This window comes from Typha angustifolia, chromosome 15 (assembly GCF_048772165.1).
Source record: "Typha angustifolia cultivar Huaian chromosome 15, ASM4877216v1, whole genome shotgun sequence".
Taxonomy (NCBI): Eukaryota; Viridiplantae; Streptophyta; class Magnoliopsida; order Poales; family Typhaceae; genus Typha; species Typha angustifolia.
In genome coordinates, this window is record NC_133253.1 from 259133 (window position 1) to 531168 (window position 272036).

At 38.6% G+C, this 272036-nt stretch overlaps 44 protein-coding genes, 2 long non-coding RNA genes and 2 pseudogenes across 84 annotated transcripts in view; 23 read left to right on the top strand and 25 right to left on the bottom strand.

Annotated features, from left to right (window-relative positions):
- Positions 1 to 3677: 3677 nt before the first annotated feature.
- Positions 3678 to 4750, bottom strand: LOC140777302 (late embryogenesis abundant protein D-34-like). The gene is made up of 4 exons (XM_073121324.1): positions 4744 to 4750; positions 4277 to 4607; positions 3933 to 4211; positions 3678 to 3839 (listed from the first exon to the last, which is right to left on the bottom strand). The coding sequence occupies exons 2-4, from the start codon at positions 4604 to 4606 to the stop codon at positions 3678 to 3680; spliced, it is 771 nt and encodes a 256-aa protein (XP_072977425.1). The 5' UTR covers position 4607; positions 4744 to 4750.
- Positions 4751 to 4840: 90 nt separating this feature from the next.
- On the bottom strand, positions 4841 to 12367 carry LOC140777301 (E3 ubiquitin ligase PARAQUAT TOLERANCE 3-like). Its single transcript, XM_073121323.1, has 14 exons — positions 11488 to 12367; positions 11130 to 11229; positions 10899 to 10977; positions 10575 to 10741; positions 10343 to 10422; positions 9935 to 10000; positions 9697 to 9853; positions 9449 to 9597; positions 8666 to 9121; positions 7927 to 7968; positions 7488 to 7746; positions 7088 to 7216; positions 6418 to 6514; positions 4841 to 5578 (listed from the first exon to the last, which is right to left on the bottom strand). Exons 1-14 carry the CDS (start codon positions 11651 to 11653, stop codon positions 4988 to 4990), a joined length of 2538 nt encoding a protein of 845 aa, XP_072977424.1. The 5' UTR covers positions 11654 to 12367; the 3' UTR covers positions 4841 to 4987.
- A 3092-nt stretch (positions 12368 to 15459) lies between these two features.
- LOC140777455 (pentatricopeptide repeat-containing protein At2g30780-like) lies at positions 15460 to 19027 on the top strand. 3 transcript variants are annotated; one of them, XM_073121588.1, is made up of 4 exons: positions 15460 to 15763; positions 16310 to 17618; positions 17725 to 17924; positions 18036 to 19025. In XM_073121588.1, the coding sequence occupies exons 1-2, from the start codon at positions 15524 to 15526 to the stop codon at positions 17306 to 17308; spliced, it is 1239 nt and encodes a 412-aa protein (XP_072977689.1). In that variant the 5' UTR covers positions 15460 to 15523; the 3' UTR covers positions 17309 to 17618; positions 17725 to 17924; positions 18036 to 19025. The 3 variants fall into 3 exon arrangements, with proteins under 3 accessions (XP_072977689.1, XP_072977688.1, XP_072977690.1); XM_073121587.1 differs by having other exon boundaries at positions 17725 to 19027; XM_073121589.1 differs by having other exon boundaries at positions 17757 to 19027.
- A 1628-nt stretch (positions 19028 to 20655) lies between these two features.
- Positions 20656 to 30406, top strand: LOC140777453 (serine/threonine-protein kinase EDR1). Of its 4 annotated transcripts, none has more exons than XM_073121582.1 (13): positions 20656 to 21140; positions 21999 to 22421; positions 23347 to 23450; positions 24121 to 25373; positions 25620 to 25660; positions 26293 to 26361; positions 26499 to 26599; positions 26742 to 26817; positions 26897 to 26995; positions 27224 to 27292; positions 27439 to 27488; positions 29332 to 29508; positions 29827 to 30406. In XM_073121582.1, the coding sequence occupies exons 1-13, from the start codon at positions 20694 to 20696 to the stop codon at positions 29960 to 29962; spliced, it is 3045 nt and encodes a 1014-aa protein (XP_072977683.1). In that variant the 5' UTR covers positions 20656 to 20693; the 3' UTR covers positions 29963 to 30406. The 4 variants fall into 4 exon arrangements, 3 of the variants coding, with proteins under 3 accessions (XP_072977683.1, XP_072977684.1, XP_072977685.1); XM_073121583.1 differs by having other exon boundaries at positions 26757 to 26817; XR_012107027.1 differs by lacking the exons at positions 27224 to 27292; positions 27439 to 27488; positions 29332 to 29508; positions 29827 to 30406 and having other exon boundaries at positions 26293 to 26365; positions 26897 to 26985.
- Positions 30407 to 31193: 787 nt separating this feature from the next.
- On the bottom strand, positions 31194 to 34043 carry LOC140777456 (uncharacterized). Of its 2 annotated transcripts, none has more exons than XM_073121590.1 (6): positions 33887 to 34043; positions 33529 to 33634; positions 33107 to 33151; positions 32322 to 32430; positions 32000 to 32216; positions 31194 to 31816 (listed from the first exon to the last, which is right to left on the bottom strand). In XM_073121590.1, the coding sequence occupies exons 1-6, from the start codon at positions 33938 to 33940 to the stop codon at positions 31607 to 31609; spliced, it is 741 nt and encodes a 246-aa protein (XP_072977691.1). In that variant the 5' UTR covers positions 33941 to 34043; the 3' UTR covers positions 31194 to 31606. The 2 variants fall into 2 exon arrangements, with proteins under 2 accessions (XP_072977691.1, XP_072977692.1); XM_073121591.1 differs by having other exon boundaries at positions 33785 to 33919.
- Positions 34044 to 34840: 797 nt separating this feature from the next.
- On the top strand, positions 34841 to 37627 carry LOC140777454 (pentatricopeptide repeat-containing protein At4g14820). The gene is made up of 2 exons (XM_073121585.1): positions 34841 to 35464; positions 35896 to 37627. The coding sequence occupies exons 1-2, from the start codon at positions 34881 to 34883 to the stop codon at positions 37487 to 37489; spliced, it is 2178 nt and encodes a 725-aa protein (XP_072977686.1). The 5' UTR covers positions 34841 to 34880; the 3' UTR covers positions 37490 to 37627.
- A 911-nt stretch (positions 37628 to 38538) lies between these two features.
- On the top strand, positions 38539 to 41247 carry LOC140778110 (uncharacterized). The gene is made up of 4 exons (XM_073122671.1): positions 38539 to 38835; positions 38930 to 39085; positions 39188 to 40918; positions 41021 to 41247. Exon 3 carries the CDS (start codon positions 39267 to 39269, stop codon positions 39813 to 39815), a length of 549 nt encoding a protein of 182 aa, XP_072978772.1. The 5' UTR covers positions 38539 to 38835; positions 38930 to 39085; positions 39188 to 39266; the 3' UTR covers positions 39816 to 40918; positions 41021 to 41247.
- A 2462-nt stretch (positions 41248 to 43709) lies between these two features.
- On the bottom strand, positions 43710 to 45211 carry LOC140779119 (uncharacterized). The gene is made up of 3 exons (XM_073124098.1): positions 44544 to 45211; positions 44269 to 44421; positions 43710 to 44181 (listed from the first exon to the last, which is right to left on the bottom strand). Exons 1-3 carry the CDS (start codon positions 45129 to 45131, stop codon positions 43885 to 43887), a joined length of 1038 nt encoding a protein of 345 aa, XP_072980199.1. The 5' UTR covers positions 45132 to 45211; the 3' UTR covers positions 43710 to 43884.
- Positions 45212 to 47682: 2471 nt separating this feature from the next.
- LOC140779243 (uncharacterized) lies at positions 47683 to 48434 on the bottom strand. Its single transcript, XM_073124248.1, has one exon. The coding sequence runs from the start codon at positions 48207 to 48209 to the stop codon at positions 47832 to 47834; it is 378 nt and encodes a 125-aa protein (XP_072980349.1). The 5' UTR covers positions 48210 to 48434; the 3' UTR covers positions 47683 to 47831.
- A 6436-nt stretch (positions 48435 to 54870) lies between these two features.
- On the top strand, positions 54871 to 56741 carry LOC140779675 (FCS-Like Zinc finger 8-like). 2 transcript variants are annotated; one of them, XM_073124874.1, is made up of 3 exons: positions 54871 to 55443; positions 55564 to 56376; positions 56458 to 56741. In XM_073124874.1, exons 2-3 carry the CDS (start codon positions 55583 to 55585, stop codon positions 56525 to 56527), a joined length of 864 nt encoding a protein of 287 aa, XP_072980975.1. In that variant the 5' UTR covers positions 54871 to 55443; positions 55564 to 55582; the 3' UTR covers positions 56528 to 56741. The 2 variants fall into 2 exon arrangements, with proteins under 2 accessions (XP_072980975.1, XP_072980974.1); XM_073124873.1 differs by having other exon boundaries at positions 54873 to 55443; positions 55543 to 56376.
- A 269-nt stretch (positions 56742 to 57010) lies between these two features.
- LOC140778167 (non-specific lipid transfer protein GPI-anchored 5-like) lies at positions 57011 to 57850 on the bottom strand. Its single transcript, XM_073122751.1, has 3 exons — positions 57541 to 57850; positions 57110 to 57172; positions 57011 to 57015 (listed from the first exon to the last, which is right to left on the bottom strand). The coding sequence occupies exons 1-3, from the start codon at positions 57848 to 57850 to the stop codon at positions 57011 to 57013; spliced, it is 378 nt and encodes a 125-aa protein (XP_072978852.1).
- A 732-nt stretch (positions 57851 to 58582) lies between these two features.
- Positions 58583 to 63691, bottom strand: LOC140779413 (probable RNA helicase SDE3). 5 transcript variants are annotated; one of them, XM_073124460.1, is made up of 7 exons: positions 63542 to 63691; positions 63405 to 63457; positions 63232 to 63307; positions 61738 to 62544; positions 61473 to 61646; positions 59921 to 61372; positions 58583 to 59413 (listed from the first exon to the last, which is right to left on the bottom strand). In XM_073124460.1, exons 4-7 carry the CDS (start codon positions 62521 to 62523, stop codon positions 59060 to 59062), a joined length of 2766 nt encoding a protein of 921 aa, XP_072980561.1. In that variant the 5' UTR covers positions 62524 to 62544; positions 63232 to 63307; positions 63405 to 63457; positions 63542 to 63691; the 3' UTR covers positions 58583 to 59059. The 5 variants fall into 5 exon arrangements, with proteins under 5 accessions (XP_072980561.1, XP_072980562.1, XP_072980560.1 ...); XM_073124461.1 differs by lacking the exon at positions 63405 to 63457 and having other exon boundaries at positions 63518 to 63691; XM_073124459.1 differs by having other exon boundaries at positions 63405 to 63691.
- Positions 63692 to 64757: 1066 nt separating this feature from the next.
- Positions 64758 to 65807, top strand: LOC140779293 (uncharacterized). Its single transcript, XM_073124309.1, has 2 exons — positions 64758 to 65177; positions 65267 to 65807. The coding sequence occupies exons 1-2, from the start codon at positions 64759 to 64761 to the stop codon at positions 65661 to 65663; spliced, it is 816 nt and encodes a 271-aa protein (XP_072980410.1). The 5' UTR covers position 64758; the 3' UTR covers positions 65664 to 65807.
- Positions 65808 to 67440: 1633 nt separating this feature from the next.
- Positions 67441 to 70903, top strand: LOC140778176 (uncharacterized; annotated as a pseudogene).
- Positions 70904 to 71391: 488 nt separating this feature from the next.
- On the bottom strand, positions 71392 to 77003 carry LOC140778540 (type IV inositol polyphosphate 5-phosphatase 7-like). Of its 3 annotated transcripts, XM_073123321.1 has the most exons (15): positions 76709 to 77003; positions 76126 to 76229; positions 75912 to 75999; positions 75388 to 75456; positions 75163 to 75250; positions 74963 to 75067; positions 74364 to 74861; positions 74013 to 74148; positions 73551 to 73744; positions 73350 to 73458; positions 72942 to 73090; positions 72556 to 72851; positions 72398 to 72457; positions 72189 to 72288; positions 71392 to 71856 (listed from the first exon to the last, which is right to left on the bottom strand). In XM_073123321.1, exons 2-12 carry the CDS (start codon positions 76153 to 76155, stop codon positions 72629 to 72631), a joined length of 1689 nt encoding a protein of 562 aa, XP_072979422.1. In that variant the 5' UTR covers positions 76156 to 76229; positions 76709 to 77003; the 3' UTR covers positions 71392 to 71856; positions 72189 to 72288; positions 72398 to 72457; positions 72556 to 72628. The 3 variants fall into 3 exon arrangements, with proteins under 3 accessions (XP_072979422.1, XP_072979421.1, XP_072979423.1); XM_073123320.1 differs by having other exon boundaries at positions 76126 to 77003; XM_073123322.1 differs by lacking the exons at positions 75912 to 75999; positions 76126 to 76229; positions 76709 to 77003 and having other exon boundaries at positions 74963 to 75041; positions 75388 to 75408.
- Positions 77004 to 79986: 2983 nt separating this feature from the next.
- LOC140777996 (uncharacterized) lies at positions 79987 to 86095 on the bottom strand (annotated as a pseudogene).
- A 148-nt stretch (positions 86096 to 86243) lies between these two features.
- LOC140777995 (protein RDM1) lies at positions 86244 to 89020 on the top strand. Of its 5 annotated transcripts, none has more exons than XM_073122488.1 (3): positions 86244 to 86393; positions 87087 to 87237; positions 87799 to 88336. In XM_073122488.1, the coding sequence occupies exons 2-3, from the start codon at positions 87099 to 87101 to the stop codon at positions 88179 to 88181; spliced, it is 522 nt and encodes a 173-aa protein (XP_072978589.1). In that variant the 5' UTR covers positions 86244 to 86393; positions 87087 to 87098; the 3' UTR covers positions 88182 to 88336. The 5 variants fall into 5 exon arrangements, with proteins under 5 accessions (XP_072978589.1, XP_072978588.1, XP_072978590.1 ...); XM_073122487.1 differs by lacking the exon at positions 87799 to 88336 and adding an exon at positions 88395 to 89020 and having other exon boundaries at positions 86245 to 86393; XM_073122489.1 differs by lacking the exon at positions 87799 to 88336 and adding an exon at positions 88392 to 89020 and having other exon boundaries at positions 86245 to 86393; positions 87087 to 87207.
- Positions 89021 to 89174: 154 nt separating this feature from the next.
- LOC140777992 (pentatricopeptide repeat-containing protein At3g22690) lies at positions 89175 to 92510 on the bottom strand. The gene has a single exon (XM_073122480.1). The coding sequence runs from the start codon at positions 92260 to 92262 to the stop codon at positions 89752 to 89754; it is 2511 nt and encodes an 836-aa protein (XP_072978581.1). The 5' UTR covers positions 92263 to 92510; the 3' UTR covers positions 89175 to 89751.
- A 478-nt stretch (positions 92511 to 92988) lies between these two features.
- LOC140777994 (homocysteine S-methyltransferase 3-like) lies at positions 92989 to 98100 on the bottom strand. 2 transcript variants are annotated; one of them, XM_073122485.1, is made up of 7 exons: positions 97740 to 98100; positions 95729 to 95785; positions 95418 to 95647; positions 95207 to 95336; positions 94551 to 94754; positions 94310 to 94381; positions 92989 to 93517 (listed from the first exon to the last, which is right to left on the bottom strand). In XM_073122485.1, the coding sequence occupies exons 1-7, from the start codon at positions 97890 to 97892 to the stop codon at positions 93341 to 93343; spliced, it is 1023 nt and encodes a 340-aa protein (XP_072978586.1). In that variant the 5' UTR covers positions 97893 to 98100; the 3' UTR covers positions 92989 to 93340. The 2 variants fall into 2 exon arrangements, with proteins under 2 accessions (XP_072978586.1, XP_072978585.1); XM_073122484.1 differs by lacking the exon at positions 97740 to 98100 and adding an exon at positions 96175 to 96418 and having other exon boundaries at positions 92991 to 93517.
- A 117-nt stretch (positions 98101 to 98217) lies between these two features.
- LOC140777993 (serine/threonine-protein kinase 54-like) lies at positions 98218 to 103583 on the bottom strand. 2 transcript variants are annotated; one of them, XM_073122483.1, is made up of 7 exons: positions 103461 to 103583; positions 100123 to 100491; positions 99778 to 99899; positions 99351 to 99550; positions 99097 to 99271; positions 98768 to 98902; positions 98218 to 98611 (listed from the first exon to the last, which is right to left on the bottom strand). In XM_073122483.1, exons 2-7 carry the CDS (start codon positions 100445 to 100447, stop codon positions 98405 to 98407), a joined length of 1164 nt encoding a protein of 387 aa, XP_072978584.1. In that variant the 5' UTR covers positions 100448 to 100491; positions 103461 to 103583; the 3' UTR covers positions 98218 to 98404. The 2 variants fall into 2 exon arrangements, with proteins under 2 accessions (XP_072978584.1, XP_072978582.1); XM_073122481.1 differs by lacking the exon at positions 103461 to 103583 and adding an exon at positions 100612 to 100915.
- Positions 101688 to 116182, top strand: LOC140778189 (protein NETWORKED 1D-like). The gene is made up of 9 exons (XM_073122779.1): positions 101688 to 101834; positions 102536 to 102646; positions 103381 to 104752; positions 104946 to 105043; positions 108204 to 108250; positions 109082 to 109187; positions 110169 to 112069; positions 112325 to 114301; positions 114680 to 116182. Exons 2-9 carry the CDS (start codon positions 102562 to 102564, stop codon positions 115811 to 115813), a joined length of 6720 nt encoding a protein of 2239 aa, XP_072978880.1. The 5' UTR covers positions 101688 to 101834; positions 102536 to 102561; the 3' UTR covers positions 115814 to 116182.
- A 1027-nt stretch (positions 116183 to 117209) lies between these two features.
- LOC140779427 (sulfate transporter 3.1-like) lies at positions 117210 to 122481 on the bottom strand. Its single transcript, XM_073124488.1, has 12 exons — positions 122042 to 122481; positions 121709 to 121916; positions 120829 to 121000; positions 120615 to 120680; positions 119259 to 119372; positions 119061 to 119177; positions 118829 to 118955; positions 118438 to 118724; positions 118114 to 118304; positions 117911 to 117996; positions 117746 to 117822; positions 117210 to 117638 (listed from the first exon to the last, which is right to left on the bottom strand). The coding sequence occupies exons 1-12, from the start codon at positions 122355 to 122357 to the stop codon at positions 117450 to 117452; spliced, it is 1950 nt and encodes a 649-aa protein (XP_072980589.1). The 5' UTR covers positions 122358 to 122481; the 3' UTR covers positions 117210 to 117449.
- A 7030-nt stretch (positions 122482 to 129511) lies between these two features.
- Positions 129512 to 132594, top strand: LOC140779737 (uncharacterized). Its single transcript, XR_012107394.1, has 3 exons — positions 129512 to 129607; positions 131577 to 131784; positions 132469 to 132594. It is a non-coding gene; the product is annotated as an uncharacterized lncRNA (long non-coding RNA).
- On the bottom strand, positions 130391 to 134033 carry LOC140779735 (protein IQ-DOMAIN 19-like). Its single transcript, XM_073124974.1, has 4 exons — positions 132485 to 134033; positions 131617 to 131847; positions 130797 to 131444; positions 130391 to 130711 (listed from the first exon to the last, which is right to left on the bottom strand). The coding sequence occupies exons 1-4, from the start codon at positions 132908 to 132910 to the stop codon at positions 130691 to 130693; spliced, it is 1326 nt and encodes a 441-aa protein (XP_072981075.1). The 5' UTR covers positions 132911 to 134033; the 3' UTR covers positions 130391 to 130690.
- Positions 134034 to 136202: 2169 nt separating this feature from the next.
- LOC140779736 (uncharacterized) lies at positions 136203 to 138668 on the top strand. The gene is made up of 6 exons (XM_073124975.1): positions 136203 to 136562; positions 136710 to 136859; positions 137787 to 137873; positions 137995 to 138120; positions 138201 to 138311; positions 138411 to 138668. Exons 1-6 carry the CDS (start codon positions 136448 to 136450, stop codon positions 138482 to 138484), a joined length of 663 nt encoding a protein of 220 aa, XP_072981076.1. The 5' UTR covers positions 136203 to 136447; the 3' UTR covers positions 138485 to 138668.
- A 243-nt stretch (positions 138669 to 138911) lies between these two features.
- LOC140779440 (protein LIFEGUARD 2-like) lies at positions 138912 to 139961 on the bottom strand. Its single transcript, XM_073124500.1, has 4 exons — positions 139703 to 139961; positions 139502 to 139615; positions 139223 to 139380; positions 138912 to 139118 (listed from the first exon to the last, which is right to left on the bottom strand). Exons 1-4 carry the CDS (start codon positions 139959 to 139961, stop codon positions 138912 to 138914), a joined length of 738 nt encoding a protein of 245 aa, XP_072980601.1.
- A 360-nt stretch (positions 139962 to 140321) lies between these two features.
- On the top strand, positions 140322 to 141725 carry LOC140778542 (chlorophyllase-2). Its single transcript, XM_073123324.1, has 2 exons — positions 140322 to 140673; positions 140931 to 141725. The coding sequence occupies exons 1-2, from the start codon at positions 140422 to 140424 to the stop codon at positions 141603 to 141605; spliced, it is 927 nt and encodes a 308-aa protein (XP_072979425.1). The 5' UTR covers positions 140322 to 140421; the 3' UTR covers positions 141606 to 141725.
- A 4286-nt stretch (positions 141726 to 146011) lies between these two features.
- On the top strand, positions 146012 to 150143 carry LOC140776979 (protein TIFY 4B-like). 5 transcript variants are annotated; one of them, XM_073120873.1, is made up of 9 exons: positions 146012 to 146367; positions 146444 to 146556; positions 146637 to 146797; positions 146915 to 146999; positions 147073 to 147199; positions 147286 to 147354; positions 148373 to 148433; positions 148514 to 148734; positions 149578 to 150143. In XM_073120873.1, exons 1-9 carry the CDS (start codon positions 146238 to 146240, stop codon positions 149595 to 149597), a joined length of 987 nt encoding a protein of 328 aa, XP_072976974.1. In that variant the 5' UTR covers positions 146012 to 146237; the 3' UTR covers positions 149598 to 150143. The 5 variants fall into 5 exon arrangements, with proteins under 5 accessions (XP_072976974.1, XP_072976977.1, XP_072976976.1 ...); XM_073120876.1 differs by having other exon boundaries at positions 149581 to 150143; XM_073120875.1 differs by having other exon boundaries at positions 147289 to 147354.
- Positions 150144 to 150659: 516 nt separating this feature from the next.
- Positions 150660 to 155127, top strand: LOC140777693 (heat stress transcription factor A-2c-like). 6 transcript variants are annotated; one of them, XR_012107062.1, is made up of 5 exons: positions 150660 to 150933; positions 151011 to 151080; positions 151183 to 151493; positions 153570 to 154727; positions 154803 to 155127. XR_012107062.1 is itself a non-coding variant. In XM_073121981.1 (4 exons), exons 3-4 carry the CDS (start codon positions 151194 to 151196, stop codon positions 154341 to 154343), a joined length of 1074 nt encoding a protein of 357 aa, XP_072978082.1. In that variant the 5' UTR covers positions 150660 to 150908; positions 151011 to 151080; positions 151183 to 151193; the 3' UTR covers positions 154344 to 155127. The 6 variants fall into 6 exon arrangements, 1 of the variants encoding a protein (XP_072978082.1); XR_012107061.1 differs by having other exon boundaries at positions 150660 to 150908; XR_012107065.1 differs by having other exon boundaries at positions 150660 to 150908; positions 153570 to 154712.
- An 881-nt stretch (positions 155128 to 156008) lies between these two features.
- Positions 156009 to 157688, top strand: LOC140777694 (stem-specific protein TSJT1-like). The gene is made up of 4 exons (XM_073121982.1): positions 156009 to 156273; positions 156688 to 156928; positions 157065 to 157185; positions 157275 to 157688. Exons 1-4 carry the CDS (start codon positions 156077 to 156079, stop codon positions 157460 to 157462), a joined length of 747 nt encoding a protein of 248 aa, XP_072978083.1. The 5' UTR covers positions 156009 to 156076; the 3' UTR covers positions 157463 to 157688.
- Positions 157689 to 163546: 5858 nt separating this feature from the next.
- Positions 163547 to 165470, top strand: LOC140779241 (uncharacterized). Of its 3 annotated transcripts, none has more exons than XR_012107302.1 (3): positions 163550 to 163938; positions 164071 to 164151; positions 164323 to 165470. It is a non-coding gene; the product is annotated as an uncharacterized lncRNA (long non-coding RNA). The 3 variants fall into 3 exon arrangements; XR_012107301.1 differs by having other exon boundaries at positions 163551 to 163938; positions 164088 to 164151; XR_012107300.1 differs by lacking the exon at positions 164323 to 165470 and having other exon boundaries at positions 163547 to 163938; positions 164088 to 164299.
- Positions 165471 to 165612: 142 nt separating this feature from the next.
- LOC140779240 (protein argonaute 10-like) lies at positions 165613 to 173505 on the bottom strand. Of its 5 annotated transcripts, none has more exons than XM_073124242.1 (23): positions 173370 to 173505; positions 172124 to 172628; positions 171690 to 171898; positions 171210 to 171362; positions 170988 to 171121; positions 170781 to 170890; positions 170583 to 170689; positions 170292 to 170427; positions 170078 to 170194; positions 169846 to 169953; positions 169667 to 169738; positions 169369 to 169491; positions 169128 to 169284; positions 168899 to 169020; positions 168264 to 168401; positions 168042 to 168184; positions 167828 to 167890; positions 167259 to 167322; positions 167023 to 167158; positions 166863 to 166936; positions 166463 to 166557; positions 166338 to 166369; positions 165613 to 166028 (listed from the first exon to the last, which is right to left on the bottom strand). In XM_073124242.1, the coding sequence occupies exons 2-23, from the start codon at positions 172535 to 172537 to the stop codon at positions 165859 to 165861; spliced, it is 2877 nt and encodes a 958-aa protein (XP_072980343.1). In that variant the 5' UTR covers positions 172538 to 172628; positions 173370 to 173505; the 3' UTR covers positions 165613 to 165858. The 5 variants fall into 5 exon arrangements, with proteins under 5 accessions (XP_072980343.1, XP_072980345.1, XP_072980344.1 ...); XM_073124244.1 differs by lacking the exon at positions 173370 to 173505 and adding an exon at positions 173230 to 173270; XM_073124243.1 differs by lacking the exon at positions 173370 to 173505 and adding an exon at positions 172965 to 173205.
- Positions 173506 to 177087: 3582 nt separating this feature from the next.
- On the top strand, positions 177088 to 181820 carry LOC140777826 (ATP sulfurylase 1, chloroplastic-like). Of its 2 annotated transcripts, XM_073122207.1 has the most exons (5): positions 177091 to 177681; positions 179504 to 179909; positions 180284 to 180544; positions 181188 to 181274; positions 181371 to 181820. In XM_073122207.1, exons 1-5 carry the CDS (start codon positions 177161 to 177163, stop codon positions 181506 to 181508), a joined length of 1413 nt encoding a protein of 470 aa, XP_072978308.1. In that variant the 5' UTR covers positions 177091 to 177160; the 3' UTR covers positions 181509 to 181820. The 2 variants fall into 2 exon arrangements, with proteins under 2 accessions (XP_072978309.1, XP_072978308.1); XM_073122208.1 differs by lacking the exon at positions 181188 to 181274 and having other exon boundaries at positions 177088 to 177681.
- Positions 181821 to 183248: 1428 nt separating this feature from the next.
- Positions 183249 to 185287, top strand: LOC140778197 (indole-3-pyruvate monooxygenase YUCCA8-like). Its single transcript, XM_073122790.1, has 4 exons — positions 183249 to 183944; positions 184042 to 184290; positions 184707 to 184829; positions 184925 to 185287. The coding sequence occupies exons 1-4, from the start codon at positions 183249 to 183251 to the stop codon at positions 185108 to 185110; spliced, it is 1254 nt and encodes a 417-aa protein (XP_072978891.1). The 3' UTR covers positions 185111 to 185287.
- Positions 185288 to 187639: 2352 nt separating this feature from the next.
- Positions 187640 to 191338, top strand: LOC140778545 (calcium-transporting ATPase 7, plasma membrane-type-like). Its single transcript, XM_073123328.1, has 2 exons — positions 187640 to 189392; positions 189518 to 191338. The coding sequence occupies exons 1-2, from the start codon at positions 188015 to 188017 to the stop codon at positions 191140 to 191142; spliced, it is 3003 nt and encodes a 1000-aa protein (XP_072979429.1). The 5' UTR covers positions 187640 to 188014; the 3' UTR covers positions 191143 to 191338.
- Positions 191339 to 191741: 403 nt separating this feature from the next.
- Positions 191742 to 193882, bottom strand: LOC140776946 (calmodulin-1). The gene is made up of 4 exons (XM_073120810.1): positions 193660 to 193882; positions 192549 to 192706; positions 192350 to 192430; positions 191742 to 192099 (listed from the first exon to the last, which is right to left on the bottom strand). The coding sequence occupies exons 1-4, from the start codon at positions 193736 to 193738 to the stop codon at positions 191965 to 191967; spliced, it is 453 nt and encodes a 150-aa protein (XP_072976911.1). The 5' UTR covers positions 193739 to 193882; the 3' UTR covers positions 191742 to 191964.
- Positions 193883 to 196379: 2497 nt separating this feature from the next.
- LOC140779926 (uncharacterized) lies at positions 196380 to 199368 on the bottom strand. The gene is made up of 4 exons (XM_073125271.1): positions 199090 to 199368; positions 197861 to 199009; positions 197564 to 197753; positions 196380 to 197418 (listed from the first exon to the last, which is right to left on the bottom strand). Exons 1-4 carry the CDS (start codon positions 199243 to 199245, stop codon positions 196862 to 196864), a joined length of 2052 nt encoding a protein of 683 aa, XP_072981372.1. The 5' UTR covers positions 199246 to 199368; the 3' UTR covers positions 196380 to 196861.
- Positions 199369 to 204457: 5089 nt separating this feature from the next.
- LOC140779581 (probable histone H2A variant 3) lies at positions 204458 to 206515 on the bottom strand. Of its 2 annotated transcripts, XM_073124710.1 has the most exons (3): positions 206414 to 206515; positions 206198 to 206310; positions 204458 to 204933 (listed from the first exon to the last, which is right to left on the bottom strand). In XM_073124710.1, the coding sequence occupies exons 2-3, from the start codon at positions 206303 to 206305 to the stop codon at positions 204637 to 204639; spliced, it is 405 nt and encodes a 134-aa protein (XP_072980811.1). In that variant the 5' UTR covers positions 206306 to 206310; positions 206414 to 206515; the 3' UTR covers positions 204458 to 204636. The 2 variants fall into 2 exon arrangements, with proteins under 2 accessions (XP_072980811.1, XP_072980812.1); XM_073124711.1 differs by lacking the exon at positions 206414 to 206515 and having other exon boundaries at positions 206198 to 206407.
- A 585-nt stretch (positions 206516 to 207100) lies between these two features.
- LOC140779580 (histone H2A variant 1) lies at positions 207101 to 210475 on the bottom strand. The gene is made up of 3 exons (XM_073124709.1): positions 210320 to 210475; positions 210121 to 210247; positions 207101 to 207657 (listed from the first exon to the last, which is right to left on the bottom strand). The coding sequence occupies exons 2-3, from the start codon at positions 210232 to 210234 to the stop codon at positions 207361 to 207363; spliced, it is 411 nt and encodes a 136-aa protein (XP_072980810.1). The 5' UTR covers positions 210235 to 210247; positions 210320 to 210475; the 3' UTR covers positions 207101 to 207360.
- An 8485-nt stretch (positions 210476 to 218960) lies between these two features.
- On the top strand, positions 218961 to 223373 carry LOC140777095 (uncharacterized). Its single transcript, XM_073120997.1, has 3 exons — positions 218961 to 219803; positions 219908 to 220862; positions 223125 to 223373. Exons 1-2 carry the CDS (start codon positions 219417 to 219419, stop codon positions 220547 to 220549), a joined length of 1029 nt encoding a protein of 342 aa, XP_072977098.1. The 5' UTR covers positions 218961 to 219416; the 3' UTR covers positions 220550 to 220862; positions 223125 to 223373.
- Positions 223374 to 225418: 2045 nt separating this feature from the next.
- LOC140779066 (protein ELC) lies at positions 225419 to 226613 on the bottom strand. Its single transcript, XM_073124020.1, has one exon. It carries the CDS (start codon positions 226496 to 226498, stop codon positions 225521 to 225523), a length of 978 nt encoding a protein of 325 aa, XP_072980121.1. The 5' UTR covers positions 226499 to 226613; the 3' UTR covers positions 225419 to 225520.
- A 1366-nt stretch (positions 226614 to 227979) lies between these two features.
- On the bottom strand, positions 227980 to 232599 carry LOC140779375 (GDP-mannose 3,5-epimerase 2-like). The gene is made up of 7 exons (XM_073124403.1): positions 232475 to 232599; positions 230682 to 231098; positions 229823 to 229916; positions 229604 to 229733; positions 229384 to 229516; positions 228521 to 228728; positions 227980 to 228412 (listed from the first exon to the last, which is right to left on the bottom strand). Exons 2-7 carry the CDS (start codon positions 231095 to 231097, stop codon positions 228257 to 228259), a joined length of 1137 nt encoding a protein of 378 aa, XP_072980504.1. The 5' UTR covers position 231098; positions 232475 to 232599; the 3' UTR covers positions 227980 to 228256.
- Positions 232600 to 236285: 3686 nt separating this feature from the next.
- LOC140778722 (probable 3-ketoacyl-CoA synthase 20) lies at positions 236286 to 239168 on the top strand. The gene is made up of 2 exons (XM_073123567.1): positions 236286 to 237007; positions 238291 to 239168. Exons 1-2 carry the CDS (start codon positions 236324 to 236326, stop codon positions 239068 to 239070), a joined length of 1464 nt encoding a protein of 487 aa, XP_072979668.1. The 5' UTR covers positions 236286 to 236323; the 3' UTR covers positions 239071 to 239168.
- An 852-nt stretch (positions 239169 to 240020) lies between these two features.
- Positions 240021 to 241102, bottom strand: LOC140778326 (chitinase 2-like). The gene has a single exon (XM_073122980.1). It carries the CDS (start codon positions 241024 to 241026, stop codon positions 240112 to 240114), a length of 915 nt encoding a protein of 304 aa, XP_072979081.1. The 5' UTR covers positions 241027 to 241102; the 3' UTR covers positions 240021 to 240111.
- Positions 241103 to 241925: 823 nt separating this feature from the next.
- LOC140778975 (pentatricopeptide repeat-containing protein At3g23020) lies at positions 241926 to 245269 on the bottom strand. Its single transcript, XM_073123893.1, has 2 exons — positions 245155 to 245269; positions 241926 to 245040 (listed from the first exon to the last, which is right to left on the bottom strand). The coding sequence occupies exon 2, from the start codon at positions 244990 to 244992 to the stop codon at positions 242485 to 242487; it is 2508 nt and encodes an 835-aa protein (XP_072979994.1). The 5' UTR covers positions 244993 to 245040; positions 245155 to 245269; the 3' UTR covers positions 241926 to 242484.
- Positions 245270 to 245547: 278 nt separating this feature from the next.
- Positions 245548 to 259414, bottom strand: LOC140778041 (acylamino-acid-releasing enzyme 1). Its single transcript, XM_073122561.1, has 18 exons — positions 259254 to 259414; positions 258456 to 258637; positions 257995 to 258304; positions 257615 to 257836; positions 257282 to 257515; positions 257052 to 257129; positions 254724 to 254862; positions 253417 to 253568; positions 253251 to 253333; positions 253061 to 253176; positions 252885 to 252963; positions 248417 to 248585; positions 247950 to 248010; positions 247714 to 247836; positions 247381 to 247578; positions 246665 to 246733; positions 246022 to 246098; positions 245548 to 245940 (listed from the first exon to the last, which is right to left on the bottom strand). The coding sequence occupies exons 1-18, from the start codon at positions 259370 to 259372 to the stop codon at positions 245877 to 245879; spliced, it is 2475 nt and encodes an 824-aa protein (XP_072978662.1). The 5' UTR covers positions 259373 to 259414; the 3' UTR covers positions 245548 to 245876.
- Positions 259415 to 259763: 349 nt separating this feature from the next.
- LOC140778878 (pentatricopeptide repeat-containing protein At4g14820-like) lies at positions 259764 to 263359 on the top strand. Its single transcript, XM_073123774.1, has 2 exons — positions 259764 to 263110; positions 263226 to 263359. Exon 1 carries the CDS (start codon positions 259864 to 259866, stop codon positions 261451 to 261453), a length of 1590 nt encoding a protein of 529 aa, XP_072979875.1. The 5' UTR covers positions 259764 to 259863; the 3' UTR covers positions 261454 to 263110; positions 263226 to 263359.
- Positions 263360 to 263723: 364 nt separating this feature from the next.
- LOC140777846 (putative ion channel POLLUX-like 2) overlaps positions 263724 to 272036 on the top strand; it is a 17768-nt gene continuing 9455 nt past the window's right edge. Inside the window, exons 1-4 of one of the 3 annotated variants that reach the window (XM_073122235.1) lie at positions 263724 to 264015; positions 267679 to 267760; positions 270849 to 271120; positions 271681 to 271752. In XM_073122235.1, coding sequence (XP_072978336.1) covers positions 263870 to 264015; positions 267679 to 267760; positions 270849 to 271120; positions 271681 to 271752 — 572 coding nt within the window. In that variant the 5' untranslated portion in view covers positions 263724 to 263869. The remainder of the gene's footprint in view (positions 264016 to 267678; positions 267761 to 270848; positions 271121 to 271680; positions 271753 to 272036) is intronic. The other 2 variants (XM_073122234.1, XM_073122233.1) reach the window with 2 other exon arrangements.

The following is a 272036-nucleotide window of genomic DNA, read 5'->3' on the forward strand; positions in this document are numbered from 1 at the left end:
TAGACAAGATTTTTATACGATACTTTTCGTTTATATATGGTGTCATAGCACAGAATTAAAGTAAAATCAGGATGATTTAAGCCACTCTAAAAAATTTATAAAGATTCTTCCAAGAGTAATTTAGGAGCCAATATGCTGCATAATTTGATTATCTGTAGATATGGTTGAAAGATAATTTTGTTAAAAAGCTTGATGTAGCTCCTAATATTCATTTACCAAGTTCTTTCGTTACTTTGGAGCATATGAAGTATCTCTATCTTGCTTTTACAATCTTGCCCAAGAACGATGAAATAATCCACCCACAAGAGCATTTTAATTTATTTTATTTTTTTCTCTTGCTTCGAGTCTTTTATGTGTGTAAAGGAGAAAGAAGTAATTATGTGCGCCAGAAAGAAAGAGAAGAGAGTAATATCTTTAATTTGCTCAATGTTTTCTTTAGAATTTTATTTTTTTGTTTAAACTATCTATAACTTGGATAGTGTGCTATAAATACAACGTCGAAACTTTCAGCCTCTCATTAAAAACGCTTATACTTTCAGTGTCTTCAATTACGGTTGTCACATAACAACCAAGATTTCTAATAAATGCTTCTGACCCACAATTAGAAATATAAACTTTTAATTAAAATAACATTAAATCAGAAAAGTCACAAATGAATGGACGGTTGTTCTGGAACTTGGAAGAGAGAGAGAGAGAGAGAGAGAGAGAGAGAAAGAGAGAAGAGGAGAGAGGGGAAGGTGCAGTATACGTTCGTCCTTTGTATTAAAAGGCTCACGAGGAGATGGCCCCCCTTTGCCTTGCTCCAAAAAAAATACGACTACTATCGCTAACTAGTTTGCTGCCATTACTGTAGGTTTAAAGTCATAAAGTAACTACAACAGTACTCTGAAAATCTACCGTGCTAGATTTTCAATTCCTTATATGTTACTTTATTATCAGTTAAGATTTTCTTAGCCAACTCAGACGTATAACTATCAATTTTAGTTGCAATTTAGAGCAAAATTCTGAGAATTCTGGTAATGATGCAGACTGCTCATGAAGTACTTGAGATCTATTTAATTGTAATGTTGAGGGGTCGACTATGACAGGCCACATGTCTTGTTATTTGGACATCACACAAATAAATATCAACATTTTTGTACGATTGAGTTAAAGGTAGGTACACATCTCTCATAAATCACGTAGATCTACCCTTCTAGTTAGCAATTACTTACATAAACCTTTTTAACTCATATCATTCATCTCTTTTATATATATATATATATATATATGTGTGTGTGTGTGTGTGTGTGTGTGTGTGTGTGTATTCTTCTGATTTCTAGTAATACAAGTACGTTATATATATATATATAAAATAATGACTTCCTGCTTATAATATTAGGTAAGAGTTATGGCAAATAGATACGGCACTCCATTATAAGTAATACAACTTGTATGATATCCATGTGTACAAGCAACTGGCTAACAATCATTGAATGAAAACATTAGTCTGTGTTGTTGTTGTGCATGGTTCTCTCTCCAATGCAGCTGCTAGGGAGATAAATTAGTTCCACTGAAAGCCATGCATACTAGTTCCTTTTGTCTTAATTAAGCGAGATAGTATTTGTATCCTAATCTCTTTTTAATTATTGGACGCACACCACCGATAAATATTAAAACTAATTTATACTTAATATAATGTCTATTTGTACACCTCGTATAGATGGATAAAATAAGCAATTAATTAATCCAAATGCAAGCTTCAGCCCGATCAAAGATCGATGTACTCAATAATCTATTGGACACCGGCAACTACCATTGACTCTAATAAGTGCCTACGATATCGTGGATTCTTGGACCATCGAGAACAAGTATTCGTGGCATAAATCTTGTCCTTAGTAGCACAAACTGTGAAAGATTTATCCACATAGGGAATCTATCTAGCAAGATCCAGGATTCCCGGCTGCCAGTGTTTTACTGTTATTATGTGGCATCAGTACACCACGAGATTCGCTTCACTTGGCATCTTTCTAGATCACGTTCGCCTGTTTGTCCATAGGAGCGAAACAATCCCCCCAACGAAATTAAACCTTTCTCAAGTTTTATCCAAATCTCAAACGCCAAAACCACTCTTTTTTTGTACTCTCTCTCTCTCTCTCTCTCTCTCTCTTTTTTTGTCTCTTTCGCAGATGGAATTAACCGGGTGGAGGAAGCATTGTAATTAGAGTATTTGAATGCTAATTCACTATGAGACATAAGTTGTGCTACAAGACGTTCTCTGGCTAAAGACTTAAATTTTCACATAACCTCTGGTTTTTGAGCTTGGAGTATTTTATTTTATTTTTTTCTGACTGCATTGGATAAAAACCAACCAAGGATTCAACTGACTGCTATTATTAATGTGCAGTAAAACTCCCTCTCCCAGTGGATAGTATGTAGTGGGCACATGATTCAGTTCCCCAGCTTGTTATATATATATATATATATATATGTTCATATATGTGGGCCTCCTCCATGAGATAGAAGAGAGTAGAGACGTGCCAATCTCCAAGTGGGTTACAATAATGACTGGAGGATAGCTTTGGCGTTTTGGTGGAAGTCAGATGGAGATGGTTCCCTGAACCTCTCGATCAGCTGTCCAATCACTGTTTAAACCCTGTTTATGCCCGACATTAGCACTGTCCTCTACCTTGCTCGTCTTCTCTCGTAGACTGCTCAAAAGCTTTTAATTGTCAGGAACTAACTGCACAATCAATTGGGTTTGGATATTATCTGGTAGTGGTAGATAGATGATACATACGATCCGGACCAATAACTGCTCATTATTGAGCCCCAGTAGCATGTGAATAGGGACCATATATATAATATAAATGATTTATTTTCTCTATATCTGTGAAGAAAGTAAACTGTCAACTCGGTTACAAGATATTACTTGGTGGAATTAGAACATAATTGAATATTGAGAAGGTCTTACAGGATAAGGGGACAACGCTTTTTATTGATCTTCCATATACGTATAATTAGTGCCAAACATACATATTATCGGTAATAATATAACATTCTACCGCTCCAAAACCGAACTATAACATAGCCAGTAGCCAGCGGTATAGTGATTGGTGAGGAGATCCATAGAACATAGAATCTCGATGGAGCTGTAGGTTTATTGATGGATGTGGTTCTTTGGGTAATTAAGGAACACCAAAGTGGAGCGATGCATCGTTGCAGATACCAGACAATACGTTGGTTCGTACATAACTGGGTCCCCCTGATAAATAATAAATTATCAGCTGGCCCACCAGTTGTTTAGTGGAGGGGACACAAAGGGATTTGATAGCCTGGACTGGATCTTCATCTCTCGTCGTGAAACTTCCCAACTCATCAGAGCTGTAGAAGTACGTGGTCCTACTACGAGGGTAGGGAAGCTTCTTCTCCCACTGCCTTCTTAAAACTACTATCACAAGAGGAGACCCACTACTTCCAACCCAATTTGTGATCCAGTTAAAGCCCAAAGAAAGAAAGGATACCACCTTGTTCGGCTTTTATGCATTTCCAGGCCCAATCCACAGAGAGAGTATATTGAGTTACTCATTTAGCATCGCAAGTACCATATGACACATTCATATATAATATACATCAAAGAAGAAGAAGAGTAATAGACTAAGATAGTAACAAGCACTGGAAACTCTTGTAGATGACGCCTACTGCCTATATTGATTGAGCCGCGCCGCTGCGGCCAGCGACGAAGCGACACCGCCGGGCCTCGCAATCATGTCCGGCTTGTTGCGTATCTCCATTCCCACCGCCGCCGCCGCGTCATCAATCTCCACCGGCTTGTCCGCAGGAAGCTTTACTGTCGCATCCTGTTCCGTCGTGGCAAATTCTTGTTACATTGACCGGTCATATGTTATAGCCGTTCTACTACTAAACAAATAAAATTTTATATAATTAATTACCAAGAGGACGTCACGAAGCTTGGTCTTGTCGTCGTCGCGTGCAACCGAAACGTTGGCGCTCGCCGCTGCCTGCGCCTGGTCGGCGACGCCACCAGGCAACGGCATATCGAAACCGGTAGCTCTCAGCTCGGCGGCTTGGATAGCCGCCACGTCGCTCGGTTCGACCGGCTGATCACCCGCCGTCAAGGCGGCCGCCTCCATAGCTTCGCCGATCGTTATTTTGGTTCCTTCTGGTACTCCTCCTCCAGGGTTGTCGGCGGTCACGTACTGCCCCACCACCTAAAACAGCAAAACCGTGAGAAATTTTCGCAGAGAAGCCCTCTTCTCATAATTCACACATTTACCTGTCCGGTTAGGAACTCAGTGACGACACGGCCCCCGGGGATGGGAGTCTCTGTGGCGGTGATACCCTGGTCTCGTGGGACGTCGCTGACTTGGTCTTGGCAGACGACGCCCGCACGCTCATTGCAGGCAGCGGCTGAGAGCATGATGCCGGCGGGGCCGTCCTTCTGTGTTTGGCCAAGCACGATGTTCTCGGGCGACTGCATCATGACCGCATCCTTGGGGGCTATGGGCTGGCCGGCGAGGTCACTGGTGACGGAGAAGACGTCACCATATTTGATGCCTTGTCCCCGATCAGCTGCTAGGGGCCTCCGTGGCTGTTGCTGGCTCATTCTGTTAATAATTGGGAAAGACTTAACCGAAGATATTTCCAGTGGTATCTTCAGGATGTGGAATGGCAGCGTGATGCAGAGGAGGAACACAAAACGAGGAGATATAAAAGAAGGGTGGTATGGGATAGGAAACGTACGTGTAGCGATCGCAATGTGGGCACGTATTCGACAGGTGGGGCTTTGCAGCAATTCGGTTGTACAGAAATATAATTGCAACACCAACAGGCCTAAAAATCATAATTCATAAATGTGAAATTTCTGATTTGCAATATCATTCAGAAAATATTTAGTTTCCCGTAATGTACATAACTTTCGGGCATAGCCCTAACATTTATTATAACATCAAGTGACTCTCTCTCTCCCCCTCTCTCTCTCTCATCATCATCTACGTTTGCTCCCATGCGGACGGTCATGCTGATGGTCCCTTTCCCTCGACCCTCTCGGGTGCCTGCGGCCCTCCTCCTCCCACTCCGCTGCTCTCCTCGAAGGCCTTCGCTTGAAATGGTACTCCTCCTCCTCCTCTTCGCTGGAGTCGCGATCATACCCACCACCGCTCCCTCTCCGCCCTCCTCCAACCACAGACTGTTGGTCGTAGCTTTCCTTCAGACCGGTGTTACTCTTCTCCTTCGGTGGTGGTGGAGGTGGCGGTGGCGGTGGCGGTGGTGGGAGTTCGGAGGACGACGATTTCCTTTTCTTGCTCGTGCCGGCTCCGGTGCTTGTAGTGTTGGGATCCGGGAAGCTGATGCGGGAGAAGACGCTTCCTTTCTGCTTCTTGTCTGGCTTTGCGGGTTCGGGTGGTTGCTCGATTTGGTCGGAGGAGGAGGAGGACCTCTTCTTGCTGGTGCGAAGGTGCGGGGAGTGGCGCGAGGGCTCGCGGGGAGGGGCGCGACGATCCAGGCTCGACGCCTTTTCGGGTTGCTCGGTTCGATCAGATCGGTTCAGTGGACCACCTTCGGAGATCAACCTCTGCGGCTGTCAAAGAACGATAATAAGACAATACTTAGAGAACCGATATTACCCAGATACCCCTACAACATCAAGCCCAACCTAAAAGCCAACATTATATATATAGACAAGCTTGACAAAAAGGCCCATGGATCAGCGAAAAGCGTGAATTGACCAAAACAGTGGACACCTGATCGGAACACGAGAACCATATATCTCCCAGAGTATCATATAGTGAATTATTTACATTAAAAGGGATGTTGGACAAATTAATGTAAAGGGCACTTATTTAGTGGGTTCAATATTTTCCTACTGGAAAATGCTACACGTTCAGCAAAGCTCAAACTCCCCGGTTGAATCCTAAGAAAAAGAGGCCCAATCTTCCAGCCATTTCGTAACAGTCTGGAAGACACCGAGGCTCAAAAGGAGTTTCCTAGAGCTGAGCTTTAGTAAGCAGCCTCTCGGATTCACACAACAGTACAAACCTAAAATGAAGTAAATCATATAGGCGATCTGCTACCCAGCTCAGCCAGCTAACAGGATAAATTAAAGAAGAAAGCTGCCCTGCTATGAAACAAAGAACACGGTCGCACGTCTTGCATTGGTATGGAAATGACCAATTCCAAGTTTAGTTCTTTATGATACAGCACACTGCCTTCCGAGGGGATTGCTCATGGCCGATCCTAACCATCATGATGATTTTCATGAAAGCATCAAACGATGATGACGTAGTTTTGACAGCTATAGATCAATGTGACTAGTAATGCAAAAGTCTTGCCTCTCCACTTGATATCTGGTGCTGCTATAAGGATGAAACATAGAGTACAAAATTGAACAAGAAAAATGATGGACAAAAAACGACATACAGGCTTTGGCTTTGACTTCACTGGTGGAATATCACTGGCACCGCCTGCTTCTCTTGTTTCCCTTCTGGGCCCCCTATCCCTGGAATGCTCCCTCTCTCTGCAACCAAACATCAGCAATTATAGAGGTAAGCATGTCTGCACATACTGGAAAACTAGGTGATATCTCTTTCAAACTCAACTAAAGCTCAACTCGCATATGTGACAGATGGTTACATTATTTCTCCCTGTTTGCAGTCAGATTTCCGTGTTAAAAAACATAAAATGGCAGAGAAAAGGTAGTTGGAACTTAAGTTGGAAGTACCAGATGTAGCATAGACTTGCAGTAAACACAGACCAAATAGAGCCCTTGAAATAGCTCACAGAACTAGATCCAATTTCAAAGACCTCCTATCATCAATCAGAGGTGGTTGCAAACATGCAAACGAGAAAGACACAAAATGGAAAAGATATGCCAATGACAAAGATGCTTATTAATGACAAATTGTAGGATGGTCTCTAGACTATTTACAAAGAAAGCTAAATTTGTTGGTTAAAAATATAAAGAAGAACTAATATAGACTGAAGTCCAATCTAGGACCTCAACAAGGAGAATCCTTCGTAGTCACTTGGCCAACTCAGAAGTGGCAAAAGGAAAGAAGCTAAACCTAGATAATAAGATGCTTTCTATTACCTTTCATTAAGTCGCTCCATTTCACGTTTTCTCCTAAGATCAGCTTTCCTTGCCTCAAACTCTTCCCTGCTCATAACCGGTGGCCCCATATTCATGCCCATGCTGCTGACAGCTAACTCAGACAGATCCCTAGAATAGTTTTCATCAACTTAGCCATGTGATGCAAAATATAATGCAAAATAACATTTATCAAGCTAATGAATCAAATAAAGAAAGGGAATGCGAAATATTAATCTATAACCATCAAAAAATAATGGGCAATTGCAATAGAACTATGAGAGATATTTTCCAGAAACAAAAAAAAAAAGCTTGATACCAGCACATAATTTACTATTTTCGAAGGTTTTCATTAACAGATGAAAATGTCCAATCAATAAGACCTTGCAAATAACCACACTACCTTGGAACATGTGGAGGCATCATATAACCTTGCGCGACAAATGGATCGTGTGGCATGATCCCCCCACCAAAAGGAACATCAAAAGGACCTGGTGTATAACCCATGTAAGGCATCGGACCACCAAAAGGTGCCATATACCCATCAATTCCCAAAGGCATTCCACCATGCCAATATTGGTTGTAGCCTGTTGCGGCAAATGGCATCCCAGCAAAATTTTCAGCTCCAATATCTTGATAATTTCTCCATTGCATGTCAGAAGCTACAGTGAGGGAGAACATTAGAATTCTTGATAATGACAAAACATACAAGACTGATGTTTGAGAAATACAGAGCAAAGGATAATCATCTCCAACTGCAAACTCATTTAATATAAGGCAGTTGAACTAAACAAAGTCATTATCTAGCTGATATTACGCAGAAACAGCCAAAATGCACTCACCACTTCCAGGAAGGCGTGTTTTTTTCTTCTTCTTCTTCTTTCCTGATTAAACAAAAAGAATGAACCCTTATTAGGAACCAAGGAAAAAGAGGAAAAAGGATGTTTCTTAGATAGATGAAGAATCTAAGCAAAATATTGACAAAAACATCGACCAGCTTAAAAAAGACACCACCTTGCAAATATAGAAAGGGGCATCAGCATCCGTACATTCAGTTTGCCACTAAATTGTTGATTCTACTTCCTACTGGTCTTCTACTTGCTATAAAATAATACAGTCGGTATGACTTATTTAATTTTAAATGAAAATTGAATGTTGTCTACAAAATTATTTTCAACAATCACGCCATCAGATATGCATTACTTTACTGCATATGATTGAACTCCATCATCACAAAAAGACAATAAGTCTTGACAACATCCAATGACATGATTTCACTGCATCTACAAATTTATGCATTACTTTACTGCATATGATTGAACTCCATCATCACAAAAAGACAATAAGTCTTGACAACATCCAATGACATGATTTCACTGCATCTACAAATTTAGGCATATATAATAATAACACTCACTAGTATATATTTTCCATGAAATATTAAATTGTCCTAAGAAACTTGACCAAAAACCCAAATGCCCATCAGATGTGCCTGGTAATCCACAAACTAAACCAGGAATCTACAGCTAAAGGTACTTAAAAAAAATAAAGAATCAACATTGCAAAGTGCTTTGCACACACCTTGCTCACCAGCAAGCAGCTTTTCCTGGACATCTTCAGAAACAGGAGCAACCTCTGGCGATTTAGGCTCTCGTGCACTTGTTGATTCTGGTGTTGCTTCAGAAGCATTCCCAATTACCATAGCTTTCTTGTCTGAAGAAGTAATATCAACATTTGCAGCCTTCACTCCGCTTGCACTCTCAGCTTCAGGAGAATGCTCCACAGGAGGAGGTCCCTTTGGTCCATCTCTGGAAGCAACAGACGGAGTAGGAGATGGGATTTTGGATTGTACAGGACGAGCTGATTCCATATCCTGCACTTGCACCAAACTTCCAGCATTTTCTGTGCTACTGGTTGTTGACTCCAATATACGGCTGATAGTTTCTCTAAGTGTTTTATTCGGAAGAAGGTCATCTGCCAATATACTTGTGGCCCCACAAACACACATTGACTTGGTAATTATGTAGTCTCTAATGCCTAATGGAGAAAGGCATAGGTACAACTCAAAGACAGTTCAAACCAGGTAAATGTATCAAAAATAATGCAAAATAATAACGGTCCAGTAAATGCTATAACACGAAGTACTAGAAAAAAAATTAGAGACCAAGATGATGTAAAGGTTATAGACAGGTCATATACACTTGCGAGGTACTTTAATTATGACCTGGAAAAAAAGCTCATTTTCATTATTTTTTTTCCAGTAAGACTGATGAGGAAAGTACCATATCGACACACAGCATCAAAGGTATCAAAATTCCCTCACTAGTAAAAGAAGAAAATAAGTTTGAAAAGTATGGCACTTACATCTGTCACAAAAACTCCTGAAACAACACTTGCTAGTTAAAACAGCATCTTTCATTACTTCTTTACACAATGGGCAGCGCAATTCTGGTGGAAGATCACTGACAGGACGAGTGGTCGGTATGCCTTCTATTTCCTTCTCAAATGCAGCTCTATTAACAAGAAAGATCCTCATGTTCCAAATATTATTGAAATGCCATTTAGAAAAGAAAAAAAAAAAAAGGGAACTTCAAGGTAAAGTTACAGCTTACTCATTTGGCTTTAGAACAGCAACAGCACCGCTTGGCAAAGCATACGAGCCATCAGGAGTTGCCATCAGCATTGATTTTGGAATGCCTGTTGGGGGTTTCACCCTTCGAATGTCATAATTAGGGTCACCATTTGTCGGGCAATGCTGAATAAAATGACCTGAACAATAACATTTGCCCAATGAATGTAAACTTACTGTTACTGAACCCCATAAGAAAAGACAAACCAACACCAACATACCAGGCACTTTGCATCTATGACAGACGTAGCCTGCTGGAGGAGTTTTGCGCTCAAACCCACTGCGGCCTTCTCATAAAAAACACAAAAACAAGGGAATGTAGGCATCCAAGAAAATGGAATAGCTTCTTAAGAATATGACAGACATAAATCTACCATACATAACAAAAACCTGCATCCGCTACTGTCATGAATTGCATGAAGGAATGAGTAGAGTGTTATCATCACTAAGTTAAATGCTACAGTGTCACTCATTAAAAACAAATATCTTGTACTCTTGCACAGAATGCAAAATTATGGGGGTCGTATCACCTTGACTGTTTAATGTCATTCAGAACTAATATCCCACCACATTCAGTTTCAAAAAGAAAGAAATAAAGATGAAGTCACTGTAAGGATTTGCAGTATTACCAAAACCACGCCCACCAGTCATCCTTGCACCCATTCCCCTTCCATAACCTCTCCCGGCACCATATGATTCTTGAGGTTGGCTGCAAAGAATGTTCACCAGGTGAAAATGCTACATTATGGAGAATGACGACCACCATTATCTCCTTTGTTTTTTGCAGCTTTAAATCTTTGATAACCATCATAATACCGTTTCATTGTTTAAAAGATAAACTAAGAATTCAATGAATCTCACCCATTCCAGTCAAGGGCAGATGCGCCAACTAAAGCTTTAATCTTGTTATCCTCATCAGCCTTGTCCACTGGAGAAATATCCACTGCTGCGATATTTGATTGAGATGGCAGCACTTCAGGAATGGCATACAAGTCATTACCAAACTCATCCCATTCTGATTCCTCATGCTGCAATGTTCAATAAATTAATCATCCGAACATAGTATTTATCAGAAGTCCTCCTTGTACAATTTCAACAATATGATTCTACTGATTGGCATTAGAAAAGGGTAAATTAAAGTAACATTTGTCCAATGTAACGACATCTATGGGTACTTAAGCTTACATATTTCACTGTGGATGAATCACCAATCAACGTGCTACTTTGAGTTAAAACATCTACTTTATCCTCTACAACTTTTGGCCTGCAGATGAAATGCAAATCTCAAGATAACTTCATCATTATCCTAGACCTGCTTTCCCTAACTTGCACGCAATAAAGTTGCAGAAAACAACTTATTACAGTAACATATCTAAACGAAAGCAAATGCTCAAGTTTCAGAGTGCGAAGTAATACTCGTCTGGTTCAGTAACAATAGTCTTCCGTGGTCGTCCTGGAACTCGACGAATCAATACCGATGTGTTTTTAGGTATCATAGCTGCTTCATCTACATACTCTGAAACCGGAAAGTGAAGAATACAAAAAGTCCATATGAATCCACATATCAACCCAAATTCCCCAAGAAGGTAATACAACAGAAACATATACCCTTAGCCCATCCGTTAAAATCCCAAATGCATGTATCATTGTCATTGCTATTAGGCTTTTCTCTTTTATGGTCTTTGATGCTAACTATCCACTAAAATATATATTGGTATACAAAATGAAACTATTTGAGGAATCAACAAAATCTTGTCTTTGAGAAAGAACCAACCTTCGTCAGTCTGTGCATTTGTGACCATGAGGTCAAAATCTGTACCCCTTCCCAAATGCTTGGATTCAAAAATCCTTTCTTTCAAATTGGCAACAGATATGAATTGCCCCTCAATGGGAATAGAGTCGTAATCTTTTGCACTTTTAAACTTATAATACACAGCCATTATTTTTCTTTCTTTCTGGTTTTCCTCTGATCTAAAAATGCACACCAGATAAACCACAAAGAAGAAAATTTTGCTCTAAATGGAGCTGCAAGCGAACTTAAAGCCTGAAAAATTGAAGCAGGCCTGGCAATAAGCTAGAACAACAGAAAAACATAGACATGTGTACAAGTAATTAATCTCCCTCAATTCCTCAATGATCGCATCGGTGTCTTCTCCAATTCAACAAGAGAACCATTCCGTGCTTTGTAGAGCGAATCACGATGCGAACAGATAAACAGATCGAGAATTCGAGATCCGCCTAAAATCTCCAGGAGGAGCACTGTATGTAAGCCCGTCGGGTTGGAATTTCGATCAGCGGCTGCAGGAAACCTCCACGGACGAACGAACCAAGCCCCAAAGGGGCAAAAACCTCAGATAGGCTCACCAGATTGCTATCGCCGGAAACCTCCTCGAACACGATCTACAAGAAACCGAAGACGCTGTGGACCGATCTAAAGCCACCGGATCTCCGAGAATAGTAGAAGAAGGTCTTCTATGGATCTTAAACCTCCAAATCGAGCGGCGAAGAAATCATAGATCGATCCGCCGGAGAGAACAATCCGGTCGATAAATCAACTAGATAGATCGATTCTAACGATTGAAGCGCAGGAGGAGAGGATAAGGCCTCCGAAGGTGAACAGAGTTAGGGTTTCCTACTTCACGAAAGAGGATTTGAGGGGCAAAAGAGGAAAGCCTCCTCGACGGGGCTATTTATAGATACGCGTAGATAGGAAAGATGCGTTGCAATTGGACCGGCATAGTTGTGCTTCGTTGATCTCAAATCAGCCCAATAAGGGCCCGTTTGGTTGGGTAGATTTGGCCCAAACAATTAGGCCTATATGCTTCATCTTGACAGATGTAGCTTTTTTCGCCCAATAACTTCATGATAACTACAGTAGCACGAATTCGCGATTCGCCCGACAGGCCAAAATAGGCTGTTTATTTACAATAGTTCCAGAGCTAATTAGGGCTGTGTAATTGTCCTACACAGACCTTAGCCTATCAGCTAATGATTACCCTTAATTCAGGCAGAACTCAGGCTTTAGCTCATGATGAAGTTATGCACTTATGCTTGTATCAAAACCACTACTTATAATCCGAAGCGTTGGCCCCTAAAAAGGAGAAGAGCTGCATGCAGATACACCAAATATAAATATGTGCGTATCGGATTCGTCTTTTGACTTCTGGGCCTCGTCTCTGAGTCCGAAGGTAATAGTTAGTAATAAAGGCTAAAAAAAAACTCTCAAATTTCTGTTGCTCCTCGCAGTAAAGAGCAATGGAGAAGTGGGTATTGGTAAGGAAAATCCATGGCAAAGAAAAAACAAAATCGGCCCGCCATAGTAAAGAGGTAATAATTTCCTCTTCTTTTTTCATGTTGATCCTATTCTTTTTGCATTGGTGTACTCGATCTTTTATTCTTCATTACCGTCAAAGGAACAAAAGATCCAAATTTTAGAGGTGGAGTCCACCAAGATAGAATCAGTGCTCTGCCGGATGATATAATATATTGATTTCCATCCTCAACCGGTTGGATACAAGCACTGCAATGTGGAAATATCCCTCCCTCGTCAAGTTCGACTTTGACGCCAGAGCTCTCTTGCCACCTGCGTTACCACCGCATGCAAAGAAGACTTTTTGATATATAGGAATGAGGCGTTACTGAATACACAGAGAAGGGGGTTGTTACAATGTCAATTGTATCGCAGTTACATCTATTCGGCATCTGAGGATCGAAGTACGAGAAGCTTAGTGATGGAATTATTGGAGTCTGGTAGAGAAGGGAGAAAGTACCTGCTAGGAAAGCTTTTAATTGATCTTCCTCACATAACACATCTAGAAATAATGTTTGAGAATCTGAGAGTGAGACATCATGGGCCTCTTCTAACATGGATGCGGCAAACATCCAAGAGCCATGTAAGATAGAAACAAAAAGAAGAAGAAGAAGAAGAAGAAGAAGGCAACACCGTGAAATGTTCAGCAACGTACAGCTCTTTCTTGAGTTTCTAGGAAACCCTCTAATTTCAGGCACTATCATTTAAAGGTGTTGAAGTTGTTCTGCTTCAGAGGGACGCTGTGGACCGATCTAAAGCCATCTCTGAGCTGTATCCTTTGAATCCCTTATTCTGACTAATAAGAACACGATTTCTCCGTCTGCGGATCTTGCCAGATCTTTCCAACCCCTGAGTGATAAAGGGTAGAGCCACAATACTGGAGCAAATCAGAGATCTTTTCAGCACCTTTTCTTTTCTTTTAGCATAGAAAAAACGGACTCTATTCGTCTATAAGTTATATGAGGTTCATGTATTTCGGCTTAGATGCCCAAACCAACATTATTTTCAAGGTTCTATGTGATACAATTATACAAAGAGAGAAAATTTTCAGATCAAACGTTGTGGAAGATGATAGTGCTGTTCTTGACAAAGGATGAGAGAAGTGTGTTAGCGGTGATAAAACAATATGAATGCGTCTGGAGCATGACTACTCACTGAGCAATGCATGCTAATGGGCGGCTACTAAGACACCCTTCTTCACTCTCTGACATATTCCATCTTGTGAAAACCCACCTAAACAGTAATCTAGTGATTAGGCAGATGATTTATTCCGAGAACATTCTTGTTTCCTGTAGAGAACTTCTACCCATGAGAACATCACAAGTGAATAACGGCAATGACATAAGCAAACAGCAAGATAAACCAAGGTTGAAGGTAGCCGATTTATCCACGAATAGGTGCTGGAAGGAGGGAGGAAAGGCCGAATAGGAATCTAGATGTCGGTCAAGATTATTGAGGAGACAATCATGACATATGCAAGAAAGAGGAAGATGTCTATCTGAATAAAGAATTCTGGGCTACCCCTCATGCTTGGGGCAGCTACTGCTCTGCAGATTAGAACAAAAACATTAGACTTTAGCACATAAAAGTAATATGAGCAATTGTGTGAAGGATATGATACAAGAAAATTGCTAAGATAACCTTGCAGTATACTGAGTAATAATATCAGGGTGATTAATAACTGGAGTTAATCTAATATCCTTGGCTCATGCACATATATCAAACCTGGCAAAGTTGTAGTGTAGGTCATCATTAGCTGAAACTATACAAATATTTCTTCATGGAAGCATTAGAAGTATGCTGAGATCAGTATAATGACCACTGAGCACTTCTTAGCAAAAGATATCTAAATAGAAAGTGCTCTGCGAGTATCATAAAACCAAAAGCAGATTTGCTCACCCCAAAGAGTGTTCTTCTCATTTGATTGGGATGCTTCAATTCAAAACTGACGGTATTTGTCATGGCAACAATGCTAGCAACATCAACCACAAGTTCCTCCCTCGGCACCAAGAATTTTCTGTACGACTAGGCAGAAAGGAATGCCGAAGGGCTTTGAAAGGCGCAGGCAATCAAGTTAGAACTTAGATGAACATTTAAGACAAACAAAACGAAGAGAACCACGTAATAATAGTCGATGAGAAAAACATCAAAAACTTCTTCTAGTCTCTAGAGTTAATTAATTAGATTCGGATATTACTTTTAAAGCAATAAGATGAAAGACTGAAACCCATTTTGGAGGAAGAAAATCTTGTGCTCATACATCATAGTGCTTACATACTAATCGTTTTGATATCAAAGTACTTAGATGAGTTTTAAACCGTTCGCTAAATGGGCTTCTCTACGGCCCAGTTTGGGTGGTGAATAATAATATGAAGTCATGAACAAGGTAATTATACTTTTAAAAAGACAAGGTAAAGATGCCTTTGGTAAAATGAATCTATTTTTATTTTTTATCGCTAAGCGTAAACGGCCAGTGGCTTTGCGCCTTGTGCCGGGAACGATGGCGCCGATGGCTAGGGTTTTATCGATCACGAGGCGGCGTTTCTGGCGTCAAATCCAGACATCTCCTTCCCCTCCTTCTCCCACCGCGAACCCTCTCCTTGTGAGGTTGCTAAGGCAGCCAGATTTGGGCGTCAAGATCGCGTTGGAGGAGGACAGCTCAATGGCTCGGTGCGATTCCTCGTTTTGGGAGCACATCGTGGCAGCCCTCCAATCTTCTGCGCCTAGAAAAGCCCAACTGGTAATGCAAACACAAACCGTGAGTGTTATTAGCTCAGCGACTGAGATATTAGAGTAGATGATGTACCAAAAGGTGGTTTTTTCTTACAGGAATTCGATCGCAATCAAATTTATATTGCAGTCATAATCTTAATCTCTGTTACATTAAAGACTTTAATACCGCATAAGAAAGTTCCACTGTATAAATTCTCGTCTCTCCTGATAGTTCTGAAGTACAAGATGTCAAGGTATTATACTTCAAAATTTAGAAAATGATCTTAGTTTGAAAGGTAAAACGGATTTCCTTTTAAACAGAAATATTAGAATAGGTAGAAAAAAGATTCAATATTGTTTATCAAATTTCAACTAGTATGATTGAAAATCATCACTACCGCTGATGTCAGAAATTTATCAGTGGGAATTTTTCTGCAGTGGAATTCTGGAGGCTAGGTGCAATTTTTATCTCATCTTAGATTCCCTATATTGAGTTATCATATGCTTTATTGAACCGTTTTGAAGTGGTCACTGTCTGAACCCAGTTCATTTTCTCATGTACAAAATTAATTAGGTCTTAGAATGGAAATTGGATAAGCTATTGAAGGAGCGTGTCCTAGAAAGGGACCCATATTTGAAGCTAATTTCATTCTGTGGGGGAACGGGTAATATTCCCTTTGCTATGAGGGTCTTTACATCAATGGAGGATGAAGGCATTCGGCCAAATTCATGCATTTTTAATGCTCTAGCTACTGCCTGCTTGTCATCGGGGGACTTCGTCACTGCCTTGAGCTTGTTTGAGATAATGGACAAGATGGAGGACTGCAAACCCAACCTGGCAACCTATAATGTGTTTGTTTCTGCGTATTCCAAGCTGGGAAATGGTCATGGCATGATGAGCTGGTACTTAGCTGCAAAGAAAGCTGGGTTTTCTCCAAGTATTGAGACTTATGAGTCCCTAATCATAGGGTTTATGAAATCAGGGAAATTTGATGTTGCTGATCGGTTCTTTGAAGAGATGGTATCAGTAAAAATCGTGCCAAATCTTACCATTTTGGAAGCCAAGCTTGAGGGGCTGTGCAAAATAATGAAATTGGATGGAGTCAGAGAGTTTCTGAAGTTCATTACTGATGGAGGATGGGAGCTGACTGAAGCTATGGTGGAGAAGCTTCTGCGGTTGTATTTGGATTTGGGGGTGGTTGAGGAGATGGAAAAGCTACTTGGTTTCATGAGACATGGTGCGCATTTTTCTGTTTTGCCACGAGTGCATTGTGAAATTATCAGATTACATGCTTACTCTGATAGATTGGATGATATGGAGCATGCTGTTCGGAGATTGCTGGAGGGAGGAATGATCTTTACATTCCCGGAAGACATTGAGGCAGTCATTTGTTGTTACTTCCGCCGGAAGGCTTTCAATAGGTTGGATTTGTTCTTGGACCAGATACGTGATTCATATAATCTTGCAAGATCTACTTATGATCTATTAGTTGCTGGGTATCGGAAGTTTGAATTATATGAGAGACTAGATCTATTAATAAATGATATGAAGAGAGCTGGGTTTGCATCATGATTTTCTTGTCTGGTGTAAATGACTTTAAGGATTCTTAAGTGTACTGCTAATCGTGTTCTCTCACTGCTGGAAAGGCTTACTATAGGCTTTATCTGTCTCATATCAATTTTATGAAATGTTCGGAGTGTACAACATATTGTTGCTGGTTGGTGTATATATATGAACATTACTGGGATCTTATAGAGTGGAAGCGGCACCATGCAGAGATTGCTATTAATATCCCACAATCTATCTAGCAGAGTTACTATCAGCTAAAGAAGTACAAGACGAGCATCGAGTCGATTGAATATCTGGCTTTACATGAGAAAAGGTACGGCCTTTAAACTTCTGTAACATTTGATTGAATTTCTGGCATGATTACATATCTTACTCTAATAGAGAATGAAGAATTCTAGTAAAATCTAGTACTCTTTCAGATGGATATTAACTGAGGATGAGGATATCACAGGGATAGAAAATCATTTATGTTCTAAGCATGGCATGGCATTTCTTATTTAGAAATGCTAAATGAGAAGCTCTTGGGTGGTGTACTGTTTTAGTCGAAGAAGCTCTGTTCTCATCTCAGTTTGTTTTCCTTTATTTTCCTCTTTGGCTACACATAACATGTGCCTGACAGGTTAGTAAAATTTTCTCTATAAGTTCAAACTGATATCATTTATTTTGTCATTCAATGCTTAACTATTCACAATTTATTTTTGTTACATTATTTCCTGTTGGGCTCCTTCAGATTGTTTCCCTTTAGGGGGGCTAGTGCAGGAGTTGGGAGTAGACTCTTGCAGAAATGTAGAACAACTTGTGGGGCAGATCATCTTGGCCATGTAGACACAGTATATATCATTTGATAGAATCATGTGTCTGAAACTTGAAGACAATGTAGTTGAGGTTTTTTTTTTCCAGGAATTGAGGAAAGCACAGGAATCGAAGTACACGAGTATGTCGAGCAAAATCCATACTATCACAAAATCTTCCTATTTTATATCAGCAGGTTGGTTCAAAAAGCCTGAATTGCAGATCGTATGCCTTTTATCTAATCACGGTATTATCTTCCCAAATTTCTGAACCGTAGAAAAAAAATAAAGCAGTACACTGTACACCAAATAAGTGAGTAGCTGTACCATTTCATTTCGATCACTTGTACCTCTGCTTTCATACAATTACTATATGTGAAAAGCCAAATTCAGAACACGTAATCAGGGTTTCCCGTACGTTCTTGTTCCCAGAGTGTGTACCAAATGAAATCCACGCATGTTCTATTACTGGACTTCTTGTGATGTTGGACGTTGAACCATGTTGTCTATTGTTAAATGAATAAGTTTCGTCATTCATTTGATATTTGGTGGAAGATGATACAAATTGTATATTCTAGAAACTCCATTGATTTGAAGTCTTAGCAACAAGAAAACTGGTCGACATGCAACAACCATAGATTCAATTGATCTAAGATCTGATAGAAGTTGGAAATGATCAATATCATGGTTGTTCCGGGGACCACTTCCTATACCGGAGAGCACTACGTGGAAGTAGGTGCAGATCTTCTGCAGTCTGGGCTACAGTACTTTCCTGCACTGGGAAACCTGGAAAGTCAGTGATTTGTTTCCCAAATCAACCAGCAGTTTTAATAAGTTTTAGATCTTTTCGATCGATCCATGCAGGAAAATTCATGCACTCAGGCTTGCAGATGATCTATCGCATGACAGGAAGCGGAAACTTCCCATGACGTATGACCAGTCGCTATTTCTAAGTAGACTAATTCATGAGGAAGCTTCCTCGTAATTCAGCTGCGACGTAGGGAAGCTGGTAAATTATTATGGCTTGTATGCTCTATGAAAATTACACTACCATCTAATAACAGCGCTTGCAATCTTTGTGGGTTATTCACAATAAACTTCTACACTGCCATGATATCTGTCACTGAGAGTTCTCTGATCTGAGACACTTTGCACACATTCTCCAACGTGAAGAAAGTACCATTTACCCAATATTTATAAGAACATATGAGCTTTTACTGAAAGAAAATGGCTGCAGTAACCAATCGTGCAACCAGTAAAACTCTCAAAACTAAAGCTGATATAACAACTTTTTGATGATGTAATCGGTGAGGCACTAGACTAAAGCAACTCCCTCATCAACAACGAGTTCATAGAAGAATAGCTCAACCACCAGAGAAGATCCAAACATAGATGTCCAATGGCAGTCAACTGTGTATGATGGGGAAGGAAATTAAGACAACAGACTACGCTGGCAGATTAACGAGTACCATATATATCATGACCTTTAATAATTAAGACATAAAATAGCCGAAAGCAATGTGGCCACTATATGGAGCAGCACATTAGACACGGAACGCGGGGGAAAAAATATCTCCATTAAACAAATATTAATGATACTGGTCAGCTTGAAAATGATCCTAGATTTTTAAAACCACTATGATGTAGTCTATGTGATCGACCTATGAGATGGACGTTCCCCTTCATGTTTTCATAGGACTTAGGGCAAAATCAAATTTAGGATCCAAGCAAGAAAAGAACAACAATTAATCGTATAATTACAGAGTTCATGCAACAAGGAGCTATTATGTCAGTGTGACGAGGCAAATAAATAGGCAATAGCATGTATTTATATATGTATGGTGATCGATCGAGATGAAATCGCAGATGAATCGGACGGTACCAGTCGAGTCCTAGACGTGTCCCACGGTTACTACCACGCGGCCTCGAGTTGAGGAGGCACACACGACAACTCCGTTCTAACTAACCGTCACCCCCACCTTTGTCAGCAGTAGCACCGACCTTAGCGGATTCTGCGCAGGACCGACTGCACGGATATCCTGCAGTTGCGGCCTTTGCCAGATTTGGTTACTCAAGTATCTTTGACGACAGTAAATTCTTGCATTCCGAGCTGCGGCGGATCTTCTTCCCCAACTCGCGATATGCACGCTAATCCCTCTGCGCTTTGCCTTTGTCCGATCATTAATTAGGGTCGCCATTAAATTCTAACCTCCGGTCAAGGGATCCGGCAGCGACTCACTTGGACCCATGCCAAATGCGTCCGTTTTAACTCACAAACACACTCATGTGGGACCCACCATTTCCACCGGTCGACTCTCACGGGTTCCATTTTGGGTCCATACTTATCAAGTCCCTCTATTATTTCTAATTGAGAAATTGGTTACTTAAGTAATTTGCGCCAAAATCGAGACCCTTTAAGTCGTAACCTTTCAGTAGCCTTGATCTATAAGCCTCCCTCCTGCGTGTTCTCTCTCTACGACCCTCTCGTCCACTTTCGATTAAGAAGCGTAGAGAAGAGATAAAGGTAAAAAGAAATCCCTTGCCCCCCCCCCCCCCCCCCCCCCCCCCCAAACCCCCAAATTTCGAAGAGGGTTTCGATGAAGAATTTGTTCAAGATCAAGCGCCCGCATCGATCTAACGAGATCCCGTCCTCCTCCGGTGCCGCCGGTGGCGCCGCCTCGTCGCCATCGCCGTCGCCGACGACATGCGGCTCCGATAACCGAGTGACGTCGTCTTTATCTTCGTCTTCTTCTTCTTCTTCGGCGGCGGCGGCGGTGATAACCTCGCCGGCGTTGACCTCTCCCGTGGAGGCGGGTCGGACGACGACGGCGGTGGCGGCTGCGGGAGATCGGCGGGATTACTTCTCGTCCGAGGAAGAGTTCCAGGTGCAGCTGGCGCTGGCGCTGAGCGCCTCCAACTCGGATTTCAGGCGCGATCCCGACGGCGACCAGATCCGCGAGGCGAAGCTTTTGAGCTTGGGGAGGCACCGGATTGAGCAGGATCGGGAGGAGGGAACCGCAGAATCTCTCTCGAGGAGATATTGGGTGCGTTCTTGATTTTTTTTGTTCCCACTAACCGCACCTAATTTGAGTTGAATCGTAGTGTAGTGAAGCGGTTAGCGTTAAATCAGAGGTTTTCTTCCGAGATGTTTAATTTAGGAAAGGTGAAATCTTGGAGAAAAACTGAATTGATCGCTCTTTAGGCTAGGGTAATTGCATATGATGGCTAACGTATGATATAAGTTATGAGTATACATGGTTGTGCAGTTAACATATATTGGGTTTTTAGGTATTATCTATTTGTTTCACACTTTCACTTCGTTTGCTATAATGTTGGGTCTTGGTGATGGTAGAGTGAGTACTGAACTGCTGTAAATAGGACTTCTTGTATCTAAGCGCGTGTGTCATCTGAAACACCTGGTTGGCTGTTTCTACTTACTGTTTTGTTTATAATTAGCTAACTTCCAGTTGGGAAGAGAAGTATGTTGTTTTGATTGCATGTTTATATATAATTCCTGCAGTGCTCTGTTGGGTACATAACTACATATCATCTCTTCTGCTTTTAATATAATTAACTTCTGCTAGCACTTATTCCTTTGTTCTGGATGTCTAGATGATACCATGGATAGAATACACGTAGATTTTGAATAACTCTTTAATTAGCTAGGATAAACCCTACCACATTTTTTAGCTCTTAACATGTGTAGATAGGCGACTGCAAAATTGTATGTGTATACTCATGCCTATTGCTACCTGTACATATGAACTGCATGTTCTTCACTGTTTCATTTCTTTTCTTAAAATTATATATAAAATCTCCCAATAGACAAGTATTTCGCTTACATTTTAGTCGCATTAGAAAACTTCGCTCTATTCTGATTTTCCTTGTGCTTCTGATTTCAGGACTATAATGTGCTTGACTATCATGAGAAAGTCATCGATGGGTTCTATGATATATTTGGTCTCTCAGCTGAGTCATCAAGGCAAGGAAAGATGCCATCACTTGTGGATCTCCAAACAGGAATCGGTGATCTGGGTTTTGAAGTTATTGTAGTCAATCGTGCTATTGACACTGCACTACTGGAGTTGGAACAGATAGCACAATGCATTTTGTTGGACTACCCTGTTGCAGAAATTACCCTCTTGGTGCAAAGGATATCTGAACTTGTTACTGATAATATGGGTGGTCCTGTAAAGGATGCAAATGACATGTTAGCACGATGGATAGAGAAAAGCACCGAATTGCGGACCTCACTGCAAACAAGTTTGTTGCCAATAGGTTGCATAAAAATTGGATTGTCTCGTCATCGTGCGCTACTTTTCAAGGTTGGTGTTCTGCCTGACCGTACCTTTTAAATATCAACCTTTTTCGTTGAAACTTATGAAAAATTGTGCTCCTATGAGTTGTCTTGTAACAAGTAATCGAATGAACCTAAAGTGACATGGATGTTGTGTACTTATTTCTGTATGTTAAAAATTGATGTATTTGCTTATAGATATCAAACTGAAGGGCTGTACAAAATAGAATAATATTCTTTCAAGTAGTTCCATTTATATAAAATGCAACAAAAACACACTACAGAGTGGAAGCAAGCGCAACATTAGATGGAGAATAAGACCTGGGTTTTGTGGTTGACTTGTTTCATTTTGACTATTATGAGCTTGAATGTTTGCATGCTGTGTCCTGGAATGAGATTCCTTATGACAGGTTTGCATCTTGACTTGAGAAGGAATCTTTGTAAGTTTTGGACGAACATTTAATTCTAGAATTCCGATAAATCAGACATTATATCATTATTTCGAGAAGGTCGGCTATCCTTTTTTTTTTTCCTTGTAGAGTGTATTCATTTTTTTCCTTTCTCATTTAAGCAGGAGGCAGTAAGCATATTTTGTGAGAACATATTTATCATTGATGTTACATTTTTTGTCAAACAGTAGTCATTTTAGCAGTTAGCTATACGATTGCAAGTATCTATGCATGTGGCACTTGGATTATCTCTGTAATATATGTACCAAATTGTTTGTATTTATCTCATGTTGGTTGAGGGAGGGAAGGAGCAAGAGATAACCTGTAACTTGCTAGCATTATTAACATGTAATTGTGGTGTTAGTTATATAGTATCTCCTAAATTGTGATCCTTATGATCACCTTTTCAGGTTGACTTTGCTTGAATTGAAAGTCTTCTTTTTCCTGATAGATAATCGGTAAGCATGCTTAGCCCTAACTAGTAACATGGCCACCTGAATGCAGGTTCTTGCTGATAATGTTGGCATTCCATGCAAGCTGGTTAAAGGGAGTCATTACACTGGTGTTGATGATGATGCTGTCAATATAATAAAATTGGATAACGAAAGGTTTGTACCTTCATAATTCATATTTCAATGTTGTTTGATTTTCGTTTTGTTTTATCATTTATTATTAGCATCCATTTTTTGACCTTCATAATTGCTTGTTATTTGTATGTTTGCCATCTATGAGTTCAACATATACATGTAATTTATTTTTCATCCTTCAAGGGGTTTCTGATTGTTTCATTAATATATCAACTGAGCATGTATCACTTAGGTGGTCTTAATGCATTGTCTAGTAAATTTTACTCTTCAATCTTGTCACACTAGGAAAACACTTGGAAAATTCCAAGAAGGTACATTGAGAATAAAAATGAAGTTGGTCGCTCTTCAACTCCAGTTAGATCTACCCCTTGCCTATAACTCATAAGTTACAGTGATGTGCTATAGTGAGAAGATATTTTTTGTGGATTTATAAAACCATAGTCGATTGCTCTTCATCACCAGTTAGATCATCAACCCTCCCTATAATTCACAAGTTAGAGGTACAGTTACATTGAGAAGATATTTTTCTTGGATTATCATATGCCTTCTAATAAGTATTTTATTTACTCCTTTGCTGCTTTTATGCATTAATTCTTCTTTAAATATGAAATCTCTAGAAATGCATGCTTGAGTGTAGGAAACATCTTCTAAGATTAGTGCTAATTATCTTATGCACTTCTCTTCATATTAGGGAGTTCTTGGTTGATCTTATGGCTGCCCCAGGCACTCTTATCCCTGCAGATGTGCTAAGTGCAAAGGGTTCTTCATTAAATTATAATCCAAGACTGAGCAAAAACCTAACCACGTGGGCAGCAAATAGTTCAGCTGAGGACTTCCTCAAAGCAGAAACATCGAACATTGGGCGTAAAGCTGAAAATGTGTCCTATGCTGATAATGACAATCGGATTGTTGATAAAAGATCAAGATATGAACGGACAATAGTGGTGCCATCTGCTGAAAATGCTCGTAGTGGTGCATTATCTGCAGCTACTGGAAGTAGTTCTAGTGGAGTTGCAGTACTGCTTTCCCAAGAAAAAACTGATCAGTTCCCAACTTCTACTAGCTCAACTTCAAAGCAGAAGGATGTTGTGACTCCTGAAGGGGTTGATAATCTGCGGAATGGAAATTTAAATGCACCAGCAGATTCTCAAGAGACTATAGATTCAAGAAACCTGTTTGCTGAGCTGAATCCCTTCCAGGTTAGTGGAATTAGGAGAACCTCATCACAGTTTAAAGGCACTGATAATAGAAATCCTGGATATGAGAGGCGTAGAGAGAACATTGCCTCAGGACCTGGAAGAACCCAACTGCCATTGGTATGGAAAAACTGGTCTGCAAGCAATGAGGTTCTTAACAACAAACATAACAATTTTGTTGAGGGGGTATATCCACGGAGAAATGTTGGTGATAATGTTGCATCATCATCTCAGGTGCCTCGTTCAGCTGGAAAAACTTCTGAGTTTAATGTTGCAGGGGGATCAGACATGTCATACTCTGCAGCTATTGATAATTCTGACAATATAATGAATGGCCCTCCTGCTGTGCAAACAAGCTATGTCTCTTCTGGAGTTAAAAAAGCTTCAGAAAGAGATCGGTATGGTGATTCAGATAGTAGCTATGTTATGTCTAAAGCAGACAGAGATCTTATCTCAGTTCAATCATCAGGAGACAAATTTATAGGGGCTAATCGTGCAGAAGGATACTTTATGCAGAGTAACATGCAACACGGAGCAAAGGAACGTGGGGATAATTTCAATTTCAAGCATGACCCAAAGAAGTGCCCACATGATAGATTTATGGGTACAACAGTGGAATCAAAAGATTCAGAATCTTCAGTTTCTCCATCACCAGCCAGGCCAAGCAGGCTTGATCAAATGCTGGATGATGTGCCTGAGTTGGAAATTCAATGGGAAGAACTTGTAATTGGTGAAAGGATTGGACTAGGTATTTTTTTGGCCAGAGCTTTTTATTCTCTCGGGAACTTGTCTTTACAGATTGAACTTTATGTAACACTCTGTTGCATATAAACCTAAAATATCTCTGTCTCAATCGTGGGTGCTAGGGACCACATATATACTCTTGTTTCATTTCTTTTATGCTATTATCTTATTAAAAGCAAGGAATGATGGAAATGCATGAACTTGCAACTGTATCTTTTTCCTAATGGACAAGTAATATTTCTGTGAATAGGTTCATATGGAGAAGTCTACCGTGCTGATTGGAATGGAACAGTAAGTAGCCCTTCATGACTTTACTGATTCGTAATCTTTCCTATGATAGGCCCTTTGGGAAAAGGATTTGATAATTGAGAGGACCAGAACTATTCTATTTCATTGGCCTAACTAAATTTTGGTTTAACTCTATATGTGAAGGAAATATATCTTACAATATTAGATTGTGTTGCATTATTTTTTGTTTTTGCATCATGATAATGATGGATGACAGAATCCATTCTATTTGTTAAATCTATCTGAGCATTAAATGTCAATGAAAGAGGAGAGAAAAGAAAATCTTTTCACTTCATTGCTTAGAAAGAGTTCCTATTGTTCAGAAAAATTTCGACACTATTTGCAAATTACTTTCTTAAAATTTCAGTTTATCATTCACTGGATTCACAAGCGAGTTGAATTTCAGTTTATCTTATGCATTGAAGATTTGGTTTTTCCAATGAATTTTGGGTATTCTTCGAAGTGTCTTGTTTTATAGGATTATGCCAGGTTTCATTATCTTCTTGTATTATAGGGTTATGTCAGGGTTTCATCTCTCTCTCTCTCTAGATGTATATGTACATCTTCGTATGCAACTTTTTCTGCAAGCTTGGAATATTAGTTTTTTGTGTAACATGGTCTTTTTGAATGTACAGGAAGTAGCTGTAAAGAAGTTTTTAGATCAGGACTTCTATGGAGATGCTTTGGATGAATTCCGAAGCGAAGTAGGTGAAATTTTTTTATTTGTGGTGTAATAGCTAACTTTTATAGTATTCTTATCTAGTATTTTGTAAAGCCTCTCATTAAAACTCCTTGTGGAAACCATTCATGGTTTATATTTAATTGGAACTTTGTTTTCTAGGTGCGGATAATGCGCAGGTTGCGTCATCCAAATGTCGTTCTCTTTATGGGTGCTGTGACACGACCTCCAAACCTGTCTATTGTTTCAGAGTTTCTTCCAAGGTGGGACAACCTTGCTTCTATTTTTCTTAAGATAAAATATTATTGTGAAGGATCTAAAATATCAAAACCACTATCTTTGTACTTGTGCCTATGATTAATTCTTGCCTTATTATGTTTAATATATGTTGTGTTTGACTTATAGAGGAAGCTTGTATAGGATTCTTCACCGTACTTGCCAAATTGATGAGAAGCGTAGGATTAAAATGGCCCTTGATGTGGTATGAATGGTGAATACTTTTATATGCATGTCCTTTTGCTGGTTGGCATTATCTGTACTTTTAATGTCATTCTTCTCAGGCCAAAGGCATGAACTGTCTACACACTAGCGTGCCTACAATTGTACACAGGGATCTTAAATCACCAAATTTGTTAGTGGACAAGAATTGGACAGTTAAGGTAATTTACTTGAGAACTTTAAAACTTATTTATATGTTAGCCAGCCTGTGTATACTGCTATCCTGCCAATTGCTTTTGGAAACTCTTAACACTGACTATTAACGAAAAAGTTCGGTATGATTTTTTAATTCTAGTTATTCCAGATGTAGTTGTGAATATGCAAGGTAATCATTTTTCTTCCAAAATGAATGTTGCATCACAGCTTCTTTTATACACAATACTATGCAGGTTTGCGATTTTGGACTTTCACGTTTGAAGCATAATACATTTTTGTCCTCCAAATCTACTGCTGGAACGGTAAGAATTATAGTCTACAATGTTTCCTAAACCTTATTTTAGATCAACATTTAGTTCTATCTCGATTTTGGTTAAATTTGTTAAAATGCTGGTTATAGCAAGTCAAAAACACTTTCTTATTTCAACTTGTTTGTTTTATGTGCTAGCCTGAGTGGATGGCTCCAGAGGTCTTACGCAATGAACCATCAAATGAGAAGTGAGTTCTCTTTTACTACTTGTGTGTTTCAACAATCATTGTTACTTATATTCAATTAGCTGTTCTTTTATTTCCCCTTCTGTTCTAATTTATTCTTATAAGTCTTCGATTTTGTTCCTGTTGTGGTCATCTTAAATTGTAACTGGCTTAATGAATTTATGTTCATGTAGGAATAGTTGAGCTTGGGCTAAGTGGGAATATTAGCTCTGATATCTTGTTATTGGGCATCACTTGGTGTGTTGTGATGTTATGTTTGCCTGTTTGCACCCAACTTGTCAGAGGCTGAGCCAAAGTAGCAAACCTCTTTACTAATTGGTTAAGGGGGGGTCCGATCCGACCTGATTCGGATAGAAAATTTCTATCAGATACGGATAGAGTTTTTGTAAAAAATTCGGATACGGATTCGGATATGGGTTGGATATATTTTTCGGGTACGGATATCGGATATCCGTTTACCCGCATATATATTTTTTTGAATGATTTACAGTTTTTAGTTTGCTTATCTAAATAGTAAATATTAATATTGTTACTAATAATACGTTATATATTATTTATAGAGATTAATTTATCTAATTTTACATATTTGATATACAAAAAATTTATTTGTTGTAAAACTCTTAATAATTTTGTGTTAATTATATCTAAATAAAATATTATAATTCTTTTAAATTCAATCAATATTCGTTTAAGTTCAGATTCTCTATTCGAAAATTATTCGTATCCGTTTAATTAGAATATGGTTTTAAATTTTGCTATCTGTCTAATATCTGTATCCAAATCCGTATCCAGACTAAAAATATGGATCTGGATATGGGTTGAGCATTATCCGATCTATATTCGATCCATTTTCATCCCTAGGTAGGAGGGTGTTGGGTGTGTTTGTTAATCTGCATATCTGATCCTACATTAGTGGGAGCCTCATGCAATGAGATGCCCTTTCCATTTGTTATCAACCAAGCAGATGTAGATGTTTTACTCCACTGGACCAACCTGCCAACTGAGGATGCCGTTTGTGAGCCTTATCATTCACTCAAGGTGATGATAAATTTATGGGTTTCTTGATATGCAAGAGATCAAGATGTCATATTGGGACATGTTTAATGAAATTGATATAGATCTAGTTGTGGCAATGTTGACCTTCCAATTTGATATCACATTCGCCAATTAGTGGACAGTGGATCGAGAAGGCAGGTGCCTAGTAGTGAACTTATATTAAAGGCATGATGAAGGATGTTAAGAGTGAGATGATTGGTTCAAAAGCATTAATCACCAGGTACAATTGCCATACCCAAGTACAACCTGTTGTACTGAGCTTCTATGAATACAAAGAAAATTATTGAATGAAATTAAATTCCAGACAGCCACTTCAATTCCTGTGTTTACTGGTGTCAGGACTCAATGTCGAAATATTGTTAGGGGCACTAGATCATCAGTTTTGGAAACTGATAATATAGTTTGGTCAAATTCTTCTACTTCTACCATATAACATTATTGGACACTTCATTATGTTCGTCCATTGCAAATGTGTGCTGTTTTAGGGTTGCCATGGACACAATTTTATAAATGAAAACAGTTATCTAATTGAAAGGATTTCTGCCACCTCTCCAGTTAAGTATTACATGATTTTTTGAGACAGGAATGTTATAAGGGAAAATCTGACATAGCTTCGATTTTAAGGATGCACATATAAAATGAATTCTCTTAGTATGATGTTCTATCAAGACTGATTTCTTTTGTAGCTACGTGCACCATAGATGATTTTTGTCCAAATTTTAAAACTAGTGATTAATTCTGCACGGGCATTGTCATCCTCTCTCACTCATGGACTCTTTGAACTTTACAGGTGTGATGTCTATAGCTTTGGCGTCATTTTGTGGGAACTAGCAACATTAAGAATGCCATGGTCTGGGATGAATCCAATGCAAGTTGTGGGTGCTGTGGGTTTCCAGGACCGACGGCTTGACATCCCAAATGAAGTCGATCCCCTCGTTGCAAGGATTATATGGGAGTGCTGGCAGACGTGAGTAATTGAAATTGAGCATGTTATTAACTTATTATACGTAATGGAAATTAATTTAGTTGCCTCATGACGATGGTAAATATTACTGCTGTGTGTGTGATGTCAAAGCATACCAGGGTATATTAAATGGCTTAAATCAATGACTTGACTTCATCCGGATGTTGGGAGGCTAGACATTTCATAGATTATCTGGTCTGTCCAAGTCTGATGTGATATGCTAATGACTTAATATGGATTATTATTATGTATAACAATTGCAAAAACTGGAATAGCATTTTGTGGTTCTGACAGGTCTGCTTGTATGGTTCTTGTTAGCAGGGATCCAAGCTTGCGCCCTTCTTTTGCCCAACTGACAACTGCTCTAAAGTCACTGCAACGGCTAGTAATCCCTTCTTATCAGGATGCACAGAGCCCACCGATGCCGCAAGAGATATCGGTGAACTCTACTCCCTAAGAGCTTCATGAATTGTGAATAAGAGTTTATTTATCTTTCTGTCAAGGGTTGGGTTTAAAAGTGCAAATGTGAATCTCGTGTGGTTCTCCTCCCTCGAGTAATTGGCCTGCCTTTGTAGCTGTCTTGCTGCTGCACCCAAAACCTGTGGCAGTGGCTGTACAGGGAATGGTATAAATAACAATCAGAAGTGGAAAAATTATGTTGTGTAAGGCGTAGATTTTTTTCTTTTTCTTTTTTCCTGTGTGCTTGCCGGAAACCGGCCAGCTCCTGGTGAAAAATGCCCTTCACGAGGGCAACAGTGGATTTTATTCAGCGGAACCCCGTGTGGGGCAAAGTATAGTGATATGGAAGTGTAACTTTTGTCAAGATAATGTTCTGCAATGCCGGGGTTTTAACAGAGTAACCTCAGTTTCTTTATAAAAGTGGCTATTAGCATTTTCATCAGCGGTTCTGTTTTGTGTTTAGTTATTGTTACACATTTATCCTTTTTGTTTCAACGTCTTACTTACTAAAAACAATGTCAGTATGTTTTCAACCATTTTAATGTGACTGTGGACCTAAGCTATCCCTAATTTCTTACCTCAGTTTTAACCAGCTTCCTGCTGATGCTGACATCTACGCTCTGTGACTGACTGAATATGAAGAGCATTCCAAATACACTGGTTAAAATTTCAACAGGAGAATGAAATAACAGTGTAAAAAACTTATGAAGAGCATTCCAAAATACCTGATTTGCTTGTGGAATAAAATCAATTTAGTATAGTTACTTTAAATGCTTATATTAAATTATTTTAATGTTTAATTGTACACTAATATATTGTGTAAACAATTATATTTGATGTATACAAAATTAAAATAATAATGTGACAAATGATCAAAATATTCTAATAGTTGATTGTCATAATTTATTTTCAAAGATGAAATAATAACTGATAAATATAAAAGTATTAGATGAAAGTAAAATGAGAGAAGTAAATAATACCATACCATATAGGCTTAGGTGATTTTTTACTTGCTATATCAGTATAATAAAGTTATATCAGAATAAATCTATTTTTATTCCTAAAAATAAAATATTTTCTTCGTCTATCAACTAAAAATATTCTAGTTATTTAATAAAATATTTAATATAGAATTTTTTATATATCACATTAAGTATAATTATTAATAACATCACTAAACCGATTTACAACCAAATGCTATATTTTCTTAAACTAATTTAAAAATCTAATTTAAGTATAACAAATGAACTTAACTAACCTGATTTAAGTACACCACGACCAAACAGTACCTCATTGTCAGGAGGAACACTATAATGCATCCCATTCAAATACAAATTCAGGTAGGAAAAACAAATACTTAATTCGCTAAACTCTGATAGGGCAAATACCGTCCAAACCGTTTCGCACCTTCTCGATTGGTAACCTCGAGCATGTTTGGGTAATTCTAGTCATCTCGCAAGTCATAATTATCGAGCGAAACGAAAGGGCAATCATCTTGACAGCCTTAGGACAACAACACTCTCTATAAGGTCACATGCCAGCTAAGTAATCTATGAAATATATGAATAGATTTGTTTCTGAAACACCTGGCTAAATAGCCTGGTTAGTTAGCTGGTGAAACCGTTCCCAGCTCTCCTCTTGATTAAATTATGCTATGAGCCTGGTAATTTGTCATATCTTCAGCATTTTCAGCATGGCGACCTCGATGGCGCTGATGAGCCCTCTTGTTAGCACGTAATCGCCTTTTAGGAACCGTACCTGTGTGATTTGATTGGTTGATCTCCTTGCTGCTTTCTGGTAAGCCAAAAATACAATCTAAGGGATCCGCAACCATGTCCCCAACTGGAGCCCTCTGGAAAATATAGAAGCATCAGGAAAGAAAGCACAGTATTGTTTCCTTACTTCAAAACTAAGCACAGTTTGCTCCCTTACCTACTTCAAAACTATTATGAAAAATACATCAGCAGAGGTAAGTTAATCAACCAGCAGTCACTTGTAAGTATTTGGCTATGTTCATACTTATGGTGATACTTACAGCCGTCTGTTTAGGTTGTATATCAGGTTTATCATGATAGCCACCATGCTCAATATCTTCAGTCCTTTGTAAAGAAGCATTATCTATGTACAAATGCCGCGATCGCCACCTCAAAAAGGGTTTATCTGGATTTAAGTCACTAAAAACTTGCTCTGGGTAGAAGTGCTTGCTTACAAGCTGCACCTTTGATTTGTTGTTACTATGCTTTGTCAATATTCTGCCAACAAGTAATAGAAGCAGATTATGAAGTGCTTTATTAAAGAAAAGTATTTCAGTCATAATTATGGGTGAATTAAAGCAAAACATTTGGCACGAAACCTACAAGTTTGCCAACTCCCTCTGCATACGACTTCCTTCAATCCCTAAAATTTGGTCGACACATGCATCCAACGAATTGCCAAATTTCCACATTCCTCCGATCATTGCAGACCCTGTGACAGGCATTTAACAATTCAGAGGTTGAGTCATGCCACATGATATCTTAATATAACAAAAGCTGCATATAAAAACTAGTGAACAGAACCATCCCAAATGTATGTCACAGGAATCTTCTGTTAAGTTGGGTAATAGCATTGCAGTTAAATGATGCAACATAACAAAAGTTCAAGGATTACAACTAGAAGATAATGGTTTAAAGTCTTGGAAATTGTCTCTTAAAAAAATGAGGATAAGGCTGCCTATGTGTTTTCTCATCAGATCCCGCATACGTAGGAACCTCATGCACTAGGAAGCCCCTCTAACATAACAACGGTCAAAGTTTCACTGACAGGAACAACAATTGTGTCAATACATTAGATATAAAGTATAAACCAAAAGTTCAACATTGAAAAGATAACAAATTTTCTAATTAGTAAGCTCATTCTCATAATGGAACCACCTAACATTTTATTCTCAGATAACTAAAGTTATTCCTGTGGAAGTTCATCGACAATTTGACATATATCAAAGATGATACAATTGAGACTCAAAAAGATCAGAAAACTTTATCTTTGCTTTCAGGAAAAATATAAATGTTTTTTTCCTCCATTCTTCAAAAATTTCAGCAGTACAATATCCAGATGATCATATCCATTATGATTATTACAATAAATGTATACGCACACTTACCAACTGCAAAGTTGAACCGCTGGGCATGTGTAAGCCTCCTAGTAGCTGCAAGAAGCAGAATCTTGGATTAATGAGCCATGGGAGCTTTAAAGAGATGGCAAATAAAAAGTTAAAGCACAGACCTAACTCCTAAGTATTTATAACAATCAACTGTACTGATACAGTTCTACAAGAATTTCTACACTAGCAACTAGAATATGAAAGGTGCAACGACTGCATGCTTGCCAAATATGTCATTTGTCAAAAAGAAAAGAAAAACAATTGGCAATAAGTCTTGTGCCAAATTCACACAAGATTATAACTTTGACACATTGTTAGGATAAATATCTAGCTTTGCATAACTTTTTCATATTATAATGTGGCAAATAATATCTAACAAGTAAACAAATAAAAGAATTTATAACAGAATTATGGATGAGTACCAGACCAAACAATAGCCGAGGAAGCACAGGCCACCACTGTAAAATCCCGAATCGCCTTCGCCTTACAAGACTGGAGAATCATCTCTTCCCCCGACGTTATCTTATCCTGCACGCACATTGCAGCAAATCATCATCCAAATCTCATTACTTGATCCCCCGAATTTCAATCTGTGATTGATCCCTCGGCTCATGAACAAATCAAAGCAAGAACAAGCAATGAATCAATGAAGGGAAAGAACGATATGAAGATGATTACTGAAACCCTAGTGCGTAGAAGGATTTGAGAGGATGAGAAGGGGATTGATGAGGGAAACCCTCACTTGAGAAGACGGTTGAGTGCAGTGGTAGTTGATCTCACCTTGTTGGGTTTCGAGCGGAGGATTTCCTCCAGCTCGCCCAAAACGTCCCCCATTTCTCTTCCCAAGTTCGAACCCCGAGCTCTGATGCAGGAGGGTTAGAGAGTGGGGGGTTGGATGGGCTTTCCAATTTGACTGGAGCCAATTCCTGCATTCAGGACTGCAGAGGATCCAATCCTACTTTAAAAATAAAACTAAATTCCCACTTTTATTGTTCAGAATAAAGTGATCATACCTCAGACAATTATTATAGAGATAATTAAAGAGGTCATAAAATTTTATATAATTATTATAAAGAAAATTATTTAATAATTTTTTAGTTTAGTGATTTTGTTTAACGATTTGGCTTGGTTATACAGTGACCAGGAGGAGTAGTTTGGTCGAACGGCAAGGCACATGAACTAAAAAATAAAGACAAAGTGTACACTATTAAGTTTCGATGTAAGTTCTCATTAGTCGGCTAGATAAAAAATTTAAGATCAACAAAGACGATCGTATGATAGACAAAACCACCAAAGTTGAGTTGGGTTTATCAATCACTAAGGACTTTGAGGGCTATTTGCTGTGGATTAGCACAAAACCTATTTTGAATGGTTCTCTCTTACTAACTGAAGCGCTCATAAACTTTTAAGAGTTAGTTAATTATTATAATTGGCTTATTATTGGAGTTAATTTTGAAATACTAGGAAAGGTACTTAAGATAAGGACTTAAGCCTCCGATGCATCCGCAACATAGATTTTAAATATTTTTCTATTATTTTTAAAGTGTAAAAGACTAGGCACCTATATAGAGGAAATTTATATATATATATATATATATTTGAAAACAAGTGATATCAAAATAATAAATAAAATGAAAACAAAACTTAAATTATTCTTTTGAGGCCCAATCCAGGACCCATTTATGGGCCAGCCTAAGCCCATTTCCAACCCTTAGCCACATGCTTGATGCTTCTCTACTCTCCAACCAAGCTACCACTCTTCTTCCACTTGCTCATGGAGACTATCATCCCAAGATCATTCCCCACCGCGCTCCCGTCACCCCCCACGTTATCTCACCTCCTAGTCACCGCCGCCTCTATCCCGCAAGTCAAGCAACTCCACGCCCACCTCCTCCGTTCCGGCGGTAATCTCGACCCCTCCTCCTTCCCTCCTCGCTTCCTCTCCAAACTCCTCTCCCTCTCCCTCTCTTCTCCTTCCCCTTCCTCTCTCGACTATGCCCTGTCCGTCTTTCTCCACTCCCAGAACCCTAATCCTAACCTCTCCAACCGCGTCCTCCGCGCCGCCCTCCGGTCCGGTGACCCCAACCGGACCCTCCTCACCTACGGCCGGTTCAGGCGGGCTGGTTTGATCCCGGACAGATTCAGCTTACCGGCGGTTTTTAGGGCTGTTAAGGGTGGCAGTGGGGTTGTCAGAGAGGCTCATGGGGTTGCGGCCAAGTTGGGGTTCGATGCGGACCCATTTGTGCAGACCGCGATGGTTGGCGCGTATGCGGAGATTAGAATAGTGGAGGATGCTCGAGGGATGTTCGATAGAATGGCGCAGAGAGACCTCGTTGCCTGGGGAGTTATGCTTGATGGGTAAGTTTGCTTAAGACCCTTAGAATAGTAGTTATCTAAGAGGCAATATCCGACACAACAAAAATCTGAAAGGATAGGAATTTGACGATAGGGCCATAATGGTATCTCTTCCTGAAAATAAGGCGAAATTTTATTTGACCTGAAATGTAGCTTTTATGATTGCTGTTGCCTGTTGGTAGGGCTTTCTAATTTATTTTCTCAGTCAGATATATACTCATGCAACAAAGACATGCATAGGGAGAAAACAAGGTTATTGACATTAGTTGAACTGTTTTTCTTTTCTCTTTCAAAAAAAAAAAAGGAAAAAAGTTCCAACTGTTTGACAGATTGTTTGAAGCTCCAAATTTATGTGTCTTCTTATGAATACTATGTGAATTTCTTATTCTCTTACAAAATAATTACCACCAAAACTCTCTAATTCCAACTGGCAGTTATTGCCAGACTGGCCTGTACTCTGAGGCCCTGCTGCTGTTTGAAGAGATGAAGAGCTCTGGCATAGTACCTGATCAAGTCATACTTGCTACTGTCCTCTCAGCCTGTGGACGTTCCAGAAACTTGATGGCTGGAAAGGCACTCCACTCTTATATTTTAGAGTCCAATATCTCAATTGATGCTCATCTTCGGAGTGCACTCATCAATATGTACACTAATTGCGGATCAATGGAAATGGCTCAGAGGCTGTATGATGAAATGTCTCCGAAGAACATAGTGGCATCGACAGCTATGGTTTTTGGTTATGCCAAGATGGACAAGATTGCGACCGCTCGATGCATATTTGATCAGATGCCATACAAGGACCTTGTTTCTTGGAGTGCAATGATCTCAGGATATGCTGAGAGTGAACAGCCAAATGAAGCACTGAAGCTGTTCAATGAGATGCAAGTATCAGGCACAAGGCCTGATGAAATTACCATGTTGAGTGTCATCTCGGCTTGTGCTAATTTGGGTGCTCTTGATCAAGCCAAATGGATCCAGAACTTCGTAGATAAGCATGGGTTTCATGGCATCTTATCTATTAGCAATGCTCTGATTGACATGTTCTCCAAATGTGGGAGCTTGGCTCATGCATGTAAAATTTTTTATGAGATGCCTCAAAGGAATGTGATTACTTGGACGAGTATGATTACTGGGTTTGCTATGCATGGGGATGGAAAGTCTGCTCTGGCCCTATTTGATTGCATGAAAAGGGAGGGAGTTGAACCTAATGGAGTCACATTTATTAGCTTACTCTATGCTTGCAGTCATGCTGGCTTGGTTGAAGAGGGTCGTTCCTTGTTCAGATCCATGGTCCAGAAGTACAAGCTTGAGCCAAAGCAGGAGCACTATGGTTGTATGGTGGACCTCCTTGGTCGAGCTAGATTGCTACAAGAGGCATTCCAGCTCATTGAGTCAATGCCTTTCCGCCCGAATGTCATTGTTTGGGGGTCTCTATTAGGGGCATGTAGGATTGATGGAGATATTGAGCATGGAGAATTGGCGGCAAAGAAAATTTTGGAGCTGGATCCAGATCATGATGGTGCTTACGTGCTTCTATCAAATATCTATGCTAAAGCTGGTAGATGGGATGATGTTAGGGAGGTGAGGAAGTTGATGAAACACAGGGGAGTCTCAAAGGAGAAAGGGTGTAGCTGGATGGAATTGAATGGCAATGTACATGAGTTTTTAATGGGCGATGAGTCGCATCCGCGGTGTAAGGAGATCTATCTAAAGTTGGATGAGGTAGTGAAGGAACTGGAGACTCTGGGTTACTCTCCAGATGCAGGGAGTGTATTGGTGGATTTGCATGAAGAAGAGAAGAGTGAAGCTGTTTTCCTGCACAGTGAAAAACTAGCACTTTCTTTTGGGCTGATCAATTCAGGACCGGGTTCTTGCATTCGTGTAATGAAGAACATTAGAGTCTGTGAAGATTGCCATTCTTTCATGAAGTTGGTGTCTAAAGTGTATGAAAGAGAGATTGTTTTGAGAGATAGAACTCGTTTTCACCATTTCAAGGATGGGGCTTGCTCTTGTACAGACTTTTGGTGAGTTTAAATCGAGTATCCAAGGATATGATTTAATAACTAAAAGGAGCATGTAATTGTTCATTCATGTAATTGTTCATTCAACTCTCAAGATCGTCAAATGTTACATCTCTTTGATCCATGAGTGTCAAAAATTTTACGTGACATCAAAATATTCTTCCCTGACCCCAGTGAGACACATATGGAGAGGGTGAAATAAGTCTTGAAACATCTCCATTCTGGACAATCCAATGTAGAAAAGGTACTAGCAGTCTAGCAGGACACGGAGAATCAATCTCATAGCAGAACTGCTTGATAAAATGGCTTGGATGCTCTGTGAACAATCAATCAACTGTAACTTGTACGGCAGGGTAATTTTTCTTTGTGAATCTCACTTGCTAAATAGATTATCAGATTATCATTGTAACTTTAGGTGAGGATACACATAATTAGCATCTAAAAACATAACATCTAGTCGACGTTGTTTAAACACGTTTAGAACTCAGTTAATCGGTACAATGTATGTTATGGGACAGACAAAAACTCCAATTTTCCCTGCAAGAGTATTGATTGGCTGGGTCGTAAATGTTATACATACTCTGATAATAATAGAAAGTACTAACACGCACTAATGGGAAAATCCAGGTATTACGGATGAGGCCCCACTTTAGATACAGGTGATCATATCAATGTACCGCACTAGTAGTCGTCGTAGCCATCAAAATTATCTGGACCCTACACTGTTCTTTAAAATTCATTTTAAATCATAGAGAAGTGAGATGGGGACAGCCGGACAGGAGTGGTTGAGCTGAAATGGCCTCCTCGTAAATACAATGAATTTCTCGGGCCGTTTATAATACTTGCTCCATATTCTTCCTCCTCTGCTCCCATAGAAATTCCTATGCGAAACCGCTCCTGCTGTGTTTTTTTTTTCAAGATTCATCGCAGAACAACGTGGACGGCAGATAGTTTCGTGCATAAAATGATTGTATGCGGACGGTAGGAAACCAGTTAATGCCTTCGGCCTTTCGGCTCAAAGGAGATGGGATGCGTGGTGGATTGTCCGGGGATATTTAAATCCGACTGTGAGTGATTTCAGATCCGTGGTTCGTTCCGGGTCTAAAGCCGCCTCGCCAAGGAGGAAGACGACGACCAGCTCACAACCCCATCTCTTTCTCATAGCCTATCGATCGTCTCTTAGATCGATTATTCTCGGACTCTTGATCCTTCCGGTGTTTCTCCCGTGGATTGAGTTGCTTCTGCGAGGAATACGTATACAGTAGATGGGGGTCTCAGCTCGTTCGAAATCCTCGACTGCGGCGGTGAATTTGAGTGTGTTTTCGAGCATTTTCCCCTTCTTTCGATGAATCGGTGAGTTTCTTATTGCATTTTCTTCTTTCTTTTTGTGTTTTAAGTGGAGCTTTCGAGTATCTGATGATTTTGTTGGTCCGATCTGCGGATTAAGGCCTCATTTCGTGGAGATCTGGTGAGGGAACGGGGAAGAGAAGCTTCGATTTAATATCTAACTGCTGGAGTAGATATTAGTGTTCGTTTCCGGATCTCCGTGCTTAGATCTGCCTTTGGAATGCTGCTCTGGACTCATCTAACGCTGTTTTGCGAGGTATTGCCTTGGACGCTCTTTTCTTTTTGAACCTTTTGATACTGACGAAAACGTCTCTGAGATAATACCATCTTTTTTTTCTTTTTTTTTTCATTTGTCTAGATTTTACTGTGATCCATCCCGGGCTGTTTAAATTAGATCGCAAAAGTTCCAGTTTCTTCAAGGTCTCAAAACTAGAGAGATGGAGACTCTTGTGGTTGTTGATCAGCACCGGAGTCAATACTGCAACAGAAGCAAGTCTCGGATCTCTGACCGCTTTGCTTCCTCGCCTTGTAAAGGCTTCAGAGGGATCAACTGCCGAGCCTTTCAGTCCGGCGTCAGTATTTTCCCCTCTTCTCCTCCCTTGTTCTCTGAACCCAAATCTCCTCGCTGTTACTCGGAACCACCTAAAATTAGTAGACGGAGCAAACCCATTTCTATAAATGCCGCAGTGTCTCGTAAAAGAGCTAACTTTGATGATGAACTCACTTGCTCTGAGCTGTGGGCAGGACCTGCCTACTCGAACTCTCCGCCGCCGAGTTCTTTGCCAATACCCAAGTTCTCTCTTCGCCAGAAACGTAGCGTCTCGCTCGATCTGCCAATTCCTAAGCCTGAAGCTGTAATCCACCCACTTGCTAAGTCGGCTCCATCTTCTCCGACCAGAGATTTTGCTGATAGTTTCTATCTCAGTACTGCTACGGCCACAGAGAATCTAAGAAGGATTCTCAATTTGGATATTGCAGATGATTAAGAATGATGGAGGCCTTGATGCCTGTAAATATTCCATGTGTTGAAGTTAGCTGATCGTCTGTTAGTTTCTATAGAGCGTAGTGAATAACTTGGTGGCCCGTTTGGGTCTTGATCGCATATTTAGGATTCTGTAGTTGGAGCTGGAGAAGTTAGTTGCACGAAATCATCAGCAGTAAGGTGGGTTCGCCTATGCGGAACGAAGTTGGCAAGTTTGGAAGGGAGTAAGAGTGATAGAGGGTTCCTGATGCTGGTCACAATGTGAAGTTTGTTAAATTATCTTCTGGTTGCATAAAGAAAGGTGCTTCTTTTATGAGGGAGAAGGATTTGAAAAGCTGATATGGAGCATTAGTTTGAGTTACCTGTAATTCTATTCAGAGCTGCCTGGTAATGGGCAGTTATACATCTTCTGGTGCTGACACTCAGCTATATATCTCTTCTATGGGTATGGTATTTAGTTAAGGCTCTTCAGTTTAGACGTCTCCATGGATACTTTGAGAGGTACTCTCAATGTGTTCTTTTTTTCTTCATTTTTAGTAGGCCATATTAGTATATCACACTAGGTTCTCATCCTGTTGAAACTGTCTAAGTCAGTCTCTTTTTTAGGTAGGTGTGTCCTATGTTCCTTTGTAAAATTGCATCTTTTACTTGTCTGATCAAAACTTACCCCTCATTTTTTTTCTCTAGTCATTCTTTAGCTAATCTCTTGACTTCCTCTTGTATTCTGCAAAGAGTACCAATGTTGCTCCTCCCACTTCTTCTGGTTTTTGGAAGGGGGGAGATGGGAGGGCAACTAAAACGATGTCTCTTTTTACTCCCTTCTCTTTGTTGTCCAACACTCTACGCACACATGGAGTTCTCCAGCTTGTTGTCTATCTTGCATATCATCTCTCTGTGTTTCCTATGTTCTACTTAGGTTGTCTCTTCGTTTTTAGTTGTAGAACTGCATCCATGATTAAATGTAGGTTGTTACTAGATATTTGTATATTAACGTCACTCCAAGTTCATCAATGGAGTTTAGAAGTCAGTTCTATCTGGAGGCATGCCATTTATGAGAAGCAGCTGAATGGTATGCATGAGAAGCAGTCGAAACTGTGTCAGAACGAGGTATCGTATCTCTTTTATTTATTTACTTTGTTTTAATCTCTTTCCCGTCACAGCCTTTAATTCAGCGCATCTTGTAGTAAATCTATTTCATGTTTGAAACAGGACTGCTTTGGACTGGTCATTGAAGAAGGAACACCGTTCCACAGCTGACTGGTGGTTACTGTAGTCGAGCTTTTAATTAGCTGTTTTCTTTGCTAGTCGGTCATTGTTCTGTTTATCTGTTGTTGTTTCTAGTCATATGCTTACTTCATGTAAAATTTCATTTCCATTAGCTGTGTACTCTACTGTATCAGTGTTTCTATAAATATATCATGGCGTCTTTTCTAATATATCTGTCTGGAAAATATGTGGCTCGCGTTTCTTTTCTCGAAGATTATTTTTGATAAAACCATCTGTGGAAGATTTGATGAGAAGATTTCATACTTGTATTCATTAGCTAACCATCATAGTTGTCCAATAGCTATGATAGAAATAAGAAGACGCATTGATGAGCAAGCTCTATCAGATTTGCGTTTCTCATGTCTTGTTTAACTCTCAGACATAAACGGAACTTGTAGTCCATTAACCTCTCAAAGCCCTACATCTGTGGTGGTGGTTTTCATCAAATTTATTAATTGTTAACAAGTGCTTCATATAATCATATGATCATAACGAAAGACTTAGGGCTTACTTGCAGGTTGCTCCCTCCCTAAACTATTTAAAATGTCATAATAAAAGTTGTGTATTAATAGAACGCCTATGAGAGCAAACTGTAATTAAGCTAAGAATTAGATCGGTCATTACTGTTGTGATTGTTATGGAACGCTACAAATATTTATCCGGATTGTCTATAAGATCTGTGCGCGTCGTGATGAATAAGTTGCGTTCTGTGGATTATAAAATGAGCAGTGGTTGCACATATAATTGATTGCTCGGAGGTTTGTCTTTTCTTGCTGTGGGATATCTATTCAAAAGTCCACCATCTCTTTCTTTATTTAAGCGCCCCCCCGTGTCTCTCTCTCGGTGAGTTCATATTATGCCACCAGTTACTTAGATGCGGATGGAATCATTTAATCTCTTGCATTAAATATTGTTGGCAAAGTAGCTGCGGCTTTCACAGAAATTAGATCCAAGATTTTGTTCCTGTAAGAATAGCTTGATCAAGGATGGAATTCCAACACCAAGTTTTTTAGTTATGGGCTAAAATCCGAGCACACAAAAAATACGATTAAGTCCCTTGAGATTAATGATTATATTTGTACTTTTGCTCGTTTTCTTATTACTAAGGCTTTTGTCGAGTTTTATTCCTTTCTTGTCTCCGGTGATTCATATTGACTCTGGCTCTCCCCTCTGTCTTGGGCTCACCTCCCTGATTTTGGACCGTCCGACTTTTTGGGACGGATGAGACGAGACCGGTCATTAACTCCATACGGGGCCCTCAGCTCTGATGATTTAATTTTTTCGCACTTATTGGAACGTTGGATTTTATCTTGTCTCGGCCTTTTCAAGTTTTTACTGCAGTGAATTTCTTTCTGATCTCCCTACATAATATGGCCTACTGCTGGACGTGATCATCCAGCGCGCCAACTCGGATTCAAGTCAATTTTTTTACCTAATTTAGAATTTTTTACCGTTATTTTTTAAAAAATATTTTTGCTCCTCCCTTTTTTTTTAAAAAAAAAAATATGTTAAAAATTTGTAAACAATACAAAGTCCTGTATCCGAGCGTGAGCCGATCAGAGAGTTGAGTTTTAAAAAAAATAAAAAGTGGTACAATATCAAAATTCTGTTAGTTTTTACTGTAGTAATATGAGCAACTCGGTTACGAACCGAACGAGCGGGCTTTCATGCGAGTTGATGGGCGGGCTTTTAGACTGGGCTTTCGGGTCGAGCTGATGGATGGGCTTCCGTGCTGGCCCACACTGCTAGTTCAGGCTTAGACTGGGCCGTTTGATTAAGTCTACCTGCCACTAAGATTCTAGCCAACAATATCAAGTTGTTCTTTCTTGGGACCTTTTAGTAGTCCACCTTCCTGATAAAGAAGAGACATATTAATGATAATATCTTTCTTACCCGAAAAATTATTCATTTGGTTCATAGAGCCCTACTTTTGTTGATGCATAGAGCCCTTCACAATAGTTCACCAACCACAAGGGCATCTGTCAAGGGGACCCATTATCCCCATGTCTCTTTATTATTGTTACACAATTACTTAGTGCTTTACTTAATGATGCAGTTTTATCCCTTTGAGCATATAATTTTAGTCTTAGTCATCTTATATATGTTGATGACCTCATGATTATCATTCGGGCGGATCCTATCTCTTGCTCATCACTCATGGAGGATTTTAAGCAGTATGAATACTACACTTATCTTAAAATTAACATGAGTAAATCAAAGGTTTTCTTGCCTCTTAATATCGATCTCATACTTTTGCCCATCTCCTAAATATTTTGGCCATTTTAAATATGAATAGAGTTGATGACCTTATGATTTTTCTTTTTTATTTATTAAACTTATCTATCATGAGAATAATCAGTCTACTGATTGACTTGCAAATTATAGTAGAAATATGACTCTCAATTGCACTAAGGAGCGTTCTTCCTCCCTGTCCATATTGCTTATTTTAGCTGTTTACATCAGCTATGCTTTCTGTACAAGGAGAAACTTTTAATCCATTTATTTCTTTTTAAAAAAAAAAAGCTTTGCTTAACACGAATAATTCTCTCTACTCAACTTTTCCATAATAATAATAATAATAGCTCTCTCTATATCCTATCTTTCTTAATCCATTTGATTTCAAGCTAGATCTCGAAATACTACAGTTATAAGCTAGTCATTAGTCTCAAGAAAATTGCCTACAAAATTAGTAACGAAAACAGGAAAGAAGCTGAAGTGAACTTAAAAAATAAAGAAAACCGAGTTACAATTTTCTTGAACATCTCACAAGAAATGAGATAAATATAGTGCGAGCAAATATTCCTTGTTCAAGTTGGGTGAGTGATTTTGCCTTCTTTGATGTAGTAAGGGGAGCCTGTGAATGTGTGAAGCAGGGGTAGCTTCCAAGGTTCCTGCTTTAATTTTTCCACCATCTTTGAGAATCGTAGTTTTAGCATCTGCCACGTTGCTGGAATCAATCCTGGGCCCTGGAAGAAGACACTTCTCTCGTACTCCAATACCCAAGTGTCCGGATCCAACTGTAGGATCGCGGAGCTCCATTGCCCACAAATCCATGAGCTACTATTGCTTGCTCTCAGAGTAGATACCATCTTCCCATCAGACCACTGGTTATTTTTCACAAGCCAATCTCAATCAGAACACGACAAAGAGATAGAATCATGATGATGAATGTAGATGGTAGCAATTGTTACCTCTGTGATTCTACCCGATAGAAGAGTTAGTGATCGAGGAGAGAACATAGTGGGTAGAAGAGCAGAGGTCCTTAAGGGGCTTCCCCAAATGCTCACTTCCTCTGCGAAAGACTTATATATGACACATCTCCAGTGGAAGAACAGGTGACTTTCCTGCCATTAAAAATCCGCCGACGAGTTATCTATCATGTCTCATCATCGTTCAAATGATCACTTTTGAATGAAAAATGATATGAAATTCGGATATGAGGGATTATTTAGGGAGCAATACTAACCTGATACAATGCCCAGGTAGAATCCTCTGAGCCACAATTTGAGACTCTTCCGCCAAGAATCCTCTCAATCTTCCGCTCCAAAATCCCCAACCTCCCCTTGAAATCATCCCCAAGAACGCGCGATTCCTGTCCGACCTTCGTGATCATCTCCGCCGTAAACTTAGGACCATTGCTCTTCGAAACCATGGCTAAAAAACCCGCATCCAATCCCCAGATCAAGAACCAGGCAGAAAGAAAGCTTATTACCCTGTACCCAAGAATCCGAGACCTCTCCTTCTTGATGGGCTGCTTAAACAGACGCCTATACTTCGCAGTCGTTGCCAACATCGGCGTGACGGGGTCTACGACGGAGGAATTGGATTCTGAGGTTGATGGAGGCGTCTTGGGATCTGATAAGGCTAAGATCCTCTTTTGCGCGGTTGGTTTCTTCGGCGAGAGCTTGGAGATGGAGGCGGCCGAGCGGAGGAGGTCACGAGTAGCGTCGATGCTTGCGAGGCAGATGCCGCAGTGGCAGTTGGTATCCTTCCGGCATCCCGGGTAGTAGCTGGTCGTCGACGGCGTTGTCGGCGTAAGGGATAAAGAATTCATGCTTGCCTTCTATTCTCTACGTCTCTCTCTCTCTCTCTCTCTCTCTCTCTCTCTCTCTCTCTCTCTCTCTGCTTATTTTACTAACGAGGGCTGGAAAGGGGAAGAAAGGGGGGGGGGGGAGTGATTCAAATTTCAATTCTCCAACGGTCTCATCGTAACGGTTATTAATAGGAAAAGAGCAGGAGAATTTATTGCGACCAGTTTAGATGGACCGAGGTGGACCTACCTACTACTACTATTATGCGGCGGACCAAATAACTGAGAAATTTGTATATTATAGCGTAACTACAATTTACATCCTATACATTTATTATTTATAAATTAAATTTTGTAATTTAATGAATATAAGTAAAAAAATATTCTAGGTTAGATTTGAATTAACACAGTAAAGATATTTTGTTAAGTAAAAATATTTTATTTTTAAGATGACTAAATACTCTTATTTTTAAAATAACTAAAATACTCTTAATATAACTTAGCTGAGAATATTTTTATAATTTTTTAATATAGTTAATCTAAACTAGAGGTTTATTTAAGTGTAACTAACTGATTTAATATCATAGTATTTTTTACATATATTCATTAAATTATAGAGTTATACCGGTAAATAATAAAAATATATAATGCAAACTATAATTTTATTAAAAAAAAATAGAGTATTATTATATGTTAATTTTTCAAAATAATAAAATGACTTTCTCTCCCTTTGGGTTCCTTTTAACATGTATCACCACTTGCATTTACAACTATCGTTATCACCTGGTGTCAAGAATGCCCTTCTTCTAAGCATCCTCTTTCTGAAATGAATAGAATGCAATTTATTATCTGCAAGTCTATTCGAAAGGGGAGATATGTGCAAATATGCACACAAAGATCAAGTGAATTATTATATTATTTTTATTCCTTGTCCAATTCCAAAGTGTACCAGTGTGCTAGCTGCTTGTTTTTGCTACAGCTGTTGCTTCTTTTCGATGTAATATACCTGTAGATATTAGAAAAGTCCTGTATCTAGAAACGTAATATAGTTTCTTTTTCCCTTCAATAAGAAAGGAATGGAGTGCAAGTGGTATCTATCTCCTAAAATATGCTACAATTCTATGTTCAGGCTTTGAATGACTGACTGATACCGTAGGATCATTCAGTAAAAATCTTTTGCAGACTAGGAGAGCAATGAAACCATCACCAATTTGCTAGTTGATATGGCTTCATTATCGTTCAAGCATAATGATTTGTACTTTTAGATTCTTATATTGTATGTCTAAAATAATCAGCAGCCCATATGATATCTATTTGGCATCACCAAGTGAGAGTCTTGCACTCAATTCCTTTGAGGCCGTATGCTTTGAGATATAATTGCTCTACCACTACAAAAATTTAAACACTTTGAAAAGCACACATGAATTAAAAGCTATCCTGTATCAGCAGAGACCTTTGGAATCTGATTCAGGGCATTTACAATACAATACTATATGGCATCCAGGGGAAGACAGGGCCACTTCTAGGGAAATGATAGATTCGCATACATCTTTGAATGATTCCCTAATTAATATTTAGTAATAAAATGAATATATTATATATAAGCCTTCTTTGTGTTAGGAGCAACTCCCTATCACCAAATAATTAAACAACCTTAGCCTTTGAGATATTTATGAATATCTATGATAATCCTGAATTATCATCTGAATGGGCCACAAGAAATATGACATTAGAATTCTCTCTCTCAAAAAGGAAAAAGAAGAAGAAATATCACATTAGGTATGAAGTGATATGGTATATAGGAATTAAAGATGGAAAGTATCAGGAAAGAGAAGAGCAATGAATCCAACTCTTTAAGTTTAAGCCTCTAATCGTCGTTTGGAAAAAGTCGTCTAAATGATGAAAGCACTTTGACTTCTAAATTCGAGGACTTCATATTGTCTGCCTCAAAGTATAGTGGACAGAATCAGATTTGAATAAACATAATTTAATTGATAGTGTATGCTCCAAACAGAGGATGGCCCTTCTATTCCCTTAGCCTGCAAGATTGTTAAGAGTTTTCAAAAGAAAAAAGAGATTGGTACATAACAAGACTTAACTTTCTCCTCAAGCCTAATAAACAAGGATACATCAATTGTTTCAATCATAATTGATTCCTAAATTTAACTATCCTTTATCATATATATATATATATATATATATATATATATATATCTTGCTGGTTTATTGTTAAGATGAGAGAATCACAAGGAAAATGAACAATAGATGCGTGAAAAACAATTGCAAAAGCAATTTTCTTTTGCAGGACTAATTCATTCGCTTCTTATCTTTTGCATACCTGTTCTATGAATGAGACCTTTAACAAAGATTCTATGTGGTTTAGCTTTTGTAATGGAAAAAAAAAAGGCGTCGAGAACTTCTAGTACTATAGAAGTTCAATATTTTTGAAACAATTAACCTGATTACTGTAATTGATGGTCTAAATCTATCGAAGAGAAGTAAAGACTTATATTTAAAAAAAAAAAAAAGATCCAAATATCAACTTTCAAACAAAACAACTTTGTATCTCTTCATATGACCAAAACCAAAACTTCATTGAGATCGAATCCTCTGTACAGCATAACAATAATAACTAGCAGAAGGAGAACAGCCATATGATATAGGAAGGAAGAAAATTTATAGCCATTAGAGGCTAATATTATTCAACCTAAGAACTCATCCTAATCAAAAGAGCGAGACAGATGAATCGTCCCCCACCTGCGATGTGTTTGTAGGCCTCCCAAACCTCTTTGACGATGAACCTGCCGATCCCGACAAGTCTCCTGACCTCCTGCGAAGCATCTGGCGCATTCCATCAGCCACCCTGAAGGCAGGGTTCGACTTAAATTTCTTACAGAAGGACATATGAGCCTTCAGTGCCTCCTCCAATTCGCCATTGCCTTTCTTTCTCCCGTTACATATCTCATCTCTTACAGCCTCAGAGCAGAGCCCACAAAGCCATTTGCCATCAAAGTTAGCCTTCACTCCATTGATGTAGTCCTGGGTGCAGTCCTCCTTCAGGCCACAACATTCACACTTTGCTGATTCTATATCCATGATCATGTGCAGAATTCCGAGCTATGATGGACTGGACTTTTTGTATGGTATGGTATGGTATGGTATGGTATGTTATGGTATGGTATGGTGAACCCTATGCAAGTGGTGAAAAGAGAGAGGTCTAATTGGTCTTGGGAGGCCCTTTCAAGGTAGACAAGCCTGGAAATGCTCCATGTTATGGGGGCACAAAGGGGGTGGATTGTGAGACAGTGCTGCTTGGAGATGACATGCTTGGCCTTCTCAAGAATTTAGAGGAATTGTATTGGTTGATGTCTAGAGCTAAGCTTTTAAATATCATGAGCTATTAGTGTCATAAGGACTTTTGGCCCGGCTTGGCTTGGCTTTGGCTTTGGCTATGATTTTCTACTTCTCAGTCTCTCTGCTGGTCATAACTATAACTAGGTCCCAAAGGAATTGAATCCAACCCCCAATTTTGTACAAAATCCTCTTAACAGTGGACCGACCATCTACCATTTGCTTAACTTTTGCAACAGATCTACAAGTTTGACATTAGTTTTTTGTTTTATAATGCATCTTACAAGCATATCATTTTTATTAGTTCCCAATTATAATATATTAACCATATCGTGTTTTGTTAGTCGCCAAAGATTTAATATAAGATATGTTTTGAAATAAAAATATTATTAGGTTTACAGATTCTTAGCTTTTCTTATTCTTTTTTTTAAAATCATTTTCAGAATATATATTGCAAGTCAGATTTCGTAAGCATAAATGAGAAGTAAATAATAATAATAATATTAATAATAATAATAATTTTTTTGGGGTGCAACTTTTACAATATATATATATATATATATATATATTCTAAAGTAGTTATTTGATCAACTTGCAAGCCGAGCCAATCTAAAATAGACTAGTTTGGCTAGTAGTTCTCGAGCATTAATTACTTCCATCTTGGACTAGTCTATCTCTCGCAAAATTCCATCACCTTGGTTTTGTCTGCTTCCCTGCACCCGGTTACAAAGGGTGAAGATACATTTGGCGCCCTCTGGTTGGCTAGACGCTGCTCGTGTGTATGTTGATTGTTGACCCGTGATTCGATTTGGGATCACGGATTCTCTACGGCCAGGTTGTAAGAACTACTCTAACAAGTAGTTAATTGTATGCATGAAATTCCTACACCCACCTTGTTTGCTTTGTGTTGTGCTTAATCAATTATTAGTCCATAATTAATTAAACAAGTAAAATAGAAGAATATATAAGCAAGCACTACAATGATGGGACGCTTTAATTAAGCATATCCCCTTAATTACGCATAAAGACTATCAACTCCACCTCATCCTAAACTCTTTTTTATTTTCTTAACAACTCACAATGGCCAAATTAAACGTTGGCTTGTGACCCTACCAGCCGTGCTACCAATGCAATCAAAACCTACGATGCTTATTATAGAATATCTTCTAACTGTTACTTTAGAAAAAAAAATAAAAAGAAGTGTTTAACACCCTCATCTCCTCTAATGACGGCAATTTTGCACACTAATTGTATTTAGTCCTCAAATTTCTTGTACAAAATAGTTTGCCACCCCACATGCACTTGTTCTGCCGTTTAGTCTAGAGAAAACTTGAAAGCTCGACTCCTAACCAATCTTTTATCTTTTTATTGTTAACAGTCTCCAAAAATAATAATAATAATAATAATAATAATCGTAGATTTATATATATATAAGATATATTTCGGAAGGGGTTGGGCCTTGGTGGGCCGAAGACCTTATTAACGAATAGGAACTTAAAGCATCGCCAGATTCGGCCCAACTAGGGCCCACCCAGCTCATTAAGTTAATTATTTGGCCTTTTGAGATGGGGTTGTTTTGATCATCCTCTTGCCATTGAAGAAGGTGTGAAGAAAAATTAAAATTCTTTAAAGATTACGACTAATCCAGGATGATGATGATGATGATGATGATGATTTGAAGACAATCACTTTTAAGCAGTGTAACACATCGAAGAAATCTATACGATTGATTAATTAACTGGCACCGTAGTCTTGTCTTTGTCTCTTTCATTTGGATAATGAAATCATGCCTGAAACGATTATAAATGCCAAATTTAAGACGTGGCTAATTAGTAGTCTTGCTTATTCTTTAAGGAATAAGACTAGTGCTAGAGAGACTAATATATCAGGAAGAAAAGCGTGGCTTGTGGCCTCCTAGATATGGTCTAAACTTGAAAGCAAATGCATGGGTTGGTTAGTAACCATCTGTTCTTTTGCTTCTGGAAGTGAGAATTCAACTTCAAGAAAAATTAATCTCTGAACTGTGATGATTTGTCTTGATGCCAATTTTCAAATCACCCAACTCTTGTGGTCAACAATGACATGAAAGGTCTACTTTTTTTGGTTGGTTTTGTGTATCGTTGCCATTTGGCCATTTTGCATTAGCAGGATACCATATTATTTTTTTATTGTACAGACTTCTATCTCTTAAACCCAAAGATTGAAAAGAAAAAAAAAAACTTATCTCTTCTTTCTTAACCACTAATTACTATCCTGAGATGCCATTCTTAGGAGGAGGATGAAGTAGTAGTAGTAGTAGTAGTAGTAGTAGTAGTCACAGTCCAATCTTTATCATCATCCTAATAGTGGAGTCCCACTATAATTTTGGCAAAGCACATACTTTTTGGTATTCACCTTGCCAAGTGCCAATTCCGTGACTTCACTTTTGGAGAGCCCATAATTGCCATGGTTATTACTTTGGAGAAGTATGGCATATTGAAGGACCACCATCCTTTACTGTGAGACTAAACAATTTGTAGCGGTGGGCCAAAATATTATTGATACCTAGCAGCATTTGGATAGTGATGCCTATCCAATTTGGAACTCCATCGTTTGCCACCAAAAATCAATAAAGGCACTTGTCTTGGCCCCATTGGAGCCCTGGCTTCATGGAATGGGAAATTTTGGACTGTCTGATCCAATGGATTCCTGACATTAGGCTTCAAAGACAAGCTATATGCAAACCTAATCGAGTTTTTTTTTCTTTTTTTTTAACCATATCATGCCTCACCTCATCACAAACTTATATATTCTAACAGAATCACCTCTTAAATTTATTACCTAAAATATATATTTTTGGCTCATCAGCTATAAACATATGAACCCAAGATAAAAATACGAAACTCTCCGTTGTTTCATATGTGATGTAAAATGTTAATCTTTATAGAAATATAAGGATATTTAAGAAAAGTAATGATGAGAATAAGAAAATTTGATTTATATTCTTTTTATTTGTTAGGTTTTATTATTAATAAAATTTATAACCAAATAAAGATTTAACTGTGTATGAGTTGTGGCGCAATGTTAAAAAGATTGAATTAATATGTTTAAGTGTTGAAAGATATGAATAGTGGCATGAACACTACCAATGAAAAGCGCCTTGAAATTTTCCATCGATTGACTTAGAATACTCAAGTATTCAAACGTGTGGATTTGAATGCATCAGTGAATCAAGAATAAATTTCAGTATTGAGATGTTCTATTTTTAGGTCAATTCAATTTCTTTTTGGATTTATAAAAAGAAAGATTTATCTAACAGTTGACATGATCCCAGAGGTTAACAAGATACTTTTGTGGAGATCATGAGAGGGCTTTTTGGAGATCTTTTCTTATCAAAATCCTAGGAGCCATTAAACAGAAACGAGAAATTTTTTATTTACCCAAGATTTACTTCATCTCGAGAGAGTATTTAGCTTTAACTATATAGGTTTTAACAGAGTTAACAATTATTACTACAGTCTAGTGAGAAAAAAAGAACTTCAACCATTAGATGTTAGTGTCATAGATAGATTTTAAATATTTATTATATCTATAATTATGCTATAATAATCTAAATCTGTGGAGAGGATTCATGATTTTTACTATTAGTTTATAAGTGTGTTTTCTATGTAAAATTTTTGTGGTGTTTATTATGTTCGTCTTAATTTTCTATTTGATTTATTATTTGTCATCCGTTATCATTTGTGTAGATTGGCTTAAGAATATCATAAATATAAATTAAATCCCATCCATGCATAAACTAATCTTTTTCATTATCTAGATCTAAACCTAATATTATTCTCTACTTTATTCAATTATAGTATAATAGACCTCTCTAATTTATCTAATCAATGAATAAAAATAAATTAAAGAATAATCTTCTCATTTGTTATATTTATCTCTCATTTCATGTTTAGGATAAAGCATCGGCACTTTATAATTAATATAAAATATTAATCAGCATTTTATTGTTAAAAGAAAATGAGGTGATAATTGACTTGTTAAAAATAAACCACTTTTGGGGAGTGAAATATTATTCAGGTAAATAAATTAATGAGAAGGGTCAGTTTGGTAAAAGAAAAAACTCAAATCTAGTCCTGTAACATATTCCATCACATTCATAACTCCATTGAAAGGAGTCTGATATGAAAAGGATAAAGGTGAGGGTCTCCCAGACTTGATTGCTTTGGATGCTGGCAGTGAAGGGTCTCTCCAGAAGTTGATATCAGCTACACAATGGGCAAAAGGATGATGCCATGGAGAGGTGGCAACTTTTTTCTCAAGGAAATTTGATGTGATTAATAGAGATTAATAGAGACAAAAGTGAGCAATGTTGCATCCAATCAAGTGAATCAACCATCCAAACGTAGCACACAGACAAGGTTAGAAGAAACTTATAGTACCAAAGTAAATTATGTAGGCAGGCAGAGGCAACCAGGCAGAGGCAACCAGGCATCAGTGCACATAGAATAAGTAAGTAACCAACTGGGATCATTTTATTTTTTAATGCCAATGGAATCAGGGAAGAATTTGTTGATAAAGAGTACAAGAAAGAAGAATAAAATAATTGGTAGCTTGTACAGATAGATGTGCAATAATGGAAACAAAATTGTCCTTGATAAGATAATCCTGTTGGACTTTCATGTGTGGGAGGAGCCTCTAATAAAAATTAAATTAAATTCTCTCATGCCACAAGTATTCAAAAAACAAGGCATATGAATATGATCAAATTGTTGAATAGTGTCCTCTCCTGTCTAATTCTTGGTCTCTATCCATGCCCACATGATACCTAGCTAAACTGGACCCCATTTCCCATCAATCACCCTTCATCTTTCTACTGACATGACATCATTAGTGGAGGGGCACAATTTGCACTGGACCATTATATATATATATATATATATATATATATATATATATATATTCTATTAATCTATAGTACTATTTTTTTTAAAAAATTAATCACTCCAACCCAACTAGATACTTAAGAGTCCCTTGTTCGCCTACGTAGGTTACTGTCACCAATTCTAGCCCACATTAGAACAGGTTATTATTAATTTAACATGCAAAATAATAATATTAATAATAAGTGCAGATGTGGCAATATATTAAACTACTAAAGCATTTTACGTCTACTCCTCGTAATGGAATAAATTCTTAATTTTTTCGGCGCATTCTTCTTCCCTAATCAGCACCTCCTTACTAAAGATTTGTTGAACTCACCCTCCTATCATTTCTTTTATCTAAAAATAAACCTTGCAATAATGAAACTTTGTTTCTATTTAATTGAACGATAACAATCTTTTAGGACAAAATTTTTTATCAGACTTCTCGATTGTTTCTCTTTCTTGCACCTTAACTCCTTGAGTCAATTATAAGGCTCCATTACTTCGCAGTAATTGTAGTAGCACAAGAGTGCAATCTAATAATATGTTTGATTCAATTAAAAAAATGCTACTTGTAATAATATAATATAATGCAGCAATGATATTCTAATCAGCACCATTTTTAATGCTATGTCTCTAGGATTAGTGGTAATCTCCTCCTGCTGGAATTCGTGCTGTGGGCCCGATCTCACGTGCAGCAACAAGGGCCCACGATGATTCTCTCGTACACGTGGCAGATAACGCCTGATCGAGATCAGGCCTCGTGGGGCCCAAGAGGAAAGGAGGGCAGAACGGTAATAATCGCTAATCGACAAAACCTCCCTAGAGAGTCGAGTCGAGACGAGCCAGGAAAGCGATGCGATAAAAGCTAAGAGGATAACGAAAGGTACAGCTGAAACTCTCATACCACTGGAAGACGGGATAATTACGAATTGACCTGCGACGGATGTATACTACTTGGTCCCCCCCCCCTTCCCACTCTTGGCTCTTGGGCGGGTAAGTGTGTAAATAATGAGCGAGTTTAGGGGTAATCCAGGTATAGAGAAGTAAGAGCTGGGAGTTAGGTGGGATCCAAGGTGGGACCATACTAATCTTCAGTTACGTAACGCTTTTAATTCGAGCCGAGCCGAGCCGCCGCACTTAAAAGGCTTGACGACTCGCGTCATTCCTGAAGAATTCGCATATCTGCTATAACTAGGATTTATCATTAAGAAACATAACTAATTCTCAGAGTTAAGCCGGCTTTGTTTGACTTTTAAGCCACATGAAACGTACAAAGTCGTAAAAGCTTGTTTCTTCTCCAATCGGCTCATTTGACTGACTCGAGCTGAGTCATTGTTTACGTGTTACCAACTCGCACTTCAAAGCTCCGAGACATCACGTAACGGAGGAGGCCACCGTTTTGATTGCACACGCGACCGCGCTCATGCTTGGGGTAAGCATACAAGTGGTGCGCCTAATCTAATAAACTATATCTCTCTATAACTTCTCATTGTAGAGAGAGATAATGGCGTTTCTCCTTTCCTATTTATTTCTTTTGGCGGAAACGAACAAACGAACCTCATCTCTCATCTCTCTCTCTCTCTCTCTCTCTCATCCAGATTAGCTAACCAACTTCCTCTTTAAATCCCAAAGAGCAAGACTAGCTATAGAAAGAAAGAGAGAGGGAAGGAACGGAGGTTAACGGAGAGACCTTTATGGGGTTTTAGGCCCGTAATTCGGGTTTGAGATTTGAATTGTATATCTATTGCTACATCCTTTGTTGTATTGAGTGGATTGTGGTGAAAGGCGAGATTTTTTGCATTCAGATCATCAAGCTTGTCCAGACAAGACCTGTCTTTGCATTAATTTTTTTTCCTTTTTCTTTATAAGTTTTTGTATATTGATTTTTTTTTTTTAGTAGCATAGCAGTTGGGTAAGGGAGGGAAGATTTTACTTGTCCTACTACTCTTTCAAGAGGGTGAGCTAATAGCTTACAGAGAAAGGATCTTAGAGTGATCTTCTTGGTATCTCCAATTTGGTTGGTAGTTTGCATCTCTGGTGATTTCTGGGGAGGAGGAATCCAATTCAACTCGTATAAGGTATGCATGCTTCTCTTTGTGAACTCTAGTAGTTGTTCTGATCTCATGCTTTTTAGCCTTCCTTTTCCTTAGCCATTTTTTGGTGTCTTCAATCTGCAGTTGTTTTCCCATGTTTCTAAGATTTAGGATTCAAGACATCATGCTGAGGAGGAGGTCTTCCTCAGTTGGCAGCAAGCAGAGCCTAGCTTCTGATAACTTCTCATCTCCCACTGCTGCTACTAATAGGCCAACTTCTCCTTCTCTCTTCGCTTCCCCGAGACTCTTTCTTGGGCTCTCTTCAAATGGGTCCTCGGATTCTGAGATCTCCATAAGCCCGACTTCGATAATTGAGAGAGCCACCTTCTTCTCCCAGAAGAACCCAACATGGGCTACTACCCCTGATGCTGCTGCTACTGAGGGAAAGCACCGATCTTGGTGCAGTAAAGACTCAGGAGCCATTGGACTTGGCCTTGTTGATGCGCTCAATGATGAGAAGATCAATGAGAGAACTCTGAGGCCACAGCTTAAGATTCAGATACCACCCCCTGTTCGATTCAACTCTGTTTCTTCAGCTGGGTCAGTGGAATCTCCTCTCTCCCCGATCGAATTCGGTCTCAAGAACAAAAGCTCACAGCTTGCTCTGTGTTCTCCTATGGGGCGATCTCCAATGGGTTCTGCTAACCTTGATCTTGACATGCTAACATCCTCTCCACTGCATGAAATAGAGCTTTCAGAGGACTACACTTGTGTCATCACGCATGGGCCTAATCCAAAGACGACCCACATCTTTGATAATTGCATCGTGGAGAGCTGTGGTGATGGATTCATCCCTTTGAGAAAGGAGAGTAGAGTCTCGGCTGTTGATCAATCGCCGTGCGCGGCGGATGATTTCTTGAGCTTTTGCTCTGCTTGCAAGAAGAATCTTGGGCAGGGGAAAGATATCTACATGTACAGGTTTGTTGCTACGATTATTTCAACTGACAAAATTAATTCCATATGATTCTGCCACTTGAATTATTAATTTCCCTTTTCCAGGGGGGAGAGAGCATTTTGTAGCAACGAGTGCCGTTCCAGAGAGATGCTGTTCGACGAGAGGATGCAATGAGTTCTTGTTAGACCTCTCGGAATTTTTTTTCTTCTCTGTAAATTTTTATTGTGTTCGTAGGCGGTTCAAAGAGTTCAAAAATAATTCCTTTTTAAGTTTCTTGTTTTATTTTCCTTGGATGCTTCCAACAGAGAGGAGTGCTTCTGAGGAGAATTTTTGTAGAGATTGTTGTTAAAGGTTGCTACTGGGATTATTTGCAGATTGGTAAGTGACATATGAAGTTTAGCTTAATGCTCTACTGGGAGACACCATTGTTAATCTACAATTTGTTGCTTGCCAAACTATTAAAAAAGAGTAGATATATCATCTTCTATCCTCTCCAATTCCACCACTAGGACCAACGGTTGTCACCCCGAAGGAACACCGATCTCTTGATAATTAAAAAAACTGACAACTTTATTGACGAAAAGTAATCATGCACAAACTAAGGTTCTAGTAACCAAAGAATAGAAGAATTTGCACTCATCTTTAATAGATTGCGCATCAATCTACAGATGACCCATATTTTAAAACCTAAAACAATGCAATAAACTAATGGTAGAAGGCCCAATATATCTAAATAATCTAACTCCAACTGCTGACTTGACTTCCATTTTGACAACTTCAGAATTCCCATTGCTTCTGCTGCTGCTTTGTTAAACCCACCTGCATTAAGATACTTTATTTCAATATGAAAGGCATGAGACTTGACTATATCCATCAGTGGAAGTATTTGAAAATGAGTTGTACCGGGTATAAAATCATCTGGATTTATCGATCTTTAGAGTTAAGAGATGCAAACATAATAAATATTACAGTAAAACTACATAAAATTACCTGAAGTGATCACACTTCACTGGCTGGGGGGCGTTAACGGAGGAACAGGCATTGCTGTCAATGTCCAACAACAGATTAGTTTAGTTAATCAACAAAGAAAGAATGATTGCTTTTTAAAAGATGAAGCCGTAGGAGAACAGTAACTTTCATCATTTATATTGCAATGTATGTGCAAATCCAGAATTAAAGGAACATACTTTGGCATTCGCTAATCGGTGGAGTTTGAAGATTACAAAATCCGGGAAGGGCGAGAGCGCGGTTCTGATCGATCTGGATGCCGAGCAACTTTGCGACGTCGCCGTTAAGGATGTGGCAGAGGCAGAGTGGCTGTGATCCTAGCACGTTGCTGAGATTAATGCAGCAACCCGACGGTGGAGACGGTTCGTGATCTGTGATGTAGTCCAGGCATGGCATCATGCTAAGCAGAGTTTGCACACAATTGGCTTGAGCTGGTGCCGATGAGCCTGAGCTCAAGAGGGACATGAGGACGAGGAGTAGGACCGCCATTGTTAAGCACTTGGTTGCCATTATAATGAGATGGAATTAAGCTAAAGAAAGAGTCAGATGGATTGATGGATTTGTTGTGGAGTTTACAGTGGAGGGATGGCTATTTATAGCGTGAAGTTAGTTATTTAGATTAATCCTTGAGAAGTGGTTGTTTGGATATTAAAGGATCGTAATATGGAGTGGTTGTTGCGATATTAAGGATTATGATATGATTTCGTTGTTTAGAAAGGGTTTTAGATGTGTAATCTCCTCTTGTTAGTTGTTAATGGTTATCGGCCGGTTCCATGCTAGATGATGATATCTTTAAGAATTAGTTGATAAGATAACAGATTGAAGTTCTATTATAGCATCAGGTAGCCGTTTAGGTAGGTATAGATTCCATGGTAATCTCAACTCCAAATTTAAAATTTTAGGATTAACTTCAATCTAACTAAATTAAGTTTATTATCTGCGACTCCATTCTTCGAATTGTATACTAGTACACGCCTTCCTGCCAGTGGTTATCTAAGATCAATTTTAATCTAATTTAGTTGCTTATTTTATCTGATCGAACGTCTTCTGGTTCTAGCTTGTACTAACGAATCACGTTGTGAATTTATGATTTGAACCAAGGTTTAACTCATAAATTAAGGATTACATAGAGACACACACAAAAGAGGAGAGCCATATAACAAAAGCAAGATTGTAAATGATCTGCACGGTGGTTTTTCTTGTCTAAACTGCGATCTTGGAATAATAGAGGAACGATCTGATGTCACTTAGTAGTCTTATATCTGGATAAGCAATCAATCCTTTGATTCATCCAGAAGTATCACTATTTCATTCCCCTGGTAATTCTACAAGAATATGCACCAATGCCAAAATGTTTACTCCAACTCTCTAAACATCAACCATCAAGCAGCTTGGCTACATTAACGAATTCATCTAATGCAAAACAATGGATGTAGCTCATTAGCACACCCAGCAAACAATGCAACCTAGCATAAAACTGCCTACAGCAATCATCAGTCATATGCTAAGTTAATGAGGTCCTTCAACTTTTAGAAATGCAACTAAAAGTTAAGCTCCACATGCCACATGGTTCAATTTTTCCATTTGTAGGTGGATGATGTGAACTCTCATCATGAAAAAACCAAGTTTTCTCGCTGAATCAAGAATTGCAATGCCATAACACCATCGATAGTTGCTCAAAGGTGGATGATTCTAAAGCTAATCATCCCAACCAGTAGGCTGAATTTCAAGGCCACCCCAATCAACTTCATAACGGGGTTGTTTTGAGGAATAATCATCCAGGTCAACTGGGTTGGAGCACTGGTTATGCGCATCACCACATTTAACTTCACTGATGTCCTGGCCATGTTCGACTTCACTAGTGTGCTGGTTTGGCATGTCTTCGTGCCACTCTACTTCATCATCAGCGTACGGGTGTGAGATGTCTTGCTTGTCATTATATGCAGCAAGTTCATCGACCGGATATTCATGCCTTTCTTGTGGAGGAAGGGGGCATCCTTGATAAGAACCATTATCTGCACAATACCTTAAAAGATTATCCCAGTGTGGATCCTGCAAAGTAGATGGCTTCAGTTTACTCGATAAAAGGATGAAAATGAGATCATGAGAAACTAAATCATATGAAACTTTGCTTGAGGAGTTGACAGATTTAAGACAATGAATAACAATGATAATAATAATAAAAACTCCCCAATATACTCTTGGTACTTGGTACTTAATATGAATAAGAGGCTCAGAACAATTTATTGGGTCGTATCTCAACATAAATGAGTGCAATATCTAGAGAACCCTAATTTAGTCAGTCCATTAGTATCATGAAAAACACACATATGAAGCCTGACTGCATGAGGTGAACATGCTGAGTCCTGTGGATGTTTTTGATTTAGATACATTGTGCGGTATGCAACAGTGTATTACGTAAATAGTAAACAATACATTTTGGGAGCATAAAAGTTGACAAATAACAGATTAGTTAGTCCCACTTGCAGGAAAAATAAAAAAGTTAGAAGTAAATGCAAGAGTAACTATTCAACACCTGTTGAAAGGAATGAGCAGTACCTTAGTGATTATATGTGGATTTCCAACTATTATTAGCAATGATCTTGCACGAGTGATGGAAACATTAAACCGTCTAGGGTTGCTCAGGAATCCCAAATTGTGTACTTTGTCAAAATCATTATGCTTAACAGTTGACCTGACAGTAGAAACAATTATAATTTGCCTTTCCTGACCCTGAAATTGCTCGACACTTCCAACCTTCAAGTCTGGCATCTCAAGTGACTCCAAGGCTTTCTTTAACTTATGAACTTGCTGTCGATAAGGAGTTATAACACCAATATCAGCCTCACTTAGATCAGCACTCATCAACTTTCTTATTATCTCTACTACTTTACTGGCCTCAATCCTATTGAACCATGATGGATTATTACCCTCCCTCTCATCACAGCCTTGAATTCCAACAAAAAGAACAGGAAATGACTTGTTAGGAAGGTCCATGCAATCATAAACAGATGACGTGTTGTCTTCTTTACAAGCAATTAATTCACTGTTGTAAAAAAGCTTTGAAGGGAGCTCCAAGATGGCAGGGTGACAACGGTAATTTCTCACTAGCTTTGTCACATAGTTTTCATTGCCACATCCATAATATTTGCATTCAAAGAGCCTTTCCAAGTATGACCTGCCTAAACCATAGTTCTCTGCATCCTTTGAATAGATAACTGGTCCTAATTGCTTAGGGTCTCCTGCTAACACAATAACAGTGTCTCTTGCACACAAGCCTGATATAGGAACCATAGTCTCTGGTTCAGAGGCTTGACCAGCCTCATCCAGGAAAATATGTGAGAAGTGCCCTTGACGGATGCCCTCACCATATAGTAGGGATGCACTCATATAGGTTGAAATAATGATCTTGTACCTCAACAAGGCTTTCAGTGGAGGACACTGGAAAACCATATCATTAAAGAAGCAAAAACGAAGAAAATCTGGTCTAACATCCTCGTAGGGGCGGCTCGTGGCATTTAATCTAAATATTTCATTTTCTCGAACCACAATACCATCCATACCAAGGATTTTTTCCAACACATGGTCAGCTGCAGTATTTGAAGAAGCACATACAAGAATCCGTGATTTCCTCCTGGTCATGTATAGCTGTAGTATTGCCTCTATCAAAGTCATTGTCTTACCAGTCCCAGGTGGTCCGTAAATGACATAAGGAGGAGCTCCTTTGCAACCAAGTATCATTCGAACTGAACGTGCTTGCTCATTATTAAGAGCAGGATTCAATAGTGTAAAAGAAGATGTCTTAATCACTCTCCTGAAAGATGATTGACAGGGAAATAGATGCTCCTGCCCCAAATTCTCTGCAGCATGAATAGCCTGGTAAAGCCTTCTCATGTTCAGCCTGTTGTATGCGAAGCTGACGTTATAAAGGTTTTCAGCTTGATGGCACATATGAAAGAGCTTATCAAATCTCAAAAATATTTCGTCAGCTTCAATTCTGTGAATGTATCCCTGGGTGGAAAACCCCCATAAAATATAAGATCATATTAACCAATATGGCACACATATGAAAGTTCAACTATTAAAGAGAAGCTTAAACATAAGAACAAACTTGATATGGACGGATATCACTGTCTGGATCATCAGTAGCAAGTTGGGCAAGTATATAGTCCCCATAAATTATTGAAGGCCTCCTCTCAGCCAAGTCAGGGATCTCAAGCGACAAAAATTGATTGCCCCTCCTCTTCATGGTAACACACACCATGTCATGTGCTCTCATTGCCTCCTGCAGAAATTGTATTCACAATTAAGCAGCAAGTAAAAGAAGAAAGAAAATAATATCCATTGCCTTAACCTATGAAGGGTGATCTGATTACCTCCAAATGGATTTCTTCCATGACTACCAAAGTGCTGAAAAATTTTGCATAGTTATTAATGTTTAGTTCTTCTAGGACGACATGAGGTATCTCTTTATGCTCAATAATTTCACGAATGTCCAGAGGTATAGCATACTTAGGAAGCTTATACCTAAATCCTTGTGTATGTTGTCGAGTTGGGCGAGAACCTATCACATACTGGTCATGATCAAATTTCTTTCTCTGGCAGTATGGCCTGGAATAAGGTCTATTAGAAAATAAAGCTTGAGAAACCACATCTTCTGCCAAGAGAAATGCAACACGCTCAATTTTCTCATTTCCCACATCAAAATGCACAATTGAGGTATGCAGACCAATATCCCTTGGCTTACATGACAGCCAAATTGTGAGAGTCTGTCCTGGCTGAACTGTGTGGTCTTCCAAAGAATTCGAACCCACAAAAGCACGGTGTGCTTCCTCATCAGCATCATCCGATGGAGGTTTCATCATTGACAATGTATAGCTATCCTCTGGGCTTGAAGAGAAGATTCTCACGCTCCACAATTCTATTGGTTCACTAGTGGTGTTTCTTATGCTGATCGAATCTACTGATGTTTCACCAATGAGAGCAGACTGCGGTTTCCCTCCAACAAAAGGGAATGGAATAGTAATTATTACTGGATCTTCATCCAGTGGATCAAAACTATGGAGAGACTTATCATCCTCAAAATCCAAGAATCCTACATCTGACTTATCACCAATTGTTGAGTATTCCTCATCCCAATCGTTTTGGACAGACGTTCCCATTAATATGCCAATGTTCTTATCCTGCATGATTCACAAGATTATAACGACTTTTTCTTTCTACACTTAATCCTTAAGGGGGAAAAGTGAAAAATAAGCTTCATCTAAACACTACTGACTATCACAACAAGAGGGGAAAAAAAAAAACGGTTTCATAAGGGAAGAATGAAATTGTTGATATTCATCACAAAAGAGTTCCATACAAAAACGAAAGAAACCAGAGATGCCCATGACCCATCTTTATAGTATATCAAACCCATAAAAGAACATAACCCTCTCTCACAGGCAACAAAATTGAATTTTTTTTCTCAAACAAAAGCAATATTCAAGAGATATAATCCACAAAAATGCCAGTGTCTCGCAACATTTACTAATAGGAAATGACTAATTTACTATAAATATCAGAAACTGATCACACAGCGCTGAGGCTACAATGCTCTATGTAAACATAAAGCAAATCAAACAAATGTTTGGTCAGCTTTCCACAAATTGGTTGTCAAATCAAAATTCAACAATTAGAGGGCTTTCTGGAGAAATTTGACAGATTCGCCATCTGAAATTACTTTGTCATAACCCCCAGTCCTTGCACATTTCTTCCAGCAGTATTGCAATTTATTCTATACCAGCAACAGGAGAAAGACCAAGGGCATAGTCATATACTCATGTGATGAACTGTGCAGAACATAAACAAAAAGAATAGAAAGACGTTACCCAATTCTACTTATTTTTATTTCTTGCTATTGATCCATTTCAGCTACAAAAGAAAGTGCACCGATTACAAATTAATCTGCACAAAAGCACTCTGATTATAAAAGGACTCTGCCATCACTTGAAAGACCGAGGAATACATTAATATCAAAAACTGCAAACTGTTCATGGCTTACGGCAAAACAATTCCCAATCGAAGATCCCGGAGAAGACTGGTATCATTTGAGAGCTGATTTAAACAAAACCCATTTCTCAAAATCAAGAAAGAAAGAAGAATGTGGGACAATACCAGAGACCCAACAGTTATCCCCACCGGAAAATTGAGAGGGACAAGCGTGAGGAACCAACTCGGATAACTTGATGCACGTACTCAGGCGGCTATCTCCACCGATCTTTCTCGGGGAGAAGCCGAGAGCGAGAGAGCGAGTAGACGGGTGGGACCGTGGGAAGCGCGAGGAGGATTGGAAATAGAATACGCGAGTTTGTTGCAGCCCCCCATTGGGCTATAGTTAATGGGCCCCCGTTTGCTATGTCTGTTATCTCATCACCTAATTTAGCTAAAACAGGGAACACTAAGAGGAGATCTAATGATTTTATGCCGCGTAAACAAAAGTTGAAAAGATAATTTCCCCGAAACCACAAACTAGAATCTATGAGGTATACAGTATACTTTTCTTTTTTTGGATAAAACTGTATCTTGGAAGTTGGAGAGTCACATAAAGTAAAAGGGTTTACATTCTTAATTTTAGTAGAGTAGTGCAACTTTTCTCGTTGGCTCCACGAAAAAAGCGACATATTTATATGGGGGAAGGACAGTCCAGCAATTTTTTTTAATTTATGTGAGAGAAGCAGTAGGACGGTAGGATCCTAAGTGGGCTTTTAGATCGAACTGAGATACATCCTCATTAGGCCTATGATAGATTACTCCTGGTCACGGGCTCAGTTTTTCTAAGGTCCGAAAGATACTCGTCATAAATTAGTACAACTAGGCTCGACCCAACTATTGCTGGATCGGATCAAACATTGTTGGGCCATATGACTCGATTAGTCTTGTTCAGATTCGTGGGCTTGATTTGTATTCGGACAAGGCTTAAGCTTTAATTAATTGTGCACAGGCCAAGCCCAGCATAGTACGTACATACGTAGTAACGTAGAATACCATCCGTTAGTGAGTAAATTAATCATTGTTGGGGAGTCGTTAACTGTAGTTGGAACGGAATCAAGTGGAGGTGGATGCCGTTAAATACAACCGACAAATCTCACCTACCCACATACGCATGCATTCAGCGACGTGCCCTTATGTTTGTCCCCTTTCACGTAAATTTCGTTTCTTGCCATCCCCAACTTACTTTGTCTAGTTTCGCCCCTCTCGTCGCCGCGTCCGAGGACGTCAAAGCCACTCGTCGCCATGCATGTCCGCACCGCTCGCCACGTCTCTCAGCCTCCCAAACCCCACCACTTTTTTGCTCTTATAAATCCGGCCCTTCGTCTCTTCCGCTTGTCTCATCGTCTCATATCTAGTTCACAACAATGGCGATCAGGGGGAAAAGCTTTGCTTCTTTCTTTCTTGTCCTCTCGGTTCTTCTACTCTCCTCCACCTTTGCTCTCTCCTACGACCCCCAGCAGCAGCGGAGGTTGGAGGAATGCAAGCAAGAGTGCTCGGAGAGGCACCAAGGCTCACAACAGCAGCGATCTCAATGCATGAGGGAATGCCAGCGAGAGTACGGAGAGAGGGGAAGTCGAGGCCAAGGTAGAGACGAGGAGGCCTGGGTAAACCCAATGCCGCAAGAGGAGCTCCGCGAGTGCCGCCTCGAGTGCCGATCCAGCCAATACTCCCCGCAGATGCAGATGAAATGCGAGCGCGATTGCGACCGGCGAGACCAGCGGGGGAGATCAGATGACATGGTTACAATAAACGCAGACCCAGAGCGAGAATACCAGCAATGCAGGCAACTATTTAGCTTACTCCGCGGCCGGCCTCTTTCTTTTTCTTAATTTAAATTTTGAGTTAATTAATGTTTAATTTGTATTGTAACAGGCAACGCTGCCAGCAGCAACGGCGGGGGCAGCGAGAGCAGCAGCAATGCGAAATGGAGTGCAGGGAGCGATACGAGCGAGAGAGGCAGCGTGGTGGCGGGGAGAGAGACAGCATGAGCATCAATAGTGATCCGGAACAGGAGTACCAGCAGTGCAGGAGGCAATGCCAGAGGCAGCGCGGCGGGCAGCGACAGGAGTGCGAATCGCGATGTGAGGAGCGATACAGAGAAAGGCGCAGAGACGGAGAGGAAACCGACCCCCAAGAGAAGCTGAGGGAATGCCAACGGCGGTGCCAGGAGAAGCCGTCCGGGCGGATGCAGCAGGAGTGCCGGATGCAATGCGAGGAACGCTACGGCCGAGGGAGATCTACGGACGATATGGTGATCGAGATGGTGTAAAGGAGGAGGTAGGACGATGGGGGCAAATTCCAATCTGTGATTGGAATGCATGCTCTGGAGAGAGAGTGAGAGAGAGGGGCAGTTCTTGTAGATGGCTCTTCCGAGAGAGCTAACTGTGTAAGTTGTATTTGTAGTTGAGTATGGCAACCAACTATGAAGCTCTGTATCTAGGAGTGTACTAGAATAAAGGAGCTGCCTTTGAAATAAACCCCGATCACCCCCTCCCCTTCTCTTCCTTTGAGAAACTAACTGAATCTAGATGTTATTTAAACAGCAAACAGGGACATACAAATATCAATCCATTTGTAAATAACTGACCTGCAAAATTCTAGCTAATTGGTTGCTAGAAAATTTGCAAGCGAGGAATTCTTGTATTTTATCATATGATTTTGAATCAAAAAACATCCACATATCGGACTTGTACTTTTCTCATGGAGGAATTAAATTTTGAATAGGGAAAAAAAGTAAAATCATTGATAATTTTGAGCCATCCACAGCTCTAATCTGTAGATGTAGATGCGAGCGGCCGAAGAGAAAAGAGGTTGCCTTCTACTTTTCTGTAATTTGGATCCTGAAACTACAGTTTCGGCCGCCGATCCACTCGAAACGGTCGGATCTAATTTAAACGGCTCGGATATAGAAGAGATGAGAATTTATAATAATTCTTCTTCTCTATTATTCTTCCCCGGGTAATGTCGGCTGAGAACACGGAGTGGCGCAGAAGAGGTCAGTAGAGTTGTCGGATGAAGCATCCGTGGTTAGTTTTAATATCTTGTACAATTGTCTTTTTTAAGGTGAGGTGTTGGAAAAAAAATGATGCCCTATAGATGTTCGATAGAAGTCCTCAGCGAGGAACTTGTAGGACACTAGGGCTAGAGAGAGGAGGATAGAATATCTTTTGTAGTAATGTGATCAATTTGGCTGCGGTGCTCTTGATTTCCTTTCCTTTTTGTTTTTCTTTTTCTAAACTTTTGTGATTAATTGTAGCGTGATTTATTAATCGGTCGCTATCAAAGTTTATTTCCTTTCTCATTCTTCCTCTTCTCCTGACATCAGTTTGTATAATGGGTGTTCAATATGGGCTCAAAAATATGTTTTTGAACTATTTTTAGGATGGTTGCTCTATTAATTTTGGATATTTTTTTCATACTATTTTAATTATTATGACACTGTTTAAGTTAATGACAAAACAATCCTTCGAATATTTTAACTTGAAATTCTTTAAAATTTAAAAATCTTCAAATTATTTGTATACGTGAATTCTTTATTTCAAAATTAATCTTCTGTTTTAATATTTTTATCAAATATTTTATAAATTTATTATAATTTATGCATATGTTCATACTTAAAATTTAGACTTACATGAATAAACTTGTCAATTACATAAGGTTTATATAAAACCTTACATATTAAAACACTATATGATTAATCTTTTGCACTAATGTTGGTCAATAGATATTAATTCCATTTCGTACCCTGTTCATTTGTGCGCTGCACTCTTGTCAGAGTTAAGGATCCAAGGAACCTCGTCAATTGAGGGTGCATTGCTTTGGCGACATAATACTTTGTGCCAGAAAATTTCATACCGAGTCTTTTCCATTTTCTACCTCTACAATGTTGAGTCTTCGCCATGCTGGTGGCTGAACAGTAGTCCCCGGTTGTTGGACCTGTATTAGTCCAAGCTCGTGAACTCTCTCGAGTGGCTCTGGATTTGGAGACTGCAGTTGATGATCACAGATTTGAGAATGCATGGAAGGCTTACGAGAAACATACACATATGACTGGGTTTCCTCAGAAATCAGTTTTACGTAAACTTATTACTGGTTTTGCTGAAACTTGTGATGCTTACTGGCTGAATAGAGCTTACAATTTGGTAAGAGGTAATATTTGAAGCAATAAAACATGATTTACTGGAGAAAGAGGCTCGTATTATCTTATTCTTATTTACTTATTTCTTTATTCTCACAGGGTACGAGTTGCCGGTTCTTTCTTCAAACATTGTGAGAAGAATAATACAGATAGAAGCATTTCTTTCTTTAGCAGCATGGTCTGGAGTAGTTGGGCATATGTCTCAAACAGCAACTGGTGTGTTCCTCGTGCAGAGCTAATTATGGAAATTGGTTGGTTACCTTTTCAAGGATAACAGGGTCGATCCATGCAAGAAAAGCAACAAGCTGTTATCAGAGAAGTTGCATGCACAGGTTGAAACGTGGGATTCTCCACCCAACAGAGAGAATGTATGCCAAACTTGTTAGAGCATTTTTGGAATCTGACAAAATTAGCAAATTGGCAGCATTTCTAGTCAAAGCAAGAAAATAAGAATGTTTGGCCTCCATCGGGAGCTCCACAGTTGTTCAAGTGATAAATGAGTGCATTTCTCCTAGGCTCTTCTTAGAACAAGCACATGTTCTTCTGGATGGGATGAGATTTCATGGAATAAGAGTTGGTTCCTCTGCTTATTCCTCAGTTCTAAAAGCCTGTTGCAAAGGGAATCGTCATGGAGAGATAACAGCCTTCTGGAGGATGAAGCTGGCATCTAGCTTGATTCAAGTTGCTATGAATCTTTGATCCGATCCAGATTACATTGTGATGACTCTATTGGAGCCCGTCATCTATTTAAAGAGATGAAAGACTAATTTATGGAGATCTGTAAATCAAGAATTTGAGCTGTGGTGCTCATAGCTGGAACAAGATGAGGGCTCTCCAGTTTCCAAATGCCCGGACTTTCATTCTCTAGTAAGCGTTTATACTGCTATAGGGAAGAAGTATGCGGAAGTAACAGATTTATGGGGTGAAACGAAGCTGATTGCTAGTTCAAGCATAATGAAATTCAATCAGGAGCTCTTGGAATCCTTATTGTATTGCTTTGTCAGAGGTGGTTTTCTTCTTCGGGCCATGCAAGTCATTGAGATGATGGAGAGAGGAAATATGTTCATTGTGAAGTATAGGTGCAAGTCACTTTGGCTTAAATATCACACGACACTATACAAAGGCAAGGCTCCTAAGGTCCAGACAGAAGCACAATTGGAGCGGAGGGAAGCAGCTTTGTCAATTAAGCGATGGTCTACGAAAGCATATTGGTGGGCATGGCATTTAAGCTACAAAACTTTCTGTGCTTCTGTATATGGAATTTAGAATGTCTTTGGGGCAGCACCAGTCGAAGTATTGTATACGACAAATCCAGTATCTCGCCATCTAATCCATTTAGTTTACAAAATTCAGCTGTGAATGGTAATTGGTAGATTAAACTGATATTCAGAAGAAGTGGGTTGGGAGAATCTGAGTTCAAACTTGCTACTTCCAAGGAAATGGTAAAAGAATAGAGAGCACCATTTCCATCCATCTTGTAAAGGGAAATGAATCCAATCTATGTTCCAGTAATTTGAGTAAGTAATTATCAATCTTTAACATATAGCATCCTATTTTCAATGTTTGAAAAGAATCAAAATATTTCAGACTCATTATTAGCTTTGTTTTTGAAGAAAGTGAATAGTTCACTTTCTAATATGGGTAGTTAGGTACACTGCATGAAGATTGCAGATAGAGTATTTCAGGGGTGACATATTGAATCCTGAAATAGTAGCTTCGTAACTTTGACTGGCTTTGTCCGGTTTTGTAAATGATACGTTTATTCCAGAAAAGAAAAAAAAAAAGAAAATGAATAGTTGCAAGATTTATTATTCCAGCAGTCTTTATCTAATGTGGTGATCTCTATTATAAATTCATAATTGCAGCTATGAGTTTTTATCATTATTGTGTTTGGTATAATGCTTATGAGCCAGAACTTGTATTTTTTTGCTGATCTTCTCAGGGAGAGAACAAAGTCTTCAATAGGTTTATGATTGCATATGTGTGATCTGAACACTATTATAGCTGGTAAATATTTAATCATTTCTCATTGTGCTTATACGTATGTAATACATCTTAAGATTCAAGGAGCAGTACTTGGTGTTCGTTGGTTTTTCTTTTCAAGTCTTTCGACCATTTACAGCTTTGTGCTTCTCTCGGTAAAATTCCAGTTTTGAGTATCATGAAATTATTTGCTATTGCTTATTTGTTTATTGACTGGTCATCTTGATAACATGCTTACAATACTACTCATCTTTTGGTGCAGACTATTTTCATTCATTTTGCTCATCGATTTGTCAACAATATCGGAGGAATAATGCCCATAGATGAATTTAGAGAAGCATATGCTTTGAAGATGCAAACACAGTGCTGGTCACAAAAAGGATGTAGACATCTAATGGAGTTTGCAGGAGTTATTACTTGCTCGCAGTTGACAACAGGTACTCAGTTGAAGTTCCTCTTCCTTCTCAGGTTTACACTCGAGATAGAGATCTTCTCTAGCCAATGTGGTGATGCAGGAAGCAAAATTGTCACAAATAGGTAGCACCCTCATAGATCATTCCTCCAGTTATTTCAAGTTATGTACAAACTATTTAACCGATCTTATATTCCAAAGTTGTTTCTTTATTGAATTAAATATATCTGAAATCATTCACAATCTTTTTAAATTTGGTGACCGTAATGTGCATTAATATGATTTTTGGCCACGAATCATGTTATGCTATGATCCAGCTGCTACCAAAGTGCCCATCATCATATTTGTAGCTATATACGTAGTACTATAATGAGGAGTCTATTGTCTTTTAATATGAATATCAACTAATATCTTAGTATGCTGACAACCAAGCACCCTGTCATGCTTTTCCACGTTGGCATGCTTTAAGGTTAATTCCATGTACATATGCTCTGCTCCTGATATAGGCAGTCTAATATGGGTGCTGATTGGACAGACTATGCAATTTAACTTTTGCTTAAGATGAATTTATGTTATGCCCCACCGATTATCTGAATGCAGTTCATTTATTATCAACAGAAAGCAAAAGGAGAGTTTTATTTCATGTACGGATTGTGCACAGTTTACACAGTCTGCTGCTTGTAAGCACATTGTCTTCAACTTCTCTGGCGTGATAGTTACACTTAGTCAAGATATTCTTTCTGCTCACATCGTTGAGTGTATGTCTGTGTTTGATTTGAAACCAAGATTCTTAGGCCCCATTCCACTTTCGGCTCAGAGCTCATTTGCTATATTTGTGGGGGTGAGGGTGAGGGTGAGGGTGAGGGTGAGGGTGAAGGGCTTCCCTTCTATTATGACTCCTTGTTTCTCTACCTTCTCATCAAAGGTCAAGTCACACTGTCTTTTCTATCTCTTCAGAGAGCCAAAGATGCAGTGAGGTACAGACCTATAGTCATCTCTGCCTTCAAAATCCAATGCTGATTGAGATTCTCCACATGTACACAGGGGGCAGGTGGGCACTTATGGTATGTGTGACGTATGTCCAACACCACTGTATGTTTTTCATTTGCAACCTCACTCAAGGATTTAGGTGGCTTAGAAGAGTGATCGAACCTTACTCATAATAAACCGAACTGTGGTTTTCTGATAACAACCAGTGATACAGCTTTTCCTGTCATTGAGCTATAAGTTGGGACAGTTTAGTAAAGAACTTGAGTACACTTCTTATGGTCTTGCTGAAAGTGTCTTTGAAAATATATGTTAAAAAGGAGGAGGAGGAGGAGGAGGAGGAGGAGGAGGAGGTTTCTTTTGGCAAATGTGGGTTGTGATATGCAAAAGTTGCAAAGAACCAAACCATTTCTTCATGCTCTTGACTGACTTCTGTGTTTATTACATAAAACGAATAAGAACAAGAAGTAAGACAGCATAGTAAATTAATTTTGAATGGCCCTGTTCAGATAATAAAATCATTGGTTAAGCCCTGAACAACATATCATAGCCTATAATTCTCTATTTTACAGCATCTAAGAATGAATTATATCTTGGTTAATATTTTCAGCCTTATAAAACATAAGAGGCCTACAAAATTTCCTACAACCTAATCAAAAGAATTACAAAGAATCCACTACTTTTATCTGATGATGAGAAGCTGGCATTGTTCGCTCTGTCAACATCTCGAAAATTAAAAATCCCACCATGTTGGGCTCCCAAAACTTTGTTATATAACAAAAAGCAAGCTTTCTTCCCGGACAACTCATCTGATACCTATTATTGTTAAGATCTCTTAGGCTTTATCTGAATTTCTTTGCTGTAGCCAGTGATGTAATTTGGAATCACTTCGTCACTGAACTTCTTTGCAGTCCATGATCTCTTCAAGACAGAGTAGCACTCCTGCAAAGAAGATCATGCGAAGGGTCAGACCTCTCGTTTACGTAATTGGCGAAAGAAACTTAGCAAGAGAGAAGAATACGAAAAAAAAAAGACTTGTATTAGTGATTGCTAAGAGTGGACTTTTTCCTCACAAAACTGGCAGTTGGTTCTGACTTAAGCCAAAATCTAGCAGCACAGTGTAACCAGATTTTTTCTTCTTTTTATAAAAATTTCAACATTATCTTATAATGAAATTCCATGCAATTTTAGAAACCACATCTTTGCCAGATAAAAAAATAAAAAATTTGCAGTATCAAGAATATATTGGCAACTGTTAAAGATTCAGCTTGTACCTTATTTGACTAAATATTTGGTAGATCAATAGAAAGCTTGAAGCTCTTCTGATATGATTTTAATTGCAGAAGCATGTGCTTTCCAAATAGGAAGAGTCAGCTGCCAACATAAGGAAAAGAAAGTGCAAATAATTATATGCTCTTAAAAGTAACATCATGCCGAAGACATCATTTCATGCTTAAGAAAAGAATTTATGGACATCACTCACCACTAGAGAACAGAAGAAGCTGAACTTTGACCACTCATGAGGCCTTTTACTAACAATGTCCTAGTTATTAAAAATACAGAGTATGAGAATGAGAAACATTATGTAGACTTTTGCTGGAAATTTCTGTGGACTTCCATGAAGTCCAAAAAAAAGAATACCTTTGAATGATCCATTGAAAAAAGATTAACTAAGCAGCCCCCTTCAAAGGAAACTACAAATGTATAGCACCTTTCAAAAGAAACTGAGCTCAGTATACCCATGTGAGTATGGCAAAAGGTCTTCAATAGCCAATTGGGAGCTAGAGCAACTCATCTTTTGAATTCGGCTATGGTTGATTGATTCGACTTCTGCTGAAAAAATGCTATAAACTGGCCTATGGTCTGAGAACCTAGACTCTCCACGAACATAAGATAACTGGTTGAGACCTCTTCCATACCATAAAATACGATCACACCTGCATTAGCAACTTCATTAACTTCACAAATCATAAAATACACAAAAATCTAAGTGCCACAACAATACAGTTTTGGTTCTAAGTTTTCACCATGCAGGTGTTCGACGCTTTTCTTTTAGATTTGTGTCATCCCCTGTGTATCTGTCCGAATTATTTGAATATTTATAAGTGGGAGGAAAATATATTCTTCCTTCATTCCAGCCCACAAAGACGTGGCCACGTCTTTGTTCAATTCGTAGCTGCTTGTTCAAAAATAAAAGGTTCATAAGGAAACAGCTTTTGCTAAACTAGAAGAAATATCCTGTCACTGCTACCCACTTCATATAGATATAGAAGATTAAGTAAAGCATGAAAGATATTAAGCATTACCTATACTACAAGAAATCTTTCAACTCTTTATAAAGAATTTTACTACTTCAGACAGCATTATGAAAAACAAAGTTATAAAATATGAGTAATGCAGCAAACAAGCATTCAGCAAAAGGATTTTTCAACTACCTGATCTTTTTCCAACAATGCTTTCCAGTTACGCATCTCAACCAGAGCCTTCGCAGATCGATATGAAAGAGCTATCCGGTAATTCAGATCCCCAAGCCATATGATACGACTACGAGAAATCCAGATAGAAAGGTAGTGTAACAAACCTATCAAAAGCAACAAATACAAAATAGTTCAGTGAACTAGTAAATAGAGCCTTACTCATGCTCAATGATACTTTCAGGTGACTTCTCATCACACAGCCCATGGACTGTCGGGAATCTAGTCTTTCTCATGATTTCCATGACGTCGGAGTTCCTTCGAATTTCATCCCCTTCCTTCTGCCCAGAGGTCAAATGGCTGCAGACGAAGCAGAAGCTTGTTTGGTGCAAAGACATGCTAATCGTGATTGAACCCTGGAAGAAACAAGTTTCAGTTCTCTTCTATAGATAAGGTTCTTATATGAAACTTCACTAGAAAAGTTTAGTCAGAGTAGGAAGATCTCGGCATAGAAAGCATATGCAGCTAGTTGTTCATGAATCCAAATCAAGTAAGGCAAAGAAAAACAAATGATACCACTACCAGGACATGAAGAGCCAATTGCTCAGTCACTGAAAGTTAATACTAGAAAAGAAAATATCTGAGCATGCAGGGATTACAACAGTGCTCTTCTTGAAATATTACCTTGTTTCCGAGATAACCCATCAACCCTCTTCCCACACAGGAGACCTTCAGATTCCTTACATCATCCCTAATTTGTCTTCGCACCCATATCATCAGAAATATGCCGACCATCTGCTTACTTGCAACCAGACAGTATCTAATAATGACACAATAGTCAACAAAGGCATGTATCAGCAACTTAGAATAAATCTGGCAAAATGAGTGTGCTCAAGGAACACAGTGAGTCACAACAAACATATTTCAAAGTTCCTAAAACTCAGATCAAATCTTGTGTAGGTATAAAAATATATGGGGCCTAATAATGCACACAAAAGTCAATACACAAGAATGTTAATTCTTCTTATGCAAAACCTTGAATGGGCTGCTGTTCTGTCCCTCTCCTCCATAGATGATGCATTACCATAGCCATATGACATTGGTGAGTAGGAGATGGTACTAGGAGAATCTCCAGCAATGTTCTCATCATCAGACGAACCACCCCATCTAAAATTAGGATCAAAATCACTAGGTCTGCTCCCAAAGGTCATTCGATCGCAGACACTATAACGACGTTCCAGCCTTGGTTGTGGTGCCATGATATCATTGTCCATTCTTAAACTGCGACTAAGAGACTGAAAAGAACGACGATGGAAAAAAGAAGAATTCTTCTGCCTTGATGAGCCTTCAAAATCAACATCCATCTCAATAATTGGGTTAGGTACAGGAGAAGGCGTCTGCAAGCTACCATTGCTACTGGTGCCTGGAAGATTGTTCAGCGTATTCCTGATGAGAGCCACCCATTTCCTTGCAGGGCCATTATCTTCTGCCCCAAGAACATTCCCCGCGCTCAAAGGAACAATTTCCTGAAAACTAAGAATTTCAAAAGAAACATATGACCAGTTGTCGATCTGCAGCTTGACAATAGAATCCTCAAGGATATGTGGAATAGATCTAAAGGTCAGGACAAATACCCCAAAACATATATATCTGCAGGAGGTGAGACATGGAGCCAATCCTCAAGGTTCATATGACTTGGTGGGGACTTCCCACCTACATTCCATGTGGAAACAAAGATCCTACTCAAAGAGAGTGAAGCAACAGAGAACTATGATAAGGAATTAAGAAACACGAGAAATGAGTCCCCATTGTCAAGTTTCTGGTTGGAGAGTACTTATAATCTAAGGTGACTGTGGCTTCAGCTGCATCAAGATCAATCTTTCCTCGCCGAGCTCGGTCCTGGTTCCTTTTGGAGGATCTCTCTGAGACCAATATGGGAGATAACATGAGAAAGGAAGAAAAAACATCACAGCAAACTGAAAATTCAAAAGTATTTGGATATAGGATGGAACAGAAAGATGGATTAACGGCTGGTATGAAGTAGTCCAAAGCAAGGAACCTGTTCTGCTTTTCTTCACTGTGAATGCATCCCTCTCTGAGAAGCTACCGCTCCATTCTTCACCACCCCCTGCAAATTGAACACATTGAGAGAAAAAGAAAAAGAAAAAGAAAAACAGGAAAAAGAGACGAAGAAAAGTCTACATTTGAGTATAATGTGCAGTAGACCAATGATCTGATATCTTGAACAGCAAAGAGAGTTACTTTACTGAGAGAAGAATGTAAAAAAGAACAAAAGAAGATTGAAAAAGAATAAGTGGTCTGATAGGTATTAGAGGCTGCAGAAAAAAAAATGCATCAATTAACATTCGAACAAAGAGGAGTAATCTTGAAAAAATAAATGAAGAAGAAGAAAATTTGGAATTTGGTCAATCTCAGAATTCAGATCAGATCAGAATAACTAAAGACCATTGCCAATACTTTCCGCACGGCGATTAATTTCTATTGACAAGAAGTACGAGAAACAGAAGACTTATCCCAAATGAGAGAATATGATAGCATAATGAATAGGAAATGTAAGCCTACCTCTCCTAACAGCATCATCTGCATGAAAGTCCTTAGCTTTGCTTTTAATGTTGAACCATTTCTTGACTAGGGACTTGGACCAAGATAGCTACTCCAAAATCAATTAAGTAAGAACATGTAGCAAATCAGTAACATTATCAGCACAACTCAGTAACTGTAAGAAATTAATAGATGAATACAACAACAACAACAACAACAACAAAATGGTAATAACCTTGCTTTTCTTTGAATTCTCATCTCTCATTGTAGCAGAGCTCCCTCATGCAGCTCAGAAATGGTACCCTCTTCCTACTGCTATAGCTCCTGGGACATTTGCCTCTTAATTGGAATGAAAAGTGAAAGCAGTAATTATTTTGATTTCTCCCTCAAAGAAGAGCAAAAACCAAAATCAAGAAGACATTTATCTCTCTCACACATACAGTATTTGCTGGATTCTTCACATAAGCAATTAGAAAAGCAGTGATTTGATGGAAAGAAAAGAGTTGGGTTGTTTCCTTAGCCCAACAATATATAAGAATTTTGGGTTCTATTGTCTAAGAAGACCCTAGGAACAAGGCAGTATCACTACCAGATTCTCTTTTAAAAAGAAGTGGCTGTTATTCTCCCCCCTCCCTAGATGCACTTCTGAAGCTAAGAATTAAGAGATTGACACAGAAGAGCTGCTGAAGTGAAATTGGACCAGTGTGAAATAAGCACCCAGTTCATAGAGGTGAACAAAATCGGATTTTGGGGAAGGAAAGAGTAATGCAGCCAGCACAAGAGAGAGAGAGAGAGAGAGAGAGGAGGGAATACTTCACCTTCAAAACCTCTTTCTAAGAGTTGATTAAAGTATCCAATTTGAAGAGAATAAAGTGTTTAGGGAAGATCATCTCTGTCTCTCTCCTACTCCAAGTCCAAGGCAGACCAAAAAAAAGAAGAAGGAAAATTAAAGAGAAAATTTTCATACAATAAAATCTAAAATAGCAAGATTGATACACTAAACATTAAAATAAAGAGCTGCCCGATGCTCCCTGGACCAAGCCATTGCTTATTACCATCTTGCCATTTTTCGTTCTCCCTTAAATACTGCCCTCGGTCAGTTTGGCTGTACCCTTCCCCCCTTTGGCCTTCCCATTCGTCAGGCCAAAGAAAAAGCAAATTATGTTAGAGAAAAAAAAAGGATAAGAAAAAAAGGTAAAGAAGAGAGACTGAGAGAGAGAGAGAGAGAGAGAGAGGTTCCCTTTCTTCTCTTTCTTCTCTTTCTTTTTTATTTTATTTTATTTATTTTTTAAATATGTTAAGGTATTGTGCATTTGCATGGGTACGAGTGTAGAATGGAAATTCGTTTGGTTGCTTTTCAGTTCTTATTTGTTCCTTTCACTTTGATAACCCCTGCATCTCCTAAGTCCTAAGTGGGTGAGGGGGTAGGTATCTTCAAGGACTTGGGCTGGTTAAAAATGATTTCGGAGGAAGGGGATGTTGCAGGAATTTTTTTTTCCTTCTTTCTTTCTTTGCATGGGGAAGGTTGGACCTTTCTGGGGCCTGGTGAACTTAGTAGTTCTTGGAATACTTGGGGCATGCCTTTTAAATGCTTTGCAGGGGCCAGGCACAGTTGGTATTCTATTGGCAATACATGGGCATCTAGAATTTTGGGCAATTGGGATCTTTGGGAGTGTCTTGGCTCAATCTAGGCATGTACCTCTTTAGGTCAAGGATTTGAAGGACAAATTGTACTGGAGTCCATAGAGTTTTGTTGGTCAGGGGCGGTGCTATTCTGTCTAGAAACTAGGAGGGAAAAAGAAAGCTAAGAGTAGAGTGCTGAGACCTGAGTAGACGTGTATGTCGTTCCGATGTGAATTTTTCTTCTTCTTTTTTTGAACAATTTCGATCTTCAAATCAACTAGTTATAGATGTTCCTGACTGACAGGTTACTCATATCATATGGATACTTTAACGCAGCAAAGCTTGATGTTAGTAAAAAAGAATCGAAATGAACATTAGCATGATAAGAAAAGAAGGATTCTTATCATTGTCAGGAAAGAAAGAAGAAGAAAAAAAAAAAAAGCACAGGACTTCCCCTTTTCTTCCATAACACAAGGATGGCAAGTTTGGAGCGTGATATAGTAAGACAGATCGGTTCAAAGTATGAGCCAATCATGCCCTTTTTTTATAGATAGGATTATGATAATTTTTTAATGCCAAATCAGTTTCCCAGCATTGCAAAGTACATCCTTGGCTTGTAAATTGTAATGCCACAACTCCCAAGTCTTCAAAGACTTGACCACCATTGAGTATTGTGTTCAAACTCTAGAGCACACACTTCAATTCAATTTGCTACAAACTTTAGCTTTGTTAGTTCAAATGCAGCGAATAAACTAAGAAGTTGTTGGTGCATAAAAATAATCCATACTAATGAGGAGCCCCACAAAGACTTAGCAGTGAACCCCACATTGCCCCCCCCCCCCCCCTCCTCTCTAGAGTGATCAGGAAACTCTAGCACCAGTTTTGACCATTTGCAGCTCCTAGCATTCACCATATCGAATGGGAAGGAAGCAGAGCCAACTGCCTTTCACATCAAATCCATCTCATGATCATTGAGTGGGCATTCACCACAATGATTTGTCCATCAAACAATCTAATCAAAGTCCAAATCTTTGTAAGCCCCAAAAACCCAATAGTCTAGTGGACATCTGGCAAGCATGCGGATAAAGGAAAAAAATTTAAATAAAAAGTTCCTCTTCAACCTCTTACCCGCGCATTTATGAAATCCGACAGGAAGAAAACTTGTTTGGTAGATAGGAGTAATAAAGATTCACGGAGACCCATAGATTGGAAGGTAATGCATGACTTGTATTCTCTCCATTATTGCACTATTTGGGTCTTCTCCTTATCGAGTTCCTTTGAAAGGTTTTAACACAACAAATTTGGGTTAACTGCAAAAATTAATAGGCCAAGTTTTGTTCTAAATACAGATATCTTCATTGCTTCTAAGATGCACCATTACAAATTTACTGCAAATCTTCTTCTATGCAATCTAGTAATCACCATTCAATATATATATATATATATATATATATATATATATATATATTTCCAATCTATATTCCATAATTGCTTCTTCCATGAGACTGCAAAAGATGAAAGCATGCATTCCCCGTATCTCTTTTGCCCACAGTTGGCCTTACAAATGAACTGTTTTTCAAACACACAGATAGCAACATTTCCTTACCAATTTCTGCACAAACGTTGCACTCCTTGGGGGCGTGGGTGCAGTCAAACAAGATCTTTGGCCCGTACATTAGCACAGTGTCTCCCTCTTTACCTTTTCAGCTTTGTAACCTTCTCAGCCATCTTACTTAGCTTTCATTCTTCTAACGGTTTCATGGCAAACAGGGAGTCTGCTGTACTCCCTCGGGTCATTTTCTTCAAATTCTTCGCATAAAAAGATGTATATATTTCCAATGTACCTTTGATTCCAATTGTTGGCCTACAAGTATGATCCAAGTATATTGCAACAGTGAGTTTCCTCCCTGTTCTTTTCATACATCTCATTGTCAATCCCCTTTTTGTCCCAAAGACATGGTTATACGAGAAGAAGTGATATCTCCAATGAGCAATGCAGTAAAATGTATGTGGCCCAGTCCTGATGTTGATATCTGATACAAGGATTATGGTTGAAAACTTTGCATCACTGGCACATGCTCATACACATCATTTCAAGCATCAGAAACCATATTAGAATACTTTCAGTTGTCCTTTGGCATCCAAGAGCTAACATGTGCTATAGTTTGGTCTGCATCAGAGCACTCAACGACAACAGCGTAAGTACAATTTATTAAGCGATGAAGGACAAGATGATCTCTATCAGTACTGCTACATCTGCAATACTAAGGCATAGTGATTATGTTAAATTTACTGAAATATCTATCATGACAGGCCATATATTGAAACTAGGATGTTAAACGAAAACAATTCCAACAGCAGTTTCACATGCAAAACCAAATAATACCAATCAAGGCACAACAGCAAGCAACAAGATATAACTGAAGCATCACCAATGTAGCTGAATGATAGGTTCTAAACACAGTCCAAAAAATTATATTTTAAATAGAAATATAAGATAGACTGGACAAATAATTTTTACATTAAAAAGGCCCAGCAAGCATTGTGCTGGTTGAGATGAATCTCAATTACAGATACCTGATAGAGAATAGGCTCCAAATCAATCTCAATTACAGAAGAAACATTAAAGAAGTACTAAGGAATTGCACACTAAAACTCAATTGTAACAGTGTACGCAGCAACCAGCATCGTCTGTTTAAGCACCCCCTAATTACTTCGATGAAGATTACTCATCCTACCATGGTACGTTTTTCAACCTCTTTGTCACACTGTGAACGGGAAAAGGAGACATAAATGCAGCACATGTGCAGAAAACTTATACTTATGCAATTCACCACAAAATATGCAAAGAAAGAAAACTAAGTCTAGAGATAGTGTACCTTGGGCAAGCTTGTCCATCATGGATGACCATTGCTTTGAACTCTTTCTATATGCAGAGAGTATTTTATCCATCTGATTCAGTGATGAACAATTATGCTTTATTTGCTTTGAGTTTAAGGATCCTCTTGGTTCAGAAACTTCTAAACTGGTTCAGTAATAAAATATCCGTTTATCTTTTTCATATCTAATCAAGTTTACTCTTTAAAAAAATAATATTAAAAAATGTGACTAACTAATTGAGTTCGAAACATAGCCTCAAACCAAACAAGGCCGATGTCTCAACCGTACAATCCAAAAATTATCCTAACAGTTACAATGGTTTAGAGAATCTACCTACGTTACACAACTAATTTGTACCTAGTAAGTATCAGCTGGTTAATTAGTTCTAGTTGTGGACTCACTATGGAAGAGAAAAATGATTCTTTTAATGGTGTGGAGATATATAAAAGCTTGGTTAAAAATGTCTCAAAAGGGAATGCATGTGAACTTTCTTTCGAAAATATGAACTTTCTTTTTATCCCTCTGAAAGCGGAAAAATAAAGGTCTAGTGGAAGTAAAGATACTTTGAATTGAGAAGACTAAGAAACCATAAAGCTGACCTGGAGACTTAAGACGACCTCGAAAAATTATAACAATTGATAAGTAATAAAAAGTGGAACAATAGGTTCAGGTAAAACTTGTGTGCCAAAGATACAAAAAGTAAAATTGAAAGTGGAACAAAAGATTGAAATAGAATATGTACAAGAAAATAACAAAGAGTAATCTAATAGTTTGGTTCAGATGATCCAGCTTACAACATTCCCGTATGATGAGTTGACAGATAGCAAAGCTCTCTTCAGAACATACAAATCAACTTCTTTATCCTCAGGAAGAGTTGATGTGAAGCTCAGACCAAAATCAATAAGCACCTGCAAGATGAATGGGTAAAGGAAAAATTATGGATTCATCCATAGTTATACGGAACTATAACTACTTCCAGTGGTCCAGGTGCTTGGAAAGAAAAAAAATTATTCAAAGAACAACGTATTAACTAATCTAAATGCCTAGTTGAATGCTGGACAAGTTCCAATCTCACCAGCTGATTTGTCTCTCTTGATAATCATATTTGATGTTGTCAAATCATCATGAATAAGACCTCCATCATGTAGTTTCCCAATTGCATTCCCTATCTGTGTTGCAATATCATCCGGTAGTTCCTCAATAACACCATATGATCCAAAATCTAAGAGAATTTCTTTCACAGAGAGGCCATCAACATATTCAAATGTTAGAGTATGTAATAATGGGTCCACAGCATACAAAACTGGAATAGAAACACCAAGTCGTCTTGCTTTTGTCATGCAGTGGGCTTCCTGCACCAGATTATCAAGTTTATATCTGAGAATACTCAGTCATATGAGCTTTTATGACCACCTAAATATGGCTGAATATCTTTAACCATCTAAAGAGATGCCATATTAATTATCTAGACATTGGAAAGAAGACAAGCAAGGAGGTAGTGACAACAATAACAAGCCAAATATAAGCAATAACTTCCTTTCTCTCCTTTTCTTTTTGCCAATCACCTAAATCTAAATTCATGAGAGGCAAATTAGTCTTGCAGCAAAATACTAAGCAACAAAAGAACCTGAATGCATTTAATCTTTTGAGCGTCAGTTTTGTGTCCATCAATGGGTGCCTATGCTTCTTTGAGAACAATTCTTTGATGATGCACCTGACTCCCACAAATGTTGATTCAAACACCCTTCGAAAAGAGGCCAATAAACATTAAAGAAAGCAAACACGCTCAAAATAAACAGAGATGTCTTGGACCATATTAACACATTAAAGAAAGCAAGCATGCTCAAAATAAACAGAGATGTTTTGAACTATATTAACATACAGCTTCTGCCCCCTGTTTCAACAGTATACCCAATTCCTCCTTATTTTCCTGATCAATGTCCTTCTGATATATTCTAATAATTGAAGTAACCTGCCAAGGAAGGGAAAAAATATTTGTGCAACAAAAACAAAGGTTATCAATTTGTTCAATCTGTTTTTTCAAACATGAAAAAAGAACAATTTATAAAGAAGGCATTGAAGCAGAAAACAGATATCAAACCCATTTACCAAGTTTACTATGTAACTTCAAAATGATTCTTATCAAGCAAAGAACACAAAAATATTATTGCATTGACAGAAGACAACCAAAACTAGTGACCAAGGAGATGGTACCGCTGAAGGTCTTTCAAATTCTCCTGAACTGTCAATGGGTCTTTTAAACACATAGAGTAACAAAACTTATCCCCTGAATCAATTCCCACATTACATTCAATTACTTAGACTTAATTAATGTCAACCAAAGTCATAAAAACAAAGGAGATGAATTATATATTATTACTTGAACACCCAGTTCTAAATATATGTGTCCCTCATGTGGAAAGGAATCATTTAATTCTCACTGATCTATTGGTCAATATTTTAACAAAATATTTAAGATAAAAGTTAAAATAGCTTTCATAATATATATTCATACAATTAAAAGATATCGTAGAAGCCAAGGGGCTATAAGCCTATAACCAATCTAGTTCAATATATATAATAAATAAATAAATAATTCAAATCTAATAAATCCTCGTCATCTCTTTTACGATCTTGAAGTCATCAAATTTAAAAACTATTTCACTAAAGATGATGAGCATAAAACCCATTGAGTATATATTTTTACAATCTAAAAGTGATGTAAAAAAATACACAAAATATGTTATTATATATGGTCTGCTCAAATGAATGCAATCGTACATCATGCTTATCATATTAATAACAATGATTTGAATATATTAATAACTGAAAATAAAACATATGTCACATCATATACTATCCTAGAGCCTAAGATAATATAATTATATGCTCACATAGAGCCACAAGATAATTTAACATCATATATTCATATGCTCATACAGAATTACAAAATAATAAAATATTATAGCATAATATGCTCACATAGAGCCACAAAATAATATCACATCATATCCTCACACAAAGCTACAAAGAATATAATACATACTCCCTCAGAGCATTATGCATCAAGGAAGAATAGACATCTAACAATAATGTCGATTACGTATGCCTGCTAATACTGCATATGATCGATTAATTAAGGCCATCAGGCTAAAAACCTAAGTCGTAAGTCTTATATTTTTATTTTTATTATCATTGCACACGACAGAATCATAAGTAGACAATTCTAAAAAGAGGCTCTAATCCAGCGTCATCTAGTACCGCTAAAGTTATAACTCCCGTCTCATAATTATCTTTCTACTATCATCAAGTACTTAGTTTCCATATAAGGCTTTATAAACACCCAAATGCCACATAGGCTAATCGACCTCAAATATGGGTAGATAATAATATAAATATTATATACTACACTTTAGATGAGAGAGTAAAATGACACTACTGAAATGAGACTCAACTACTTAACGATATGTATAAGTAGTATGGTATCTCATATCACATTGTTTATAATACAATCATCATTGTTAACATATACCATTCATGTATGCATAAATTCTACAAAATGAAGTAAAGTGTAGATATGCAATAATTAAGTATATGCACATACATGTCATAGTATACTATAATATCATAAAATAACTATCATGACATTATTTACATTACTTGTTGACTATGGAGGGGATTCACTCACTTAAAGCTTATCCGGGTTGCTACAAGTTCTCTTCAAATATCCTGCTTCTTATGTACCTTAGAGTTCTCATACGGTAATGGATTTACCGTTATAATGAATGTAAGTGTAGCATGAACACTAAAAACCTACTTTGGTATTTAAGAAAGTAAAATAAATCACACTTTAATCTAAGGGTTCTCAAGTCAATTTGTTAGAGTTTGGGAAAAGACGGAAGAGACTGAACTATAATTCAAAGACCCTAATGGAAATTCATTAAATTATGCCTATATCAGCAAAACAATAATTTAATTAAATAAAGGAAACAAGATGGAAACACAAAGGGAATAAAATGTTTAGGATGACTTATTAAATAACTAGTACTTAAGTTTTCTAAATATAAATTTACCTATATAAATTGATATGGTTGCTCCGTCAGTTTATGTAGGAAGGAAATGTAATAGGCTTACCAATTGGGCTGCGCTGAAGGGATTGGTTGCAACCCGGGCTGGAATGATCCGAGTGGGGAACCAATTCCTCAGAAAATGTATGTTTTGGCCGATATGGAACATTACCCATGTGAGCCAATTTAGCTATTATCAATAGCTAAATCTAGCTCATTTACTCAAAAATAATATATATATATATATAAATTGATATGGTTAAGATAACACTATCATAATAATAATTAAGCTAATCTAATGATAACCCAAATAAATAAAATATCAATAACTAAGGTATGAATAATTAAGCTTAACAATCATAACTCAAAAATACCAATACTATTAGTATGAATTATTTTGACACAAAATATATGATTAAGTTCAAATAGATACTACGAGGGTGTTTAGTTTAAAAAAAAAAATGAGAAAAAAGAATAGTTAACTTAAGAAAATTTTCTACTTTTGATGTTTGATTATAAAAGAAATAAATAGGGTGACTTACTTATTTATCAAAAGTAGCTCTTTTTTTATATTTTAATTTACTCCTTAATAAGAGGAGTCACTTCGTTAAAAGTCAATTACTTTATTGAACTACATTTTCTAATATTAATTACATTTAACCATATAACCAATGAAAGCAAATAATTGGTTGGGCTTAAATTTAGTATGGGCTTTGGGTTAGGCCCCAAGTGGCTACTATGCTTCTCCTTCCATTGAGGAAGGAGAGAAGAGGTCGAGCTCCATGGTTAACGGTCATGGAGCTATTCCCTTCTTGAATCCAAGCCACAAGAACCCACATAAGGGGTACCATTGGTTTGGCGAAAGGAGGGGAGAGTGACTGGTTGGAGGGCACGTACAAGGACAGCGATGACGGTCGGAAACCAAGCCGGAATCCAACGGGGAGAAAGGTCACACGGCGAGTCTTGGTTTGGAGACCGATGAAAGGTACAAACGACATGGGTACCTCGATACAAAGCTCTCGGGCGGATGCGAGGTCGGCACGGAGACGCCGGCCGACGAATTTCGCCGGGGAAGGAGAATCGAAGAAATGAAGGCGAAGAACCAAATACATGATACAAATAAAATTACATGGTTGGAGGCATTCGGCACTCACCGACAGATCGAACGGTGAGCCCGACTGAGGCTGTCGATGCTACAGCGACGCGCAGACCTTGAAAAACATCCACTGTCGTGGAAGAAGAAGACGAGGGAAGTGGGAAGCTAGCAAGGAGGAAAATATGCCAGAGAGAGAGCGAGAGCGAGAGAGAGAGAGAGAGATACTATGCTTTCAAGAAAGTGAAGAGGAGGCGAGGGATTAAGTCGATGTCGTGCCGACGATCACGCCAAAAACGCTTTAACTTCCGGAGTTAATTGGTGCGGAACCAAAATTAGAAAGGCAAACACCGAGCATATCTGTTAGGCAAGATTTATCAGGAAATGGAGGAAAAAAAAAAAGGACAACCGGAAACATCTGATAAATATTAAAAGTGGAGAAAAATACGAAATTTTGAGTAAAGGAAGTACATCTGTGTGGATTTCTTGCAAGATGAGAAGACGAGAACAGGAGAAAGATGGACGCGAACCAAAAGCGAGATCTCTTAGTTTACATTGGATCATTTGCCTTGCAACTAATCTGATCAAGACTAGGAAGAGGGGAAGAGGCCAAGAGGGCCATTAATGACCGTTCGATTATTTTGGGGCACTACTATATAAGTCTAGAATGACTTTCTCACGCAATCTCTCTCTCCCCCCCCCCCCCCCCCAAACCCTTTGACCTCCCACCCCTCTTCTAGATTCCCTCAGGTCACTGAGCCACTGAGATCGATCCGTAGCCCGACGCTGTGCGTGCGCCCACCTCCCCCACCTCGCCGGCCGTTCGTGCACCAAGGCGAAGTAAGATTTCCTTTTCTCTCTCGAGAGCTCCAGATTAAATAAATTCATCCACCTTTTCGATTGCGCTAGCGGACGTTTTGTTTTTGGTTGATCTAATTGCGCACACAGGTGTGGGCTTACAGGGCTAGCGCTCATAAACCCTTTCTTTCATTCAGGAAGAGATTTGGGAATTGGATTTATGTACTTGTCGCTGTGATTGTTGTAGGATTCTTTTTCCCACCTTTAATGGTGTCTGATGAGTGTTATTGCTAGGATTCAAGAAACTTGACACTTTACTGTGCTAAATCTAACATGGATTTTACTCGCTTAGATGTCTTCATTTGCCTTCTACGTGATTATGCGAATTAGTATGCTCTGTAACTTGTGTTGTTATTTTCAACAAAGTTGGCGACTTACTTGATGATTAACATACGGCTCTTTTTGATGATATTGCCTCTGCAGTCATCTTACTGATATGATGTTGTTGGATATTATTTGATACACTTGTTTGTTCTGCTTGGAATTGGATAAAAGCTACATACTAGGGTATATGATATATACTAGTTGATGTAGTGGATAGGATGCTAATTTTGGTTTAAGCGTGCATTTAAGTTAAAAAGAAGGAAGAAAAAATGATGCAGTATTAGCTATTCATTAAATCTATAGTTCCTTGTGCTATTGCTCAATTTAAGAGTTGGTGCAAATGTACGTTAGGGTAATTGGGAAATGAAGAGGCCAGCCCAATGGGAAAAATCGCTTGCTGTATCTTCTGATGATTCTTCCGACTCCGATTCTGAAGACAATGCCGGCTTAAAGAATGAAAACAGTAGACCTGGTCAGTCATCAAAAGATATTAAGTTTGAAGGTTTGCTCTCTTGATTTCATGATATCCAATTGATTCTTTATGCTTATCTGTTGTATTAACTTGCGAACAGATTTATCTGATGCTAGTTATATGCTGTATTATAAAATTAGATATTTAAAAATGTTTCTAGTGATATCACAGATAAATTTAGACAACTAAATGCAACTCTGGACAGCATATCTGATATTGATCTACCTTTTTTTCTATGTTGTTATCTGTGCTTAATGATAGATTAAAATTTCTTTGCTATCGTTATATCCTGAAATGGTATTCTGACCCTTGTTTTCATATACTCCAGTTCCTTTTCTATGAAGTTCAGATAGGGCTAGTGTTGTTTTAGATGCTCGTCAATTATCAGATAAGTTAATACTTTGTACAAGTGGAACGCTGTGGAAGAGTTCCCTTTGTTTAATGCTAATCAACATTGACACCTTAGGTGACCTCACCAGTTGAATGTTAGGTTTAGTATATAGGTTAAACAGCTCATTTCGAAATCCGGGAATCACTTGCAGGCTAGTTTACCTCTCCGTGCACTGTCCTTATTGTGTCCTAATGCTGCAGGTGTACTTATCAGAAAGGCAGAGATGTATCAAGAGTATATGAAGCACATCCCAATTCCTGCTCACCGGGGTTCTGTCATTCCATTCACATCTTGGGAGGGACTAGCCAAATCGGTGAAGCAGTTATATGGGCAGCCATTACATTATCTCACCAACATCCTCCTGAAACAGTGGGACCAACTGAGAGTTGGGTCTGATGATGAGCACCAGTCACTGGATGCTATCATTCATCCTGTCAAAGCTGAGGCCCTTATATGGGTCACAGAAGAAGTCCATAGGCTCACATCTTCCAAGTACCATTTAGCTAAACTGTGGGCTTCTGATCCAATGTACCATGCCTATATTGATCCCATATTCCCATCAACATTGACCCTAGCAAACTAACACCATGTTTCGGCCCGCTTTAACCTCAGAGATTTAAGTTCCTATCTGCTGTTATAACTTGTATTTCTTCTTTTTTACTTTTTATCAATTTTGTATGCTTGTGAAGTGTAAATTTTGATTTTAGATCAATGTGAATGATTTTTATAATTGGTATAGCATTTTTCTCTTTTATTATGGCTGGCTTGACATTGGTTTTAGCTCCATGAACAGCAGCTATCGCCAGAAAGAGGAAACACGGTGGTATGGACTATGATGCTTTAAGAAGACATGGGTACAAGGGTGGGCCTTCAGTCTTGAAGGTTCCCCCTCCAAAGGTTGAAGAGAAAGAGCAAGACTGGTCCTGGTCAACGGGCAAACAAAATGATGCCAAAGACAAGCTCATTGAGGAGTCCTATGAAGATCGTGAGCGTACTAGAGCTGCATTAGCTCGAGGTGAGAAGCTACTGGGTGTGCAAACAAACTTGCAAGCAAACAAGGAGAGGAAGAGCCAATCCTTCTCACAAAAGGAGAAGCGGAAGAGAGACCTCGGTCAGGCCAGCAGGGGAAAGAATTATGTTGAAGAGGAAAAGAGGCTGCTGAGAGACAGTGGTGTCTATTCTGGTTTTGATTCCTGACGACATTCAGCAGGGCTTCCCATTTTCTCAAAAAGGAACCACATTCAGCAAGGTCGCAGGAATACAGTAACTTTACGGAATTTACGGGCTGAAAATCCTGTGTACCTTTTGTACTTTCTTGCAATATAATTTGTCGTAGACACTGTTTCTTGCGTTCATAATCTGGAATTGTCAGAAGTTTTTCAATATTAGTTAGTCAATGGTATCTGAATCCACTTTTCTGCATTGTGTGTAATCAAATTCATAGTGCTTGCTGTTAGTGTGAATAAACAATATTGCTGAAAAATGAGGCAAAGATTTGTCCTACAAAATTGAAGTTTTGAGTTCTTAGGCATCAAATTGTTAGCATATGAATTTATGCCTCTGCACTTGGAGCCCCATTTTTTGTGATCTAGCATTTGGATTTTGACAGTCAGGACAAGTATGGTTAGGTAAGTATGAAAAGTGTACAGGCCTTTCCAGCAGAAAATTTCAGCACTTGTGTCTTTAACTGCCCATCCTAGTTGGGTAGTTATACATGTAGTATGTAGAAATGCAAAAAAAATTCGTCAACAGAAATATGTCCTTCCGGGCAATCCTGTTTGCTGTAAATTGCTGTTCCTGACAAATGACACTATACAGATAAGGGCATTGAGTTGCAGAGTTCTCCTTGAATTACCCATGAACCTCCGGTCCATGCACTGCATTCTTTTCATTACGCACCTTCTCTTTGTTCAGACGGATTCCTTGAGCAGGGTTTTATCAGGCCCGACGTTAAAAAAGTTACTGGCTGGCAATGTTCCCTAATATGTTAGAGAGTTACCTCAGAAGCAGCCCGTTCAAGCACTATGGAGCTTCATTTCCAGTTGCCGCACTATGTGAAAATGCAAGGCAAAACCTTCCCTCAGTTCATGGTGTGGCTGTATAATGTTCTGCATCCAGGTTAACTAATACAAGATTTCTCAATAATTAACCTTTCACCAGTAATCCTTGCAAGAACATACTCCATTTCTAAAATGATGGAATCTGTTGTTGTCCCTTATTATAATTTCTCGGCCATAGACTTTGGAAACAAGCTTCATGAATGAGTGGCAATCAGTACATATCCTTAAGTTCTTGATAACACGAATTGGCACTCCTCGACTTGTGCTAATCAATCCAAATGCTACAGCCATCTTCTCACTATGAAGACTAAGTAGATCTTCCTTTTCTTTGTCATCAACATTAGTTAGTACACGAGCCAAGTCAGGCACATAACCAGCAGTTGAAATACTTCCACCTATCTGATGGAGCATCTGAGCTATCAGATCCATTTCAGGATGTGACTCGTCACTCGAAGTAAATTCATGGATGATTCCATCAACCTCAATCAAGCTGGACCCAGTAGCCTTTTGAATTCCTTTCTCCTTCATATATGTCCTCACCTTGGCAACATCTTCCCATCTTCCTGCTGAAGCATATGTGTTCGAGAGAAGCACATGAGCTCCACTTGTATCAGGAGCCAGTTTTAGAATTTGTTTGGTTGCGTACTCTGCTATTTCAAGGTCATGGTGAATGTGACTAGCAGCTAATAATGTCCTCCAAATGACATCATTAGGTTCCATTGGCATGCTCTCAATGATAGAGCACGCTTCTTCTAAGAAACCTGCACGACCAAGAAGATCCACCATACAACCATAATGAACAATTTTGGGGGAGAAGTTGTGATCTGTGCTCATTGACTGGAAAAACTTGCGACCCTCTTCGACTAGCCCTCCATGACTGCATGCAGTAAGGACAACAGCAAACGTCAAACCATCTGGTTTCAAGCCATCCTCAATCATTTTGGCAAAAGTCTCTAGCGCTTCTACTCCGTTGCCCTCACAGGCCATCGCACCTATTGCTGCAGTCCAAGCAGGGACATCTTTGATTTGCATTTTGTCAAAAATGTGCTTTGAGCTTCTTGAATCACCACATCTAGCAAACATATCAATCAATGTTGTCTCTAGTTTAGTATCACATGGAATTTCCTTCCAGTTGATATAGCTATAGATCCACTTTGCAAGATTAAGAGAACCTAGGTACCCACATGCAGAAGCAACACTAACGATAGTTGTGCTGTCAGGTCTCATGCCCAAAAGCTGCATTGTTATGAATAGCTCAATAGCCTCCTCAAACTGACTGTTCTGTGCCAAAGCACTGATCATTGTGTTCCAGGATATCAGATCTCTGCTAGGCATCATGCTGAAATGCTGCCAAGCAGAAACATCATCACCATTGTTAACAAAACCACTTAAAACAGTGTTCCAAGATACTATAGTCTTGTTATGCATCATATGGAAAACTGTGCATGCAGCATTTGGCTCCAGACATTTCATGTACATGTCAATGACGGAATTGCTCACAACATCCCAAACATCTAATCTGTTTCTCATAACATAACCATGTAATTCTTTTCCAAGCCTAAGATTGCCCAATTGTGCAGATACAGATAAACCAGCAAGTACGGTCACCCTATCTGGCCTTATCTCAGAAGTCAACATTTCATTGAAGACACAAAGAGCCTCCTTTGTCATTCCATGGCGTGCATAATTTGACACCATTGTGTTCCAGAGAACAATGTCTCGATCAGTGCACTCATCAAAGAGCTGTTTTGCTCTTTCCACAGCTCCACAAATCATATACATGTCGACAACCGAGTTCATCAAAGTGCTAAACCCAATTCCAGAATCCACAATGAAAGTGCATATCTTCTCCCCCTGCTCGAGATCCTGCAACCTAGCACAAGCTGAAAGCACGCAGGCCATGGTAACCGCATTGGGTCTGACCCTACCATCCCTTACCATGTCATAAAACAAAGAGATAGCCTTTTGTGGGTCATCTCCACGAGCATAACCATCAATTAGAGTGGTCCAAGATACGACATTTCTCTCATGCAATGCGTCGAACACCCTTTGGGCAGAAGCCATTTGCCCACGTTCCCCGTAGAAATAAATCAGAGTGTTCTGCAAAAAAAGATCACTTTCTACTCCAAATTTAATTACAACCCCATGCAACTGTTCTCCTTCCTCAAAAGCTGAGACCTTTAAGCAAGCTGCAAGCAACGGAGGGAAAGTGAAGTTATCAGGCACGACTCCAAGACAAACCATGCGAAGATAGAGCGCGAAAGCTTCGTCAGCATAACCCATAGAAGAGTATCCTCTAATGATAGAGTTCCACAAGAAGAGGTTGGCTTCCTCTTCTATACCCAAGAACTCAAAGGTCTTCATCGCATAATCTAAGCTATCCGGAGTAGCTATTCTTGAATAGCCGGCAATAAGCTTCGAGGTGGGGGAGGGGAATTGGAGGAGGCCGGTCACCGTCATGTGGCCATGGATTTGGGTTACTTCTTTGAGATTCGTGCAGAGTTTGAGTAACGTAGTTGTGGAATCGCCGTGAGTAGCCTCTGGGAGGGAGTGCTTTTTGGGAGAGGTTGGAGATGGAGATGATGAGACAGTGATGGTCGCCATCGGACGGAGGGAGGAAGACGGGGAGGATGTGGGTCTCAGGATTGAGATCTACAAGGCATAGCCGTTCTATCTCTTAACAGATAAATCGGCATCTGCTCCATCTCAAAAGGCGAGTTCATCGACTACCTTACGTTGCAGACTCCGGACGAATCGGCACTAGAAGCCGCCGATTTCCTATGCATCGACGACATTGTGAAGAAACTTTTAAAACACAACTCCTCCATGTATCCAGGATTGTAGTAGGAAGACCAAATTTAATTTTACCATCAAGAATTTAGAAAACACGAGCAACCATTTCTTCTGTTCCCTTTTTTTTATTATTATTTTCTTTTATTCTTCATATGCAAAGCTTCTTCTTTTCCCCTTTTTTTGACAGATATACATGAAATATTCATGGAGAAGACTTCTCCGTTTCATTCTTTTACACTCATTTGAGAATGCCAAATCAAATTGGTGAGATTGAATTGACTTAAAAATTTTAGTTTCATCAGTGAAATGAATTCCTACCTTGTTCTAAACAATAAGATTAGATGAATTTTGTTTCAATTTCATTATTTTTCAAACAGTGTGATTCATTTTCAAATGAAATCAATTGAATTCCATCTAAATTTAATTTCAAACTTACCCTTAAGGGAAGAGTTTTCCCTAGAACTGAATGTACTCAGCTCATACTTAGAGATTAGTACAAGGATTGCTCATTTGCCACAGTGACAATCCTACCATCCTCATATATCTCCAAAGTTGCTGTTTAAGCATATGTATTCTTAGTAAAACTATACGCCACATTGTAGATCTAAACACAAATATCCACTTAATACAGCAATACATTTGTTCTCTCTCTCAAAGAAAAGCATTGCATTTATTTTCAAGAAAGCACAAAATGAAGCATAATTACTCTTCTAGAGTCATCCATTTAAAGCCTAAGTATGCACTCTCTCTCTCTCTCTAAAAAAAATATATACTGAACATACTAACTTGAATATTCTTGTAATGCCAGAAGAAGTCAAATGATAACATTCTTCAGAAAGATTCAGCAACTTCTAGTGTTAACTCAGGATCAGCAGTGTTTGAAAGCTTGTCAAAAGTATGACAGATGGTCCGGATCCGCTTTAGGAACTTTAGATTCTCGCAGAGCCCTTGATATGGCTCTTATGGTGCGTGGAGTTGTTCTACAGCAACCTCCTATGAGGGAGGCTCCAGCCTCATGCCATTTAGTAACATCTGGAACAAAATCTTCATCTTGAACACTTGATGCCTGCCAACAGTACAGGAATGCAATTAATGGATGCGATGTTCTTTTTCACACAAACAACTCATATGAAATCCTTGAAAAATATAAGATTTAGATTCAAGACTCTCTGAGCTATCGGATTAAATGATTTCTAATAAACTTTCTGAAGTACAATAACCAACAACTACATTAACATAGGAGTTCCGGAGGTCCGAGGTCCGTACTTTTGGGAGAATGGCATATTAAAGGAGGGCAGAATAATGAGGATAGTATGGAATAACTGATAATATCAGTGTCACATCAAGAGAATCTTGCAGAAGTTGGAGAGTCAAGAACAACAAAACGTGAAACCAACTACTTGGTTAAGCTGTGAGCAGAGAGTTGCTCCCAGTTAGTCAAATTAGAAGCCACTATACAAAGATATTCTGTCTGATATAATGCATCTTGAGAAAGTCTTAAAGTGGAAAGGCAAATAAATTGGAAAACAGATATTCTGACAAATGGAAAAGAAAAGACAGTGTGCATTAACTGCAAATCTAAAGGAGATTGAATATAATTGGACCATGACTAGATATAAAAAATTAGTTAAAAGAGGATACAATCAGGCCATGACCCTAGTGATGTCAGACAAACCAAGAATCAACTCAATCCATGAATTAAAGAATCCAGATTTAAATTGACAAAGAAGAGCCTATCTTTCTTTCTCTTATGTTACACTAAAAGTTCTTATAGGAAGCAACAAACAAATAAATCATTATATTTAGTGGAAGACCAGAACAAGTTCTCAGTCATCCTAATTCAAGAATGCAAACTCACCAGCCATTCCTTTTTCTCAGCATCATAGCTCTCTCCGCTGTTTGGATAGACCAATATTGGTTTATTTGTCGCCTGTAGTTCATAAGTAAGAAATACATCATACTTCAAGTGAAAAGGTATTTCTTCTTTAATGTGAAAACTGAAAAGCTCAAATTAGAGAATTACATCATATATGTGTTTATGTAGTATTATTAAAGAATACAATTTAGAGAGCTAACAGAAGTTGGATTAGCAATAGAACCTTTCGAAGAGTTAGAATTGAGGTTTGAACAATTCTTGGTGGAGTGCAGTTGACTCCAACTGCAACAATGTTCTTACATGAATCAGCAATAGAAGCGCACTCGATCAAAGTATCTCCACTGACAACATCAATTCCATCCTTTGAACTAAAAGAAAGCCATGCTGGTATTTCTATATTACATTCCTCTAGAAGCTCAACATATGCCTGCAAAATCACAAGCATCATATAGAATAACTGAACTAATCTCATATTAGCAAAATATGATGTAAGTTTTACTTGCCACTTATGTATGCTACAAAGTACGGAGTGACCTGACACAGATTCTCCGGAAATAAGATATGCATGTTTATTAGCAGACCAATGCCAATATACTATGGATGAAACTTGAGTTTTTTTTTCCCGTCTTGGAGGCAGATTATCTTCTTCTTTTTTATCTTTCTTTATTATCTCATTATTGTAGAGCAATAATTCAACTCACTGTGATAATTATTGTGTTAAATTGATTTACACAAAATTTAATCTATAATAACTTAGAAAGCACTAAAGCAATCACCACAGAGTTCCTTAAGATGTAGCAAGAAAACATATCTAATTCAGCCATAAATTAATTAAGAGAGCTAGATATGAGCACTAGGAATAGATGAATAATCTACTACCTGTGCTTCTAATTTGTTTGGAATTGTTTCAAAAGCGATTAAATCAGGGCCTGCTTCTGAAAGAACTTCAAGTCTTCTCCTGTGAAAATCTTTGAGAACATCCACGGTAACTTCCTTGCCATAGTCACCACTACAATATTGCATATAATCAGAGATGCAGAAAGAAGACCCTCAAAATGAACACAGTATATGAATGCTTTAAAAAACTTACATATATTCAGAGCCATCAGCTAGATATGCTCCATAACACCCTACTGATGCAGCAATCAATATAGGATGCTTTCCTGAGGACATTTGGTATTCAGATGCATTGCAAGATTTATCTGAGCATTTCTTCAGAAATATCTCTCGTGCTTCAAGTGCAATTTCAACACTTTTTCGCAGTAGTGCTTCACTTTCCTCCCGCGAAAAGCCTCTTGACTCGAATCCCTGAATTGTAGCCTGCATTATCCAAGACGCTCAAAATTATATATTTCCCTGAAAATGAACTTGTACAAAAGAGGAAAAAGGAGTAATAACTACCTGATAGGATGCTGTTATCACAATGTTTGCACCTGCTTCAAGGAAGTCTACATGAACCTGTTTCGGTCATACAAAGAGATAAAAGGAAAATAAGCTTTTAGAAAATAAGGACAATAGAAAATTAATGCGACCATCAATAAACTTTAACTAGATTAAAATCTTTGGAGTTGTAATTTCGCAAGAAGAACAAGATAATATCACATTTCATATCCTCGAATATTTATGCTTAACTAAATTGCTAATCCATGAATCCACTACATCATACCTAGCCAAAATCTCACACGTGATCTTGTGAAATAAGAGTATATGTATATTAAAAACATCCATCTATTCTTTCACAGAAGACATCCAACGCTGCGTTTCTTATTAAAACCTCAGGATTCAGCAGAACCTAAGAAGATTCAAACTTGACTGAATATGCGAAGGAAGAAAAGGGGAAAAAATGCCTTCTTGACGAGATCAGGGCAGGTAAAGAGACACTTGGCGCTCCAAAGTGGGTCTCTCAAATCCGCGCCATTGGCTTCGAGCTCCGTCGCGAGCCCGCCGTCCGTCACGGCACAGCCCCCTGTTTCCCGGAGGAAATCTCTCATCTGAGCCATCGGATCAATCGACACGGATCCCATAACATCTAAAGAGAGAGGTAACAAATGCCGCGCTACGTTTCATCTCTCTCTCTCTCTCGTCCTAGGTTTTATAGCGGGAAGGACAAAATGGGACTCCGGGAAAGACCTTGGGGTTATTGTGGGAATAACGTAGAGAAATTTCAAAGTAGGTAGATTTGAATACGCTGACCGCTGGTTTGAATAAAGTGACAGAGAAAAATGAGCCAAGTTTAGAGTAGGTGGTGGAATACTATAATCTCTATTGGATGGATGGATGGATGGATGATGGTAACATAATATTATTTCTCCTTATTTTGTGTAAAATTATAGGCTTCTCAGGAGCTATTTATCTTACCTATATACTCTTTAGAGTAGAGTTGGTAATGCTCATAAATATTTAGGATACTCTAAATAAAATACCCAACAGGAAGTAGTTGGTAGTCCGTTATTTTGGTAGGTGAGATATGTCCCACCATCACCTACTCTTTCTCACTGAATGAAACTCTCTATCTCTCTCTCTATATATATATATATCGTGTGCCTTTTACAATTTAATCATATTATATTTTTTTATTATTAATAATAATAAGTTTTAGTAAATTATGTGCATTTTATTATAATAAAATATGCTTAGACTATAAATATATATATATATATATATATACACTTAGTTTAAAATCCAATATTGCTAATTAAAAAAATAATTGTAAAGGTCCCTGTATCTCATTCATATAAAAAGACATATTAGATTGCAAAACTATGTTTTAGGCTTCGCAACTTCTATCCTCTCCCTTTTTTTTTCATAAGTTTTCTTTCTTTTTTATCTTTATTAATGTGATTTTTAAGTTATCTAGTTATCCCTTTAAAACTAGTTGTGCTTGAACGTTAAGTTGACTGTGTTGTTTTTCTCTTTTTTTTGGAAGAACGGTATGCTATGGGAGTTGGAGTAAAGTTTTGCTCTGTTTTTAGCTCCGAAGAATGAAGTCAAAGCAAGGGTAGATTCAATCCAAGGGGGATATACTATTGGAGCTAGCTGCAACGAATCTTACAAGAAGATTTGAAATTAATTTTCTTTCAGAAGAAAGTATTTAACTGATATAACTCAACATTCCTCCATATGAGTGCTGGTTGACCTGATCCCACTATGTACGTATTGCCGTAATATATATGGTTTTTAAAAAATATAGACAAGTAATATCCAACTACAAATTCAAAGGAACTGCTTGACTTAGTCACACGACTTAAAGTTTTAAAAAAGAATGTTAGCTCGGCATGGAAATATGGATTTATTAAAAAGTCAATCTATGATCTAACGAACGAGCGAAGTCAAACCACAGAGAGAGAGAGAGAGAGAGAGAGAGAGAGAGAGAGAGAGAGAGAGAGAGAGAGAGAGAGAAGAGGTGACATACCTTCTTGATGAGATCAGGGCATGTAAACAGGCACTTGGCGCTCCAGAGTGGGTCCTTCAGATCAGCGCCGTTGGCTTCCAGCTCCGTCGCAACCTCGCCGGCGATCACCGCACAACCTGCTGTTTCCTGAAGCATTCCTTGCATCAGATCCATTTCCGACACTTCACCACCAAAACCGAGAGTCGAGTCTCGCGACAAAGGCCGCTCTTCTTCTTCCCGCTTCGTTAACGGGAAGGGAAGGTGGAATCCTTGGAACTATGTAGGCCCTTTTTGGTTCCCGGATAAGGTTTTACCTTTATCCGGGTCTCAATTTTAAATAGGAAGAGGATGGTCATAAATTCTCCGGGAGCATTCTACGGAAAAATTCTTTAAATCTATGGGCTGAGGCCAATAGTAATCGACAAACTGGTGTTGTGACGTGGCATAATCTACTTTTGGTGTCAGTCACCACCATCATTCCATAGTAAGTTTTAGCCCATAGAATAATGGAGCATTATTGATCTCAAAGGTAAAGAAACATATTGAGAAACAAGTTCACATATAATGACCAATGCGTAGCATCCTTTCGGCCATTTAAAAATGAGACACGAAAGGAATAATAGTTGAATCGCATTGGAACCCCCTTTTATCTTTGTAGCACTATCTAAGTGAGTTAACAAAATGTCTTATGGACCACGAGTAGCTCTGAAACAGAAGCATCCGCCAGAGTGATCCTCAGGAATCATACCACCACCGCGGCTGGTGTCTATCGCCTCCAAGAGCTTCACAACTTCATGCATCTCTGGTCGTTTATCAGGGTCTGAATCCCAACATTTCCTCATAATATTTGCCAGCGGATTAGGACAGCAACGGGGTATTTCCGGGCGCAAGTCCTGCAACAAAGATATTAAAGTCGATTGAAGACTGTTATCCTGATTGAGATATTAGGAGAACTTGCTATCTTAAGTTGATAGATGTTTATAGATGAACAGGGAATCCAGCTACATGGAGAAACAAGAGGGGTATAAGCTACAGCAACAGAGAATTACTCGTCGAACAACAGCTGAGGATACTTCAACAAAGCTGAGATCAGGGTATGGCAGATCGCAGCAGTATATCTCCCATAAGCATATGCCAAAGCTATAAACATCACATCTTCTGTTGTATGGTTTGCCCTCCAGAACCTACAAATGCTACATTGTTAGTCTGCCTAAATCTGCCGCAAACATAAGAATAATTTCATCAGCCAATTTTACAGTACGTTATTGCAGAAAACTGAACAAAGTTAAAAAGCAAATTGAATGGATTTAAGTTGTATCATTGTCTTCCAGCATCTGCTTTCCAGAAAGAAAACTTGACGAAACAAAGGAAATAGCACCTCAGGGGCCATGTACCCAAGAGTACCAGTTTCACCAGTCATGTCCTTAGGATTCTGTGCCTCTACTCGCGCGACACCAAAATCAGCAATTTTGAGAGTTCGATGACTATCCAGCAGCATGTTCTCAGCCTTAACATCACGATGCACGATCTTTTTGGAATGTAGATAACTCAATCTGGGGAATTAAAAATTAAAACACTTAAAGATTTTATTTTGCCACTAAAGCAAAGCACAATCACAAGATAAAAGCTCACCCTCTTGCAAGGTCCAAAGCTAATTGAATCACAGTCTTATAAGCAAGTTTGTTTCGCCGATTTTTAAACAAATACTGCTTCAATGTTCCACCGGCAAGATACTCAACAACAACACAGCATGCTCTGGCTGGAAGAGAAGTATAGACATCACTTGCTTGTGGAATCTTCAGATCAGATGTTCCCATTGATGCCCCAATAAACTGCAAAAATTCATGCTACTCGTCAACCTAACCGATGAAACGAAGAAAGCAGCAATGACCCAGAAGAAAGTGACAGGTTTTATTCCCACCTCCACATTGAGATTGGACCTTGGGTTAGTGAATTAGTGATTAAAAGACAACTGTTTCCAATAATATGGCTCTAAATGAATTCTTGTATCTGAAATAGAATCATGTCATATTCTTTAGTAGTCTGCAGTAATTCCTACCCTTGTAACATTTGGATGGGAAAGCTTATGCCAAACAGCAACCTCCTGCCGAAATGATGTTCGAAGAGCAGCTGTTTCGGCATCATTGGCAACCCCATCTTCTCCCCAGTCCAATAGTTTAACTATAATACAAAGAGGAATATCACCGTTATGCAATGCAAGCTCAGACGTAAAGAACTACACATGCATGTGTGGAAATTTAATACTGCAATACATGGACTAATTTATGAAAGAGAACTAGCTTCATAACTGGGTAGAGAATGTAAAGGTGACGCAAACTCAGAAATGGTTCCATAACAGCAGAATGCAAAATAGACATATCGAGCTTTCAAAATTCTCGAGTACCTGCAACGTCCTGGCCATCATATGTGCCTCGATAGACAGTACCAAAAGTCCCTTTTGCAACGACGTACCTCATGTCCAGCTTAGATAGATCAATTTCCCATTCTAGATTAAGTTTCTGAGAAGCACTCTTTTCCTTAATCCACACCTTAGAGAATGTCTTCTCCAGCTGTATATCCAAGCTCTTGAGATCAATCTTGTCGGCTCTAACATACATGTCCTTACCACTGGATCCTCCAAGATCCTTCAGTTTAGAATCTGCTCCTCCCTCCTTCATCTTGGCTACAATTCCTGCGCTCCCATTCTCCTCTGCGCTTCTTATATCCATGGAGTATTTACAAGAATTCTACAACCCGTTCGATTGAGGAAGATCTGTGATACAAAATTTCGTCAATTAAACTCTTGATGGGATAAAGGACAATAAAATTTCAATGCCCACCAACGATTATAAGACGTGTAAACGTCAAAACATCAAAATTTAAGTAAGCTTACGGCCCAAGATGCCGAATTTTCGAGGACAGAAAGATTCTTATCCAGTGAGATGAAGAAAAGATTGAAAATAAAGAAACGGGGATTTCACTGCAAACCCAGAAATGGGAACGTATGGAATCAGACTCGAAAAAAGAGGAGGGGGAAGAGTAGAAGAGAAGGGAAAATTAGGGAAGTTGATCGATGGGGAATTAAATGAGAGGAGAGATAGGAAATTGAGTGGAGGAAACGGCGCGAGATTTCTGCCGTAAACGTAGTATTCCATTGGCGGGAAGGAATCAAGGAGAGAAAAACGCCTAATTTTGGAGACAATACTTTGCTTTGACAAATCATAACCCCCTCGGATTCCTTCTATTTATTCGTGTACTCACTCAGACGTGGGTTGGGTTGGCCTCAAATTGTGATACAATTTGTTTCTGAGAATTTTTAGGCCCAACTGCTCAATTGGAGGCCAAGCCTCGTTGTCGGCCCAGGGTTTCTCTTCCTTTTTCAGTTTTAACAAATTAAAACAATAAAGTTGGTTCCTTGTTGTCATATGAGCTGTTTCCGTCACTATTCTATCAGATAAATAATAACATATTAACATCATAGGAGAATTTGTCATATAACCTCTTTTTTTTGGAGAAATTTGTCATATAACTTTCGCATTTCTAATCGGAGACCCTCCCACGTTATAGTATAGATGTTTTCTGGAACATATCGTATCTATGGTAAAGGTACACTATTCCATTTTTCTCAAACAAATGGTGAAAGGCAATTAACCACCTCAAAGGGTTTCTTTGTCTTCTCCATCTCTCTCTTTCAGAACAAAAAATTGAGTGTCGATGATGAAAGAAGGACAAAATTATAAACCCAAAACGAGAGAGAGAGAGAGAGAGAGAAGAAACCGTGCAGATTTGCACTCCGCTCGACTAAGTCAATGACAGCAGTAGAGATGGAAGCATTCAATTTAAAAACTCCAATAAAAATATTTGCCTTACTCATAGCCAGACATGTGAGGCAAATTTTTAATCGCAGAACCGGTAAAATCTTTCCAAGGTTTCACCTTCCATTGTTGTTTCGTCTGGTTCTCAATTTCCTGTGTGTGCTTTCCTCTTGGCCAGCACCAAAGACACATAAAACAGGGAAGATAGAGAAAGGGAGAAAGATTGTTGCAAAAATGGGGTGAGAGGTGATCGTGAAAGGCAGCTGCTTGTCCGAATCCCTAGTCGTTATCTTGGCCGATGGTATACTTCTTTTCCATAAAGATTGGATATTTTTCCCCTTCTGACTTCATTGCGAGCTTTTCTTCTGTAGTTCATTTGTGATAAGAAAGACTCGTTGGTTCTGCTTAGAGAACTTTTATGTTAATCAGTTGCAGTGAATCCAACTTCTTTGTTATTCTTGACGATTGGATTGGTTTAAATAATGGTGGTATTGGTTGTTGAGATCTCGATTGGCATAAATAAGCCACCAATTGTTTTTACTTGAAAACTGAAAGGAGAATCATAATAGAAAACAACGAGATATGTTAATAGTAATATCAAAAGGAAGTTCCAGAAGACAAGTGACCAGGGATATGTTAATAGTGTGCTTAACCACTTTGTTTGTTTGTCCATCAAAAGAAATTTATGGACTATTTTTTTTTCTTGTTCCACTTTCTTCACCCATTTAAATTGTCTTCACTCTTCATTTGGTATGCAACAAAAATACAGAACCTTAATGTGACTTATTCTCCTCCTCAAGGTTTCTCTGCCATAAAGCTGTTTTTCTTTTAAAAAAACTTTGTGATCCTCTGAAATGTCTTCTGTCTTCTTTATTTGTCATTGGATACAAATTAACATCTAGTAAATGCTCACATCAACACAGTTTAGCTCTTCTTGTGGCTTGGATCTATCACTTAATTCCTGACTGGTCCAAACCGGATTGTGTCTGCCATTCATAACAGATTGTTTAAATTGCTTGGTCGGAATCATGGCAACTTTATCACATTCTGAATCAAGACGCCAGCACTCATGGAGCCCAAAGAACTCCAAGTGGCTTCAGGACAATCTTACAGGTATTTGGTCATTTCATCTTTCTTTGTGGTGTCTTGAGGAATCTATGATGTCCTGACTAATGTGTATAAAGTTTGAATTTATTTTTTTCCCATCTTTCTGCAATGATGTTTCTCTCTGCATATTATCTCAAGCAACACTACTCTGCATTATGATAATGTTTCCTGTATTTTAAAAGTGCACTCAATAGGAAAAATCATGTTACTTGAAGAAAAGAGATAAAAGAGGCACCGAACGCCAGCCATATCTTAATAATGCTTGCTTAGATCACTTCTCAGTAATAAGGACAAGCTGATAATTTGGTATCCCCTTCTGTCATTTGCTATTATTGCTTTATTGGGAATTTTGTTGGCCTGCCTATTCGAGTGATAAATATACTTTCATAAAGAGGTTCATTAGTCACTTGTTGAGAAGGAGTCCAGTAATAGCAAAACATACTAGATTAGGTTGTGTTTGGTAGAAGAGACAAAGTTCAATTTAATGAAATATGATGGACTAATGTAGCTTAATTCTTAACTTCTTAATAAAAAAACCTAGTAGAAGAGCTGGTGATTGTCCTACTTCTAAAATCTTTCCTTTAATCCGGTTGAAAGTTGGAAAGGTTTAGTACATATAAAATTTAGTGCCTTCTCTTGGGAAATATTATTCAACATTGTGAATTTAACCTCAAGTTATTTCTCTTTTATCTACTGGATGGTCTTCTCAGAAACTAAAAGAATGCTCTTTCCTGATACAGATATGGACAAGAAGGTTAAAACAATGTTCAAACTGGTAGAAGGAGATGCTGATTCCTTTGAGAGGAGTGCAGAAATGTACCATAAGAAACACCCTGAGCTTATGAAATTAGTTGAGGAGTTCCACCGAGGATACCGTGCTTTAGCAGAAAAATATGATCATGCAACTGGAGCTCTTCGCCTGGCTCATCGAACTTTTGCTGAAGCATCTCCAAATCAAATCCCAGCTTTGCATGATGAGTCACCATCCAGTTCTTCTGGCAATGAGGTGGAACCCCACAGTCCTGAAAATGAAATGCCATCATCAAGAGAGGTTAAAGAGAAAGACAATCTGAATAATGAGATAAAAGGTCTACAAAAAGAAATATCTTGTTTATCAACAGAGATTCAAAATCTGAAGGACCAAATTGTGTCAGAATCTGAACGTGCTGACAAAGCTGAAAGTGAAGCCCAAAGCCTCAAAGACAAACTCTTGCATATATATTCCGAGAAAGATGCAGCTCTTTCTCAATATCAGCTATCCGCTGAGAGATTATCTAATTTGGAGAATCTACTCTCCAACACCCAGAATGACTTCAAGAAGCTCACTGATGATATGGAAATAGAAGTCGAGAAGCTAAGTAATGCTGAAAAGCTCAACCATTCGCTACAGTTGGAACTGGATATGTTAGAGCAGAAAGTAAAGGTGCAGGAGCAAGATCTTAAAAAAAAGCAAGAAGACATAAAAGATGCTGAGAACAAACACAACTGTATGGATCTTGAGATATCAGTTCTTATCACGCTTCTAAGGCAAATAGGACTGGATGTAGCAGATCTAAGATCACAAAAATGTGTTCTTGAGCTGCAACTTGAGAATAGAGTCAATGAATTGTCTGATTTCCAGAACAAGAATCACGAACTCTCTGGGATGAATGAACAACTAAGGCAAGGAGTACAAATAAGCAACCAAAGGGCACAAGTATTGAAGTCTGAAATGGAGGTTCTAAGTGGAAAATTGGAGGACTTACAAGAACGTTACCAGACATCACAAGATGAAATTTGCAGCTTGATTGAGAAAAATCAGTCCTTGTCAAAGGAATTCTGTATTTTGATGGCAAAATACAATGGGCTGGAAGAGGAAAACAGCACCCTCATTGCAGAGGGAATGATGCTGGAACATCTATACTTGTTCTTCAGAAGTCTTAACAATGAGAGAGCATCAGAGTTCCAGTTGATTAGCAATGAGATGGATGCTCTTCATTTAGTCATGAATGACCTTGACCATAAGGTCAGAGAACTGAGCAGAAAAGATAGAGTGCTAGAATTGGAAAATATGCGTGTCAAGCAGTCTGTTGTTCACTTGGATGAGCTCTGGACTCGATTAAATCTGCTGATCTGAACATAATTAGATATGTTTGTGAAGAGTTGAGCCTTGAAAGTGAAAGTTGACTGAGGCTGTTGATACAATAGTATTTTCAGCTATCAGAAGCAGACAGAAAAAAACAAAAACAAATATTCAGTCCTTGTAAGAGAAGAGCATAGAATTGTGCAAAGTTCAGGCTCTTCAGCTAGAAAATAAATTCTCCAGATTATCTGAATGGAATGCCCAAAGGGATCATGAGATTGAGTGCCTTCAAGAAAATGAGGTGCTGCGTGGACAGATTGATGGACTGCAGGAGGCTGGAGGTCTCATAAACGGAACAGAGCGTCTGACATGTCAACAGCAGAAAGCAAAAGATATTGGAGCAATGTGAAAGAGAAATTCTAAGCTACGTTTTTCGTGGATCTTGAGCCATAAAGCTTGACTACCAATTCTTCCTGGTTTGCTTAGACTCAGTTAGATCATCTTAACTAAATTATGGCTCAGCTGAGCATTATGGTCTTCGCTGTGCCACGGCATTAGGTAAGATTGACAAGATCTACATGTATTCCTACCAATAATTTCATCGTGAAAGTCAGCATTACTCATGATAAATAGAGTGGACTTCAAGAAATATTTCATGAGTAGGAGGAGAACTCATACCGGTGGACCTCCTCGTTTTCTTGATCATGGGCTCTTGATGGTCCAACCTTATTATTGCAATTTAATAGAGACAAAGATTGCAGAAGAGACTGGAACCTCTCCTATTTTGGACTAATGCAAATGTAATTTTGATGGTAATAGTAGAACAAATTTGTTTGAGTTCTGACAGAATTATCAAAACCCATCACTTCTTTCGCTTGCTGTTCATGATTTCTACAGCTAGATTAAACAATTAAGCATTATCAACAGCAGACAAGAGAGACAAAAGAACCGACCAGATTGGTTGTCATCCAGAAATCTCTCCTATCATTAGGTCACTACAAATCTACAACGCTAAAAGTTCTGCCGAAGTTTTCCTTGTATTCCAGGAGCAATTAAAGTTGTTTAAGCCCCACTTCGTTATCCAGAATCAATCAAACATGCTGCATGCATCATGGTGATGTGGGTTCGCATTTTGGTCCGCATGTGAGGCCACAAAAATTCTGTCTCTTTCTAGCCGAAAGGTTACTTACTCTTATCAATACTCCCAACTTGATTCCTGCTGACGTGTACTGCTTCCCCTACCCAACTACCATTAACTCCTCGAGGTTGTGGTTATCCCTACGAACGAATTAATATCTTGGCCAGCACGAAGATGCCATAACTACTCATGCATGTAACACCGCAATGGTATAATCTATAGTAAAATCTACTTCACATAGAAACTCTCAATGCTTAATAAGATTAATGTAGTCGTACTTGGTACGTGCATCATATTGAAGTCAACACATATATACTCAAATCCATGAGCTAGAGTATGTGTATCCTGGTGGCTCTAAAGCGGGTTACATTAGCTATTAAATATTTATATGGCAGATCTAGAGGAAGACGTGTTGCACATAAAAGAGATGCTTAGAATATATGATTTCATATATATATATATACATATATATATTTGCTAGCTGAGGCAGCCCCCATCACCTGGCACAAGAAAATATGGGTTCGAACCAGCGATTACACCTTAACTACGTCTTAATCAGATGGTTATATTGTTAACTTGTTATAATTCGGTGGCATTAATGTGTATAATTTCGTGTCAAAATTGTCATCTCCTCTCCGCACATATTATTTTGACACAAGACAATGAAAGAGATGTTGGGAAGTGATAATATTAGAGAATTTTACCACACGGTGTTAGTTTCTGCATGCGACTCACACCAGAAACGTGGGCACGTGAGATCCTGCGTGGGCCCGACTAACTTTAACTGCGCGCCGACGGCGCCACCGCCCACCTTTCGAAATTCCACCAGAGGATCAATTCAGTTGTCAAATGCCCAAGGTATTTTGCGAAACTACCAAATTGCCATCCTTGAGGTTTTAAGGAGCACACACACACACACACACAAAAAAAAAGAATTTCTCTTCTACTTGATGGAGAAATATGATTAAATGCTCCTCCATTAGTCTTAGAAGAAATCCAAAATGTAGTTTACACAATAAAGTACCAAATTTGTAGCCTATCAATTGGGAAAGAGCTTGTCCAAATTGACCAGCTCAATTAGGTTGGGGAACTTCTCTTCAAGACCATAATCCAAATGCTCGAGAATATTTCTATCAAGTAGTGTCTTTTTGTGATATTATTGTTACGGGTGGGTATCTCATTCCATCTTTGTTTTCATTTAATAATAATAATACAGTGGGCCAGAAACCAGAGGTTCCAGTTCCAAGGACTAGATTGTAAATAAGGCTAAGTTTAAGGTCTCTTTTAAACGAAGACAGCACAAGAAACAAACAAAATTGCATCCGTGGGGCATTCTAGTAAATAAATCCAAAAGCAAACTACACTGAAGCCTCTTCGGTGATGACCCCACTCTTGTTCCTCAAGGAAAGAAATACCCCCGAAAAAGGATGAGAGAGAGGAAAAAGGAAACCATGGAGAGTTGCATTCCTCTTGGTCAAATCAAATGACAGTAGTAGAGATGGAAGCATTCAATAGAGCCGTTTCCCTTAGGCTTAGTCTTTGCCTTGCCCATTGCCAGACCCATGAGACGATTTTAATCTCATATTAATATCTTTCGCAAAGCCCAATAGTTCCTGAGAACCAACAATATTTATCCAAGATTTCACCCTTTTTTCGTCGTTTCGTCGCCTGCTTCTCCGCCGCTCCTCCTTTTTCCTGTGTGCAGCCTCTGCTTTTCTCTTGCAAACACGAACAGAGGCAGAGAGAAGAAGAGATTGAGAGAGATTGTTCCGAAAATGGGGTGAGAGATGGACGAGAATAGCCGCTGGGCTCCATCATGGCGGCTGCTTATCTGATCCCCCCTCGTCTTCGTGGACGAGATGGTATGTTCCCCCTCTAAAGATTTGATCTTTTTCCTTTTCTGGTGAAAACCCAGTTCTTGTTTTTTTTTAATTGAGATATATCTAGTCGTTTATTCCGGTTTTTCTCTGATTTTTTATTCCAATGGTGGTTTGAAGCTTCTTGATGCAAAGATTTATTGGCTTTGCTTAAACAATCTTATGTTCACCAGTTGGACTGAAACTAACGTTTTGTTCTTCTTAATGGTTGGCATGGTTGACTCTCGGTTGTAATGGGTTGTTGAGATCTCGATTGGCAGAAAACTTATTAACTACTTTTAATAATAAAAACGCACCATATTGTCTTCTTCCTCATCTGTCTCCTTGCATGTGTTTCTTCTTGGACATTGGTTTTAATATAAGCAATCTTCTTTTATAATGCCAAATCAAATTTTCTTTCTTTAATTAAATTGTTTGTTTTAACTCGTCCATTCTTCCTGCAACAGTTGGAATCTTTTCCAGTAAGGAAAATAGGAATTTGAGCAGGATTGAGTCTCGCAATTCTGATATATATTCTTACTGTCAATTTCCTGGTAAGTTTATTTTTCTCACTACCTTAGTAGATGCCCTTTCTTAAGCATGTTCCTGCTAAAATCCGAACCCAGGAATATCATATCATCATCAGTAGATTATTTAGTACATTTTCAGTATAAAGAAACTAGATAATTGAGCTTAATTCCACCATCATCCACATTATTTTCATTGTCGCCATTTTTTTCTTATTAAAAAAATCAATATAGAAAGCAAGGAGAAATTAAAAGGACAAAAATAGTTCCTCTAGGAAGTAATATTGATAGAAAATAACAGCAGACAAATAGTCAAGGACATGCCCGTAATGTGCTTAAACCATTTATCAATCAAGAGAAAGTTCTCAACTTTTCATTTCCTCTGCACCTTTTTCACTTTCTTCTTTCTTCTCTCAATTTTCTTTTCTCTTTTCATTTTTTTAATGTTTTTAAACAGAATATAAAAACTTAATGTAGCTGTCGAAGTTTTGAACTTCACTTTTTCTGGACATGGCTGATGACTAACATGTAAATTTACTCTGTAATAATATTTTCTAGTATTTTATGCTTCCTGAATCAGATCTTCAGATATGTGATTTTTATGTTTCTTTCCCTGAATCTGAGAATTTCTTTTCCTCCTTCATAAAGCTGTTTTCTTCTTGCTTTCTGACATGTCTCCTCTGTCATACATGGCTATTAATCAGAGTGGCAAGTATGGGATTTCGATTGCATGATCAGATACAAGATTAGTACATCTATTAAATGTACACATCAATAGAGTGTAGCTCTTCTTGTGGCTTGGATCTATCACCTAGTTCTTTGTTGGCCCAAAATTGATGCGTTTATAGATCAAAACAGATTGTTTGCTTGCTTGGATTCATGGCTACTTCATCACATTCTGAACTAAAACGCCTGTACTCATGGAGCCCAAAGAATTCCAAGTGGCTTCAGGACAATCTTACAGGTAATAGGCCATCTCATATTTTCTTTCTTATATTTGAGGATAGGTTACATACTGAGTGTTGTGCATAAACCATAAAGTTTGAATTATTTATGTAACTGATAAAAGAAGTTTGGAAGAAGTGTAGGACTTGATTGTCAGATATAGTTTTTATAAGTTGGAACTTTCCATTTGGATGCTGACAGCTGATTGCAACTTTTAGTAGTGGTCATTGTTTATGCTTCATATTCATTTCTCTTTATTTTCTCCATGTAGAACAAATATCTTTTGTAATATCTGATAGAATCTGACCTGGCATTGAATCATGTAAGTGAGAGAGAATCCAACTAGAGCAAGCAAATTGACTCTTCAGCATCTCATCATTATTGAGTTACCTACATCATGTGTCATGCGATGCTAAGAGTATGACTGCTGAAAGATGGAAACTCTAAAATAACTTCTGTTTAAATCTTTGAGGAGAGTGACCAAGGGTAAAACCTCTAAATTGTCATACTGAAAGATACTTGAACAGAAGATGCTTTAGGGAGAATGGCAGGAGGAATGTGAGCCTGTTGATGATTACCTAAGATGGCAGCTGATCTGTCTGACAATTGTTTATAACGACACATCTGATGTGTTGCATGATGAACTGCATATATTTCAAGAGCTTTGAGTAAACTTTCCAAACAGAAAACATGGCTCTTCAGCTCCAACCTAGATCTAATTACCTAAAAATTAGAGAGATAAGGGAAAAAGAAACCAGTTATTCCAGTTCATAAATATGCAGCAGAAATAGAAGTCAACGCAGTTAAAATTGCAATCGATTGTTTATCAAGTTGCTAATGTTATTCTGATTTCAATGAAATACTCTTTTTTCTTACAGTAATCTCTTATCTAGCTAATAGACTAGCTGACACTAATATGCAACATGGAACTCGAGCTATTTCTCTTTTATCTACAGAATTATCTTCCCAAAACTAAAGGGATGTGCTTTTTCTGAGACAGATATGGACAAGAAGGTTAAAACAATGATCAGAATTTTAGAAGGAGATGATGATTCCTTTGCAAAGAGAGCAGAGATGTACTATAAGAAACGGCCTGAGCTTATGAAAATAGTGGAGGAGTTCCATGGAGCTTATCATGCTTTAGCAGAAAGATATGATCACGCAACCGGAGCGCTTCGTGTGGCTCATCGAACTATGGCTGAAGCATTTCCATATCACATTCCCTTAGCATTGCCTGATGAGTCACCATCCAGTACTGCTGGCAATGTGGAACCCCACACTCCTGGAATTCCTCCACATGTTCGTGCACCATTTGGTTCAGATGATCTACAAAAGGATGCATCAGGTGTGTCCTCACAATCTCCTTCTATCAAAAAGAATGAGATGTATTCTGAAGAAAGTGATGCTTTACCAAGCAGGAAAGATCTGAAGCAGTTCAATGAAATTCTTTCAGGTGGTGAAGGAACATCTCATGCAAACTTATCTGAAGGACGAGTGAGAAAAGGCCTTAATATCCAAGTGGAAGGCACAAAAGGATTTGAATATAAACATCGCAAGTCCAAAGACTTCAGGAAACAAGAACCCAAGGAGAAAGAAGATCTGAGTGATGAGATAAGAAGTATGAAACGAGAAATGTCTCATTTATCCACAGATATACAAAATCTGAAAGACCAGATAGCATTGGAATCTGAACGTGCTAATAAAGCTGAAAGTGAAACCCAAAGTCTGAAGGACGCCCTCTCGCATTTGTCCTCCGAGAAGGAATCAGCTCTTCTTCAACATCAGTTATCCTCCAAGAGGTTATCTAATTTGGAGTATCTACTCTCCAACACCCAGAATGACTTCAAGAAGCTCACTGATGATATGGCAAGGGAAGTGGAGAAGCTAAACAGTGCAGAAAAGCTCAACCAGACACTACAGTTGGAGCTGGATATGCTAGAGCAGAAAGTAAATGTGCAGGAGCAAGAGTTTAAACAAAAGCAAGAAGAGACGAAAGATCTCCACATTAGCCTAGAAGAAGAATTCCGGCAACGGATGGAGGCTGAAATGGCTCTCCTCTCTGTGGAGAAATTGTACTTCCAGTCTCAGCAAGAAGTGAAGAGGTTGATTTTGGAGATCCAAAAATTGAGTGAGCAGTTGAACGAGGTAGAGCAGAGGAAGGCGGACTTAGAGGATACAGTGTGCAAGATTAAGGAGGAAATTAATAACCTAAAGGAACAAAATGCCTCTTCTGACCTGATGATAGAAAATCTCAGAAGTGAAGTAAACTTGTTGAAGGAAATGAAAGAGAAACTTGAAAATGAATTGTGTTTCCATGTAGGAGAAAATGTAGATCTTCAGCAAGATCTGTTTCATCAGAAAGAAGAAAGAAATAATCTAGAACAGAAAGCCCAAAGACTAAAGGAGCAAATTGAGGGACTCACAAATAAGGTTGAAACACTCCAGATGTTGGTAGAAGAGTTGCAGAATGGTAACATTGAACTGAAAGAGATATGCAGGAAGTATGAAATGGAAAAAGACCTTCTTTCCGAAAAGCTAAAAGATATGGAGAAAGTTTCTCTAAAGAGTAGAGTCCTGGAAAATTCTCTTTCAGATGCAAATGTTGAAATAAGATCTTTGAGAGAGAGGATAACAGCACTCGAAGCTGCATGGAAATCTCTCAACAATGAGATCTCCACGCATATTTATGAAAAGCGTAATATGGTTTCCCAGGTAGAGAACCTTGTTCAGGATATCGAAAACATATCAGCGAAAAATTCCAGCTTGGAGAAATTGTTATCTGATGTAAATGCTGAACTTGACCTTTTGAATGCAAAGTTGCAAGACTCTGAAGAATCACGCCATGTTCTCCTTACTCGTAACTCCATCCTGCTTGCCGAAAGGGATACTCTTCTCTCTCAGGTATAAGTTCAAGATTCATCTGCTCCATTAAGTCCTGATTCTTATGACTGGAAGTACTTTTCTTTTTCTTAGGAGGTCTATTTCCTTTTCCTTTTCCTTTTCTTTTTCTTTTTTTCATTTGATTGAGCATTCAGTTTATTAGTAGTTTGATTTTTTGGATAGTTTTTATTGGTAATTTATTTTCTTATTAATGCTCTACTGAATTTGTTTCACAATTATTCTGAGCAAATCCTGATCCACAAATTTTGTTTTCAGGTAGAAAGAATTACACTAGTCCTGAAAAACCTGGAGAGTAGGCATGCAGAACTAGAAGAAGAGAACTCATCTTTATCTAGGGAGAAAGATCTGACACATAATCAAGTCAAGGAGTTGCAAGATGTGTTGAACTCCAGCAATCAAGAACATGGATTCATCCTGCGATCACATGAAATGAAGATCATGGCTTTAGAAAACCAGCTTCATTTTCTGCAAGAAGAAAACCATATCAAGGAGGAGGAGCTCAAAGAGGAGCAGCTAAAAAACATGAGTGCTTTGATCAGCATATTTGTTTTGGAAAAAAGTTTGTCTGATGTGATAGACAAAAACTTAATTCTCTACAAAGAATGTCAGGAGCATATGGAGACATCTCAACTTTCAAACGATCTAGTTTTACAACTCAACAAGGAAGTTCTAAATCAAGGAAGAGAGCTACGATCTTTGTTGGAGCATAACGAGAAACTGAGAGAAGGGATTCACCAACTTACAAGGACACTTAAAATCAGCAAAGAGATGGGACCTCCAGACGCAGTCAATGATGAATTTATCTTGCAGAGTATTTGGTTTGAAATTAGAAATATTCAAAATTTATTAGCAGACACTGAGAACGAACACAATTATATGGATCTTGAGATATCAGTTCTTGCCACGCTTCTAAGCCAAATAGGGCTTGATGTGGCAGATCTAAGGTCACAAAAAGCAGTTCTTGAGCAGGAACTTGAAATTAGAGTTAATGAACTGTCTGATTTGCGAAACACAAATTGTGAGTTGTCGGGGTTGAATGAAAAACTAAGGCAAGAAATGCAAACAAGCAACCAAAGTGAAGAAGTGTTGAAGTCTGAGATGGAGGTTCTAAGTGGGACATTCTTGAACTTGCAGGAAGCTTATCAGACATCACAAAATGAAATTTGCAGCTTGATTGAGAAAATTCAGTCCATGTCAAAAGAGTGCGATATCTTTTTGGAGAAATACAATAGACTACAAGAGGAAAACGACATACTCGTTTCAGAGGGTGTGATGCTGGAACATTTATACTTGTTCTTCAGAAGTCTTAATGAAGAGAGATCATCAGAGTTGCAGTTGATTAACGATGAGATTAATTCCCTTCATTTAGTCAAGAATGAACTTGACCATAAGGTTGGAGAACTGAGTGGAAAAACTAGAGGGCTAGAAATAGAAAATATGCACCTCAAGGAGTCTGTGATTTACCTGGAGGAGCTCACTACTCGATTAGTGATTTTAGATGTTGATCTGAACACAATTAAATATGTGTGTGAAGAGTCCACTAATGAAATCGAAAGTGGAGAGAAGCTGTTGATACAAAATGACTTAAAGCTATCAGAAGCAAACAAAAAGATTCAGTCCTTGCAAGGAAAGAACATAGAATTGTGCAAAGTTATTCAGGCTTTTCAGCTGGATATTGAAAGTGACAAAGTGGTTAAAGGAGAGCTAGAAAAGAAGGTTTCAAGTTTATCTGAAGAAAATGCTTACATGGATAATGAGATTGTGTGCCTTCATCAAGCAAATGAGGTGCTGCAAGGACAACTTGGTAGATTGCAGAATGAGGTTGGAGTTCTTGCAAGCAGAGAAGAGCATCTGATATATGAAGTACAGAAAGGAAGAGATGAGGTGGAGCAATGTGAAAGAGAAATTCTAGTACTGCTAAGTGATAGCCTAGTTTCTGCAGCACATGCAGCAGTATATGAAGAAAAAGTACTTGAGCTGTTGATGGAAGGTGAGAGTCTTGCAATAAGTGCAATGACCCAAAGAGAGTTGCTGGACAAGGAAATCTCTTCAGTAAATGCGTATGCTGATGAATTGAAGAAAAATCTAATCGACAAGGAGGGAGAAAATATAGAACTGAAGGCTGATATGAATACTTGCTCATCTCTCATAACATTTTTGGGGGATCGCCTTGCTTCTCTGGAGGTAGACATTTTCTCACTATCAAAGCTTCCTGCATCAAAATCCAAACAGGTAAGCTATGTTTGTCTTTGGTGATTAGTAGCTCTTTCACGCATCATAAATCATGCTATGCAAGCAAAACAATTCAATTATTGTATAGTGGTGCTGTTTTTGTCCTTTAGACCACTGCATTTAGTACAAACATATTCAGATGCTCCACAGGTCTTGCTCACCATAGACACCCAGGTACCGGAGGTGTTAATAAAAATAGATTGAAATTTGTAATTTTGGTTTGTTCATCCTTATTTAGCCTTTTCCATTGGAAAGACTACTGTTTCTTTATTTGCTATCTCAAAGATGAATTTTATGCTCAAATTTCCTTGTGAGATATATTACCTGACCCAGCTAGGTGAAATTTTCTTTTTGACTCACTTAATCTGAATCTTTCAGGATATTTCTTTGGCATCTCAAAACTATGAGGAGATCAATATACTAAATGATCATCATGCCCCAGGGGCTCTCAAGTTGCAGAATTTCGTTTCCAAAGTTGAAGCACTTCAAAAGGTGATAATAGATACCAGGAGTCTGTTAGAACATGAATTATGTGATCCAACTGCTGAGTTGGAATCTGCAAAAGAGTTTAGAGAAAAAGATGGCTTAGGTAAAGATGTTGATGAAACTAGTCAAGATGCAAATTTGCAAATGGATGATGATGAGGTCTCCAAAGTGAGAAATGGGCAGATGATGAAAGATATTGAACTTGATCAGGTATCTAGTTCTTCGCCATATGATAATGGTGTTGGTCTATATTCCCTCAATGAGGAGGAAAATGCTGAACTTGATGATCAGATGCTACAATTATGGGAAACGGCCGAAAGAGACTGCAACAACAAGAGAGGAGATTCATCGTCGGTTGCTGCCCAGCCTGACATAGTGGCTTGGAAGGAAGTGAAGAGTGAATGCCCTTCTTCTGAACTAGCAGCAGAAAAAGAATTGAGCATTGACATGGTAGAACTAGAAATACCTAAAAGAGCTGCACAATCTCGGCAGGAATGGAGCAGAAAGGTTCTTGAAAGGCTTGCTTCTGATGCTCAGAGGTTGTCAACTCTTCGAACAAACATAGAGGAGTTGAAGAGGAAAACTGAGAGCTCCCGAAAGGGAAAGCGTCCTATAATTTCTGAGTACAATTCAATCAGAGCCGAGTTAACTGAGACTGAGGAAGCTGTCTTAGAGCTGATAGAAATTAACAGCAAGGCAAAAAAGAAGGCAGAATACTATTCTGCGTCATTTGATAGTGCAGCTCCCGAACAAGAAGAGACAGGTTATACCAGCAGAAGAAAAATCTCTGAGCAGGCAAAGAGAGGATCAGAAAAGATTGGACGGTTGGAGTTGGAACTTCACAAGATCCACTATATCTTGCTGAAACTTGAGGAAGAGCATAAGAACAGAAGAACCAGAGTTCCTGAGAAAAGAGTTCGGGTTGCTCTGAGAGATTATCTCTATGGAATGAAAGAGAGCCATAGAGAAAAGAAGAGAAAGCCCCTATTTTGGTTCGTGAGGTCTAAAGGCAAGGTTGACTACTAACTATTCTGTATTCAAGGAGAAGACTCTATGGAGCTACATCTGCCATCTCCTTGGTACATACCCAAACTAGTGAAGAACAAAAAAGTTTCAGCTCGTACATGCATAATTTGTGCCAATAAGCAATAGGTGATAGATGAGATATATCCTGTGAAGATTTTTTGAGATATGTATATCCTAGGCTCGATAAAGTTAGAATGAGCTGATTTTATTTTTCTTTTGCCTTTTTTGCCTTTTCCCCTATTCTCTCAGATACTGCATTCAGGGTGTAATGCAAACTATCATGTCATTGTTCAAAGTTCGACGAATACAATGCTGATGATGCAGCTGTAATTTTTATGATTTCCAAATGCATGAAGTTCTTTAGTTCTACATGCTTCAATTGACATGAAGGATGCTGGAGCTTTCATTCCAACAATTTGACTTTAGTTATTAGACTTTTGATGAGTTCCACAGAGAGAAAGTTTATGCGATCTACACAGAAAGATCAAGTGTGATTTAACAGCAACGACTCAAAAATAGGTGGAACGAAAAAATAAATCAGATGTAGATTGGTGAGTGTAAAGTCCCATCTTTTATCAGATGTAAGCAGGAAAAGTTTTGTATTCAGAAAATTAGAGCCAGAATAAGTTGGCTTGTAGTTGTAGATCAGTCTGCGGACTAGTTGTAGTCGAATCTATCAACTCCAATTGCCAGGAGGTAATGTGGTACTTTCCATGGCTTTAGTTCCACTGTGACAGCTTTATGCACTAACTTGGTTTGGATTCAACTTGATTCTTTTGAATTTTTTTTTCTTGACAGAAAAACTGATCTTTAATATTATGTTTGAGGTGTTCATGTCACCAAAGTAGTTCAATCCTATCACATCTTCACCGAAAGGGTGTTTCTTTAGGCAAAGTAAATCAATCCCAAAAAGTGGCCAATTTGATGCTTCCTTTTAGCTTCTACGGCCAGGAGAAGTGAAAGAGACTGGATAATTGGCCATATTCTATGAACAAAAAGCAGCATAGAGAAAACTGCAAGTCGAATTTTTTTTCATCTTCTATCTGTTGGAAAGGAATCGGATTGCGAAACAAAGCCAGATTCGATTTCATGCCTGAAAGGGAATTAACAACTTGTTTGAGATTCTGTTATTCGTCATTGTTAGATAACCGATTGGCCCCAAAGTTTTAGCTGTTAGGTCACAGTCATCAAAGGAGGTGTCAGAGTTACTGTCTTGGTCAGTTAAGACAGCACTATTTATCAATCACCAAGGAGGATCTCTGGTCGGATTTGCTCTGTTTAATGTAATAGTTCTTATTAGTCCTGTGATTTCATTCTAAGCCTATTATGCTTTATCACTTTCTTGGATCACTAACTGTAATTAATATTTAATACACGGTCAGATCAGAGCATTGCATTGTTTGATAATCCAGGAGAAGGTTATAGATTTCTATAGCTTTTCCCAATACAGTTACAGTAGTATATGTACTACATAGAAAATTTTTGTAGGTGGATTAGAAGAGCAAGCTCTGTTTCTTAAGCAGGAGGATTTAGCTGAGACTCATTTGTCAATAGATCAAAAAGGAACAAATGTATCTCAGTCTCCATCCTGCTGATTTTACTACGGTATAAATGATCTCCATCCATGGTAATTCTCTCAGACCATGTTGTCATGAGCTACTCCATTATCGGCGATGACCGGCGGTTTGCAGGAATGGAGCACGAAGTTGCATGCTGCGACTGCCTCGCCTACTGTGAGGAAGATCCATTCTTCGCCAATCGCTTCCAGGACCTTGGATTTATCCAACTTCTTCATTATCTCACTTCCAGGATTAGCTAAGACAAGCTGCTTACAAATCATTAAAAAAATTACATACATATTAATTAGCATTAAAGGTGATAAAATCTGCAATTAATATCTGGTTAATTCTGTGAGATCACTTGTATTATTACCTGGAGTCCTCTTCTATCCACAGACTTCTTGACCTCCTCTAACATGCTAATTCCACTCGTGTCAATACTACCCACAGCTGCCACACAAGTAAAAAATTACGTTAAGCTAGTGTAGAAGCAAACAAACATACATACTATATCTTCACATATGTACACAAGACTTACCACCCATGTCTAGGATTACATATTGCAAACTTGTCTCACCCTTGGATTTGAGCTTCTCCTCCTCCTCATCGATCCATCTCGATATCCTAAATAACAATAATCACACACATTTAGCTTAACCAAATTATGAATTATACAATACATATATATTCATGGTGCATGTACGTAATATATGTTCTATAGCATCTAATTAATCAAGTCACCTCTCTCTCAAGTAGCTTGCATTTGCGAAGTAGATTGGAGCATCGATTCCTAGTATGAACACTCCTGGAACAGTTTGGGCCACAGGGTATTGATCCATTCTTCTATAGACCATCGAGTTTGGTATGTTACCAAGAACGGTAGTCCTTGGCCTTGCCACGAATAGTAACACTCGAAGTAAAGATATTGCAACCTGCATTCATGCAAAAGTTATTAACTCATTCAATTAATCAGTCTTAATTCCTCAAGGTCAGGTAGTACTTACTGTAAATTGCAACTGAAAAGATAATTAGAACGAAGAAGATGAACAGAGTTAATTAATGTACCGCGATGACCAATCCGATCTCGACGCTTCCGAAGACGACGCCGAGATATGCGCCCAAACACACGCAGAAGTCGATCTTGTCGACTTGCCAGAGGTGGATCAACGCCTCGTAGTCGATGAGGCCGAGCATGGCGGAGATGATGATGGCGGAGAGGACGACGAGAGGGGTGTAGTGAAACAACGGCGTCAAGAATAGCAACGTGATCATGACGGCCACCGCCATCACGACGTTCGACATGGCGGTCTTGCAGCCGGCGTTATAGTTGACGGCGGACCGCGAGAAGGGCCCTGACGTACGTACGTACGTAAAAAATATGAGATCTTTTTTCTTTTCTTTTTCTGTTGGGGTGATCGAGTCGATCGAATTATTTATTGAGGTGAGTATGTCTTACCGGTAGTGAGGTAGCAAGATGTGAATGATCCGGCTATGTTCATCATGCCAAATGCGATCATTTCTTTGTTTCCATCTATGTGGTAGTTCTTGAACATGGCAAAGCTTCTTCCAACTGCAATCCCTTCCTATATATATATATGTATATATATGGTACAACGTGAGATCGAGCATATATTAATTAAGTCCATATTAATTAGTTGAATCTAACAAAAGATATTAATAGGACTTACAGCAAGGGCAATGATCCCTGTGACGATGCCAATCTTGAGTGCGACCATCATGTAAGGTGGGGAAAAGTTCAAACTTGTCAACGATGGTGGATTCAGACCTTTCTTTAGGTAACCAATCTGCAGTGGTGGGGATGATGAGATAATTAAGAATTTGACTTTTTAATTTTTTTTTTTTATTGTTGTTGATCAAGAACTCACCACTTGAACACCATGGTTCTCAGCATGGGTGAAGTACACCAGAAGGCTTCCGAGGATCACAGACGTCAAAGGGGCTGCAGCCGAGACCCAGAAGAATTTGGGTCGTCTCTTGCTCTGATTAATTGAAAACTATTTTCAGCACAAATTTCCATCTTTATTTATGTGACAAAATAATAAATGCTAATTAACTGCTCAAGTTCAACTCCAACATATATATCTTCACACTTTGGCCTTAAGTCAAGCTATTTACTATATTCAAGTCTTCAAAAAGGGACCCAGTTCACCAAGTCAATATTGGACCAAATTAAAATGGATGGTGGCCCTTCTCTATCCACTATTATTAACTACCAATTCACCGTCAATATGCCTGTTTATTCCATCAAATCTCATATTCAACTTTTATCAAATTAGCATGGGTAAAGGTTAAAAAAGAAGAAGAAGGTAGATGACACATAGCCAATTCTCCGCCATGTCAGGAATCAAAGGTCATAGCAATAATTCACTGTCAACTATGTATGTAGACAATAGAAACAGCAAAGAAGTGATGGTTAGTACCTTGATAGCTTATCTCCTGTCTTAATAATTAAGCTGGTCAAGTCAAAACAAGCAAAAAAACAAACAATGTCCCCTTGGCCCTTAACCATATTGATGATGACAAACAAATGGACTGTCAAAATTACATCTTCTATCTATCAAGATCTGAGGTCTGGAATCTTTGGCCCTGCAATACATCACGGGTATGTGTCCTAATGTGATTTGGGACCCTAAGCTTAGCTATTCATTTTTTTCTCTTTCTTCAAAAGAGAAGAAATGGTACTCTTCTTCTGTACATGAGCTGATGGCGGACCATCTTTTCCCCGTTCCTGTGCATCACGGGAATGTTCTCTGATGCGACTTGTGATCGAGCTTACGGTTGAGTACTCTCATAGATGATGTATAGCATAACTTCCATTTTTATTTCATTAATAGAAGAGCAAGTTAGAAGTAAGTTGCTTTTTGCGAGTCTTCCATTACTTGAATGCAACTATAAATTTAAGACTAGAAGCACACGATTTAAATGACGAGTTAGGAAAGCTTCAAATAAGCACTGCAATTAGTTTCCACAACCTTTTAGGTTACATCACCCTTAAGATGTAACTAGTGCCTTTCTTGGTGTGTTATTTTTATCATTAATTTAGGTAAAAAGTTACTAATCGCCTAAAAAAGGTGCGTGATCTTGTGGTCCTCTCTCCATCTTTTCAATTATTGTGTCCTTTTTTATATTGGTGGGCCAATATACATGTGTGATTTTATTTATATGTTTATCTAAAATAGTCAGTGATTATTAGCACAAAGGATTATTTAATCGTTACTTACGAAGAATCGTGTGAGGAGGAGGAAGAAAAGGAAGCAGCATCCAAGAACAGCACTTTCCCACCTCCACTGCAAGAAAGACACCACAACCACTTCCGATCATCATCAGACGATCACAAGAATGAAGACCTCAAAAATAAATTTATTCTCTAATTAATGTATCTATGCAAATCTTGTTATAATGAAGGATCGGTAGAGGTTATAAGTGGAGATTGACCTGGTGGGTTTGGGTGAACACAGACTCCATAACAGAGACAAGGTCTGTGGATGTGGTGAAGTGTACAAGGCCTAGCATCCCCTTCAACTGTTGAAGGCAAACAACAGTGGCTGCCCCTCCCATGAAGCCCACTATTGTCGCATGTGATAAGAAATCTACTATGAATCCAAGCCTGCAATTAACATAAGCCACATCAGATTGAAGTACGTCTCCACTCTATCAAGCGAAGCTATTAATTTATAGAGAGATAGATGTCCACTACTCTCTAACTCTCCAAGCATTAAGTCTTCCTATGTTCTCTGCTACTGTTTTACACAAGTCTTATCCATCTGTCACTTATGACCTAATTCAAAGTTCAAACAACAAATAACAAAAGACAAAATCCAATCTGTCCTTCAATGTCTTCTCTCTCTCTCTCTCTCTCTCTCTCTCTCTCTCTCTCTCTCTCTCTCTCTCTCTCTCTCTCCATGCAGTTTATATTTCTTTTCTACCTACATCCTCTCCGAAGTTTATTCCTTTTCTGAAAACAAGTTCAGGTCTGTAATCAGGAAGTCGCCGCTGTATCTTTCCTCCATATTAACAATATTTTTCTCTTTTCTCAACTTCAACTATTAGTTCAAAGAGACTCATTTAGTCCTACCAACTTGTATATTTTTATTTATTTACTAAGGATTCTTATCTACCACGTTTTGTTGTTTTTCCTACCATCTTGCGTACGTGAGACATCCCGCATTATTGCTGAAATCAATCTATATATCATTCTAGAAACATATCCTATTACGGAAAGACCCATTGGTAACCACTCTCTCTCTCTCTCTCTCTCTCTCTCTCTCTCTCTCTCTCGCCTAAGATAACTAGGTAGATAATTAAGCTCACATACCTCAACAAGCCCAAGGCTGCCTGAAAGACCCCGGCGAAGAACGTCGCCGTGAACGCCAAATGCAGGTACAACCCCGGATTCTCCAGAGCCGAAACCTCCTTCCCTAACATCGACGCGATAAGTAACGAAGCCACCGCCACCGTCCCCACGGCCAGATCCCGAGAGCTCCCCATCATCGCATAAACAAGCGGTGGAACAAAGCTTGAATCTACTCATATGTTCATTTAATCAAGCACAAAATTAATGACTATATATATATATATGCAATTAATATGATATAGCAAACCAAATAACTAATTTAAAAGTAGTAATGAACAAGGACCAACTACTTACATAAGCCAAGAATAGGTGGTAAATTTGCAAGCTTAGCATAACTAATTCCCTGGGGTATTGCAAGACTAGCAATGGTTATCCCCGCGACGAGATCCGACTTGAAGAGCTGCAACGTGTACCTCGGAGCCCATTCTAGTATAGGCATAAAATATTGCAGTCCCAAAATACACCTCCTTGACCCCTTCTCACGTTTGAATTGCCTGAGAGGGTCATCGGGAAAGAAGGTCTCTTTTAGGTTAGCCTGAAATGTTTCCAGGAAAGACCGCGACGCCGGTACTGGGACACGGTGCGGCGACGTGAAGTCGGCGTTCCCCATTAATCAGCACTAGTACTAGATAATTGCAAAAGGCTTAGAGAAGGTTAGAGAGAGAGAGAGAGAGAGAGATTAAAGGGGTAATGGTATAGAAGAGTAGTAAGGAGATGATGATGATGAGAAGACCTTAGAAGCTAGGCATAAAGGGAGGGAAAGGGTGACGAGCATATATATAGTGGAGGGGTTGTAGTGCACCGAAAGAGGAACTTGAGTCTAACCGGTTCCGGCGCGACAGAAGTGGAATTCGGGGCCCGCTTTGTAGTTTGACAGACACGTGGTGCAGTGGTACGAGCTGTTTGGTTTGATGTTGGATTTACACCAAGTTGGATACGTGGACATGATCCAGTGGTTGAGAAGGATAGTGGAGTTAGGAGGGAGGTTCGTCTGGGATTAGTGGAAGGAGACTGAGGTGGACTACATATATACTTAGACTTCGAATGGATGGACGCCACGGAGGCACAGTGGGCCCCGTTATGGGTCTTCGAATATTACAGTTGCCGGTGTATCGTTGATCGTTGACTAATGTCCATGAGATGTTAGTGGTCGCAGAGATTGGGTCCCGTTCCGAGTCTTCGAATTAAAGTTTCCCGTGTATCGTTTAATCGTTGACTAGGGTCCATGAGATGTTAGCAGTGGTCGCGGAGGATCTTCGTACTCTGATACGTGTAAGATTAAGAGAAGATTATCAAATGGAGTGGGAATTTTTCCTTGTCGGCCCTTGTATGTGTAAAGGTCTTCTTAGGGCCACGTCATCCCTCTAATGGCAATCTTTTCTTAAGCAGAAAAAAAAAAAAAAAAAAAAACATTTAACTCAGCCCATCTCGCCAGCCGAGTGTGCTCCCCCAACTGTCAACTGTCTGCCGCCGCCGTCCAACTCGTTAATGTCCTGCTGTCTAATGTTGTTGTCAAGTTCATCATCGACGATGTTCCACCTTGTCTTCCTCTCTGCTAACTCCAGTCTCACTCACTCCATTCTGGCCGTAGATGTTAGGCCCTTTTACATAATGACTTGTTTATATTTCTTTTTGTTACCTCCTCCATAGTTTTTTTTTAGCTTATGGTTGAATATTTATGCCAGCCTCAGCCTCTTAGAGATTCACCGAGCTATGCACCTATACATGATTGTCGATTCACGAAACTTTGATTCTTATTCTTGTTGCACTCTTTGTTTGAATCTTATGACTCGATACCTTACTAGATCTTTTTTGCTGGGATGTTAAATAATATTCAAAGTTGGGGGGCTTATGTTAAATAGTCATTACGTTCTATCTTTTTCTTCTTCTTTTTTTCAATTTATGTATCACGCCCGTTTTATTAAACCAACATACTTGTAGAGATTATTATTGGATGATTGGGAAACGTAAAAAGTAATTGCAAGAAAGAGAGAAGTTAATGGATATCATAATGAGTAGTGGCGTGTCGGTGATTTTGCGATGCTAAATTAAACATGAATGCACGACCAAATAGTTTTAAACGTCAGCAGGACGATCGAACTGAAATCATTTGGGCTCACTCACATTCACACTCACACTCACACTCACTAATGTGGGCCAAGTTTGGTCCAACTAGTCTCACGGGTGATGCTTCTTTTGGATTCTACCCTTTGTCTCCTGCATCTCTCAAAACTATTCCCCAATCAACCACCGTTCGTTATTTAATCAGGTGGTCCTCATCGCCCCGTCTTATCCTTTTGAGACATTTCATCTTGTGATACGAATAATGAACCTTCTTCAAGTCAAGCGTAGACGTCTCTCTCTCTCTCGCTCTCCCACTAACTTTGGTGGACCTAGGATTTGAAGGGCCCATTTCGCATTAGATCTCGGCCGCCATGCATGCAGGTTAATTTAACGTGAATAGGTTTACGTGTCCAAATACTGACCATCTTATATACATATATGTGGAATATATCCTCAATAATACATGAAATTGAAAAAGAAATAAAAATTAAAGTAGCTAGCAGTTGGACAATAAGATTACAAAGGAAAAGAAGATAGAGAAAGCCAGATTTGTTTTTATTATTCAGGTATCAAATTTCAGATGAGTCTCATGGAGTAATGGCATATAATATATATATATAAATGTAGAATTTTTGACGTGGTCAAAGCTTGATGTCGGTACAAATTTCATGTTAGGATTCAGAATAGGATGTTATATGTCATTGTTTATGCATAAGCTTTTGTGCAAAACTTGGTCCAGCTAGTAGTTTATAAAATCCAAGTACATTTGACGCAAATTAATTATTGTCACATTGATGCAAGGACTCAAATATCATTCAATTCTACATCTGTTTTGGCTTAGTTAAGTTAGGTATATACTCGGTAGATCAATGCTTCAACAAAGGCTTACGATTAGGTACTTTTGACCCCGTTCAAGATGATAAACTTTCAAATCTCTTCTCAATTAATTTATACTATTCTTCATGCAGAGACTGTCCTCTTTGGTCCATTAATTAATTTGAATTATTCATCATTTATTGGCGTATATCTGGTAAAAGAACTTACCACGAGCAGGTTGGCAAGGCCTACACCCGAAAGTCAACAAGCAACTTAACACACCAATTAGTTTTTCTGTGGTGTTATATTGATTTGTAAAGTAAGAAGAAACTATAAAAATGGTTCACATATGAACGTATCAAGCAATTTGAGAACTTGGGAGGATTCTTCGAGACAAAATGTACTCCCTGTTCTTAGTCTACGTTTCTTTGCAAGCTTTTGACAAATCTCCACATTCAAGTATGACAAATTGGAAACATTCAGCATGCATTAAACAAGACCTCCAATAGCTCGATATGTTAGTTTCACTCAGTACACTAGTGTCTGAAATTAATTGCCATTATTAGATGCGTGATTTTGTTTGTTAGCCAACCTATCATACTTTCGATTTATTCTCTCGATTCCGTGTTCACGGGTGCAAGACTAAAGGTCTAGCCAAGTGTCCATTGGATATTATAGAATGCAGAAGAAAGAAGCTTCTGAGAACAACCAATTGACTTGAATGCCATCCCTTGAGAAAATTATTTTTGTTGCTCTCACCGAGATATACCTTACATAGATAAAGATGTGATAAAATATATAAAAGTCCTGTGTACTCCATCGTGACATATTTTAAAGGCTTCTAGAATGAAAATATACAAAGTCTCAGTTGCTGTTTACTTCTTCTCTCTTCTTTTTGACCTTTTCTCTTTTTTTCTCCTTTTGTTTGTATACTTTTTCTGTCACAAGGGACTATCGCATCATGCACTGCCGAAATTTTCTTCTCTTAGCTACTACTAAGGTTTAGTCCTAAGAGTCATCTGTTTCTTCCCAGCTGAAGAGGTCTAATTCGTAAGTATAATTAGTATATTATCATCTAGAGAATGGAGCTTCCTACCTAAGAAACAGAAGGTAGAAAGTTTTTACATGTTAAATATGAAAGCATCACCTAAGTGCACTCTAGTCCAATTAAACTTTATTAAGATTTTCATCATTCATGAACATTTACTTGTGCCAATATTCATCAACATGACGATAAGGGCCCACATCAGATTCCATGTTATCCCGGTGCCTAGCTACAATATCCACAACAATGAATGAAGCTCAAAAGAAGCAATTATGTAGGCACAGAATATCCTAATATTAATTAAAGGTCATGCATACACAAGAGCGTCATTGTTTAGCTAGACATACAAATATAGAAGTGAGGAAACTTCTTCTTTTTTTTTTTTTGCTTTATATATTTTATTATATTTTCTAGGTTGCACCATATTAGTTAGCTTGGTGGACATCCATATCTCCTTTTTGTCACGTTTACTTCGTTACTTTTTGGCAGCTTTGTGTAGTTTTCATTACTTTTATCTTATTTTCTCTTGCAATATATCTAGCTACTTGACACTTTACAAATGGACGGGAGATGTGATGCCTAATCACATATTTCTTGCAGTAGATGAATATTGCTTCAGTTTCATAAAGTGGGGTTTAGTAAGCATGACAAGGTAAAGCCTTCCTCAGGCCAACCCCGTTACTTAATGATAACCATGGGGACATGCCACTTCCAAATAGCTAAGGTAAAGTCTCCATTGATGATTGCTGGTTCTGAAGAACCTTTCAAGAAGTATAGTCACTTTTCTAACCACTACCTCGATCTCCATATATACATATATATTAAATTGAAGGACATAAACATATATATATATATACACTATAAATGGGAGGATTTGTTGACTTGTGGATTAGAAGGGCATATAGTGGATCTGACTCCTTAATAGCAGCATGCTTTTGATGTTATTAGAGCGTGAAATATTAGGCTGTGACCAGTTATGGATATAGCCTCCCCCATGTGTAGCATCCCCTCTTGAGTAGCTAAGCTAGTGGGAGAAAAGTGAAAAAGAGAAGCACCCTTCACTAGATAGAAGCACATATCGACCTATCTATCTTCTACTTGTCATGCACTTCAATTGCTGAGTGACTCAGTGGTGGAGGACAAATCAACCTGATCATTATGACTTGTTTTACCAATAGTATTTGTGCAGTACTTTGGATATTAATTAATATATACATATGTGGCATTAATTGGAGATTTGTAGTACATTCTTTTGCTACATTATGCGTCTAGAATGTTATATTTCCTTCATTGCTAGCTCTACTAATCTACTGTCTTTTATAATTAATTGCCCGGCTAATTCAGGTGCGATTTGATGATGATATTGACTGGTCGATTGCACTGCACAAGAACAACTAACACAATATTGTGTTTTTCCTTTGCCGGCCACCTTCCTTGTAGTATCCTTTTCGTGGTAGTTAATATCATTTCGGGTCGACTAAGGAAAAGAAGAATTAATGCATTAACATAATTTTGGATGATGTAGCTTATAAGTTCGATCGTCTCAACTGCCGATCGCACTGCATAGCTAGGGAATCTCGTGCAATATTGTGTTGTTGGGTTGCATGGGGAACAAAAACTATGGTTGGCACTGTATATATATACCTAATAACTGTTGAATCCGGTGCATATGTTGTTGAATTGCATGAGGTACAAAAATAGGGTTACATGTTGGAAGTCAGTTTGATGTTGTGTATCATGGAGAAGCATGCACGCATCTCCTCCTATCCTAGCGTTGGAAAAGAATTAATGTACAGTGGTATGAAGATCGATCACAATGGGTTGCATGATTGAGCTACACAATTAAACGCTAATGGGTTTGGGCCCCCAACCCTGAAGAGGTGGAGAGTACTGTGGAGTCCATTACATGATGAGGTTGGTAAAGAAAAGCTAGCTCGAGATTCTAGCAACCACTTTAATGGCCATGGGCAACGACTATATATATATATATTGGAGTTCCCATTGACTTGGTGACTCTAAGAGAGATAGGCTATCGATCGAAAGATTGAAGAAGGAGCTGGTTCTAAGCGATGAGTCTAGAAAGTAGATGGTGACGTGTAAAATATCCATAGTAATTAAGAATTATATCACTCTTGTGGGCCTTAAAATAGAGATAGCTAGCCAACAGTAAAATTAATTGATCAAGTTTTAGTGGTCAAAAGAATGAAGTGAACTCGGAATTCCTCCGCCGCTGGCATTGCGAGGATCTTCACCGGATTCTTTGAGGCTTGAGTCTCCAGATCTATTGATGTAGAGAGAGGGATCAAATTAAAGGAGTTAACCTTAATATACATGTGTGGGTCCAGATGAGAAGTCTGCATGTTTTTTTACTTCTTTCTGGATAATTACAATTAACACACTACATTTTTTATGATGTTTTATGACTTTAATATATTCTCATAAAGCACCTCAAGTAGTTAACCTTGAACATCAGTACGCAGTAGAATGAGTAAAGTCCTTAATTGATCCTCAAGTGGCTAGTTATCATGTTTAACATACATCATGATTCTTTCAGTAAAGTCCTAATTGATCTTTAACACCGGAGACTAGAGAGCATAGCACCTTTTCCCTTTTGTTCTTCACTATGATGTCCAACTGATAGAGATGTGTCATTTTCCTCCACTACTCTCCAATAATTGAGCAATCTGTGGGGCTTAAGGTGCCATTTTCCCTCACTCTGAGCTCTTCCAACCATCTACGACTCTACTCGCTGCCGTCGTGAAGAAGACTAGACTATAAAAGAGAAAAAAAAAAGGGTAGCATCTTTGCACATCATGATTAATTATACGTATATATGACCGGTTCTTTTGTCTAATGTACTCTCTCTTTTTTTTCTCCCCCTTTTCAACTCCCATATATATATATATATATATATAAGATCGGGTCCTACCATCTTCAAACGTTGACCTCGATCACTTTGGAATATAAGCTTCAACTGTGCAGTCCTTGGGTAGACTTTAGGGTCCAGTATACCCACTAAATATATAAGATGGAAATGATGGATTAGCAGCAAAAAGATACACATACACAGAAAGCCATGCTTGTGGCCTTTTTCTACGGAGGTAAGTGGTTTAGCTAAGTGTGTGTCTGTATATATATGTGGGGAGGTTTCTCTAAGAAGTGACAACCACATATGGTGCAGACTGTCGCATTGGAGATTGACGAGTGCTGATGGCAAAGTTTACAAGACTTCGGTCGGTGGCATATGACTTTAATCTGGATTGGAATCTAGCCGACTAAAGTGTAGAGAGTTATAAAAGACGTAGAGAAGGATCAGACTACGCACGTACGTACGTACGTCAGAGAAAGCAGCAAACAATGGAAGTAAGTAGAGAAAAGAATGGGATATTTTTACACTCATTTCATCTCTCTCTCTCTCTCTTCAACTATATTGTGATTGTCATTACATTTGTAAATATTATAATTATCTCTGAATTTTTTTACTCTTTCATAATTCAATATTATCGTTAGTTTGTTTCTAACAGATTATTATTATTATTATTATTAAAATGAATATATTAAAAAGAATTTGAAGTTTAGAGGATAAATTAATTATCAACAATTTTTATCTTGCATAAAAAAATAATTTTCCTTCTTAAACAGCCCTAAGCTTAATCTGATAATAATTGTTTCAGTTTTGCATAAATCACATTTAATCAACTCAGACCAGCCAAATCCCTCGCCATGGTAATCTCGGGCACACCCTCGTTTGTACTCAAAACCCGACCCGATAATGCTTAAAAAATCCAATGAGATAATTGAAACGAATCCGATAGTGCGAGTTAGATCCGTCCCCTTGACTCCGTATCGTGAAGCCAAGAGAGATCGTGCTATTATTCTCATTATTTGATGGTCGAAAAGCTTGTGAATAAAACCCATCGAATCCATTTGGAGAGGTTAGTATTATGGGCTTCTTGAAGGAGTTGGATCCCATTTGCGTAGCTAGAGCTTTGACATATGTTGGTTTTGGTCTCTTTTTTTGTTGCAACTCTCACCTGATAGAACCCATATCCACATTTATAAAAATGTATGGCAATCTTAGTACAATTATGCATGCACTCGAATTGTTTGTTGAATTGTCTCACTGATGCCTCACTCTGTGGAGCATAATATAAATGTCTTCTTCTTTTTTTTTGGATAAAAGAATACATGTTTGTCTGTATAAAAAGCGTTGCCAGTTTTGATTTTATTCAAGTTTTTTGTTTTAGGGTTAAATTGATCCGTATGCTTTACTTCTTTTGCTTTTCCGTGCTTTTCTTTTTTACTAATACAAGGCTACACAAGTCTGTTTCATTGAATCATAATAAACCAAAACTACTACCATCATGGATAACAGTTTGCCAGATTTAATCAGAGTTTATAGAGCATCCCATACATATCATATTGGAAGGCCCATATAAGGAGATCACCACAACCATGTATAATGCTTTATTACGCCTATATATATGTCAAGCATGTGGTAGGGGTTTGGTTAGATGTTTACACATGAGTGATTGCTATCGTAGTTGGTGTTTTGTGCTTATAATAGATGGCATGATTTACTAGCATAACATATTATTAGTCCTTCTATTCAGTGTCATGCAGTTGGAAACTTTGTAATTTTTCATACTAGAAACCAACTAACGTCTAGTTCGGCATCAATTTTGAACAGTTAGATGTGTTTTGATTTTGAGTTAAAATGGCAGAGAATAATGCTTGTAAGCAATCTTTATTTCATTTCAGTTGTCGTGGACATACCCAATCAAGTTAAAATGAAGTCACGTACAATTAGAAAACAAGAAGAACAACTTAAACTAAAATGAGGTTCCTTGATAGTTGTACCGAGATTAATGAAACGAGACGATGCGGCTCTTATTCTGCTTCACTATCAACGTACCTTCCATAAGCTCAACAATTATCCATCCTTCTAAATTGTAATACCTCCTAGCTTTATTGTTGATAACCATCTCCAAGTAGTAATAGAAGTACTTGAATAAGATTCAGTACTTATTTCTGTGGAGCTGGAACAGAAAGATAAATCAGAATTCCAAATGCAAAATAACAATCAATGGTTTTCATCTGAGAAATTCATTCAGGAACTCATACCTCAAATCCTACCAAGGATCTGCAGTAGTTGGTGTTTGTCAGCACCGAGCTTGTTGATCCACATTCACTATCTTTGAGGGACACACTGGACTTATCTAGCTTGATAGACCACGGATACTGGTAACCGTTAGCTGTCATGCCCACATGGGAAGATGATCGTTGCATCTTAGCCCCTCTTGGTATGTTCCTTCCTTCAACTGATGGCCTTCGCCTGCTTGATTGCCTTTCAAATGTATCACTTCGTTGCCTTGGAGCACTTTGTGACCTTGACTTTGCCCTTGAAGATTCTGTGTTGGCCATGTAGCTGGGGAAGAAAGGGTAGTCAAGTGAAGGTTGCCTTCCATCAGGTACTGAAATAGATGATAAGTACTGGGGACTACTCTGTGATATTGTGAATGAGAAATCCTCAAAATGCCCGCTGTAAGTTCTAGGGCTCATTTCAGTTATGGCTGATGGAGCAGGTGAATATTGCTGGTATTGTTCTGCTCTAGAAGGTGTTTGAGATCCACCATAGTATGCTGAGAATCTGTGGTCTTTCATTTCACTCTGTGCGGCAGAACAACTAAGTCTGCACCTTGTATTACTCCTTGATTCGCTGCTATCCATTTCCACGATTTTTACATTTTCTTCTGCAGTTCTAGCCATCTCCTACTCATTCAATCACAAATCTCATTAGGAAGATAAATTGCGCCACAATTATTATTCTCATAAATTGAAGTTTACGTGTTAACTTAATCTATTGTTGAAACTTGGTTGGTTATGTTGCTTCTGTGGTTCTAGGTATATTTTTGCAAAATTTCCCTGAGAAAGCGCTGCTTACATATGAATGTCGATACGGGGCATGCTGTGGAGATCTGCGAAAAGTTTGCTGGTGGGATAACATCTCTGCTTCTTCAACCATGTGAATCCGCTGGGCATGGATTCTGGCTTGGGCAGTCACAATGGCTTGCATGCAGCGAAGAGTGGCTGTGGCTTGCTTCCTCACCAGGTGGCCTCTCACTAGAGCTTGTAGTTTCACCAGGCCCTTTAAGGCACATAGAGCTTTCCTTGCCTACAGAATTAAATTAATTCTTATAGTACTGCTCTTTCAAAATGTTTTCCACTAAAATTTCTATTGAACAGTGATTTTCTTTTCCTTTTGTACAATATATTGCTTCTTGAAAGTCAAATGACGCTTAGTGTACAGAGATAGCTAGTAATAGCTCGTTAAGGGTGTTAGAGCTTCTCCTTTATCTAGTATCTATATAAATTACTTGTTTTTGAATGTGCTTACCGTTAACCAGCTGTGTTATTTCATTAGTATTTACCCTTTTTTCTTTTCATTTTCTTACAATTTAGTTCTACTTAATATTTTTGGAACTTGGGGATTACACTGCAAACTGTTGGCATGATAAATCGCTATGTTAAGCAAACAGATTGAAATTCTATAGCTGTTGTGAGCTGTATGACTGACATGATAGAGTACATATCAATACTCAATCTGGGACACCCAAACATGGTGACCCTGCCAACTGGAATTTACTTCGGACATCTATTCATAATAGATCTAAACCATCAAAAAGGAAGGTTCAGGATCAAAGCCAAAACTGTCATCTTTTAAGTCCTTTATCCCTTGCTATTTACTCATGCTCAATCTAAATTATATCTCATGTTAGAATCCTATTATTTTTAGGGAGTGGAAAAGATACCAAATAAGCTCTGAAGGCAGATTGAATCTTGATAACAGCATCTTCCTCGATAAAACTGGTTGTCTTGTTGGGGTTTGCTGCAGTGAGACGGATAACAGCAGCTGCTGCCTGTGCGGCAGCCACTGCTGCATCAGCTGCTGCTGCCGTTGCCACAGCTACAGCCATGGCATGCCTCTTCCGATCAATTTCTGACTCCAACATCATTGAGGTCGGTCCACCTATGCTTGGATCTGGAGAATGCAAGGACTTCCCTGCTGCTGCCGATCTCCGGAAACTCCATCTCTTCTTCTCCTTGGGTGGTGGCACGAGATTTGGAGCAACTTGGGCCTCGGGTTGCAACGTCTTCATTGAGGTTGTAACTTTCTCCTTTTTCTCCTCTTTCTTTCCTGTCAATAAGCTTCTGAACCATTGGCCTGCCTTCCCCATTGCTCCTCAGAATTTTTCAACAAGAGTTGGGACCTAACAATACTTAGACGAGGCAAGGAAGCTAGTATTTATGTCTGCTTTTACACCCTGGTAATTAACTACTAGCTAATCTATTCTCTTTAATCCATTGACACATGCTCCATCTCTTTTGTCTCTCTCACGTTACTGTTGGCTTATCTTTGTTTATTTGGATCAATTCTGAAGGAAAAGCAAGAAGAGAAGGAGGAGGAGGAGGAGGACATGTGAAGAAAATATCCATGGATAAATAGACAACTGCAGTTAGGCAGCTAGGCTTCTCTAACAAGGATTGGATTGGAGAGATAGCAAAGGATATTATGGGTACGACAGATAATGTTAATTGGTTCAGGAGGCCATCAAGCCATGTGGAGAGGAGAACCATGAACGTGCTGTGGATCCGTAGACAACAACCTTTTGGTTGTCAGCATCTTATGAAAATTTGGACCCATAACTAGGCTTAACCCTATGAATATGATGCACCACCCTTGCTTGCTTGGCTCTTGGCTCTTGGCTCCTGCACCAAAGGAGATGGGCTCCTGATCCTAAAAGCTGGTATGTCCCTTTTTTCCCTTCCTATGTTTAGATGGGTCAAAAGTTGAAACTATAAGTACGAGACTATATCTTATTTAAGCTGATGGATGGTGACTACTGTTCCATTGATATCCACCGAGCTAAAAGCATTTCATCTTAGATTTGCATAAACAAAATGTCTTTGTCCTATTTGCAGAAATGTTAGATCTAGGATTAGAACAAGAGGCGAAACCAATGAGTATTTGCCTGTGGATTATAGTAATACGGACTTGGTCCCCACTGACTAATCTTCTATCTTATGGATTAAAACCCACTAAATTATTTTGTTGAATGATGTGTATTATTGGGCAATGGATTGAGGTTTAGTTGGCAGTCACATGCTGGTGTCAAATATCATTCACCTTGTGGCCTTTTGTTGGGACTACGGAAGCAGCGTCCCTGTGCTCGTACCCCAATTGTTCCTTCCCGTTTTATAGCTGCCACTGCATTGTCCATCAATCTTATCTTCAATTAACTATGAAGTACTCCAATTTTTAATTTTTTATCCATCTTCTTTTTGGTAATGGTAGCTTGTTCTGACGTGATGCTGTGCCACGTTCTTTTTTTCAGGATTTTTATATACAACTAACTCCTAACGGGCATGGTGCATGCATATATATATATATATATATATATATATATATATATATATATATATGCATATATACATACATACAAGTATTTTTAAATAGGATGTTGTCGAATAATGTACACCATCCTTATTACTTTATGAGAGTTGTGACCGTTCCAAAGAGCTACGATCAATCTGAGTCTTATCATGAGCCATTATGGCTGAGGTTTATTGTAGCACCATTGGTCTCATTATTTTTCATATGCAGGTAGCTTTATGATTTAATTTTTGTGATCTTCAATTCACGCACCTACCTGCACATAGACATGTAGATTGGAATAATTGTTGTATCTGATCTAGTAATGGATTATAAATTAATGGAGCATCACTAGTTGTCGAGATGGGAATATATTCCTGGACGTTAAAATATGGAGTTGCCCTTAGCTGGAAACTGGATGCAGCAACATCGCAGAACATACTAAGTCCACATGATTCCATTGGAGAGAGGTGAATGTCCTTTCTTCCGAGAAGAGTAGTGTGATCCATTTGTTTTGCGTAGCTTGATGTTGTTTCTTTTAACTTTTAACTTTTAATCTGATTTAAATGTAGCTGCTGAGCTATCTGAGGAAATGAAAGAAAGCACAAGAAACAACGCAGAAAGGCTGGATTACATATTTACATGGACATGGTTAAAGTTAATGACAGGATAAAGGTATGCTTGTACCATCTGCTCCTTGTCTCGTTTGATTGCATGAAGTCTCTCTTCGTGTCTTTCTTTTTCTTTTTTCTTTTTTCTTTTTTTCTTTTTTTTTTTTTTTTTTTGCTTGAGGAAAAAAAATTATATTGACTAGCTACCCAGACTGTGTTAAGCCCCAAATTCTTCATTTTTAGTCTTGATTTTAAGTACCTTAAATTAGGCTAAAAATATAGTGTTTAGTTGTGAACTAGATTAAAGTGTGATTGTTATTTTTGATGTGATGTAAAAAGGTAAAAAAATATATTATATTTTGAAGGAAAATAAATAATATATAAAATTAATGGATCAAAGTACTTTAAATTTAAATCACGTCAAAAATAAAATTGAAATCAATTTTTATTTTTATTTTATTTTATTTATTGGAGAGTGAATTTGGTTAAAAAAAAGAAGGCAAGAACTAATTGTGTTGGTGAAAAAGAAGGCAAGAAAATTATTGCTAGCTAAAAGGTCAGTGTGTTTATGAGCCACTTAAGAGAGCCCATTGGGCAACTTATGGGCTGTAGCAGGCCTAGAAAGTGTTTAAGAGCCAACTGGGCCTTGTGCCGAGGGAGAATCGAGTCCAATTGGTATAATTCCCATCTTAGTGTTGCCGTGTGCTTTGTGCCGAGGGAGAAGTCTTCCACATCGCAGAACAAATTTGACAAACAAAAAAAGAAGAAGCCGATGATAGAAATTCTTGTCGTTGATAAAATTAATTGTCCAATGACTACTATTTTCTTCCTTACGGACTCGGACAACCAGGCCAGAACTTCAATTTATAGCGCCTCCGTGTGTGACTACTGACTATTTATATTTGACGTAAGGTTCTAATGAGCAGACGATCAAATTATGGAAGTCAAGGTAGTCTCTAGATAATTTGACAACATCCGTCCTCTTCATCCAAATATTCAACCACCCAAGTCCTCAATACTGGAGCACCAGTCTCATCCTCTGCACTTTATGAGTTATGAAGTATGAATCAATTAGGGAACTTCGTCAATATTCAAACGGGTACCGAAATATATTAATTGTTTAACTATATTTGTTACTTTTTAATAGCTACCTATTGGTAATATTCTGTGATTATCCTGTTCCTTTTTTGAAAAAAGTTAAAAAGTTGCTCACTTTGAATTACTTAAAAAAACACTATAATAAATGAGTCTTTTAATTCCGTGGTCCCAATCCCGTACTCCAACCAACCATGTCTTGAGTCCAGTTGGGAGTGCTCTAACCGAGTGTTTGCAAACCCCTTTAGCACATTCAATGTAATAAATCCTCTCGTAAGCCCTAACCTATCTGAGACTCATCAGGAGGCCAGAAATCTAAAAAGAAGGGCAAAAGGCCTCTATGGGGACTCTACAAATTCAATTTAGTCAAAGACTCAAAGTCATCTATCTATTCCTTTTCTCACAACACACACACGGTGTCACAAAATCTAGACTCAGAATTCTCTCCTATAATCTAATGTCATAATTACACCCAGCTTCCAACTGAAATCCAGTCCCCAATAAATTCTCCCAAACGCCATCACACCAACCACACCTCTCTCCCCCCTCCCCCTCCCCCTCCCCCCCTCTTCCGTTCCCTTCTCTCTCTTTCTGATAACTGAACTTTGGAGAGCTTTTGGTTGGTAGGATAAGAGATGGGTCTGGCAAAACTAGTATTTGTTTTGATCATCCTGCAAGGAATCACATCTTCGATCCCCCAGAGAGCAGCCGCTGATGATTTCCTCTCTCCTCTCTTTGCCCCTGTTTTCAGTACTGTCTTCATATCTGTATCTCCTTCTTAATTTCCTTAAAAAAGGAATTTTTGTTCTCCTTCTGGTTTGTAGTTTATTTTGTGTGCCTACCAATACGAATCGTCTTTGTTGTATTCTTACTTGCTATTTTTATTTTGGTTGTAAGATGGGATCTGCAGCCATGTGCAGTGTGGGAAGGGGAACTGCAAGGGATCAATGAACTACACATTTGGGTTCGTGTGCGAGTGCGATGCTGGTTGGAGTCAGTTTCATGTAGAAGACAGTCTTCGATTCCTTCCTTGCATCATCCCCAACTGTAAGTTGCATCTAAGCTCAATCCGGTCTTCGGGTTCAGATCATAGTCTGTCGTAAACTCTTTGCATTGCTTTGGTGTTAACTACAATGTGAAGGTGGTACTTCTTTGGGCCTGAGATGTTTGAACAGCCACCTGCAAACTTCTTAAGGCATTTGATGTGAAAGATTGAATTAGTGCTCCATTGTTTAATGTGTAGGCTGAGCCAGGTCATGAGTTTATTCAAAGCCGTAGACAAACTTGCTTTCATATAAGCATCATTATCAGCTTATTTCTTGCATTATGGGTTATGTTAAATATTAGCAACCAAATCCTACACAGTACTTCGGTTCAGATAGCAGTTCCTATCAAAGTCCTTTTTTTCCTCCTCCTCCGAGTCAACTATTCAATGGAATACAAGTTTGTATCGCTTTCACAACATGACTTGTTTCATTTAATTGCATTACTATATAGTTACTTTGCTTTTTCCCCTGTATGAAAGCGTCCAATAGATGTTTATGTTTGTCCTAAGTGTTCATATTACTAATAGAATCAAGAGGTGGGACTTAGAAATAGGAAGCTACCTGGGCTCCTTAACAAGTCAAATGATTGTCCTAATTTCTGTAGTAAAAACAATGTATTCCCCTGTTATTTATTTATTCTTTTCAATAATCTGGTGTAGATGCATTTTTTTTCTGGTAAAATTTTGTTAGTTTGTTAGGTAGCCCATGTGGATAAATTGACTATATACCTATTTGAAATGTCATGTTTCTTTCGGCGCTCTAAATTTGCATATGCACTCGAGAACCTAATGAGGAAATGCAACTTCATCATACTTAATCTTGAAAGTCTTTGTTCAGATTAACAATACATAGATGTTCCAAGTTTATAATCCTTGTTTAGATTGTCTTTGCTTATTTTGCAGTTGCATGTTCCTTGGTTTTTTTGCAGGTAGCATCAATTACTCGTGCTCCAACAGTTCTGAGGTTCCAGCACCCGCACCGTCACCGTCAACAAATAATTTCTCCATCTTTGATCGTAAGCATACTAATCCTTTTTCCGCACTTTGATTTTTCTCCTCAGCATCACTCACCATGTTGCTTTCATGATACTTTACTCTCATGAGTTATAATTCAATTTTATCTTCTCTATTTCATAGCATGCATGTGGTCATATTGTGGTGGGGGAAGATGTGTAAAGACATCAGATGTCAACCACAAGTGCGAATGTAATGAAGGTTTTGGCAACCTTCTTAATGTCACCACATTCCCTTGTTACAAAGAATGTAAGAATATAAAAAATTCTTCAATAAATTTTTCAACATAATATTCGAATGTCTTCCTGAAAGGTATAAGGTTACTGTAGGTTCTCTTGGTGGAGATTGTGCGAACCTGGGAATCACAGTGTCAAATTCTTCAACCTCTCCACTTGCACCACCCACTAGTCTATCTGATAACGAAAATGGTTCTGCTGGAGGTAAGCATAGTTCTATGAATATTTTGATATCTATCAATGTCTTAGTATTGGAAACTAAAGACCTTATTGATGGTAAAATTTTGTTGAATTCGCTGACAGATTCTGCTTCACCGAATAGTCTGTTCAAGATTCTCCTGATGGTTTCACTCGTCATGCTTCAAGTAATATACTAGGATTTCTTGCAGCAATACAGCTATCATCATACATGTCACATATGGGACGAGTTATACATACCGTCTCGTTTTAGTTTCCATGTCTTTGAGATTAGATGTTAATAACACGATTAGGACGATACTTTCTGTATTGAGATACATTTTCATAGACATACAAATATTTGTTTTTATCCTTTTCTTTTTAGTAACCATATGTGGGATTTTATTCGCTTATTACGGATGATAATGAGCCAGAAAAACTTATCAGCCAAGAAAGAGAGAGAATTATGCAAACTATATTAATCATTGAGATCATAACTCTCACAACACCAGCTCTCTTTACATATTCAGAGGAAAAGGAAATCCTCAAGAAAAGATTTTTCTTTCTTTCTTTCTTTCTTTCACAGCAGCCATCGTAATTTAAAACCTCAATTCTGGGTACATCTATTCATGTTTCTGATGCTCTGAAAAGGGTAAGGATAGATAAGAAAAGATTGATGATATCCAGATAGAGTGTGACTGCAGCCCAAACGTATTCATCGTAAGAATAGCGTTTTATCAGGTTATCCGTGTCGTAGATAATGTATCCACAAAAGATGAGAGCAGCCAAGCCACCGTAAATAGTGAGCGAGATCCTCCCAAGTGGAAACAGGAGCTGAAGAAATTAATCAAGAAAACAAACCCCATGTCAGATAAAAATAAATAAATTCATATAAATAACTCTCGTAGAATTAATAAGTGTTGCGATAAAGATCATACCTGGACAAGTACAAAAACCATCAGAATCATGAGAGCTGAGAATAAAAACGGACCAAGGAAATTGAAGTCATAGCCTCTCCTCGCTGCCCAGAAAGTGTAGAGCGTGAGACTGACGACAACCAGAGCTGTGAGGATAACAGATTCAAGAATAACCTTCCCTGTTATCCAACATAGGAATAAATCACGATATCGGGATCAGTAGCTCAAGTCATCAAATATATCTGGAGAATAATAATAATAATAATAATAATAAAATCACTATAGTTGTAATAAACTCACCCCTGGTAAAAGCACAAGTTAATCCAACTGCAAAGCTAATGGACACCGTAAAAATCCCGAGCAGCAGCAGATTAACCGGATAATGCTGGTGATAGTAATACAAAGGACATAACACTGCAACAAAACCAAATTAAACGAATTAGTTAGTTACTTATTATTATTTTTAAAATATATATATACTTATAATAAATTATAACGAACCCAAGAACGGGAGGAAGATGATTAGGATGTAGAGCCCCAATCCGGCACTGTGATACACGAAGAAGTGCGAGACCGGTCGGACGAACACGACGATGGACGCCACGGCGACCGAGAGCAGCATTTGGACGGTCAGGATCGAGTATACCTTCCTGATGAACGCCCACCGAAACTGCGGGCTTTCTAACATTACCGGGTACAACGGCCGGTTGGCGCCCGACTCCACATCTGGCCCTTTCCCGTACGGCGGTCGAAACCACATGATTGCAAATTGGTTCAAACCCACAAGAATTAGGGTTACAGAGGAGAAGGAGGAGGAGGAGGAGAGAGAGAGAGCGCGGGAGAAGAAGCGAAGGTTCGATTTGGGCGGTCTCGAAAACGTGGCGTTGTAATAGGAGGACACCTGGGGAGATGACATGGCGTCCTAGGAATGGAAAGAGCGGCGGCGTTTTGGAATCTCTAAGCCCGGCCCAACAACCAAAGGGCAGGCCCACTAGATGAAAATGAAAGCTTAGGAAACTTTTGAGTGGAAAGCTTGTGCTCTTAAACCTTCCAAACTCTAGCAGCTAGTTTGCACAAATATCTTCCACTAGATAAGAAGAGGTTACCAAAGAGACACACGACGCCCCCTAGAACCCCAATCCATTAAAAGATAACATTCACATTCACTTTATAATATCTCCCTCACCTCCCTCCAACAGGAAACAGTGAGAAATTAAGCTATGGCAAAGCCTGGCCATGTCTTTGAACAGGGGAATCACAGTGTCAAGCTCTTCAATGTCGAAGTCGGGGATTCTGAGAGCCGTTCTGATTCCTCTTCAACACCTCCAAAGCCTCTCTTGATTGCTGCTCCAACTGAGGAAGGAGACTACCCAGTAGTACTATTCCTCCATGGTTACCTTCTCTTTAATTCCTTCTACTCTCAGCTCTTTCAGCATGTGGCTTCTCATGGCTTCATTGTTATTGGCCCCCAGGTCAGTTCTCCGATCTATATACAATGTAATTTTACATCTGCTACTCTAGTTTGAGGCAAATTAGATTCAATTCAGATGTTGGTATTCTATGTTACTGTTTTCAGTTACAAAAATTTGAATCCCTTCAGTAATGTTACAACTAGCATACAACGTTGAAGCTTGGCATCAGGTTTCGTTAATGTGCATGTATTAGTTAACATGTTTGAAACCTAGGCATGCATGAATTATTCACTAATTATCTCCTTATACCCCTGTAGTTATATTCGGCATCAGGAGCAGACTGTTCAGAGGAGATCAAATCTGGAGGCGCAGTAGCAGATTGGTTGATCCATGGACTAGTTCGTGTGCTCCCACCTCACATTCGACCGAACCTAAGCAAGTCGTCGCTCGCCGGCCATAGTCGCGGCGGCAAAGTGGCATTCGCTCTTGCACTAGGCTATGCCAAGACTAAGTTAAAATTCGCAGCATTGATGGGGATAGATCCTGTTGATGGAATGGACATAGGGAAGCAAACTCCTCCTCCAATTCTCTCCTATGTTCCTGGATCTTTGAAGCTCGAGATGCCGGCAATGGTGATCGGATCAGGCCTAGGTGAGGTGAAGAAGAATATCTTCTTTCCTCCTTGTGCTCCAAAGGGTGTAAGCCACCAACAGTTCTTTGATGAGTGTTGTTCGCCATCATGTCATTTTGTTGCCAAGGACTATGGCCATACAGATATGCTGGATGATGATACTAAGGGTATCAGAGGGAAGGCAACTTACTGCACTTGTAAAAATGGCAAAGCAAGGAAGCCCATGAGGGAATTTGTGGGAGGGATCATGGTGGCATTCATGGAGGCTTATTTGAAAGGTGACAGCCAGTATTTGGTGGCTGTTAAAGACGACCCAGAGATTGCTCCTGTTGAGCTCTCAACTATCGCTTTCCATGAATGAAATTCTCACTATTTGCACCTCTTTTTCCCGAGATTGGAGGAGATCATTGGGGAAGAGCAGTTCCAATTCCATGTAATGAGAAGCTAAATAATTAGTCCTATGATGAAAGTTAGTACAAAAGATGCCTAGTATTTTGCACACTCATATAGGTGTCAAATCTCGAAAAAAAGATGTCATATAAAGCCAAAATACCATAATCATATGACAAGTTAAGTATCTTGAGCTTTCTTGCCTTCTTCAGTAGTTATATACTTTTATTATTTGGACTTGAGTAGATAGGCCATTGTTGATCAATATGCTGGAATAAAGCACTCATCCCACTGGCAACAGATTGGAGCCAAAATGTATAAGAAGCATAAAGACCTTATACAAGAAGGAAAAAAAAAAACACAATAATGTCTATTTGGCAAAAGTACATAATGTTCGAGGACAAATTTTTATAAAGGTAAAGCAGAGCAACAATTGTGATATGATCTCTGAAGCAATTTACCTTCAGAAAGGACTCTGTGGCCATTAATATTTAGCGTTTCCCAACCTAAAAGCTGATATGACCTTGGGAAAAAGCCATGCCTACATATCAATCAGTACTCCATCATCAGTGAGTCCTATACAAAGAGAGAAGAAAAAAAAAGGTCCTTTACAAAGAAATAACAACTAATATACTTTTCTTAAGAGAAAAGCCACTTGAAATGTGAAAATAGGTAACACCAGTCATTAATTCATTATCTTCATTCCGACCTCATCACCAAAGATCATAGCTCAAAGAACACAACGAAAAAAGAAAAAAGAAAAGAAAAGGCAAAAATATATCCCATCAAAATCCACTCATATTACATATATACGAACATTACAAAGAACACATCCATGGAGGTCAGTTGAGAAGCGCTTATTGCCTTCTCCTCTGTTCTCCTCTGTTCTTCTCCATTCCTTTGTAAACTGTACCGCGAGAATAGCTAATCCATTCTCCCTCATCATCAAGGCATGAAGAGCTTACTGCCACACTTGCATCGCCAAGCCTCGGGGTAGTACTCCAATGGGAAAATTAGCCCCGGTTGGATCGTCACGTGTACCGCTCCGCAAGGGAAACAGCTCCCACACCGACCTCGACACGTCGGAGGAAAAGAACCCACGCCGACGAGCCGCCTCCGTGTCACGTGGAGTTGTTCGAGAGTCCCCATGTTCGGCTTCGCACCTTCTTGAATGAAGCCCTCCAATCCACCCCCTACACATCACCAAGAAACGATCTTTGACGGTTAGTGGATGCTATTCGAGTTCTAAGGTTGTAAAAATTGGATCAAAAAGATTATTATTTTTTTCCTTAATGAGCGAGTATTGATGGGTTCTTGGGATCGTTGAAGAAAAAGCTCATCTTGGCAAGAATGAAGAAGAAAGGAGAGGTTTCGTCTCATAGGCTAAGGTTAAAAGAGTCGGAATGGCTGGCATGAGGAGTTGTTATGGACTTACCGAGAGCTGTGGCGAAGAAGAGGAGGACTAAGGCGACGGAGAGGCCGTGCACACGGTGAAGCACAGCGTCCATGGCGGCGCAGGGAGATCAATAGAGAAAAAAAAAATATGCCCCCAAAAAAAAGGCAGAGTAGATAGGAGAGCAGAGAATGGTAAATAGTAGTAATAAATTAGTAATACTGCTGCAATGTGTTTGTGTGCGCAGAGAGAGTGGGAGAGGGAGACAGGTTCTTTTATCAAACAACAGAACAGGGGAGATGAACAGCCGTTTGCAGTGGGAAAAGCATGAAGAATTGAGGAATAAAGATTACCCCCAAAAAAGAAGTCCTATTCCTTTTTTTTATTGTAAATATGTTACTGTAATGCCTATTGCACGGTCCTGTACACTGGCTAATGGGTTAATGTGTTGAGAAGTGCCGTAACTAGATTTCCCCTAAACTAAAACAAAAGAATAAATAACGAAATGATTGATTCATTTCGATCCCTAAACTTAGACAAAAGCATAGACGGTATGGACTAATAATCCATGTATGGGTATCCCTCAGCCAAATAACGAACCATTCATGTTCGTTGCTGGACTGCCTAGAGTTATAAATAATCTTCCAGGGAAATTAATATGACCCACAAAGGAAAAGGACAAATCCACACTTTAACACCACGCCCCTTAAATTAGCAGTATATTCTTCTATAGAGCAACTCACATTCATTAGTTCCTAATTAAGATAGTTGTAACTACTACGTAGGACAGTAAAGTTGGGGGGCATTTTGGAAATAGGAATGTGAGGAAGGACCAAAATGGGAGTAGCACATGAATAATGAGTAGTAGCTATCACCCGTGTGACCTCTTTGTTCACGTGACAACACCTCTCCCTGTCTCGTACGATCGACTTCAACGTTTAATAAAAAGGGATCTAGAGAGCTTTATATAGATTTTAATGGGCAAAGGCAAAGACGAAAGATGGCTATAAAATGGAAACATGGGAGGGCTTTAGTCTTTTAGCATTAAGCACAGCACTTGAAAGAAAGCCGAAAAATTAAATAAAAACATGCATTAAATGTATATTTAGTTGACGAAGCCCAGCTTGCATGCCGATATATCTAACGTACAATCTAGCATTGTAATTGTAAACCATGCACTATTCCCTTTATGTTCTCCATTGCCTTTAAAAGGGTGTTGACACACAGAGAAAATTAAAGAGAGGACTCCAGTCTGAAACATAATAAAAGTAGGGAGGTGAGGTGCAGAAGCAGAAGCAGCAGCAGCAGCCCAGGGAAATGGAAAATCACTGCTATATATATATATGGCCAACTTTGCTTTGCTGGGCTACCAAGGATTGCACTCTCCTGGGTCTGGGTCTGGGTCTGGGTGTGAATTAAATAATTAATGCATGCTTATTGACATTCTTCCCCGTGTGTGTACGTGTGTGCAGATATAGGAGGAGCCTTTCAAGCTTGCTACCTTCCAACTCTCAAGTACTCGACGTCTACTATTAAAATATCGAATGCGGATCGATTCTTCTGCTTCAAAAAAAAGTCAGCTCTTTGGATTTTTAGACCTACTTGTTTTTAAAACATAGTACAGTGACATTGTTGGGTTCTAATTTAATTTTAAAGAAAATGAGAAATTGGACTGACGTAGGGATTGAAAATATATCACTCTCAATCTTAAGAGACTTTGAAAGCAGCACGATGAATTGTCTGATATTGGTGGTTTGAAAATATTTTTTTATGAATTAACAATATTTATCAAAAACTTGAATACAAACATTTATTTAATAATTTCTCATCTCACAGACCAAGAATACTTGCAAATACTCTATGGGATGATCTACTACTTCCAGCCTTTAGAATGAGGCCGGACCTTGTCCCTAAACTTGGTTAGGGAATAGGTACTCATATCCATATTCAGTTATCAAACAACTCAATATACCTAACCAGTTCAAAACCAAAAAGATGAGAAAGAAAACACAAATTAACTTATATTTATACTCTTAGTCTAACTTGTATATATAGTTTAGTATCAGCTAGCTAGGGGTGTTGAAACCACACGGAATAGGTGAGATTGAGTAATGAAGGCCGGCCCAGTTAGGCCCAACTTTGACGAGACATGCTCGAAGGCCATCAGTAAGGATGGGCGCACTGCCCGAATCTTAAAATGTGAAGTGCAATTACGGTACAAGATATCAAAATGGTACAAATTAGTCATTCATTTGGGAAACGAACTAGATGTCGTTAAATCTCATTATCCTGTATAACTCCGAGGATATCGACACGTGGTAGGTTGGCGGAAACGTGACTTGGACGATTCCCACGTGGGCTGGGCCCGGGCTGTTTAAATACGTAATGCGGCAAATGATGGATGCCGCGCGTAACACTCCACCACAAAGCACTTCCCACCTCTATTTGTGCCACGTGTCTGCATAGGGTGGGTATTACGATGAGGGAGGAGGCGGGTCCCAGATGTTGGTTTCCTCCTATGGTCACCCCATCCCCATCAATGATCAATCTTAACCTTAATCCTGTGTTTTAAGGAGGATTTGAGGTCTGAAACCTATCCTTCTTAGCTAAATAATCATATATTCGTGTTCTAACGTTAATTACAAATTAACTCTACGCAACTAATCTCCACAGATCGTATGCACTAAAACTCCTGCAATCGGACATATAATTGATCCGCTCCAAATAATTTGGGACCAGTCTGCCGGACCACTGCGTGAAAGCGAGTGCAGTACCAATCAGACAGCGACAAACGGCATCTCCGTCCACTACTAGTCTATTGCAGTGGCACCTCTGTTTTTCCAAAACGAGGAAGGGCGTAATAGTCGAAATTTTCAGTGCAGCCGTGAGCTGACGTGGCATCATGGGGTTGCTGCAGTGCTTTTAATAACAAAAAAAAAAAAAAAAAAAAATACATAAACTTGCCAACCAACTCCGAAGAGACGCCGCGGCCGAACCCCGTCCTTTCGTTTCTCCCTTAAATAAACCTCTCCTCTCTCTCTCTCTCTCTCCCCTTCCCCATTTTAAAATCTATCAAATTCACCCCCAAGAATTAGCAACTGAATCCGGGAATGGAGTTAATAAATACGTAGAGCGACGATCGAGAGCTAGAGGAGCGAAAAGGGGAAGCGATCTCCTACCTCTTCCACGGATCCATTGGAGTCCGGCCACATGAGCGGAGGAGACACGGCGGCGTTGGTGGCGGCGAAATCGGTGCTCAACAAGCCACTCCGCGACCTCACTGAGGAGGACATCGCCCAGCTCACGCGAGAGGATTGCCGCCGATTCCTAAAGGAGAAAGGTCCTCTCACCCGCCTTCTGCTTCCTCTCTTCTTATCTCTCCACGGAGGCTGACCGTCACGCGCCCGTTCCTGCAGGAATGAGGCGGCCGTCCTGGAACAAGTCGCAGGCGATCCAGCAGGTCATCTCCCTCAAAGCCCTCTTCGAAGGCCGCCCCGAAACCGGCGCTCGCCAGAAGCATCAACCACCGGTAACCGTACCGCGAGTGAGCTTACCACTCCCTCTCAGATCCTTTTTCTTCAGACTAACCTATCACCAAGTTTTGTTCAGGTCTCTCTTTCTTCCCCACCCAACGAGGCGGTTGGGGCCGCGCCGATTCCGTACCGGCGACGAGGTATGATTCCGCCTCTATTCGCCGCTGATGCTTCGCGTCGGGGCTTGATCACCGATACGAACTGCAATCCGCCGGAGAATCTTTGCTCTTCCCCCAGGTTAGGTTCCTCCTTTCATATAATTAGGCCGTGACGATTCATCGTACGAACGGCCTTGCTTTATCCGTTTTTTTCGTGCTCGTGATGTATGTCGATAATGGGATTGGGCCGTTACAGGGCAGTTGGCGAGATCCTCGCCGACCAGATGACGATTTTCTATGACGGGAAGATCAATGTCTACGACGGCGTCGCGCCGGATAAGGTAATCGACTGGTGGACACGTGGCTTCCAATCGACTGCGAGTCTTAGCTGACTCAGGCTGGGTTCATTCGCAGGTACGTGCGATCATGCAACTCGCGGCGAGCCGGGAGTCGTACGAGTTCGTGCCGGGTCCAATTTACCCGAGCAGGGCGCCTCCTCCCCGGTTCCCTGCGCCTACGGCATATACCGGGTCGGGCTGCGGTACGTGTACCCCTTTCCAGTTTCCTCGCAAGATGTATCATCGGTTCTTAGCCTTTTGATCTTGATGGGACGGTTCTGATTCTTAGCAGGCAAGCTGGCCCACCATTTGCGGGAAAGCTTGGACTGGTCGAGATCTCCGCGGGAATCCGAGCCCGGTAAGGTTACCTACCGGGTTAAAAATGCTATGCTCATCTCCCACACGATGTTCCTGTTAATCTAAATCACGTCCGAGTTTTGGATTATATAATTATGGTCGTACGGACTTTAGAATTTTCAGAACGGGCAGTTACAGTGATTGAGTTGATTATCCTTAAGATTGGTGAGATCCATTGAGATCCGTGGACCACCACGTTATTGTCCTTTGTATTGCTGATTTGCTTCCCTACCTTTATGCCACTTATTTATAGATTTTACCCAGCTTTACCAATTGGAGGGGGGAGGGGGGGCTCTTTCGTGAGGCCTTTTACCATTTCCCATATTAGTAGGCCCGCTAGCTGCCCGGCCTGTAGTTGGTATCTGGTTCACTTTAATAATAGTTGGTGCTCTCGTATTCTCTTATTTGAAGTCTGACCTCCGTCCTCGTGAGGACGTGTAACTATATTTTATTTTGCCGGGTGTCTGTAACCGTGATAGATTTAGTTTATCTGGTTCCAGTAGTCTTGTTTTTTTGCTAGCTAGCTCAACTAGTAAATTAACTTTTGATACTTGATAATAAGTATGGCTTTTACCAGTATTCTACTGATCCATGGATAGCATAGGTACTGGATTGCATGAAAAACTGTGTTCTCTATGACCTTGTAATAAAGGATGGGAAAATCACATTAACAAGTCTGAAAGTTATAACTTGTTCTATGCTGTGCGCTCTTGGTAGCCATGTTGTTAAGGTCATCAATTTTTTAACTTTAAATTGGCTTTTCGCTGCTGCTGCTAATTGAAAATTAGAACGTTGCGTCTTTATGAAAGCACAACTGTGTATCATTAGTCTAAACCATGGGCTCATTAGATAGGCTTTTATATATGGATTGTTGGAACGATATATGCTTATAGCCAAAGAAATGATGGAAAATGATATTTAGAAATCTTACCGCTTGCGAATTTTCCTAATGATGAGTTGATATGCTTGTTTTTACTTTCTATTCCGAATCCAAACTTAATGTTGCTTTTTACATGCAGCTGAGGGTCCAACAAGTCGAAAAGCATCTTTGAAACGTTACCTAGAGAAAAAGAAAGACCGGTATGAGTTTCCTTTTCTGAATTAAGATAAAACATCAATTCTAGCTTGGTTACTTAACTAACTCGAGTTATTTAACTAAGAAGTTTTAAGGGCAAAAGAGTTGTTGGAGGGTCAGCATTAAGCATGGACACAATGCACTTGAGCCAGAAGTTCCGGTGCCCGCCGATACCAAATCAACGATCAAATATGAGCGACACAAACTCGCCAAGCCAGCCTAAACCCCCGAGTACACCTACTAGATGCAGCTCGGCTAAAAATCAGACAAATCAATTTTGTTTATCAGTTGATCTTAATGACGATGGTAATCAATATTCTCCTCACAAGATTATCTGATATGTAGTTTACTTGGGAGCTAGAAGTATTCAAATATCATTGTCACAAATAAGCATGAAGTAAGGAATGCACTGGACAAGAGGAATGTGCTATTGCTCTGTGTTTATCTCTCGTACGTCTCTCGTCTTAGTGGGATTTTACGTGTCCCCTCGTAGGCTGTAGGCCAAGCAATCAAGTCTTTGGAAATAAAGAAATCTCTCACATGCCAACTGAGAAAACACAGGACATATACTTTTGGAATGTCCATGTGCCAGCATAACAAAGGCCAGTTTTATCCCCATTAATATCACTTGACAAAGGAGTAGCTTTGTTATGCTTGGGTGGAGTACTGCCTTAGGTCATCTTGGGTGAAACTCGTAAGCTTGTCTTGCTTCATGTTGCCGAAGCCTATCTGGCTAGAGACACAGACAGCCTTTATCATTTTACAACACATTGTAGCAAAATTCGAGAATTAAATCGTGATGCTGATTCCTGGATGGTCGAGAAAAGAACACAAATGTGCGATCATGAACGCTGATCTCATGTAGATCTTAGCTGAAATATCCACTCCATCATGTGTGACAACATTTCTCATATCTGGATGGGAAAATCTACATTTTCATTTACTCGGTTCTTGGTATAATGTATATTTTTAAGTCATCTTCACTTATTATGTACTATGCCTTTATACTTCTAATGATTGCGTGAGCCATCTGCCCATCTGTCATCAGCTTCGTTCTTGCTGCGTTCTGTTCATTTATTTCAAGCACTTTTATGTACATATACAAATTGGAACATTGAAGATATGATCTCTCCTTTTATGTTTTTCAAGCAGGTGAAGCCAATGAGTAAGCCTCTTTCACATTGATCAGGAGATGCTACTTAGCTTGTTAATACACAAGGATACAGAAAGCCATCTCACTTTACTCATGGAGCTGAAGAAGTGCGGGTTTCACCTCATTTTGGGAGGAATCAAGGCACCCTCATATTTATGCACACTCACATCTACTCTGCTTTATGTTCCTGAAGCCTCCTGCGTGAATCAGGGTGTTACAAGTTACAATGTTGTCTATTAGGTTAATTAGTTTTTGAAGCAAGAGGTGCATTAAGGAAAGCACCGGCCACTGGAAGAAGGTGTTCATTTTTAGTCATCAAAGATAAGCGAGCAAAAGTTTTGGCTTTTCTGGTCGTATGAATTTCTTAAAAGATATTGTGGGATGTTTCCTCTCTTACCACTTGTATGCAGTTCCTGAAACGTAGTGCAGTAGAGTAAATGAATGCTCTTTGTGGCCTCCCGCTGTACATTAGAGTTCGTTTCTCAAGCGGTTTATTGCTCATATTGGTGCGGAAATCTTGATATTAGTTTGCTGATCACGACATTAATGGAGGCTTTATTTCTAGTTCATTTGGTAACTTTCAATTATCACTCTTAGTGATACAAATTACTGTGTAAGATTTGTCAAGGAAGCTGAAACTAGAAGTTACTGGAAGGAGTTGATCGCAGGCTAATGTGGGAATTCAACAATCTGACATCAAATGAATTAAGACCCTTCGGTCTAAATTTAAAAAATTAAAAAAAAAATGGTAACCCACAAATATCTTCAAGAAAGCATATTCCTTTGCCGAAAAATCTTTTAATTTTTTATCCCGCAAAATAAGGGCAAATCCATCGGCTACGGAGAAATCCTTAGTGCAGATTTCTTTTGGCCTCTAGTTTTTCTAATTTTTAACCATCATTTGATCTTTTAGTCTCAAGACCTACACGTGTCCAATGGAATCCATTCTTCTGTTTGGAAGCCGATCATCTGCAGCTTGGAATGTAAGAAGTTTATTTTTACGTCCAATGAAAAGATGTTTAGTACACCATTCTTATAACTCGCTTTCGACGCGATCCTCTTACCTTTAGCTCCCAAAGATCATCTCCTCTCACTCCGGCCAATAGCATTTCTGACTCCAGAACTTTCCGACCACGATCACGATCAGACGACCCCACACGGATATCTCTAAAGTCTAGAACCTTCCATGTGATCCGGAGGAGCCAAATCACCGGTATTTAGCTTCCTCCATCTCACCTGGTCCACGCTTCCAACTAATCGTAAGAAATATCGCAGGTTTGATCACTCTTTACTGGTTATAGTTGCTTCTTCCCGAGTCGACCATCGTGTAAATTCCGATATTTCTCTCAATTGTTCGTCATTTCCATCCAAAACCAGTTACTTTCTATTAATTAGGTAGTATCTCTTGCATCAACATCTCATCTTGCAGTGATTTATCTGGTCTTCGCCTTCCTGAGATAATCTCCACTTGCAGTTGCCTCTTCTCGATCTGCCGTTGTGTAAGTTCCCACCTAATTCCAATTATTCTAGATTTTCACCGAAATCCAGTTGTTCTTTTACTGATAAGTTTGCGTTGCTTGCATCAAAATCTCAACTTGCAGGGATTTGTGCTATGGACCCATTACCTAATAGAGTGAAAGAGGAGTTCCCCGGAGAGAGCTCTTCTCCTACCGAGGAGCTTCCTGCGAACCCTCCACGGCCAATGGAGGGGCTTCATGATGTGGCCCCTCCTCCTTTCCTTACCAAGACCTTTGATATGGTCGATGACCCGGCCACCGATAAGGTGGTGTCGTGGAGCCGGTTGAACAACAGTTTTGTCGTGTGGGATCCTCATGCCTTTGCCATGACTCTGCTTCCGAAATACTTCAAGCACAACAATTTCTCCAGCTTTGTGCGGCAGCTCAACACATATGTAAGTGTTTGAAGAAACACCTCAAAGAGCTTTCTCTTATACGTTTTATCATTCGCATTATATAATGGAATGGTGGAAGTAATAGCATGTAAATTTGTTTGCGTTATAGTTCTTTCATGAACTATACGGATTTCAATTGTTCTTTAACTGGAAAATGTTTGCTTCACTTAGCTTCTGTCACTTCTGCTTTCTTTCTTAATCTCATGGCTATCTTTTGAGGACACAAAATGGGCAACCAAAAATTCTGTTATTAACAATTTAAGTAAGGTACGTTCCTTATTGTTGGTGCTCCAGTTCCATTTCTTGGCTTGTAGTTTGAGGCAGATATTACAAATCAAAATGAACTTATTTTATGCTAAATTGATTTAGCATATATATGATCAAACTAAAGTCTCCTACTCTTATGTGCTAGAGGTTTTGGTGGACCAATCTTAGATTAACACGCTAACACATTTTAGGATTGAATACGATGTGCATTTCATGGAGCATGCAGGAATGAGGTAAACTGTTTGATGTTAAGCTTTTGGAGTCTTATTATATTAAAAAAAAAATATGTAGAGAATCATAAGCTTTTGTAATCAAAAGATAAATTTTGTAGTTTCTTCTCATTTAGTCATTTGAATAGGTGATCTTGATGAGTAAGAGATTGTTGGAAATTTTGAAATTTTAGTAATTTGTACTCATTTCATGAGTTCAATAAAATGGAGGTGATAAGGCACAACAAGGGGAAAAGGGAAAAAGATCAAAATTTAAAAGTCAGACTCTTAGATGATTCCTGAATGCAACTTTTTTCTTGGCTTCAGAAAAATTGAGAGCTTCCACTTGCAACTTAGTTGGAAAGAATATACTCTTCAGGAAATATCCCCTTCATGTCAACAGGGCTGTCTAAAAAGCACATTGTAATTACAATATATCTGACGGTATATGATTGAAAGAGTGTCTTTGAGGTCCAAATTACACCATCTTTCAGTTTGGGACACAACAGTAGCTTTAAATACGTCTAGTATTGCTGATTTATGGTGTTGCTGATTAGTGATCCATGCAATCATGGAGTAGCTTGGATGATTTGTCTAGCTGCAAATACTCAACGTTCAAAGTGATATCTAAAGAAAAACACAAATTTTTTTCTTTGTCTATGAATATGAAGTATTTAGAGATCTACTCTTTTCCAGTCAGAGCTTTCCATGATTTCTTTCAGTATATGTTGGACCAGTACTTGCTTAAACTTTTAAGTTTGCTGTGTTTGAAAGTTCCACTTCCAAATGCTATTTCCTGGGAGGTCTTCACATATGCTGCATCTAATCTGAAAGCTTTCTGGATTGCTAGTGCAAGGCAGAATGCTGGGTATTAACCCGTTATTGTTATTTTTCTTGCTTTTCTTTCAATTTTTAGGCAATGCAAAAGATACATGTTCAGTTCTTTTTATAATTCTCTGAAAGGACTGCCAAGCTTTTAATAGAGAAAGTCAATAGGCTCAAAATCTTACTGATAAGTGTTGCTATGCTTTTGTATTGATTTTAATATGCTCTTTTGAATCTCTCATTGTAGCTATATGGAAGAGCATATTGGAACATGCGGAAACACCTAAGCATTCTGTTCTAGAAGATCCAAGTGAACAACATCAAGCAGTGTCGTATACTATGATTCATTATTTTGTTAATTATCTAATTTAGTGTCCCTTTTCAGCAATTTTAATTTTTTGAATTGCATGAATACTCTATTGAGAGATCTGCCTCTTTGAGCTAAATTTACATACTCAAGTGAAATGACTTATTGAAGGAGGAGGAAAGGTCACACCTGGAAAGAGAAGTGATTGGATTTTTTTTTTTTTACCCATTCTTCAATCAGAGTTTGTCCTGGCTGATGATTTATTGCATTAATATCTAACCTTCAGTGATTTTTCTGTTGCAAAATATCAACAAGCTTAATACCTAGACATGTTAATGTTTTTATTTTGCTCTGAGATGATATCACTTTTCGTTCTTCTTGGCATGTTAACAATTTCCTATTTCCTTTCCCACACTTTACACCAGGATGATTTCAACACCAGCTTACGATTATTGTGGTGGTGTTTAGGGGTTTAGAAAGGTGGATCCAGATGTGTGGGAATTTGCAAATGAAGGATTTCTAAGGGGCCAGAGACATCTGCTCAAGACAATCAAGAGGAGGAGACCACCCTCTTATCCCCCTCGGCAACAATCTCTTGGCCCATGCCTTGAGGATGGACATTTTGGATTGGATGGAGAAATTGATAGGCTAAAGCGGGATAAGAACATCTTAATAGCAGAGGTTGTAATGCTAAGGCAGGAGCAGCAGAAGACAAGAGCTAATATCCAAGCCATGGAAGAGAAGATACAAGGCACCGAACAGAAACAGCAACAGATGATGGGTTTCCTAGCAAGGGCAATGCAGAGCCCTGAGTTCTTGCAGCAGTTGGTTCAGCAACAGGACAAGAGGAAGGAGCTTGAAGAAGCTACTTCAAAGAAAAGAAGACGGCCTATAGATGGAGTGCCCTACTATGGCGAGGAAGAAAGTAACCAGAGTCAGGAACTTATTCCTCAATTTCTATTTGAACCTGGTGAATTGGAAGAGATTTATGATCCTGAAGTCCCTGAGCTGGAAAATCTAGCTCTCGAAATTGGGGGACTCAGTAAGAGTGAGGAGGATGAAGACAAAGATGATTATGATCAAGAAGGTGGACATCTAGATGACAATTTCTGGGAGGAATTGCTGACTGAAGGAATTAAAGAAGAGAACGTCTGGTCTGAGTTGGAGGGAGAAGATGACGAGAATGATGTTAATGTCCTAGTTCGGGAATTGGGCATCTTGAACTCTAGTAGCCCAAAGTAGAAGCTCATTGTGCATCTTCCCTTGGAATTCATCTACTATGACCCAGGGGAATCCCATAATATTGAGCATTCAGTGGTGGCCTACCCTGGTGATGAACAAATTTGATAGTAACATTGCTAATTTTTCTATCTGCAGGAATGCAAGAACCAATGAGATAGAGGACAGCAGATTAAGAGATTAATATTTTTTGAGAGAAGATTAAGAGATTAATATTGCTCTTCTGATAGTCGCATCTCCTTGTTATTATGAGTTTTGTCTAATCATCATTCTAGTTTCTTAAAGTTTTTCAATTGTTCTCTGAGCAGATAAGCGACTGCAGGCATAAGAACGCAGGTGTCCAGGTGAGGTTGCAAGATAGAAATCTTCGAGGTTGCTACTTCCGGGGTACTGTCTACCTTTTAACTGTTTTAGCATGATCTAGTTATCTACCTACTTGAGTTAATTCTTCTTTGGGTGTAGGTTCTTGGGAGTTTAGTTCCGCAGAGAAGCTTCCACTTGGTACACCAGCCTTTGATCTAGATGAGTTAGACATTTGGAAACAAGACAAATTAGTGACATGCTGCAGGTCACAGACTTCTATGGAGAGCCAAGATTTATGTACTGGATATTTAGATCCCATTTATTTCCAATCTAATATTCCTCCTGTCCTCTTCTTTTTCTGATTTCAAACTGATCCTTTCAAATGGATAGATCAAGCTTCTGTCATTATTTTGTTTCTTCACATTCTTATATAAAGATACAGAATGGTCAGTTTTTGTGGCAGAAACTAGTTTTCTCATTTTCAGTGATTTGTGTTCTCTTATCTGTAATGAAATCAAATCAACAGGATCCCTGTCAACAAAACCGACAAAAGATAAGATGAAATCATTTTCATTCGTTCAATGAGTATGTCCAAGGTGTTTAACAGTCAGCTGCATTTGGTTTCTGGAAGTTTGAAGAGAGATCCTGATGGAATTCTATTTTAAATTCTAGATCACCAAATCTATCTGCTAGTCTTATGTCTAGACGCCGACACCGGTTTCGTTGACCAGAAGTTTGCCGACCATCAAAGCCCATTTTGGAAGCGTCTTCGCAGCTTAATTTTATAAACCCTCGAGATATTTGTTTGGATGGGACAAGCGATTTGTTTTTATCTCCAAGGAAGTGAGTGGAATACACGAACAATGACAAGTCCTACAAACATATAACCTTTTTATATTTATAAATCTAATAATGTTATCTATATCAATAAAGAAAATTAATTTGTGAAGTAATAGACTAATAGTAATAATGCGAATAAATATGTTAAGAAATCAAACGTAAGGTATATTCGTATTCTGACCATGGGCATGATCTTAATATATTAATTTGATTGATTATTTAGAAAATTAATTCATCTCGCTTACATTCCACGTCACAATCGTGCAGCGATGACGAGGATCGGAACTCGGATAAGGATGGACTTTTTAGCCCTCTCGAGTTTACCAAACTACCCCCCGGCTGGCTATGTATCACGTGACATCACGTGGCCATTACCCGATGAACACTTGTTCCGCTCGCAGAGGTGGGCTAATTTTTCCGGTTCCTCCTCAGTCTTCTCCTCTGCGGAAAGTAAATATGATTGTGTTCCCGAGGGCATCTTAGGAATACGAGGTCTATAAATTGACCACCGACCCTTTCCTTTCGTTTCGTCGTCTTCTCTCTTCTGTGATCGCTTTGTAATAAAAATTCGGGGTTGGACCGGCGGCAGAGAAATGTTGGCGGTTTTCGATCGGTCGGTGGCAAAGAGCCCGGAGGGGCTGCGAAGCCCCGCGGCGGCGGAGGGTGGAGTTGGGCTAGGCCCATTAATGGAGCACTTCGCTTCGGCACACGAAGGGGCGGTGACCCTAGGCCTTGGTGCCTCCGGGGCCATCGCCTACTCCGCCGCGAAGCAAAACCCTCTCCTTCCAAGGTACATATTGTCCATCTTTGTGATGATGATGATTATGATTATTATTATAAAAGGTGGAGTATTATGCTATATTGATTGAACTATATAAATTACTTTTTTTTTTAACCTTCTGATAAGGATCTGTTTCGGATTTATAGTGGTCCCGCTTTCGGATACGGCTATTTTATGTTTGAGTTCTGTTCGCACGAGGACGAGGTCAATGGATCTCACAAGTTCTCTCCTTTTGGTTTGACATGATCATTGTTAAGCTTCTTTGTGAAAAGGGAAAATGTAATCGATTTTGCTCACCTAGATCTGTACTGCAATACGTATAGAATAACATATATATTACTAGTTTACTATGATATATTGCATCGAATTTGACGGGACTAATTCTTTTCTACATTTCTGTTTTCCTGGTACGTTTACTAGCAGATCATTTGGGGTTGTGGATGATATATTTTGCATGTTCCAAGGGCATATTGAGAATATTACTCTTTTGAAGCAGCAGTATGGCTTGGGCAAGAGTGCCAATGAAGTAATTATCGTGATAGAAGCTTACAGAACCTTAAGAGACAGAGGCCCTTTTCCTGCGAGTCAGGTTGTGAGAGATCTTAATGGGAAATTTGCATTTATCCTCTTTGACAACTCTTCAGGATCTACATTTATTGCTGCTGTGAGTACTCCAAATCAGTTATATCTTTTGTTTCTAGGATTTGAAGAGATTATAGTTGTTGGGGATTTTAGAAAATTTGTTACTGAAGTTTTGGTGTTCTTATAATGAATTATGGAGGAACTCTGTTGTAACTCAGGATGCTGACGGAAATGTTCCCTTCTTCTGGGGAGTTAATTCAGAAGATCGTCTGGTACTCTCTGATGATGTTGAGATCATCAAAAAGGGCTGCGGGAAATCATTTGCGCCGTTTCCAAAAGGTAATATGCGAAAAAAATGAAGTGGATAGACACTTGTGTCTGTAGTTAGTTGTTGTGTAACTTCTTCATCACTCTTATTCTGTGATCAGGTTGCTTCTTTACTACTTCTGGGGGACTACAAAGCTTTGAGCATCCTATGAATGAGCTGAAGCCAATGCCCAGGGTTGACAGCCAAGGCCAGGTGTGTGGTTCTACGTACAAGGTTGATGTCCAAGCGAAGAAGGATTCAGGAATACCTAGGGTTGACAGTGCTGCAAACTGGTCTTCTCAATACTAAATTTGTAAGCAAGGCCCATCTGTTGCTTTGCAACAGTATCAATCATTTTATCTTTTTTTTGTGTTGGTTGTGATCAACTAGAGAGGCAGCCATTTTATTTTATGAACTGCTATGCTTTTGTTGTATGAATCCTCTCTGCATATTTGCGTAATGAATTATGTAATCTCAATTCCGCATGGGATTTTATTTTCTTTGGTTTAGCAGTCAAAGCCAAATTTCCTTGTTATATTCTTGAGATTTATATTTATTTTCCTTTAGATCCTCGGGTGGTAAGGAAGTTTGGAAAACCTGAGTTATAGTGTTAGTATGGACCAAAGCCCATGTTGGGCAAAAGGCTTCAGCTTTCGGGCCCATGACGGTAAAAAGATTGGATATTTGTAAGCTCTATCTCCTCCCTCCTTACTCCTTGGTCCTTACCTTGCTCCTTTCCTTCCTCCTTGAAAGGGAATTTCTTGAATGGCCCCCTCCACGTTTCGCTTATTTCTCCTTCAGACCTTTCCCAGGGCCTCCCTTTCTTCCTCGAAACCCTAATCCTAAATTCCAAAATCCGTCCTTTGGAACAATTCTTGTTACTAGGACGTGCTTTTAGTCCTAAGAGCTCTGAATATTGTCCTCTTCGCTCGACTTCGAGGCTCCCAACGGGGCATGGAGGCCTCCCATCTGCCTAGGTATTCCTTTTCCTCCCTGTTTTCTTGAATTTTTTTTCATGATTATGTGTTACGATCACTTGAGCTTCAAGGAAACAAGCCATTGTCTCGTAAAAATTTGTTGTAAATTGAATGATCTCGGTACATAAAAATTTCGTGTAGCATGAGTTACTGGCTAAAAGTAGGCCCTCTGGAATGAGATTAAACTCCTCTTCAGGGCAATTGAGTGGAGTAATCCTGGTATCACCTTCAACTCTATCAAGTTAACTCCATGTGGTTTTGGGATGATCGGCAATTGTTATCTAGGCGTTATGTACTCGGGATAGATATTTTATTTAGAGGCTTGTGTTGGGTTGACGCTTGGAATCTCAGTGCAAATTGAAGCTGATATTGAAACCATTCCTGTGCAACTAATGGCCTGCAGTTAAGGTTAGGCCAAACCAAGAACGTTGTCCCTTGGTAATTTCTTGATTAATAGATTAAGCAAGGAGTAACACGAGAACTAGAAGAATTGCCATATTGAGACAAGCTAAGGGCATGACAATAAATGATAAACATCCACTAATGCTGCTGCTGCTGCTGCTAATATGTTGAGGTTATTTATTGGTAGACCTTCTCTGTCAATGTACTAGGGGAAATTTGGCAGGCCATCCTACTGCTTAAGCGTATCTGTGAAACTTTCTTGTGTTTCCTGGCAGCAAAAATGCTCCATAGGCTAGCAAAATTAGATAGTATATATGTACCTCTCTAAAATTCAATAGCTCTCAATTCTGTGGCAGTTTAGTACTTTATCAGTTCTTCTTCCCCGGAGAAAGTTAATAGTGAAGATTGGGCACGCCATCTGTACAATTATGATATTTTACTCATTTTCTTCTGCTGATGATCTCCTCCTAAAAATATCTGGGTGATTTCTAGTCAACCAGCAAATGTTTTGCAAAATTCTTGTACCGCAATGTCACTGGGTTAGGTAGTTAATCATGATTAACTCCATTTAAGTTTAACAAAGCTAATTCGTTCTTAAATATGCAATTGCCAGTTGATTGTTAGAAGAAGGTACTACAAACGGGTCAAACTTTACAGGATCCGCCGCATTAGATCGTCGTTCTACAAACAGCTGCTTCAAAAATAATGGAGTCCATAATCGTGAGGTAAGCTTTTAATCAAGAATACTTCTTTTTTCCTGGGGGGCCTTTTGAAACTTTTATGGCCACTGATGAGCATAACGAGCAGTCTGCTGCAATCTCGCTGCTTTTGACGTGTGACATAGAAATAAAATGGAACTTATGATGAAATTTTCTCACATAACGTAGCATGTAAGAGAGCAGATGAATTCTGAGAGAGAACATCTCACAGCATTTGCTCACCATTATCTAAACAATCTGGCTGGTCAATCTATTATCAGCATCCTCTTTAGAGTCAATTTTAGGGAGATGGCTACTGTATATCTGCTTGGGGGAATCCTTTTCATCTTTTTCTTATTTGTAAAGTGGGCCTGACTTCCTTTTCACTTCCGCACTATATTCTTAAGTTGGTTGGAAACTGTCCCAAATTTATTTCTCTCACTCTGGATTTGCATTTGGGTTGTTTGTTCTTTTTCTATCTTGCTTTCAAAACCACCCTTAAGCTTGAGCTCCAAATGTTTATTTTAAAGTATTTCTTTATTTTTCACTTACGAGAACTTATCCTTCTGTAAGTGTCACATGGAAAGGTTGTGGCCATGCCTCATTGCTAAGCCACTTGAAGGTTGACTAAGCATTTCGGGAAGCTGATTACTCTTCGATCTTGGCAACCATGTTACTGCAGCAAACTTTGACTACATTATCATAAATGTAATCCATTGACTTTGAAAAAAAATATAAACCCTAAGAGATCAGATCTACCCCATGCTATAATAATAAATCAATGTGAACTAATAAGCATAAAAACATAACAGTAAATACACATACTTTTATGTAGAAAATTATCTAAACCCAAGTTTTTTTTTTAAAAAAAAAGTATTATTTATTTTCAAGATTGAATTAATCACTATCAATTACAAGATAGACTTATAGATTGTTCACAGATATCTATGACTATATATAAGGTCCTGCTTGTTTGAATCCGTAATGTATTACTTTCATGATTGGTTTGCAATCTCGGTGACTTAATTGATGCTTCTGTTTCAGTAAGACAAATTATTTAAGATCTAAAGAAGATGAGATCAATAGAAACCCTAATTAGCATATCTCATTTTGAAGCTTCCCAAAGTCGTAGTATGATCTTTAAAAGTTACTCCACAAATAATATGAGAGATGTCATAGAATTAGATTGAACTTTGTCACGTAAAGTCTAAATAGCCTTCAAAGATTGTCCACAAAGTCATCAGAAAATCGAAGATCTTATATGCGTTCAAATGTTCAGTTCACCCTTCACACACCGTATTGTTCATCACATATTGTTCATTCTTATAAGTGTGCTTGAATGCATGATGATCAAAATATTATTTTCATAGTTATTGTCCATAGAGTAGTAAGAATCACTTCATGAAAGTATGTTTTTCTCTTGAATTTCTTCCTATACAGTTATGGGACTTGTATATATATGCTCATATAAATATCCTAAATATTTTTACACATTTAGAATATTTTAAAATACATTATTAATTACATAAAATCTTTTAGATTTTGATTGCCGTGCATAACATTCTATCTCCCCCCTAATCTTGTTCTTTTGTTCATCTTATTTAATTTGAGAATGGAGAAAATTGCCCAAATTCTTTTTATTTTGTTTGTTTTGTCATTCATTTGCCTCCTCTAAAGAGAGTAATATGAGTTCTGCTACGTGACTCAAATTACCATTCTTCATTCCTTATATCTTGTCATTATTGGTCTTTCTCCTATTCCTCCTGGATTCGTTGACTTTTGACTTCATTTTTTTTTGTGCCCTTTGGTAGTTGACTTTTTGGTGTAACTTTGAACGCCCATAGATTTTTTTAGCACTATACCACTCGTATTACCTATATATAAGCCACAGATCCTGCTGTCTCCCGTGTGCTCTAGCTCTTGCTCTCCAATGCATCTCAGTTCTGTTATCTCTCTCTCTCTTTCTGCTCAAAGTGCCCAAGAGAACGAGTGAAGCTGCCAGCATGATCTAGCTTCGGATAATTAAAATATTTGTTCACTTTCTCTCTCCATGGAAGAGTGGATAAAGGTGTTCTTTATCCCCCCCCCCCCAAAAAAAAAAAGTGTGCATCTCATATGCAGGAAGCACGAGAAGGATGATCTTTGCTAGGTCATGCTTGACAGCTTCACTTGTTCTCTACTGGGCATGACAGATACCTCGTTCAGCACATAATGAAATAGTGAAGAAAAGATCGATGTGAGTACTTCCCTCATTTGCTTACTTCACATGGCCATGCCTACTAACTTCTGACCCTCTTATTAACTTTTATGTCTTTTATCAGCTGGTCCCATCTGCAACAAAGAAATCCCTTTGTTTATGTTTACTTGAATGGTGTTCTATTATCACCGTCCTTGTTTCCGAGTAAAACGTTAGGCCCTCTAAACGTGTGAGTAGATTTGTGAGGGAACTACAAGTGTACAGCATATGGGTATTGCCATGCGAATTAGCGAGAACATTTATGCAGGAGGAGAAATGAAGAATGTGTATTAGGATCCCTTGTTCTTTCTCCATAACGAGTGATAGTGGATTTTCTGGGCAATCTTATTAGGAGTTACTTCCCACAACATATATACTGTTCATGAATCTTTGGTACTCCTACCTCTGATTATCTGTTTGATATCCAGTAGAACCTACATAAAACTTTTTCCTTGGACTTTGATGTTTGATTGATCTTATGCTCGTTATCACCACATATTCATTAATTAAGTCTAATATGTTCAATGATAACTAGTTGCAGATCTATTCACTTTAAAAAGAGGGGTCTGGTAAAATGGTCCTGGAAATTTCACTTCGTCTCATCTCTTTGCTGAAAAAAGTAGAGCAGTTTTCCCAGCCTGAACAATGGTCCTGGGTTTCCATGTGCACACCTTCAATCAATCGATCGATTTAAAGGATGATACTGCATAATCTCATTACTACTATAAATTTTAAATCTAATGGGTTATTGATTATTCTTTTATGAATTCCAAAAATAATGCAAGCATCTCCACAAACACTGATGTTTCTCCTGTTGAATTACTTAATTACTAGTATAGCAATTTTCACCTGTATGTCCTTAAGACTGCTTACAGGCACTGCTTGCTTCTTTTCAAGTACAAGATTATGAGCTAAACAAGACTCATCAACTGTTGTCAGCAATGCTTCAAGGTTTGTACTTCCACCTACCTTGCTCTCATGAAGGAATGGAGAACCCCACTCATGCACATCAGGCGTCATACATCAAAGATCACATGACAATACATTTGTCCTGAGTCATTACTATACTGCTTTGTCTGAGTCAAGAGCTCTGGAAGTTTTTTTTTCTTAAAGGAGTTTTGAATATTATTGTTTGACTACATGTTTAGCCATAAATGTGTAATTAGTTCTATCTTCTTCGGGTGAAGCCTATTAACCCCATGTAACAAAATATATTTTAGTTTGTGGACTTCATGAAGATGTTAACTATAAAATAGTTGAAGATAGATTCAAAAGATCACATCTCTTTTTGGCTTTAATGTTTTCCTTCGAAGTTGAAAAGTTTCACCCATATGCCGAGGATAAGTAGAGAAGACTTGTAAAGCAGGTAAAGGCCAAACACCACCGATTTTTATTCAACTTTTATTGACTGAAAATTTTGTATGACAAGGTGTTCCTATTTTTATAAGGTAGATTACATGTCCGAGTTAATGTCGTTTAAGTTTGGTAAAATTCCTCATCATATATCTTAAGTGATGAAAAGTACTCTAAATGATGATAGAGACTAGTCTTTCAGTTCTTACATTGTAGGAAATGGTACTTTGAGAGCAACAAGGGAAACCAGCCACACAGAGTAACAGCAGCATTTACAAAGTAAGGCTATCCATTTCTTAACAAGGGAAAGATTCCAATTAGGAATAGATTTGTTATAAATTAAAATCATGCTAACGAGAAGAGAGATAAAGCAATCACATGACCTGAGGGTTGAGATGCTTTCCTCCTTTAATATAAGAACCTTAAGACAAAACACAAGAGTCCATGCAACCATGGTCCCTCTCTCTCTCTCTCTCTCTCTCTCTCTCTCTCTCTCTCTCTCTCTCTCTCTCTCTCTATGTCTGTGTGTGTGTGTGTGTGTTTGTGTGTGTGGATTTGGACGTGGAAGGATGCATGAAAGGGTCCCTTACGAAAGTTATTAAAGGCACAGTAAATATAGAAACCTTAGTCTGCATTATGGTGGGGTGGGCATGACCATATTCAATTCCCCCTTCCTTTGGGACCACCCTCCAATTTTTATATATTCCAAGTATCTCTAATTCTATGGCAATATATACCCAATAACAAAGAGATTGATAAAGTTGTAATCCTTTCACATCTGACATCCCCTTCCGCCTCCCCTCTCCTCCCCTCATCCCATCTATCCACCTTGTAAATCTTCTCTTCTTCTCACAGTATTCTATTGAGATCATGGCTTACCTTTGTGCACCCACAAGTAGCTGAAGCTGCCAGCATGATCTGATCTCTTCTCTCTAACTAGATATAAGTATCATGGCATCCAAAGGAAAGCCATCAGATCATGTGGCAGTTTCATCTGCTGATGGGAGCACAAGAACTACTCAACCCTAATTATTACATGCTTATTAGGGTTTCCTGAATGATCGTCGCGCGCCGACCAACGCCAAAGGATCAATGATTTTGGTGGCCTACAGCTTTTAGGTATCCACGATAGTTATTATTTTTTTTTTTTATCTTTCTTGTTACGATGGATTTTCTTTCACTGCTGCTGTTGTTTTTGCATGACAATATATATATATATATATATATATATATATATATATATATATGAAGAACTTCTTGTTTTGTAGGAGAAGAGGGAAGGGAAGTTGAGAGGCAAGAATTAGGGTTTTGGAGCTAGCAAAGAGAATTCAGGTCAGTGATTCAAAGAGCGCATGCCTCCATGAGTCACTTAATAATACTTGATCTTCTCTTTTCCATTTCTTTCTTTTCTATTATGCACGTATGCTTGTATTATGTTAATCCCACTTGTTATGTCGGTATGTCCAAGAATTACAAGTAACCTGGTTTATTCTGTTCACCTAGGCTAGCTATATGCATCCTCCAGTGGAGATTATGGGACCCCTAGCTAGAGATTAAAGAAAATGGGAGAAGATAATTTTCTTCTTGTGGAAAAAGAAATCTGCTTAGTGACTTGTTAGTTTACAAATCACTGTTATTGTTGCTTCACTGATAGCTAATATCCTTTCGAGGAGAAAAATATTGTCATCATTATCCATGCTAAACTACATCTTACCAAAATTACTTGGAGATATCCTTGTCTAAACTTTGGTACTTCCCTGTAGTACTTGTGCTACTTTATGAACATAGGATTCTAAACATTTTGATCCATATAGATTCATAAACTGGGATGATGTATTGATATGCACGGGGAAGAGAAAACCATATTGACTTCATTCTTGCTAATTAACCATAAGAGCCTCAAAAGTTTCCTGGTATATTCTGTTTCATGATGCAAGCTTCTGGGCTTGTCTCCCTTTTAATGATGGGTGTACGAATTTGCCAGAATATTTATTCTATTTAGCCGACGTGCAGATTGGTCTGTGTCAGATATTTGGCATGCCAGTGCAGTTACTGTCTCTTTCTCTTTTTTTTTTCTTTCTCTTTATTTATCTTGTCCTTGTTTATAGGATCTTGCTAAAGGAGCAGGAGAGTCCTTAATTTCTTGGTTAGTAGATCCCTGCTATCTTGGATCTCGCATCTAATTCTATCTTCTGCTGCAATTTCAATCTAACTTTCAGGTTTTGATACAAATGAATAGACGATGACTCAGACATTCTAGTCCACACCATATCCTTCTCGTTACTACCTAACATTGGTCAGTGATATTGAGTATAGTTTAGCCTACTGATTTATTCTCATCTCCAGACCTGAGAGATTACATCATTTATCTGCCCTGAGTTCCTTTTTTTTTTTCCATTGTTTACTGTTGTCACAACTTTTGCTCAATCCTTCCTCAGAATTTGGTTAAAACTAGCATCTTGTGCATGTAATGCATTTGAAATTATCAGAAATAAGAAGCATTTAAAAGATAGGAATTTTCTCAAGCCCGTATTGGGTATCTAAGAACTGCAGATTATTGTTCAGAAAGAGGAGTTTGTGTTTTGGGGGAATCTGGCAGTTTATTCAGTGTTCAATACATTATGATCAACACAACAATATTACCTCTTGGTTAGTTTGGAAGTTAACTAGACTACTCTCAAAACCTGACAGTGCCAATCTAGAATGAATGTTTATTTAGTCTAGGTAGTCCATGCTCAGTGGAAACTCAGCTTAAGGATCAGTATAAAGACTATAACAGGGAGTGGAGTGGCATATTTTGAAGGTCTCAGAATCTCCTTCGCTTGCCTCCAAAAGTTCTACATGAACATTGCATTGGAAGAAATGAAACTAGAGTAGATGAACAATGGTCGAAGGCATTTCCACTAACTCCTCTCAATATGGAATTCAGACAAGATAGATCATTATACAGAGAGAGTACCACATGGAATACTAATGGTCGGCAGCCATCTCTTTCCTCTATACAGCAAACCCTGATCCTTGATACTATAGTAGTCCAGTTCAGCAATAGAACATCACCCTCTTCACATTCTCCTTTAGGGCTGGAAGTGGCTTGACTGCAGTCTCTCTTGCACATGTGGTTCCGGCACTTGAACCGTTATCTTGTGCTTCTCGTTCAACATAGAACCGGGCTCGAAATGCTGCTAAATGTGCATAATATGCTGGAGGAACTGCAAAATCAATTTCAAGAAGAGCCAGCATGTAAGTTACACTTTCATCAATTAATAAATTTTATAGGACTGTTATGTTATTAAGATAGATTTAGTCAATTGATGCAGAATATGATTTCCATAAGATTTTGAAAGACCTTTTAAGACCGTTTGTGACCATGTCTGTAATATGTTGTCAGGTGAACGGTTCAAAAGTGTTGACTTCATGTCAAAAGGCAGGAATAGAGATTAAGGTTGAATATGCAAAATAATCCATCATGTTAAATTTATATCAACGGCTAAACAAATTTTGAAAGCAAAGATCCTTACCAACAGAGACTGATCTTGTACACCTCGCATACCTGCAGATTTATAGAAGAGAAAAACAATCAACAAAAAGATTAAATAGAAGTAAGAAGTAAGAACACAAGGGCAAAAGGAAGATCAAAACATACGTGTAGCACAGATTGTTTGTCAGAGACTGCAATCCATCTGCTGTAAAATTATTTTCATCCCATAAAACATGGTAATGTGCTGGCCGACTTGTCCCCTGCATAATGCCAAGAATATATTCTGAAGAAAAAGACATATTACAGCTATTGCCTGTTATTTTCATACACAAATTTTGGAATACATAGACACAGAGCGCAAAGTTCACTTTCATTTATACGGGCATATTTGTTTACACTGAGATAGATGATATGAATGAACACATGAATGCTTATCTTCCTATGTTCCTCATCTTGGTGTGGATTTTCTTTAACCATTCTGTACTATTTACTCTTGTTTGTGCTCCACAGATTTACTATTCATTCTAGTCACCTATTAAATCCTACATGCAAGTATTAATATTACCTGGATTCCAGCATGGCTGCATAAATAGAAGTCAAACTCTGTCGGGTGGCATATCTTAGAATCTACTACAGTACCTGGAATAAACATGTCAATCAAATAAGCCTTTAAGCTGAATAAGCTTTATACAGAAGTATCTCTTATTACTTGCATAGTAAAATACCAGGTAGAATGTTCCCACTCTTGTCAGTACTAGACCGGTTCTTGTGGTTGCTGGCAAACAGCCTTGTATGATGCCTCTTTTGGACAACAACAAAAGTCACTGGTGGTTGATAGTTCGGTTCAAGAGAGGCACAAGCCTGTTTTGCAAACAGAAAATAGTGAAGTTTCTAGCATTTGTTTAACTAATACCATTGAATAATAAATTCAACCATGAAAGTTGGCCCAGTCACTATTTACCTTACGAATTGCATCAAGCTCATAAAGTAGGACCTGGTAAAACTGTCCTTCACTCACACCATCCCTGCAAAAAACATTATGTCCAAAAAGTCATTTTCAATATTTTTCCTATAGACAGTATCATTTTAGCTTAACCTGTCTTATACCTGTATATACAATACATATGCTATTGCAAATAATTTCTTACAGTAGCTAATCATGCCATTTGTTCCAAAATGGATTTGCTAGAAGATTTCTATATTTTGTTAAAGATTCACTATACGATAAATACTTTCTTTGTGTCCTCCAATATTCCACAGGATAGAGCAATCTTAGAACTTTGAAAGGAATATCAGCCTACCGTAAAGTAGTATAGCTATTGTTTAAGTCCAAAGTGGATAATACATTTATCAGAGACATTGTAGAAGTTAACAGATTCTTCTTTTATACTTAATTCTCAATGAACACTTCTGTGCCTCATCTAAGTAAGAGAAAATCTTACTCGTAATTAATTTGTCAAGATAATCTGATCAAATATGCAATCATGCATCAATAGGACTGAAAAGCAAATGTAGCTAATGATTATTGACCTGTAGAAAATGATCCTCAGTGGCTTTTGGCCAGTAGCCTTCCTGAAGGATATTAACAGATCCCTGCAGTACAGTGCAAGAAAGAATTGGTGAACATTACTTAGAGGTTAGGAGGAATCACCACTCATCCATGAATTTAGGTTGGATCATATAACTACACTGAAAATGAAATAATTTTGTGTACACGGATCTAAGAATAAGGAAACCAACATACCTTATCATGCCACCACTAACTGTTCCCCGAACAGGATCATTCCAGCTTTTGTAGAGGTCTTGTATAAGCTCCTGTCTGTGAGCCTGAGCACAGACCAAACCAGCATATTTCGTAATCTCTGGCCAATCTTGAGAAGCTACTACCTACATCAACCAAAGAGTCATCAAATTGTGAACAGAAATAGGATAAATACATCTAAATCCTTATAACTTTTGACAGTACAGCAGCTATTGAAGGATTGGAGTCTTCTCCATTCTCTGGGTGGGTAACATCTGCACCGAAAATTATAGTTGGAATGTCGCTGACTAGTGGTATTCTCCAACTGATTGCATCCATGAGGACAGTATTTCTTCCTCCCATCTGCAATTAATGTATCATGAATCTGTCAAATAATGTCTCCAAACGTTTAGGACATAGAAAATGCACAGTTAGTAAAAAATTGGATAAGTTTTAAACATGCAAACCATCTATCATACTTATATTGTGTATTTAACTTTGATATGGATGCTATCAACATGACTTGAATCCACAATTATTTTAGCACAAGAAGGCTAACCTTACTGTCACAGTAGGTAAAGCCCTCTTTGTCTTCTATCATGGAGAACAATAATTTAGATATATTAATAGTTGTCCAACCGGTAGGTTACAATACAGTCAATATAGAATTACGAGGAAAATTCCATCTGTCTCAGCTGACATCCACACAAATGTTGTGCAACCTACTTGATCTCTCTAAATAACTGATATAAATATCTTTTCCTACCTCGACAGAATCATGCATAATGCAAAACAGCTAGAGAAATATGTAAATTTGCAACAAATATAAATAGATGACAATTTGAATTCAGTCTTTTCACCTTCACATTAATCTTCAAGGAGACATTTGCTAGATACTGTTTGCTAATCTTGAACACATGCTTTGTTAGACAGCACTGTGAAATCAATCCCAAATCTGTCTCACATATCCGCTTTATATCACCTGAAAATGCAAGTGAATCACCTATGGCTTGACATGAAATAGATGCAGCCACTATATGTTTCAGGTTAGAAGTCAGAGAAATCAGATGGGACACTAAGTATTTATACCATACAAAGAGCCATTATTGTCAGGCAAGATAGCGATTAATAGTTCCAATTCCTTTCCTCTAATTTTGGTCGATGCATGATAGACATACTTCAGAGCTTTGTCGACCTGATCTGGTCGGGCTGAATAGACAGGTATTACAGGTTCCGGACTGAATTCCTGCAGGATTTTTAGTTGCAGTAAAATTATGGTATGGATTGTTTGAAAGTGCACATGAGCCAGTAGAGGACATAGTGAGATCACCATTCCAGAGACTTGGCACATTTGAGCCAGCTCATAACAAAACCCTCGTGCTACACTTTCTTGGACAGTCCAAGAAAAATTAATGCACACCCACCGAGCAACTGTGCTTCCATTAATCATTTTCTGTTGAAAAACCGAAGTAAATGTTTGATCAGAAAATTTAAACATAACTTATTTGAATCCAATCAAAGTGTAAAGATGCTGATATTTAAAACTAATTGAACAAGCTATTTCTGCAGAAAAGTTGTTAGATGTTCTAAATTGGTTATTAGAAAATGCAGTCAGCAAAAAGTAATACCTTGTTCATCATATTCCATTGACCAACATGAGGTAAACAGTCTCTTTCCTTTCCAGTGTCATGATATTTCAGCTAAAACAATCATTTGTAGTGGGAAATGTTAGAACTACAAAGATTTGGCTAGGAAGTTAATTAAAAATAATAAAAATAGAATAAAAGAGAGTGAGTTAGAAAACTACCCAAGGTGCAGGAAGGATTCGAGCCTCAACAGAGGTTAGTTTCTCACTAATTTTAATTCCAAATTCATTTGCATATGGATCTTGATCATAAGCATTATGTTGAACAGTCTGAAACACAAGCATGTACATAAAAGAATTAATGCCTTTATGCAGTGGGGTAACAGGCATCATAGTTAAAAATCTTAATGAAAAATTAAATGGCAGGATATTATAAAAGAATTGTACTAAGCACCTGCAGAATATCACTCTCCCTTTCCTTTGGTCTTTGGCATGCTACTTTTAGAAGAGCAGTTATTTGCTTTTCATTCAGCCTTTTTGTATACCTTTGACCACTCAAGATTTTACAGGCCTACAAAGTAACATCTCGAAAAATGACTGCCAGGATTAATGTGATCTAAAAGCACAACAACAGAATCAGACTGACATTAAAAGATAAAAGTTTTAACCTCCATCGGCAAATAATTAGCCTTTTTCTGATTTCCCACTTGAAGACAAGGTAGATGCGTATATTGAACGGTGAATCCATACATCTCTTGGAAGTATTCTACAACTGACTTCATAGACTGGTCCTCAACTGGAAATCTACAAGATATAAATGAAAGAAATTATTGATCAACCAAATATATGAGCATTCAAACGCCCCAATGATATTGTTTTTAGAAAGACAATGTATTCTCATTGGTAAGGAAAAAAAGGCAGCAACTAACACATTGTTCTGTGACCACAAGAGAACTTACATGAGTTCTCTTGTAGGTAATGATGTCAATCCAGATATTCGATATTTTCTTCGCACATGCCCTCTGTGTGTAACTTCCACTTTCACTCCTCTAAGTGCCTTTTTTACCTAATAAACAATTTTCACTTAGATGAGAGGATGGCTAACTAGCAAAAAGCAAGGCAGTGCCATTCAGCATGATTGAAGTACTACTTTATACCTTAACATGATCAGCATCGGAGAAAGGCCTTGACAATGCATCCTTTCCCAAAATTTGAGCAACAAAATCAATTACAGGAAGTGGCTCAATAAATGCCGCAGTCGACATGTCTAGGAGCAAAATAGCAAGAATAAAAGTTATACAACTTCAGATGAATAGCTTCCATCGCATTTGAGTTAACACAGATTATAACTCAGAGTGCATTACCAATATTGAGTGACAAGCCCATTTGGGTAGGTCTTATACTCTGATAAAAGCCGCACCATGACTCTAAACCATCGCCGAGCCGCTGAGGGGTTTTAAAGTCGGTAGAGAAAAAGGATTTCCCAACAGGGCAGTATCTAAAACAGAGAAGAAAAAAAATGTTACATGATCATGAAAGCTAAATATTCCTTTAACTAGATAAGTACCACAATCTAGGAACAACACCTTTTAGTTGACAATTGTCTGAGAACAATGTCCAGAACTTGCAGAGCTTCTTGTGGACTATCTGCACATTTCCCTCCTAAAAATTGGCTTAGGTGGTGCATATTTGCTCTCGCAACAAACTTAATGGCCACTTTGTATTTTCTTATCCTTCTGCTTAAATAATATTTCCAACAACAATTGTTATAGCAGGTAAACATATATTGTACATAATCAGAGTCTATGAAACTTGAATCCTCGTGCACTTGAATCTTGAAAATATGAAGATGTGGAGGAGGGTAAAATTCTTTACCAAGGGAGCTAAGGGGAATAAGAAATAAACTATGAATAAAGACATCAAATGTATCCAATTTATTAGCACAAATTATACTGAACAATAATGGTTTATGAGAACATGATTAAGAACTCTGTACCCTTAGTAAAAGATGAAGAGAAGAAGTTAAATGAAAAACAAAATGTTTTGAGACTGAGTGAAGGGATTACTTGGGGCCACTAGTTCCATCTTCTTCGCTCACGAGCTCGATACTGAACTCCTTGTAAGAGAAAGGGAGCTCTCCAGCAGTATAGAGACTTTTCCTACCATCGTAAGCAGGCAACCTCGTGCCAAGATCAGATTCTCTGTACAGTTTCACAAGCTCCGCAATAATACTTCTGTTCACACTTCTTGATGCCTCCTCAGGTGTTATGGTTACCTCAAGAAAAGAAATGCGGAGAAATTATCGATGTGAGCCCAAGATATGCAATTCACACGTCCCAAGAATAACGATCTCAAACAGAACTACTAAAATAAAAGTTGAATAGAGCTTCCACAATCTACTGTTTGGCGAAGAATGTTAAACCTTTCAGGAGTTCTTACAGAAATAGGAATATAATGAAAATTTTATATGTGGATAGTTTAGCAGGATAAATTTTCTTACATCATAGTGGACTAAATCCTTGTCCGGCAGCTCTGCGAAAAAATGATTAGCTTTTACTACACATCTAGTCCCTGCTTGCCCAAGCCCAGGCCTTTGGGGGAACCTGAGAGATTTGCTGGAACAAGGGACTGAAACCTCTAGATCACTAAACTGACTCTTACTCTCCAAACAACCACTATGAACTTGGCATTCCATGGCGTTCTTCCGCACCCCTCGACCTCTTCTTCTGCCTCTGTTTTTAGAAAGAGATGTGCTTTGGTTTTGCAATTTGGCACCTTGGGATACCTGAGGAGGTGGTCCTTTCCCATTCTGAGAAGTTTTTGGAGCCTTTTGAACAGGGCTCATGGGATTGTTTGCTTGGGTCTTGATCACGATGTGCTGTTCTGAGGTTTCTTTCAATTGGCCTACAGGCATGGTTGCAAACTAACTAATTGACGAGAGAAGGGGCCTTTCACCAAGTTGGCTATACTTAGCCGTCTTCTCAAATATCTTCTTGCAGTCAGTACTGGAATCACAAAGAAAGGATGGAAGAAACCAAAGTATGAAGTAACCATTGGTCAATGCAATTCACAGAAGAAAGAAAGCTTTGCGAAGATAAAGACAGAGCATCATGTATACTAGAGGGTTATACTTGAACAAAAACTCAATAACCAAATTCAAGCAAATATTAGTATGATTTTATATCACTGAGGACGCAAACAAAAGTAATGTACTTGCTTTTTTGTCTCACATATCAGTATGAGAACAGTAAAGTTTAAGACATCACTTGAACTTGGCAAACATTTTTAACACGGACTATGACATTCAATTACATAAGCAGTAAAGAATAGAAAAGTAAAACCTTAGAATCCAAGAAATCAAAAGTCGAATTTTTGGCAGACGCCAAAATGGAGACCCTCAGTCATGCAAGAGCTCGCAAGCAAGCATTTATGAATAGGCGAGGAATGAAATAAATTTTAAGAGGAGAAAGAAACATTCCAACTCAAAACAACAATCCCAAAAAGTGAGTGAGTGAGTGTGTGTGTGAGAGAGAGAGAGAGAGAGAAGCAGGGATCCCCTGATGCACTTCCAAAAGGCCAAAGCTTCCAAGAAGCATCAACACTTACCAACCCAAATAGAGCAGCAAAGAAACAAGCACAAGGAATAAAATGCAACGCGTCCTTACCCAGCTGAGAACAAGCACATACAAACAAAATCAACCCCATTGCAAATAAAAGGAAACCCAAGTACCCAAATCCTGACTTACCAACTCGGTGCTACACTATCTTATCACAAAGCTTACTGCTCTCCACCACCACCACCACCACCACCACCAACACCAACACCAACACCAATCCCCTTCCTTCTCTTTAATCGAACAAAAAGCTCGGCTTAAAAGAGAACCTAAAGTGGACTTGAAAGGGATGTGATAAGAAAGAGATGGGAAAGCGAAAAAGTTCATAGAGATTATAAGAGCCAGTAATGAAGGGAGAAAGAGGTGGTGAAACCCATACACGCATGCACATTTTGCTTTTGGTGGCCTTTTTTTCTCTTCTTTTATCACGTGTCAAAGGGGATGGGATGATGGGAAAAAATATGGGCACCAGAGAGATATGGATGTTGGTGGGGGTAATGGGGACGGTACTGCTCTCTCTGCCTCTGTCTCTCTGACCAACAAAACCCCCACCATTTTCAAACACTATCTACTAACTCCTAAGTATAAATTATGTATTTTATTATAACATCCACAATATTTGTTGCTGGAGATGAGATTGATCCATGACTAAAAATCAAATTGCATTAAATGCAATCTTCCTCTGCGGAAGAATAATTCGAACTTCCTCCAGTAGACGCAGAGAACTAACTCAATGGCTCCTCTCTCTCTCTCTCTCTCTCTCTCTCGCTCTCGCTCTCCAAATAAATGAGTAGATGATTGCCTGCAGCCCCCGTCGCAGGATTTTTAACCAATCAATGAGTGCCAAGTCTATACAAATGGGTCTGCCTAGTTTTGGGGTTTCCCGTGGGTACAGTTTAGTAATGATGGTGCAGTCTTAAGGACTAAAATCTAGTATTCACGGCATTTCGCACCTTATACTTATCTATCTATCTATATTTACCTTATATATAATATGACAGCGGATCAGATCTTTTTGTCAGGTTCTTGATCAGTGGCCATGAAGGGGGGGAAGGGGGGGAGGGAGATTGCCACGTCGGATGCAATGAATGATCTTTTTGACCCTTGATACACTAATGATGGATGAGGAGGAAACTCTTTATGTTTTCTTCTCTTTTGGATTTGCCTTGTTTAGTTAATACTTTCTTGCAAAAGAGATTGGAGATTGAAACCCCTCGGGGATGATCATTTCTTTCCAAAATGTGAATCATAGAGATCACTTTCTATCCTGATATTAATTTGAATATCTAATGATCCTTTGATCCATATACAAAGGAATCGACTTGCAAATAATAAAAAGTACAAGGCACAAAATTAAAAAAATTAAAAAATAAAGGTGAAGAGTCCTACTGAATACAAAGGCACCATTACCAAGCTTGAGGAATGGCTACATATGAGATACTTAATGGAGAATTATGGGACAATGTCTAGAAAATTGGTTGATGAGGAGCCGATTATGGAGCAAAAAGTAGGATATTTCACTGACATGGTTAACTAATTTATTAATGCATGGGCCAACAAATGGAGGAATGCTTATAAAAAATAAATAAATAAATAAATAGGTTATAATATTGAGGTGAAGATGAGAAGAGAATGTTGGAAGGAGTAGTGTCTTGTCTAATAAAAAGGTGGAATGGGCCATTTTTTGAGAATGGAAGGCTAGCTTTGTATTCTCTTCTCTTGGATATATATTGACCTCACTGTTGTCTTATCTACAACTTCTGTTTGTTTCCTTTTGGCACAGACATGGTTATGTAGAAAATGTTTTAATATTTGGAGGTAACTAAGTTTAATTATGCCAAACAAGGGATTTACCCGAGCTTATTGGGCCTCAAAAATATATAGTTATGGACTTATACTAGGCCCAATATTCCAGCCCAAGTACTTATTCCTGGTCAACATGACCCAAATCGATAGGAGATGGATAACGGATTTATCCCTATCCTTGCTATCATATTCATAGCTAAACTGGTGGATGGATGCCCAAATCAGAAAGGAACTAAGATTTACTATGCTTAGTGCCTTAGTGGAATTTAAATCAATTTGAGCATAAAGTTATAAATTATAGACATAAAATCTGTTAACAATCTTTTCACCTCTTGTACTTTATTTTGTGTGGAACAAGACCTCACTGGTGACGCACAGAAGCTTGACAAGAAAATTCTTCATTCTTCCGGTGAATGGCATTACCACTACTCGGTCTTCTAAAGCTATCTTTTAACTCAAATAGGACTAACAAATGCAGTGCAGCAGATTGAACGAGTCATACATTCAATTTAATAAAACTATTTGAATATAAGTACATATACTCTAATTTATCTCAGTTATCTAATTTATATTTACGATTTAGCCCTAACGCCCACTCAACCGAGGCATCTCCTTGTCAGCACCGTTGCAATGAACGCCTCCTCTCTCTCTCTCTCTCCCTATTATTTAGCCTCAAAAGAGGTTTTTTCTTGTTCCTTCTCTTTCTTTTTACTCCTCACTCTTCTTTTTTTTCCTCCTTTCTCCTCTTACCTCGAATCACCTTCCTATGTAAGCCCTCTCTTGCCTCCATTTCACCTTGGTTGCCACTGCCTTGGCGAGCCTTGTCATGGCTGTCGAGGTAATGTCACTTTCAGGGTCGCCACTTCTCCCATCTTGTTGTCCACTATACATTGTAGCTAATTAGTGTTTAGACCTATCGACTCCTCCCCTCGTTACTGCCATACTCAACTTCCACCCACGTGCAAATCGATTGGATCCAATTCTATACTTTTTGTAAGATATATTTGTTTAAGATTCCTCTACTCGGTCTCTACTACAAGCTCGTGTTATTTATTATTTCCCTTTTTTTAAGTATATTTATGATCTTCAATTTTTTAACCTTAGAACTACTTGCTTATGTGTTATAACACATAAATATATTTTTAAGTTTCATGAGTTTATGTGTTAGACTACAGGTAATAATAAAATCATGGGCTAATTCAAGAATATTTGCTTCCTTAAAACTACTTGTGTCATATTTATTCTTAATTATTTTTGTACTCTCAGACTTAATGTAATGTTTTTCATTTACAGTGTTATCTAGATTAGGCAAGTGTTAGAGGTTTGTGTTAAAAAATCATCGCTCTATTTTTACTTTAGCTTATGTATCATACAACTTTATTATAATTTATAGAGATTAATAAAATGATGTCGCCCATCGGCGGTCTCTCAAGTAAATACATAATTATTTAAGAGTTTGTGGGCTAAATAAAAAGTCGGCTTATCTTTTAATACAAAAATAGTTGAACCAACTCTTACATTAACTGAGTTATAAACAGGCCCACTATAAGGTCTGAGTCTAGTCAAAGCTATAAATTGTTCGCACGATCTTTACTTATATATTCAAGATGATTAATCTTTTGTGTAACTTATAAAAAGCAAGGAGTTAGAAACTATATAAATAAAATATCAACTCATCTTTTTCTACTCTCTCTCTCTGCTCACCAATTTGTCGTCTTGATATTTTTGGAGCCACCTTTGAATTCAAAAAGGAAGCTGTGAGCCCTCCAATTTCCAACAACCACCACAACATAGCAAAAGAAAGAAATAGTGAACAACTAATCATCTAAACACATAGTAGAGTCCTAATCAATTCTCTTAACAAATTAAGATAACACCAAAATCTACTAGTCCAGGTTCATCCTCTCTTTCCACCTACCTTTCAATGCATGAACACATCCATAATGCTGTCCACATACACCCACACAAGACAATCACACAACCTTCCATATTTAATTAAGAAATCATTAAATCAAAAGTCGTTTTTTTTTTTTTCTTGGTGTCACACCCCACTATAATCCTCTCCATTGTTTTAATTACTATAAGAGAAGAGGAAAGCCACAATCTTTTCTCCATTAATGGCTTCCATGGCCACCTTCTTCTCCAAATCCCCAACCCCAGCCCAACCATTTCCCAATTCCTTCAAAACCCATCTCCAATCTCGAACCCAGATCGCATTCCCCCAGCTCTCCGCCCCAATTAAGGCTCATAGGAAGGCCCCCCTGCGCCGGATCTCATGCAGCTTGATCGAACCGGACGGTGGGAAATTGGTGGACCTCGTGATTCCAGAGGGCGAGACGAGGGAGAGGAAGCGGCGAGAGGCGATGGGGTATCCACGGATCAAGCTCTCAAGAATCGACCTCGAATGGGTTCATGTACTGAGCGAAGGGTGGGCTAGCCCACTCTGCGGCTTCATGAGGGAAGCCGAGTTCCTCCAAACGCTTCATTTCAACTCGCTCCGCCTCGCGGACGGGTCGATGGTCAACATGTCGGTGCCCATCGTGCTCGCCATCGACGACGCGCAGAAGCGGGCGATCGGGGATCGACGCAGGGTTACTCTCGTCGATTCCAAGAATAAACCCGTCGCCATCTTAAGCGAGTAGGTGGTCCCGTTTTCTTATAACTGTTATGGTCTAACTAGTTCTTAGTATTCTTTGGATGATTCGTAGTTATGCTAAAGTTGGTTCCTTTATTACCGGATTTGCGCTAATCATCTTGATCGAATGTTAGAATACATTTCTGTTAGTTTTCGTACAGTAGGGTATAATTAATCAGATGTTATATTCTTGTTTCTAATCGTTGAACCGATGAATGTTCATCCAAAAGAGAAACATATCCAGTGACTACTGGTGTTATCTTTTGGATTTTTCGTTAGACATCAGAATTTTTTGGTGAATTGGACACTTTTAAGTCGGGATTTCTGTTTACTTAGTCAGGTCCATTTTTCTCCAGAAATAGTGATGGATGTTTTTGAATGAGGTTGTATTGTTGTCTTTGGTTCATACAAGGGCTTTATCTGTCTCTTTATCATTTGATTTGGAACTTTTGAGGACGAGAGTTTATAATTTTTGTAGTAGTGTTACGGGTCCTTTATATCGTCTGTTTGATTTCTACCTACGTGGCAAAGGTAAAAACACAAAACGTGGGGAAGGTGATGGAAATTATTAAGGGTAAAAGTGTTCACAAAGTTGCCACATAGGAAACCTAGTCAGTAGTAGCATTTAAGAGGACATTATAAAGGACTTGAAGCATTTTCCCTTTTTTCTTGGTAAAATATAACCATTAGATTGACTGATGTAGTTCACTAAATAAGGATAGACTCCAGGGACTAATGCAGATATTTTCTCTACTTTTGTATTAAATATGAACTATGACATATTATTCTAAAGTAAGATATTATGGGTTTACTTGATTAGGACGTAAATATGGTATCAAGCAGCAGTACTCCAGGGACCTATGCAGATACTTTGACTACTTTTATATTTAATATGAACTGCAGTATATTATTCTAAATTAAGATATTATGAGTTTAATTGACTAGGACGTAAATATGTTATTGAGCAGTAGTATCCAATTGTTGATATCAGATCTTGAATATTCTATGGTTAAGCACACAGGTATGGACCCTTTAGAGACAGATGATAAACCTTTGAGGGCCTCTTATAGATGTCTTGATTTTCAATGCTTATATATTGCTTATTGTAATAGTTGCGTGTATTAGTTGAAGTGTTTAGTATACTGAGAGTAGTTTTTCAACATATAACATGGGTATGGCTATTGGTATGATGCTTAGTTATGCCTCCACGAAGGAGATTTATGAGAAACATATCCACCCTAGATTTCACCCATCTCATTTCCAAAGTCTGTTTGGTTGGAATATCATGTTCTTGATCAACCCATAGAGCCTCTTCCTAGAAGTTATCATAGCAATTCTTATGCTGAAAAAGGTTTGGATGATGATGATGATGATATAGTGGCGATAACCCATCTGGTGCAATACATTTTCTTGATAAAGTTTGTAGTTGCATTTAGCAAGCTAAGCGTTAATTATATTGTTCTAAACTTCTAATGTTATCATTTATGACATTGTTAATCATATTATGATGATTTACTGGCTTTCATTAGCTAATATTATCACTAAAAACATTGTTCTACATAGGCTTTTGATGTGAGTGTGCTATTTATACTGCCATTTATTGACCAAAGAGTATCTCTCAAGAATGGTTAAACATTATCTCATTTATCTTTTTCTTTACCCTTGAGATTCATGTTTTAGTGATTCACTGGTTTTCATGGCTAATATTATCTATATGACACTTTATATATATTTTTTATGATGTGGCTCTAGTAGATGTGCTGACATTAATTGACATAATCTTCCTCAGTACAAAGATAACCTTTTACCGTTTAATATTTTTAAGCATTGAGATCTACAATCATAATAAAGAGGAACGAATTGCAAGAACATGGGGAACAACTGCTCCAGGACTACCATATGTCGAGGAAGCTATAACAAATGCTGGTAACTGGTTGATTGGTGGAGATTTGGAAGTTATGGAGCCGATCAAGTACAATGATGGTCTCGATCAATACCGCTTGTCCCCTGCAGAATTACGTGAAGAGTTCTCCAGACGCAATGCTGACGCTGTATTTGCTTTCCAGCTTCGAAATCCTGTACACAACGGCCATGCTTTGCTCATGACTGACACACGCATGCGTCTTCTACAGATGGGCTACAAGAATCCCATCCTGTTGCTTCATCCCCTGGGAGGTTACACTAAAGCAGATGATGTACCTCTATGTTGGAGAATGAGGCAGCATGAGAAGGTTCTTAGGCATAAAACTTTTATCTTCTTTTATGACAATATCATCAATTTCTTTTTCTAACATTTCTAACATCACAGAAGTGATAATCTCTAGACAACTTGTTACAGTTCCAGCTTATTAGAAATTCTCAAATTACTATCAGTTTTGTTATAATCAATCTTTACTAAGTCATAAGAAGTTCTTCTGTGCATCTTTTGCCAACTTTAACAAATCAGAATTGTTAAATAATGGACAACTTGCATACATTGCAATCTTGTTATTTTATCTTTTTCTTATATGCTTTGCTAAATTTTGTTATTCAATGACATCACAGAGCAAATATTAATGTCTATAGATTATAAGCACTAAATTTTTCTTGTTTTGATACACTGTAGGTTCTTGAAGATGGCGTTCTTGATCCAGAAACAACTGTAGTTGCAATCTTTCCCTCCCCCATGCATTATGCTGGCCCAACTGAGGTGCAATGGCATGCGAAGTCTCGTATAAATGCTGGTGCAAACTTCTACATTGTGGGCAGGGATCCAGCTGGTATGGGTCACCCTATTGAAAAAAGAGATCTCTATGATGCTAATCATGGGAAGATGGTGCTGACTATGGCTCCTGGACTTGAGAAACTCAATATCCTACCATTCAAGGTGTGTCAACTTTGACCTACTCTAACAATGCCTGTATGAAAATATTATTTAGAAGAGTAAGGACTTTCCATTGGTTGGGCGGAATGTTCTGTCATGTCTCATAGTGTTTTACTTCTAAGCCGTATATAACCTATGATGTTCCAGTTTTTCTTGATGCGCATATGTTCCCAACTTCTCCCCACGTATTGCTGAAAATCCTCAGCTTAAACGTAAATTACCTATGTCATTAAATCTGATCCAACATAGCCAGATATTGTCATAGGAGCTTCAAGGGTACTGCTGGAGGATGGATATGGACCTAATAACTGTGCAGTTTTAGGGTTAAATGGTTTCTTAATATTGACTACCCTTCACTGACCACATAGCCTTTTGGCTTTCTCAATATTTGTGTTCCCACTCTACCACTTTATATTAGTACTGTCCATTGTTCTTGCTTTTTTCTTTAAAATAGGCCAAATGACTGTGTTTGTCCTCTTGCATCTTTTCTAAATGATGATGATGGAAAATTCAGGGTCGCTCTTACAAATGACGATGACGAGGACGATGATATTCTTAATTGGATGCTTTATTTTGACAATCGTTATGACTGAAATAATCCCTAGTCTCATTTCCCATGTTCTTTTTTTTCCCTCACATGGATTAGGTGGCTGCCTATGATAAACGGCAGAAGAAAATGGAATTCTTTGACCCTTCAAGGAAAGATGATTTTCTCTTTATCTCTGGTACTAAGGTAATAATTGCTGAGGAAGATTAGAATCAAATCTCAAAACAAATTACTGAAAATGTTTTTTTCTTGATTGATCATAATAACCAATCTCGTAAACAGATGCGAACTCTGGCGAGAAATCAAGAAAATCCTCCTGATGGTTTTATGTGCCCAAGTGGTTGGAAAGTTCTTGTTGAGTACTATGATAGCTTGGCTCCACCAGCGGGTAGCAGACTCCGGGAAGCTGTGCCAGCTTGATGTGTAAAATGCTTGATTTTGCTGCACCATTCTGGCTCATTTTATACAATGAACCGATCAACTAAATAATGTGTGTGCAGCACTCTGTATGCTTGGTTATCTACGTGAGGCAAGTCGAACTATTAGAATGTGTGCAAAGAGCAGCTGGTGCTACTCCTGCTGTTTTTGTCAATGTTGTTGTACATAGGCTATGTATTTGTGCAATCTCGAACAGCGATTGTGCTTCTTATTATTTATTGTAATGTGGTTGGTAGCAAGTGGTTTCTTCTGTACTAAAGCTAATTTAGACATGAAAATCTGTCGATTCCAACAGTTCTAAGCTTTAGCAGAGTTCTGTTGAAATGCTTGGGTTCTGATATCGATTCTAGTCATGGATGTGAAAATTTGAGGTGATGTATTAGATTTAACAGAGCGGCCTGCAACTTCCTCGTTTGTTTTATGAAATTTGAAGACATTTTATACAGCAGTAGCTATGTGTATCGGAGGGACGTAGAACTGGAAGACGTGGCTTACCTATTTGTAACGGGTAAGCAGTAGTATTCCACCCTGTAATTCTGGAGGATGCTTAAATCATACTATCTATCACCTAGGCGCATATTGGCACTCAAGGATTACAAAGTTAAGGATATATATATATATATATATATATATATATATATATATATATATATATATATAGTAACTATGTAGTTTTTAGGATTGAGTTAAGTCTTATATGTAAGTGCTTTCAGTTTTTGGACTAATGGCATTATTCATGCAATTACTACTGTAGAGAGAGAGAGAGAGAGGGAAGACTATATTCCTTCCAATAAAGGTGCAGAAGATTCCTTATTTAAATCCAAATCCTCATTCCTACACGTCCAATTGCAAGCAATAAACAATATATATATATATATATATATATATATATATATCCCTGTGGCGGACGCACACCAAGAGCGCCATTCTCCTCAATCAACCCCCATTTCAGAAGTCGAACGCAGAAAACAATGTTCATGCATGGGATACTCCCTTTTTTCCATTCTATTTAAAAAGTGCATGCATGAGATGATCTCTCTCTCTCTCTCTCTCTCTCTCTCTCTCTCTCTCTCTCTCTCTCTCTCTCACCCCCATAACTAACATGCAACATGTATCCCTTGTACATACCAAAATAGATATTGAACATCTCCCCTACATAATATTGGACGCGATATGACTGTAGGAAGCTAGCTTAATTTACTCTTTCTTTACTAAAAAAGAAAAATGGAAGAAGGAACTGAGTTTTGATAAGGTTGTAGCAAAAGCGTCAACAGTAATAGGCAGCATATATAGATAGCTAGAAATAGTTGTGTACAATGTCCTTTGTCTTTTCTCTTTCACTCCTCCCTATATATTGGAGGGGGCCTCCTTCTGAGCTCAATCCAAGAGGAAACAGCTATCCTCCCTTCTGTTTCTTTCTTCAGATCTTCTCCAATTAAAGTGTATATGAGAGAGAAATAGAGGAAGAACCAGCCACTTAGGTCTTTCATAGGTTTACTATTTGTTTAGCTTATTTTTCAGGCTACAGCGGTAAAGAGATCCCCACATCTTCACTGGGGTGCAGTTGCAGAGAGAGAGAGAGAGAGAGAGGAACAAGAAAGAAATATTTTAGGGTTTATGGGCTATATTAGGACGTAATTAATGTTACAAAAGTCTTGAGTCGACTCTAGTAGGGAAACTCTTCATTTGAAAAACAAACACTAGTCACAAGTACTAGTAAAGATGGGTGGCATAACTCCACCACCAAGTCCTCCTCCTTCCATGGCCTCTGTCAATTTGTCGAACACCTCGAGTAGCCCGATCCAAAAATTTTCAATCGTTGACGGTCCAATTATCGTCGGCGCCGGCCCATCTGGCCTCGCCGTCGCTGCCTCCCTTCGCCGTCTATCAGTCCCCTTTGTCATCCTCGAGAAGTCGGACGGCATTGCCGATCTTTGGAGCAACCGCACCTACGACCGTCTCTGCCTCCACCTCCCCAAGGACTTCTGCCAGCTTCCCCACTTCTCATTCCCTGAGAACTTCCCTACTTACGCTTCTAAGGCCAGCTTCCTCCAGTACCTCCATTCCTATGCCAACCACTTCTCCATAACCCCACATTTCGATCACACCGTTGTCGATGCCCGCTTTGATCCTACGATCTCACTTTGGCGCGTCAAGACCATTATGGAGAAGGAGGTAGTCGAGTACATGTCGCCGTGGCTAGTGGTGGCTACGGGAGAGAACGCGGAGGCTGTCGTTCCCAAGTTCAAGGGGAAGGAGAAGTTCAAGGGAAGCGTGCTGCATTCTAGTGAGTATAAGAATGGAGCGAGGTACAGAGGGAAGAATGTTTTGGTGGTAGGTTGTGGCAATTCAGGGATGGAGATGTGTTTGGATCTCTTTGAGCATGGTGCAATGCCTTTCGTGTCTGTGAGGAGCGGGGTAATGATTTTACCATTATTCAAGTTAAAAATAGCATTGATATTTAGTTTTGGTAAGTGCATTTATACACATGTCTCTAACTCCAAAATGGAAGCAGGTGCATGTTCTACCAAAAGAGATGTTTGGGACCTCAACATTTGGGGTGGCAATGAAGTTGCTGAAATGGTTGCCACTGAAGTTGGTGGATAGGTTTCTGCTACTGGCAGCCAAGGTGATGCTGGGTGACACTGAGAAATATGGGCTCAAAAGGCCAAAACTGGGACCTTTGGAGTTAAAAAGCATCACTGGGAAGTCCCCTGTTCTAGATGTGGGAGCCCTGTCTTTGATAAAGTCTGGGAGAATCAAGGTAGTTTATTTCTCTCCACTGAGTTTAGTAATAGATCTTCTTTTCTTGATGGGTAAAAATGGCATCTTCCTTTCTTTTCATTTTTTGTTCAGAGTTACATTTGAGGTTTAGCTTCCACGTAGAATGTAGGATAACAGCGTGATTCCTAGCAATGTCTGAATTTAGCTTACCAATGTAGTCTCCGTGGCCTCTTGAAACTGTCCTGTTCTAATGCAACAATGCATATATGTACTATAAAGGAAGTAATGATTTTTTTATAAAGTTGGCCCTTTTTTACCAATTTGAATGTAACTCTCTCTCTCTCTCTCTCTCTCTCTCTCTCTCTCTCTCTCTCTCTCTCTCTCTCTCTCTCTCTCTTTCTAGCTAATACTTGATTGTCTGATGTCACTCCTCTGTTTCCCCTGTTGACATGGCAGATAGTACCAGAAGTTGAGTCACTCACAACGAATGGAGCCCGGTTTGTTGATGGAAGTGAGATGGAATTCGACTCGGTAGTCTTCGCGACGGGTTACAGGAGTAATGTCCCCTTCTGGCTCAAGGTATTGTAAATCAACCCATTTCCATACATACAAAAAGTTGCATAATTAATTTGGAACCATCGCTCATTTTAGCATGATGGTTATCTCCATTGCAGGGGAGTGACTTCTTCACGGAGGACGGCAAGCCCAAGACCCCATTCCCCAACGGATGGAAAGGAGAAAATGGACTCTACTGTGTAGGATTCACAGAGAGAGGGCTCCTTGGTGCCAGTGTCGACGCTGTTAAAGCTGCTCTTGATATCTCCGAGAGATGGAAAGATCTTACAGAAAACAACAAGTAGACCTGTTTCTCTCTAGATTAATAACACAGTAAATACTCCATGCAATGCAAGAGACAGACAAAGAAGGGATAGGATAAACCAACAGTTGGTTATTTTGGATGTTGGCTTCATAGAGAACTATGCAAACATCCTCTATAGTATCTTCTTTGTCTCACGTACACATGAGGATAAAAAGAGAGCAGGTGTTAGTCCCACTTATTGTTGTCTATTTTAAAATTTCCATGTCTTCTCTGTATTGGCTTTTCCTACTATATACTTGTGTTGTCATTTTTCTATCTCTCCTTCTCTCTTCCTCCCTCCTCCTAGCAGATATATCTCTCTCTCTCCCTCTGTTCCCTAAATTCCAATCGGTTTGTCTTCATCTCTCTTCCTCTGAGGAGGGCTCGGTTAAGTCTGAAGGGTAACTCTTGTCTCTATTTCCTCAGGTACTAGTATGTACTGCCAATGGGCAGCTCCAGCCTAGACACTGCTCCAACCTCACATGATTTTGTAGTCAAAGACTCCTCGAAACCAGCCCAGCCAACGAAATATGCTATCATGTTAACATGATTGTTAGAGTGCCAAATGATTGGACGCAACCTTACCCAAATTCCCACATGCACTAATTCCTCCTCAAAGAAAATTGAAAGGCAAAAATAAAAAAAAAGGAACACAAAGAAATCAAGGCCCTGTTTTGTTGGTTGCATTAAGATATACATCAATAGTCATACCTACATAATAATATTGGCTCATCATTAATAATACTAGTTGGATTAGAATAAATAATAAATAATGATATTAAGGAAAGAGTACATACAGAGATAAGAATGCAGGAAAAGTATACAGAACTAGAGAGACAGAGGGAGAACCGAGGGGTTCACGTGAGATAAGACTAGACGTTCTTATTGGTGCAAGAGACTAAATGGTGGCAAATTAAATACCACATCCACTTTCCTTTTCATATTGGAATTAAATCCCTTTTGCATGGTACTGAAAATGGCATGCATGTGGGATCTGCTACATGGACCAGAGACCAGAGATGCATGTAGCTAAAACCTCCTGGGCCACGCCACCATTATTAGAGCTCTTATAGCTAAGCTCTTTCCCCATCACCCTCAGCATCCGTACCACCCCACTCATGTGCTTATATCTCCATCATAATTCCATCATCACATCCTAAATTTATTATACTTCTTTTCGTTTTTTACCATGCACCCCCTTATGTCATGTCATTCACGCATGTGACTCACACACAATAACCCAATTAGCTATAGAAAACAATGCATGAACACGAATGAAAGTACTTCATGTGAAAGTCTATGGTTATATATCTACCGAGTAGGAGCACAATAATATTCACATAGCAATCCTTTTAAAATGCTAAAGACAATTCTTTTTTATTTTAGAAAAAATAAAAGAAAAGACAGAGAAAAAGAAAGAGGAAAAAGACACTTCCAGCATCAAAAGATTCTCTTTTGATCACCCACATGAACAGCCAATCATAAATCAGAGTGAAGCATGCAATTGGCCCATCAGCTCGACAGCCACGTGGCAGGCGAACGAGGGGACGTGGGTACGGTGGGTGGCGTCACCCTCCGCCCACACGGGATCCTCCACGGACGTGTCAGCCGTCCGTACGGCGAATCCGGACTGGACGGTGCAGATATCGCCATCACGAGCGAGTCTATGATTTCCTTTACCTTTTTTTTTTTTTTTCCTTTTTCGCTCCCCTTTTCTCGACATTTTCTAAAAATTCTATATATATATATATATAGTATACATATATATATATATATTTCTATTAAATTTGAAAAATATAGGTGTCGTTATTTGCCGCAGCTTAATAAGGTTAAGGTTGGGTATCTCTAGCCCGTGGGCCACATCGTTGACCGCTGGGGCCCACTTGGGAAGAGAGAGAGAGAGAGAGAGAGAGAGAGGAGAGCATCGAGTTGTTCCATCCATCGCTCGTGTGGGGCAAGTCCGAGAAAGATATTGCGATCTTTCCTCATCTCTCTCATTCCCTTTGCTGTGCGTGTCTTCTAATTGTATATATATTTATAAAGACTTTGCTCCTACTCCACAACGTCTTTGTCTATATTCAATGTACGTATGGAACCCTACCTTACTTACAAGGTTATATTAGCATCCAACGGAACTTCGCTGTGGTCCAAAGGTGGTCAATGGATTGGGCTTTAAGTGGGCGGGCACAGCCCAAGGCCTAATGACCCAATCTAGCTAATGGGAATCGTCGCTTTAACACGGGATGCATAAATACTTTGCTTCCACCGAAAGAATAAGTCAAAAGGATAAAATATTCTTGCTTTACAATTGCATTACTTCTATTCCTATCCAACTTTATTCTTTAAATATTATTTATATTTATTTCTATATTTCGGGATTTAAATCCAGTTCTATCGAGAAACACGTGTTAAATTTATGAAACGACCACGTAAGACCTTTTGTCGACCCTTCCAAGTTAAGTCATATATCCGGCTATATTTTTGTAAACTCCCATACACACTTTGGGATCTGGCAAATGGATCACGCTAATGTGAAGCACGCAGCACGATCTGACCTGGCAGGTTAAGCTTGCCAGGCATGTGGAACAACCAGGTTAAGCAAACGACGTCATAGCCGAATTCCCTCTATAATTCAGATTAGACCGTTAGTTACTGCTTGCTCCTTTTCGTTCCTCCTTTCAGATTACTACTACTTTCCTCGTATGTTCTCATTTCTTTTTTCCTATCAATTTCGTATGTAACAAACGCCATGAAAGAAACTCCACTGTAGCTTCCCCAATCTTGCCTATATGAGCCCGTGATAGACCTCCAATCTTGTAAACATTCTCTCTTCTTCTTCTGCTGCTGCTGCTCTTCATCTTGAATTAATCCCTTTGTTTCAATTGTTCGCATTACATATCCTTTCATGGAGTACTATGCCGCATTCTTCTTGGCCTCCGGTCGTAGCACCACACAACCGCATAAGCGCTGGCGCGTTGCGCTCACCGCCATCTTCACATGCCGCGCCTTCGCCGCGAAGCGTCTATCCGCCATACTCGGCCGAAGCCAATCCTACGTGGCCATTGACATCGACAAATCTACCAACCCTCCAGTTAACAAGTCCTTCGCTGGTCTTGTTAGACACAAAGGTCTTGATGACTTGAAACGACTTGGTGGCGTCGCCGCCATTGCCGCCGCATTGTCTTCTGACGACGAGAAGGGGATCAGCAACGACCCCGATGACCTCCGCTGTCGCAAAGATGCCTTCGGGTCGAACACCTATCCGAAGCCGAAACCGAAGCATTTTGTCATGCACGTGGTTGACGCGCTCAGTGACCTCTTCTTGATCGTCCTCACCGTATGTGCCGCCGTCTCCCTCGGCTTCGGCATCAAGGAGCACGGGATAAAAGACGGTTGGTATGACGGCGTGAGTATTTTCCTCGCCGTCTTCCTGGTCGCCGCCGTCTCCGCCGTCAATAACCACCGACAGGCGAAGCGCTTCCAAAGATTAGCAAACGAGTGCAACAACATCGATGTCGTCGTTGTGAGAGAAGGCCGGCGGCAAGTGGTTTCACTTGCCGACGTCATGGTGGGCGATGTCGTCGTGTTAAAGATCGGTGACCAGGTTCCCGCCGATGGGCTATTCCTCAGCGGGCATTCGCTCCAAGTCGACGAGTCGAGCATGACCGGTGAGTCACAACCGGTAGAGATCGACGGCGAGACGTCTCCCTTCCTCGTGTCCGGTGCGAAGGTGGTCGACGGCTACGCAAACATGATCGTCACTGCCGTTGGCACCGACACCGCGTGGGGTGACATGATGAGCGCCATCGTCCACGACAAGACCGACCCGACGCCGCTCCAAGAACGGCTGCAGCGGCTCACGTCCACTATTGGGAAGCTCGGCGTTGCGGTGGCCGTCTTGGTCTTCGTGGTGCTCACGGCGCGCTACTTCACCGGGAACACCAAGGACCATCAAGGAAAGCAGGAATTCGACAAGCATAATGTGACAGCCGACGGCGTGATTAGCGCAATAGTGGATATATTTCAGCAGGCCGTCACTATCATCGTCGTGGCGATACCGGAAGGGCTTCCATTGGCGGTGACGCTGACGTTAGCCTTCTCGATGAAGAGGATGATAAAGGAGCACGCGTTGGTGCGGCGGCTCTCGACTTGCGAGACGATGGGCTCGGTCACCACCATTTGCACTGATAAGACTGGAACCCTGACACTGAACCAGATGAAGGTGACGAAGTTCTGGATCGGCGAAACAACCGTTGACGCCAGCAGCAACAAAGCTCTTAAAGGTATGATCTCTTCGTTTTTTTTTCTCCAAATAAATTTATAATCTTTTTTTTCCTGTTTTGAAAAAAAAAAGTCGTGGATTAAAACTTATCATCTAACAACTTAAAATTTCTGGGTTAACTTGCAGAGACAAAAATCTTGGCGTTGCTCGGCCAAGCTGTTGGGCTCAACACCACCGGAAGCGTCTACACAGCCAATCCTGATTCGCCACCGGAGATCTCAGGGAGCCCGACCGAGAAAGCTCTTCTCTCATGGGGTGTGACGGAGTTAGGAATGGACGCCGACGAGCTCAAAAGAAACTTCGAAGTGATTCGCGTCGAGGCCTTTAATTCGGAGAAGAAGCGGAGTGGAGTTTTGGTCAAGGAGAAGGGAAGCAGAGCGTTGAGCGTGCATTGGAAAGGAGCCGCGGAGATGATATTGGATCGATGCAACAATTACTTGGGCGAGGAGGGAATGATTCGCGAATTGGGTTTGGAGCAGAAGGCAAAGATCGAGCAAATCATCAAACAAATGGCGGGTTCTAGTCTTCGATGCGTCGCCTTTGCGTGGAAGAAGATGGAAGCAGAGGAAGTCGGCGCGGAAGCTAAACTAGGCGACGAGGGCTTAACTCTGCTGGGTTTAGTCGGCATCAAAGACCCCTGTCGTCCTGAAGTGAGATCGGCAATTGAAGCTTGTAAGAGCGCGGGAGTTGTCGTCAAGATGGTCACGGGAGACAACCTCTTCACAGCCCGAGCAATCGCCCTGGAATGCGGAATCCTTATCCCCGATGACGTCGACGGACTAGTCATCGAAGGCGAACAATTCCGAAACTACTCAGAGGACGAGCGAGCGGAGATGGTCGATAGGATTCGCGTCATGGCGAGGTCGTCGCCGTTCGATAAGCTTCTAATGGTCCAATGCTTGAAGAAGAAGGGCCACGTTGTCGCGGTCACCGGGGACGGCACGAACGACGCACCGGCGTTGAAAGAAGCCGACGTGGGGCTCTCGATGGGCATCCAAGGCACCGAAGTCGCGAAGGAGAGCTCCGACGTCGTCATTCTCGATGACAACTTCAACACCGTCGTGACAGTGATGAGATGGGGGAGGTGCGTCTACAACAACATCCAGAAGTTTATCCAGTTTCAGCTCACCGTCAACATTGCTGCATTGGTCATAAACTTCATCTCAGCTATTACTTCTGGAGACATGCCATTAACAACCGTGCAACTCTTGTGGGTTAACTTGATCATGGACACCATGGGAGCTCTCGCCTTGGCTACTGATAGACCGACCAAGGAGTTGATGAAGAAGCCGCCCGTCGGCCGCACCGAACCGCTCATTAGCAATGTCATGTGGAGAAATCTCATAGCCCAAGCTCTATTCCAAATCGCAGTTCTAGTAATATTCCAGTTCAAAGGACAGTCCATCTTCGGGGTTAGCAAAGAGATCAACAACACCATTATATTCAACACCTTCGTCTTCTGCCAAGTCTTCAATGAATTCAATTCGAGGAAGCTTGAGAAGAAGAACGTCTTTCAAGGCATTTTCGCAAACAAGTTGTTCTTGGGAATCATTGCAGTGACTATAGTCATGCAAGTGATGATGGTGGAGCTCTTAAGGAGGTTTGCTGATACAGAGAGGCTGAACTGGGGGCAATGGGGCATTTGTCTCGGTGTCGCGGCGATAACGTGGCCGATCGGGTGGATCGTCAAGTGCATACCGGTGTCGAACGCGCCGGTTCTACATCTCCTGGCTCGCTGCAGAGCTTCTTAGGATGATAATAGTTGCTTTAGTTGTTTCTCGTAAGATATCTCAACTCTTTTTTTTTTCTCTTCAGTACTAGATTTGACTGCCTACGGGCAATTTCCTTAAGATAAAAAGTAATTGATTTGATTCATCTGACTAAGTTCATGTAATAATGGTACCTATGCGTCTTTAATTTTCTAAGTATTATCTGTGATTCGGCAGTTCTTTTGTCATTGAGCTTCAATTGTGAAGTGTTGTTATTTGTATCAAAACAGTGTTGAGTTTCTGTCATTATCAGAGCATCTATTCATCAACTACTTGAGATGCTGCCTTGGTGGATTAAATCAAGGGAAATCAACACTTAGATTCTTCTGTTAAGCATAGCAGTTGCAGGGGATACTGCCAATTTGCCAAGTAGGAGATTTACATAAGATAGAAGAAACTCGTCAATGCATACATAGATTCAGATATATTCTCCTGGGTATACAAATAGGCGTGAAATAATAGTAAGAAACAGTAGGTAGTTCAATTTACAAGGGTTTTAAGAGGAGGCCTGAGCGAGAATAAGAAAAATCCATTCTGGTGTTCGTGTTGGAGATTAAAGCTCTTATTCTTTTTCCAAGTGATTAGATGGCCAACCAGATATTCTAAATTTTTTAACATGATATCATGTCTTAAAGAAAATTATTACATTGTCAACCAACAAAAAATTAATGCTGAGAAGGAAATAATGAACAAATGCTTCACATAGGTTCATCTACAACAGAAATGAACAACACAACCTTGGAATCTTACAAAAGAAAGACACAAAGTCTAGTGGTTTTGGTACAATGTTCATGGAATTGTAGTTTAGACGGCAGTCATCATTCTCACAAACTCCTCATAGTTCACTTGTCCATCACCATCTACATCAGCCTCCCTGATCATTTGCTCAACCTCTTCATCAGTCAGCTTCTCCCCCAGGTTTATCATCACATTCCTCAGCTATGCACGTAAATAGACCAATTGAATAAGCGAACGAACTTATTAAATACTTAGATCAAATAATGATGAAATGCATCAAATGTAATAAAAAACACAGGATCATCGTGCACTTAAAAAGTGCAGATGATCATAACAAAATTCAGAAAAAAAATATATGTTAGGATCAGAAACTACTTATAACTGTTTGATAATTTGCAGAAGTATTAATGTTGATCTTATTAGCAAAGGAGAGGTGACATTAGATATTCACCTCACTAGCTGAGATGAACCCATTTTGGTCCTTGTCAAAAACCTTAAAAGCTTCTTTGAGCTCCTCTTCGGCATCAGCCTCCTACAAAGAGAGGCATAACTTCTAATTACAATTTTATGTAATAAATGGTAAAGTACACGCTTTTAAAGTTCATAGAATAATTTGATAGGATGCCAACAAAGATCTTTGTTAATTTTACCTTTACTTTCTTAGCCATTAGGTTCAAGAATTCCGCAAACTCTATGGTCCCATTACCGTCTGCATCGACCTCCCTCATCATATCCTGCAGCTCTTCTTCTGATGGATTCTGGCCCAAAGATCGGATAACAGTGCCCAATTCTTCCACAGTGATGCAGCCTAAAATAGGAATCAAATTAGGAAGCCAACCAGAACTTGGACATGTACACCCGCAGTAGCAAATATTGTGTAAAGCATACATATATCCATATTCATAATGAGAACCAATTCAATTTGAAAGTTTACACCCATAGCTTGTGGATTCATTTTAACCATTCACATCTTATTCTTTTATTCCATGCGCTACTAAATTTACATTTGATTCCTAACTCAAAGGTAATAGAAGAACAGCATTAATAACAAAAACAATTGTGTTTATCTTGCAGCTATATCAAGTTGGTGGGGAGTGTAGGGTGGCCCACCTAATAAAAGAGGAAGAATTCTCCCAATATGGATTAGTATATGCATTGCAATAATCCATAAACATTCAACTTGAATAAGTGGGCCTGAAGAACTTTTCTTTTTCCAGGCTAAACCATGGACTTCTTTAGACAAAGATCACTTAATGGTTTCCAGAACAAGCTTTTATCAATTCTCAAAAATACCAAACTGAAGCAATAACCATGTAGTTTTTAGGCCCTTCGGATGAATCAAAGATAGAGAAAGAAAAAAAAAAAGGGGACCAAAAATGACTTATTAGCAGTAGAAAAACATGCATGACTTACTTCCACCAAAGATAATAATTAAGGAATCAAATATTGTTATCTATGAATGACAGCAAATATACGTATAGGTAAATCTGACATGCCCGGTTGCACATAATCTAGCAGAAGTTCTTCAAGGTCATAGTTACAGACATACAGCAGACAATTAATAAGGATCAGACAAAACCACGATTTGATAAAAATCCAGTCAAAGTAAAACAGGGCAAAGCAAAGGAAACAAGATAAGCCCATCAATCAAACCATCCAAAACAGTGTATGACCACAAAAAAGGAAAAAGAAAAAGCACAAAGCACGACCAAACCATAAAATCCGGAAGAGAAAGTAGGGAATGAAGAGAAGGAAACAAACCATCTCCATCTTTGTCGAAGAGCAAGAAGGCCTGTTGGAATTCAGAGACCTGGTCTTTGTTTAGGGAGTGAGTGTCCATGAGACTGCTCTCCTGAAGATAAAGATGGAAGTAATGGAGGAAACAAGGAAGAGAGGGAAAAAAGGCAGGGGAGAGAGAGAGAGAGAGAGTTTTATTTGGTAGGAACTCTCTTGTCTTGAACTTATGTAGAGGCTTAGGAAGTGGTGGAAAAAGAGGGAACTTTAAGTTCTGTGCGTGTGCGTGTTGGGGTGGTGTGCGATCAGATCGATAGCTTGACCTTTTGTTGTTTGGAGGGCTGGTCAAATAGGCCTTCCTTTTTAATATTAATATTAAGAATTACATAATATCTATCTTATTTAAGAATTAACCCCACCTTATTTATAAATAATACTTAAATATTATTTACTTTTTAGAAATAAATAAATATATATATAAATATGGTCAATATTAAATTTTGCATATATTTTTTTTATGAAAATATGATAAATCTATCACTCTTTTTTTTTCCTTTTTTTTAAACTAAAAAATATATAAAGACATTTTATTTGCGTTTAGGATTTATACGCAAATACAACAAAGACAGAGCAATTATTGACCAGACCATAATAATGACTTTTTAATTTTAATTTTTCATAATAATTTATTTATCGGCGTCAATTACCACGTCGCGTGATACGAACGCGAGCGTCTCGCGAGATGATCCGCTTCACGTGCGTTTACGGTGGGCGGTCGTGAGAGCATGGCTGGCGCACGTGATCCCAACTAACCCCCGTAGATTGCTCCTACGTGGCACGCGCTTTCTCTTCTCCTCACGCGGTTTATGACGAGGCGGTGGGATCTCGTCAGTCGTCACATCGCTCGCTCGCTCGCTCGCTCGCTCGCTCGCACGCATTCTTTTTTTCCCCTCTAATCAAAATCACGCGTTCTCCTTATATAATTTTCAAATATTTGGGATACCTCTCGAACAACGAACACTACTACTTCCCCTCTATTTATATTTATATTTTTATTTATATAATATCTAAATTTACACCAAATACCAGGGACTACAGAGATCGAGTGGTTATTAACACATTTCAAATGGTGGCAATGAATAAGGTAACGCTATAAGCCACCTCTGTTGAGGAATGCTTTGGCATCTTTTTCTTAATTTCTCAAAGGCTTTTCTTCATGCTCTATTTGACAAAAAAGAAACATAAGACTTGAAATTCAACAACATCGTGATTCTTTTCTAGAAAGATGTGAGACATTTTCTCTAAACTTTACTAACAGAGAGTGTTTTTTCCAGCAATTACAGGCCATGGATCCCAGGGCTCAAACCACCGTTGTTTGCTGGGAGCTAAATCTTTTATTATAAGTCCAATTAATATAGATTTGTGGTCAGATAGCTTAATGGATGGCCAAAGTTTTGATAGTTTTGAAGACACCAATGCTTTCCAAATGTTATGATTGAGACCGACTCAATTGTCCCCAAACATCTTGTATGATATCCATACCTCACCTTAGGTTGCTAGATTTGATAATGGATGATATACAGTATCAACTTGCTCGTGTTTTTATGGAGAAATCAACAAGTTTACTAATTGACTAGTTGACACAAATATAACCGTAGGTCATGACTCGTGAATGGTTTTGTGCAATGGAACTTTTTGCTCGGTTTATAGTGCTTTTGCACTATGATATCGAGTGATTAAATAATAAAGATATTTTTCTTTCTTGAAAAACAAAACAAAAAGGATGGTATAAAGTAAGTACCCCCTAGATTGAGCACAGAAGATTGGCACACAGAGAATACCTTATCCAGCGTAGGTACAGAATAGACCCAGCATATATTATACATAATGTATTTCTTAATTCCTATGGGTTATGATGACTATAGAAGGAAGAGGCTTAGGGATTATTTGGTGTGATATTTCTAAAGCGGTTGCATCCATATATATATTTGATAATGAATGTCTTTGTATACTAATTTAAGCTAACCTGCTACATTTTATTTAACATCCAAACGGTTAGAGTGGATGTCAAAATAAAATTTTCTCCACATTTAATGAGAAAAGAGTGAAGATCCAACTCGTTGAAAATGAGCTTTACCGTTTATTTGTTATTTACTGTTGTCTTTTGGTGAAAATTTAGTAGCTATTTGGTAGTAATATTTGTTTAAAATTGTAGCTATTTTCATACATGCAGTATCTATAAAAACATCAACCAAACGGGCCTCTCTATATCTAATTAGTGATCCACAATTGTATCCTAATTAAGCTTGAGGCCCATTTAGGTGAACGCTATAAAGGGTTTTGGTATGGGTAAGCACATTTTTATCAGCGTGTTTCCAAATTATGAGTGCACACGACGAATACGTCTTTCACATAGAAAGTGTGAACCCAGGCCAAAGCTAAAGCGGAGAAGCTATACTTGCTTTGAGTACGGTCTTTTAAGATAAAAGTAAAATTGATGAATAGACAGACGGGCTCCTGATGTTGTCCATGTTGTTGTGACCCAGCCGGTCATGGGCTATATCAAAGTTAGGCAGCTCAAAGTAAAATACTGATTTCTGGCCCAAAGCTGATTTAGTTGATGATTTCAGATATACATTAAGTACTATACTTCACAATGAAGGTTATTTTGTGGGTGATGTGATGTGGGAGCTAAGACAAAAGAGGAAGGGAAAAAGAGAAACCAAATCACATCGGTGGATGATATGTCCAACCAAACTTCTCACGCTTTATCTTATTCTCATTTCCGTTACCATCCAAATAAAGAGCTCCAAGAGCTCATGTCCCTTACCCATCCCACAAACTAGCTAGCTGGTCTAATTTTAAGTTGAAATTTCTGTGGTCTGGTCAAAAGACTGCGATGCGATATGACGAACTCCACCCACTCAATCCTGCCTGCATAAATGAATGATACATGCCTTGGTGTCAGCACTGCCATGCATGCCTCTAAAGCTCTAACTTCCAAGCGAGTGTGACGGGTTAGGAGGACTTGGGAGGCGACCGCACTTGCCTGCTCATAATTGCATTCCTTCCGGGGGGTGGGGGGGTCCAACGGCGTCACCGCATTCCACCATATGGCATGTGAGGCGTTAAGCTCTCGCTGCATACTAATTTAGCCCATGTTAGCCCGACCCCACCAGTTCTATCGGTTTGATTTGATTTAAATATAAGCCGTTCGTTTTGTTGGTAATTAGAAGACAAGCTTGCGGCGGGGAATTGCCGGGAAATGGACAGCCAGATTGGCGAGATCGTTGATGGTGTCGGCCACGAGATCCTTAAATATCTGCCGTTCGATCTGGAGGACGGCGTCTGACAATTCGGCGGAATGGCGGGTCCAGCCGAGATCGGCCGACATGTCTTTACTGATAGCGGCGCACGTGACGTCGTTGAGGTCGTCGGCGGCAGGGACCGGCTCCCGGATACGCCGGATCTCCTCCCACACTGGCTGCAGGAGCGGCTCCGCCACGACCGCGACGGAGGAGAGGGATCTGGCACGTGCGAAAGTGTCCCAGGAGGACTCGTGGCGCTTCCGGTCGAGGATCTCGGCGGCGACATCGAAGAGGAGGCGGCGGTGCAGCCACGTGGCGCCGGAGGAGAGGTGGCGCTTCTCGAGCAGCGTGTAGAGGTCGGATGGGTCTTGATAACGAGCCGACGCTCGAATGATATCCGCCACGTAGACGTAATCGTGGTCGTCCGAGGCGAGTATCTCCGATCCTACGGTCCAAGTTTCCCAATCGGCCGCTTGATCTGTCAAAACGAAATTTATAGACGAGTTGAAGCACTAAGATGCGCCGGAGAGCGTAGGATAACAAGAGATCGCCAGCTAGGGCACAGCTGGGGGGCAAACCATGCCAACGTGGGCCATGGATAAAGAATTTGGAATGAATCACACCTTTGAAGTCGATGGCGCGCTTAGTTCGGTGAGAAGGCGAGCTCTCGTCTCCGAGGAAGGAGGAGTCGAGTACGGACACCGGGCTCGGCTGCTGCTCCGCCGACGTTATCGCGGCTATGCTGCTCAAGAGCTTTCCGCACCGCTCCAGTAATCCTCTTCCCGAGAGGGACACCTCCTCTGTCCTCGATCTCTGCATCACATACCATGACCTTTCGTTATTATAAATACTTCCAAAGAAGCATAATATGCTGCATAAAGAAAAAAATAAAGAAAATAAAGTAAAAATGAGAATAGTACATCCAAGTCGTAATGAGAGGGAGTGCTGATGCTGCTCTCGGAAATGGTGGTGAAGGTATCGTCCTCCGCAGGTGAGCACACTCTGTTCAGTGCTACTCTCGGACTCCTCGGCGATCGAATGGCCAAGGTTTCTGATCCATTTCTCCTGGGGCTTCCCTTCGGGGAATGGGCGGTGGAAGTCCTCCGCTCTGGCTGGGATCTCTTTCTTGAGTCCGCATTCGTTGCTAAGGACCTCCCTCTCCCCGGCGAACTTGGATCCGGAGACGTCGGTCTGCTGCTCTTCCTCTCATTAAACCTTTCCGTCCGTGGCGCAACGCCGCCGCAGCGATCGGTCACAAATCTGGAAGACAGGGGTTTCGACGCCGGCTTCATGACCACGATCGGGGACTGACCGGAGGTCCGTCGTAGATTAGCGTCATAGATGACGTTCCTATGGCCGTCGATCTGGTGATCGGACGGTTTGGAATGGAGAAGGCCTTTGAGCTGGAGCGCCTCGAGTATCTGCTTCAAGGTCTCGAGGTCCTTAGCCGGCTCGTCTATCCCTCGCATCCGGAGACGCCGCTCGATCTCGCCGTAGAGCGAGATCGATCCGCTTTGCTTCGGCTCCGGGAAGATATCCTGCGCGTCGAAGTAGCACTTCCTCTGGAGTGCCGAGATAGGAGTTCTTGCAGTCGGATCTGTCTTCAAACCACGGAAATCCCTAACCTCGGCAGGGATCACCGGCTCCGTCAGCGGCTTCTGGAAGGAGCTCGTGTCCACGAACCGGTAGTACGACGGATCTCGAGGCACCCTAGACTCGGACGCGGATCGCCGGAGCTCCGGCGGCTTCGGTTCCTCGCCGCCGGCGCTCGGGAGCGTGTCGAGGCCCATTAGCCTGGCGACAACGCTAGGAGACCGATGGTGCCTCTCGTCCTCTTGACTCGCGTCGTAGGATTCAGATCGGTTTTCGCACAAGGTTCGGATCTGGCGGGGGCGCAACCTGCTATCGAGGGAGAGCCTTGGAGCTTCGCGAAACTTCCATGAGGTCTTCGTCCCGTCCTTGATGTCGAATACCCGAAGTGAGAGCGACGGGGACCTCTCGCTCTCCTTCAAGAAGGAGGTAGTGGTAGAAGCATCAGATCTCTCTGATGGAGACTTCGATCCTGCCTCCTGGATGACACCAAACCGCCATTAGACAACCTCGAAAACGAGCTAAAGCAGGAAGTAAGAAGGGAAGAATAGCTACAAACCGGGGAGGAAAGGAGACGCCTAGTAGAATAAACCCGTTTCCCTGATAGAATCTGTGGTCGATCGAAGAGTTGAAGGAATCCGGCCATGCAACCCATATGCTTCTCGAAGTGCCTATCGAGATTTTGCTCGTCGATAACTCCAACCCCCGGCGTCATGTTATCCAGTATCGAGCTATTCTTTCCTCCCGTAAGTTATCCACCTTTTCCCTCTTATCCTCTTCTTCTCGCTCGCTCGCTCGCTCGCTGGCTGTCTCCTCCTCTCCCTCACTCTCCCTACACACGCGCTTGAGAAGAGTGGGGAAAGGGGGGGGGGGGGGGCTTTTAAGGAGGCGGTCGGCGTTAGAATGACGTCTCTATCCTTTAGAAATTTATTTATTTATTCCTAAACGATAATTCTGTCCTTTCCTTCATTTTGAAATGACGCCTATATCCTCGCGGCCTTGGTTCGACCGGCCTACACGCCATTCGAGTCGCGGGAGTTTGACCGATATGATGACGAAAGTGCCCTTGTGACTCCCAACGGCTATATAAATTTTTAACACCCCCGTTTAACTTCTTCATTTTAGTACCATCTTTTTTGCAGTTGGATCTATCTCCTTTCCTTTGCTCTCCTTTTACCTTTTTTTTTTACCATTAACCTAAATGTCAGAAAGTTTGCTCATATTTCCACCCTTTCTGGTTACTAAAATTTACCATTTCTTTTTTCTTTTCTTTTTTTTAAAAAAAAAATAAAAATAAATTGTACGTAAAACAATTGCTAACTGTCCCCATCAATGGCCAGACAATTTAACCTTACACCTCTTCCACTGCTCTGATTAGGACTTTTCACAAACATGTTTTATATATATATATATATAAGAAAAAAGAAGGCAAGGTGACCCCTATTTCTCTCTTATACATATTGTGCAACTTTCTGGATCATGAATAGATTGATAAATAAGTCGTTCCATCATGTGATCATGAAAGCAGTAGCATACAATAAGAGTCTATATTTGGAGTCCAATAATTCTTATCCTTACACCTATGTTGCTCCAATTCTGTCCCTGATAAGTGTCCAAGAATGGACTTACACGAACTCGGGTAAAAGTTTCACATGGCCATCGCTTTACTCCTCCTTATCCTCCGTAACGAAATTTCGTTACTCATCGTATGCTTGGAACTTTTTCACATGCATGGTGTTATAAAGGGTTCAACAGAGGTTCATTATGTTCGTTATCGTTAGAGATATAGACTCGTCATTGTTTGAGTCATTAAGTTAAGTAGGGGGATTAAATTAAAGCTAAAGCCCGATCCATCATCGTCCATTTATTGTGAAGCACAATTGGATATAAATAATCCTAATCCTCGATCAAAGAGCGAGTAGATTAATTGCATCCTATTCAAAACCTTGATCCAATTGCCCAATTACTTAAACGCATAGATCCAGCACTTGTACTATTCATAAATTTCATAATCATATTATAAACACCTAGCCCTAGGAGATGTGAACGGATGGGATATATTTGACCTACCACAATCAAGAGAGTGAGAACCAAAAAATAGAATAAAAAATTGTTTACGACTAACGAGATCTTATTCCTCCAGCTTTGGAAACTAAGTAGCATTATCGAACCTTTGGGATTCTAATTCTGCATGCTAATTTCACTAGTTAAGTAGGTCGGTCAGTCAACACAAAATAAGGAAAATAATTAACAAAATTGACATTAGACTATCCTGGCCGGTCTTAATTTATTCTCTAAGATACCACTAATTAATATTCTCTTTATAACATTCCAAACTATTCTCTAATCTCTCCCATCACGGGTCGGGTCGTAATACTACTAGTATCATAAAACGTACATTGAGAAAGGTTTACGGAAAACTGAGGTGGCCTCTTCTTTCTTTCTTTCTTTCTTTCTTTTTTTCGTCGTCAGCTTTTCATGGATTCCACCCACATGCACACACGCAGTTCGTAACGTGCATTTCTGACGGATCGCCACCCTATAAAGCAAAGCAATGCAAAGCAAAGCTCAAAACTTGGCCAGGCCCACTTTAGCACTACTCAAATCATAGCCATGGATCACCCCACCAACGAAAGGTACGTTATTCCTAGAGACGTCAATTAACATATATAATATCATATGAATACCTTCCTTCCACTGTTTCCTATGAGCAGGTGATGTGAACGTGGACTCTTCTTACAGATGAGGGAGGGCACCGTTTGCACTCCTCTCATCACCTCTAGCTTCCTTCGTTTGATCTCCGGAACCTTATCCTATAAAGCTAATTAATATATGGAGATGAACTAACTACTGAAAAAATAACAGGGGAAGGTTAAAGGTACTACCTTTATATAGACTTTATGAAGATAGCAATGTGATTCGATTCCTACTATATATATATAGAGAGAGAGGCCTTTTGGCAGTAGGATTTTGTAGTATCTCTTGTTATCCTAGGAATTGGACTCTTGGATAGAATAGGGCAAGACTTGGGATTAATTTGTTGAACTGCTCCCATTAATTTACCTTTTGACACTGATTGGTGTCCTTAATTACTATTGGAGTTAGTGAGGTAACCATGTGCCATCTCCTCAGACTAAGGTACTATGAATCACCTCTGATGAAAGTTTCACCATAATCTTATAAAACTAATCAGCATGCAGCTCCTATCTATATAGGGTGTGTATAGAGCTCATTCTACGTAGGAATTGAATTCCTAGTTTAATTAGGATCTAGGGGATGCATGATATCCTGATCAAAGAATACCTATATATTCTACTTTTACAACTAACATTCTTTCTAGATCATCACCCTAATTCTATGATTACATTAGGGAAACAATTAAGGACCTCCAATTTTATCCAATATAAAATGCCTAGCTATGCTACACATACTAGAATGCCAGCTTTAAAGCAAAGCTCTCTGTATTATAATACTGGGATCTAAACTAGACAATAGCTTATAATGTGCCAGGTTTATAATACCATGTTGTTTATATCTAAGCCTACAAGTTCTCACCTCCAAAAGGCATTTAAAAAGTTCTACCACTACTAGTGAGCTACTAAAAGCTTATATTTTGTAACAGTAGGTGGTTCAAGGAGCATCAGATGTGAGCACCCTGGTCCCTGGTACAGGAGTACATCAATTCAAGAGTTCTCATGATCAGATATATGCATAAGAAAGTTAGTTAAAGAGAAGGAATCTTATGATAGTTTGCATAGAAGGGAACAACAAGATATGGGGTCATGCATCCTGCAACCTGTGCTATAACAGTAATTGTCTTCCAGGACTTGCTGTTTTAAAAGGATGAGCAGATTGTATGCAGCCCCATCCTACAGTGTCAGAACACTTGGCAGGCATACTCATCTGATTGGCTTCCAATTTGATTTAAAACTTCTTAACTCTTCTTAATTTACTCTAAATGGAGTTTAAGTATATCTAAAGGGAAAATTAAGGGGTGCTCACATCACATCACATCACATCACATGGGCCAGCTTAGATATGAGATAGTTTGGATAAGGGATTGGAGCATAATGGCAGGGGAAGGTATAATGGAATCTGATGAAGAGCATATTATACTATCTAAACTTGCGTAACATATCTTCATTAACTTGTGTAGCAGATCATTATTATTATTATTATTATTATTATTATATAAGAAAAGAAATTAGTTTACAATAAGAGTAGTCAAGGGAAGATGCATGTACAAGATGTGGATAGAGAAATATCAATAGTTATTTAATTAATGGGGTCCGTCCAATGTGTCAAGTTACATCATAGGGAGGGGAGGGGGGTAGATGCAGGTCGTGTTTGAAAGTATATTCACAAACTCCAGAGGACAACCGCAGGAACCGTCATCACATCAAAGTTGGCTGCAAAGAGATCGACACAGAAGACAAGGTGGTGGTTAATTATTGGCTGCTGACGACGTCATCTGGTCAATCTAATCCAGCAGTCAAACCTGCATCTGGTGCAAAAGGTAATGACACGTCACCAGTTGTCAGTCCATTTGCTGGCAGATTCTATCCCCGCATGCACCCCAATATATATATATATATATATATGCCTAACATGTGCATTATACTTGCTACTAATATTTTTCCTATTTGATATCTTGCTATTTTCTTTTCATTATTATTGTTTATACTCTTAATTCGATCCGCTGCTCTATATTAAATCATATACTATAAGGTATTTTATAAATCATAATCTATATTTTATTTATTTTATAATTTACACATCGTTTTTTATCCTTCCTTTTTTCTATAGTTCTTATTCACCCGACGTTATTTTGATTAACTGATATCGACTAAATTTCTAAAATACCCTCGCCACTCTTTTTCCTCCTCTTTACCCATCATAAGGTATGAATAATTTAGATATTTATAAATTATTTTATATATTATAATGAAATATTTACTAGTACCGTTTAAATTAACGAAGAATATTAAATAATAATTATAAAAAAAATAAAAATGTTAGATTATAAAAACCTTAAAAATAGGATGTGAAAAAAAAAGTAGATAAAATATAGAATGTGATTTCTAAAATTTTATATAATATAACCCACTTGGGGTGTAATTTTTATGAAAATTTAATAATAAAAACTAAACCATAGTAAATAGAGAGCAAGGTGAGAAATGAGAAAGAAAGAAGTAGAAAAAGAAAAGAAAAGAAAAGATTATTTTATTATCATGATAGAAAATAAGTGAAGCAACTCCTATATAATGCCAATAATGCAAGCCTATCGAAATCAATTAAGCGCCTATAGTCCCCAACATGGAAGGACCGAGTAGACAGTACACAATTAATAATCTCCAAACAACTTGTACATAACCATAATAATGGTGGTTTCAAAAGTAAAGATGAGTGAATTGAAAGAGAAAGAGATGGCTTCATACAACGGGGACATGAAGTAGTGGGCCTTTGCTTGCAAGTGTGACTTGCTTTCTCTTCAAATTAAGGACATCAGGGAAAAGGATGAAGCATATCAAAAGATGATTTGAAGGATGACAGAAAAAGAAAGCAACTCAGTGATCTATGTCAAATGTACCATACAAAGCAAAACAACTTAATATTCAACTGCCAACATTTTACTAGATCATGCTATCAAAAAGGTCATGCAGAATTAAAAAAAAAAAAAATCATTTTAAGGCATCACAAAAGAGAAGGTCCAAAAAGTATCAAAATATAGACCATTCAGAAAAGAACTTTCATAGCCTATCAACCAGAACACTTTGAAAATATAAGGCAAGGGAGAGATCACAACCATTAGCTATACTGTAAACTGGCAAAAGGATAAGAAATAAAGCAACTAGAGTTCATCTGAATACAATCTAAAAATTATAGACAACAAAGACCTACTAACATTAGTATTTCCACCTAGGAAGAGCTAGAATGAACCATCGAGTTCTTTTTTTTCCATAAACACAATACTCGTTCACAACCGAACTGAAAACAAGACAAATCTAACTAATGCTAAAGAAAGATAGCTAATGTTTCCCAGCCAGAACGTGTGAGTTACTTTCTAAATGTAGACCAGTACATAAAAGAGGACACATAAGTATAATCATTCCTTAGAGGACTTGTTAATGAGAGACTTGTGGATATGCGGAATGACTCCACCACCAGCGATGGTGCCCTTGATGAGGGTGTCAAGTTCCTCATCACCGCGAATGGCCAACTGTAGGTGACGTGGAGTTATGCGCTTCACCTTAAGGTCCTTGCTTGCATTCCCAGCCAGCTCCAACACTTCTGCGGTGAGATACTCCAGAATTGCTGCTGAGTATACAGCTGCAGTGGCTCCAACACGACCATTTGCAGCAATCCTTGCTTTTAGCTGCCTGTGGATCCGACCTACTGGGAACTACAGAGATGCACCACCATATGCCAAGAAAATATTATGCAATGTATTACAAATCTCAGTATAAACAATACAAACTCTCAGGAGTTCATGATATGTTTGGCTTTTCCAGCGCATGCCTACTATGAACTACAAAAGATTACTATCACAGATTGCTGAAACAAAGCCTTTTCTTTTTGAAAGAAAATTTATTCGCTCTCAGTATAAACAATACAAACTCTCAGGAGTTCATGATATGTTTGGCTTTTCCAGCGTATGCCTACTATGAACTACAAAAGATTACTATCACAGATCGCTGAAACAAAGCCTTTTCTTTTTGAAAGAAAATTTATTCGCTTGTGCCTATGCATATGTGAAAGGGATGGGGCGCTAACAGGGAGATGAATTTATAAAACAATTATAGATTGTGTTAACGCCATCTTGTGTTTTGCCAATGAAATAAAGATGGTCATAAGCTTAGACGAAAGTCTTGCAATGGAGCAGCATGTGAATGAAAATGATACTCAAATGTATTACTTGTCTATCCTTCGGTAAAGCATGCTAATAAGAGAGCAAATAGAAAGCCATTCTATGTATGCATTACAGCCTTGCCGAAAAGAAGATGACTGTAACAAGCTCTTGGCATCATATAGGAAGGCACCTAAATGGGTTAGTAAATTCATGACACCCACCCATTTCTCAGTACAGTACATAATGGTAAACTGGCACAATTCACACTTTCTTTTTAAAAACAGATAAGAGAGGATAAGAAAAAGCTAGGCCAAATCCCTCATTACCACAAAACATCAACAATATTACAATTTTGGAAGCATTAGACCATATACAGTATGAATGTACAAACGTTGTTACATTCAATAACATAGTTCTTAGTTCCTCATACACTATTAAAATAACAAGCAAGAACCACCAGCCTACAAAAGAACACATAATTATGAAATAGTAACAGTGAGAAAGGTAGTTATAATTGGTAATATCTTATACGAGCAATTCAACGCCAAGCAAGACATGGTTAAACTAATCAATGTAAACTGAAACAAGAACGGCTACTCAAAAGTTACGAACATATGATTTTCTGGGCAGTACATGCTGAATAAAGAGATGAACAAAATTTTGCATTGTTTGGCCTCCACAATCTGATTCAAACTTGCAATAGTTAACTAGTCAAACACGCACAAGCACCAAAACAAAAGGAATTCCAAATTATTCGGATAACCATATCAGATCTACGAAGAAAAAAGAAAGAAACTTGGCAGAAGAGGCAATTCACCTGGAGGCCAGCACGTGAGGAGCGCGAAACGGGCTTCTTCTTGTCCTTGTCTTTGCTCGCCGCCGTCGTCTTCGCCGCCAAAAGCCCTTTTCCTCCTTTTCCCGCCATTTCTCCTGGACTCGCCCAAAGACAAACGTAACCGAGCGAGAGAAGAAGAAAATGAAACCCTCGAGGAGTGAAACCCTAGAATCGAAGAGGGAAGACAGCAAGCAGTACCTTCTTTACTCCTATCGCTTTTCCTTCCTCTCTTCTTGTCCCCGTCTCTCTCTCTCTCTCTCTCTCTCTCTCTCTCTTTCCCTCTATCTGTCTTTCTCGAAAGTCGTTGAAAGATTTGGGAATTTATGTAGGATTAGTTCGTGATTTGATTTGTTTTGGCGGGTGGCGGTAAATTTTTGGCGGAGGTATTGAAATCTGAAACTTGGACCATATACCTAAAATACCCTCAAAGTTTATTCAAATGGCCTATCTGGTTGAAGGCTTCCATTCCCGGAGCAAATAGAATTTAAAGGTGACAAGGCTGTCATGGAAATTTAATTTTAATTTTTGACATGGTATTTAAGAGATACCAAAAAAATTGAAACAACTTCACATGAAAGTGTACCAAAATAACACTCCACAATCCACATGTTAGATTAAGTAAGCTTTCTTCTGATGGTAATGGACTTAAAAGATAGCACCCAACATTGATACTTAAGAACAAACAGTTTGGGAAGGAATAATAAATATAAAGAAGTGAATCACCAAATATTGTCAATAAGAATCAAAATAATTCTGCCCATTTCACCACCACCACCATCTGTTTCCGTAATATACTATGTCAAAATCTTACAGAGAGGTACTCCTAAAACATACTAAAGAAATAATAAAACACTAGCATAATAGCTCCACATTAATAGACTATGGTTGTTAAAGATTAATACACTAACAACTTAAATTACATTACATATCACAATATATTACAGAATATTATTCTTCACAATATTTGTTTGATGGAGAATTTGGGATTAAGGCCTACCGTATCTAGTTTAAGCTATCCCTTTTGTTACAATCAACAACCTACGAGTTCACAATTAGAATTAGACAACATAATTTGAGCAAAGGATAGACATGGGCAAGCTACTATAAATTGCAGGTCTTTGTATATCAAGCAGCTTGCAGTATTGTCATTCTTTGGAAGACTTGTTAATGAGGGACTTGTGGATGTGGGGAATGACACCGCCACCAGCAATAGTGCCCTTGATGAGAGTGTCAAGCTCCTCATCCCCACGAATGGCCAGCTGAAGGTGACGGGGAGTGATACGTTTCACCTTCAGGTCCTTGCTTGCATTTCCAGCCAGCTCCAACACTTCAGCTGTCAAATACTCTAAAATTGCCGCCGAGTAAACTGCTGCAGTGGCTCCAACACGACCATTTGCTGATATCCTTGATTTCAACAGCCGGTGTATCCGACCAACTGGGAACTACACAGTTCACAAGCACCAAAGGGAAAGTAAGGTTGTGCAGCCAACATAGAATTCCTTGATTTATAGAAACTGCCTTTAGAATAGAGCAACTAACAAATTAAATCATTTCTGTTCTTAATACTGGTATTTGTAGACATTGCCTTACTATCCTCAAGAAAAAGCTGATAACACAATCAATACCTTACCAGGAAAATAATAATGACATTGAGAACATCAAAATCTAAGCTCATAAAGCAAACTCAACAGAGAATACATTTTAACATAGTAGGAGCACACATTGTCCATTATCTACATCTCACAATTAAAAATTATTTGCTCTCACCAGTCGAACAGAACAGAGAAAGTATATTTTCTTCAGATAAAAGCAAAGTGAATTATTTTTCACTGTATACACTACTCTATAAACTATAATTAACACATCTTTTAATTAGATAAGTTTACCAAGTGAAACATCATGTTACATTAGCAATCCTAAAGAGCACAGAAGTTCAAACATTTCATGGAAGGGATGTGTGTTCATACTTCATACTTTAGAAAGCTAAACTAAAGCATAATTTTAGTTATCCAAATTTTCCCATCATAAGGGACAATTCCACAACACTGATACAGATCTGTGTACCTGCCATGTGTACGGGGCATCAAAAGAAGAATCAGCTCAATGCCAATAAGTTTACCATATGTACCGAGTTGTGAACTATGAAGTATAAATTTGAACCCTTCTACTTGGGGATTATGGCATTTTTACAAGCTCAGTTTAGTTTCTGTCTAAACTCAATAAATAAATCATCTATTGGAATTTTATTAATAATTGATCCTTTCCTTTCAAGTGTGCATTTTAGTGGCAAAATAGTATGAAATTACTTTGAAGGGAAAATTAGGCCCAAAGGTGAAATGAATAACTAATTATAAGACTAGTAGAGTAGGTCTGGACCAACTATGTAGAATTCTACTCAGACAAATCCAGAAATAATTGGGTTGATAACATCCAGTGTGGATCAAGAGTTATGCAAAATGCCCCAAATTGGTCAACCATAAGTGCATTGTGCCTAGGACCATCAAAATAATTAAGCCGGCTCGAGCAAGACCGACTCGTATTTGAAATGAGTCAAGTTTGATCAATCAGATCAGGCTCTAGACTGACTCAATAAGACTCAAACATGAAAAGGCTTAAAATTTATTATTTATATATGTTATAAATAATAAATATTAATTGATTTATATATTTGATTTGATTTTGTAAAGTGTAGACCACCTAATATTCAATTCAAGCTTAATTCAGGCTTGAACTAAAATAGGCTTACTACCTAACTTTAAGAAGTTGGAAGGGTACCAATTTGTGACTTAGGAAGTCACAAGTTCAAGTCTAACTCTGTACAAATTTGTTGTGAACAAATTGTTTGACTGGTGGCTTACCTTGGCTTGACGGCTCGCTTTAGTTCAATAACTCAGTAGTGCGTTGACTTGGAGGAACGACGCAACAGCTTGCAGTGATAACTTAACGGCACAATGACTTGGAGCTTAAACTAGATGACTCTCTATGTTGGATAAAAATTTAGTAAAACCTAACTGCCTTTATATCAAGTGAAAGTTGACCCTTTAGCTAGTTTTCAAACTCTTAAATGATAAGAAGAAATATTAGGCTTGAATCTACTTATCAAGCAGCTCGAAATAGGTTCGAGCTCGAAATATGCTCAAATTGAATCTAATCGATTCAAGCTTGACGCTATAGGTTAGGCTTGAAAGTAATTTCAAGCCAAGCTTGCACAGAGCGCTTGGTTACACCCTTAATTGTGCTTGACATCTTGAGGAAGTTAGAGTACTTTTCTTCTTCCTTCTGGCTCAAGCTTTGTCCATATAGATATCTATATCAAATCTGTTCATTTGGCATTGCCTGCTTGCATCATCTCCTTCTAATCTATACTTGCTACGCTACCCTCCATCACACTTCTAACCTCTGTTGATGATAATCACCCAGGTATTTAGCTAAAAAGTTCATCACCTTTATCACTATGAACATTTTAATGAGTACGCATCTAATCACAATTTGCAACTACCCTATTTTTTCTCTCGCATGTTGATTAAATCTATTCCTGGCACCGACCGTCACCATGGAATTTAAACTAAGTGAACTACTCCAGTATTTAATTTCATACACATAACCAATAACAATACTCTACCAGTTTGAATATTGATTCCACAAACTTCTAATACATCTATTATTATAGACAAGCTACACCAGACGGATCCACTATCATGCAAATATGTACTGCGTACATACAACTCATCAATATACAACATAAATACACAAATCGTTGGACACTCTGTGATATGATTCAAGAAGTAACCAATATGACGCACAGTTACGAGAAAACATCAACCAGGGTCGACGAAAGTATAAGATATTTTCCTCGATCAGTCGATCTGGACGTATAGTGTCGATCGGGAGATTTGAGGGTTTACCTGAAGACCAGCTCGTGAGGAGCGGGAGACCGGCTTCTTCTTGTCCTTGTCCTTGTCCTTGTTCGCTGCCGTCGTCTTCGCCGCCAAAAGCCCTTTTCCTCCCTTTCCCGCCATGTCTCCCGTTTCCCTGAGATCAACCATCATTAAAAAAACCGAAAAATTTACGAGAAAGAACCAAAAAAAACAGAAATTTCCCAACCTCTTTAGATCCAAAATGGGGAAGAGGAGGAGGAGATGGAGAGAACGAGAGAGCGAGAGAAGAGAGGCGACCTCCTTTTCGCTCCTACCCTTTTTCTCCGAAGATTCGTGAGCGTTTGGGGGGCAATTTGGGAATTAAAAAAGGTCGATTCGACTGAACACTGGACCTCTCTCCAGTTTACTGTGGATTCGAACTACTTCGTGCTAAAGGCGGTTAAGTTTTGAGGATTTGCAATTTCCAAATTGGACTTGGTTTATTGGATCCCCACCCAAACTAATCGCAGATCCAAATCCGACAAAAAGGAAAAGGAAAAAAGAACGAAGAAACTTCCCGCTCTCTCCATCCTTTCTCGATCGTCTTTCCCTTCTTCGTCTTAACCTCTTTCTCGCCTATATTAAACCCTAATCCTTACGAAAAGCCTCACAAACGTAACAGTAGTCCTCCTCGCTTTCGATTCCCCTTCCAATTCGCCGTCCGCCATTTCCAGCGGAAGTTTGGGCGCGCACATTCGAATGCAGGCAAGGTCCTGAGGTAGATATCGTTATTCCCAACTTTATCTTCCAAACCTTCCGTTCCTATTCTGTGGCGGATCGATCCATCTGAGTCCTTCATCTGTATTTTGCTATATTTTAGCTGTTTGAGATATCTGGATGTGTTGCCATTGCGTGCATGCTTGGCCGATTGGACTTGTAATTTAGTAGAATTATCTGATCCAGCTAAATCTTTGGGTTTTCTGTAGGATTTTGTTGGGATTTCTTTTTTGTTTTAGTGTGAAAAATAAGGTCATCGACGCTGTTTCTTTAGAAACTTAAAGATACTACAGCCCTAAAAGTAGGACATAGAGCAGGAACAAAGTTTGTTGGGATGTTAAGTCATACGGTTTTGGGTCAGAATGTGATCATGTAATTATAATTGCCCAGGATTTATTTTACCTAGCATAACATGTAATCCTATCAACTATACCTCTATGACTTAGGGGAGAATAACTTGGCATTTTATTTGCCGGTTATCAATTTTGACAGGTCAGATAACAAAATGCAATCCTGACTGTTCCATTAATACTTACCAGGCCAATTTCAAGTGCAGGCATCACATACAATGCTGACTCTTTACAGTTCATTACTGTCATGAACAACTAGTTGCATAGTTCTAGGTGCATAATATAGATGGCACATTGACACTTAATATAACAGGCCAATTTTAAGGAGTTGTTTAACAGGCCAATTTCAAGCTTGACTTCTAGTTTGATTGATGATATATTTAGCTAACTGTAACTTTTGCTTTATAAGGGTGGAAAAGATGTTGATGAATAAGTTACTTATGGAATTGATGAAAAACCAAAGGTCTTATGCAGATTTAATTCATAGTTTGGGGTAAGCAACCTTTGCAATAGGAATTGGAAATTCTGCACTTGGGCGCAATGCCTTAATAGGATCTTTATAGCTTTTACTAAGACACCATTTGTTGGAATTCATACTAGAGGAGGCATATATTCATAGTTTGAGGGTTATACAAATTGGTCCTTGATATTATAATTTTCATTATTGGTCCTTGATATTTATACTTTCCATTTCAAAGATCAGGTAACAAGATCAAAAAATTTGATGTGATTCTAAATATAGCTCTTTAATGCTCTTTCTTTATGTTCAGTTCACTTAAAATACATTGAGATTTCAGTTGGGTCAACTGCAACATTATGTTGTTATGTTTTTTGTTTCATTTTTACCCTAGCCAGTGGAACTAAGGGTTTGTCATAGTTGTTGTATTCTATAAGTTCTTTTTCCAGTTATACTGAAGGTTTACTTATTATATGGCTTGCATCATCAATTTGTCAGTAATGTACACATATAGTTATGACAGGAAGTATCTACGGAGAGCCAAAAGGACATAACTTGGACGTTTTATAAATTTGGGATGGTAAATGTTTGTGCGGCATTCTTTCCTAGGTGCAGCAATTGTTCTTTCCACCCTATGAAATTGGTTCTGGGAAATGCTAAGGTGCATCTTCATATATCTGGTGGTGGTTTACGTACATAAGAAATGCAGTATGTCCAGTTGCTCTGCAATACATTATATGTCTGTTCTAATTCTAGTGAATGCTGAGACTTGTGACTGAGGGCAATATATATTTTCTGCATTACGATTATTGATATTTCAATAGGACACAATGTGGCAATACTGTTATTTTATATATGAAGTCTAATGGTCTGGGCTGTGACTAGTTGTTGCACTCCTTACATGTTAAAATGAGACTTATACACTGTGTATTGTACTCAAGTTCCTTTGAAAGCACAAACATCGAATGAGCAATCCAAGGAACTCAAAATTGGATGACAGTTCAGGTTTGGAATCAAATCATCCGTCACTAAAGAATTTTTTTTCAATTGGCCCGATCTAGTGGAAAAGCCAGCCAAGTTAATATACAAACAATAGCAAGGGAACAAAATTAATTTAATCGTAGTAGATCCTTGGGAATAAATCATTTTGCATCACTCAGTATCTTCTATCAAAAACAGATCAAAGATTAACAACTTCTTGATGCAAAAAGGGAAAAAAAAGATGCCATATTGATAATCAGATTGGAAAAGATTTAAAAGAATGTGCAACTAACTTTCTATAAGGAAAAGCAAAATAGTGGGTGGATAGTGTTCTCATCCTCTCTACCCTATAAGAAAGGCAGGCACTAAACAAATAAGAAAGTAGGTACTATCTTGTTGCTATAAACTATGGCTGATGTTGGCCAATTTCTCTTGGCTAGATTTCTAAACTAAACAAAGGCTCGGTACAGTAAAAGAAATATCTGCCATAATTAATCCATGCCCTGTTAACTCATGAGAGAAGTCTATGGAGATTTTCTCTTGAATATGTATTAGAAATGCTTGCATACTTTCTTTCGAAAATCTGAAAAGCGTAATAAGAAAACTCTCATGTGACTCATTTTTATATGTTTGTAGAAGTGTATCATCACTGGCCCTCATATCCTGCTTCAGATTTCATGTATCAGCATATCATTTTTGTGCTGTATCAATATTTTCTATTCATGTTGTGCTTCATAATACCTGACTCCCCTGCTAAGTAGTAAACTGAGGAACTATGAGAATATCTTGCTTTGCATAAATGTTTCTTCATTATGTGCTTGGAATCGTGTTTTGATTTTTTTCTTATAAAATTTCATACGTGCGCATATGCTCAGATGTATTTATCTTCAAACATATTAACAAACAAATATAAATGCACCTTGATCATAAGTTTTTCTCATATCTTCATAACATGGTATCTTGTACCTTGCAGTCTTTCTTTCATTCTTTGATTCACTAAAGTCAATGTTTCATTAGATGGTCACTGTAGTCGATAGTCATTTGCTCCTTTCTACATTATTCAAGTTCTTCAATAGTAATGCAAACATTTACTCAGCTTTGGAAAGATCCTACTTTATCTTTTCTTTCCTTTATCTTGTTAGTACTTTGACTACTTTCCTGTTTGCAATTTGCATGCTATGATGTTTTTATTATGTGGATGTTACAGAGGTAGCTTACGTTTTCTGTTGTATCATAGATTGTCAGTTAATTCTCTCTTAGAATCATGAACACAAAGTGTGATGGATCCTTTTAAATTCTGTTTTGACATTTTCTTCATAATTGGTTCTGCCGGTTCTGAGTCAGAATATGCTTTTGCTGATTTTTTATATTTTTCCTGAGTCTCTTTCTTAACTTGATCAGAAGTCTTATGTAATGTATTATTAGTGAAGTTGAGGATTAGAGGATATTTCATAGTTACACTGAGTATGAACTAATAAGTTCTTTAGAAGAACTCCTAAGATTGTAGTTATCAATAATTTCACAGTTTTCTTTTGGAAATCAGCTCCTATTTAGCTACTCTCCATTAAGGCCTCTCAGTCTAGATAAATAACATGAAGAGATTCAAGTTAACATAAGATCAATTTTCTTGTAGCTACATCTTTTTAGTAGATCACAAGACCAGACATCACAGACTTGATCTTTTGTCATATGCATTCAATTGATTAATCTTCTGATGAATAATGTGTTTGTCCTTCCTAAGAATAACTTTGTGGAAGAATACAAAGTTGAGTAAATATCTAGACTTTCTAGAGCTTATCGGCATATGTCGAAACTTTTAAAACAATTGCTAGATAAAAAGTGAAACTGTTGTACACCTACACCACCAAGCCATGGATCAGGGCATCGAATGATTAAATTATAAACTGATTGAGGCCTTCACCTAATCTCCCTTGACAATAGAGACAACCAAATCTTACCTACTTCCAATAATGTAAAATTGTCACAAACAGTAGCCAGAAAACTGTGACGACATCTTGATTAAGCCCATACTAGAAAACCAATGGGCTCTTATACTTTAGCTAGGAATTGGGGATCATGGGGTCCACCTAAGAATCTATTACTGTACTGTGGCAATTGAAAAATAATTTCTGATGTAACATGCATTAACCTAGCAGTTTTGACAAGCAACGCCCTTGGATGCAAGTTTTGTATTTGCTTTCATTTTTTTTTCTCAATATTGTTGAGTCATGCATACTTGCCAAAAAGTTTAGAGAAAAGTTAATTTAGTTTGTCATGATATATCAATCTTTGCTAGTTATTTGAAAGGTCACTGCCTAATTAATGTACAAGTTCCACAATCAACTCTCTAGTGTCCCGCAATATTTGATTAGACTCTGACCACTTCATTGACAAGGCCTCACATGGAAGTATGGAACTCAGGAATAATTGGAGTTTGTACTTCAGAATGGCACTAGAGCTACCTTAGTTGTTAAGCCAGATTTCAGAACTCGTCCAATTGGTTGATCATCTCATCAACATGGCAGGTTAAAAACAATCAATGAATTGCGATACAACCTAATAAATGACCTTACCATATCATTTCCTCTTGTTTTAAGCTGTACCATATCATTTTGTCTTTGTTTAATCTTGGAGAGTATTAGAAAAGTAGCTCACTGGTAACTTGTACTCAGAATTCCTGATAATGTCTTATTGTTATTACGGTTATTGTTGTTATTGCGATATGATTCTTGATGACTTAATTTCTTTAAATTCCTGGTAATGTGATGCATTATTCATTAGTAGTTTCACTAAAGACCCTGGGGTTTCCTTCACAAAAGATAATCCTATCCACTCTTCTTTTCCCTTTTTTTCCTTTATCAGTTACTGTTGCTCATGAACATTAACGATAGTGTTGAGTCCGTGAAGGCGAGCACCTATCTCTTGGGACCAGCCCTTTGAGATGCCCATCCATGGCCACCCGAAAGACCTCTACAGTTATTTCCATATCTATAACATGAGCATTGGTTTTCTACTTTCTGCAGGGAAGCATGAGGCCAACATATAAAGCAACACTTGAGAGTGAAGAAGAAACCTGTGGGTCCCATGTGAGTAGGACATGCCATCTACTTATGGGGCCCCACACCGTGGCCTATTTATCAGCCTCAACTGTAAAAGTTCTCGTTAGAAATGGACTTGCCCCAACTTTAGTTGCCTCATAAGATATGCTCAACTCTTAGAAAACTTATTAGAAAGACAGATTTGACTCATGAACTTCATAGTACTTACAGTAGTTATTTTCATGCATGACCCAGCATTGTCCTGAGAAAATTGAATCATAGCAGCAGTGATAGCCTTGACAAGTCATGCCCTTGTTTATAGATATCTAAATGGGGCAAAGAGATTCGCTATTAAGTGTGGGGCAGTAGAGTAATGGAGCTTTCAGATCCTGGCCCAGTTCCATCCCTACCTTAACCAAACTGAAGACCCTTTTCTTTTCATACATGTGGTTTAGATGTAGTTTGTTAAATTTGTAAAATGCCTACAGATGCCTAATGATACGTCTTTGTGAATATAGTTTCCTAGAAATATACCATAATGTGGTTTTCTTCTACTATTTAGATTGGACGGTAAGTGAATGTTATGAATGTATCCTGACATGTTCTCGACCAGTTGTATGTTGGGTTTGGATACTGTTAGGAGATTTGCCAACCGAAGTCAGAGGACCTGTGGCTTAAATTTGGGATGCTTAAGTGTTATATTATGTCATAATATAACTGGTTACTTTGAACAATTCTATAATATATGTACTACTTAAATCATTAAAATGTGACAATTAATGCCTGCTTTTAGTTCCCTTGTATCTGAAAGTGTCTAGAGATGCTCTGTACCACAGGGAACTCTTTACCTGAAGCTAGGTCACATATCATTCACATGGGACCCTCTCATTAACATTGTGTGTCCTTCAATTTGATAGCTTTTATTCTTACCATAGAGGTTAGCAAAAACAAGAACTTGGAGTAAAATTTAAGATTTTGTCTCTTCTTATCAATCAATAGTTGCATTTCTCCGAGTCTTACCTTCTAATAAACATGATTTCTTACCCCATGTTGCAAGTATTAAATAGATATTCCGTACTTGTAAAGCTATGTCTTATCTCTAAGTGGTAGAGCCACTAGCCTTGATCTGCTCTGTTGTGCTAGAGAAATGATTTTGGTTGTCTTATGGCTGATCTTCTACTCAATTTTCAGCTGTCTTTTCCCTTCTGCTATTGTTAAAGTTGGTTATAAAATGTGACTATAGGATACCTTTCTTCGTGAATACTGAAGTTTGTGGAAGCATTCTACCGAATCCTGGAATCGCGTGATCTCAGGGACAAATCCAATGAAGTTTTTGCAGGTTTGCAGTCAATTATTTCATGATCGAGATTTTTGGAGAATTCTCCAAGACTAATCCACTTGTAGGAGGCGTGTAAGAGTTATGCAAGTTGGTTGTGCAGAATAAGTCTGGTGGTCAGATATCGATCCAAATTAAAACCACAACTGAAACCATGTCTCTTATGCAACTGTTGAATTTGGACCAACTATATTAATAGAGTTATATATATTTTACCCTCTTACTTTTTGTACTTTAATTTTTTTTTAATTAGTCCTCTGTACTTATGATTAAATTAAATTTATCTGCTTTTTTGTTAAAATTAATGAAACATGTCTAAACGAGTAAAAGATCATTCGTGTTTATTAGTCAAAATAGATATGTTTTATAATCTATTTTTTATTCCATACTTATTTTGTTCCTAAATATAGTACAACTATTAAATTTTATAGAAACGAAGATTTAATAAAATTTATTATATATTTGGCATAATTTAAAAAGCAAGAAAAAAAATATGTGGATATTTTTAAAAGAAAACAAAATGTTTATATATGACATGAATATTTTTGTCTATAGTAATTTAAAAATAAAGGGAATTAAACTCTTTATTTAATTTTAAAATTTTATTAGTGTATTTTGTTAATTTGAATGAAAAATTAATGATCTTACTTTAATCGTAACATATAATCCATGTTAATATTTTTGTTCGTTCGCTAGTACTTCAAATTAGTTTAAAGTCATGTTAATATATTTGTTCGTTTATGGTGCGCTAGTACTTCAAATTAGGTTGAAGTCATAAAGATGAGTTAAATTGCGTCAGATGTAAACCGGAAAGACCTATTTCAAGTACTTACATTATTAGATTCAATCGAGACGATCATATCAATCAGAAGCTAAGCTAGAAGTGCAAATCAAATCAGTATGATTCTTCCATTTCCCCCTTTTTTTTCCCCTCTTATCAGCTCTAATCTAGAAGTGCAAAAGATTTGTTAATCTATAGTCCTGTGGAGGCAAGATTAGTGAAATTTTGTTTCTGTAGCAATGAGATTATGTTCAGATAATTTAAGAGTTTTCACTGTACGAGTGTTTTCAGGTTTGAATTGTAACTGTATCCACTTAATTATGACACTTAATTTTTTTCTTAAGTCTCTCTCTGGGGAAAATGGGAAGAAAAGGAACTCCATTTAAGGTGTTTGAGCATGAATTCCTCCAGTTTAGATATAATATTTTATACAATAAATATGTGCCAGATTATTTTGAGCATGGATAAGGACAAAGCTTTGAATCTAAGATGACTTGATCAAGATTTGTTCCTTGTGGAATTGGGCAACTTCCTATATGAACCTATTAGCTCAGTGTCTGTGGCAAGCAAAGCTTGAGTGCAAGCTTTCATCACTAATTGAGTACGGGAGAATTAGGGCTAAACCAACATTTTAACTATAAACTAAGAAATATTGAACAAATTAGTAGACTTGAATATCCTCGAGAAAATGCTGTATTCAATTGATGAATAGTTTATACTTCTAGAGACACGCTAGCATCTCAGACTCTCTCCTAGGATCGACAATTAGAATGTTGCCACGTCTCCCTCGAATAAGATATTCATTTTCTTTTTATTTTATTTTTAATTTCCTTTTTTCAACAATTTGTGGTAAGCTGTGACCAAGCGAGTTAGTGGTAGCTTCTAGAGACTCCTAAACACGTCTTTAAGGTCACTTGATCCGTCCCCAAGTGGATTTTTTGTGTTGCCGTAATTAATCCATTCCTGATGGCATATGCCTTGTAATATACTAATATATCTGGGTAACTGCAAGAGTAACGTAATTATCAAATTGATATTATTCAAGGATAAACAAACGCCACGTAAGATATCCACGTCGGACTCAATGCCAATTCGGCGCTCCCATCTCACCATTCTTCTCTCTCTCTCTATAAAATCACCCCTCTTCTCCCCCCTTTCCTTTCCCTTCTATCCCAAAGAGAAGAGTAGAGAGAGAGAGAGAGAGAGAGAGCCTAGGGATTTGGTCGGCGCGAATCACCTTCCTTCCCCTCCAAAAGCGACTCGCTTTTCGAGGAGTGGAAGCGATCCCATTCTTGCGACTCGGAGAACCATCGGATCGTTTTGAGTTTCTGATTCCGATGAGGAGAGCTATCGCCGCATGGGATGGCGTGATGAGTTCTTGATCGCGGTCGTCTTCGTCTTTCCTCTTTTTCCAGTCGATTCCTTAGGAATTTATTGCGCTGTCGCTTTTTATTTCGGCCTTGTATAGTAATCGAAGTAGGATTTTAGGATTATTAGGCTTTTGGAACAATCGCATTGATCGCTGATCGCGCCATCTCTGCCTCGATTTGGCCATCTCGATCGTCTATTTATTTAGAGATAGAGTGGTAAGCAAACAATCTCTAGATCGCTTCAGTGAAGAACCATGCCATTTCCGATGAAGATCCAGCCGATCGACCCGGATGCGATGACCATCCCAGCCAATCCGGCGAAGCCGGCGGCGAAATCGCGTCTGAAGCGGCTCTTCGAGCGGCAATTTCCCGGCGTGCTCCGGATCTCTTCCGCGGATAAGCTCGCCGGCGCCGGAGACGGCGCCGATCCGGAGCCGAGCTCCGTCTGCCTCGACAAGATGGTGCAGAGCTTCATGGAGGAGGGAAACGAGAAGCCCTCCCGCTGCGGCCGCAACCGCTGCAACTGCTTCCACGGCAACTGCGACGACAGCTCCGACGACGACCTCGACCTCGCCGGCGGTGATGCTCCCTCCGTCTTCTCCGTCTCCTCCGTCTCCGGCGACGCTGCCGAGGTCATCAAGGTAGTAACGACAACAATAACTTCCCCTTTCCTCTACTAACCGATCGATCTAAATTTTAAAAATTAAAATTCAAGTCTAATCATCTTTAGTGGTCGTCTCTTCAGGGTTTAGTCCTCTGCGCGAGCGTGACAGAGAGAAATCTCTTAGCCGATGCCTCCAGCATCGTGGAGAAGAACAAAAGCAGCTGCAAGAGAAAAGACGATCTTCGATCCCTCGTCGCCGAGGGCCTCCGAGCCGTCGGATACGAAGCATCCATCTGCAAATCCCGGTGGGAGAAATCCCCGTCGTTCCCCGCTGGCGAGTACGAATACGTGGACGTGATCGTGGGCGGTGATCGGATTCTGGTCGACGTCGACTTCCGGTCCGAGTTCGAGATCGCACGGTCGACAAAAAGCTACCGGGTCGTGCTCCAATCCCTGCCGTCCATCTTCGTCGGAAAGGACGATCGCCTGCAGCAAATCGTGGCCGTCGCTTCCGAGGCGGCGAAGCACAGCCTTAGGAAGAAGGGACTCCACTTCCCGCCGTGGAGGAAACCCGAGTACATGCGAGCCAAATGGCTCTCCCCTTATGAGCGAAGCCTTCCATTAAACCCCGCGGAAGTAGAAGAGAAAAGAGAAGATAAGAGAGAAGAGGAGAAGGTCGACGTAGTGAAGACTTGGCAGCCACCGGAGGTGAAGCCGAAGGCGGCGCAGAAGGGCGCGAAGGTCGTCACCGGCTTGGCCTCCGTGCTCAAGGAGAAGCCTTGATTTCCGGATTTTACTTAGTTTTTTTTCTAAACTTTTTACCAAGAGAAAATATTGCGGAAAATATTACTATGTAACGAGGAATGAAATAGTAATAGTAAAAAATAAGTACGATAATTAAAAATAACTCTCTTTGTTTAAAAATTAAAATAGGGCAGCGGCATCATCTAGTAACCGGTACGTTCCTTTTTTATTCTTTATCCTTTAGTTTTTGGTTTGATCTCTTCTTAATGTGCTCGTGCTGTACAAGCCTCTGCAGTGACGACGGTTCCTTGAAGGGAAACAGAGCGGAGTGGGCGAAGAATAATAAGAAAAGGTTAATATCTCTCCTCCCCTGCTCTATTTTTATATCTCCATCCTTTATTTATCAGTTCCGGTACATGATGAATATAATAATCCAGAAAATGAAAAAAATGGGACCCCGTTGAGGATTCTCTTTGAACTGATTTTAGTTTGACACGTGGAGGACTATCCTTTTATTTATTAATGGAGGGGTGTCCTTTGGGAAAGATAGATTGTTTTCACGGTGAAGGTGGAATAGTTAATAAAGAGGGGGTAAAAGAGGTAAAATTCATCCTATTCTTCGCCTTGCATTTCTTTCGAGGAATAATTATTAATAATTATATTAACCTACCAATGTTTAGATGAGTGACGTTAGGTGGTTCATGCCGACTCGAACCCCGAGTGGCCGTAACCAATCCATAGGAATCGCGTGAACTCTCACACTCCTTTTTCCCCTCTTCCCCAGAACCACTTTTATCTGTCAGTTTCCCGACCTACCCTCTCTCTCTCTCTCCCGGGGCAAATGCAAGTTACAATTTTGCAATCTCGCCCTCTGATTTATTCGGAATTCCATACCCCGCCCCGTCATGCTCTTTTTGACGTGTAAAGGCGCACGTTAGCATTTTAACCTCTTCCCACCTAACGTACTACCACACGGGTTTCTCTCATGTACTTGGAAAGAGACCTTAGCCCGGTCTCCCCCTGTCTTATCCTTGTGATCATGACCACGCCGTGGGGCCTCGGATTCCCTACGTTCCACCTCACACCAATTTCCTACATCCACTCAGCCGTCCCATTGGCCAGTTTTAAAGCGTCCCATTAACTTTTGCCTCCTCTCCGGCCACCACAATCATTAATCTCATTTTCCTCCTCTTCACAAAGCAACCGAAAAATTAATTTAGTTTCTAAAAGATATGCCTCCCAGTCCCAGTGGGGGGACTCTATGCCACTTTATTCTAACATAGGGTAAATAAAAATCACGATATAAAATAAATATTATTTTCCCCATTATTAATCACTCTGATGCCCCCCTCCCGAATGATGACAACAGTAATGACCCATATTGATTGCAGAGTCATAATTATGCGTATTAAAATACATTTACTTTTCGGAAAGTTACTCTCCACCAACTCCTCTTAATTCCTCTCATTCCCAACCCCAAACGAATTAACTAGAAGCTAAAACCAACTCTCCATTCATCATAGCCCCCCTGGCCCCTGGACTGGAGTACTGCTCTTCTTCTGGGAGCAACTTATTATCCGCAATTCCCTCTCCAAGTCCCATGCCCATTATTCGCTGCCAGGCTTACTGCTTAAGAAAAGGAGAGGACTCCCTCTATTTAATCCTCTCATATTTAATTTATACACACACACACATATATATATATATATATATAATATTATATGAGCTCCTGCCTGTGAGAATGACGTCTCCTGACCTCATATGGCAGGTATGTCGTCATCTGCCATCAAAAATTTTCTTTTTAAAGATTATTTTGGAGATGGAGACCTGCACACTGTATTGATAATGAAGGAATCTCTAGCTGTCACGTTATTGTATTATAAATTATTATTATTATTATTATTATTATTATTATTATTATCACTGTTATTTATACCAAGAGCATCACGCAATGGATGTTGCTTCTATGTTGGGAATCCAGTGGGCTGGGCTTGGAGTTAGCCTGCCTGGGTTGCTCAAGGACCACAAACTAAACTAGGTGAGTTAGACCAACAACTAGATCTTACAAGATGTAGTTGGGAGTTGGAGGACCACTCTACAAGACCTACATATTTATACTATATTAATTGGGGATACGGGTTAGAAATAAGATTAGAGTAACAATTCGCCGTTGCCTTACATCAAACGAAACTAAGAAGCTTCCAGTAAATTGTCAATTTTCTTATACACGTACCATTATTGAATTCCTACTGGAAGTATGTAGGTCAAATTAAATGATCTCATGCCAACAGTTTGGCACATTGAATTGGTAGCCTGAACGGAGTGCCCGCGTTATGCCTCTCTGTCCGACCGTTGGAAGTCCTTCTCTGTCTCAGTTTTAGACACTTTGTGATCCTTATCTTCACCTACATATTGTAATCCTAAGCTCTATGTCCTCTCAAGAGTGTGCTAGTTTGTATCATTTTTTAAGCTGCTTACGTACCGCAATGAAACCTTGATAGCAACTGTAACCCCACGGAAGACGTGACTTTTTTTTTTTTTAATTTTATTTTTTTAAGAGTATATATTTGTTTGCTTCTTTGGGGTTAATTAAATAATTGCGTGATTAAGACAGATGGCTTTGGATATAATCCTCCAGAAATATTCCAATTATAGTAATCATATAGGACAAAGTGGAGGGGGCCAACTTGTTCTGGAATCAAAAGTAAACGCTGCTACTTGTCTTTGGACAATGTTTGGTGGGCCCGATCGCACAAGGTACAAGTACTATTGCTTGTTTGAATTTAATGAAAGCCAAATACTTTACTTTAATGGCCTGTAAGATTTATAACCTTAATCAAATAATTAGCCAGTTTTTACCCTCGATGCCGGTTTCTCAATATCGCCTCCAAAAAAAAAAGAAAAGAATATATTAGTAAGATGATTTGATTACAAGTTTTTTTCTTTTGTTAAGATTTTATCTCTTAGTTATGACTATAACTTAATTATAAAAGATATTATTTAATATTAAACTATTTAAATTTGATTATTTAGAGATAGACTTTAATTTAAATGATTCTTTATTCCTATTTGTTATTAAATTAAATTGAAATTAATCTTAAACTGACGAGAGAGAGAGATATGTAAATAATAAAAAATAATCAAATAGATAAAATTTAATTAAACTTTCATAAGTTAATTATAAAAAGGCATCAATAATTTTATTATGATATATATATATATATATGTCTTTTACTTGATAAATTATTTAAATAAATAATTATAAAAAAAATTATGCAAGGTAATATATTTAAAAAATAATAATTATCTATTCAATTGGTAATATCTTTTAAATTTGTTGTATTTCTATTATACTCTTAAGAATCTTAACCGTTACATCTTTATTAAACTAATTAATAAATAATTATTTCTACGTTATACCGATAATAGAGTTCACTAGTGTGGACCATTCTATTTTAAAAAATAAATACAAAAAGAATCCACCACAGAGATAGGTTTCAGTGAGGCTTCTAGTCCTTGGGTTCAGGGCCCAACTCTAGACCTGTCGACCCATCTAGGGCCAAGCCTAGATTCCGACACTATGTAGTCCTGTCTCCCTCGATCCGGCCCATTCTTCTTAAACCATTTTCTCTATTCGGAGAGCTCTCACCTTGCTTGGCATAGACCTCGAAGCTGCTGACCAACTTTTCATCCAGTGCTCCGATGGCCGCCTCGTTCTCTCACCGACCCCTCGACCTCTCATCACCAGCCTCAAACGCTTCGAGTAAAGACACAGATTTCTGAACCAGCAACCAACGCGAGAGCACATCACAGTAGTACTCCACCTTCTTCTTCACTGCATCCTTCAATCTCGCCTTCTCTTGTTCAAACCCGTTTATTACTATATCGATCGATCCCCCTCGGTAATGTCACATTAATTCTTTGACCCCGAACTTCTCGATGTCCTTCTGAATACTTGACAACGTTACGCCCTAGGCCAGATAAGTTAGACGTAGGATAATTCCATGTCTGACGGTTTAAACTTGGAAGTGGCCTTCAATTCATGTTTGAAGAAGTTGTTCATGAATATTTTACAAGAACCTATGACTTAACTTAGATGAATTTGAATTGGTATTAGGATACATTTGTACTCTATATATATATATAGAGAGAGAGAGAGAGAGAGAGAGAGAGTACAAATATATACTCAGATTCTTGTGATTTTAGAAAGGTTATTACATTTCACTTAGTAATTATTATAAAATATTAGGTCTTATTTGATTTGAGGCTAAACTTCGAACTTGATTAGTTAGTTATATTTTTAAATTTTAATTATTTTTAAAGTAAACTTGATTAGATACGAAAAAAAAAAATTTGATTACTGACCGGTGCAGAATGAGTCTATAAACTCAAAGCAATTAAAGCCTTAAAAAGGCTTAGATTTTGAGTTAAGGCCAAGATCTAGTATGACCCAACAATGCTTCCATCTATCATAAATTGTCAGATGATTGGGTAACCCTATTCTTTAGCTCTTTAATGAGCTAGGTTTATTGATCCTTGGTATGTTTCATGGCCTCTTTTGCCTATTTGAGCTTTGGCTAAGAATTCCTCTAAGGTTAGATGCTCTAGATTTTGAGACTAATTTAATATTCTCTGCCAATTATAGGTGTTGATATTGACTTGTCATCTAGCAAAACCCCCAAGCCAGTTTATACTATTAGAAAAAGGTTTGGACGGTTGTTAGTTAGCCCATCGATATGAAGTACCAATTGACTCAGTAGATATTAAGTCAAGTTTTTATATATTAAATCACAAGAGTTAAGTGTGTTCTTCATCTTATCTTTATCAGCTCATGAGTTGTATTTTATTTACCCAACCACTCCTGAGAAAGGCATGGTTCTTAGTCAAAGATCTTTTCGGAATCATCAATAAAGAAAATTAATCTTTGTAATATTGAAGTGAATGAAAGAAAATTACACAAGAAATTAAAAGAGATTAATCAAATATCCTACATAGGACAAGCATTTGGAATTAAGCCTCCATTTTTCTCAACCATTCTCTATGGAAGAACTGCTGCCTAGCCAAAGCTCTCACTTGCTTGAGATAGACCTCAGAACTTACCAGCTCTTGCTCCAGTGCTCCGGTGAGCGCATCCATGGCGTCGTCGATGGCGAGCTCCGCCGCCTTTTCGTCCAACCAATACCTCGACCTCTCATCATCAGCCTCAAACGCTCCCAGTTCATCCATGGGCAGTAAAGACTTAGATTTATGAACACACACCCAGCTCGAGAGCACATCACAATACTCCACCTTCTGCTTCGCAGCACGCTTCAATCTCGCCTTCTCTTGTTGGAGCTCCTTTATCATCGAACCTATGGATTTTTCCCTGTTACGTAACAAGGCTGCCTGAGCCGATAACTTCTCCAACTCCTCCTGGACTTGAGCTCGGTAGCAAACCTCATCGTAGTGCAGTCTCATAACCAATCGATCCACAGCCTCCCTTTTGGATGGAAGTGAAGGACTAGCGTAACTTGGAGATATAATATTCGTAAAGTACGGGGGGCAAAGCCTAAAATTCTTGACAAGGTTACGTGCAAGGTCAGATAGGTTAGACCTAGGATACTGCCATGTCTCAAGGTAGGGCAATCTAGTGAAGCCCGAAGGGTCGACCCAGGGGTGGTCAGGAAGGATTTGGAGATCTCCAGCGGAGGATATATACACAATTGGGGGAGCGAACGGGTACCTTTGGTGCAACCAAATGGTTAGATGGACGCTGGAGATGGCGGAGGATATCGGGAGGAGGCCGCGGGCGTGGAGGAGATTGACGGTGGTGCCGTCGTCGTGCGTGAAGGCGTCGACGGAGGGGGAGAGGGTCGGGAAGTCGTCGAGGAGAGAGAGGAAGTCTTGCCGGATGAGCCACTTGAGGTTGTGGTGGATATAGGAGAGGGCCTTTGGGCCGGTCGTCGCGAGGGCGCCGTCGACGAGCCGTATAGAGGTGGATGGCACCATGGATTGTTGTATCTCTTGGTGACTGTAGTTTAGAGAGAGAGAGAGAGAGAGAGAGAGAGAGAGAGATGTTAGTGATTAATATTGAGGAAGGGAAGATCTACATACTGATCTATAAAACTTGACGACCAAGGTATAGGGAGTCATGCAAGAAATGAAAGACTAATCTTATTGTATTAATCTTCAAATGGAGTAGTATAATCCAAATGGTTGAAGACTTCGTTATGGACTTGGAACTAGTGGCTATCACGTTCGAAGAAAGTTTATGGATATTATCTTACACGTTAACTAAATGAAATAGTATACTGGTAGAAGGTATTGCCATTATAATTCAATGTATGCACTTGGTATATGTCCAATTTAATTAAGGTTGAAGACTTTGAGATATAAGAATTGGGAATTAAGTAGCTAGAAAGTTTCAGGAAGTGAAGGACCTATGACTTTGCCTTGGGAATTACCTCGAAATTTAATTCCACAGAGACTTTAACAATTAAAATGAAGATAAACTAATTTATATCTATGTTTGATCTATTGACTTGAGCGAAAATTCGACTAGATAGACAAGGTGATTGCAGCACTGAACTCGTTAGCTTGTGGCTTTTGTTTTCTTTCTCGGTCAAGATTTTTTTTTTTTAAACTTTCTTTTTGTATTTAATTGAGAAGTATGGGATTCAAGAAAACCATGAAAGCAACCTTATTCCTTAAATTTTATTAAAAAAAACTTATTCTATAATCTTTGTCATTTATTTATTTACATATATCGAATCAATGTTAAAACATTGCTGTTATATCTCTTTCTTATTTTGACTGGTTGACTTCTAACCATGCTTTAGATGTGTTGCTTGAAAAGGCTCTATGGAAATTAATGCTACTCCATGTTGAACATCACCCCCCTTTTTAATTTTGTAAATCAAGTTTATTCTTTAAACTAGCGAAAGAAATAAGTATGTTTCTAAATTTTTTTAAGATAAATAGATTGAACGGTTCCTAATGAAAGTGATTCGCTGTTAAGGTCAGCATTTCTTGGACATCATGGTGTATTGGAGTGGATCATAAATTCTGGTAACCTTATCTGTTTTAGCCTTCAAGATTCCAATTTAATCATATCTAAGAAAAATTGTGGTCATTTTTCCTCATTTAGTCTCTGATCAATGATCAACCCATCCTTCTGGTGGATGCTTCCAGGAAAAGAAAGATCAAAGAAAGAAAAATCATCATCCAACAAGAACTCTTAAGCCCAAAGGTAGAAATGTCTCTCTTTCTTCAGGCCTCCTCTGTCCAAACATGCCACAGCAAAAGTAGGATTGAATGTGAAAGATGGTCCATCTTGACTTGGTTCATGTTCTTAGATCAGGGATCCCAGCTTATGCATTTGTGTGATTCTGAACACTCACATTGCAACAAAAGAGAGGAATTAAAACTGAGAGAAAAGTTTTTCCATAGGTTCTGCTATCTTTTCAGTAAATCGGGGAACAACTGCAGAATGATCAAGTAGAAGTAAAGAAACTTTATTCTTAATTTCATAGGAAAAGATGCATACAACACTAGGATTGTTCTCACGTAAAGCATCAAGCTCACTACAGAATGCATAAAAGCTTAAGAGGCCTCTAAATACTCAGGTGGTTAAAACACATCCAGAAACTAAAACTGAAAACAGCAGATGACAAATTTTAGTCTAAATTGTCACCATCAACCCCAAATTTCCTTCCACCCTTCTAAGAAAATAGTGGACACGTCGCTAGAAATACTGATACATCAGCTTCACTCTTTTCCATCCGCGGCTCGAAGCGAGCCCAACTGAACAGGTGCTTGTGTCTGCACCACTTTGGATGTGCCGTAAATGGACAAATCAACTCCCTGAGCTTTCTCCTTCTCAATTTGTTCCTTGATCCAGAAGTATGTGAACCTCAGGCCATCCTACAAAAAAAAAAAAAAAAAAAAGGTTTAACAATCAGTTAACCATGGACTCAGGCAGAAAATTTTAAAAAGTCTGAAGCATTGGATAAAAGAAGATCCTCCAAATACCCTCAGTCTCATTGTTGGGGCCCAACCAAGCTTCTCTTTAATTAGAGTGTTGTCAGAATTACGGCCACGGACACCCTCTGGACCAGGAATGTGATGGATAGGTAGCTTCTTGTCCTCAAAGCTGAGAATAATTTCAGCCATTTCATTCATGCTAACCATTTCATCACTTCCAATATTTACTGGCTCTCGGAAATCAGACTTTGTCAATCTAGTAGAAGAAACAGAAAATACTTAGAGGAAAAGGTCCAACGTTGTTAAATTAAATCTGAAAACCTAGGAATTTCTGTCTCTGCCAGCCTTCAGATGAAACTTTGCATTCCATTAGTAAATAGTAAAATATCTACAAAAAGAACTGGAATTGCATCTTGATCATGAAGAAATCAATAGTCACATAGGAACTCTATCAAACTTTGCCCTATAAATGCTGTCTCGCTTGCCATAAAATTATATTAAACAGTCATCACATAAAGGGAAATATTTTCACATCCTATCATTCAGTTCCATTAATTAACCAGATAGCACTCCTCTGTATATAAAGAAAATCAAACTCTTTTTCAGATTCCAGGGAAAACTAACCTTTTATTTTCTGGAACTTCTTCATGGGATTAAAGGTTCACTTTAAACAGGACTATGCAGAACACTGTTTTGCATCAAGAACAGCTAACGTGGAACCAAACAGATGTAAAGTCTTGTAGAATTTTTGTTCAGCCTAAAAACAGCATTCCAGGTAATTTTCCATCTAACTGAAACACCCTGAGCTAAGTATACCTAGATTATCTGGCCTGAAGAGCCACAGTTTCTTCTTACTTTATGTCAAAAGCGTAATAATGTGCTCTAAGCAGACATGATACCAATCATATTACCTCAAGACACCTTCCACACACTCGTCAATGAAAGTAAAGGATCGAGTCTGCAGCCCATCTCCCCACATCTCAAATTTATCTATAGAAGTTAGAACCTTTCTACAGAAAGCAGCAGGTGCCTTCTCCCTCCCACCTATAGTGCAAGTGCAGAAAATCCATAGTTAATATGGAACCTAAAGTGTATGTTGACAAGTGTATAAATATCAGCTAATGTACTTACCTTTCCATGTTCCAAAAGGGCCATAAATGTTATGGAAGCGCCCAACTCGACACTCAATGCCAAAGTCCTTGGTGTAGTGCTTACATAGTTCCTCTGTTGCGAGCTTCTCCAAGCCATAAGCATCTTGAGGCTACATAAGTAATAGCACCAGTCGATGTAAATTTAGTAAGTATTGTTACATTGGAAGATCAATTAAATATAGCACAGAGATCAACAAACCTCAGCAGGCCAAGCATCAGATTCCTTCAAGCTCACATTAGTCTCCAACTGCTTGAATTCAGGGTAGATGCAGGCACTGGAGGCATAGAAGAACCTGCACAAAGCAACCGCTAATTGTTCAGAATTAAGTGCAAGCAAGAAAAGGAGCACAAAAAAAGCTAATGTTATATATATATATCTTCAGAAGCAGCTTAAAAGCGCATGATGAAATAAGAACCAAGTAAGATCGATGCATATACACACTGCAACACAGAAAAGAGTTATCTGTGTTTGGATGTCCTCAAATGCATTGATAATTCAGTACTTCCAGCAAATTGGAGCAACGAGAATTAAAACAACAAAAAAAAAGTGAAACTAAAAATTTCTTACAACACATTTGGGTAGTTGCAAAATTTTGAAAAAGCATAAAATTAAATGGCTATGATTGCTATGAAAAGAATTATTTTCTATGACAAAGATATAAGAGTAAGAATTAGCACATCTTGTCATTTACTTATTTAATACCTACAGATGTAAAGGTACCTAGTTTTCTTTTCCCTTTTCTTTTTTTTAATCTTAGAAAACTGCTTCTGTGACAGTTAATATTAAATTTAAATATTATTTCTACCTTTCTGGTTTGACTCACTAGTCACTGTAGTAACATACTAGTGCATTGAGTAGATACATTGCATTATTTTCCTGGTGGGATTTCACAAATATGATGCCATATGTAAGCTCATCAATGTAAGGTTGATATAAAAACAGGGTTACTGCAATGAATATTTGTAGGCTTTTATATGGTCGAAAGAAAGTTCAACTTAAATTAGAAACAACTTGGACTGTAGAGAACAAGTATGATAACAGTTAAGAAACTACAGACCTTTTCACGCTGTTTATCCTTGCAGCTTCAAGCATGTTGAAACTGATCATAGTGTTGTTGTACATAATAACAGAATGGTTTGACTGAATAAAGCCCATTCCTCCCATATCAGCAGCAAGATTGAAGACATGGTCCACGCCAGTGGTGACCTTCAAGCAGTTGTCCATTACCCTCAAATCAACAAGGTGGAATTCATGGCAGAACATATCTTCAGTCATATGTTCATTCTTCTTCCAGTCGGACGCGATAACATAATGACCCTCGCTCTTCAAACGCCTTGCGATATGGGAGGCAATGAATCCGCCAGCTCCAGTTATTGAGATCCGTAAATTCTCAGAAGGCCAGTATGGCTCCCTCTCCAACTCTGCATAGGTGTACTCACCATAGATGGTTCCATCTTTTCCACTGCTCTCCATTCTGCAGTATTCATGAACATGTTATGGTCTGTACATCTAATATGAGCACACAATTTTACATGACCATCTCAATAGAACCGATAAAGTATATAACCACATATAATGTATTATGAGCAAATTAAAGTGGCAAATAATATGGTACAGATCTATAACGAAGTACATAAACTCATGCTTCAAGAACAGAATGAAGAAAACAAATGCACTGCCACTGTGATAAATTATGTGCCAAATATCTAATTCATTATCTGCCACCCAACTTATATTAAAATTTTAAAATAGCACTAAAAAATGAACCTATTCCAACTCCACCATAAAAGGCACAACAGTGTTGATTTTTTTGTAAGTATTCATTACTGAACAAGTATAAAATTTACAGCAGTAAAATTTTAGTTCCTGTGAGCAGTACACCGTGAGCTAAATCCACAAACCAAGAGTAAACGAGTAAACCATAGCAAGAAATGATAACTAAGCAAAACGTACCACCATTGTGAACAAATTAGCACGACTAATGAAACTCATTGGGTCAAGACAATCGGAGGATAAAAGTCAATGAAAAGGAAAACACTAAACATGATCTACAACTGTATTCCATCTAAATTTGAGAATAGCTTTCTGGATCCCTTCTTCACCATCAAAATTTACTTTGATTTATCCTCAGCAAAATAATTTATGCCCAACAGAGCATTTCTCGGAGAAATTTTATATTAGAACACCATCCAATCAAATCATCTGTTGCTCAAACTTGACAATAGCCCTCATAGCTTAAATCAGTTATCAGGAACCAAATCAATAATGCATTAGGAGTTATGGAAGCAGCAAGAGTTGCAAACTGTGAGCAAATCAGCAGTTTCTATAACCAAAGGTAGATTTGTAAGATGGCGGGTCGTCATAACAGAAGTCGTAAAGCAAAGCACAAGGGAGGCAGTGACGAAATAAAGATAAAGAGACAAAAATGATTCCTTTCAATAATACCATCAAAAAGAAGAAACCAGAAGGGACATCCCATAAAGAGATCCAAAGAGCTTAATATCCGCCTAACAAAATGATTCCTTTTTTTGAGGACTGATAAATTCTATTACGACACGATTAAAACAAAAAAAAGAAAAGAAAAGCAGACAACTAAATCTAAAGCCAACAACATACTCCAAGAGAGAATTCAAATGAAACGATCCCTCATTGCCATTCTACATGACCTACCCAAGCTTCGCAATCGGAGGTAGTACAACTAGGAAAAAAATATACAAAAAGCTAAAAAGAAAAGGTCAACTTCCACACATGAAGATTGTGAAACCAAAACAAAATCTCTTACAAAAAGCGGATAAAGATTCAGAAAGAAAAAGGAAGCTCCAATCTTTCTCGGGCTCATTGAAACCTTACCTTGGATGTTGCAAGACCCAAGTCACCGAAACGAGCAGAAGTCACCGAAACGAGCAGGAAGCGAAGTCCGCGAAGAGATCTCGGTGCCCAACTGCGTCTCCTCGCCTTTCCATTAAATAGACACGACAAAGCTTATTATATAATTAAAAAAAAAAATCAAGATATTTTTACAGTGAAGCCCTCCAGTTTCGAGATATTTACTTTTTAATACGGTGCAATTGGTAAAATTCGCGGGACCCGTCGCGATATGTAGCTCTCAATCCAACAGCCTTAATATATTGTCGATCCAAGTCGTCCGCCAATATCTGACGGCCGGGATCTGGCCACGAATCGTAGTCGGCCCGTTTCTCGAGGTAATCCTCTCTCTATCCGTGTACTTTCTTATTAGTATTTTTTTCTCGAATTAAACGTGAACTAAGTGCGCATCACTTTCGGCATACGATGTACCAAAGAGAAAAGCGCGGCTTATGATCAGAAGTACTGAGATCCGACGGTGAGAAATACAGCATTAGAACACGGGTTTGGATTTTGTACCAGACTCACAGGGTGAATAGGGTACCTTGTCTTTGGATTCTCTGCGACGTATGAGTGTTGGATTTTAGTGCGACCGCCCGTACACATTTGGATTGTTTACGTCGTCCTTTTCCAACGCAATGATAGATCCCATCTCGATAGGTATTCCCGGAAATGCCACTGGAATTCCATCCCTCTTTGGGATTGGAGCTCAAATTTGGCTTAAATTTTTTTGATTTCTTAGCTGATTAATGAATGTGGATTAATAGATTTGCTAAATTAGAATGAAAGGAGGAAAAATAAATTAAAATTAAAATTCATCTTAATTAATAGTCCACCATCTGCATACCAAGGAGTTGATAATATGATACTGTGGCAATTTTTGTTAAAAAAAAACACCAGCTTAATCTGATCTGGAGAAATTGGTATTTTAATTCCACATATATGAAGCTATTATTGAGGTGTCAAGAGTGTGGAAGATACGTGGCAACGTGTATTATTTGTAGTGGAGGAATACTACTAATGATTGTGGAGGGTGTGACTTATTAGCCTCCATAATTTGATGTCAATGTCTTGTTTGGTGCAACGTTCGTACTAGGAAGATTTCAAATCTCTAATAATGTTTAATATTTTTTTCCCGTTTTATGTTATTTAAATCATAAATTAAGTGGGTGCCACAATGGCATTGTAACTAGAACCTTTGCTTATCGGACCAATTATAGTGGGCCTAAGCCTGAGCAATCATTAACGTGTTGAAATCTAGCCCCATTATAGAGAGAGATCGAATCTCATAATTTAAATTAAGGTACAGCCAATGGACAAAAAATTGTTGACCCAACCTGACGAGTACCCATGTTTAGCCCTAAGTTTCATTTGCTTAATTACATTATTTTGATAGTAATATAATGGGCCTTCACTTATCTAATATGGGATTCGTCTGAGGCTTTTCAGGCCCAAAAAATCTTGGCCCAATGAGCTTTTCTTTCCAAAGCCCGTCCGGTATCGAAAACCTTACAAATAAAATGAGTCGGTAACTATGCAACCAGAGGAATATATATACATATTAGATTTTGTAAAAGCATGACGATTTACCATTTGAATTTTATGTATCACACACTTTACGGTAGTTGGAATGAGTTGAACATATGTTTTGGATCATTGAAAGGTCATTCAAACATTTTCACGATGTTTTGGATAGTATGAATATCGTATTTGAAGTGTTTAAATGGATTCATAACATTTAGATCAGTATAAGAAAAAGCTCTTAGAAATTTGAACAACCGTACTTTGCGCTTGGCTTTTAGGAAGGTTGAGTTATGATCTAACTTAAAAGCGGTTTTTTGATCTCTTATTTTACACATATAAACCCTAGAACCTTGCTAAGTCATGGGTTAATATGAAAAGATTATTTCTTGAGGCCTTTATGGAGACTTATTAAAGCATTCTTAGTGATAAGAGAATATTAGAGAAACTAGAGTCATCCAAAACCTCGGATCATTATCTCCACTTCATTAGAGCAAGTTAATATCTCGGAGGTCATTAAAACAGGACATCCAATCTTCAGAGTTATTGATCTATCTATCACCAAAAATAATTCATCGCGGATTCTACCAAACAAATACTCTTCAAATATTGTAGATCCAACATATTGTTTGTAAGATTTGTATAATTGCTATATTATCTAGTGGTTAATTTGATCCTAAAAAAATGATCCATGGTTTTTACTCAGTGGTTTTTCCATGTAAAAATTTTATAATTGATGTTTGCCATCTTTCCTTTCCATCATATTTCTGGTTATTTGTATATTGAGGTAGTCATCTCCTATATATATAATATTATACCAATGTAACATTGATCGTTTCTGTCAGCGGTATACAAGTAGTGTTTCCAAATTCCAACTACCGAGATTAAATAAATGTTAGGTGTGGGGGCGTTTGAATCGTTAATTACTTCCCATAAATCTGCGTCAATTTTTGTGCCTAAAATAGCGAACATGCAAACATGCATGTACTCATGCATGCAACTAATGGGAGCTAATATCATTTACTCAGCCATGTGACTAATGTGATACATCGTTTTCCACTTGACTCGCATGAGTACTAGTCATGTGAACAACCTCTACTCCCATGCCCATGCATAACAAGACTCCATCCATCCATCCATCTGCAAATATATTGACTATAATTAACTTTAACTTAATTAGATTGTTCACCTGTAGTTGGAGATGTTAGTCGCCATCAACAATGTTAATTCACCTGTAGTTGTTGATGTTTTCACTTAGAATGTTTGTAAAATGTCTGTATATATGCCTAGCATATATAATATATTAATGATATATAACACTTGGCCAACTCAATTAATTAAACCACAGATTTCAATGTGAATTTATAGTAAGACAGCTATATCTCACCAACTTGCATGCCGGCCTAGCTTGTATTAAATGATCCAAGTGGGAAACCATCAAATTCACTAGTTGGTCGCACACAGTTACAAAATTTGAGTAATTGCTATGCTTATGGAATATAAAACCGAATTATGTGTCAATTTATCTGCCATTTAGTGTTATATATGGGTAATTTAAAAAATATTAATTACACTAATGTAGGGGAAAAAAAAAAATGCATGCCTATGCAATTAATCCCTACGCCCATAGCAGGATATATTGCAGCTGAAACCTACTCCTTTTATTATTATTTTTCCTTAAGATTCCATTAATTAAGCTAAATGCCTTTCTAAGGAAAGAGAAATCTAATTAATTTGAGATTTCCAGACATAGCTCCTAGCCTTCATGGAACACATGCATGCTTGCATGCATGCATGCATTTTTCACACGAATTTCTTTCTTCCCTTGCATTTTCTGTTGGGAAACATGCTTGAAGTGATAGTGAAGGAGATTCATTAGTATTAATTGGGAGTGTCTTAAAGTAGCAACATGGATCCAATGAACTGTACTAGTTATCTAGCTCCTAATTAGTGCAATCAATTAAGGAATTAATCTTTCTTACTATATAAATTTACTGTTAGATTGAGCAGTTGAGATGTTTCATAGCACTTGCGTCCCTCTTTTCTACTGCATGTATTGCCTTTCCACTGTTAATCACTGCTACTGACATATGCCAATCAAGAAAAGAAATTAATATCTATCAAGATTGGCTTCCTCTCACTCCTTCAAAATAATAATTAAAAAAGAGAATAACCACGTATGAAATTGTACTGGTCAATAAAGTCTTTTCATCACTCTCTTCTCCTATAAATTCACATCATCTCTTCTTCTATGTTACTGCTCTTCATCATTTAGTCCCTCATATTAGCTAGATATATTATAATCTGGTCACTATGGGAGACAAGAAGATTATACTCAAAGCAAACTACCTCAAGCTCTTCTACCACCACTTCATCACTTACTCTCCTCATCTATTCCTCATCACCATTGTAGTGCTACTCCTTCCACACCTCTCAACTCTAGTCATACCCAATCTTGGTATCAAACTATCAACTCTTGCCATCGCTTTCACCCTCCTCGTCTGCATGGTGACTATATGCATCATGAATCGCCCACGGCCGGTTTACTTGATCGACCTCACGGGCTACAAGCCGAGTGATGCCCACAAGGTGACACGCAGGACGATCTTGAAGCAGTTCGTCGACTGCGGTGAATTCACCGAGGAGAGTTTAGTGTTCCAAAGGCGAATGCTGGAGAGGTCGGGGCTCGGGGAGGCGACGTACTTCCCTAAGTCGCTGTTGAGTATGCCGATAGATACGTGCTTGACGACGGCCAAGGAAGAGGCCGAGACGGTCATCTTTGGCGCCGTCGACGAGATCTTGCGAAAGACGGGGGTGCATGCGAAGGAGATAGGGGTGTTGGTGGTGAATTGTAGCCTCTACAACCCTACGCCGTCGTACACGGCTATGATCGTGAATAGGTATAAGTTCAGGGGAGATGTCATCTGCTACAACCTTGGAGGGATGGGTTGCAGTGCTGGACTCATTGCCATAGACCTTGCCAAGAACCTCCTTCAGGTTAGTTTATGTTAATCGAATGCTCTTATGCTAGATTAGTATTCGAAACCGCTAATTACTTTACAGCTAGTAAAAAATTACAATTCTTTCTACTGTAGACCTTCTACAGTAGTCAGGTTGAGCTAGGACATGCCTAGGAGGATATGCGCAGGCCTGAAGCATTTGTTAATATCAGTACCACTTGCTTCTTGTTTGTCTGATGCTCGTAGTACTATTTATCTGTTTATGTCACAAATATTTTCTATTATTAAATAGTTCATGCATACTGCAAGCATGATGTTTTAAACTAGCTAGCTTCTGCTATTTTCTACAACAAAATATATATATATATATATATATATATATATATAGTTTTTACATACATCCAATTACAACTTATCAACCACCCTGATCAATGTTCCTCAGTTTGCAGTGTAGAGGAACATGGACTCAAGGAGTCATTTAATGCAAACTTAGTATTCACCTCTATTAAAGTTTGCTTTCGTATGATCCGCTACAACACGATCAATTCCATTCATCACACTAGCCCATAAGGCAGCTCCACGTTGGCAATTCCATAAAGATGGAGTTGTCATTGCCATGGCTCCAGGAACGTGTACCATGATCAAGTAGAGCCCTGGCTTTGGAACCCTACTAGAATGCGGGCTTGATCAGTAAAATAAATGAGAAGAGTAATTGCAGGTGGGTGGATGCTAATTTAATTTTTCTACCAACAGAGAGAAACTGAGAGTAAATTTTATTACAGAGTGTGTCAGTCTGGAGTACTGATAGATAGATTAGTAAATACCCGCGGATATATCTATACTATTGCCGTTGGGTGGGTTGTGTTAATTATTGTTTTCTTTTTAACTTTATTACTATTAAGTTTTACCTGGTGGATTAGTAGCATGCATTCAATGAAGGGGAATGCCAAGTACCAAACTGTAGGAAATTTATGCAGTCGAGGCTGCTGCTACCATAAATGAGGCCGTTGTGGAAGTGAGAGCACCGTTCAACATCTTTATGTGATCTGTATCTTTCATGCATGTATTAAGAGGATTGATTTCCAAATCCATTTGATTTCTGTCTCAAGTCTGGACCATTCTGACTTGCTAGATTAATGCACTGCATTAACTGTGCCTATAGTTAAGGCAAGCACTCTTAATCTCTTAAATATGCATAAGGAAGAGATCTCTTGCATTCATGAAGTGCACCTCTTATTGCATTTGCTACTAGTAGTATTCAAGCAGGTAGTAAGTGCTGATTCTTTCACCTGAAATACTAACGCCAATCAAAAACAACAGGTGCATCCAAATAGCTACGCATTGGTGGTTAGTACTGAGAACATGACACTCAATGGATACTTGGGAAATAACCGATCAATGCTAGTCACAAACAGTTTATTCCGCATGGGCGGCGCCGCCATCCTCCTCTCCAACCGCCGGTCGGACCGCCACCGTGCCAAGTACCGCCTAATCCACACCGTCCGAATTCATAAAGGCGCCGACGACCGGAGTTACTCGTGTGTCACACAGGAAGAAGATACCGATGGAAAGATCGGCGTATCGCTCTCGAAAGACCTAATGATCGTCGCCGGCGAAGCCTTAAAGACTAACATTACAGCACTAGGCCCATTAATCCTTCCTATATCTGAGCAGCTCCTATTTTTAGCAACCACCATACTGAAGAAAATATTCAAATTCAACATCAAAACTTATATTCCCGACTTCAAACTAGCACTTGAGCATTTCTGCATCCACGCCGGCGGCCGCGGAGTTCTCGACGAACTGGAGAAGAACATAAATTTGAGTCCATGGCATATGGAGCCATCAAGGATGACACTTTATAGGTTTGGCAACACTTCGAGTAGCTCACTGTGGTACGAGCTGGCCTATTGCGAGGCAAAAGGGCGAATAAAGAAGGGTGATAGGGTGTGGCAGATTGCATTTGGGTCTGGATTCAAGTGCAACAGTGCAGTCTGGGTAGCTCTGAGGACTGTTGATGGTGTGAAGGAGAACCCTTGGGTTGATGAGATCTCCAAGTTTCCAGTTCATGTGCCTAAGGTGGTACCTCTTCTTATGTAAATTTTGATTAGCACTATGTATAACTCTGGTTGTAGCCTTTTGAGGCATGCAGTTGAACTTAGCAATTTCAATACTCTAATTAAGTTACAATAAATTATATCTCACTTTATTCTTTCATTGCAGCAATTAATCTAGTAAGTAATCTAGTAAGTAAGATTCACTAAGCATTAGCCAAGATATCCTGCGACTGCATGTGCCTCATACTTAAACAAACCCCTTGCTCTTGGAATTAATCTTCAGCAGACCATATAAAGATCCCAAAGAGCTTCCCTTCCGTCTTCAGACTCTTGCGAGCACTAATTGCAGTGTCTGCAGTGCTAAAGCTTAATTGCCACAATAGTCCCTCCATTGTAGTTTAAAAACTCTGGGTATCGTAGTAGCTCACGTACTGTGACGCTATTGTGTTTGAGTCGTACCCATAGAATTCGAAGTTTACAATATATAGTCCATAAACATTTGAGTACTTAGCCCACAAATTAAGGTCAAATGGACCCATGGAAGCAAATTTTAAAACTCTATTGTTCTTAATTTGAGTGGTCAGTAGTTGCCGGATGCACTAGGCGAATGTGTCGCAATCACCTTGGAAATTCTTGTACGTTGTTGACATACTCAAAAAGTCTTTTAATTATCTTGAATCTATTTATAGGAGACTAGTTTTTGGTAGCCTTTCTTGAGTACCTTAGGATGGTGGTTAGAGTCTACACAATCTAACTGTCCTCTTTCTTTGGAAGTTTCTCTGCGGAAGGTCCAAAAGATATGATAGAGATCCGTCAATGATTTGCAATTAATTTTTTAATAAGATATTGTTTTGGGATGAGTTTTTCTTCCCCCCCTCTAATCCGTTTTTTTTCCAAACCCTATCTCATCAGGTTACGTCGGTGGCAAAACTCATTTGAAATGATTTTAGCTAATAATAAAATTGCTAATTTACCATGAAAGTAACAAAACAATTCAATAATTCATATCTCACTTTATTCTTTCATTGCAGCAATGAAGCTACAACACCTTTATTAGCAAATATAACAAGTTTAGTAAGATATACTAGGCATCAGCCAAGAGGTCCTGAGACTGCGTCTCATACTTGAACCCCTGGCTCTTGGAATCATCAGCAGACCATATAAAGATCCCAAAGAGCTTCCCATCCATCTTCAGACTCTTGCAAGCACTAATTGCAGTGTCTGGAGACACTACATTTGAGGAGTTTCCAGTAGTAAAGCTTGCCAAAATATTCCCTCCATTGTAGTTTGAACTCTGGGTGTTGTAGTAGTTCACGTACTGCGACACTGTTGTGCTTGAGTCATACCCATAGAATTGGAAGTTTACATAGTCTATAACATTTGAGTACTTAGCCCACAAAGCTTCGTAATGGCTTTGCACATCGTTATCATCAAATGGAGCTATGGAAGCAAATTTTATGACTCCAGTGCTCTTTAGAGTGGTCAGTAGCTGACCGATGCACTCGGCGAATGTATCGGAGTCGGCTTGGAAATTCTCGTAGTCGACGTCGACGCCGTCGAGATTGTATTCTTGTATGATGCTAGTTAGCGAAGAGACTGCGTTAGCAACCCAGGAGTCTACTGAGGAAGGTTTGAAGTATACCGGATTATTGTCCACGCTGGCGCCACCGAGGCTGAGGGCTACTTTTACGTTGGAGTTGGCGGCTTTTATGGCAGAGACGTCAGATGGCGAGAGGTTGGCGGAATCCCAGAATATATTGAACTGGCCGTTGGTCAGAGAGGGAGGTGAAGAGGTTGTGTAGTCGATGGCGAAGGCGAGGATGAAGTGGAAATTGACGTTTGGATTTATCGGGACGTCGGAGAATTTGACGTCCCGGAATTGAGCTCCGATGTACTCTCTGAAGAGATTGGAGTTCTCTGCTGTTGTAAATATTGGTGTAAGAAGTGGGAGAAGGGATTGCAAAAGAAAGAGCGAGAAGAAGAACTTTGAGAGACCCATGATGGAGAGTTTGGATTAGTGTTGATGAGAATTGGATTCGGGGAGGGGTTGTATTTATGGCCGCTCGGGGAGTAGAATGGAGTTGGAAGATTAATTCTTGGCAGACTTTTTTGAAGTATCTAGAACGAAGGTTAGAGTGTTAAGCAATCAAATGTCCTCTGTGGATGCGAGACGAGACACGGTTTCTGATGGGGAGCCTCTGCAATGGCAAAAGGAAAATTTACTAGATCTACAATTGATAAAGTCCAAATCAAAATATTATTTGAAGTCCAAGTCAAGGGAGAATTAATTGGTTAAGTATAAGTCGTCATCGAAGCAATTACACGTTTACATTATTCTTTTTAGAAAGCAACCAACAAAAATCTACAGGATCACATGCATCTAGAACACTATATACGACTGAGGTTATGGAAGACTTTGCCTCTTCTTCTTCTTTCTTTCTTTTTTTATGTTGACGAAATGGAAGACTTAACTAGCAGTCGCATTGCCAAACTTTTACCAGATATTTTCATAGGAAGCAAATGTTCATCTGGTGGAATTCCTTAGCACGTTCATTAAGTAGCTCAGAGCAGTTCAATAAGTGAAATGGGGTGATGGATGATTGGCCATTTGGCCTTGTCAGATTTGACCATTAAGAAGTACAGAATCCGAGGAATGTGCCAATGCCTGTAAGAAACTGTACATTGGAAGAACTGAACAAAGGTGGAATTACCTGTATTTTATCTCGAACTCCATAATAGCAGCCGCTGATGTGCTTTTGCCTGAACTAATTTATATCATGTTAAGCATGGATTCACTAGATCAAAAAGTTGTGGCAGAACAGAGGAAAGAGGAAAAGTCGAAAGAAATTGAAGGCAAGTTCGCAACAATATGCTCTTTCACTCACCAAAGTTCTCCAGGAACCACATAAATCTTGTGTATTTCTTTTGCAATTTCAAACTTGGTATAATATGCTGCTTGTTATTGCTGTCATACAAATATACTCTGCTTATTTGACGTACACATATAATGACAAATAATAACATTACATAAGAAATTCAAATTCCAGGAGAATTTAAGAAAAGACATAGAAAAAGAAAGCAGTAGTTTTTGAGCGAACAATATCTAATTACAAAAACATCAAGCAACCCTTCTTTCTCATCTGATAAATACATAACTGAATCATCTTAAATAACGCATAATATGTAAATGGATCAATTTTCCACAACTGTATGCATTTGAGTATCCAAGATGTCGAGGACAAGCCTGATACAAGCCCATATGATCTCCGTGGAATCAACTTCAATCCAAATTGTTTCTGTATAATTGGAGCAGAGCCTCTCTGATCCATCGGTCATCTTCCGCAGAGTTAGCCAAGTCTCAAAATCCATTCTCAATGTGCTCCAACTTGGAATAATTGATACCACCCACGATATCCTTGCAATGAATTTGCAGACCTTGCACAGGCTTTTCAAGCTTTTAGCCATAAGAACACTGCCTGAGAGCAACTGATTCTTGCATAATACCTTGTTCAGGCTTGACAGTATCTATTGCTGAAGGGCCTGTTTTAATATGACCCCTCAGATTAACACCAAGTTGCAGGGCACTGTCATCCAATCGTACAATAGAGTTTATAGCCTTTAACCATTCATGCAGACCAACTTGGGCGTCATTTCTCCTCATCAACTCCAAAAGCTCAATAGCATCCTTTGATACTCCACGTTTAAGTAGAACTGCACTAAGTGTCCTGAAAGTTGCATCATTTGGTTGTACACCTGAGGCAATCATATGCTGAAAAGTTATAACGGCCTCCTTCATTCTCCCATCTGATGCATACAAGCCAATGACACTATTATAGCTTAATGTGTCAGTAACAAGTCCTAAATCTTGCATCTCTTGACAAATCCTATAAGTGTCGTTAACCCTCCCAACTTTCTTGTACAAGCACATCATCATTGCATAAGCAAACTCATTTGCTTTTCCATTCAGTTTCAAGTTTTCAAAAATTTCTTCCGCCTCTTTAACCATGGAATAATCATTATAAAGGTTTATCATGCAATTTGATGAGTAAACATCTTGACTATCATTCAATGATTTGAATATTTCATATGTTTCTTGAGCTTCTCGCAAATACCCCACCTTCGTATATAACTTGATCAAGGAGTTGCAGATAATCGAGTTGATACCAAAACCAGATCTCTTCATTAGTTCTACATACTTCACAGCTCGTTGGACATCTCCAACTTCAGCATATGCATTGATTAGAATCGAGTAAAGAACAATGTCACCCTGTATTCTAAAGCTGACCATTTCTTTAAATAGATCCTCTGCCATTTGCAGTTCACCAAGCTTAGCAAGGCTAGAAATTACAAGAGAATATGGAACACAATCGTTTACCAAGCACACCTCTTGCATCTTTCTGACATAGGATATTGCTTTCTTAGGCAGCTCTGCAGCAGACAAAATCTGTATGAGAGAATTATAACTGCAACTATCTGGAGAAATTCCATACTTCTCCATGTTGTCAAATAATTCGCAGGCCCTATCATACATCTTTCCCAAGCCATACACTTTAATCATAACATTGAAGACAATAACACTGAGCTTTTGCCTGTCTAAGCAGCAACTAAAAGCTTTTTCTGCTAGAGACAAGTGACCATGCTCCCCAAATGCATCGATGTTAGCAGAAAAGCACTCCGAACTCATCTTATCATGGAACTTCTCAAACCAAGACCATGACTTCTCAAGCAAACCGGCACTTAAATACATCCTAATCAAAGCAGATTGTGTATACTCATCGATCACAAGGCCCTGATCTTCCACCTCCCGGACAAGAGCTTCAGCTTTCTCGACCATGTTCCTTATGGAATATGCATACAGAAGTGTCCTATAGCTCACAATATCAGGTACCAGACCAGCCGCCTTTATCTTTGAAAAGCAAATCTCTGCTGCACCAACATCATCACCTTTTATGTAGAGCGATATGAGGATGTTATATGTTCTTGTATCAGGAAGGCACCTGAGCTCATCCATCATTGCCATCAATGAAGCAACTTCTTCTAAACGGCCATCATTACCACAAATATGAATCATAGTGTTGAAAGTAACTATATCTGGAATGATTCCTTCCCTCAGCATTTGAGCAAATGTCTCTGAAGCTTTGGTAAGCTGTCCTGCTTTTCCATAAGTGTCGATCAAAGTATTATACGTGTATAGGCTATAACTCTTTTGAGTCTCAGGACCACCATTCATGTCCGAAGACCACCTTTTGAAGAACAGCTCTGCCTTTCCAAACTCACCAGCCTTCTTATACACTTGAAGTATAATGCCCACTGTCACCTCATCAGGCATCATGCCTTGCTTGTACATATCGCCAAGCCAGATGAGTGATTCCCTATTCAACCCCCCTTTGCAGTAAGCATTGATCAATGTACCATAAGTTGAGTTTGTTGGTATTAACCCATCAGATTTCATCTCGTTCCACAGGCTCCCGACAAGGCCCCATCTCCGAGCTCGTCCTAGAATTCGAAGCATGACATTGTAGTGAATCACATTGAGTTCATAGCACCCCTTTCTTTTAAACCAATTGAAAATTTCAAGCGCCCTCCTCCAATCCGTCTGCTCCTTGAGAATTATGGTCCTCTCCTTATTGTTAAGTCTTCCTTTCCACGGATTGAGCGCCTCATCAAGGTCTTGAACACTCTCTAATGCTTCCAATATCGCCGGAATACACCCGCCGTAGGAACCCCAGTTGTTCGATTGCTTGGTCTCGACCTTGCTCTCCGAATTTGTGCATTCAACCCTTGATTGTAAACAAAAACCTCCATTCTTTGCTGATCCCTGAATCAAGTTTCGCAGAAAAATCTGGTTTTGAGCTTTCCAACAGCCTCGAGACCTTAAAGACAAAAGCTTTGGTGTCGTTAAAACGACAATAGTGCTAGGGTTTCGAGGGACGAGGCTCCGGAAGCAATCGCTGGAGTTCAGCATATCAAATATGGGTTCAGAGATCAACTGTTCTATATTACTTCATCCAGCCTAGTAAATTATAACGAGAAGAAAAAAACAAGTGTGTTTCCCATAAGATCGGGATTCAGATTTGCTGAGAACTGAGAAAAATCATTAGGACATGGAGCGGAATTGCGCACTTACCAGTTTCGCCTGCTCCCGTCTTGTCGTCGGACTCCTTAAACCCTCTCGCCGCTCTATGACTTAGCCCTACGACTTTATCCATACGTCTCGGGCCAGACCCGAAACTAAATATATGTGGTAAAACACGAACGGTTTTTAATAATTTGGTAGGAAGCAGCTTAAAAAAAAACCATGATTGGTGTTACAGTGCATAGTCTTGCTGAGTTGGACGAAGATGGAAAAAAAAGTGTTGTACCTACTTTAACCGTATTTATTTAATGTAGAAGCAAATACTGAATGTTTATTGGGTGCATAATATATTTATAACTGATTTATAACACGTTATGTGATATTTTCACAAATATATGGTATATCACCACACTGCACAGGAGTAATTATTCAGGGATTCACATGAAAAGATGAAGCTTACTCTGTTCTGTACTTATTGTTGATAATATTTCGAATAATTAACCAGACTGTCTTATGAGCATAGATCCAAGCTCCAGTCGGATATGTGAATCAAATTGTATACAAAATTCAAATGATATCCAAATTGTTTCACTCCTATGGTGCTATTCAAACAAACCAGCCAACCTCCTCTGGAATTCTATTTTATGTTTACAAGATGCAACAACACAAAATTAGTCGAATCATCAGCCGAATACTTTGTTATAGTAGAGCGGCATCTCGACATTAGATTTGGTAAGCCATCTCTGAGTTTCTTGACAAAATCACAATAAGATTTATTTACAGTGCTTCTTAAACCAGACACCAATATTAAGAAAGCTTTCGAAATCAGACTGTGGCCTGCATCAAGGAAAACAATCAAGGGGATGAGCGAAATATAATGGTGCTGTTTCAATTATCATGATACAGACTACAACTAACCTTTCAATTCCATGGACATCCTCTGGGAATACAATCACTTTGACCTCGACTCCCCTCTCCCTTAGAGTCCTTGCATACTGAGATTTTGGAAAAGCATAAGATGGAAAGCACATCAGCTGACACAACATTCATGAAGCCAAAGTAGTTCATTTTTCTGGTACTTGACTATTAGAGTTATAAGCAAGAGATTAAGCTAGTGCTGGAAAGGACCAATCAACCAATCAGATGATGTCTTCTGAATATAGCTCATATAACTTCGACACCTGTATGTTCAAGTATTATCTTGGAAACCTTTTAACATAGCAGTTTGGAGCGAAGTGATTTGGCTGCTTTCCACGTATCAAGGATCTTTATTGTGCTGCTTTCCACAACTAAGAGTAGTTCTAGCTGAGGATATTGCTACATGACCACCGTTTGGGAGACGGAAGCATCTAATTCACTACAAATAGAAATCTTTTTACTGTCCCTTTCCGAATTTGGGTGATAGTGCCAAAGAAATGCACGAAAACTACTGACCTCCGAAATTTCCCTTGTAAAGTTAGACCTGTTTATTTTTGTTAAATCTACAAAATATCTTCTTTTAATTATTTCATGTATCCCATTACCATAAAAGGAGAAGTTTATACCAAAGGCTAATTCATACCTGTAGACCATTAGAAACAGGGACTCGAAGATCCTGAGCTCCCATGAGGAAAAGAATGGGTGTTTTAACCTGCAGAAAAAATATTCATTACACATTACAATCGGCAATATAAATAAAAAGTAAATCTTCCCTCTCATAGAAACTCTTGCACTACATGTTAAAAATTATTAACAACACTTATTTCATGGATGATTTAACAATATTAGTTTGTTTCGTCGAGATAAAGGGCAACCATGAGGCTCTCAACTACACAAGGTTTGCCAGGGGAGATGTATGCAGCCTTTACCTGATTTTTAAGAAGGCTGTTTTCAAATGGGTTCTCTGAGATAAAAAGGAATTTGTACATACCAGAGTTGAACTAAGCTTTAGAAGTCATTATCCTAATTTGTCTTCCCTAAATTCTGAACGAAATTAGCAACCTATCTTCTTGTTCCAAGATTAACCCATCTAGTTAGCAAGGATATGGATGAAAAAGAATCACAAGAATGACTGAATGAGGAAAGCCACCGATCCCCAATTTTGCAAAGATTAGCTTAACTGCAACAATGAACTAAAGTCGCTACAAAGAACAAAATGCTACTAAATCCCATTGCATCATATCAGTGAAGGCAAGAGAGCTCTTCTTCAAGGAGCAGACATCTCCCAATTAATTATAATTAGTTGTTCATCCCCTTTAGTTGCAGATTGCAGAAGTTCACTGGAAACTAAAACTATACCTTTGAGATGTGTGAAATTGGTGACATTTCGTAGAAAAGAGTAAGATATTCGGCAGAAGGAGACTCTGTGAAGTAATTTTTCCCTTCTGTTCCACAAGCCTCTACATAACACCAATCTGGGATATCTGTAGTACCAACCATTAAAGATATGTTACAAACTGGATTTCGAGCAGCTGCCACGACAAACCTATCCGGAGCCTGCAAAAGATTGAAACAAATAGGATGTAATATCTGCTGAAAGTTGAAACTATGCATTACACCTATATGCAAGAAGACAGTAAGAAACAAGGTAGTGAATGCCAATAACCAGATTGAGAATATTTAACACTAAACCTGGCCAATCAAATGAGTTGTTAAAAACCCTCCGTGTGAACCTCCAAGAACAGCAACTTTAGATGCATCTACAAGTCCTTTGTCAATGACATAGTCTAGAGCTGTAAGAACGTCTTGCACATCCTGCTCACAGAGGACAACAGGTATGGAAATGATAACATATGGTTATTTCTGGGCAGAAAATAATAACAATCATTAGAATATAAAAAATATAAAAGAGGAAACAAAGATAGCACCTGAGATCCAGCTTTTCCTGGGAGAGATTGCAATGCTTCCTCTCCAAAACCCAATGAACCTCTAAGAGAGTCAATGAATTAAAAACAAACAAAATGAAACTGATGTACCAAATCACGATTCTTTTACGAGTTAGTCATTCAATTCTAAGTCCATCACGAGTCTTTTGTCATTCAGTGCGAAACTAATGTACCAAATCATGATTCTTTATGAGTTAGTCATTCAATTCTAACTCCATCACGAGTCTTTTGTCATTCAGTGCACAATAAATTCATAATTGATGAACCAAATAACAAATATGAACAGCAAAAGTTGCAAATCTTAGAAGTGTAGAAATGACCAGAGCTAAGATGATGGAAATCTCTTCCAGAAAATCAAATTACATACAATATCAAAACATTGGTTTCATTGTCCAGCAACAACACATGAACAACTATCTAACCAATTCTTCATAATTTGTAAAGCTCACCTATAATTTACAATAAGCAAGTTGTATCCCAGTGAAGAAAGAAATGCCAGTGATTTTGAATAGCTTGTCAAGGAAACTGAATGTGGGCCACCATGAAGGATTGTAACTGTCAGATTACTTGCTCCATCCTTAGATGATATAAAAATGGCCTCAAATGGAAGCTTACCACCTGTAAGAGATTGAATATGAGAGGAATATCTTTATTAAACAAGCAATTAGATGGCCATGAAACCATCCCTAGGACAACTTTACTAATATCACTCAAAACGGCAACCACTCATCATGCTAAATATTGTTATCCCAAATTCCCAAGCCAATAACATAATTATAAGTTCCTTGTCACGATGATGATTATACAACTACATAAAAACATAAAGAAGTGGATCTAGGAAGCACCGATACTGGCAAACAGGTCACATATCTATATCCAATACGTATCAGATACGGATTTACTCCAATTACATATCCAGAGTGTCCAGAATAAAAATAAATCAATTTAATAAATGTATATGGCTAGGATATGGCCTGATAAGCTCAAAATATGGCGAGATTCGTTTTTAAGATTATTGGTTGTATATTGGGTTCGTTAAATGTTAAACCCCTTAATCCCCTAACCCATTAAATGGATATGGCTAGGATATGGCCGGATAAACTCAAAATATGGCGAGATTCGTTTTTAAGATTATTGGTTGTATATTGGGTTCATTAAATGTTAAACCCCTAACCCATCAAGCTATAAGTGAGTAAGGGAAGAAAAAATTGGGCATGGTCAATTCTTAGACCAACCATGCCCTAGCTTCCTTCCTCCCCCTCTCGATGATGACGGTCTTCTTTCGACACCGACACTTACTTCCTCCCTCAACGCTTGACGATGCCTTCTTTCTCTCTCGATGATGCCTACTTCCTCTATCGATATCGACAAGCTTCTTAGGAGGTATCAATCCTTCCTTCACTTCTCCCTCCTCTTCTCTAATAGCTTTTACCCCCTCAACATTTCTTCTTTATCCTCTCCACCATAGGATCACCATCGATATCAATCCCATGTTGGCGGGCTTCTTAGAAGCTTTTCTCATTTATGTTTTCTTTCACCGAGTTCATCGCTCTAAAGCACGGACATGCTGGGGACACGGGCACCTTGTCGACACGCCGTTGACATATGTTGGATACGTCGCCGAGTATCCAATAACTAAAAAAAGAAATGGACACGTCGTGGACACGTTTACAAAACTCAAACCTTGAAAAAAAAAAACCCAAATTGCAATCTATCTCAGATCTCCTCGCTCAACGACTCTCACCGACGAGCTCCTTCTCCCTCGACGATGCTCTTGATGAGCTCCTCTTCCCTCGACGATGAGCTCCTCCTCTCCTACCGCTGACGAGCTCCTCCTCTCTTAACGTCGACGCTCATCTCTCCCGCTGAGGTCTTTCTCTTTCTCTCTCAATCTCTCTTTCTCTGGTTGAGTTGAGGAGGAGTGGGTAGGTAGGTTTTTATTATGACTAATGGGTAGGTGGGGTTTTTTTATTTATTTATACAGCATTACAACAGTGACCAGTGACACCAATTTAAAATTTAAATATTAGTTTTTAAATACTGTAAGTTAGTGATGACCAAGATCTAGTGAAATTTGATGTATTCTTAATTACAGGTCAATAATTTATAATTTTACATGTATATATATACATATATCTATTTTCTATATTAATTTATTTATTGTCGTATTCTACCCGTGTCTGTATCCTATTTTTTTTAAGATTTATCGTATAGCCATGTCTGTATCGTGTTGTGTCCGTGTTCCTTGTCTGTGTCTGGCTTCATAGGTTTATCAATATGCTTTGGATCTTTTTATCTCTGTTTCATTTTTTCTAATAATGCCCAAGACCGTAGAAACATTGTCCTCTTTATTTTTTCTTCTATTCATAGTTAGTATGTGATTGTTAGATAGTAGAGATATGTGACCATTTATTAAAACAAAAAATGTTTTGATGTCATATTACTTCTATAAATAAAAAAATGCTTTTGTAAATTTGTAGCAATGACTATTCTAGTCTCATTTTGTCCTTACTCTCCATTTGGTGGCATAGTGCGCAAATTTATTTAGTGTATATATTATCTAACGATGTAACTTGATTTTTTCTATAAACTTTTAAAGAATGATATTGATGCAGACATCAGTGACATATTACACGACAATATGTATCAGTGTAGTTCCTCCTTTAAAAAATTAATCTTAAGTCAATTATTTTTTATATATATTTACTATTTATAGTGTTTAAGATTATATTTACTTTTTTTTGCAATTGTTTAGAGTATTATTTTCTTATTGTTATTTGTAATCTCTATATATATGCCAGCTTTTTACTCAAGGATTAATGAAGAAATGGATTTTTTTTAGATTTATCTTCAATGTGAGTTTTTGATGTGAAACCTTAGTTGAGAATGGAGATGTGAAAGCCCATTCCTTTTCTCTTTCTTTCATCATATTTTCTAGAATCCCAACGATCCTATTGTTTTACATCATTTTGGTATCAGGGCAATAATTTTTTAGGACTCAAATCTTCTCCAAACCACTTTTTCTCTCTCCATCATCCATTAGTTTACCTGTGCTACCCATCTTCCCTAGCCTTTATCACAATTTCCATCGAGTATAAACAGCCCACCTTCCAGGTTCTATACTGCTCTACACTTATCCTTAGTTTGAACTTGCATCACGAATGTCAGATCATCACGAACTCTACCCCATTTGCATGAGGAGATCATCATTGTGGAAGAATGAGAAAAACTAGTTATCATTGTGAAATTGTGCAAGATTTTGCCAGATGTGGAGTGTTCGTGCATCATCCAATAGTCCAGCATCACATAAATGAACCTTCTTTCTCTGCCATAGCCTATCCCAAAGTTTAAATTTAAAATTTTTCCCCCAAAATATTAAAATTTCCTTTCTTTTCTTCCTTACCTTATCTACCAAAATTTTAAAATTTAACTTTCCCTCCAAAATACCATAATTCTCTCATCTTATCTATCCTATTAGACTCAAACCCACAACCGAAACCAACCTAAACCCAAACCAATACAGCTCACCAACTCAACTGTATCCAAATCTATTAGTACCCAACCCAATCCGACCCATTGGCCTTAACCCTAACGTCATTCCCACCTATTAGCCTTAAGTCATCTTCAACCTCAATATATCTAAACTTATCCTAACCCCAACCTAATTTCTTTCTTCACCAGACTCTATAGCAGCAACTTCTCCACTGACGTTGTTGCCGCCAGCAGTGCTCTCCACTAATGTCATCACCACCATTGTCGTTCTCTATTGACGCCGACAGCGTCGCTCTCCACCACCGCCAACGCAATCTTCTCTGAACTCCACCTACCATTGTTTGCTTGTAGCTGCCACCCCCTATTCACCCTTGCTGCGTCTCCATCGACTTCTTCTCTCGTCCCCATGATTGGTGCCCTTTTTAAAACTGAGGACAATTCTTAACATTAGGAAAATTTGGGTATAAAACTCTAACTTGAAGGTGAAGGTATGAAACCTATCCCTAAGCATAATGATACTTGGCTTGAATGAAGTGACTTGAAATGGTAAGAATCTGAGTGAGACCCTAGTTTAAGGGTGGAGGTGTGAAACTTATTCATGAATCTAATGATATTTAGTTTGAATAAAGTGACTCGAAGCGTCAGGAAACTGTGAGACTAGGGCAATATGAATACTGCAGGGCACACAATCGACAACGTCGAGTTTTCTCCCACTCGAGGAGAATGATGCGGACATCAATGACATATTACATAGGCATATATATCAGTGCAGCTCGTCCTTCAAGAAATGTCTTTAAGTCAATTGTTTTTACTATACATTTGCTATTTATGGTGTTTAGGATTATATTTATTTTTTATAATTGTTTAGGGTATTTTTTGCTTATTGTCATTTGTAAGATCTATATATAGGCCAACTTTTTACTCAATCGGGGTAAATGAATTATTGAAATTTTTTGAGATTTATCTCCAACGTGAGTTTTGGGTGTGAAACCCTAATTGAGAATAAATATGTAAAACATCATTCCTTTTCTCTTTCTTTCACTATCATCATTCCTAGAATCCTAACAAACCCATTGTTTCACATCAAATATACATTTTTTATGTATGTTCTATTGGTATAGATTGAAAATATACATTTTATTAATTTATTTAATGCTCTATCCATGCTGTACCCATATCCTGTTTTTTAACAGTTTGGTGTATCCCGTATCCATATGGTCGTATACCCGTATCCCGTATCTGTATCTATATCCGTGCTTCATGGAAGTGCATCAATTTTTATATTCAAATGTGCCATCACTACATGGATTTGTCTGTTATTGTTCTATGCTATGCCATGACAATCCACAAAAAGAAAAAGAGCAGAATCCTAGACAGAAAAAAGAAACTGGTAGCATAGACTATAGGGTTTTCCGTTTATATTACCATTTGAAAGGTCATTAGAAGGATTACTAACTGGAATTTTCAGTATACTGAATTTATGTTCTGACAGCAAAGATCCAACCTGTCACAAAAGCCAATAGAAGAAATCTTAATAATATGTAGTTGATGGCAGAAAGTTCAGAAACAAATTTAATAATTGAAAAACATGTTAAGACAACCTTATTAGAGGACATCAGAAATGGAGTCGAAACATCTACCCAAGTCCATGTACTTGACTGCTCGGACACGTGATATCCATAATTGATTTTAGGAGGATCTATGGGACTGCTGGACACTTGAAATTACAAGGGAAAAAATGAAACTCGGATAAAGAAATCCCACTAGATAGCTTGAATGGCATAGACTTACCAGCAACAACATTATCTCCGTCAAGTGCAAGAACATTCCATGAGTAAGATGAGTCCTGGGGACTGATTCTTGAAACTTTACAGCTGTGAAAGAAAATTGCATATCAACAGAACAGAACTATTAAACACCAAAGAGAGAGAGAGGCACATATGGAAATCAATGTTACCTCAAAACATTTACAGAGAGTATGACTTGCATACTTCTCCAATAAGATGAAAGAATCATTGTAGATCCATCAGAAAGCCAAGGGTCAGAGAGGAAGCCTGAACAGTAAAGACCAGGAAAGCAACTGTCCTCAGGACACATCACAACTGGAACCTGAAATATTTCAGAAATTAAGCTCGCAACAGGAGTCCAAGAAAATCATAATTTGATACACCAGATCAGAAACAATAATTTGTAATCACAAGAAATTCCAAAAAATACACCCATCTGTTCAAAACATGGGTTCTTGAACAGGTATAACTGTCTATCATCATTCTTCTCAAGAGTTCCATCATTGTATCATGATCATCATTATCAACATCATCATCCAAGACTTATCCTTGTGATATGGTATAAGAAAAAAAATCATAACTCAAATATGAGAATTTTCTAGCCGATATCAATATCCAATACGGTGTCGACAACTCGACCATAAGAAAAAAGGGTGTTGACCAAAGTGAAAATACTCCAAAAGAGGATGCTATGAAATTATCCAGATACTTGGCAGGTAAAATATCTTAGTACTTGCCATGATGATACCCTTCAACAATATTACATATTTCAAATAATCTTGGGCAGCCTTTTTTTTTGTTGTAAAGTTAAAAACTTATATGGCTTAGGACAGGTAAATATGTTGCTAGAAGCCTAGAACAGTTCATGGTACTGCAAAATGTGCCCAAGCTACCTACATGGAATCTTGCAGAACCTAAACCTGCAAAATTATGGCTTATACATCAACTTCTTCCTTCTATGCCAAACTAAACCTAATTGTTTCATTGTTTCTGAAAGTCTTCTAAAGAAATTGCTTCCAAATTTCTGCAAAAGTTGATATCACATAAGTAACAGCCTTTAATCAAATCTTCATTTCTCAATATCAAATGTCTTTTGTTGGTGGTACATAACTTGATAAACACATGCCTCCAGATGATGTAGTTTTGTTGTTCACATTTTCCATTAATCTACAGAATTTTCAGGGTGCACAGCAATAGCAACAAACAAGGGAGCATTGGAAGTGACACTAAGAGGTGAAATCATGACATCAATATATAAGACTTTCCATGTCTATCACTACCTACAACATTCAAAGAGTAACTTACTCAATACCCAGCAACTTGGATGCTAAGTTAGCACTTGGACAGGTATTTTAGCCAGGTAGTTTGGCAGGCAATTTAAGTAATCCAGTGAAACAGAAACACGTTGTTGTCAAGACTCAAGACGTCCCAAACAAAATGAAAATGAGTTTTTGCAACAGGAAAAAAAGGGAGATACCACATCGGCAATATTCGCACATTGCTGCAGTAAACCATCAGCAGGCCATTCGATTTTATGCAGCGAATTTGTAGCTGAATGTACTCCGCTATCCACAGCACTTTTTGCAGATAGAAACACAAGATACTTTCCATCTGGACTGTCAGATAAGAACTCAACTAATTTAGTAGGAAATACACATGCTAAACTACTAAACAGGACACACATGACAATATTTAGTACATGGCTACTAAGCACCTTCCATGTATCACATGCATTGCAATACTGAAAGGCAACTAATAAACACAGAAAAATGTCATCAGAAGAAAAAAAGAAAAGAAAAAGATAGAGCTCCTTAATAGAAACTGGTTATTGCAATAACGGAACAACCATGGCCGGAGAGATAAGAGAAAATCCTGAAATATCCAATACAAGAAAAGACTCAAAAGGTAAGCTCACTGCTGACAACACAAAAGGAGTGAAATATCACATGCTTCTTGCTAACAACTATGTCTCCTTAATGGAAGCTGGTTAGTTGCGAACAACTATGTCTCCTTAATGGAAGTTGGTTAGATGCGAACAACTATGTCTGCTTTTCCCCCAGAATCAACTACACTGAGTTTGTAAGAAATACGCAATAGCAGGGTAAGACCAATGATGGCCGTGCCACCATCAGCACAAGGCATGCCGAGCGACATGCCTCGGCATGCCCAACCGTGCTAGTAGCCAACCCTTGCCAGTGGCACGCCCTACGTGCCACTAGCATGCATTTATCATATTTTTAATAAATTTTAAATATATTTTTTGGTCTTCGGTATGTTGATTTTTTGTTTAAATATATGTATTAAAAGTTTAAAACCTACATTATAATATTTTATTTTTAGATTATTTTTATAAATAACATATTTTATTAAACAAGCAATAGTTAAATATAAATATTATTTAACACATACTATGATTAAAGATATTCAGTAAAACTAATAATAATAATTGAACACTCAATAATATAATTGAATACTCCATAATATAATTGAACGTAAAATGACGAGAAGGATTACAGACTTCATTTGCTAGTACAAGAATAATACGAGAATGTTGCATTAAATACTGTCAATATTTTTCAAAACTCATTCACTGATAGTATTGCTCGTTGTAACGTCTCACATAGTCTTCATACAAATAAATTTTTTATAATTTTCCTATTATATGATATGAATATTGAACATGTACGAAAATGACCGACATAGGCACAGACACACCATAAGCATGTGCAGATTGTGAATATAGAGTATAATAATGGTGTTCTAGCTTTGGTGGGCGTGATTGATATAATGGTAATTATGATGAACTCATATTATCATGTGGGTGTACCTCTCCTGATATCCTGCTACCTACAGACTCTCAAGTCCTCTGTAAAAAGAATACCTTTATAAGAAGGTAGTGTAACAAGGATACATACCTCATCTCCATCATCACTGCTACCAGACTGAGTCTCGTTATTATTATTATTATTATTATTATTATTATTATTATTATTATTATTATTATCACCATCATCATTATCATTATCATCTCTAATCTCATTATTATTAATTTTATCTAAACCTTCTAAATGATTAATTGATTAGTTGATTTAATAATGATTGATGAAAATAGAAAAAAATTTAAAAAATAGAAATTTTTTTAAAAAAATAGCTCCACATGGCACAATGATCAGCACGCGGCCGTGCCGAACGGCACACGGCTCGCTGACCGGGAGTATACCACTGGCACACCCCATGCCAAGTGTTGTGCCATTAAAGGCACGGCACGGCCATCCATGAGTAAGACTATTGTTTAATCAAATATCTTTCAATTTTGAGCAAGCTCAAACTGCTTCTCGAGTGGCAATGTCTGAAAATCCAAGTAAAGGGACTCAAAGATGATCCAATATTACGTGCAGCAAATGCATTGTATATATAACAAATGGACAATTGACATAGCACTACTTCACTACATACATAGAAGGAACTATACCAGAATGCACAGGAATACATTTGAATACTATTCCAATACTAATATATGCAATAGTCTAAGTCTAACAATAAAAATGATCATTTTTCCTCCATACTTGAATCCATAGGTTACTCTATTAGACCATTGAATTTTACTGAAGATCAGTAAACAAAAGTTCTCTAATTTTTTCTATGCAGAAGAATGATGTTGTGAAAGCTGTAAAGTATATAATGATACAGATAGAAATCTTTTAAGCTATAGTACAATTGAGCATCAAACCATGCCTCATAAAATTTCAGATATACTACTTGATTTCAAGAACTACTGAGAACAAAGGGAAACAATGAATACTACCTAAATCGTGGAAAGAAAGCACTGCTTAAGTCATCAGTTAACTTGATTGGAGATGCAGAGTTTTCGACAATGTTGCCACTGCGCCATGATAAGACATAAAAAATTAAACAATGGTAAAACATAAGAGAATCAACTAAAAAAACTAAATAGCCAAATTTACATGACAAATGAAATAACGAAAATGATAACAGTAACATGAGAATATTTTCTGAGTACAACAACATACTCACTCTAATGTATCAACATGTCGTTCTTGATAAGGATTGCATATAGCATAAAGTGCACAAGGTCTGTTATAGCAATATTTAATACCAAGTTTTCTTGGTGTTTTTTGTAGATTATTCTCCGATGACCAACCTACAAAAACCAAATAATTGAGACATCCATTTGAAGATGATGGAGACCAAATTACTTGACCAACACTTAAGGTTCTTGAAATTCCCTCAACTGCTCGTACTTCCCCACTGCAAACAAGATAAAGGGTATACGCCGTAAATTTTAGAAGTTCTCATGACAAATAATTTGGTAGAACTTGTAAAGTCATAATAAAGTTAAATATAGACCTAGCAATATTAACAACAAACAGAGAAGGATTCCTCTTTTTGGAATAGGTTTCACCCCATTCCTCTTCCCAATCTCCTTGACCTTTCCAACTATCACAGTCCTTCTCAGATGATCCTTCTTTCTTGTATCCTAGATCATTGAATACTGGCCTAGGTAGAGGTGGCTCTTCAGCAACATAGGCTATGAGATTTTCTTCATGATTCCATGATATTCCTTCAAACCTGTATTGACAATAATTTACAAGTGTACCAATTTAAATTATTAAATGGAAAGATGGAATAAGTGCAAGTTACAGTAATAAGCTACAGGATAATCTACAAAATAGCTATATAGAACAATAAGCTCATTTTGACTGGAAATTTTGTATGTAGTTGTTTACCATCCATCAATATATAGTGTCCCATGAACAGACTGTGGAATGTGTATTTCCTTCTCCAATTGTGATAGACCCCATATCTCAAGTTTTGTAGGGGAATCATTCTCAGCATTCCGCACTACAAGGAGCTTTGATCCTGATGGTGATGGAACAATTGTTGACACTCCAGTCATTTCAGTTGGAAAGGGAGACCATTGGAAGTCCACAGTACGTTTACTAGGCTTTGAAATATGAGAAGATAGAACAAATTTCCTCCTTTTATTAGCTAAGAGGTTTGCTTGGCTCATTGAAAACATTGCCCTGGAAGTGTTTGCTGCAATAATTGAAATGAAGGTCATAGTGGTTGGATTGTTGTGCAGAAATCATAAAATTAATTAAATGATGAAAAAGAAAGTACAACAAAAACAAGTTTGCAATAGCTCAAATGGAAAAAAATTGAATTAGTAAAAATCAGAAGTCCATACCACTGTCAGACTTGAAAATCCATGCCTTGTCAACACTAGGTATCTTTGTGAATTCTTGCAGCAATTTAGCCTGAGAAGCATATTCGTCTAACATTGTTGGTTCCATTCCCAGTGGGATTTCTTTCTCTGATACAACTTCAGACACTTGCATAGCTGATGAGGAAGATGAAATCTGGCAAACACTGAGGAATGATAAAGACAAATCGCATAAGTCAAAATGCTAAACTGAAATTAATACACTCATAAAGAATGAGATTAAACCCCTCAATCATCGCCTACTTAATATAAATGTCCAGTGCCTCATTGGCTTATTCTTCATCGTCCTCCAAGAGAGAAGAAAAATACCCAAACGAAATTTAACCATCTTCCTCCACCTAAACTACGTCCACGGCGACTAGTTTAAATGGTTGCATGAGCTTAAGCTGCAACTTATCTGCTTGTCATATAGGCCTTGCAATAACATAAATAAAACGCACTAAAAGACAGAACTCCTTAACGTTTCCGTTAGTAGATAAGAGCAGCTATATCAATAATCTATTGGCATCCATGACCACAAAGAAGCTCCATTGCCCTAGAGACCCAGCATCAGGACTCTCCAAACCAGCCAAAACGGAGAAGGCGATCGCGAGTACCCAAATCCACAGAGTTGCTAATCTCCAAAAAACACGCAATAAAATTCTCCAAATCCAAGATAAAACAAATGAGAATCTTCATATACGCTTTCGATTAGAAGAAGTAGAGAAAGACGAAAAAAAAACCAGTGAAATCGATTAAGAGAAGAAAGTGAGAGAATCTTACATGGATTTGGGGAAGAATCTGGTAGGAGCCGAAGTGGTCGGGAATTTGGGAGGGAATAGTCTTTCGCCAAGACGCAGCCCGTGCAAACGCGGAGCAGCAGCGAAGACAACACTAGCCATGGAACTGCCTCCTACCTCGCGTATATAATAAGTGACGCAATTGGTCAGTGAGCTCAGCAGTGTTACCTTTTCCTTTTTCCTTTTCTTTTTTTTAATGTGCGAGTGAATCATATATTATTCTTTTCTATTGCCAATAATGATCTGTTCAATCGATTCGTGCCTTTCAGAAATTTCCCAAAAAATTAAACATTCGTCAAAATATGTTTTATTTGCAAAGATCACACATATTACCCATAACTTCTTAGTATTTGTAAAGTTCGACGCTTTCGCAATTTAAATTCTATTAAAAAAAAATTTAATTCGTAATATAAAACATACAGGACATGGGTATTTATAGAAGGCCCTTGATAGGTCCAAGCATTTTTCCTAATTATCATGATGAAATGAGATTCCACATACAGGACACCGGTACAAGGCCTGAATTACTCTAAGCCGTCTGATAGTACACATCAATGCATGGATTTTGACCTCCGGGGCCGTCAATCTCTCGAATGTACATGATTGATTTCCCCTTCCGGCCCACGGCCCGCTCTCTTGTCCGGCTCATCAAGTCCATCTCCCCCACCTCTCCTTCCGCGCTCCTCGAAGCCCAAACTCTCCACTCCTTCCTCACCAAGACCGGTCTCCTCTCCTCCAATGAGTTCATCTCCAGTGCGCTCACCTCGCTGTATTCCTATTTGGGCCGTATACTTTGCGCCCGCAAATTGTTCGACGAAATGCCTCAACCTGGCATGGTTTTCCATACCGCCATGGCTCGAGCCTACGTTGCTGTGAACCGACCCACGGAGGCGTTGGTTCTCTTCCGCGCCATGAGATCTGGAGGCTTGTCGCTAGACCCTGTGGCTTTGGCGACTGCCATTACTGCGTGTCGCCAGCTTGGTGGCGATCCAAAACCGGCAAAAGTGATTCATGGGTTCATTGTCACTAGTGGGACTGAAATTGATCCATTTGTTAGCACAGAATTGATCAGGATTTATGGTGGTAGCTATGAATTGGCACTTTCTCATAAAATTTTTGACGCAATGCCAGTGAAAACTGTTGTTGCTTGGAATGCTATTATACATCAGTTTGTCAAACATGGTGAGATACAAACTGGTTATCGTTTGTTTATCGAGATGCCGAACAGGGATGCCATCTCATGGAATACATTGATATCTGGGTATTGCCAGGTGGGTCAGTGTCGGGAAGCCCTGTCGGCGTTCCGTGATATGCTGTCATCTCAAGTGAAACCAAATATACTAACTATGTGCACTGTTCTCTCTGCTTGTGCTAGCATAGGCATGTTGGAAACTGGCATCTGGGTTCACTCTTACATTGAAAGAAATTGTATGAGTTTTGATGGATCATTGGATCACTGCTTAATTGACATGTATGCCAAGTGTGGGAGCATCGAGAAGGCAGTTCAGGTCTTTGAGAAGGTCCCAATGAGGAGAGACCTGTACTCATGGACGTCGGTAATTTGTGCACTTGCAATGCATGGGATAGCCATTGATGCTGTTCAAATGTTTGCTAGGATGCAACAAGTTGGTGTCCCACCAGATGAAGTTACATTTGTTGGGGTTCTAAATGCCTGTGCCCATGGAGGACTAATAGAAAAAGGTTTTCAGTATTTTTATTCTATGAAAGAAATGTATGGCCTTGCACCTAAAATTGAGCATTATGGTTGTATGATCGATCTTTTAGGCCGTGTCGGACGATTGAAAGAGGCATATGATCTCATAATGGGTATGCCTATGAAACCTAATGCAGTTATGTGGGGTACATTGCTAAGTGCATGCAAGGTTCATAACAATGTGGAGCTTGGTGAAGTTGCAGCTGCCAAAGTGATTGAGTTGGATCCACATGATCCTTGGAGTCGAGTGATGTTGTCCAACATGCATGCAGAAGCCCAAGATTGGAGCGAGGTAATGAAGCTAAGGAAGGAACTGAAAGGAATTGGGATGAGAAAAACTCCTGGATGTAGTCTGATTGAGATAAGTGGTGAGGTTAATGAATTTGTTGCTGGGGGTAATTTGCATCCACAGCATGCGGAGATTTTTGCTCTATTAGCTAACGTCGAAGCTCATATGCATATAAACTGATCCCTGATATTGCAAATGCTTGACTATAAAGTTATACTTTAAGAAACTACCACCTTTGTTGAAGATGTGTCGTCAAGTTGAGAAATGTGATGCCAAAGATATATTACATGAGATCATGGAAATAGAACTGTGCATCGCCTTATTTGATAGGCATGTATCTCCTGCATGGTTGATGGGTTAAGCCAACTTAACAAGGATTACTTCTGAAACCGTGTTTGGCAGCTTAACCAGTTAATATGATCTCTATATAATCAGAATGACAATACCAAGCTGATACATTTGGTTAAGTATCAACAGAATTTACATATCCAACTTTTCCCCTTAGCTGACAAAAGGAAATAAATTCTACAGAATTTAGTCTGATAATCTTCCAACTTTCCAACCAGAGCCTAGTACTCTTGCTGTTTGGTCCAAGCAGTACTGTCGATTGGTTCATGCAGGGCCATACAGATGTAACCTTGACATACAATTAAGTGGGAAACACATAGCTAGGAGAGTTAGTCCTAGAATGCTGGGTCAATCTGTCAATGCCTATGGCTCAGTATCAGCCCAATAAAATCCCAATATTTTGAGCCTCATATTCACAACATGAATAGGGTAGATCTGGACAAGCTGATTGATCATTATAGCTCCAATGGATCATGAGGATTTTATGGTTAGCTTTGAGATTTCATTGTGAACAGGGATGATTTTATGAAATCGTAGTGCCGCTGATAACAAGTAGTTTTCAGCTATCAATACAGTGCCATTGAGGATCTGATAATTGTTATCAGAAATAAAGCAATGTAAGATGTGCGAAAATCTTGCTGATTTCATATTGTGACAAAGTAATTATATGCTTGGGTCTATTAGACCAAATAAATGGAACTATTGTTGAATTTGAGAGGATTCAGATATTTGATGCTGTATAAATCAAGGATATAGTTCTACAACAACTGTGCTGTCTACTCTGAACATAAGGTCCGGTTCTGGTCTGATTCTTAGAAACTGAGATAACTAGTTTTGGGTTACAGAGATAACTGCGATCATTGTAGAGTCTCATTCATAACTGATCGATAAATTCTGAAATCAAATTGACACCTCAAATCAGACAGCTATTTCATGTAGCAAGTATCTTTGGACAGGTGTGACTGAGATAAAGAGAATGAATATACTGGCTTATCTGACTGATACTGCTCCCAAGTTGGCCACAGTCACATGTCACAATTCTCCAATAAAATAGGCATGTTTTTCTTTTCCCAGTTGTATGGATCCTAAACCAAAAGCAGCAGTTGAGGTACGGATGTACATGGACAAAGTCACAAACATCTAATGGGATTTTAGAGGTTCTGCATCTAGACTTTGATGGCCTAGCTGTTCTTGTTCTTGAACTTAACCAACCTTTGGTGGGGAAGAGGCCAAGATTGCAAGCAAGTGGATGCCGGGCAATTAGCTGTACCAATATTTAGCACATTGTGTGAAGTTGTGATATCCACAGGTGGGAACAGGCACTGTTTCATTCAATACTGGAACGTCATGCTTTTGAGCAGATGAGCAAATGCAAGAAGGAGCAATTCAACATCGTGTTGGAGAACAACAGTAGGAATCAACAGCAACCAATCAATCTCTAATTCTTTATCACTTTATGCTCTTAAATTACATTCCAGCCCCATGAGATGTGAGTTGGATATGTCTTATTTGCCGTGGAATATTGAAGTGGGATATTTTTTCCTCGTTATGCGATGATGTGTACCAAATTGATCTAGCTTTCTCTTTTCTTGCAGAGTATTCAGTGGGAGGAGAATTTTTTTGGGGGGACCTGTATCTCTCCAAGGATATTTTTGTTGTGAGAGAGGGTTGAACTGAGATATTTGTCCACTTGACAGGGACTCAGATTAGGTTTATTATTTTCCAAATAACAGAATTTATTTTGAAATGACATTAATTAAATTCTCTCCAAATAAAATCAATTGAATCCCATCTAAAGTTGGTTCCAAATGTACCCTCATCTGCATATTTCTTCATAAAATTTAAAATACTTTTGCCTCTCACAGAAATAGATTCTTAAATTTTAAATTTGGGTATTTTTCCATTTCAAATAGTATTTAAAAGAGGAGCCTGGATTTCTGACTGGGCTTGCTCATTGAGTGCTCAGCTTGTTCTTCAGGTTTGTATTAAGTTGTAATCGGCCAATTAAAATGAGACTTTCTTTTTTAAAAAAATGTAGTTTTTAAAAAGAGGAGGTAAAATGTATAATTCATGGGGTGGATGTGTAATTAACCGCCTAAAAATGAAACACCGTCCTGTCCTAGATCCTGAAACGGTCAGAGCTCAAAGGAACTCACTCTTCTATATATAAAAGAAGAATCTCACTCGACCCTGGACTTCTTGAGGAAGAGAAGATTGACTGGATCGAAGAGATCCTGAGACGATCAAAATGAGTTCTCAGGTGCAGTGGCCCTTCCCATGGAGCTCTCCTCGAATCCACCCAAGAGCCATCCCGGCTTGCCCAGGTCTGAGGTCCATTCCTTGGAGCTCTCCTCGGATCCTCGCAAGACCCATCCTTCCTTACTCTCGTCTCAGGTCCGTTTCTTTTACAGTTCCTTAGCACCCTTTTCTTGAAGCGATCAACCTGTTTCTGTGATTTTGTTGGTTTCTTGATCTGTCGTATTTCTTAATTTGTTGTAACCAACTGGTGCGATGTGGTTCGTGGTTTGTCTTTTTGTTGGGTTTCCATTATCGGGTTGGTTGTTTTAGTTTCGTTGCTATTTTAGACTTTTCACTCCCTATGCTTGCATGAAGCATGACAGAGTAGTGGTGTGAGATGCATAGACTGATCTACTAGGATTTTTGAACCAAGAACAGAACTTTTCACAGAGAAGAGAAATGTTAAACATAGGAACATTGATAAGTATGAACCATATGAGAAATTGTAAATAAAGTGCACATTTCTACATTTGGTGAATGTGTACCCAAATCTTCTTGGGAATTTGTTAGTGAAACAATACAAGGCCTGACCTTAGATTTGATTTGGAGAGAAGAGAGGAAGAGAGGGAAGATATCCAGGTGAGTAAGAAGCAGAAAGTGGTGCCCCTCTCTAGTACCGAGTCAGAGTATCGTGTTATGTGTGTGATGATTAATAAGATTGTTTGGCTCCACCGCTTTCTTAGTAATATGGGTGTTCCATTGCCCTTCCCAACTCCTCTTTATGTCGATAATGATAGTGCTAAAAAACTGACTGAAAATCATATTTTTCATGAGAGAACTAAGCACATTGAAGTTGATATCAAGGTTCGAAAAATTGGGATCAAGATTGAGATCGGCCTTCTGAAAAAAACAATCCATATCGATCGTATCAGTCGCATGGATCGGATTGGACTTTTTAATTACGTAAAATTTTAAATATTGTTTAAAAATATAGGAAAACTTCTCAAAATTTAGAAAAAAGTTTACTAAAAATAAGAAAATAGAGAAAGAAGAAAAAAAAGGAGAGTGGAAGAAATGAAAAAAATTGAGAGAGAAATAAAGAAATAAATTAAAAAATTATATACCGGAGTTCGTTAGAGTTCGTCAGAGTTCGCCGGAGCTAGATTTCTTCTTAAGAAAAACAAGAATTATGTGGTAACAAAAGAAAAAAGAAAGAAAAAGTGAAAAAAAGAAAGAGAGTAAGAGAGAGAGACGAAAGAGAGAAAAAGAGAAAAAGAGAGAGAGAGAGAGTTCGGGTCTAGCCTGAATTGGGATTGGGTTTAGCTGATCCGGCGAACCATGGTCGATATGCACTTCACTGATCAGAAGTACCAAGCTGATATAATTTTTCTCCATCTAAATAGCACTGAGGAGTAAATTGCCAACTTCTTCATTAAGTATATTTCTCTTTTGCATTTTGAGTATCTAGTTAACAAATTTTCGATATATGATCCACTTTAAGTTTGAGGGGAAGGGGAGTCACAACATCAAAGACTAAAGATGGAGTTCGATTGATTAGATAGAAAGCAGTAAGAAGGGTCTCAACCCAGTAAAAATGAGAAATAGAAGCCTCAAAGAGAAGAACATGAGTGGTTTTAAGAAGATGACAATATTTTTGTTCGGCAACACTATTTCGAGCAGGGGTATAGAGACACGACTGCTGAGGTAGGGTGCCAGTAGCAGCATGAATAGAATGAAACTCAGAGGAGAGGTACTCTCGAGCACCGTCAGATTAAAAGATCTTAATAGACCGATTGAACTGAGTACGAACCATAAAAGAAAAATCACGATAGATCTGGCATATCTTAGAGCACTAGCGCCTAAGGTAAATCCAAGTGTAACGAAAAAAATCATCAATAAAGATACATAATAGAGAAAGTCAAGACTAGAAGAAAAAAAAGCGAGACCCCAAATGTGAAAAAACAAGATCAAAGGGAACTAGAGATACTCTCACAAGAGGAAAAAAATGGCTCGATGTTTTACAAACTTACAACTAGTATAAGGAGACAACCATAAAAAATAACTATAGCCTAAAGATCCAGACTTAGATAAAATCTTGAGATGCTGACTCGATACATGACTTAGACATCGATGCTATAGGTCTGAAGGAGATAGGGAAGTGATAGGACAAACATTGGAATTATATGGAGGAAGGTGAAGTTGGTCTAGATAGTAGAATCCATGAATCTGAGTACTGGTCCTAATTCTCTAGCCTGTTGACTTATTTTGCACAACACAAAAAGTAAAAGAGAAGGACACAATGTAACCAAAGTCAAAAAGTTGAGTAACAGTGGGTTCAAGCTAGACAATGTAGACATCATATAAGGTAAGATGGCTAGTAAGATCCGTGGTCGGGGTGATGTAACCAATGTGAGGTGGGGTAATAAGTCCCATCAGCAATGTGAACATGAGGAAGGGCAGTTGGGGCAGGGATGAGATTAGTAAGAATGGATCAGTCACCAGTCATATGATGTAAAACGTCAGAATTAAAAATTCAATATTTAGTAACAGCAGAGAAAAAGAGGTAGAAGTAGAGGGACCTGTAAAGCTAAGGCTCTCATGGTTGACCAAAACACAATATGCCATTAGAAGAGACAACCTATCAAGCACCTTGAGAGTGTTTCAAAATTTTTTGACAGGTTTTTCGTCAAACATCTGGTGAATAAAGCTGCTAACCTTGACATGCTACCAAATAGGTGCCAAATTTGGACAGATCTATTGCAGACTTGAGGGCTAGCATAATGGACTTTCGTCGAACATTTGGTGAGAAACTATTGAAAACAGAATTGCTAAAGAATTAGTGCTCTCAACACAGTGACATTTCGTCAAATTATGTGGGCACTTGTTGAAAAACAATTCTGTTGCTACTGCTCTGCACTTGGCATAGTATAGTTTCGTCGAACACCTGGTGAGCAAATACTTTGAACAGTGTTGCTAAAGGAGAGGGTTATGGACAGGTGAATTTTGGTCGAACATTTGGTGGGCACTAGTTGAAACCATGCTGCTATGCTGGTAAGCATGCTTGTTGCTCTCACTGTTGTTGAATGGAGTGTTTGTTGTGGTGTGGCTAGGTTGCTAGACTTGCAGAAAATGGCGAAGAGAGGAGCTCATGCCGAGGGAGAAAAAGCAAAGCTGCTGGCAAACTCGAGGAGGTTGGAGAGGCTTCCGACGAGTTGGCGGAGCGAGAGGGTGAGGCAGTAGCACCCAAGCTCAATGGGGGTGAAAGAACACAAAAAGAAAAGTTTAAACATTTCGAGCTGTGAGATAGAGAGAGGTTGTTCGAGAGGATAAGTCTAACTTAAGCAAGATCCCTAGAGATCAGGAAGTTATGATATCATGAAACAATACAAGGCCTAACCCTAGATTGGATTTGGAGAGAAAAGAGGAAGGGAGGAGAAGATTAGGCGAAAAATGTATTGCTTGAAATGATAGAAGGGGCATTAGCCCTATTTATACAAAGTCACCATATATCTAAATAAATAAATAAAATAAAACCAAATAACTCTAATTGTTAGGAATAAAAATGAGCTAAATATTGGAGCTCTCGGGTAATTCATGTGCAAATTACTCCATATAGAACTTATATTTTGTTCCTTGGAACTGGTTGATGCAATTGTGCAAGCTTATGGTTCTACTTGCCTAGCATAACTTTTATCTCTATTATCGGTTCTCCTATTCTTTTCAGTACAACAATCTCTTTTAGATTCTTATCAAATATCAACAATCTCTTTTAGATTCTTATCAACTATCAACAATTCTCTTGTTTTTTTACCTTTTCAGGTTTATCAAAGTTCATGAGCATTTTCCACTTCGTCTAGAAATTCCCCACACCCACCCATCCACTATGGATCCTGCAAACAAGGTATGATGATTTTCTCTTTGCTAATGTGTTTTTCAATTCCATCCCACTCCTTATTTTCTAAGTCACCAATCAAAATGTTCAATTTTAATAATCTTATTTTTGCAAGCCAAATCAAAACTCAAGATTTAGTTATTAAATATTGGGATTGAAAAGGTAGGCCCTCATGTCAAAGTTCTAAAGGTGGCGTTTAATTTGATTTTAGGGTTAGTTCCTAAATTTGGTTTGGGACCCCTATCTACATTTAGGAATTGAATACTATTTTTTTTCTAATTCAAAAATGAGAGATGAGAGAGAAAATACAAATAAATTTAAATTTAAAATTTTCTCAAATTACAGTTTTACCCCTAAAATGGTATTTATGTTTTATAAATCTAATAATAAAATTTTAGTACTATTTGCATCACACTTAATTTTTTTTAAATATTTTTTTTTACTTTTTCATGTCACATCAAAATAATAATGATATCCTTATTTCAAATTATCTCTCATATATCCTTAGTTTTCCTTCAAAATAAATACATTTTTCTCTAAAAAAGAAAACTTATTAAATTTGCGATAACTTATAAAGTGGTTGCAGCCGTGTAAACTTCTGAGCTTGCAAGAGGTTGTAAGCCCACATTAACTTACTTTTTTATTAAATTTATAGTTCTAAGAACTTCCTTAAAAATATATAAAAAATAATGTAGCATTATACGTGGGCTTATAAGCTCAAAAGATGGAAAAAACATCATTAACTTTACCTTTAAAAAAATGTAGTCTTACATTATAATAGGATTGTAGGTTGTAAGCGAGCAATGGACTTATAGTCTTGCCAAATAAAAAAAAGACCTTTCTTATAGTATAATTGTGGGCTTGTAAGCTAGTAATAAACTTACAGAATCACAACCTTAGTAGGAGAGAAGAAAAAGAAACAAAAAGATAAGTAATACTTGTAAGCTTGTATGCTCGCAAGCTAATGGTTCTTGCAGGCTTACAAGCATATCAGCCCGCAAGCCCGCAATAAAGAGTTTCCTATTGTAAAAAGTACATTTTTGTTTCTATAGATTTGTAAACTTTAACTAATATCTCATAATCAAAGGGCAGTTTGGCCATTAATTTTATATTATCCATTTTCCTCTAAAATTTTTTTTTTTTACTTATTCATATCACATGAAAAGTAATATATAGAGATCGCACAAGATGGGATATATTCATATATTAAGGATATTGTATAAATTATTAGTTTGTTATCTAACAATTTAAACTTTTGGATCAACTGATTATCTAACAATAAGATTTTCACATCCAAACGGTTTGTATAAATGAAATTAGGTTCATTTGATTAAAGGACTTCAAAGAAGTTCTTTCTACTGTTGTCGGTTATCTTAAAGCCTATAGAGCCTTATCAAGACTTGACAACCTGTAGGCAATGTTATTCTCATTCAAGACTTGTTCTCCTCTGCTAATTTCTACGAAATTTGGTGACTGATATTAAGAATACATAGTGCAATAAAAATGAGAAATCATCTTAATGAGATAACTAACTGTTAAAGCTCCCATGTCGCTATTTTGCTTCCAAAAATGGACAGATGGGTGTCTTCCAGAGTACGTAGCTGATATCTCTATCTGATCGTAGAGTTTTTGAATTGGATAGCTGTGAGTTGATTGAAGGATTTTGATGCTCTATAGATTTCTCACTTCTCACTATAGTCACATGCTCATTCAACTTGCAAGAAGGGAACAATGTTTTGTATGCTTTTAGTTGTAAGAATAATTTATTAATGACTCAAGTGCATATTGAAAAAATTTTAAAGTTATTCTGGTGTAAAATTTATCTCCTTCAATTAACATAAGTTGATAAAATGACTGCATAGAAATGTTGTATACTTACATTACAGTGATTTGCACTCTAAGGTTTCAAAACTTGGTATTGGGATCGGTTATTTGAAAAAACGATACATATTCAGCCATATCAGTCGTATCGGCTGTATCGGCCGCCTGTATCGGATCAGACTATCTTTTAATCATATAAGTTCTAAATATTATTTAAAAATACGAAAAAATTTCTAAAAATTTATAAAAGTGATAAGAAAGTAATAATTATTCACATATGAAGTCTAAAAATTAAAATTTATATTAACTTATTCAAAACTTTGATGAATATCGAGTTGGTTGTCTCTTCTCTTTCCCCTTCTCTCCCTTTTCCTCCCTCAATTACTACCAAGGCAAATTTATTTTTTCTAATTTTTTTTTCGTTTCTTCTCTATACCTTCTCTCTCTTTTTGCTACAAGGCAAGTTTTATTTTTTTGCTTTTTCTCTTGTCCTCCTCTTTCTCTCTCAATCTCTCTCTTCCTCCCTATCTCTTACTGTCGCAAGGTAATTTTTTTCTTTTTTTTTCATTTCTTTTCTTTCCTTTATCTTTTCCCCTCAATCTCTTTCTCCTCTCTCTCTCTCTCTCTCTTATTCCCTCTCTATCTGCTGCAGTAACATAGATAGAAGGAGAGAGAGGAGATAAAGTGGAGGAAAGAAAGAGAGGAAGATGCTAAGGGAGAGAGTAGAGAGAAATGAGAGAGATGGGGCACCGGTGAGAGAAGAAACTAAAAAAAACTAAAAGAGATGGAATGAGAGAAGAGAGAGGGAGAGCCCATATAGGGCAGGATCGGCTGATATAGCCAATACCTAGATTGGCTTCGGCCATGGATCAGCCAATCCCACTTAAGATTGGCCAAAACTTGGAACTATGTTGCAGTTACTGTGACAGAATAGACATTTTACTTAGTATCTTTATATTGACACAATGATTTTGCTATATATACTGAGACACAACTATATGAAGATAATAATTGGTGACTAGTATGTATGATTACATAATAGTGTACTTTTTATTTGTCGTCATCCTATTACTATTGGATATTGTGTCTATCTTATATAATCTAGAACATGGTACTTCATAATAGTATCCTCTGTTTGTAGCCATATTCGATATCTCTACTCTCCGATATTGCATGTGGCAAGCAGGGGTATTAGATATTTAGATGCTTATAAATGTTAATGATTCTTTGTACATTTTATCCTTATTTCTTTCTGACCTCTTAAATTTTTCTACAGGAGACCCATAGTAGTGTTGCTTTACAACTGGTGGCATTCTACTTCATATCCAGATTGGTCAAAAATCTGATGCATGGGATGATGATGATGAAATTGCAGATATTGCCTTCATTTCTCAGGGCTAGTTTGCCTTTTGCTTGTGTGTCTAATTCTATCAACAAACCTGCACCTCTTCAGTTAGATGTGGTTTTTCCACCTTTTCAAGATATCAAATGGAATATTTCTCGGCTATATTATCTTTTCAACATGCAGCTCGAACGAAATATCGGCACGTACGTCTAATGAATGCAGCCTTAACTGGCTACTTAAGTATTTGGATTTTCCTTTGAGCTATCAACTTAGAATCATCTCATCCTGTTGCAACTTTTAATTAACTCAAGATAAGAGAATTATTAGTCTTCTATTTAATATTTGTGCTGGCAAGCTAACAAATATACTGCACTATGAGAGTAAATCCTAGTTCTAATAGAATTAAAGACGTTACCTTTCCACCCTTTATATATTGGGATTAATCTGTCTAACCATCTATCATAAATGCTCTTACCAGAAACTTTTGATTATTTGAGTTGAGATAAATTCCTGGGCTAAAATGTCTTGCTCCCTGAAATTTTATTTATAACTAAAAGCTTACTATTCATAATTATCCTACTTGTAAGCTTTTGGCTTGAACAAAATCAGGACAGAGGGTTGACTGTTGGTAGGTCAATAATTGTTAAAATTTATGCAATCCGATCTTGAAAAGAAGTTACTCGTAAGCAACACCATCATGTGTTGGGAAAATCCTTGCTTTTTTACTGTTATTTTGCTTAAATATATCTATTTATTTTTGTAGGATTTTTATTGCTTTACTTGTAGCATGTTTCTCATTCGTCATGGTTGGAGGTTTTCTGTTTTACAATATCAGGTACATTCCTCTGAATTTCACATTGCATTGATTTCATTTTATTAAATGCTAACAAAGTCGTTATAATACTTATTATGGTGAAACTTCTTTTTTCTGTCGACTGTTTCCATACAGAGTGTTCCTATATTTTATTTCACATATACGTGCTTCTTCTCTGTCATCTCTATGAATAATGTTCATTTTGCACATTTCATCTTAGTGAAGTGTACTATCAAATTATGGTGAACACACTTGTTGAAGGTGCTGCTTGGTTGTGTTCCTTTGATATTTATATATCCATCTAG

Coding starts and splice junctions, on each gene's coding strand:
- LOC140779736 (XM_073124975.1), top strand. CDS start 136,448: ATGGGTCTGGCAAAACTAGTATTTGTTTTGATCATCCTGCAAGGAATC. Junction 136,563..136,709: donor TCTCTTTGCCCCTGTTTTCA/GTACTGTCTTCA, acceptor TTTGGTTGTAAG/ATGGGATCTGCAGCCATGTG. Junction 138,312..138,410: donor CGAAAATGGTTCTGCTGGAG/GTAAGCATAGTT, acceptor ATTCGCTGACAG/ATTCTGCTTCACCGAATAGT.
- LOC140779427 (XM_073124488.1), bottom strand. CDS start 122,357: ATGGGGAACGCCGACTTCACGTCGCCGCACCGTGTCCCAGTACCGGCG. Junction 119,373..120,614: donor TCCTCCTCACACGATTCTTC/GTAAGTAACGAT, acceptor TCAATTAATCAG/AGCAAGAGACGACCCAAATT. Junction 118,956..119,060: donor CAGGGATCATTGCCCTTGCT/GTAAGTCCTATT, acceptor ATATATATATAG/GAAGGGATTGCAGTTGGAAG.
- LOC140779240 (XM_073124242.1), bottom strand. CDS start 172,537: ATGCCTGTAGGCCAATTGAAAGAAACCTCAGAACAGCACATCGTGATC. Junction 168,402..168,898: donor CCTTGAAGATTAATGTGAAG/GTGAAAAGACTG, acceptor CATTAATTGCAG/ATGGGAGGAAGAAATACTGT. Junction 166,937..167,022: donor GAGTGGGAACATTCTACCTG/GTATTTTACTAT, acceptor TGTTTATTCCAG/GTACTGTAGTAGATTCTAAG.
- LOC140777995 (XM_073122486.1), top strand. CDS start 87,099: ATGAAGAGGCCAGCCCAATGGGAAAAATCGCTTGCTGTATCTTCTGAT. Junction 87,238..88,391: donor AAAAGATATTAAGTTTGAAG/GTTTGCTCTCTT, acceptor CTCCATGAACAG/CAGCTATCGCCAGAAAGAGG.
- LOC140779119 (XM_073124098.1), bottom strand. CDS start 45,131: ATGAATTCTTTATCCCTTACGCCGACAACGCCGTCGACGACCAGCTAC. Junction 44,422..44,543: donor CTACCTGGGCATTGTATCAG/GTTAGTATTGCT, acceptor TTTTAATGGCAG/GAAAGTCACCTGTTCTTCCA. Junction 44,182..44,268: donor TATCGGGTAGAATCACAGAG/GTAACAATTGCT, acceptor AAAAATAACCAG/TGGTCTGATGGGAAGATGGT.
- LOC140779675 (XM_073124873.1), top strand. CDS start 55,553: ATGTTTCTAAGATTTAGGATTCAAGACATCATGCTGAGGAGGAGGTCT. Junction 56,377..56,457: donor AAAGATATCTACATGTACAG/GTTTGTTGCTAC, acceptor TCCCTTTTCCAG/GGGGGAGAGAGCATTTTGTA.
- LOC140777826 (XM_073122207.1), top strand. CDS start 177,161: ATGGCTTCCATGGCCACCTTCTTCTCCAAATCCCCAACCCCAGCCCAA. Junction 180,545..181,187: donor TCAATATCCTACCATTCAAG/GTGTGTCAACTT, acceptor CACATGGATTAG/GTGGCTGCCTATGATAAACG. Junction 181,275..181,370: donor TCTTTATCTCTGGTACTAAG/GTAATAATTGCT, acceptor TCTCGTAAACAG/ATGCGAACTCTGGCGAGAAA.
- LOC140777301 (XM_073121323.1), bottom strand. CDS start 11,653: ATGGCTGTGTATTATAAGTTTAAAAGTGCAAAAGATTACGACTCTATT. Junction 9,598..9,696: donor GCTGTTCTAAAGCCAAATGA/GTAAGCTGTAAC, acceptor TCTTGTTAATAG/AGCTGCATTTGAGAAGGAAA. Junction 9,122..9,448: donor CAGGAGTTTTTGTGACAGAT/GTAAGTGCCATA, acceptor TTTCTCCATTAG/GCATTAGAGACTACATAATT.
- LOC140778326 (XM_073122980.1), bottom strand. CDS start 241,026: ATGGGTCTCTCAAAGTTCTTCTTCTCGCTCTTTCTTTTGCAATCCCTT.
- LOC140778110 (XM_073122671.1), top strand. CDS start 39,267: ATGGAGACTCTTGTGGTTGTTGATCAGCACCGGAGTCAATACTGCAAC.
- LOC140778975 (XM_073123893.1), bottom strand. CDS start 244,992: ATGCTGAACTCCAGCGATTGCTTCCGGAGCCTCGTCCCTCGAAACCCT.
- LOC140779580 (XM_073124709.1), bottom strand. CDS start 210,234: ATGGCGGGAAAGGGAGGAAAAGGGCTTTTGGCGGCGAAGACGACGGCA. Junction 207,658..210,120: donor CCTCACGAGCTGGTCTTCAG/GTAAACCCTCAA, acceptor TGAACTGTGTAG/TTCCCAGTTGGTCGGATACA.
- LOC140777453 (XM_073121582.1), top strand. CDS start 20,694: ATGAAGAATTTGTTCAAGATCAAGCGCCCGCATCGATCTAACGAGATC. Junction 22,422..23,346: donor ATCGTGCGCTACTTTTCAAG/GTTGGTGTTCTG, acceptor ACCTGAATGCAG/GTTCTTGCTGATAATGTTGG. Junction 27,489..29,331: donor AATGAACCATCAAATGAGAA/GTGAGTTCTCTT, acceptor TGAACTTTACAG/GTGTGATGTCTATAGCTTTG.
- LOC140778722 (XM_073123567.1), top strand. CDS start 236,324: ATGGGAGACAAGAAGATTATACTCAAAGCAAACTACCTCAAGCTCTTC. Junction 237,008..238,290: donor TTGCCAAGAACCTCCTTCAG/GTTAGTTTATGT, acceptor CAAAAACAACAG/GTGCATCCAAATAGCTACGC.
- LOC140777993 (XM_073122483.1), bottom strand. CDS start 100,447: ATGGATATAAGAAGCGCAGAGGAGAATGGGAGCGCAGGAATTGTAGCC. Junction 99,900..100,122: donor TGATGGCCAGGACGTTGCAG/GTACTCGAGAAT, acceptor TTTGTATTATAG/TTAAACTATTGGACTGGGGA. Junction 99,551..99,777: donor CCCATCCAAATGTTACAAGG/GTAGGAATTACT, acceptor GAATTTTTGCAG/TTTATTGGGGCATCAATGGG.
- LOC140778189 (XM_073122779.1), top strand. CDS start 102,562: ATGGCAACTTTATCACATTCTGAATCAAGACGCCAGCACTCATGGAGC. Junction 102,647..103,380: donor GCTTCAGGACAATCTTACAG/GTATTTGGTCAT, acceptor TTCCTGATACAG/ATATGGACAAGAAGGTTAAA. Junction 104,753..104,945: donor ACTCGATTAAATCTGCTGAT/CTGAACATAATT, acceptor TAAATTCTCCAG/ATTATCTGAATGGAATGCCC.
- LOC140778542 (XM_073123324.1), top strand. CDS start 140,422: ATGGCAAAGCCTGGCCATGTCTTTGAACAGGGGAATCACAGTGTCAAG. Junction 140,674..140,930: donor TCATTGTTATTGGCCCCCAG/GTCAGTTCTCCG, acceptor ATACCCCTGTAG/TTATATTCGGCATCAGGAGC.
- LOC140776979 (XM_073120873.1), top strand. CDS start 146,238: ATGAGCGGAGGAGACACGGCGGCGTTGGTGGCGGCGAAATCGGTGCTC. Junction 146,368..146,443: donor CCGATTCCTAAAGGAGAAAG/GTCCTCTCACCC, acceptor CCGTTCCTGCAG/GAATGAGGCGGCCGTCCTGG. Junction 147,355..148,372: donor TCCGCGGGAATCCGAGCCCG/GTAAGGTTACCT, acceptor TTTTACATGCAG/CTGAGGGTCCAACAAGTCGA.
- LOC140777456 (XM_073121590.1), bottom strand. CDS start 33,940: ATGGGGGACGTTTTGGGCGAGCTGGAGGAAATCCTCCGCTCGAAACCC. Junction 33,635..33,886: donor TCCGCTCGAAACCCAACAAG/GTGAGATCAACT, acceptor ATGTGCGTGCAG/GATAAGATAACGTCGGGGGA. Junction 31,817..31,999: donor TACAACCTAAACAGACGGCT/GTAAGTATCACC, acceptor TATATTTTCCAG/AGGGCTCCAGTTGGGGACAT.
- LOC140777992 (XM_073122480.1), bottom strand. CDS start 92,262: ATGGCGACCATCACTGTCTCATCATCTCCATCTCCAACCTCTCCCAAA.
- LOC140777693 (XM_073121981.1), top strand. CDS start 151,194: ATGGACCCATTACCTAATAGAGTGAAAGAGGAGTTCCCCGGAGAGAGC. Junction 151,494..153,569: donor TGCGGCAGCTCAACACATAT/GTAAGTGTTTGA, acceptor GGTGGTGTTTAG/GGGTTTAGAAAGGTGGATCC.
- LOC140779243 (XM_073124248.1), bottom strand. CDS start 48,209: ATGATCATGGATATAGAATCAGCAAAGTGTGAATGTTGTGGCCTGAAG.
- LOC140779375 (XM_073124403.1), bottom strand. CDS start 231,097: ATGGAGAGCAGTGGAAAAGATGGAACCATCTATGGTGAGTACACCTAT. Junction 229,917..230,681: donor AGGATAAACAGCGTGAAAAG/GTCTGTAGTTTC, acceptor TGCTTTGTGCAG/GTTCTTCTATGCCTCCAGTG. Junction 228,729..229,383: donor TGTGTGGAAGGTGTCTTGAG/GTAATATGATTG, acceptor TTCTTCTACTAG/ATTGACAAAGTCTGATTTCC.
- LOC140777994 (XM_073122484.1), bottom strand. CDS start 96,351: ATGGGATCCGTGTCGATTGATCCGATGGCTCAGATGAGAGATTTCCTC. Junction 95,648..95,728: donor TGATAACAGCATCCTATCAG/GTAGTTATTACT, acceptor TGGATAATGCAG/GCTACAATTCAGGGATTCGA. Junction 94,382..94,550: donor CAATTCTAACTCTTCGAAAG/GTTCTATTGCTA, acceptor TATGAACTACAG/GCGACAAATAAACCAATATT.
- LOC140777454 (XM_073121585.1), top strand. CDS start 34,881: ATGGAGACTATCATCCCAAGATCATTCCCCACCGCGCTCCCGTCACCC. Junction 35,465..35,895: donor TGGGGAGTTATGCTTGATGG/GTAAGTTTGCTT, acceptor TCCAACTGGCAG/TTATTGCCAGACTGGCCTGT.
- LOC140778540 (XM_073123321.1), bottom strand. CDS start 76,155: ATGAGAGATGAGAATTCAAAGAAAAGCAAG. Junction 75,457..75,911: donor AGATGATGCTGTTAGGAGAG/GTAGGCTTACAT, acceptor TTCAATTTGCAG/GGGGTGGTGAAGAATGGAGC. Junction 73,459..73,550: donor GAAAGTATCATTGAGCATGA/GTAAGGCTCTAT, acceptor GATTTCTCGTAG/TCGTATCATATGGCTTGGGG.
- LOC140779413 (XM_073124460.1), bottom strand. CDS start 62,523: ATGGGAACGTCTGTCCAAAACGATTGGGATGAGGAATACTCAACAATT. Junction 61,373..61,472: donor GTGATATCCGTCCATATCAA/GTTTGTTCTTAT, acceptor TTTTCCACCCAG/GGATACATTCACAGAATTGA. Junction 59,414..59,920: donor ATCCACATATAATCACTAAG/GTACTGCTCATT, acceptor TCTACTTTGCAG/GATCCACACTGGGATAATCT.
- LOC140778197 (XM_073122790.1), top strand. CDS start 183,249: ATGGGTGGCATAACTCCACCACCAAGTCCTCCTCCTTCCATGGCCTCT. Junction 184,291..184,706: donor TAAAGTCTGGGAGAATCAAG/GTAGTTTATTTC, acceptor TTGACATGGCAG/ATAGTACCAGAAGTTGAGTC. Junction 184,830..184,924: donor ATGTCCCCTTCTGGCTCAAG/GTATTGTAAATC, acceptor TCTCCATTGCAG/GGGAGTGACTTCTTCACGGA.
- LOC140779066 (XM_073124020.1), bottom strand. CDS start 226,498: ATGGTGCCATCCACCTCTATACGGCTCGTCGACGGCGCCCTCGCGACG.
- LOC140777694 (XM_073121982.1), top strand. CDS start 156,077: ATGTTGGCGGTTTTCGATCGGTCGGTGGCAAAGAGCCCGGAGGGGCTG. Junction 156,274..156,687: donor CAAAACCCTCTCCTTCCAAG/GTACATATTGTC, acceptor GTTTACTAGCAG/ATCATTTGGGGTTGTGGATG. Junction 157,186..157,274: donor ATTTGCGCCGTTTCCAAAAG/GTAATATGCGAA, acceptor TTCTGTGATCAG/GTTGCTTCTTTACTACTTCT.
- LOC140779735 (XM_073124974.1), bottom strand. CDS start 132,910: ATGGGGAAGGCAGGCCAATGGTTCAGAAGCTTATTGACAGGAAAGAAA. Junction 131,445..131,616: donor CCCCGTATCGACATTCATAT/GTAAGCAGCGCT, acceptor TTGAATGAGTAG/GAGATGGCTAGAACTGCAGA. Junction 130,712..130,796: donor GATCCTTGGTAGGATTTGAG/GTATGAGTTCCT, acceptor TTTCTGTTCCAG/CTCCACAGAAATAAGTACTG.
- LOC140777455 (XM_073121587.1), top strand. CDS start 15,524: ATGGCGCCGATGGCTAGGGTTTTATCGATCACGAGGCGGCGTTTCTGG. Junction 15,764..16,309: donor CGCCTAGAAAAGCCCAACTG/GTAATGCAAACA, acceptor AAAATTAATTAG/GTCTTAGAATGGAAATTGGA.
- LOC140778878 (XM_073123774.1), top strand. CDS start 259,864: ATGTACATGATTGATTTCCCCTTCCGGCCCACGGCCCGCTCTCTTGTC.
- LOC140779926 (XM_073125271.1), bottom strand. CDS start 199,245: ATGACGCCGGGGGTTGGAGTTATCGACGAGCAAAATCTCGATAGGCAC. Junction 197,754..197,860: donor CCTCTCATTACGACTTGGAT/GTACTATTCTCA, acceptor TATGTGATGCAG/AGATCGAGGACAGAGGAGGT. Junction 197,419..197,563: donor GCGCGCCATCGACTTCAAAG/GTGTGATTCATT, acceptor TCGTTTTGACAG/ATCAAGCGGCCGATTGGGAA.
- LOC140776946 (XM_073120810.1), bottom strand. CDS start 193,738: ATGGACACTCACTCCCTAAACAAAGACCAGGTCTCTGAATTCCAACAG. Junction 192,707..193,659: donor CTTCGACAAAGATGGAGATG/GTTTGTTTCCTT, acceptor TTCCTATTTTAG/GCTGCATCACTGTGGAAGAA. Junction 192,431..192,548: donor TAATGGCTAAGAAAGTAAAG/GTAAAATTAACA, acceptor CTCTCTTTGTAG/GAGGCTGATGCCGAAGAGGA.
- LOC140777095 (XM_073120997.1), top strand. CDS start 219,417: ATGCCATTTCCGATGAAGATCCAGCCGATCGACCCGGATGCGATGACC. Junction 219,804..219,907: donor ACGCTGCCGAGGTCATCAAG/GTAGTAACGACA, acceptor TCGTCTCTTCAG/GGTTTAGTCCTCTGCGCGAG.
- LOC140777302 (XM_073121324.1), bottom strand. CDS start 4,606: ATGAGCCAGCAACAGCCACGGAGGCCCCTAGCAGCTGATCGGGGACAA. Junction 4,212..4,276: donor CTGAGTTCCTAACCGGACAG/GTAAATGTGTGA, acceptor TTGCTGTTTTAG/GTGGTGGGGCAGTACGTGAC. Junction 3,840..3,932: donor AGCTTCGTGACGTCCTCTTG/GTAATTAATTAT, acceptor ACGACGGAACAG/GATGCGACAGTAAAGCTTCC.
- LOC140779293 (XM_073124309.1), top strand. CDS start 64,759: ATGGCGATCAGGGGGAAAAGCTTTGCTTCTTTCTTTCTTGTCCTCTCG. Junction 65,178..65,266: donor CGAGAATACCAGCAATGCAG/GCAACTATTTAG, acceptor GTATTGTAACAG/GCAACGCTGCCAGCAGCAAC.
- LOC140778041 (XM_073122561.1), bottom strand. CDS start 259,372: ATGGCTAGTGTTGTCTTCGCTGCTGCTCCGCGTTTGCACGGGCTGCGT. Junction 258,305..258,455: donor GATTTTCAAGTCTGACAGTG/GTATGGACTTCT, acceptor CAATTATTGCAG/CAAACACTTCCAGGGCAATG. Junction 257,516..257,614: donor TTTGTTGTTAATATTGCTAG/GTCTATATTTAA, acceptor TCTTGTTTGCAG/TGGGGAAGTACGAGCAGTTG.
- LOC140779581 (XM_073124710.1), bottom strand. CDS start 206,305: ATGGCGGGAAAAGGAGGAAAAGGGCTTTTGGCGGCGAAGACGACGGCG. Junction 204,934..206,197: donor CCTCACGTGCTGGCCTCCAG/GTGAATTGCCTC, acceptor GCATCTCTGTAG/TTCCCAGTAGGTCGGATCCA.
- LOC140778167 (XM_073122751.1), bottom strand. CDS start 57,850: ATGGCGGTCCTACTCCTCGTCCTCATGTCCCTCTTGAGCTCAGGCTCA. Junction 57,173..57,540: donor ACCGATTAGCGAATGCCAAA/GTATGTTCCTTT, acceptor ATCTTAATGCAG/GTGGGTTTAACAAAGCAGCA.
- LOC140779440 (XM_073124500.1), bottom strand. CDS start 139,961: ATGTGGTTTCGACCGCCGTACGGGAAAGGGCCAGATGTGGAGTCGGGC. Junction 139,381..139,501: donor AACTTGTGCTTTTACCAGGG/GTGAGTTTATTA, acceptor GTTGGATAACAG/GGAAGGTTATTCTTGAATCT. Junction 139,119..139,222: donor TGGTTTTTGTACTTGTCCAG/GTATGATCTTTA, acceptor TAATTTCTTCAG/CTCCTGTTTCCACTTGGGAG.
- LOC140778545 (XM_073123328.1), top strand. CDS start 188,015: ATGGAGTACTATGCCGCATTCTTCTTGGCCTCCGGTCGTAGCACCACA. Junction 189,393..189,517: donor CAGCAACAAAGCTCTTAAAG/GTATGATCTCTT, acceptor GTTAACTTGCAG/AGACAAAAATCTTGGCGTTG.